This window comes from Schistocerca americana, chromosome 2, assembly GCF_021461395.2.
Source record: "Schistocerca americana isolate TAMUIC-IGC-003095 chromosome 2, iqSchAmer2.1, whole genome shotgun sequence".
Lineage (NCBI taxonomy): Eukaryota > Metazoa > Arthropoda > Insecta > Orthoptera > Acrididae > Schistocerca > Schistocerca americana.
The window spans coordinates 265,040,924-265,329,281 of NC_060120.1; the positions used below are offsets into that span (position 1 = coordinate 265,040,924).

Genomic DNA, 288,358 nt, shown 5'->3' on the forward strand with positions numbered 1-288,358 from the left:
GAAATGGCTGCTTCTGTGTCATAGGACTGTTTTACAGCTTTAGATGGATTGTCGAATCTTTATGGCAGTTTCCTCTTCATCGTCAGTTGAGGTGGCTTATTTGGGATGTCAAACAGTGTAGGTACTGCATTCTACACGAGTTTATTATTGTCTGCGTTCATAAACTGGTTTTGTTCGAAATGTAGCGAACAAAACCTAATATTATTATACAGGTAAACTGGGTCTTTTTTCATAAGGTCTTCTCGTCTGCTACTAACTAACCATTTTCTGCTCCTAAAACAAATCATTAAGCATTAATACACATGTAGTTTGCAAGTGAATCCTGATGATACAGTTTAGTAACATGATGGTATATATCTCTCAGGATCCTTAGGAAACGTAAAAAAGGCAGCTGTGGTGTCTTCTTCCTGTTGTTGCTGCAATTTATTGCGCTACAATCGCCCCAGCTTGTAAAAACCATTGTAGAAACCAAAATAAACAACCACTATTCGCTTTCGCAATAGTGCCGAACACACAGTTTAACCTACTGGCCGCTTGGGGCGCTGCTGGCGCCGTAGGCAACAAAATCGAGGTGAAGTGTCGCGACTGTTATGTTAGACTGTGGTACAACACTGACGGAAAAAAAATCACGACACCAAGAAGGAGATGCGCGACATAAACAAAAGTTGGTAGACGTGCTCCTACATTTGAAAGATGACGTCTATTCAAACGTCGCGTCAGTCGCATAAATATGGCGCTAGTTCTACCTTACCAGGTAGGATTGATGGAGGACATGGAAAAGGTGCAAGGAAGGGCAGCTCGTTTCGTGTTATCGCGCATTGGGGGTGAGAGTGTCACTGATATGATACGCGAATTGGGGTGGCAGTCACTGAAACAAAGGCGGTTTTCTTTGCGGCGAGATCTATTTACGAAATTTCAGTCTCTTCCGAATGCGAAAATATTTTGTTGACACCCACCTACGTAGGGAGAAATGATCATCATAATAAAGTAAGAGAAATCAGAGCTCGAACGGAAAGATTTAGGTGTTCCTTTTTCCCACGCGCCATCCGCGAGTGGAATGGTAGAGAAGTAGTACGAAAATGGTTCGATGAACCCTCTGCCAGGCACTTAAGTGTGAACTGCAGAGTGACCATGTAGATGTGGCACTACTACATCTACATGGTCACTCTCCGATGCAGTAGTGCCACTGTGAGGATGCAAATCAGGTTTCCTTTAAATACACGCTGTTACGGTCGTGAGCGTTAGTTACTTTTGAGACTGGGCGTGGTGAGTTAATATTAGTCAAGAATGTCTCTAAGGCGACAAAGACGCCATTATAAACATCTCCCTGAGTTTGAACGAGGTGATGTAATAGGACTATGGGAAGGTGGACTTCTGTGATATTTGCAGAAATACATGGCAAGTCACTGTACATAATTGCTGACAGCGGTGGTCAAGAGAAGGTACGGTCGCAAGAAGAATGGACTCAGATTGACCATGTGGCATTACCAATAGGGAAGACCATCGTCTTTGGCATATGGCTGTGGCTCATCGTACTGCATCTGCAGCAGCAGTTTCAGCAGCTGTTGGCACCAGAGTGACACAACGAAGGTTACAAATCGGTTACTTCAAGATCACCTCCCAGCCGAATGTCCTGTAGCGTGCATTCCACTGATCCGAAACATCTGAAATTTGTAAGATAAGTGTAGTCAACGAGTGTTCATTGTACGGCTAGGTGGAGGTCTATTGTGTTTTCTGGTGAGAGCTGGTCCTGCCTCGGTGGCTAGATGGAGGCCAGAAGAGGGTCTGCAACTAACCTGTCTGCGTACTAGACACACTGGACCTACACCTGGAGCTGTGGTCAGGGGCACAATTTTGTGTAACAGCAGGAGCACTCTTGCGGTTGCCTCGTGATGACTGGGTGTTGTGTGATGTCCTTAGGTTAGTTAGGTTTAAGTAGTTCTAAGGTCTAGGGGACTGATGACCTTAGATGTTAAGTCCCATAGTGCTCAGAGCCATTTTTTTGAACCCATGCGGTTATCCCAAGCATGAAGACTGGGAAATCGTACATCAGTCTGGTGATTCGACGTGTTGTGCTGCTATTCATGAGGACATAATGCCACAGCATGTTTTGCAACAGGATAGCGCTCGCCGACGAACCATGGTTGTAAACAAACATGCTCTAGAGAGTGTCGACATTTTGCCTTGGCCTGCTCGATCACCAGATCTACCTCCAATCGAGCGCATATGGGACATCATCGGACGATAGCTCCGTATCATCCACAAACAGCATTAACTTCTCATGTTTTGACCAACAGAGTACAACAGACATGGAATTCCATCCCAAAAACTGACATCTGACACCTGTACAAACCAATGTATGCACGCATGCTTGCTTGCATTCAGCATTCTGGTGTTTTCACCAGTTATTAATGTACAAGCAGTTCATATTTGGAATGGCTTACGACGCGCTTACATTAACTGTGACCTTGCAATCGCTTAAATATGTCACCTAGACAAATGTATTTTCGAAATTTCATTACTTTAAATAATTCTTTTTTGGTGTTGCAACTTTTTTCCGTCAGTGTAATTGCCATCAGTTCTATATGGATGTACTAAATATGCAGCCTATGTCCCATTCGCCCTAATCACCATTGTTTTTATACTGATGGGAATAAGTGTTAAGTTCAAAATGGTTCTAGTGGCTCTGAGCACTATGGGACTTAACTTCTGAGGTCATCAGTCCCCTAGGACTTAGAACTACTTAAACCTAAGTAACCTAGGGACATCACACACATCCATGCCCGAGGCAGGATTCGAACCTGCGACCGCAGCGGTCGCGCGAAGTGTTGTCATGAACATCTCGACCGAACACTAGTAAACCGATACTCCAGCGTTTTGATTTACACATCGTATGTATGCACAGTAAAAAGACATAACTCCAGATGAAGAATGCTGTGTGCACATGGTGACTTTTTGATGTCTCGAGATCGCAATGCAGCAAGCCCAAAGGATGTGCAGCCTAGACTCATGTTTCCGATTTTCAGAAATATCGAATCATTGGCATGACATTCATGGGAGCACCAACCCGAGAGATCTTGCAAACAGTTGGCTGTGGGCCAGTAACTGCAGAGCGAGTGATGACAAGATGCACTGATCAAAACAATGCGGCGAGAACAGTAGGCACAGATCCTTCCAGAAGAAGTGCACCATGAGAAAGTTGTAGGACTGATGAACGTGCTCTAACAACTTTGTGTATGACAACACCCGAAATAAGGGTAGAGGACACATGCGGATTGTCTCTGGCAACCGTCAGGAACACATGACAGGAAAGTGGTTCGAAATACCGACTTGCTGTGCGTCATTTATGGCTGACACCATAACACAGTCGACAGAGACTTGCGTTGATGTAGTGGCACAATCAGCTGTGAACACTGTGTGCCATTCAGTGATAAGCCTCGCTTCTGTGTGTGGCCATCAGAACGCCTCAACGTGTTCGTAGCCAGCCTGGTGAAAGGTCACAAGAAGCAACCATTCTCGAGATGCACACCTGTACCTCTACAAATCCTGGAGTCATGGTACAGAGAGCTATTGGATATTACAACAGGCCTGATTTGGTGACGGTTGAAGGGTGACTGAGTACTCGCCAATATGTGCCACAAATTGTACACCATTTTCCACGCTTAATGACGGGGTGCCATATAGAATATTTTAGCAGATAACGTAAGACACCGCACACCGCAATGCAATTAGCCCAAACGCTTTGAGGCGCATGCAGTCCTTAACTGACCTGTCCAATGCCGTGATTTGTCGGCCAGTCGGCAAGCCTACTATGCGATATGAAAACGCATACTCTCCTACCAGCCTCCAGGAAGATGAAGTCCTTCTTAAGACGTAATACATCTTCCTAGATCCAGGGTGTCACGTCTTAGTGTCGTTTGTTGCGGTGATGCTACGAGCTACTCACAGATTTTTAGGGCAGACCTCGATTTCAGTGGCGCACGTCTAACTGGTATCCAAACAGGGGATGAGCTTTTGATGCTGTTGCTTTGGTCTTCTCTTTTCTCGTTACTACTAGTCGCCGAATGTCAAGAGCAGCGATTCCAGCGAGGCAGTATATACTTGTGCCCAAAACTTAAGCTTGAAAGTAACTTTCACATTCGTTGCCAAATAGAATAGCTCGATGAAACTTAGACCATACATACAAGCAGCTGGTACAGTATGTTCCTTGGAGCATACGAATTCCTACCTCTCACCATAACATCTACATCTACATTTACATTTATACTCCGCAAGCCACCCAACGGTGTGTGGCGGAGGGCACTTTACGTGCCACTGTCATTACCTCCCTTTCCTGTTCCAGTCGCGTATGGTTCGCGGGAAGATCGACTGCCGGAAAGCCTCCGTGCGCGCTCGAATCTCTCTAATTTTGCATTCGTGATCTCCTCGGGAGGTATAAATAAGTAGAGGGGAGCAATATATTCGATACCTCATCCAGAAACGCACCCTCCCGAAACCTGGACAGCAAGCTACACCGCGATGCAGAGCGCCTCTCTTGCAGAGTCTGCCTCTTGAGTTTGCTAAACATCTCCGTAACGCTATCACGCATACCAAATAACCCTGTGACGAAACGCGCCGCTCTTCTTTGGATCTTCTCAATCTCCTCCGTCAACCTGATCTGGTACGGATCCCACACTGATGAGCAATACTCAAGTATAGGTCGAACGAGTGTTTTGTAAGCCACCTCATTTGTTGATGGACTACATTTTCTAAGGACTCTCCTAATGAATCTGAATCTGGTACCCGCCTTACCAACAATTAATTTTATATGATCATTCCGCTTCAAATCGTTCCGCACGCATACTCCCAGATGTTTTACAGAAGTAACTGCTACCAATGTTTTTTCCGCTATCATATAATCATACAATAAAGGATCCTTCTTTCTATGTATTCGCAATACATTACATTTGTCTATGTTAAGGGTCAGTTGCCACTCCCTGCACCAAGTGCCTATCCGCTGCAGATCTTCCTGCATTTCTCTGCAATTTTCTAATGCTGCAACTTCTCTGTATACTACAGCATCATCCGCGAAAAGCCGCATGGAACTTCCGACACTATCTACTACGTCATTTACATATATTGTGAAAAGCAATGGTCCCATAACACTCCCTTGTGGCACGCCAGAGGTTACTTTAACGTCTGTATACGTCTCTCCATTGAGAACAACATGCTGTGTTCTGTTTGCTAAAAACTCTTCAATCCAGCCACACAGCTGGTCTGAAATTCCGTAGGCTCTTACTTTGTTAATCAGGCGACAGTGCGGAACTGTATCGAACGCCTTCCGGAAGTCAAGGAAAATGGCATCTACCTGGGAGCCTGTATCTAATATTTTCTGGGTCTCATGAACGAATAAAGCGAGTTGGGTGTCACACGATCGCTGTTTCCGGAATCCATGTTGATTCCTACAGAGTGGATTCTGGGTTTCCAGAAACGACATGACACGCGAGCAAAAAACATGTTATAAAATTCTACAACAGATCGACGTCCAACGCTGTCAGACATGATCGCTTCGGTGGTCGAGGTGTAATGGTGTGAGGAGGCATAATGGTGCATGGGTGTACTGATCACCAAATCTTTGAACAAGGTAAACTCACCAGTCAACTTTAGGCGACATTGTTCTCCTTCCCCCTGTGCGTCTTTTCAGGAGTGCATTCTACCATAACTTCAATTTTATGGATAAAAATATGCGCAGCATCGAACAGCACAGGTAGAGGAGCTCTGAAAACCAGAGGATATTTGGCACATGGACTTGCCTGTCTATTCCTCCGACTTAAATCCTATTGAGCACTTGCGGGATGCTTTGGGGAGGCATACTGAAGCATCTCCACATGCACCAGTGCCCATCCACCTTTTGTCACCCGCGCTGCCGAAAGACCGGAATGCTCTACCACAACTTCTTACCAGTCTTGTGACCAACTTCGGAACACGTTACAGACCATGCATTGCTGCCTACGGTGATCAAACACCCTATGCCTCGCCTTTTATAACGTCCATGGGACAATCATGAATCGCTGTGGCTTCAGTGTAATTATTGTGTGAATTCGAATATAATAAATTTCTTTGAGGCAGAAATGCTTCTGACTACAAATCAACACGGATTTACAAAGCACCCCTCCTCTGAAACTCAGCTTGTCCATTTTCTCAAACGATATACTGCGAATTACAGATAATGAGCAACAAGTAGATTCCATATTTCTAGATTTCCGGAAAGCATTTGACATAATGCCCCACTACAGACTGTTAATAAAAGTAGGAGCATATGGAGTAGATTTCTAGACAGGTGAGTGGCTCAAAGATTTGATGCAACAGAACTCAGCACGTTGCCCAGTACATGTTTGTCATAGACAGGGGCAACGTCATGAGTGCCACAGGGAAGTGCGATACGACCTACGACCGCTGTTATTATCTCTCTCTCTCTGTCTGGCTCTCCCCCCCCCCCCCCCCCCCACTATCCCCCTCTCTCTCTACATGCATATATATATATATATATATATATATATATATATATATATATATATATATATATATATATATATATATATATATACAGGGTGGTCCATTGATCGTGACCAGGCCAAATATCTCACGAAATAAGCACCAAACGAAAAAACTACAAAGAACGAAACTTGTATAGCTTGAAGGGGGAAACCAGATGGCTCTATGGTTGGCCCGCTAGATGACGCTGCCATATGTCAGACGGATATCAACTGCATTTTTAAAATAGGAACCCCCATTTTTTGATTACATATTCGTGTAGTACGTAAAGAAATATGAACGTTTTAGTTGGACCACTTTTTTCGCTTTGGGATAGAGGGCGCTGTAATAGTCACAAACATATGGCTCACAATTTTAGACGAATAGTTGTTAGCAGGTAGGTTTTTTAAATTAAAATACAGAACATAGGTGTGTTTGAATATTTTATTTCGGTTGTTCCAATGTGATACATGTATCTTTGTGAACTTATCATTTCTGAGAACGCATGATGTTACAGCTTGTTTACCTGTGAATACCACATGAATGGAATAAATGCTCAAAATGATGTCCGTCAACCTCAATGCATTTGGCATAACGTGTAACGACATTCCTCTCAACGGCGAGTAGTTCGCCTTCCGTAATGTTCGCACATACATTGACAATGCGCTGACGCATGTTGTCAGGCGTTGTCGGTGGATCACGATAGCAAATATCCTTCAACTTTCCCCACAGAAAGAAATCCGGGGACGTCAGATCGCGTGAACGTGAGGGCCATGGTATGTATGGTGCTTCGACGACCAATCCACCTGTTATGAAATATGCAATACCTCTTCAACCGCACGCGAGCTATGTGCCGGACATCCATCATGTTGGAAGTACATCGCCATTCTGTCATGCAGTGAAATATCTTGTAGTAACATCGTTAGAACATTACGTAGGAAATCGGCATACATTGCACCATTTAGATTGCCATCGATAAAATGGGGGTCAATTATCCTTCCTCCCATAATGCCGCACCATACATTAACCCGCTAAGGTCACTGATGTTCCACTTGTCGCAACCATCGTGGATTTTCCTTTGCTCAATTGTGCATATTATGCCGGTTTACGTTACCACTGTTGGTGAATGACGCTTCGTCCCTTAATAGAACGCGTACAAAAAATCTGTCATCGTCCCGTTATTTCTCTTGTGCCCTGTGGCAGAACTGTACACGACGTTCAAAGTCGTCGCCATGCAATTCCTGGTGCATAGAAATATGGTACGGGTGCAATCGATGTTGATGTAGCATTCTCACCACCGACGTTTTTGGGATTCCCGATTCCCGCGCAGTTTGTCTGCTACTGATTTGCGGATTAGCCGCGACAGCAGCTAAAACACCTACTATGGCATCATCATTTGTTGCAGGTCGTGGTTGACGTTTCACATGTGGTTGAACACTTTCTGTTTCCGTAAATAACGTAACTATCCAGCGAACGGTCTGGACACTTGGATGATGTCGTCCAGGATACCGAGCAGCATACATATCACACGCCCGTTGGGCATTCTGATCATAATAGCCATACATCAACACGATATCGACCTTTTCCGCAATTGGTAATCGGTCCATTTTAACACGGGTAATGTTCACGAAGCAAAAACTGTCCGCACTGGCGGAATGTTACGTGATACCACGTACTTATACGTTTGTGACTATTGCAGCGCCATCCATCACAAAGCGAAAAAAGTGGTCCAAATAAAACATTCATATTTCCTTACGTACTTCACGAATATGTAATAAAAAACGGGGGTTCCTATTTTAAAAAAACGCAGTTGGCTCCACTAATGTAAGAAAATGGAGGGGAAATAGGTCATTTGGGCTGCTTCCACTGCCCTAAATCGTCCGACCGTCACCTCTTCCTTGGGACTGGTGGGTGGACATAAGTCTTTTTTTTTGTAGGCAGTCTTTATTTAAACAACTGGAGGCAGTACTTCCATCCAGTGTGTTCACTTCGAGGTCAGGAGTCCAACTGACCTAATACACAGCACTGCCAGCACAGGGCTCTGTCATCCCTCTGTGATGGCATCCAAGATGGTAGTCTGGTTGAAAAATGGTGGGGAAAGGATTCAGCATGTGCTGGGCTGCTGGATAGGATGGACATAATTCTTTATTTTGCAGGCAGTCTTTCTTTAAAGAATTTGAGGCAGTAGCTCCATTCAGTGTCGCCACCATGAGGTCTGGAGTCCAACTGAACTAGTACACAGTACTGCCCCCAGAGGGCGCTATCGTCACATGGCGGTCTAGGGAAAAATGGCGGGAAAAGGACTCAGCCTAGTCTGGGGTGCTGGAGAGAGGAAGGTATCTACTTTATTTATTTTGGAACAATTTATTTTGGGTTGGATTTCACGTAGTTCATTTATTACACATACAAAACACTTGCTCTTACGTGCTTGGTGTCACAATACACAGGCTACAGACCTGCAAACTACTCGTAAATTATCTAAAAATGAAGTAGACTGATGTAGAGACACAAAAAAAACTCGTAAATTACCGAAATAATGCAGTACACTGATGTACAGACAGGCAAACAACTCGCTAATTACGGAAATAATGCAGTACACAGCATACAGACCTGCAAACTACTCGTAAATTACCGAAATAATGTTGTATAACGCTTTGCCAACATGCTCACAACGCTAAACAGCAGTGCAAAAACACTCATTGCATGTAAAAACAGCTTTTCGAACTATCGTCAACCGTGAAGTATCAGTGAACTGTCCCTAACAAAGGTTCCCACATGGGCACGCGCCACCACCACCGGAGAGACGAACGCAGGCTGCTTCTGCCTACAGCCAAGAGGTGAAAGTCATGTCTATTTTTGGCTATACAGTTAGAAGTCTTCGAGTGTTATACTGACGTCACATATCTACAGTATGTAAATGAGAGCCAAGTCACCCTCTGGATGTGCACACGTTCACCTAACCACCATGGCTGAGGTGTACCTGCTTGTCCAGAGCTGAGAGAGATGTTTGCTTAGCAGCTCACCCCTCACAGATGCAGCTAAAAGGTACTCAATGTTATACTGACGTCACAGGTTGCGCTGTAGGAATGTGTTGCAATGGTTCCCAGAATAGCACAGGGTGCATTCTCCCCAGCAATCCTAACAGGACATGCGAGCTGCATCTAGTCATACACATGTTTACATGCCCAGGGTGGCTGATGCATCGCTGTGAAATGTTTGAGTAGTGACTCACCATCGCAGTTGCATCTAAAAGTCTCTCAACGTTATACTGATGTCTCATGGCTATGTAAATAAGAGAAAAGTCTACATCTCGAAAGTTGTAAAGTGTTACAGAAATAGTTAATAGTCGCTTTTGTAGGAGCTGTGGTGATATCTCAGCTTGTCTGCATGGAAATTCTTGTCCTAACAAAACCTGTTTACAAAAAGTGCCCAGACTAACACTGACTGTATTCTTCCTCATGCTCCTAATGTGGCATCCCATCCACCACGTGTTATGCTTCAACAAACATCTCCAAAACACAAATGTTCTCACCGCTATGTAGAGGCTAGCCGTGCAGTCCAACGCACCACTTCTACTACGTCCCAGCCCAAAAGGACGTCTTGTGAGTGAATGGAGCATTATGATCGGCTCTTACTGAAATTACTCTTACTAAATTACTCTTATTGAAATTATATAAAAATAACTGGTGCTGCTGGTGTGGAAGCACTGTCCACCTTTTTGTTTCTGCAAACGAGACTTTCAGTGGCATTACTACTTTGTACAGATCGCCGTATTGCACTGGCAGTTAAAACCTTCAAAGTGGTCTACAGATATTCAAATATGGAAAAACTCTTACTTAATTACACTGCTCTGCCACTGAGGATGGAAGCTTGAATATTAGAGCATGAAGCCAATCCCCAATCCGGCAATATATCATAGTGTACAATGTTGATGTAGTTAACATACAATTCGTATCATGTGCCATACAAAATCGCCCCTTTTACATCATTCATATAGCTATTGACTGCCAGACACTCGTACATATATTACTACAAAGACAGACAGCATAAGCATATGCATCATGGATACTCTTTGCAGCACTAGATATTTTCCTGCAAGGTCAGGTGGTCATCCACCACAACCGATGGTCACAAGTCATCCACCCTTGATGCATGACCAGAGCACCCCAGCAGACCGAAGTAACTCTCAGAATTGTTGTACAAAGAGGGGCTCGTTTCCCTTTGGCACAAAGGTGTTACTGTTTCTGGCCCCAACCCGCATGCTTGCTTGCTTTCTACACCCATCTCCAGACTCTGGGATTACAAGAACATATGTAATTTCACGTGGTTTGCCAGAACATCACACTATTTACTCGATACTTCTCGATATCAAGCACGCAGCAATATCGCTGGCATAGCAGTAATATTGCTCACACAGTATAATTCCAATGATATAGACTGGAAATTATTTCTCTGGAAACCCAAAACTTCAGTTATTTGTAGCATGCTGTAAACCACTGTGTGATTAGAAACTTATCACATCTGCAAACACCTTTACGTGAGAACTCGAAAAAAAATAGAGAAACTGATATTGCCACTCGTGAATGCCGATGTCGGTGATACAACAGATTTCTAATCATTCTTATAATTTGTAAAGTCAACTAAGTTGCTTCTCATGTCTAGAGAACCAGCAAACATGTCTTCCACCCATCTTTCACCTGCTAGATGCACACACCACAATCGATATCCCTTCAATTGCGAATGTAGATAGATGGTTGTGCAGTACGTCCGTTCACTTTTAATTCTCGAACATATACATCATCAAAGTATACCAGACAGTGCTCTACATATTTCTAACACCTCGAGCATAGTGCATAATTTATGATCTATCTCTTTGTGTGTGGGAGTCACAGAGCATTCTCATAGACTTAGGATAAAACTAGAGACTGAAAGTCCCCCTCACACTGTCTTTTACCAGCCCACCTTGCAGCACCATTACCGATTTAACCTGCAGGTGACCAAATGTAGACCGCTACGTTCCACGTCTCGTGAATGAATGGACCTTGCTGTCGCCCATCCAAGTGCAGAAGATTTCTCCAGATGCTCCCATGTGGAGGAGGTTAACACTTCTTATCGGTGTATAGTAACAGATTTGAAAGTGTTGTAATGTCAGACGATCAAGAAGAACAAGGGGTGGTTTTGATGCATGACGAAGCTCCAGATGGATGGAGTTCTAAGCATTTTACGCAAATAAACTACACTATCAATTTTAAAATATTGTTATAGTGTATGGAATCAGTACCAGGAGGGTAACGGTAAGAGAGAACATAAACACATGCACTCCTAAAGCTACACAATGTTAGATCGCTACATAATGTTAGATCGCTTTGGTTTCCAACCTACTGGTCGTGTGGAATGCAGCCCTGTTAATATCCCACTGTAAGAAATGAATTTCCATGGCGTGACATACATCCTTCTGCATGTTTCCATGCGATAAACTATGGTAACAAACTGTAAAATGAGAAAACTACTTCCTTAATACAGCAGCTCTGTGCGATATATGCACAATATAGCTTTCCAGAGATGTATAGTGTCCACTGATCACATCCAATCATTTTTCAGAAATTATACTATGCCCAAATCAGTCCTATATAAAACGATCCTCTTGCAAGGAAACAGATAAGCATAGAACAGCGGCGTCCGACATGTGAAATTACATGTCATGCCACCACTAACTCTGTAAACAGTATATCTGTCAAGCAGATATATACACGGGGATTGAATGCCTCACAAACACCTATCGCTAACTTAGAATCACCTTAGTTATGAAACCGGAGTCCCGATTTTATACACAAGATGTGACAGAGGAATGTAGTACATTGCATAAATCTTCATTCGTTTAGAGGAATGTGTCGAAACAGAAGGGTCACGTTTCATCACACATGAGATGGAAGTCCTCTGATGACAGAGAGTTTTGCTGTTATCGACTGCAAGTAGACAGTGCTCTAAGTCACATAACAGGAGACATGGTTGTATGCAACCGTTGTATCGTGACAGAACAGCGGAAAAAATGGTCAAATGACCTGCAGCAACACCTCCCTCTCTAGAAGGCATTATCAGTTTGTCATTAAATCAAACCTCGTTACAGTCCTATCTCAATCGATCACCCTGTCCACTCTCTGTTATACTATAATGCAGATGCATGCAAGTTTAGAGGCAGTTGGTTCTCTGTTTTCCTGAAAAGCGTCTAATACAGTAGTCAACTCGCGTGTATCACTGTTACCTCGATGGAAAAAAGCGGTTGTTTCCCTGGTTCTCTTCACCTCCATGTCGACGTTTTCTCGGATTCCTATTGCAACTGCATACTCGTACCCGTGTACTAGAATTGTTCTGCGGCAACCAGAAGACACGCAAGTGCTCCCTCAATTTCCCACGTTTCGGTGTATTTTCCCTCAATTTATACGTATTTTCCGTCATTTTTCGCAGTTCTATCGATTTTTTTAATATCACTTCTACCTATGCGATCATGTTTTCTAAAAGTGTTTGTAAATGTAGTGCAGCTACCAATACCTAGCGCAAATGCACTATTTTTCTGATTGGGAGGGGTAGTATAACACTGTAGTCGATTGAATCCAGTCGCCTCCACCCACATATTCCACATTTGCAGTGCGTTTGCTCTGTTTTCTCTGTGTCTGTGTGTGTGCATGTGTTGCGGACGGATCCCAGGACCAGGTCCTCCTGCTGCTGGACCCAACTTCGAACACTGAACACATCTTCAGGTGTAACACATGGTTGGTCCACCTGCGAGCCCTTTCCCTGATGTGACGTGTGATGGATCCACCTCCTAACATCATTCTGCATGTATAGTGTGTGGCAGATCCACACTCGAACGCTAACTCAGATGTGGTATATTGTGGATCTGCATCCCAACATTGCTCCGTACATTGTGCATGGCAGATCCACCTTCAGACCCTATCCTGGACGTGTCACATTGTGGATCCATGTCCCAACATCGCTTCAGATATAGCACACGGCAGATCCACACACGAGCTCTAACTTGGGTCTACTGTGAGTCCTGGGAGCCACTAAATTGGTAACGGTGCTGCAGGGTGGGTTGGTCAAAGACAGTGTGAGGGGGGTCTTTCTATCCCTAATTTTATCGTAAGACTGCGAGAATGCTCTGTGACTCCCAACCGCATAGAGATAGATCATAAATTTTACACTATGCTTGAGGTGCTAGAAATATGTAGAGTGCTGTCTGGTATGCTTTAATGATGTATATGTTTGAGAATTAACAGTGAATGGATGTGCTGCACAGACATCTATCTACATTCCCAATGATACTCGCAAAATAGAGTACGGGCGGTTTAGTGATGATACTGAAATTGGGAAACATGCTGTCCCATGATTGGTCAATGTTGAAATTACTGTAAAATTTTTAAAATTTTTTGCACTATCAACTGTGATGCTTATTATTACAGTACATCGACGGTGTCTTTTCCATACCATCCATCCACTGGTACGCTGTTGGTCACCACATAATGATTGATTGACATCGTTTGCATGAGATGGAGAAAGAGTTTTGGTTGAGGGGCAACACCTTCTGGGGATGGCTAGCACCGAAACAGTGATCATGTACATGACTGCAATATGAGGAATCAGTCAAAATGGAACTCAGAGCCATCAGATATTCTGTCACTGTGACAGATGAGTTTAAATGTAGAGGTCATCAGTCACTTTCAGGCTGCAGTTCGGAAACGCTCCACAACGCCACCAAACCCTTCCAGTTTCCTTATGTTGTAACTGTCTTATTGAAAATCATCCAGTGAGTGTGGTGTATTATGGTAGCAGCAGTAACAAGATGATTTACACCATGTGATGTTTAGTTTTCTGTGAGAAGCAATGGATCAAAACGTGTTAATGTCAGTTTAGAATCTGACACAGACCTCGAAGGCATGGCGGAAAAACAAAATATTTGGCTGTGTACAAAGAGTGTTACAGCAGAAAAAAAATGCAATGCTTCAAAGAACGACATAGGGTCAGAGGGAGCATCTCTTGCAACGTACAGTATAGCTTGTGGGATATGGTAATCATCCTACAATACAGGTGATGAAACTTTAAACTGGTCTGTGCAGTGAATCAGTACCTTTATATTTTATTGGATGATCATGTGTGCTCAGTGCTGCCACACATGTGGTATTTGTTTTCGATATACGGGAGGAGAGAGATGCAGTAAAATTTTATCCATTTCTCTACCGGATGAAGTTAATGGAGCTTTCATAGTTCGTAATTTTCTCTGTTGGATGGTACAGAATAATGATGATAGCATGTTGAGGTGATAGACGTGAATGGGCCCTGAGGTACGCGAATCTGCTTCAGACTGCAGTATCTGTATGTAGTTTGGGAATGCACCACAATGCAGTAGTAAAATCCTCGTTCTGCTCCCAGTTCCTGTACTGTCTTTTATACTACCTTATGGTGCAGGAGCAGGCTTCGTTTGGCGCTGACCTTACACATTATATACTGTTGGCGTAGCTATGACAACTTGTTTCCATTTCCACCGAATGGTAAAAACACGGTCCTGTCGCACTAGCTAAGATCACTCTGTTACTACATGGGTTGCAGAAGGAGGTGGATGTAGGTCTCTCAGACTTCTACTCAGTTCCGACATAAATTGGAATGATCACATGCACAAAGTTCCAGAAATGGCAGCAGCTACAGGAGATATAGGGACTATCTGAAATTTTACTGTAGCAAATAGTTTCAGAAACGGTGACTCATTTCAGAATATGGGAGTGCCAGATATATGATTCACTAGTGGTTGTAATCATTAGAGGACTTCTCCATAGGATCCACTGCAGTTATGTGATTGAATGGGAAGACGTGATTACAAATCCGAGACAGCTTTTCTACCGGAGAGCGTAACACTAGATATCTGAAAAGCTAGTGTGCATTTCTTATGACTTCAATCAGCACATCATCTATTGTTTGTGATTGTTCTTAATGAACCCTCGCCTGTAAGCCAGTGGATATATCGCAGAACCTCTGACATGGCATTGAGACAGAATGCATTACAAATACTAGAGAAATATCTAGCGGTGGCATGAGGGAGTTGCAAATACTGGTTTCATTCCATATTCCTTAGCCGAATCACTTTCTAAATTCGGTAATTTTATTACGAGGTTTCACTGTCGACGATGTGTAACTGCACTGTTGGTATGATAATATACACTCCGGCGATCACCGTCTATATTCAGTGTCACGGTATTTGTCTGGAAAAACCACTTCATTCAGAGGTAGTGCCATACATAGATTTATGAAGCCAGTACAGCTTTTAACATGGATACTTCTCTGCACCTGCAGAACCAAGGCTGCTTGTGACAGTAATATGGTCGTTGCGATCGTGTTTTTTTTTTAACATATAGCTGTTTGTAACACTATTACGCCTCTCTTTCTAATACACAGTTGTACACTGGCAGGAAAAACTTATGAGACATGTCCACTCATCGCTAGTTTTCTCTAAATATTGTTTCACTCACAAGAAAAACTTATGAGACATGTCCACCCATCGTTCATTTTCGGTCAGTATTATTTAGTGTCGCCAGCAATCAGTTATTGGTGGAGTATTATACTTAGTAGTAGGGGATGTATGATAGGTTCACTTTGAGAATCAGCCTTATAAATCATGTGTGTCTATTCCGACGTGTGCAAAGGGACTGACTATGTCCAGTTGTAAGGAAGGTAAGGATTTGATGTGGAATACTGTGATAGCAAAGGGGGAAGTATGTCAAGTCATAAGAATGGTACAGATATTTTTATTCCCAGAGCCACAGCCGTCAGCAGGGTGTATTTCCAATACTTCGCTCATTGTCGAATGTCATCAAATTGAGACCTCGATCGAAATATTTAATTGTATGTACAGTGATAAAATATGCATGTGACCGGTTTCCTAGGACGATTCTTTCTGCGCTGGTGGCCTGTGTCGGGAATGATTCATGTCTCCAGCTAACGGTAGGAGCAGTCGGAATGGAGAGGCCTGTTAGGATGCAGGAATGTAGCTAACTTAACCATGGCATCCTCTAGACGGCCATATAGCGGACTACTACATAATATGTGTTGGACAGCTTTTGTGATCGCGTAGAAGTTTGAGAAGATTCTATATGGACATCTGTTTACGCTGGACCATTATTCCCTCCCACGTAAATTGTCTGGTTGACTGCTTCTACACATTTCCCACCTTTATTTAATTGAGTGGATATCGATTGTGGTGTGTGCATCCAGCAGGTGAAAGACATGTTTGCAAATTATAAGAATGATTTGGAATCTGTTACATCACTGACATCGGTATTCACAAGTGGCAGTATCAGTTTCTCTATTTTTTTTTCGAGTTCTCATGTAAAGGTGTTTGCAGATGTGATAAGTTTCTAATCACTCAGTGGTTTACAACACGCTACAAATAACTGAAGTTTTGGGTTTCCAGAGAAATAATTTCCAGTCTATATTACTGGAATAGTACTGTGTGAGCAATACTACTGTTATGCAAGCGATATTGCTGTGTGCTTGATATCGAGAAGTATCGCGTAAATTGTATGATATTCTGGCAAACCACGTGAAATTACATATGTTCTTGTAATCCCAGAGTCTGGAGATGGGCGTAGAAAGCAAGCAAGCATGCAGGTTGGGGCCAGAAACAGTAACACCTTTGTGCCAAAGGGAAACGAGCCCATCTTTGTACAACAGTTCTGAGAGTTACTTGAGTCTGCTGAGGATGCTCTGGTCACACATTGAGGGTCAATGACTTGTGACCATCGGTTGTGGTGGATGACCACCTGACCTTGTGGGAAAATATCTAGTGCTGCATGGAGTACATACGATGTATATGTTTATGCTGTCTGTCTTCACAGTATATATACAAGTGTCTGGCGGTCGATAGCTTTATGAATGGTGTAAAAGGGGCGATTTTGTATGGCACAGGATATGAACTGTACGTTTGGTACATCGACAGTATATGCAGTGTTATATTTCCAGTTTGGAGATCAGTTTCATGCTCTAATGTTCAAGCTTCTGTCCTCAGTGGCAGAGCAGTGTAACTGAGTAAGAGCCTTTCCATGTTTGACGATCTATAGGGCTCTTTGCAGGGTTTAACTGTCAGTGGAATATGGCTATTTGTACAAAATAGTTTTGCCACTGAAAGTCTCGTCTGGAGAAAGAAAAAGGTGGACAGTGCTTCCACACTGTCAGAATCAGTAATTTGGTGGGTAAATTCAGTAAGAGCCAACCATAATGCTCCATTCACTCACAAGATATCCTTTTGTGCTGGGATGTAGGAGCCTCTACATGTATGTATGTATTAAATTGAGGACCTAGAAACGATTGAGACAATTTGTCCTCACCATAGCCTACAGTGGTACACAACCCCATAGCAGGCTTCAGCAGGGTCCTCACCCCACCACCACCCCACACTGAACCTAGAGTTATTGTGCAGTATGGCCCCCAGTGGACTCCCCCTGGGAACGTTTCATTCCAGGTGAGTGTACCCCAATGTTGGCACAGCAGAGTAATTATGATGCACGCATATGTGGAGACAGTGTTGGCACAGCAATTGCCAACTGTGTAACTGAGGTGGAATAAGGGGAACAAGCCTGCTTTTGGGGAGGCAGATGGAAAACTGCCTCAAAAACCATCCACAGGCTTGCTGGCACACCAGACCTTGACACTAATCTACAGGCGGTTTCGTGCTGGGGAGTGGCATGCCTTACCGCTTGGGAAGTGGTGCGTTAGACCACATGTCTAGCCTCTACAGAGCATTGAGAAAGTTTGCGTTTTGGAGATGTTTGTTGAAAGCAGGAAGGGTAACACATGATGGATGGGGTGCCACATTAGGACCATGAGGAAGAACGTTATCGGTGTTATTCTGGACTATTTTCGTAGACGGGTTCTGTTAGGACAAGAATTTCCATGTAGACAAGCTGAGACATCACCAAAGCTACTACAAAAGCGACTGTTAACTACTTCTTGATACTTTACAATTCCTGAGAGGTAGAGCTGGCTCTTATTTACGTAGCCATGTGACATCAGTATAACATTGAGAGCCTTTTAGATGCACTTGCGATGGTGAGTCTCTACGTGAACATTTCACAGCAGTGCATCAGGCATGATGGGCAGGTAATTGTGCGCAGAGCTAGAAGCAGCTCACGTGTCCCGTTAGGACTGCTGGGGAGAATGCACCCTGTGCTATTCTGGGAAAAATTGCAACACATTTCTATAGTGCGACTAGTAGTCTCAGTATAACATTGAGGACCTTTTAGCTACGTCTGTGAGTGGTGAGCCACTATGCAAACATCTCTCTTGGCTCTGGACCGGCAGGTATGCCTGAGACATGGTGGTTAGGTGAACACATGTGCATCCAGAAGGTGACTTGGCTCTCATATACATAGATATGTGACGTCAGTATAACACTCGAAGATTTCTAACTGTATACCCAAAAACAGATGCAACTTTCACCTCCTGGCTGTAGGCGGCAGTGGTCTGAGACCAATGGCTTGCGCCCTCTGCATTCGTCTCTCTGGTGTCGTCGGTGTGTGCGTGCATTGGACTCTTTGTTGGGAACAGTTCATTGATACATCGCAGTTGACGATAGTTTGAAAAGCGGGTTTTACCTGTTAGGTTGGTGGTGGCACCCCAGTTGACCTATTTAACCGCCAAAATTTGACCTTCCCACCATGTCATCTGCGACATTACGGTATCTACTGCCACCATCTTGGATCTGCCATCTTGGAAAAAATTTGGCAACAATGTAGAGTGGGGTGACACAAGCTTTGTCGCACTACTGACAGGGACTGTAATGTTGCAGGATAATGGTCACATAAATCTCCACAGCAACAGGATAACACACCAACAGTAACAGAGGTTGAGAACAGAGAGAAAGAAAGTATTCCTGACAATAATGACTACTGCCTGACTGATTTATATGGGTTAACGTGTGCTATTAAAAAACACAGAACTGAAGTGTACAAGTGCTTAGATGAAGTGGCGCAAAGAATGCGGCAGTCTTCAGTTTGCTGTTTTCCAATAGTGGAAAAGTGCTGTACTGTGAGAGTTCTAGTTCCCGACTTCGATAGAGGAAGAGAAGATGCTAGGTCGATTTTGAGTGTCGTTCTCGAGACAACTGCCGATGGCTTCTATTGAATCGGGACAAGAGGTAGTGTGCTGCGCAAACCATATGCACGGTAATAAATTGTTTGTTTTTAAAGAATTATACATTTTGTTTGAGGTCCCAGTTCAGCACTTGCCCTCTAAGAAAAATCTCGAGGAGGAAGTTCCAGCAGAGAAAACAGTCCCCTGAGCGTAGTTGCGACGTCTCATTCGATGGGAAGCGGCCAGGGATTCTTCAAATGCAGCCACCAGCAAATATATCAGACTCTGAGGTGCTTTTGCAAAAACAAAAACGTGTTGTGCAACTCAAAGCTCCATGGTGCACGACCTTGCTGCGAAAAAATAATTTTACATAATATGGCTATGTTTTCAAACTACAGGTAATAAATGCAACTTTCGTAGCACTACTGTTTTGTCATTACAGCCATGGTTCACATTCCTTGCCTCTTGGCAGTGAAGGTATACATTCACTAGTGATCGTGCACTATCCCTAGTTAATGTGTATTGTTTGACAGAACTGGAGTCAGCAATCCACTTTCACTAAATGGGCCAGTGAAGGTGCACTATCACCAGTGATGGTATACTTTCCCTGAAACTTCCACTTCCACTATAACATATAAATGATCAAGCGGACAGGGTGGGTAGCAATCTGCGTTTGCTTGCTGGTGATGCTGTGGTGTTTGGAAAGGTGTCATCGTTGAGTGACTGTAGGAGAATACAAATACAAGGTGATTTAGACGAAATTTGTGGTTGTCGTGATGAATGACGGCTAGCTCTAAATTTAGAAGTTAATGCAGGTGAGTAGGAGAAACAATTCTATAATGTTCGAATATAGTATTAGTAATACGCTGCTTGACACAGTCATGCCGATTGCATATCTAGGCGTAACGTTGTAAAGCAATATGAAATGGAATGAGCGTGTAAGGACTGCAATAGAGAAGGCGAATTGCTGACTTGCGATCATTGGAAGAATTTGAGGAAAATGTGGTTCACTTGTAAATGAGACCACATAAAGGATACTAGTGCGACCCACTGTTGAGTACCGTTCGAGTGTTTGTGATCGCAACAGGTCGGAGTAGGGGAAGACATCGAAGCAATTCAGAGGAGGCCTGATATATTAGTTAGCGGTAAGTTCAAACAAAACACAAATATTACGGAAATGCTTCCGGAACTAGAATGGCAATCACTGGATGGGAGGCGACGCTTTTTTTGCGAGACACTATTGCGGAAATTTAGAGAACCGGCATTTAAGGCCGACTGCAGAACGATTCTGCTGTCGTCGGCGTACATTTCGCGTAAGAACCACTGAGGTAAGAAGAAAGAAATTAGGGTTTTTACGGCGCCTTATAGACAGTCGTTTCTCCGTCGCTCTATTTGTGTGTGGATCAGGAAAGGAAATGACTATTAGTGGTACACGATATCCTTCACTATGAACAGTACGATGGGCTGCGGAGTATACAGGGTGGTCCATTGATCGTGTCCGGGGCAAATATCTCACGAAATAAGCGTCAAACTAAAAAACTACATAGAACGAAACTCGTATAGCTTGAAGGGGGAAACCAGGTGGCGCTATGGTGGGCCCGCTAGATGACGCTGCCATAGGTCAAACGGATATCAACTGCGTTTTTTAAAATAGGAACCCCCATTTTTTATAACATATTCGTGTAGTACGTAAAGAAATATGAATGTTTTAGTTGGACCACTTTCTTAGCTTTGTGACAGATGGTGCTGTTATAGTCACAAACGTATGGCTCACAATTTTGGACGAACAGTTGGTAACAGGTAGGTTTTTAAAATTAAAATACAGAACGTAGGTACATTTGAACATTTTATCTCGGTTGTTCCAATGTGATACATGTACCTTTATGAACTTATCATTTCTGAGAACGCATGCTGTTACAGCGTGATTACCTGTAAATACCACATTAATGCAATAAATGCTCAAAATGATGTCCGTCAACCTCAATGCATTTGGCAATACGTGTAACGACATTCCTATCAACAGCGAGTAGTTCGCCTTCCGTAATGTTCGCACATGCATTGACAATGCGCTGACGCATGTTGTCAGGCGTTGTCTCTGGACCACGACAGCAAATATCCTTCAACTTTCCCCACAGAAAGAAATCCGGGGACGTCAGATCCGGCGAACGTGCGGGCCACGACCAATCCACCTATCATGAAATATCCTATTTAATAGTCGGCCGAGGTGGCCGTGCGGTTCTAGGCGCTGGAGTCTGGAACCGCGAGACCGCTACGGTCGCAGGTTCAAATCCTGCCTCGGGCATGGATGTGTGTGATGTCCTTAGGTTAGTTAGGTTTAACTAGTTCTAAGTTCTAGGGGACTAATGACCTCAGAAGTTGAGTCCCATAGTGCTCAGAGCCATTTGAACCTATTCAATACCACTTCAACCCCATGCTACCTATGTGCCGGACATCCATCATGTTGGAAGTACGTCGCCATTCTGTCATGCAGTGAAACATCTTGTAGTAACATCGGTAGAACATTACGTAGGAAATCGGCATACATTGCACCATTTAGACTGCCATCGATAAAATGGGGGCCAATTATCCTTCCTCTCAGAATGCCACACCATACATTAACCCGGCAAGGTCGCTGATGTTCCAGTTGTCGCACCCATCGTGGATTTTCCGTTGCCCATTAGTGCATATTATGCCGGTTTACGTTACCGCTGTTGGTGAAATAGAACGCGTGCAAAAAATCTGTCATCGTCCCGTTATTTCTCTTGTGCCCTGTGGCAGAACTGTACACGACGTTCAAAGTCGTCGCCATGCAATTCCTGGTGCATAGAAATATGGTACGGGTGCAGTCGATGTTGATGTAGCATTCTCAACACCGACGTTTTTGAGATTCCCGATTCTCGCGCAATTTTTCTGCTAGTGATGTGCGGATTAGCCGCGACAGCAGCTAAAACACCTACTTGGGCATCATCATTTGTTGCAGGTCGTGGTTGACGTTTCTCATGTGGCTGAGCGCTTCCTGTTCCCTTAAATAACGTAACTATCCGGCGAACGGTCCAGACACTTGGATGATGTCATCCAGGATACCGATCAGCATACATATCACACGCCCGTTGGGCATTTTAATCACACAGCCATACATCAACGCGATATCGACCTTTTCCGCAATTGCTAAACGGTCCATTTTAACACGGGTAATGTATCACGAAGCAAATACCGTTAAAAAAAAAAAAAATGTTTCAAATGGCTCTGAGCACTATGGGACTTAACTGCTGAGGTCATCAGTCTCCTAGAACTTAGAACTACTTAAACGTAACTAACCTAAGGACATCACATACATCCATGCCCGAGGCAGGATTCGAACCAGCGACCGTAGCGGTCGCGCGGTTCCGGACTGTAGCGCCTAGAACCGCTCGTCCACTGCGGCCGGCAAATACCATTCGCACCGGCGGAATGTTACGTGATACCACGTACTTATAGGTTTGTGACTACTACAGCACCATCTATCACAAAGCGAAAAAAGTAGTCCAACTAAAACATTCATATTTATTTACGTACTACACGAATATGTAATAAAAATGGGGGTTTCTATTTAAAAAAAGGCAGTTGATTTCCGTTTGACCTATGGCAGCGCCATCTAGCGGGCCAATCATAACGCCATCTGGTTTCCCCTCTTCAAGCTAGACGAGTTTCGTTCTTTGTAGTTTTATCGTTTGATGCTTATTTCGTGAGATATTTGGCCCAGTGACTATCAATGGATCACCCTGAATATGTAGATGTAGACGTAGATGAAAGAAATACGCAATGAGCCGAACAGAAATTTGACTTTTATTTTGTCAGTTTCATTTAGCGATGCTACTTGATAGTGGCACATCATGGGAAAGTTATTTTCCGCCGTAGGTGTCGCGCACTAGTGTAGTTTCTACGACTGTTGGGCCATTGACAACCTGTAATGATGCGGCATGTCTCTTTGATAGGCACGTCCATTGCTTTGACATGGTACGATCTGTACCGTACATATGATGCATATTCAACTGTAGAGTAGAACAAAGTTATTGCAGACTATCTCACATTTTCTAGTTATACTCACCAGGTTGTACCTGTCCGTTTGTTCTGGCAGCCATTTTCGACTTGGAGTTCAGGCAGTGCTGTAAGAGACGAGGCTAAGTCCAGCGTAAGCTCTCGCATAATGCAATGACAACATGGTATATGAAACTTCGGGCCCATTCACGAAGAAATGTTAAGCAAAGAAGGCGGTAATCTCATTCCTTGGGGGAGTGCTATTTTCTGTTTTCTCGACATCCTTTTCTGGGCTGCGTACACCATAAAAGTGGCTCGGTTCTGAATAAGATTTCTGACAGTGCGAGTAACGATATTCTTTTTTGGTATTGTAGACTTATCTTGAATAAAATTCAATCATTTACAGTACAGTACAGCTCATAAACACGGTTTCTTTGACAATCATTTTCTCTATATTGCGTCAAATTGATTAACTATGATCATGTCAGATTGTTCTGAGATCATGAATGGATCAAGCTTTTCAGTGAATATTTGGTGCGTCATCATTTCCATCAGAAGATACACGCAACGGATTGCATCGGTTCCCATGTCTTGTGCTTGAAGATGGTACACTGTTTCGAAATCTATAGTATTTAAACTGGAATACAATACAATGAATTGAATGGATAAATATGTTAAGAAAAGTGTTTACTTTCCACTGCCAAGTTCTTAGCAGCTGGTGATCCCACAGTCTTCAATCACTGTGGAAGCTGCATGTTTCCCAGTTCTCCGTATTTATTGGAGTTGACTCCGACGAGAAGTGGAAATGTGTCACCACTGATTTCGTCCACGATGAATTCAAGGTTGTGGTTGTTAAGATAAGTGTTGTGTCTACATTTTAACACTGTGTCAGCCTTAATACGAACAAGAGAGGAATTAATACACCGACGGAAGTCGAATAAAATGTTTTAGAATGAGAAGCACCAGTCAGGCGTTTACCAAACTCTGAGGAGATGTTTGTTGAATAACGGGTATTAAATGATTAAACTTTTATTCCCTTCAGAAGCCATGCCGATGAACAACATCAGGCATGTGATCTACATCTACATTCATACTCCGCAAGCCACCTGACGGTGTGTGGCGGAGCGTACCTTGAGTATCTCTATCGGTTCTCCCTTCTATTCCAGTTTCGTATTGTTCGTGGAAAGAAGGATTGTCGGTATGCCTCTGTGTGGGCTCTAATCTCTCTGATTTTATCCTCATGGTCACTTCGCGAGATGCACGTAGGAGGGAGCAATATACTGCTTGACTCCTCGGTGAAGGTATGCTCTCGAAATTTCAACAAAAGCCCGTACCGAGCTACTGAGCGTCTCTCCTGCAGAGTCTTCCACTGGAGTTTATCTATCAACTCCGTAACGCTTTCGCGATTAGTAAATGATCCTGTAACGAAGCGCGCTGCTCTCCGTTGGATCTTATCTATCTCTTCTATCAACCATATCTGGTACGGATCCCACACTGCTGAGTAGTGTTCGAGCAGTGGGTGAACTAGCGTACTGTAACTTACTTCCTTTGTTTTCGGATTGCATTTCCTTAGGATTCCTGTGATCCTCACAGGAACGCATACAAGCTTGTTTTCGTTGTGGCGTGGAAGCAGACAGCCACCCAACCTCTTCCTCGGGAAATTTCTAGCCATGCCAGAAAACTCATGCTGGGTCAGTTCGCATGGAAGAAGCTCTGGTCACTTGGCTTCGGTCTGAGAGTGAACCTCTTGTTGATTTCCATAAGCCAGACGGAATGGAGACCAGTTTTTAATCGGTTCTTATGATGCTTGGGCTTGTTGGTTAACCATACGGCAGATAAACTCAGCGAAAGTGTATTAGTGATGCCTGGAGAATAACTGGTCACTATTCCCAGAGATTATTAGAAAGTGAAGTGGAACTGGGCTAGGGCCGTCGCCTAGATGTGTCATATCGCTTGAGAAAGGCTGTTTACTGGATGCTGTCAATTATACCGCATTTGATGCTCAGTCCTAACCCCAAGAATTCAACAGACGATGGGTGCTGAGTGGTATAGTTATGAGATGGGAATAGCGGTGGCAAAGAAACTCGGATAAAATTTCATGTATTCGATATTCGTTTTGCATAATACAGTTACCATCAATGTGTTAATTAATGTGAAGAAGCATTGTAGGCCTTTATTGAATTTCACCACCTCTGTAAGCCCTCAGTTTAGTTTTCGCCAAATATTAAAACAAAAAATTTGGACACTGGTAATTCTACCCTTTTAGTGAACTGATAGGAGTACTGTACGAAAAGCCTGAAAATTTGCAACATGGTTGGGAGTCAATGTAGAAATGTAGGTCCCCATGTGGCTAGGTGAATGACACCAAACGTAGGAGGAAGATTACACAATGCAACCACCAGAAGGACGACACCTAGCAGAGTAATTCGGTGTTCAATTCAACTTTGCCACTGAACACAGCTTTACCTTTCTTCGAGCAGTTTACCCATAAATTAAGGGATTTTCAAGATCCACGAAGAAGCATGATGACACCCAGGAGACTTAACTGTGTGGAGCAATACAGAAGCTTTGGTGTACTGGGCCTCGCAACATGTTTGGTTCACACTATTAAGCACTAGCCGTGGTCTAGACGTTTGCCGGCATGATAGCTCAGCGTGTTCGTTCAGAGGGTCAGCTGTCCTCTATAATTAAAAAAGAAAATTAAAAAAAACTGAGTGAATGGATTAACGTTGAACTTGAACGTGTATCATGGGACGTCCGCCCTAAACAAATACAACGAACAATAATGAATAAAATGAGATAGAAAAAGAAAAGAAAGAGGGCATAGCGTCTTGGATTAATAATCAAAACGTCCTCGGTCGTGGGTTCTAAACCCGCCACCGCTTAAATTTTGATTAAAAGTCAGCATTGGTGACCGAAACTTCCGGCATAAGAAGTCACCGTCATTCTGTCAGCGGCCTTGTCAAAGAGGGAAGAGGAGCGGACAGAGGTTCAGGGCACTCTCTTGTCCTTGGAGTGGGAAACTGCCCCTAAAGGCGGAAGAATAAGCAATGATTAACGGCACTGGGATGCAGAAGTCACTGGAAACCACTGCATTAAAGACACATAACCTGTGTCCACGGGGCCTGTCGCCTGTAATTGAAAAAGTGTCATGATGATCTATCCATTGGCAAAACATTCCTGAATAGTCCTCTGTTCGGATCACCTTGAGGAGACTGCCAAAGGGGAGGTGACCATGAGAAAAAGATTGAATAACCAACGAAAGGAAACATTCTACGAATCGGGACGTGGAATGTCAGAAGCGTGAACGTCGTAGGGAAGCTAGAAAATCTGAAAAGTGAAATGCAAAGACTCAGTTTAGATGCAGTGGGGATCAGTGAAGTCAAATTGAGACTAGACAAGGATTTCTGGTCAGATGAGTATAGGGTAATATCAGCAGCAGTAGAAAATGGTATAACGGGAGAAGGATTCGTTATGAATAGGAATGTGGTGCAGAGAGGGTTGTTCTTATCAGAATCTACAGTAAACCAACACCGAAAACGATAGCTCGGGTTTACATTACGACATTTCATCTTGAAGATGAAGAGATGGAGGAAGTATATGAGATATTGAAAGGGTCATACAATATGTAAAGGGAGATGAAAATCTAATAGTCATGGGGGACTGGAATGCAGTTGTATCGGAAGGGAGGGGAAGGTTACAGGAGAATACGGATTGGGACAAGAAATGAGAGAGAAGAAAGGCTAATTGAATTCTGTAACAAATTTCAGCTAGTAATAGCGAATACTCTGTTAAAGACTCACAAGAGGAGGAGGTATGCTTGGAAAAGGCCGGGTGATATGGAAAGATTTCAGTTAGAATACGTCACGGTCAGATAGAGATACCGAAATGAGATACTGGATTGTAAGGCATATCCAGGAGCAGATGAAGACTTAGACCACAATGTAGTACTGATGAAGAGTAGATTGAAGTTTAGGAGATTAGTCAGGAAGAATCAGTATGCAAAGAAGTGGGATACGGGATTACTAAGGAATGACGAGATACGCTTGAAGTTCTCTAAGACTATAGATACAGCAATAAGGAATAGCTCAGTACGTAGTATGGTTCAACAGAAATGGACATCTCTAAAAAGGGCAATCACAGAATCTGGAAAGAAAGACGTAGGTACAAAGAAGGCAGCTGGGAAGAAAAATGGGTAACAGAAGAAATACTGCAGTTGATCGAAGAAAGAAGAAAATACAAAAACGTTCAGGGAAATTCAGGAATACAGAAATACAAGTCGCTGAGGAATGAAATAAATGCCAAGTGCAGGAAAGATAAGAGAAAATGACTCCATGAAAAATGTGAAGGAATCGAAAAAGATATATTTGTCGAGAGGACTGACTCAGCATACAGGAAAATCAAAATAATCTTCAGTGACATCGAAAGGAAGGGTGGTAACATTAAGAGTGCAACGGGAATTTCACTGTTAAATGCAGAGAAGAGAGCGGATAGGTGGAAAGAGTACATTGAAGGCCTCTATGAGGGGGAAGATGCGTCTGATGTGATAGAAGAAGAAACTGGAGTCGATTTAGAAGAGATAGGGGATCCAGTATTAGGACATAAGATCAAATAAGGCAAAAGGCATAGATAACATTCCACCACAATTTCTAAAATCACTGGGCGAAATGGGAACGTAACAACAACTCATGTTAGTGTGCAGAATGTATGAGTTTGGTGACATACTATCTGACTTTCGGAGAAATGTCATCCAGACAGTTCCGAAGACTGCAAGAGCTGACAAGTGCGAGAATTATTGCTCAATCAGCTTAACAGCTCACGCATCCAAGTTGTCACAAGAATAATACACAGAAGAAGGGAAAAGAAAAGTGTGGATGTGTTAGATGACAATCAATTTGGCTTCAAGAAAGATAAAGGCACCACAGTGGCGATTCTAACGTTGCGGTTGATAATAAAAGCAAGGCTAAAGAAAAATCAAGAGTAGTTCATATGATTTGTCGACCTGAAAAATGTGATCGACAATGTAAAATGGTGCAAGATGTTCGAAATTCTGAGAAAAATAGGGATAAACTACAGGGAGAGACGGTTAAAATACAATATGTACAAGAGCCAAGAGAGAATGATAAGAGTGGACGACCAGAACGAAGGGCTGGGATTAAGAATGGTGAAAGACACAGATGTAGTCTTTCACCCATGTTGTTCAATTTGTACATCGAAGAAGCAGTGATGGAAATAAAAGAAGGGTTCAGCAGTGGGATTAAAATTCAGGGTGAAAGGGAATCAGTGATACGATTCGCTGATGACATTCCTATCCTGAGTGAAAGTGAAGAAGAATTACAACACATGGTGAATGGAATGAAAAGTCTAATGAGTACAGAATAAGGACTGAGAGTAAATCGAGGAAAGACGAAAGCAACGAGAAGCAGCAGAAACTTGAACAGCGAGAAATTTAACGTTAGGAGTGATGGTCATGAAGCCGAGTAGGCAGCAAAATAACCAATGAGGGACGGAGCGAGGAGGACATCAAAAGCAAACTAGCACTAGCAAAAGAGCATTCCTGGCCAAGAGAAGTCTACTAATATCAAATATCGGCCTTAATTAGAGGAAGAAATTTCTGAGAATGTACGTCTAGAGTACAGCATTCTATGGTAGTGAAACATAGACTGTGGGAAAACTGGAACAGAAGAGAATCGAAGCATTTGAGACGTGGTGCTACAGACGAATGTAGAAAATTAGGTTGACTGATAAGGAGCGAGGAGGTTCTGCACAGAATCGTAGGGGAAAGAAATATGTGGGAAACACTGATAAGGAGAAGGGACAGGATGAAAGGTCATCTGGTAAGACATGATGGAATGACTTCCATGGTATTAGGGGGAGCTGCAGAGGCCAAAAACTGCAGTGGAAGACAGAGATTGGAATACATTCAGCAAATAATTGAGTACGTATGTTGCAAGTGCTACTCTGAGATGAAGAGGTTGAGACAGGAGAGGAAATTAGTGACGGGCCACATCAAACCAGTCGGAAGATTGAAGAGTCAAAAATATATATATACAGTATAATCACAAGGAAGCAGAAAAGCATAGAATGCACATCTAGATGCCACATTAGTAGAAAATTAGGTATCAGCCATAGTTAGTGCAAGATATCCCAGCAACTGAAAGTCATCTGTAGTACAATTTTTCAGCTATGGGGAATATGGCAGGGGGTAGAAAAGATTCAATGGCAGTATTGGTAATATCGACCACATGCTGTAACCCAATGCCACAGTCACTATTATTCATTCTCTCAAAAATAAAAGCTCATCTGGTTTTGATGGTGTTTCCAATAGTGTAATAAAGATCTGTTACCATATAATAAGCAAAGTCTTATCTTAAACATCTAATGCATAACTGATTCAAGGGATTTTTACAGAGGTGCTGTTAAATCTTTCTTTAAGAAAGGTGATACGGGAGATGTCAATAACCAGCCACTTGTTTCACTGCTACTATCGTTTTCCAAAATGTTCGAGAAGGTGATTTATTCTAGAATAGTATCTCACCTTATGAGCAATAATACCTTTTAAAAAATCCCAGTTTGTGTTCCAGAAGAGTTGCTCTACTGAGAATGCCATTCATGTACATGTTCACTCACAAAATTTTAGAAGCGTGAAATAATGAAATTGCGCTGGCTGGTATTTTCTGGAATCTATCAAAGGCATATGATTCTATGAATCATAATATTCTCCTAATTAAGTTGAAGTTTTATGTGACTGATGGTATAACTAACCAATGGATAAAATCATATCTAACTAAAAGAAGACAGAAAGTTGTACTTAGTAAGTTAACCAACATAGTTTAGATATGTAATTCTGACTGGAGAGAAGTCATGTATGAGGTTTCCCAAGGCTCAGTAGGTCCACTATTGATCTCATATTTTTAAACGATATACTGTTTAATATACAAGAAGCACAGTCCAACCATATCTACAGAAACAGAAGAAATGACAAACAATGTTCATAAAAGTATCATTGACTGATTTTCTGTGAATGGTCTCACCCTCAATTTGAAAAAGACACAACATATCCAGTTTGCATGTCTAGGGGTACTACAACAATGAAGTGTAAAACAAGGTTGAGGACATAATAAATAGGGTGGAGAGCTCAAAGTTCTTTGTGTTCATATTGATCAGAATTTAATCTGGAAAAAGCACATTTTGGAACTCCTAAAACAACTTAGTTCAGCCTCATTTGTGCTTGGGATCATAGTAAAATTTGGGGAGAGACAGACCAGCAAGTCGACATATTTTGCACATTTTCATTCAATAATCTCATATGGAATAACATTTAGCAGTAATTCATCTGTAAGAAAGCAATACTTCATTGCTCGTAAATGTGCTGTAAGAATAATATGTGGTGCTCATCCACAATCAGCTTGTACACATCTGTTTAAGGAATTGGGCATTCTGATTACTACTTCACAGTGTATTTATTTCCTCATGACGTTTGTTGTAAATAATCCACTGCAGCTGAAAAGGAACAATGATACACATAATTCCAATACCAAAGAGAAAAATGGCCTTCATTACTCCATATTAACGTTGTCTTTAGCACAAAAAGGAGTGCACAATGCTGCAATTAAAATGTTCAATCACTTACACAGTGATATAAAATGTCTGGCATACAGGAAAGTAAAATTTTAAAACAAAACAAAAAAAGTTTTTCCTTGAGAAATCCTTCTATTTCGTAGAAGAATTTCTATTACTGTAATGTGTAGAAGGTGTTGGGTAGGAATTACGAACTTACATCTGTATAATAAATAAACCTATAAATGTTCAGCTTGTAGCCATATTCACAACTAATTTGCAATGTGAATTTAAAATGACTTGTTCTATATCATTAGGATTAATCATTCAGCATGATCCTTGAAACATAAGACTGACTTTAGCACTTAACGGTTTCTAATCAGCAAAACTCATACACCACAGCACAGTCACAGCACGTCTTTCGTAGGGGTAATTTGACATATCTGGACCACAGACCTGCACCAGTATATGCTTCTCAAGTGGATGGGGTACACATGTGGTGAATGATAATGCCCAAAAATACAGGTGTCTGGAATAAAGCATATCATCCCCGTAGAATGAATAGTTCAGTGCTCATACTTATTTTCGATTGCACATTCGTAGAAAACTAGATTCAAGTATAGATAGATAGATAGACAGACATACTTTCCATTCCAGTTAATACACAGTGAGGAGATTGACCAGGACTAGAACAGAAGAACACAAAATAAAAACTTACAGCAAAAAAACAAATACAAGGCTAAAGTACCTTCCACAGATTCCAAGTGAAATGATCGTCATGGAAGTGGAATGCAGCAAAAAAATTTTAAACATATTTTCAGTTATGAAGTAATGTACACTGAACAGAAGAATCATTTTACAACAGTTATTTACAATGATGGTATGACTGTACTGAATATGTACAGATGTGAGATTGTACTAATATTTGCATTATTGTATATTATTAGCAAAACACACACCCACTCACCCACCCACAAACACACATGAACACACAAACATTAGTTGCTTCTACTAAGAAATTAGTCAACAGTGAAGAAGGAGTTAACCACCAATAAATGCTTTAGGCTCCTCTTAAGCAACTTTATTGGTTGTTAAACGATCTATGGCTGCTATCAAGTTACTGAAATTCTGCTTTCATATATAATGAACACCTTTTTGGACCGAAGTTAGTCACTTTAAATCTTTGTGAAGATTATTCTTATTTCTAGTATTGATACCATGATCTGAGCTGTTGGTTTTAAAAAAGAGATATATTTCAACCACAAAATTTGTTAAGGAAAAACTATATTGGTAAGCAGTAGTTAATATCCCTTGTTCCCTAAACAGGCCTTTACAAGATGTTTTTGAGCTCACACCGCAAATAATACTTATTACACGTTTTTGAACCCAGAAAACTTCAGCTTGGCTTCACGAGTTGCCCCAAAAAATAATCCCATGTGACATACTGGAATAAAAGTAAGCATAGTATGTGAACTTTTTAATTTTGCATCCTCTTTTCTGACAACATCCACTTCTTTTATCTTAGAGCCTTAAGATGTAAACCTGTGAGATACCACACGTAGTTTCCAGTTGGGTAATGCCTGACTGCATAATTCATGCCTCTTTCCTGATGATACCATTTGTTTCCTACCAGAGATATAGCAACTGACACATTGGGTAACATTTCCTGTTACACCATAATTTCCTAATTTACTTAAAAGGACATTGTGCTCAAATGCCTCTCACAGATCAGAAAATATACCAGTTGCCTGTAATTTATTTCTAAAGAATTAAGTTCATTTTCACTGTATGTGTAAGTAGCCTTCTGAATGTCAGAACCATTTAGAAATCCAAAACTAGACTAGAACAATATATTATTTGTTGTCAGGTGGTTAAGAATCTCACTGTATATTACCTTTCCCAAAGTTTTTGGGAATGCTGGAAAAAATGAAACTGGGCAGAAATTTAATGGTATTTCTTTATGTCCTTTCGTAAACAATGGATTGGAGCCCAAACTCTTGTTGACCTTTGGGTGACCTTATCATAAACCCTACTGGACACTGTGATTTACAGTACAGTAAACCACTCCTGTAGATGCAAAATCTTAAATATTACTGTTGTTCAGTGTGGTGTTAGGAGAGGGAACACCCCAAGCCCATGACTAGTTGTATGGTATATCTTATATCCATATTATTGCAGTATGTTTCATAACATTATCAGGGCACCATTCATTATGAAATCAATGTTCCCATTGTTTTTTCCATGTCTAAGATCTGAATATGGTTCTGAATTGATTAATCAATAGACTATTATATGAATATTTTATATAAATTTATTAGTTAGAACATTAAATCAGCTTTCCTGAGTGCTGGTCATAATAATAAGATTTAGTGGAGAGGGTTGTTTCTATAGAATGAGGCATTCTCAACAAGGCCTATGTTCGATAACAAAACTTCCAAAACTGTAAAGTACTAAAACTGCATGAAACTCAGTGCATCAGCTTTCAACTGTGTTTAGGTTTAATCTCAGAAACGTCTCTGCACTACAATTAATTCAAAATGGTATGTAATGTGCCTAACATAGTTCACTGCATACCGAATAGATTACGATATGTGTAAGTGAGTGAAAAATTTAGCTTTGTACTATACATTCATCTTGCAATGGTTAAACTTCCTGGTTGCATAATATTAGACTATAGTTGATATCACAGCTAGATTGACTGGTGTAACTATGTGTTATCATAATAAAGGCCACTAAACGTGGATATTACTTTCAATGTCGCATAAGAAATATACATGGATTTTATACACTAACAACACGGAACTTTTTTATTCGTCTTTACAGGGAAAATCTCTGTTAAATGTGTACTTCAATTTTTTTGTAGTAGAACAGAACTGAATTCTGATTCTTCAGCCAAGTATGCAAACTAGTTTGCAGACATTGTGTTGTATGATACGATTTTTTCCAGCTATTTGATGAAAAATCTAGTTCACAACACAAAACTATTAAGGGGAACAGAAGACCATTTGACTGAGGCAGTCATGTGTAAATAATCTCATCTTCAAGACTTAGTTGAAGATTTGATGATTCACTCTCCCAGTTTATGTGCAATAATTTTATTTACAGTTTTGTGAACTCGAAAAAGAATGGACATCAGAAGTACCTAAAACAATATGAAGTATAATGTAGACAGGAAATATGAAAATGAAAGATTGAAATGTAAATTTAATAGTGAGAATTTACATAATACAATGTACAACTGTTTAATATTATTTTACACGAATCTGTCAAGACCAAACTAAAAATGTTAAATTTTTTGTTTCTAGGAAGTTAGTTCTTGTATGAACCAATAAGCTATAAGAACTACACAAAATTACCAATTCGGAAAAATAGAGAACTTAAGTGCACTCTTTTTGATAAATGTAGCTTTATGATGTATAATTTGTTTTGTAACGGCTGTATTATTCTGAATTGAAGTCTTACAGGACTTCTGCTGTCCACACTTAACTGAGTTGTATACTCATTTCCAACTCATGAATGCTACAAGTAAAATGGATGAAAGAGTGTGATAGAATTAATTAGTATCCATTTTCTGAGATCCAGACACTGATGAAGAAATTTGGTTCACCTTTTTGTAAATCCACCTAATATTTGTATATTGAGTACACAAAATCAGCTTACACATGAAAATCGTATTTCTGATTTAGTGTGTATTGATATTGTAACTGTGTTAAATCATAAGCGAAGTAGGAAATATATATTTCACATGTCTTTCAGTAGTTATTTGCTTATAGTCTGCCCAGACTTTTCCTCTGTGGCAGTTATTTGCTTACTTAGTATCATCTCATAATAACAAACCAAAGTACTGCTTTATTAATAGGTGCCATGCTAACATTCCACTGTGAAGATGTTGACTGCTGAGTGTGTACTTTTTAAGTTAACATTCTTAACATACTTAAAAGCTCATCCAACACTAATTTATATATTTAACTGAAAGCTGATCTGTTTCCAAATTCTCATTTGTTGTAAGTACTCAATTTCTGGGTTTGAATTTATAGTTAATGTTACTTTAAAAATTTCTCATTTAATAATAATACATGTTATTAGACTTCTACGTAATTTTTTGGTTTGTTTCATATCCTATGCAAGTAAGATTTTTAAGATTTCAAACTTTAAGTTAAGGGAAACTTGATACAAAAGAAAAACTTTTGAGAGACACATCGAGCATATAAAGGTCAGAATAATCTTGACTTTATTTCAAAAAAATATACTGTCCAAATAAATTTATTAATTACATGTCATTAATTACATATTAATTACATATGCAATAAATAATTTTGGGTAATTATTTTCATTCAGTTTGTGTCGCACATTCTGAATCCTCCAGCTGTGTGCAGGTTATGAATGGTGGTATATCACATTTGCATTTGACACAAGGATTGCTGTCTGCTCGAAGCTCATCACCGATGTTCAGTCTGTGATCTCCAAAAGTGCATTGTTCACCTGCAACATTTTTGAAGTAGTGACTTAAACACAAAGGTACATAAAAAATATGATGAGCACTTAATTATGCTAGTGCAAAAGAACTGTATTGAATTGGTTACTAGGTAATCATTTGTGCAACATATGAATAAGGAAAAGACTAAAGTTTGATTCTAGTACTGTTACAATGGCAACAGAAATAAATATTTTGTGGCTGAATCACAAGCTACTGTAAAATCTTTATAGTATTACTTTAATCGTTTTTCATGCATTCTATGGACAGATTTCTGGGATGTTAGACCTTTATTTTATTTAAGTGCATCTTAATACTGCCTTGGTGTTATCAGTTATTTAATGAATCATTCCATCTAGGTTTATTAAGGTTTTCTATTTGACTATATCATACATGACGGGGTCCTTTCCAATGTACACTGTATTAGAGTTTCTTCCTGCTCTATTTCTGTGTGCAGTGCAGAAAGAATGAGTATACAAATTCCGTTGTGCGTCTTATAATTAGCATAATCGTATCTTTGCATCCATGTGGGGCTGTAATGTATCGCTAAATTCCTGCCTTAATACTTGCTCTTGAAACCTGCAATTAGGGATGGTTGCCATCTTTCTTCAAGCTTCTGTCTGTTCAGGATTTCAGCGTCACAGTGACAATAGCCACGAATTATACAAAAATGTGACCATTTATACAGACTTCCTTTTATACATTAAATATTCCCTGTTATACCATTTTGGTATAAGCCCCATACACACGAGCAAAGAAAAGATCTGGATAGCAGTGTAAAAGTAGGCATTATACTGTGTGTGTTTAATTGGAAATAAACTTGTTTGGTGCATTATTTTCAGACGGAGATGCCCTATGGCTCGCAGATATTTGAAAAATGATGTGATTACTGCCTTGAGCTAATGTTAAAATTTTTGTTTAAACTACCAGTTTTGGTTGACTGACCATCATCACGTTCATGTATACCAAACTAGCAAAGTGTCTGATTCTTTGCTTGTGTAGACTCTATTGACTGCATAGAATTTTTTGGTTTTTCTTCAACCGATTTTTATGTCATTCACAAAAGCCATTCACACTAATTATGACCATAGAAGAACAGTCTTTCCTGACTGTACTTCTTACCAAAAGCGATTCTGATAGCAAGAGTCAGTGGTCTTCGTTATTCATACCTTTTGAGTTGTTGTGGTGATGTTAACATAGAAACTTTCATACCCTAACACATATCTCTTTTGAAGTCAAATACCAGTTTTCATAAATTTAGCTTCAAATATGTTTTTATGTAATGAAATATTTTTGTAACAATTTTCATTCCTTATTTCATCCGCTTATGTGTTGAATTCCCAAAAGAACACTGAAACATGTATTTTTTATTTGTAACCAAGAAACCAAATACAAATTTTCAGAGATTTTCAGAGATTTCAAAATGCTTTGTAATGAAGTATTTCCTCCTTTAGGGGTTGAAGTTACAAAAACACTAATCATGTATTTTTTTACTTTTAACTGAGAAGTTAAATACACACAGTTTTAGAATTGCTTTATTAGTTATTTAATAATGACTTATTTTAAAAAAACTTTCACTCACCATTTCACCCCCAGAGGAGTTAAATTTCCAAAAATGCTGAAAGACATATTTCTTTATTTCTCACTGAGAAACCAAATATCAGTTTTCGTAGTTCAAGCTTCAAAACTGCCTTAATAGCAACGTATCTTGAAAACACCTTTCAACCCTATTTTACCCTTAGAGAAGGTATTTAGAAAGTGCATTTCTTCAATGGCGCCTACAGTACAAGATCAAACCATTCTCAAAATTTCAAGTTTCTAAGCTTAGCAGTTTGGGATGGGTGATGATGAGTCAGTCAGTTAGGACATTCCATGTTAACACACACAGAGATTGAAATAATACATGAGTTACTGTCTGCTAAATGATGTAAATGTTAATGGCAATATACACTAATAAAATGTCACATTCTCACTTAAAATCATTTACCGCACCATATTAGGCTAATCTAAAATCATTGACATCTGATAACAAAACCATGAATTTGTCAATGAAAATGAAAGATGAGATACACAGTTACGTAGCCCATTATGAATAAACCTTATCGTAAAAATACAAATACTTTGCATTTGTACACAGGTACCTTTTGTCACATAAGAATATAAATTAAATCGTCAACATGTAAACTGTGCTAAGCACTACATTCTTTTATGTTACACATTTATATGTTGAAGATGTAATTTATATTACAATGTGACAAAAGATAAGCCTTTATAAATTGTAAGCATTAATGTTTTTATGATACAGTTTGTCCATAATAGGTTGTTAGTTGTACGTTAACAGTGAGAAACAGCAAGCTGTATGGATAGGTTTAACGGAGAAGAGTTAGTCAATATAGACCTCATGTCCAGGTTCACTGGATGCAGTGGAAGAGCAGCAGAAAGACGGTGTGATAAAAATGTACATCTTTCGTCTCAGGGTTACTGCAATACCCTGTGTGTTGTGTTGCACATTTTAGTGGCTGTGAATTACAGACTTTTTTCACTATCATGAAGGTATTTTTCACAGAAATAAAGCTAACGAGGCAAACAAACTGAACTAGTCATAATTTCACTATTACTCTGGAAACATCTCTGAACAAAATCCGAAGTTTTGTGTTCATTTTGTATAGGTCAACATAAAACATCTTATCAAATATCAGAAAACGAAGGCAAAATGGTAAGTCCTCATCCTCATACAAGTATTGCATTGTTATAAATTAAATTTTGTTTTTGTATGTTGGCACATTTTGAGCAATTTTTTAGTTACATGTCAGCCTGGTTTGTGAAATAGCTTTACCTCTGTGGTTTTTATAAAGTACACATTTTGTGTATGTATCCTTCAACTGGAAAATCAGGAATACTGTAGAATTATAATATTCTTTGTTAATTGGTATAATTTGTAATGGATGTTCGTCTAAAGATGTTTAAAGGCTCTTCCACATGTTCCAATGTTACAAATGGGATTCCAATGTGACCATATTCATAGCTGAAGGCATTCCTATATCTGAATCACCAGTGAAAATACTGAGGAAGCGCACAGTTCGAATCAGATGCTCATAAATTAAAGATACATTAAATCACTGCCATCATAATTGTATCACAAGGCAGGACGTGATACATTCAATATAAATACTTATTTATGAGGAATATGTTGACGAAAGGTGCCACATCTGCTCAATGCAGAACAAGTGCAATAACAAGTCCATTAGCAATGTTATGATCGCTTACAAAAACCCAACTGATTTTGCGGAAGCTTTGTTACTATTGCTAAGGCAGGTGTCCACCACAGTACAATATATGAGAAACAGCAATCAGTTGGTTTATGTGTGCCAAAAAGTCGAGGTCTGTTGCTGGATATGTTAGAATCAATGTTTTCTGGGATGCAAAAGATATTCCTAAAGGAAAAATGGTAAATTCTACACAAATGTTGTCTGCCAACTGGTAGAAGAAATACTTGAGAATTGCCCTTCATCTTTCATTGGGATAATAACAGCTGCTTTGGTACTGAGACAGCTGAGGAATCTGAAGTATGAATTGCGTGATAAATAAAATGAAAAATAAAATGGAACATTTACGCTGTTCACCAGAATGGGAACCGTTTAATTTCTACCTTTCCCGTCATTCAGGGATATATACTATGGAAAATATTTTGAATCTAGTGACGTATTCACGAATGTATTGCAAACCTTGTAGAATCATATTATGCGATTTGCTGGTGTCAAATGCATTGACCTAAACAGGGCTTATGTCAAATGTAGAAAACAATATTTAAGTGTAATCTGAAAAAAATGAGTTGAACACTATTATAAAACTACTGGGAAGCAATATGAATTATGTACAAAGCTTCATCAACATACTCTTCAGACTGAAGACCACAACAATGACATGATTAATTTAAAAATATCTCTGAGGATGCGCTTCAGTAGAGTAGGAAGAAGTGCTCATAACAGAATTCTATAATTGATTTGTTGTCTCCATATGCCATTATTAAAAGACTGGTCAAAGCATGACTGTTAGCATATAAAACCAGTAAGAGATATCTTAATAGTCATGTTTTGTCTAATCTTTTAATATTGACAAGTTATGCTTGGAGCAATGTTGTAGTTAACAAAATGCTTCGGCACCCATTATAGTGTGGAGGATAGTCGAACTATATAGGTTATTATGTAGTTGTAATTACATCACATTGCGATCAAGACTACTAAAATTTGTAATATATACCCTGAAGAGAACGAACATAGATGTGTACTCAAATATGTAATTCTGTCAATATTAGGATCAAGCCATTGGAGCTTTTGAGAGATTGTCTTCAGTCACAATGTTTTGATAGTGCTCATAACAATCAAGGGTATTAATGAATGTATGTGTTATGAAACAGTTGTCAAACTAATGTTCATTAATTGTCTCTGCAGAGTTTTCAAGGATTAGCAATGATGTAACTCATATTTAGTACCATACTTCCATATTCTGATAAATGTTATCCCTATAAATTAGGCTACCCCAGCCAACGAATCTGTAACTCACTGAACGAAAATCTATGGTAGAAACTGATTTCATAATTTTTACTTCACCTATGGTATTCTTAGCAGATACAGTCTCCTTAAGTTTCCTTTTCTCAGAACTCGCTTTATCAGAAAACGTGTATTTTGTACACCTGTAAATTCTTTTTATATCTGCCACTACCACTGTTATTCTTATTGTCATTATTATTATTATTGTTGTTATATTTCTAGTACTATTAGTGGTAGCAGCTACAGTAGTACAAGAACTTCCAGTATTAACTTTATTAATTCATAGTAGGTATAATTTAGTCACATTGCCACTTCAGACATTTAGAAGCATTTTAATATTATTTGTCATATTAAAAATGTTATTTCTTAGGCAAATATGGTGTAAAAATGGTACTATATGTGTGCAGCTCAGGTCTGATGTGAGACAGGGCCAGATGACTCTGATCAGATCTGGTTAAATAACTAAATAAATAAAACAAAAAGTAAATATGAGAATCCCATTCCGTAAGTCACGTTTGCAAAATATTGACACGATTTATCTATGAAAAACAGAAAGAGTGCTGGAAACCGACGCTGGAAGAATTACGAAGATGTTAAGGCTCTCGTGGCCACTTGTTGACAAAGGGACTCACTTGCAATGTCGCACCATGGACATGGGGAAAAGTTTATGTTAGAATGACTGGACGATCAATCAACACCAGGATCACAGAATATAAGCAACATTGCAGGCTGAGGCAGGTGGAGAAATCGGCCACAGCAGAGAAAGCGCTGTGTGAGGCCGACTACGTAGTGAAATTCGCCGACACGGTAGTTCTGGTCTTAGAGAAGAGCTATCATACCCACTTGTTCAGAGAAACCAACATTAGAAAAGCTTCAACAAGAAAGAAGGAAACTTCATGATAAACGGATCCTGCATTCCCGTGCTGCAGCGAACGACCACTACAGGTAGCAAGAGTAGAACTGCACCGGAAATGACATGGAAAAATCCCTTGGACGTCGGCGGGCCGGGTACATATAATCTGCGGCCACGAGCTCGATTCCAGTCTATCACCAGCAACGGAGGCTGAAGCTTTTGCAATACCCACCGAGCGAGGTGGCGCAGTGGTTAGACACTGGATTCGCATTCGGGAGGACGACGGTTCAATACCGCGTCCGGCCATCCTGATTTAGGTTTTCCGTGATTTCCCTAAATCGCTCCAGGCAAATGCCGGGATGGTTTCTTTGAATGGGCACGGCCGACTTCCTTCCCCATCCTTCCCTAATCCGATGAGACCGATGACCTCGCTGTCTGGTCTCCTTCCCTAAACAAACCAACTTTCGCAATACCAAGCACTCGCGCTGGCGGAACAACAGAAAAATCATCAAACGAACGTCAGTCGAAGAACCCGAGACAGAAGCCTGGGAGAATTGTTTGAGTTCGGAAGAAGTGTAGAGACATCCAAAACAATAATGACCCTCCATTTATCTTACAAGACTAACTGAAAAAGGCAAACCTGCATTTATAGAATTTGTAGATTTAGAAAAAGCTTTCGACGATTGTTGACTATAACACACTCTTTGAAATTCTTAAATTATGAGGGATACAGTACAACACATACAGTATCTCTCCAACTTGTACAGCGACTGAGCTGCAGTTGTAGGAGCAGAAGGACATGAAAGATAGGCAGCAGTTGAGCAGGCAGTGAGACAGGGTTGCAGTGTATCACTTCGTGTTATACAGTTTGTGCATTAAGTAAGTATTAAAGGAAACTTCGAAATGGAGACAGAAGTTCAGAGGAACGAAATAAAAATTTGAAAGTTTTCCAGTGGCATGGCAATTGTGTGACAAATGGCAATGGACGAGGAAGACCAGATGAACAGAATGGATAGTCCTTGAAAATATGCTGTAAGATTAACATCAACAAAGTAAAATAAGGATTCCGAATGATTTTGTTTTTGTTGTTGTTTTTGGTGCTGCTGCTGTGGTCTTCAGTCCAAAGACTGGTTTGATGCAAATACACAAAGTCATCTAATACTTTTAATGTCTCATTTCCTAATCTAATTTCCTCAGCAGCGACTGAATTAATTCCACTACCTTTGTTTTACTTTTGGTGATGTTCACCTTATAATCTCTCTTCAAGATACTATCCATGCTGTTCAACTGCTTTTCTAAGTCCTTTGCTGTCTCTTACAGAATTACAGTTTCATTGGCAGACTAAATGGTTGTTATTTCTCCACCCTGAACTTTCATTCCGTTACAAATTTTCTTCTTGTTTTCATTTACTGTTTGCTTAATTTATAGGTTGAATCACATGGGAAATATAGTTGCAGAGCTTTTATCAAAACAGGATGCCGGCAAAATAATGTGAGACTTAGTACAGTAAATAATTTGCAATTGCAGGAATACTGTTCAAATGGCTCTGAGCACTATGGGACTTAACTTCTCAGGTCATCAGTCCCCTAGAACTTAGAACTACTTAAACCTAACTAACCTAAGGACATCACACACATCCATGCCCGAGGCAGGATTCGAGACTGTAGCGCCTAGAACTGTTCGGCCACCTCGGCCGGCCAGGAATACTGCCGGTATTATTGAGCGATCAGATAACGAAATTCCGAAGCGACACACTAAAGAGAGTTTTTCATTTACTGAAGACTGATAGGATTGAATCTTGTGTTTACCATTACCCAACCAACACAGCACTCGAAAGACCTCATAAATTTTAGCGGAAAATCTGTATCATTATGTGGGAATTAAGCAGGAAAATGGAATGAATGGTTGCATTTTGCCACTTTTATACCACATTCATGGACTGGTTTCACCCCATTCGAGCTATTTTTCTGAAGAGTATGCGATATTCATGGGATACTACAATGGGATCCGGCCAAAGTACAATACAACTATGATGATTACATAACGTAACTACAGGACAGGATGTACCAAATGTATCAATTGCCATGGAGTTTTATTAAGGAATGTAAGGAAAAGAATAAGGGATCTTATTATCGCACGAAAATCTCCAAAGAATTTAAGACAGGAGACGAAGTGTTATTACATGACGGAAGTATGAGAGTAGAACATCAAAGAACTTAACAAGCCCAAGGACACTGCCTTTCGCTGTTGTGAGGACTCGAGGACCAAATGTAGTGTCCCAGTTAACGAATAAGAAGTTCATAGCAGTGCATGCAAATAGATCGCTAACATCATGCCTTTCAACAGCTGCGGTTGCCCGGAATATAAAATAGTTGGGGATTCAAGGATATCTTTCGGCTGTGATAAAATCAGGTTGAAAAGTTCCGAAATAGTAGTGAAAGAACATACTAAATTCTATCTTATAAACGATTAAAGCCGATTTGACATATTAGAATACTAAGGGTATAGGTGAGGAGACATTGTGATCGGTCCTCAGACATAGGTCATTAGCCTCTATTAGCCTAACACTGCCAGCATCAGCAAACGTTCGAACTAGAGCTACCGATCCAGTTATAGAACACGCATTTCCATCTATGTGTTAGTAACCACCACCTCCCTTGCAACCAGAGAAATTATTATTAGTTATATTAAATGCAGCATCCAGTGTACCAAGCTGAAAGAAGAGAAATGTTATGACCATTTGCATGTGAGCTGTAATGCGGCCCATGGGTAGATTTCAGAAGCAATGCACCCCCCCCCCCCCCCCCCTCAAGTGAAATTCACGCTAACCACAGTGATTCATCACTGTATGCACAGGTTTGCAGATGCAGGATGAAAAAGACGTGATTACATATTGTATATATATTTGTGCTTTAGGGATATATTAATTATACTAACGAAAAATCTGTTATGTATATTTATACTGAAAAACCTATGTATTTATGTATGTATAGGTACACATCGATGTAACTTGCATCAGAAAGAGTTATAAAATTAGTTCCTAAGATCTGAGGACAAATCTTCTCTCGGGGTGTGTGATGTAGTGACCAAATCATCAAGGGCTGTGTCAGAAAAAAAAAGAAATATCATCTAAGAAAGAACTTGGTATATAAAATGGAGATATACAGTGCCAATCGCATTTGCTGGCTCAATATGGGGTAAGACACATTAAGAAACTACTGATTCCATACTCTCTGGTTGCGAATTAGACTCAATAGGAGATGCAGTCATGCACTATCTGTAAGCAAACATGTGAAATGCAGTACATAGAAGCCACCAAACATCAAACAGGACAAAATTCCTGCTAACAGTAAAGTTCGACCCCTTCAGCTCCTTGGATGATCAATAGCTGATAGCAGAAAGTATGTGACTGAGAATTGTACACAATTACGCTTGTACGCAAAATAGGACTTGTAAAAAGATGCCTTTATGTACCTCCAAACTGTGCCTAGTGGTTTCCTTTGTGCATTTGCCTGCATGTTCCCTTATCTGGTTATCACTTCTAATGTGATGTGCATTTGTACCTAAGGGTTTGATTAGAGCAATAGAAACTGGCTTAGGGTTTGATTAGAGCAGTAGACATTGGCTCTCCTTAATGATACGCTTTGTGCACTGTCATTGTTAGACTTTACTGTGTGTACCTTATTCCTAATACAGTGTTCGGCCAGTGTGGCCGTTTGTTCTGGTGATCGATTGAATAATCTAACAATAATGTAGGGTTCCAAGCCCCATCTGTGTTTTTCACGTTCTTTAAGTAGGTCTTAGGACTCAAGTAATAACCCAGTGTCTCTGCTCTTCAGCATGTTCATGTAAACACATGAAGAAGAATTAAAAGCAGAACATAAACTAATCCAGTGCCTTATTCCCTTAATAACACTATGGCTGCCTCCTTTGCCTGACGTCCGAGTCATTTTGTGGTGTCTCCAACTACAGTTGTTATCTCACCCCTTGCATGTAGCTGCTCACGTGCTTCAGATGGATAACCTTAAATTCCAACGCATCTCCAATCCAAATGAAGTTTAAACTAAGTATTTTGTACACATCTTTAATGGTGTTTGAAGAAACATACATTGGTGACGATCTTGCAGATGCACTAAATTTATAAAATTTTGTTTACAGTTGCAGAATCTTTCTGACATTAGCTGCGTTAGGTATGAAGATATTGCCTGTTGGTGACACAAGAAAGTGTGTGCCCGACTGGGACCCGAACCTGGATTTCCCACCTTTCGCATGTGGGTGCCTTAACAAATTTGGCTATCTGAGCACACTTCGAAGAGCAACCCAGACTTCCATATGTCATACTGTTTATAACCCTATCGCTCCCAACTTTATATGCGTTCCCACCGGAGGGTTTCAGGGACACAAACGTATTCATTGTTAGTATTAAGATCGTAATTTTGCTCGTCGAGGTTTGTGATAATTATTTTTAACAGTGTCTGAGGAGACAGACAACATGTGTCACCAACAGGTAATATCTTCGTACCCAGCGCAGAGATTCCGCAATTGTCAATAAATTTCATAAATTTAGTACAGCTGTACGATCGTCACCAATGTCTGTTTCTACAGACATTGTTAAAAATATGTAACAAACGTTGAATACGTTTGTCTGCCTCAAATAGCTGCGACCGCCGTGATCGTATACCATATGATATATGGAATGTTTAGGTCAGTCCTGGAAGCATGCTCAGATAGCTAAAGTGGATAGGGTGACCACTCACGGGTAAGCAGAAAATCTGGGTTCTTATCATGGTACATCACAAATTTTCAAGTCCCACTAACGTCTTCATACCTAATGCAGCTAAAGTCAGAAAGATTTCACAGTTGTGAATAGATTTCAGAAGTATGTTGTGGCCCAAGTTGGGTTACGACACTTTTGTATTCTCTTTGACGTTCAGTATTTTTATAGTTTCTCCTTTAGTCCAATAATTTCAATATTTCTTGTGTCTTCCAGGAATTTCTAACAGGCCTTGTTGTTTTATCCGGTTGGTGTTCTGCTGCCTTCACTTTTTCATCTGTCAAAACTAGCAATTCACTTCTATTGTATTCATTGCTTAATGCTCCCTCTGCTACTCTCAGCAGATTCTGGTTTTTTCAATTTATCCATGTTCCGTGTCCTTAATTTCCCATGTTTCTGAAATTTATTTAGTTTCAATCTACAATTCACAGATTTTGCTGAGATTTTTAATCAAGTGGTGATGTGTGATTACCTAATATCAAACCATGGCTTCTGTGTGCGAGAAGACTATCAGGGAACAGCAGTGTGATTGTGAACAAGGATGAGACAGTTAGAACAAACAGTTTATCATGGATTAGTTCCAGCTGTGGAACAAAAATATTCAACAAATTTGTATATCAGATCAGAAGCACAAGAGTGAACAAAGATATCAGTAACTATCGTATTGACTTCATAAAGTGCAATAATCTGCGTCTACAAGACGTTTTACGTCTTCCTTGGAACGTACAATTTTAAACCACGGAGTGGAAGGTGCGTTTAATCCTGTGTAAGTCTGTCTAAGCGCATTAAACACCAACAAATAGTATCACAACGTGCTCCTCTGTACTTTGCGCCATTCACTTGTGTGTGGTGTAATCTAGCGAACAACGTACAAGACAGTTGTTGTGTTGCGTTTAATAGAGTTTTACCTTTTTTTCTACTGGGGCAATAAGAGTACATAGAAACTGACTGGTGTACAAGCAAACGTTGCAGACAATCAAGACTGAGAAAAGATTATAAACAATGTTAAGTCTGCCACCAAGTTTTAGTTATTTACCTGTAAACTAAGTGGAAATTTTTAACACAGACTACAACTGGGGCAACAAAAGTATTATACGTAAGTGTTATGTAAAACCTGAAAAAAACATTTTTCTTAGTCCAGAACACTGTTCTCCACAATACTGTCAGATATAGATAGTGCTGAATTTAGACTGTTTACGCAAATAATGTTATTCTGCAGGTCTTAAGAAAAGGAAGCAATGTATCGAACAGGCTTAAGAAATTCCCTATAAAGGATATTACCCCTTTCAGTTGACATGTTATACACACACAAAAGAAACTCCAATTGGAAAAAGAACATGCTATTGTAGATGTGCAAGCAAGGCTCACAAATTTCTTTGTACACAATATGTAGAAAAATGTAGAGAATACATCAGTATTTACTGTAAATGCCAACGGAAAGTCGCCACATGGTGTTGTACTCGCAGATAATGATGGATGCTAGGACGTTTACTACATTAGAATATATACGAAAAGATCTGTTTATAAACCTCCGTTCCCATTTGGATCTACTTAGAAACAGTGGTTATATTTTATCTAAAAGCACGTGATTTGAACATTATGCATCTAGAGACAGCAGAACCACTTGAAGAGTTTAAAGCTGATTGAATAACTACATTTGACGACCATTCGTTTGGTAAAGTGGAGAACTTGCAGTTCTTCACGCAAATTCCGCCAGTGTATGGGAAAGAGTCCGTGTCTCCAAAACAGTGACGTATTCGTGCCGTCACAGATCCTGTTATATGACTGGTTGACAGAAGCGAAACGAGCAGCCGCTATGTTGATCAAAGTGTTTACGAAGACAACATGTTTTGTTTGGTGCTTTTCGTAGTTATACTTGCGTGTTACAAAAATATGCAATTCAGGTGATACATCGCATTAAAGACCTCCCCAAAAAGCGCCACTTTTTGTATGATTTGTTGTGCTAAAGTGTCAGGAAATGTGATATTGGCGGCTAAACATGCCATATATCTAATCTTAAAGTTATATTTTAGTATTATTTAATAACTGATTACGAAAATTAAAGGAGATACACTCTGTAAACTTCTTGCACAGCCCTGGTTCCATAGTTCTGATCGGTATATGTTGCAAACTTCCCCAGTATGCCAATCACGATCCGCGCCTATTCAGACGTAAAACAACGTCGAAACATTTGTAAAGTACAGCAAGCAGGATGCATTATCTTCTTGCCCCCTAAAAAGGTGCTTGGTGAGGTGAGCCAGAATTGAAAATTTCAAAAAATGTTAAGTGATGATAGTTCTTTTATTGTACCACCAGTGGAACGTAATATCAAGTAGGCCTACAATCGAAAATTATAAAAAGCTATATTAGCCAGTCAATAATGACAACTATATATTTCTTAAGTAGAACACGATGCACTATCATCTTCCTTCTTAATATGGTGCTTGATAAGGTGAAGCATTACGGAAAAGCTTCTAAACGCGTCAGGGGGCGAAACTTCACTCACTGTAGCCTCCTTCCATTGAACGTAATTGGCAATAACTGTCGTACTGTGGTACACAGTACGAGGTATGTTAAAAAAACTCCGGAACATTCGTAATTTCGCGCCAATGGTGTGCTGGAGCGAAATGCGGTTGGCATCTCTGCCCACGCCTGTGTTTAATGTGTAACTGCCGGAAGTTTCATTGTTGTATGTCTGTTAGTTACTGTTCAGTGCTGTATTGAGTAAAACGCTGTGTCGCGCAGTTCGCGAATTTAGAGATGGCAAAGATAGAAGAGCAATGCTTCTGCATTAAATTTTACGTGAAACTCAAGAAAACCTTTACAGAGACGCACAAAATGGTGTAGGAAGCCTACGGTGATGAGTGATTAAGCCGATTCGGTGTTACGAATGGTTCACACGGTTTAAAAATGGACGGACTGAAGTTAAAAATGACCCTCGTTCAGGACGCCCTTCGACGTCTGCCGACGACGCTCATGTCAGGAACGTTAACGAAATTGTGCGTGCCAATCGAAGACTAACTGTCCGAGAGATTGCAGAAGAACGTAACATTTCAGTTGGATCATGTCATGAAATCCTGACACGGTATCTTGGAATGCATCGCGTTGCGGCCAAGTTCTTCTCATGGCTCATGAGTGAAAACGAGACAGTCCTTCGCTGCGGAATCTGCGAAGGGCTATTGGATCGTGCAAATGAGACCGAGATGTTGCTTAAGAGAATCATAACTGGTGATGAGACGTGGGTTTACGGTTATAGTGTTGAGACTAAGATTCAGTCTTCATAATGGGTCGGGAAAGGTTCTCCAAGACCATACAAAGCTCGTCAGGTCAGGACAAATGTCAAAGCCATGTCGATAGTTTTCTTTGACTTTGAAGGATTAGTTCATCATGAATTCGTGCTGCAGGGACAAAATGTTAATCGATGGTACTATCGGGACGTTTTGTGAAGCCTGCGAGAGAATTTGAGAAGGAAACAACCTGACAATTCACAGCTTTTCGTCGCTATAACACACCAGCACATTCATCCCTGTTGGTGGGTCACTATTGCACAGAAAACGAAGTGTGCTGCCTCATCCTCCGTACTATCCAGACCTGGCCCGGGCGGATTTTTTTTTATTTCCAAAGTTGAAAGCCCCGTAGAAAAGACAAAGGTTTGCAACAACACACGAGATAAAAGAAAATTCGCTGACGGCGCTTCGCGCGATCCGCTAAGAGGCGTACCAAGACTGCTTCCGGAAGTGGAAAGGGAGCGGTGTATCAATTGGGAGGAGAGTATTTCGAAGGAGACCATGCACAATAAGTGAAAGGTAAGCTTAGAAAAAATTTATGGAGAAAGTTCCAGAATTTTTAGAGTAGACCTCCTAAGTAAAGAAAACGCTTTACATTGTGTTAGTAAATACTTTCACATGTAGCAAAACAAAATACACTGCTCTGAAAAACTTAAGGACGAGTTAAATAAAATAACATATTAGCTGTATGGTGGGAATGAATGGAAGTGCGGGAGCATGTTGTCAGAGATCTGCCTGTCGTCCACAGAAAGTTGGACGTTACATAGTGTGAAGTCAGCGTGACAGTAGCTCGAAATGGGTCTGGCCCCGCAACACGAATCAGTTTAACGTACGTGTAACGATAGCATGCTCAGTCAGCGAGCATTTGCGGGGCACATTGATGGTGTTCGGCATTATAACAAGGCCCAGCAACAACATTTGGATGATGTCACACTGGGAAGACACAAAAGGGAATTGGAAGAATAACGAATTGTGACGAGTGGAGCCCAGGAGTTTGGTATTGCTCACAGCATTGTTTCACGTGCATGAGAAGCGTTCCAAAGCACAGCCTGAGCTACCCAAAGAACAGGTGGTCTACCACGATCTACTATAGCAGCAAATGTTTGGTACATTGCGCAACAAGCAAGAAAGGACCCGCGACAAATAACGGGTGCAACTGCAACTACATTTAACAGGACTACCAGGCATGGAATCTCATGCCCTTCAGTGGCACGTGGTGTTCTCTCTGCTCGATGACGAATACGCTGTATTCTGTTGACACTCGCACGTCGGCGGCGCTGTCTGCTGGTTGGCTCTGAGCACTATGGGACTTAACTGCTGTGGTCATCAGTCCCCTAGAACTTAGAACTACTTAAACCTAACTAACCTAAGGACATCACACACATCCATGCCCGAGGCAGGATTCGAGCCTGCGACCGTATCGGTCGTGCGGTTCCAGACTGTAGCGCCTTTAACCGCTCGGCCACTCCGGCCGGCGCTGTCTGCGATGGTGCCAAGGGTACAGGTACTGGTCCAACGAGGAGTAGGTCCGCACGCTCTTCTCGGATGAGAGCAGATTCAGTCTGAGTGATTCTGGGTGTACCGTCATAAGGCGAGAGGTAGGAACACTTAACGCACCTAGGAACCTTGACAAACATGTTCGTTTTGGTGGTCCTGGTGATGGAAGTATAATGCTGCATGGGCAACCTGGCCTCCAAATCTTTGATCACGGTACACTCACTGGGCAACGTTATTGTGACTCTGTGCGTCGTTTCGGCGGTGCAGTAGGACCTGACTTCATTTTACGGATGACAATGCGCGACCCCATTGAACAGCACAGGTGCGCGAGCTCTTGAAGCGAGAGCTTATTCAGCGAATGGACTGCAATGCCAGTTCCTCCGAATTAAATGTCATCTAATACGCTTGGGGTGCGTTGGAGAGGTATACTGCAGCACGTTCACGTGCACCAACGACGACCCAGCAGTTGTCAGCCACGCTGCTGGGGAGTGTAATGCCCTACCATTAGAGCTCCATACCAGCCTTGTGATACCGAGCGCTGTGCAGAGCGTGTATTGCTGTCCATGGTAGTCAACTTAACTTTGTGTTCTGTCTTACTGCAGGTCTTGTCATGGGGCAAGCTCGTCAGAGAGGTCCACCGCATGAGCGTCTAGGGAAGTGGTTGCAGTGGAGGTTTCCCGTTGCCTTCCACTGATGATGATGGAATAATAATGAGGACAACACAACACCCAGTTCCTGAGTGGAGAAAATCTTCGAACCAGCCGGGAATCGATCCCGGGCCCCTTGGCGTGGCAGACCGCCGCACTGACCACAGCGGACTTGGTAGTCAGACACCCTATTTAGAACCATGTCCTGCATTTTTTAATATCTTGCGGATCATCAACAATTACGTTGACTTCAGCGTAATTACTGTCTTTGATAAAAGTGTAATTTCTGTTCGTGTCGCGGCGTATCTCTTTCAGCTGAAAACTGTTACAGTTCTTTCTAAGTATGGTCCAAGTTTCAGCGAGCTACTTTGCCAGGAACCAACGCGTAATGGGAAAGTTTCCTGGTTGATGTTCCCACACCAGTGTAAATGATTGATTTTAGTGTGTCAATGGATGCAACTACAGCCTTCTTTTCTCGCAAAATGTTAAAATACGAAAAAAGCTGTTATCTGTTTGCGATACCTGCAAATCAACTGTTTTTTGCTTAATTTCATGCCAATTGCATACAGTTTCCAATGTAAAGCAATGTAAACTGGCATTACCTGTAAAATGCGATAAAAGCTTCTTACTCGATAAAGAGAGCACTGTAGTATGGGTATGCAAGCCCGTATGTGCCTCAAAAGCTAGACGTCAGTCACTCATCAATTCATACACTATAAACTCATTCTATACACCGAATGAACTATGAGAACAGGAGAAGGTAGTCAGAGATCGAACTACTTTGTCATATCTTTGCTGTCAGGGATCGACCTAGCAACAAAAAAAGGAGAACCAGTGGTTCATAGTTCAAACATCTTTGACTTTAGCACCAAGTGGGCTACATAGATCGAACAATGAGAACAAAAATAGTGCAGCAGAGAGTCACAGGTCACAGGTCGAACTAACAGAGCCAGTGGCAGCTCTGAGGTACGTAGAACAAACTAAGAAAACAAAGATGGCGGTGCACGGGTCGGAGTTCGAAGTAGCAGAGCAAAATAGGCTCTTTGTTGTGCGTATTAACTGACTGTATCATTTTTTATGTCAGTAAAATGTTGGATTCAGACTGTCGAGCAAGTTCCTCCTCCAGCTATCCTCGCGTCTACCTGCCTAAGTCCTAGGAATGGCTGATTTGAGTATTTAATTCAATATCTCTATTGCATTCGTACTTATCTGTATTTCACTGAAAATATCTGCACAAACTGCAAATGTCGCGTGTCCTGTTTATGTCAGTAAAATGTGGGATTCAGACTGTCGAGCAAGTTCCTCCTCCAGCTATCCTCGCGTCTACCTGCCTAAGTCCTAGGAATGGCTGATTTGAGTATTTAATTCAATATCTCTATTGCATTCGTACTTATCTGTATTTCACTGAAAATATCTGCACAAACTGCAAATGTCGCGTGTCTTGTTTGGAAACAGACTTGTTCCATTCAGTCACGGTATCTGCTGTTGGCAACAGTAATGCCAGCCGTTGTGGTCTAGCGGTTCAGGAGCTCAGTCCGGAACCGCGCGACTGCTACGGTCGCAGGTTCGAATCCTGCCTCGGGCATGGATGTGTGTGATGTCCTTATGTTAGTTAGGTTTAAGTAGTTCTAAGTTCTAGGGGACTGATGACCACAGATGTTAAGTCCCATAGTGCTCAGAGCCATTTGAACCATTTGACCAACAGTAATCTACATCTATATAGATACACCGCAAGCAACTTTATGGTGCGTGGCGGAGGGTACCCTGTACCACTATTAGTCACTGCCTTCCCTGTCGCATTCGCAGACAGAGCGAGGGAATAACTACTATCTATATGTCTCCGTGTGAGCCCTTATTTATCTTATCTTCTTGGTAATTACACGAAATGTACGTTGGCGGAAATACAATCGTTCCGCAATGAGCTTCAAATCCCAGCCTCTAAATTTTCTCAAGAGCGTTCCTCAAAAATAACGTCACTTCCCTTAGGGACTCCCTTTTGGGTTCCCAAAGCATCTCCCTAATACACTGAAGAGCCAAAGAAACTGGTACACGTGACTAACATCGTGTAGGGTCCTCGCGAGCGGGCAGAAGTGCCGCAATACGACGTGGCATGGATTCGACTGATGTCTGAAGTAGTGTTGGGGGGGGGGGGGGGGAAGTTGACATCATGAATCGTGCAGGGCTGTCCATAAATCCGTAAGAGTACGAGAGGGTGGATATCTCTTCTGAACAGCACGTTGCAAGGCATTGCAGATATTCTCAATAATGTTCATGTCTGGGGAGTTTCGTAACGAGCGGAAGTGTTTAAAGTCTCATGAGTGTTCCTGGAGCCACTCTGACGTGTGGTGTGTCGCATTGTCCTGCTGGAATTGACCAAGTCTGTCGGAATGCACAAAGGATATGAATCGATGCAGATGATCAGACAAGAGGCTTACATACGTGTCACCTGTCAAATTTGTACACAGGAGTATCAGGGGTCCCATATAAATCCACGTGCACGAGCCGCACACCATTACAGAGCCTCCACCAGCCTGAACAGTCCCCTGCTGACATGCAGGATTCAGGGATTCATGAGGTTGTCTCCATCCCCGTACACGTCCGTCCACTCGATACAATTTGAAACGAAACTCGTCCGACCAGGCAACATCTTTCCAGTCGTCAACAGTCTAATGGTGGTGTTAACGGGCCCAGGGGAGGCGTAAAACTTTGTGTCATGGAGTCACCAAAGGTACATGAGTGGGCCTTCTGCTCCGAAAGCCCATATCGATAATGTTTCGCAAAATGGTTCGCGCGCTGACACTTGTTGATGGCCCAGTACTGAACTCTGCAGCAATTTGCGGAAGTTTTGCACTTCTGTGACGATTAACGATTCTCTTCTGTTGTCGTTGGTCACGTTCTTGCAGGATCTTTTTCCGGCGGCAGCGATGTCGGAGATTTAATGTTTTACCGTATTCCTGATGTTCACGGTACGCTCGTGAAATAGTCGTAAGGGAAAACCCTACTTCATCGCTACCTCGGAGACGCTGTGTCCCATCGCTCGTGCGCCGACTATAGTACCACGTTCAAACTCACTTGACTCTCGATAACCTGCCATTCTAGCAGCAGTAACCGACCTAACAATTGCGCCAGGCACTTGTTCTCTTACATAGGCGATGCCGACCGCAGAGCCATATTCTGCCTGTTTACATATATCTGTATTTGAATAGGCACGCCTATACGTTTCTTTGGCGCTTCATTGCATATACGTATTCTTCGAACCTATCAGTAAAAAATTTAGCAGCGCTCCTCTGAAGTACTGCGATGTCTTCCTTTAATCCAAACTTGTGCGCATCCCAAACACTCGAGCAGTACTCAATAATGGGTCCCATATACGGTCTCCTTTACAGATGACTCACACGTTCCTAAAATTCTTCGAATAAGCCAAAGTTCACCATTCGCTTTCCCTACTACAATCCTTAGATGCTCCTTCCATCCCATATCGCTTTCCGACGGTACACTTCGTTATTTAATAGACGTGACTGTGTCAAGGAGCACACTATTAATGTTGTATTCGAACATTACGGGTTTGTTTTTCCTACTCGTCTACATTGGCTTACATTTAGAGCCAGCTGCTATTCATTACACCAACTAAAAATTTATATATTATTTAATAGACGTGACTGTGTCAAGAAGCACACTATTAATGTTGTATTCGAACATTACGGGTTTGTTTTTCCTACTCGTCTACATTGGGTTACATTTAGAGCCAGCTGCTATTCATTACACCAACTAAAAATTTATATACGATTTAATAGACGTGACTGTGTCAAGAAGCACACTATTAATGTTGTATCCGAACATTACGGGTTTGTTTTTCCTACTCGTCTACATTGGCTTACATTTAGAGCCAGCTGCTATTCATCACATCAACTAAAAATTTATGTACGATACTGCAGTGCCTGTGTTCTTCAGAAGTACAATACAAAGTTTCTTCGGACACGAATCCACGCGACTAGAGCCGTTAAGAAATACATGAAATGTATTCCCATTTGCGAATATGGACAACCATCACATGTATAATGGAACGACGACATTGGAAACTTGTGCCAGACCGGGCCTCGAACCCGGCTTTCCAGCTTATCGCAAGCAGTCACCTTACCGTTTGGCTATCCGAGCGCGACACAAAGTCACACCAGACTTCCATATGTTGCCTACCACATCTCCACAACCTGCACTCGTACATTCATTATCTACATTCCCGTACACGGAAGACATTTTAATTAAAAGTCGCTTGCCCAGTGTTGGCAGGTAAATACGATATTGGAGTGCCTATGTTGTTTAGAAGCACGATGTAAAAAAGAGGCTTTCCAACCACTGGACGTAATTTTTTGTTCGAGGCACATACAGTGAATTATGGTTAAAATGGGATCGAACATAGCTTCCAGTTCTCTATAAAATCTGACATGGTTTCTATCTTACTCTGGAGCGTTTTTCAATTTTAGCCATGTCCGCTGTTTCTCAATACCGATATCACTCATATTTGCAGTGCCGTGTGTGTTTTAGCGGTACCCCTGCGATCAGGTGGTGTGTGGAAAAGTGACTCAGTTATCAGCCTTCGTCGTTCTTCATGGAGTGTATAGAAAAACTTTTACCCTGTAGGTACAGTTGACTGAATAATGGGCGGCTGTCTCGAAGTCTGGTTACTGTTCTTCTCGGTTGCTGTGGTATTAATTTCTCAGTGAAGTGTATATAACATGGTTTAACTTAAGTAATACTTAGGTAACGCAGCTCTGGCCATCGTCCACATCGAATGTCTTTAAGAAAAGCAAACAGGTTCTCCCACTACGTATTATGTTATGGGACACCAAACAAGCGGTATTTCGTTGAAACTGACATGGTATAAGTGCGAGGCCGGAAAAGTACCTCATCAGATCAAGGGCACCCATACTCTGGAAACAGGGGAGGGGGACACCCTCCCCCTTTTGGTCTTTGAGAAGAGTAAAATATAAAGTCTAGTCAGGTGTTTTTCCTTCAAGAAAATGATGCAAAAGTCGGCACTACGCAGGATTTTTATCGGGTCGGAACTGGAACTTTTTTGTGGCTACTTACGAGTCACCATACGTCTTCTAAAATACGAGGGTTGGAACTTAAATAGTGGCAACTATTTATTCACTTTAGCAGAGCTTGTTCAGTTGATGGTGCGGATGGAGCGGTCTTAAGTTATGGTGATTCTCGTGTACGATTGTGATGGTGTTATCCTAACGCTTTATGTTCCTCCACGGCAGACCGTCAATGCACAGTCTTACTGTTCGTTTTTGGAGCATCACCTGCGACCAGCTTTGCGAAAGAAGTGGTGACACTTTCTGCGCAACCCACCCATCATTTTGCACGACAATGCGCGGGCGCATACAACGCAAGCTGTGGCTGCTCTGTTCGGTCGATGGGATGGGAAGTACTGTACCATCCACCATACTCCCCGGACTTAAGTCCTTGTGACTTTGATTTGATTCCGAAGATGAAGGAACCACTTCGTGGCACTCGCTTCAGAACTGTTCCAGACATTCGACAGGCAGTAGACCGCTCCATTCGCACCATCAACAGAATAGGCTCTGCTAACGGTATACTACGCCTTCTACATAGCTGGAAACGGGTTCTACACAACGCTGGAGACTACTTTGAAGGGCAGTAACAGGTGCAAACATGTAACTGTTTTGTATCGGTTGTGAATAAATCGCCGGCCGGAGTGGCCGTGCGGTTAAAGGCGCTGCAGCCTGGAACCGCAAGACCGCTACGGTCGCAGGTTCGAATCCTGCCGCGGGCATGGATGTTTGTGATGTCCTTAGGTTAGTTAGGTTTAACTAGTTCTAAGTTCTAGGGGACTAATGACCTCAGCAGTTGAGTCCCATAGTGCTCAGAGCCATTTGAACCATTTTTTTGTGAATAAATAGTTGCCACTATTCAAGTTCCGACCCTCGTATTATAAACAGTGCACACCCCCCGCCCCTCCTCCCCCATCGTATGGACGCCCTTGAATCAGGCGCAGAAAACAATATGAAATTTTTTTGTCAAGATGGAATGTACAGATTACAAAGTGACTAAAGAGACGGGCACTAGAAAGAAAGACTTACAACTCTACTTGCATAGGCACTGCAGCTACTGGAAGTTAAAACGCACTAGTTGTCAGCCTTTTACTATTTATGCAATAGAAAAATAGCAACAATGGCAACTAGGAGTGCATTCTGTTTACTGTAGCCATTTGGTTTTTTAAGAAGCGAAGTTATCATGTACCCAACTGCTTAAAATTGCTTAAAAACTTTGCGAGTGTGAACCACTTCGCTGGAACTTCCAGGGAAAATTTATTGTATTCATCACGCTGTACAGCATTAAGTCACGGTTTATGGGTAAAAGAATCTATTCATATTGACTAGATATTTGGAATCCCTTTACTCTTTGTATCACACCTGAATTTCGGTGTGTCTGCACTGAACTGTTTATTGCCCTGTACAAGAGTACTCAAACAGTGGCAAACGCGATGTAAACATGCGTTTCAGCATATAATGACTGACAACAGAAACAGCAAAATTCAATAGGAATTAACAGAAAAATAATTTTACTTGTATACTAAATTTAAACAGAGATGTTTTAAAATCTGTCAACATTACTTATGTGAATGTCGTGATATGCTAAATAAAGTTTTAAAATAAACAAAACACAAGCTAGTTAAGGAGCAGTTAGGTAACTGTGAAATGTAAAATACTCAGTTTCATTCATCATGATAGATAAATAGCTCTTTAACAGCTTAAAAAAGCGTTAATCAGAAAGCATTATATCTAATTAAGGAAATACTGACCATTTTCAGTTGGAGATTCAGAGCCCCTGACCAAAGTGTCGTTAGCAGAAGCTATAAAAGAAAATAACAGAAATAAAATTTAATACAGTAGTAAATCCACTACAATAACAGGCGGCAGTAAATTTATAATTTGGTATTTTCTATATTATTGCTATTTATAATCTGGCTCATGTAATACTGTATTAATTTTTTCCGCAGATTCAGGTCAACATTTGTAAAACTCTAATTCCTCTCTCTCAAACCCCACCCTATGGGGAAAGAGGGAGAGTTTTAGTTTTAGAGAATCAAATTTACGAAGTAAATAAGGACTTTTTATTTATCGGCAACCATTTTCCACGCAAAAATGAGAACATAGATTTTCTTGAAATACAGCGCCAAATACCAAGAATCAAAACAAATGTTTAAGACAAAATGTACGTAGTTTTTTATGTAGAATCTGATTCTGAAATAAAAAAAAATGGGGGTTCCCATTTGAAATTTTAAAGTTGCCTCCCGCCCCACCCCAGGGGGCTGGGCTGGCGGGCTAATTTTAGCACCAGCATATGTCCCCCTCGAAAATAATCAACTTTGGATTCTACATATTTTTTCGTGTAAAGCTTATTTTTCGAGTTATTCTGATTTGTGACCTTAAAATTGACACCCTGTATATTAACACTATCATACAGTGGGTTGTTTCAAGAATTTGATTCCTTATGATAATGTCTCGAAAATACTGTTGTACAAGTATTCTAGCTTTGGATTATCAGTTGCAAAAATGTCAGCCATGATAGCAGCACTTACGGCAGTGCCAGCTGATGGGACAGCACTTGCTGGTTCTCCAGAAGACTGGCGCACATGAGGCCAGTTCTGAGGGCCTGTGTCCCAAAGTGAAGTCACAGCTGAACTTCCGGCACCACGGTCCATCCAGAGTGCCTGAAAAAGTTGAAATATGTCAAGAGCACAGCATTATATGGGAAGGAGACATAGACTACAAGAAAACCGGAAAGAAGTGAATCGAAACACTTCAGATATGATGTTGCAGAAGGGTGTTGAAACTTAAGTGGGCTGTGGAGATAAGTAATAAAGAGGTTCTCTACAGAATCGTCGAGGAAACAAGCATGTGCAAAGTACTGACTAGAAGAATGGTCATGATGATAGTGGGCGTGTTAAGACACAAGAAAACAACTTCTGTAGTACTATGGGGGGTCGTAGAGATCAAGAAACGCAGATGAAGACAGAGATTACTATATACTCAGCAAATTATTGAGGCTGTTGGGTGTTGGGTGCTACACTGAGATGAGACTGGCACGGGAGAGCAACTTAATGTGAAGCTAATGAAACCAGTAAGTAGGCTCATAGCAAAAAAGTAGTATTCCTGCTTGATCTTCTGCTCAGTTTTTCGTGTGTAATTTGTATGTTGGTCAAAGGATGGAGGGTGAATTCAAGGTGTATATTACTCCATCTGCCTTTACAGTTATTAATTGTTACTCCAGGCTACTAGAAATTAAACACTATGTCAATGTAAATTAAAATCTGTAGAAATTTATCTCGCCACCTCCTACTCTCCTCAGAGTTGCAAAATATTTTATTTCCTCCAACTTAGGCTACGCTGGTAGCAAAAACCGTCGCGATAAAACAAGAGAAATCAGGATGATGTAGGAAAGAGTTAAGTGTTCATTTGTCTTATACGTTATTTGGGAGTGGAAGGATAGAAATATAGTTTGAAAGTTGTGTCTTGAACCCACTTCAAAGCACTTTAGTGTACATTGTAGAATAATCGTTTGAATACAAATGTAAAATTACTACACGTAAAATACCATAAAATGAACTTAGTCGTACAGATGTAGAGAAGTGACTCAATTATGAAGCGCTTTGTCAAAAAGAAAACTACGAAACATTTATGAAATATGTTTCCTGTTGTATTGGAGACTGATTATGATTCAATAAATTATAAAAAGTTTCCGAAAACTAACTCAGTTTTTGCCCTATAATTGGCTCCGTTAGGGGAGAGTTATTGAAACTGTACTATTTTTGAGATTTAATTTATGTTAAAGCAAACTGTGCGTTAGAAACTTTTTTAAACAATGCCAGTTTCAACTGCAGGTTGTTGTTCTTAGTATATGATGTAAAGAATGGAAATTCTGTGAAAAATAAACATTCGACGATTCACTTTCTAAACGCCTGTGTCTGGTACAAATCAGGAAACCTGTTGCAGATTTTGCGTGTACCAGTGCGTTCATAACTCATACCACACTTATAAACTACGTCCCCGAGCTTGAAAATATCTACTAGACTACTTTTAAGTACATGTTCCATGTTGTAGTGCTTTAATATTATTTGCATGCGTACCAATAGGAATTTACCACCCCTTTTCGCACCCCTGCAGCCGTCGCATGAATCCACATTTTGCACTTCATACATTTGATGAGTTCTTCCATTTGCTCTTCCTCACACAACTCGCTATACCATTCTTCTGTTGTGTTAATGAGCCTCCGAAACACTGTATTTGTACAAGTGGAGCTGTAGTTCTAGATTTATTTTCCTTTGCTTCGATTGGATCTTTTAATTTCTTTTTTTGGCTTGGCATTGAAGCTTTGCTTGTAGCTTTCACCTTTCCCCCAGGATTTGGCGATATTTCTTGGATGTACAGCTTCAGGGCACTTTTTGCCTGGTTAAGGCATATTCTGCGTTGAAATTTATTAGGCAGTCCGTTTCGTGTTTCATTACATCCCACAGGCTTAAACCGAACATTGTCTATTCAAATGTAAGATTGTGGATTTCTAATCCGTTTTCAACTGCACTGGAAAACGCTTTACTGCGGCCAAAAATTTGTAAATCCCGGCTTTCATTTTTGCTTCTGTCTTCACTATGCCTCTTGCTTTTTGACTTAGGCATGTTTCATATACATTGGGGTCCAAAATTAAAGCAACAGAACCGCTGTTTCCCTGTGTTGTGTCTAATTCACGGTATACTCACACAAAATGTCAACAGATGTTCGTACAATCGTGATCTGCACGGAAGATGGCATTCCTTTCAGTGGACAACTACGTCAACGATGATGTCAAGGCACCTATCAAACGGGATAGTGTTTGCCGTGTAGTCTCACATCCACAATCGCTGTGTACACAATCACAGACTGTGCAGTATGCCACAGAGAAGTTGCCTACCAGACACCCTGCGGTGGAGGACCATAAGAAGAATAGAAGCAAACTGCCGTGGCCTGATGGCTTGAAGTGAATCGTTGTGTTGTTTCTCTGACGTGCCGACACTTTATGGGGACCGAAACAGTATTCCCGAAGACCAGGGCAGGGCCGACCACTTGTGACATCAGAAAGGGTGGACCGTTATTTGGCCGTCAGGGCATGACGGTAGTGCCTTAGTGGTGCACAGCAACTGGCATCTGACCTCGCAGTATCCACTGTGCGTGTTGTATCGAGGCAAGCGGTGTGCAGAAGGCTTCGGCAGAGTGTCCTTTATTGTTGTATGGGTGCCTCTGATGATGCGTCTCCACAGAAGGGAATGTCCAGAGAAGAGTCGTCAACGTGCCACCTGGACGGTCGAACAGTGAGCCAATGTTCTTCTCGCAGATAAGTCCCGATTTAGTCTGGAGAGTGATTCTCGACGCATTCGTATCTGGAGGGAACGTGGAACACGATTTAGAAATACAAATGTGGGAAGAGACCGATATCAAGGAGGATCCCTATGGTATGGGCAGGGATTATGTTGACCACTCGAATGCCTCTTCATGAAACTGTACGGCTGAATCGGCAAGGTTTAAGTGCTGTCAGGTATCGAGACGAGATCTTGGGACCTCATGTGCGGTTGTTGCGAGATGACGTAGGCCCACACTTCGTACTGATGGACGATAAATTTCGACCTCATAGAGCACGGGTGGTTGATATTTTCTTGGAAACGGAAGAAACTGCATGCGTGGCGTGGCCTTTTCGCTCTCCCGATTTGAATCCCATAGAGAAAGTCTGGGATGCGCTGGGGAGACAGGTCGCATGACGTCAGTATCCTCCAACCACTCTCCAAAACTTACGAGTAGTTCTTCAGGAAGAATGGGCGTACTGCCTGAACATGAGATTGATGACGTCACTCACAGCATTCCCCGTCGTTGTCAGGCCTGTATTGGTGCCAGAGGTGGTCACACCCAATGCTGAGCACATTAACCAGTTGTCGGAATATAGGTGCAAATCCGTTAAGTTGGAAAAAACGAAGCAGATTTTTGTCTATTGTTATGCGTGTTGTAGTTGTTTACGTTCTGTGCTCTTTACATTGTTTCTACTTTACTGTCGCTTGTTTACACTGTTTTTTGGCGAAATAAACGCAACGCTGCAAAATTTCCGTTATTGGTTTAATTTTGGACACCAGTGTACGTCCACATTCATTTAATCGATTATCCTCGTTTAGATGTACTGTTGCAGGTAAATGCAATTTATCAGTGACCCACTTCCCATAACGCCTTTCTCTTACCGCAATCAAATACAAAATAATGATTTCATTAATTACTGAAGTCAAAAAACACGCCTGAAAATTCACCACATCAGTTCTAAACAACATTCTAAATGCTTGTTTTGAAGGTCATTATACGAGCAAATATCTTAAACTACACCGTTACAACACAGGAAAATTATAGCGGTATATTATGGGCCACGTCGCCATTTTCTCTTTGCCAGTTTCGTACAAACGACATAGGTTCATGACTGTCGGAAAACAATGGATAATTCATGTACATTCACCCATAAATAAAACATTATGTTGCCAATTACCTTAAAACAGTGATTCTCTTTCCCCATGCACAAAAAGTTATTTGAAAACTACAGCAAAGTCAATGTTGCCTTTACATGATTTGTTCCTCAACACGCAGAACTCATAGCTGACAATAAGACTCTTTGAACTATGTAGTTCATCTTGACCTCACTAAATGTCGGTTTGTACAAGAGGTACGAATTTTACAGTAGTGGTACTAATTTGGAGCTGGTACAATATAGGCAGGTCTCTCTGATATGGCATGGATTTAGATCTTTTCCATCATGAACGATTAAGCTCCGTGTTGCTTAGCAGACAATACGCAGGTCATATAGAATCTAACGATGCCCAGTCATGTTACGAGCTTTTCTCCTGGAGAACCTTGTGAAGCACGTATTCCACGATCCGTCTGCAGTTGAAATGGTGAACTTTGTACCGAGACAGAAGTAACAGCTAACTTACATCCACCCCACCAATTGCCGTTCTCCAAGTATAATGTCGAAGTTAGGAGTCCTGTGCAATGTCCCTTATTTGTGGATGATGTTGCAGTATTCTGTTCCTCCTCCAACACATCAACAGCAATCTGTCAGTTACAACTTGCAGTGAAGAGGTGGTAGGAGTGCGCTGTCAAAGAGGGTTTTCTGGGTAAGTGTGTGTGTGTGCTTTAAATTTAATTGTGTTTTTCGCATTTGTAATTTGCCTGACTTGGATAGCAGGGACAACAATCCACATTTTATAGACTCGTGAGGTTTCTGAGCTTCATTTTTGATTCGAAGTTGTGGTTACTACACCTAAAAGGACCTGAAGGCAACATCCCAGAAAGTACTCAGTATCTGAAGGTACGTTACCCACATGTCTTGGGGAGTGGACAGGGTGCGTCTGCACCAGTTGTATATGGTTTCTGTGACATCATAGCTAGATTATGAGTGCACGGTATAAGGATCATTGAGACCTGCTTAACCAAAAAATCAATGACGCTAGCTGCCGTGAGGGGAGATGCTTGGAGGACCAGTCCCAAACCCAGTCGCTATGCTGAGACTGGGGAACCATCCCTCGGCAGCTCCTCATGGTACCTCAAGCATATAAGATCCTCACTGCTCCAAAATCACCAGTATACACATAGCTGCCTTCCAGCTGTGAACATCTTTTCTCCAATCGTTCACGAGCAACAGGGCCGTTTGGGATCCGCTTGAGCTTGTGCTGGAGCACCTTGGTGTGGGGCAAGTATAGGCCCAAATCCAAGGTTAGAATCGACTTACACCAAGGTAACTGCAGAGGTTCAGAGTAATTTTGGATTTAGTGCAATATAGAACAGAATGCACACCTGCATCTGTTTTTAATAGAATATTTTACATAATTTAGTCCGTGGGTGAGTCTTAGCTGAGGGACTTACTTGCCTACTCTGTTGGTTTTCCTGACCGGGTCCTGAAGACTCGGTTGCTAAAAGAATTCACTGTATTCTACGCCTAATTATACGCGATCTTCAGGGCACTGGGGCTGAGAAGATGTGTTGCGAGTGCTAAATTCTTCGTCTGTTACCATAGTCTGAGTGTCCTTAACTCTCTACAGTACTTTTACTGAGCACATAAAGCAGTCCAAATATCTATGACGCCCTTCTCCACCAACAAAGGCTGAGGAAGTAGATGTCCTGCGACTGGGTACCACGGCACATGTACACTGACGCATACGAAATGGCAGATTTAGCAGCCAAACAGGTGTATCACGAATAAGCAGGTGGTTCAGTGTGCCAACCTTCTGCATGCTATCACCTCACTGTTGAACTATAAAGCGTTGTGTGTGTACGTGGGAAGAAGGCTGTGGAGAAGTGATGAGGTTCTCCTTATTCGTCTTCATAAAGGACACCAGCCTTTTGATGCATGGCTTCTTGCTCTGGCGGGAGAGCCGTCAAGTGTGTGATGCTTGTGGTATGAGAATCACAGTGCGCCGCATTTTAGTAGACTGTGTTTTATATTCAGACGAGATGGCAGCAGCTAATTTACCAACGGATTTGACCACTATTTCAGCTGACAATCACACGGATGTGATATAACTTTTAAGGTTTTGTGAAATGTCCGACTTCTTCCCTAAAAGTTTAGGGAGAAGTTGTTAATGTGTTATCAGAGTGGATGGCTCATCCATATGTCATTATTTTATTTTTTCCCTTGTATTACATTTGTTTCATTTGACGTTTTTAGGATGTCTGACCATATTTATAGTATAACAAAGGTTGTGAGATGGTGTGGCTCCTCAAGTGACTGTGAGTGAGGCAGAGAGATAATGAATGCAATTTTATATACGATTTACTTCACTCTTCCTTGTTTATAACATTTGATATTTTTCAACAACATTTGTTTCTACTGATTTTTTAAGGGTGCTCATTATCTTCGCCACTGAGCGCCCAAACATAAACACACATACACCCACACACCCACACACCCTCCCACCCACCCACCCATCCACACACAACCACACACACACACACACACACACACACACACACACACACACACACAATACGTATGTGCTAGAGTAGAAAAATTAGGCAAAGAAATCTGTATGCAGTACATATACCACAACAGGCGGAAAGAGATGGGATTAAGTAGCACAACACATTATTCATATTGTGTTATATCGAATGTTCATGTTTAGGGCTGAAATTTTCATTTCATTTTTCAGAATTAGCTAATGGAAGTAATTTCTTTATGAGACAGATGTTATTTTGCTACTTACCATTAAATCCCTGTTGACAGACACACGATAAGCAATCAGACTCTGGTACTTCCATGTGCTGGCCTTCTAAGTATGTCTTCCCATTGAACACACACTCTGCAACATCTTGGCGACCCTCAGTACCACTTCCTGTAATTTAAATGTCCAACGTTATTTACAAATGAGCAATATTTTATTCGTTTTGTATTTATTTATCTTGTTGTATCTGCCAATAGAGTTTTCTGTAAGACAGAAATGCATCATAGTTTTCATTGGTTTTTGTATATATTTAATTTTTTAAATATTTTATATGTGTGCCCTGCACCTAATATTCGTTCTATGTCATCAGCACAAAAAATTTGAATGTATAATCAGAGCTTACTTCATAACTTACACTTGAACAAGCCAATTACAGAGGGGCAAATCATATGCAAAACAAATGCTTAAAAATTTCAGTGTGCTTAATTTCAAGGCCAATTAGCATATAATCTGAAAAGTAGATATTATGTTAGATTAGATTAGATTACATTCAGTTTTTCGTTTCATAAACCCAAAAGTGAGACGAATCTCGTACATATCAGGGAGTATAGCATTCAACTGCGCAGAGGTAGCTACGACACATACTGAAAATAAATTATGACGATTATAAATGAAAAATAAGAGGAATGGGAGAAAAATTAGAAAATATTGGGCACAATATTAGGAACGAGTTTATAAAAGAAATATCGAATGTAAGTGAACAATTAAACCTTCATATTAATGAACTGCAGTTAGAGAAGTAACCTATTAAAATGTAAATAGAAAAATTTAGAAGTGAGCATGTGAGAAAAATAGATAACAACATCTCAAGATTGGACACTCATATTAATGAAAATAAACAAGAAAAGGATGTAGTGAATAAGATAATAAATAAATTAGCTGAAGAGCTTAGTAATTTTAAGATTTGTACAGGATGGCAGCCAGTCAGGGAATATTTTAGGGAATTGGTTTAAGAAATTTATTTCAAAGGCCCAGTGGAATCTTTACATGTTTTCTCCCAGAGTAATTCACGCCATGTCTACGTGACCCAAGTTGCTTGACTTTCAAAACCGAGGCGGCTCTGTCAAGTTCAAGCTGCTGACAGGAGACGTCCTGAGCCCTCTGCTGCAATTGCTAGCGAATTCACGCCATCGATTTTAGCCAATAGCGTGAGCAGGATACCAATCACGTGTGTGGACGCCGGAGCGTCCTGCGGAGCAGAACACACTTGCTCCTCTCTCTTGTAATCCAGACCTCGAGGAGAACAGACGTCTTCTTGGAAAGCGGAGCCTCTGGCTCTGCCTTTCGCGAACGGCCACCGACGTAAGTTAACATGAACCGCTCCCCCTTCCGTTGCCCATTTTAATTAATTATTCGACCTCATACACTGGCCTAAACCTGATAACTTCCGACCCCAGGCGCGCTCTTTGTACTCCGTATATTGAAATATATCCTGTTCATGTTACTTAATTTCCTGTTTTGTCATTTAACGGCAGCCCTGGATGCCCACTATCAAATCCTGACAGCTCGACCTTCTGTACACTGCCGCCACGAGGCATATATAACAGCCTTCTTCCCCCTTCCCTGCCAAACATACATTAACATCGGTTGCAGAAGTCCCTTGAAAACTTCTCCTAGCTTTACAGATTATGTCTAGTGCAAATCTTGAAGAGAAGCTTAAGGAGACCCAACAATGTGTGGATGATAAGTTCCAGAATCTTAGGGAAGAGATCAATGCATCATTGGACTATTTTAAGGCTGATCATGTTCAACTACAAGAGGAAAGCATTGAATGACTAAGGGATACCCTAGATGACTTACTGCGGAAAGCAGATATTATAAAATTATAACAGGAAAGCGATAGGAGTGATCTAGAAACTATGTGTTTTATGTTAAGAGTCCATAGTTTTCACAGGAGCACAGGAAAGGATATAGCCAATTGAAAAGCTATATTTTTAGAAAAGGAATATTGGGAAAGACAGACTAGTCATCTGTAGAGAGCATGCCCATGAAGGGGCCAGAGGGCAATCATGGTAGCAGCCCCCATTGTAGCATGGATAGCACTAATGAAAAGTTTCAGGTAAAAGAGATGACAGAAGAGAAGACACAATCCCCAGTTCAATCCCTGAATTCTTGGAACAGTGAAGATTTGAGAGTGGGAAAGGATGGTTGGAAAAGATTCTGTCCTTTAAACCAGGTAATGGAGTAAATCCAGTTCTTTTTTAAAGTCATTTGAAGGGGTACAATAATGGAGTAAATCCAGTTTTTTTAAAGTCATTTGAAGGGGTATTATCGTCTTCATGCAGCGTTCATAAAAAGATTGAGTTTTAGATGGATAAATTTAAAGATGGTGCACAGTATGGGAAATACTGAATATGAAGGATTTTACTGACTTGAGAGAATATTTCAGATTGTTCAAAGTGGAGTATTGAAATACAGGAGACCAGGAGAAACTGCTCTGGAACTTTCAGATCCTAAACCTGACGAGAGAAAATGGAGAGGATACAAACGTTACTTCAAGTTGCGTACAGATAGGGTGAAATTCCAATATAAACTGGCAGATGAAGAACAGCTGATTCGCATATTGACTTGTCACCTGGCTGTCTCCACACACTCCTAGGTACTTGCGAACAGATGTACTGAAATGAATGCACAGTTGTATTATTTAGGGAAGTTAGACACCTTCTATGAGAAGGAAGAAGAAGATGGGCCAGCGAAATCGAAATAGGTTTTCAGATTACTGGGGAAATTCAAAAAGCGAGGCAGAAACGAGGTGCCAGACTAATCTCAAGGTCAGAACCCTCGTAATCTGTCCTACAATTAGCAGCAAATTGTGACTCCAATAACTGAAGATGAGGAAAACGAAGAAGGTCCTTTTGGAGATATCATTATGTGGGACCAAGAGTTATGAACTATAGGCCCAAAATGTTTGGAATCCAGACTTTAGATCAAGAATGGCAATCAAGAGAGGAATTATTAGAAGGAGAAGTTTGTCCAGTAAATGAAACTATGATGCCAATAATAATAGAAAAGTGGGTTAAGAGACTGTGAAAAATTTTTTAGACTGAGGTGGTGCTATTAGTGTTGTAAGTAAGGAGTGTTTTTGAGAAACTGAAGATTAGAGGGAAGCATCCAACACACCACAGAAGGGAGTAAATGTGGTTGGAATCACTGGTGTTCAGGGAAAACCTATAAGTGATGAGGTATTATTATCCATCCTAGTTGTACCATTGAAGTGCGATCAGAGATTCTTAGTAACTCTTAACTTAAACATACCATTGCTAAAAGGGGTGGATTGGTCAGAAAAATACAGGGCAGTATTGGATTTTGCCCATAAAAAGTTTATTCTGCCAAATCCAGGTCAGGTAATTGAAATTCCATTCACTGGAAGTAGGATGAGTGTAGAACTGGGAAAAAACTAGTTGGTGATTTTCTCAAACACCTATGAAGTGGCAGGAAGAACTTCAGCACATAAGGGTATAGAGATAGACGGTAATGAACTTGACTGGAATTAGCTGAGAATGTTCAACCCACAGTGAATTCATACATAGTAAAAAATGGAGGAGTTATTGGACATAACATGAGTGACATAAGAGAGTACTCTCAGATCAAACTGAGACTATCCAGGATTATGAGTATCAATTAAAACTTAAAGAGGCAAACCATTTCTTTGTGAAGCCTTACACAATGCCCACTGGGCTAAAATAACCCACTAACAAGGATATTAGTGAGATGTTAGTACAAGGAGTAAACGAATTCTTGGTAGTTCCTACAACAATCCTCTCCTAGTGGTGAAAAAAACCTTGCAAAGCACAGCTGACCTTGGTGGACCCACAGTTAACCAGTATATAGAAGTGGAAAGAGATAGATCAGTTCTGATTATTAGAAGGAATGAAATACATAAGCTGAATGGACCTGACTGCTGTCTATTGGCAAGTTCCATTACATTCAGGGCCTAGACCTGCTACAGCTTTTACCATCACCAGCTGATTGCATCTGTTTATCATTGTACCATTCAGTCTGAATGTGTCAGTAAGTGTGTTTATAGGGGCTCTGGACCATACTTTGGCCTGACATTTGTTGCAAAAGCTCCTCATGTATGTAGGTGATGTTATGACTATTGGTAGAGCATAGGACGAGCATGAAGAGATGTTGGAAGAGGTAATGGGCAGATTTTTGGGAAATGGAATTAGTATAAAACTAATCAGATATGGTTAAAGGGATACAAAGGTCTTTACAGTATCCAGAATATCCAGAAATGCAGACTGTTGCAAGTGGGAAAGGTCTCTAAGATGATGGATTTAAAAACATTAGAAAATATAATATATGGCAGAGGTGCACTAAATATTTTATCATGGTTAAATATGAGATTATTTGGATATGACAAGGAAAACCTCAGAGTGAAAATACAGAAGAGGGTTCAGTCAAAGTAAAATGGGACTGGGAGAGAACAGTTAAGGACACAGCGTGCTAACAAGCATGTTAAGTCATACAAACTCAATCAGATGACAAGTGCAAAACGTTATAAGCGTGTTCAAGTAGGGAAAAGGCATAAACCAGTGAAGTGGTTCCAATCGTTTCCTGTGAAGAAGAAAGTAGGAACATTATAGGACTGTGTGACAGGGAATGCTGAAAAACAACAATGCTTATCAGTCTCAGAACGAGTGCCGCTCATGTGGTGACCCAGCAAATGTGACAGTAGTATACGAAAATTTAAACTGAGAGTGTGAAATCTTATGAGTATTAAGTTGCCAGTAAGATGTTAAATGCATTCAAAGCATGTGACACGCAATGTTGAATCAGTAAATATTATTGACTACTTAAGGAGGCACTACCAGGATGGACTATGTAGATAAGTTACAGGGTTTATTAGCATTGGTTCAGGTGCGACCAGCATTGGAGGTATTAAGGATGGGCAGAGATATAGTATTAAAATTCGTGAGGGTTTTAACACATTGGTGAGTCCCTGAGCATTCTCTTGCTATCTCTGTAATGGCCTCGTTGTGGGATGGTAGTGGCAATGATAAAAATAGTTAGAACACATGCAATTTATGTTTTATTTGTTATGTAAGTATGTAGGCACATCCATAGATGTCATAGCTACTTTTGACTGTGTCTATTAAAAGAAGTCTGCAGTTAATAATATTACATGGAGATAGAGATCTGAGAGGATATGTATGACACCCAGAATATCATAATGCTAAATAAAGTAAAGTGAATTGTGGAAGCCACATAACTCTTTAACATTAAGTTAATTTTAATCAGTGTATAGAGATGGCACTGAGCAACAGATGCATGCTTAATTGTTTATATCGGTGTAGTGAAATCAGTGTTCCTAATTGTATTATATGCCAAACATGGAGATAGCATTAGTTATCTTCTGCACAGTATTACGGTAAGAAGATTTGTTTTAAGGAAAGTAGTTGCTGAATACAAAAAATAGCTATTTCTGTATACACATTTGAGAGAGGTACATTGTCTAACTAGTTACGGAGAAAAATAAAGAGTTTTGCCAGAAGGTTGTGTCCCGATTTGATTTAGCAAGAGCTAACAACATTTTCGGTAAGATTGGGAGAAAGGAAGTCAGTAATGCACTGCAGTTATATTATAATTTTAAGAATTCTTGCTGATGCGAGGTAATAATGAAGCTGCTTTTACTCACGTAGGATTAGCTGAAGTAGAGCTTTGAAATAGAGAGTGTTTACCTGTGTATAGATTAAGCTTTTTAACAGATTGTTCTTGGGTACTTTTAGTAATAAGAGAGTTGTATTTTCTGTGCATAATTTGCTGAAAGTTTAAATATAATGTGATGTCGTGTAAGGGAATAAAAAGAAAATTATTACGTGAAATACTGTTGATGGCAAAATTAAAAAAATAGTTAAGGACATCTCCTTGTATGGACTAGTGCTATAGGGTATATAATTATCAATATAAGTGGGTAAATGTAGTAATATATTTGTAAACGCTATTAGTCTTGTGACAGACATTGAGAAGCTAAGAAAACTGTACATGGGGAAGGAAAAATGCTAGCCTTGGCGGTCGGCAAGCGATTCCTTATTCCATTTCAAGATAAAGTGTATCCAGCAAAACCTAGTGCCTTCAACATGTTTAATAGAAATGCGATTTACAAACGTAGCTCTGGAAAGCTGTAATTGCGTACAGCGTGGCCAACAAGAGGTAGAATGAACTCTGCAGTGTGCCACAGCTGTTCCATTAGCTCAGTGAGAGACGGGAATGCCATGGGGAACGGACAAGCAGACTAACCGATGTTCAAATCGTGTTCGCGTGAAACGTTATTTTCAGTTAAAGTATCAAATTGTATCCAATTTACACATCCACAGTGCGGTATCTGAGTACTTATTTCTGTTACTGTTACTTTTATTCAAACATGAAGACATAACTTGTACTTCTTACATATGTAAACGACCACTTTGTTTCGTTCATGACATGAATAATTCGAATAGAAAATATCAGCGGGTACAATAACATTGTCTGTATCCAGCGAGGCACAAAAAACCCAATAGGTAGGTTACACTAGATTGCACGTTATTCTGTGTGCTGTAATTCCATTCTTTACATCTGACATCCAGGCTTAAGCTCATCTAGCTAGAATGTACACGTACGAGCAACGTTCGCTTTATAGCAGGTATTCAAAGCAACCGCCTTGCACTGGCAAACATTACGCCACTCGCTGGATCATACTTTGTTGGACCTACGCAACACACCTGCCTCCACCATTCCTGAAACGGTATGCAAGCAAGCTGTTAGGTCGTGTACAGCCATGGCTGGAGTACTATAAACTTGTTCCTTTAAGAGTCCCCAGATATAAAAATCTAGTGAATAAAATCCCAGGGGAGATGGAGGCCAGAATATTGGACCTCCACGACAAAATGATGTCCTGCTTATAAATGACAATAACTAGGGCACGGACGTCTAAGGCATAAAGTAGAAACCGCATGAAGATTCTAACCATAGCTTCATGGTGGATGTGGGTTTGATGTGCAGCAGTATACACAGTGAACTACGGCGGCTTATATGGTAGTAACGAGTGATACGCATTCCTCTATACACTCCGATTTGCTTGCACTTTGTGACAGTGCTGTCAACTCCTCGTTTTCATACATTTGTTTTCAAAATGCACCCGAGCTGATCTTGCTAGACAAGCTTTTGTGTTGAATCTGTATGAGGAATCGCATGTCTATCTCCAAGTGGCGCATTTTTTTCTTCCCCCTGTATATGTATCACCATGAAAAATTCTGTACGAGTAAATGTCGGTTACGAACTAAAGAGATTCTAGTCCTGCAGGGTGATTTATCAACATAAAATTTACTTTGTCCTGATCGGAAAATTTTAGAAGGATCATCTGTTTCGATTGAGCAGGCAGTCATCGTCCTGTAATGAAAACCTCTTTACAGAGAGTAGCTTACAAAACATAGTATGTGAAAATATTATGTCATCAAAAGTGCTGTGCATTCTATGATGCTCCTTTTTAAAAGTTTGATACTTCCCTAAAAATAGTATCATAAAATGAACAGCATTTCTGGTATCATGATATTTTCTTATACTTTATTTCCTTAGTTATTCATTGTAAAGAAGTTTTATTAACGATATGAACACGGTTGTCTGATGAGTCGAAACTGCCATTCCTATACTGATTTGCAATCAGTACAAAAAATATTTTATGTAGGAAACTAAGATCGTGTAATCCACTAATATGACGACATCAAGTGTTTTAAAGTCAGTTATCAACCTTGTATATACAGTCAGTATTTTATGTACTAAGGTCAGCAGATAACTGGGATTACAGCATACACTTTCGGCACTTATCATTAGATGGAAAGTGAGAGTACAGCAAACTCCCGATTACCTGTGCATAGTCTAGCGATAGTTCAAAAAATGAAAATCATAATTGGAACGAAAATTATCTTTTACAATATAAATTTGCAAAGGACAGAGTAGCATGGTGAGTTGACACACGAGTCCTCGGACTGAAGACCTCAACAACAAAGAATATAAATTTCTGATTGTGGAGATGTATATGACGAAAGTATGTGTGAGTGTCTAAACAGTGATCACTGTGAACCTGGATTAAAAAATTGACACATTTTCTGCTTGGGGCTTTTCCAACGTAAAACGGGCATAACGTCGGATTGTATTGCCCAAGCTGCACAGTATTTCCACATTTCAGGATTAAATATTAATTATACTTTTGATGGTAACGTTCGTTTTTTGTTACTTGTCTACTAGGGAACCCATGAAGTTTCTGTACAGCTGTGTGTCATTCAACACTTTCGCCACAAGGAGGGCTTTTTGAGCTGTATCATAAAAGTGGCTTCCCGTCCAGGAGGAAGCTCAGCTACCACAAATCAAATCACCGATCACTGTGAAGCGGAAATTTGTGTCCCACTATGGAAAGAAAACACTTGTTGCCAATATAATCAGTAGATGGCTGGAAACTGTTTTTCCCGAACGGGGTCGTTTCTGTAACTGGCAAGCAGCAGCAGACCATCTGTTTCGGAGGAGACTGTGCGTGCTGTTCAAACCACATTCACGAGATAGCCGCAGAAATCGATTAGACAAGCTTCACCGGAGCTTCGAGGGACAAAGAGTGCATTGCACAAAGAGGTTCACGAATGTCTTAAAATATGTGCATGTTGTTGTTGTTGTCTTCAGTCCAGAGACTTTTGATTCAGCTCTCCATGCTACTCCATCCTGTGCATGTCTCTTCATCTCGGAATAACTACTGCAACTTACATTCATCTGAATCTGCTTAGCGTATTCATCTCTTGGTCTCCCTCCACGCTTCCCTCTAGTACTAAATTGGTAATCCCTTGATGCCTCAGAATGTGTCCTACGAACGGATCCCTTCTTCTAGTCAAGTTGTGCCATAACTTCCTCTTCTCCCCAGTTCTATTCTGTACGTCCTCATTAGTTATGTGATCTACCCATCTAATCCTCAACATTCTTCTGTAGCACCACATTTCGAAAGCTTATTTTATCTTCTTGTCCAAACTATTTATCGTCCATGTTTCACTTCCATACGTGGCTGCACTAGAAACAAATAGTTTCAGAAACCACTTCCTGACAGTTAAATCTATAATCGATGTTAGTAAATTTCTCTTCTTCAGAATCGCTTTCCTTGCCGTAGCCAGTCTACATTTTATATCCTCTCTACTTCGAACATCATCAGTTATTTTGCTCCCCAAATAGCAAAATCATTTACTACTTTAAGGGTCTCATTTCCTAATCTAATTCGCTCAGCATCACCTGATTGAATTCGACTACATTCCATTATCCTCGTTTTGCTTTTGTTGATGTTCATGTTATATCCTCCTTTCAAGACACTGTCCATTCCGTTCAGCTACTCTTCCAGGTCCTTTGCTGTCTCTGACAGAATTACAATGTCGTCGGATAACCTCAGAGTTTTTATTTCCGTTCCATAGATATTAATTCCCACTCCAATTTTTTTTCTTTTGCTTCCCTTACTGCTTGCTCAATTGAATAAGTTCGGGGATAGGCTACAACCCTGTCTCTCTCCCTCCTCAACGACAGCTCCCCTTTCATGCCCCTCGACTCTTATAACTGCCATCTGGTTTCTGTACAAATTGTAAATAGGCTTTCGCTCTCTGTATTTTACCACTGCCACTTTCAGAATTTGAAAGTGAGTAATTTGGACCTTTTATGCGCACAGTAGCTGTCACAGCCAGATGATCGCGCGAAGAGTGAACAACTTGTAATGGACATACTGAATGTTTGAATGAGAGCAATGATTTCTTGAAGGGCGTGTGGCTGTCCGAAGAGATTATCTTTCATGTTTGTGGCTTAGTAATGTCCTGATCTGGTGATCAGGAAATCCCCAAGTCGTTCGAGACTTCCCCAACAGGTGGATTGGCGGAGAGGGCCGGAGAGGGCCCAATTCCATGCCGCCGCATCACCTGACGTTACCCTCTCAGATTTTTTTCTTTGGCTGTAAGAACGGCAGTTCCTGGTATTCGGACATTGCAACAATGCATGAGAGATGCCCTGGGCACAGTAACACCAGACATGTTGCAGAACCTGTGGCAAGAGACTGAATACTGGCTTGTTTGTGTGTTATCAGGGGTACACACGTTGAAGTGACCTGAATGTTCAAATGCATTACCTGTATTAGATGCTTAGTTCAAAACTTAATGAGTACAGGCGTATTTGATGCAACATCTGTTTCATTTACTGTATACAGTAAAGAGTTACAGTGTTTTGTTACCAGGATAAACATTTATGGATATCCTGTATCGTGCAGTGCTGACAATGCTATCCGACGCTATGCCCGAGAACCCTGTTAGAAATATGACGATTATTTCTCAAAAGTGAATGGAAAGAAAGTAATGCGAAATACAGTTTATTTTAAGGGTAATTCTGAATACACGTTGTCGGTTTACGGTAAGTAACGCGTAAGTAAGGTAGTGGTATTTCAACTGTGACATATGGCGTGTTTTGTAAATAAGTAAACAGCAGTTCCCAGTAAAAAAAGTGTGTGTTTTGGAATAGTCGTGTTTGAGTTGCCAGTGCAGACATGCATCCTCATTAACTTGGATAACTGGGAGCCTGCTGCTTTCCTAAAGAGATGTGATAGACGAGTAGAGCACTCCGACTGAAAACTCAGGCTGCTGTGAACTGTTCCTGTAATAAATAAATCTTTGAAAAATTTCTCAACTGAGCCGCAATATTGTTAATGAATTCTAATATATTCAACAACAGATTGGTTATTACAAGCAATAAATGTAAAATGAAAATTTTGTTTCAGTTTTGCTGTTTGCACTCACCACAGTATTGGCCAGTGGAGCAGCACTGGTCTACGCTATACGTCCTAAAGCAGCCAGGATGCACTGGATCAGAGCCGAAGTATTCCGGGCAGTCTATGTGCGCACAGTGGAACGTAGCTTCTCCACTGTGAAAACGTAAAAATTATGGGTTACCGTATCTGCATTACATTTGCAAAACCACATTCTTTGCTCAGGTTTCAGGTATGAAATTTTATTGTTAAGATAGTAGTCTAAATTTCACAGAAGCATTCCTGATAAGACACTTAGAAAACTCCAAAGGTGTATTTAATTAGTAACATGTTCCATGGATCATTTTGCGCGATAGATCGTATGGATGTGGAACGAGTCATTGCAAATTCAGATCGCAAGTTAATTTGCACATGCAGTTACATTCTGAGCATTTCCTATTTTTTAATCACCAAAAGGCAAAGTTGCAATAAAATACTTACAAAAATTGTTTTCAGGTGGATTGCTGTTGTTGAGAACAAGTAGGAAGTTGTTTTAGAGGCTGCACGGAGCTTAAAATGCGTACAGTTTGGGAAATTGAATGGATACATGGTTACTCAACAATCTGACAGTGAACTTTAGAAGTAGTGGATAACGTAGTCGAGTTCCAGAGTGATTTAAAGTACTTCCAGTCTAAAGAAAATTACCTCCATGTGGAGTCTCAGAATTAATGTATTGGATTCAAATGTAATAACATTGTAATATCATGATATTCCAAAATCTTGTACATGGCTGCACGTTCAGATACCGTGAATAGTTACAAGTGGAAGAAAATCAGCCCTCGGTCACTATTTTTAACAAATTAATCTGGTTTTGACATTGCTAGGAGTTTTTTTTTCTTTATTGATTTTCAATTCCCCCCAAAGGGGGCGGGCTGGCAGCAGCTTAGTACGATGCTCTACAGCCTACAGACTTTTTTAAAAACGGAAGAAGAAAAGAAACAAGAAAAACAGGAGATAAAACGGTGACTTAAAGTGTAAAATGGCGGAAAAATGCGGAAAGTTAAAACAGAAAGCAAATGGGTTGGCAATGTTAATAAAATACACAGGAATCAGACAAGTAACATAGTAGACACACAATTAAAAAAAAACATGGCGACATTCTGGTTTCTGATCGCAAGAGATAAAAAAAATCACACCCAGCGACAATATGATGGCCGTTCGCAACACTTCCCAAAAGACACAACATGGAAAACTCACTGTAAAACACTGCACAAAAATGGCGGCACAAAGATGACACTCCCGAGCCAAAGGCAGATGGGGGGGGGGGGGGGGACCTGGAGGAGGGGGAAAAACAAGGAGGGAGGAGTGGAAAAAACGAAAGGGGGGAGGGGGAACCAAGGAGGGAGAGGACTCATAAGGGGGGAGAGGGGCAGGGTAGACGTGAGAGTGAATGAGAAAAGGCAGTGGAGTGAAATGCAAAAGGACTCAGGGGAGAGAAGGGGGCAGAGAGAGGGGAGGTGGGGAAAAAAGAGGATGGAAGGGGGGGGGGGGGAGAGGGAGCCCGGGAAAAGAACAGAGGAAAGGAGGGGGAGTGAGGATCAGAGTTGATAGGAGGGATAAATGGAGGGAGAGAGGGCATCATCCGGGAGGAGGAGTTGATGGAAGCCATCTTGTTGCTAGGAGTGTCTTGCTCTGAATTTAAACAAAGAATGGTCTGTATTCTATAACATGGTCACAGAATTAAGACTAAAAACGTGTAATAGAGTATAAGTACGGAAACGTCGTGAAACGCTGGCAGTACTTATATGTCATTTATAAAATAATAAATATGCCAAAAGGGTATTAGTCACAAAAATATTAAAGATAAAGAAAACTGTTTAGAGTCACAATTCTGTGAGCATGTTATAGAATATAGACCATTCTTTGATTTAAATTCTGAGGAAGACTCTCCTAGCAGTGTCAAAACCAGGTTAATTTGTTAAAAATAGTGACCGGGGGCTGATTTTCTTTCAATTGTGTCATGATATTCGTTAAGTCATTTGTTTGTATTACACTATAATAGAAAGTACGTTCTTGACTTCTTCCCATATTACAGAGGTTTTTCTCCATGGGATCCATGAAATATGATTAATATAATGTAATGCAAATGGTAATAGAGCTTATTTGAAAGAAATAACGAGAAATAAAGCCCTTACGATACACAAATATACCAGATGATGTCTTGAAGATGGTAAACAAAATACAGTCGTAAATTAATACCTTTTATTTTCAACAATGACATTGTGGACCCATTAAAACTGTTTTAATGATTATTTATTTAACTAGGGTTACTACCACAGCTCAAAAGAAATAAAAATTCTTAAAGAAGTTGCGGAAAAAGTAGGAATACAAATATCATTTGGAAAGACGGAATATATGACATGCAACAAATAAGTATAGAAATTTTTGAATACGAAACATGGAAAAATAAAAACGGTTTCTCAGTTTAAATACTTGGGGAAAATCATACAAGAAAACAGCTGCAAACGAAGTTGTCTGTCAAAAAATGGCAACTGCATTTAGATTAACACAAAATGTTTATAATAAAAAATCACTTTCTCACTGCAATGAAACCTGAATATTTTTATGGAACAAAAACTTTAATTTTAAATAGAAAGATGGATACTGAAGAAATTCAAAAGAAAGAAAATATTAGGCCCTAAAATCACCGATGGAGAAACTTATAGGCTGAGAATAAATAAGGAAAAAGAAGAATACACAGACATACAAGGTGACATAAGAAAATGTAGACTTAAATTTTATGGGACCATTAAAAGAACGGCACCCACGAGGCTGACAATACAAACAGTAGAATTATACGAAAACAGAAGTAAGGCCAAATCTGAGCCAATTAAATGGATCGTAGCGATTAAGGAAGATCCTAGAGTAGCCGGTGTAACTCAGGCAGATAGAAAAACATTCAGACAAAAGATATTTGACTGGGAATTTGGTCAGAGGCCAATTAGAAAACGTACTGGAACACCGTGATCTGATGAAAGATAGAGACTTCATTCTGAAAGGATGAAACAAATTTGGACACAAAGGAAGGCCAACCATCAAAAGCGACATTGACTGATTGTACCTCGCGTGGTCCTATTGGTCCCAAACGTAAACAATAATAATAATAATTTATTCACAGACAACTAGTTTCGCTCAGTTCACACAAGTGGTCAGAACCAGTCTGAAAATCTTGCAGGGTAGGGTGCGCTGACAAAAAATTGTTAAGAAAAAAATCCGCTACATTGCGCCGTTTTTGAGTTAATTATCACTGAAGTTGGCAATCACGCCGTTGTGCGTTCAAATTCAATCGGTCGGCCAGAAACGTTGCCGCCAAACGTGTCCTTCGATTGTTTCCTAAAACTGAATAAGAGAGTGATACAAAAACTGAACGTGGGATGACAGTAAGAATCGAACCCGAGCTACTGGCTGAACATTCTAGTGCGCTATCATCTACGTTATGAAAACAACTGACACTAATTGTATCTGGCGAGCCGCTTGGATTTGCGTGTGCAACAGCCTGAGTGCCTAACTTCAATGTTAATTAACTTGGAAGTGGCACAACGTAGATGATGATGATGATGTTTGGTTTGTGGGGCGCTCAACTGCACGGTCATCAGCGCCCGTACAAAGTCCCAATTTTTTCACAGTCCAGTTTTTTACACGGTGCAATTGAGCCACTGTCACGAACGATGATGACTGGATGAAATGATGAGGACAAACACGAACACCTAGTCCCCCGGCAGAAAAAAATCCCCAACCCGCCCGGGAATCGAACCCGGGACCCCATAGTGCAGAGGCAGCAACGCTAGCCACTAGACCACGAGCTGCGGACGCACAACGTAGAGAATTTTTTCTCAACAATTATTTCTCAGCACAACCGACGCTGCACCACCTTTACAAGCTTTTTAGACTACTTCTGACCACCCCACATCTGCATCTTTTACCTTACACATTTCTCAGCCGAAATCAAGTGCAACAATCGAAAGTATATTAAACTGTTACGTATACTGTCTCGCCAAAGTCGTACCATTATCTTTGACAGTTTGGTGGACTATTACAATGACCAGCCTTTCGAATATCGCACATATATGTCTTAGAAGCTGCAACTGAAAGACAGTTCTGTATCAGACGCCAAGGCAACTTCCTTAAACATAATGTAGCATTATTCCGTGACTTTCCCCAAGCAAGTTGTTCGGAAATAAATATTCATTACAAAAAAACTCATTATCAGTTATCACTGTATACAGAATATAAATTCTTTTAATGTTACATAACATCAGTTTTTCATGAAATTTCTCGTGTTGTAATGTTGAGAGTAACACACACAAAAAATTATTTTAAGGTTGTAAATGAACATTTTATCTTGTAACATGATGCACTGCTAATGGTCATTAACAGACTGTTTTGTTTTGTCCATAACCGATTTCAGGTAGATATATCATCTTCACACACACACATACATTTACTTCTGTTACACAGTGCATGGATTTCGCTACTGTTATTAGTTGAGTACAGCATGCACAGAAGAATTCTGTTCTATTGCATCAATTGGATCTGTTATAGTATTCCCTGTCTAAAAAGTGTATCCGTTTAGTGTAACTAAAGTTTAGCCAAACTTAGTTTTTTTATTGGATATCTTACTCCTGCGCAAATATCTGTCGTCACTTACAATCTACGAAAGAATATTTCCACAATTTAAATTGATATTAAAGTGCAGTATATTCTGAATATAGGTACAATATCATCTTCATTGCCTCTTAAATGTTTTAAGACTCGACATGCTATGTTGGTACAAGGTAGTACACACAGCTTCCGAGTTTCTTTCAGTCCTTTCCTGCTTGTTACTGGCTTAGATAAAGATAGTCATCCTATAATGACCATGCAGCCAGAAGTCCGTCGATAATAATAGTCTTATGCATTATCTTGTAACGTTTCTTTTATGACAGTCTCCTCGTTCAGTCTGTACCACATACTGGAAACACATTGGTTGCAACTATGTTTCTTCATTTACTTTGTCTAACCTCTCTGCTATGAGGTACTGCAGGAAGTCGAATTTCACTCACAGTTGTTTACTCAGTTTGTCGTTACTCAGTTTCGTCATAGGTTAATGAGCAAAAACGTGACGTAAAAGTTAAGCCTTGAAGCTGCGTATTTTCTCACTTACCAAATATACAAAATATTATGAATCAAAACAGCAACAGTACTAACCTGAAAATGCCGTCCAGATCACCGAGACATGCACAGCTGGGCGTGCATATGGATTTGATTTCTTGCTGAATTTGTGTGCCTGGGTCATACGCTTTACCTCTGTAGTGGCACTTCGTCTTCTCCAGCGACAGAAGTGAACCTAAAATTATCGTACAATATTGTTTATAAAGTGATAATCAATCGATACTAGTATCATTCATGTGACCTGAACTTTAGTCCATAATACTCACACAATTGCATTATTTTAATGATATTAGCGTTAAGGTGAGTTTTGCATCATGATGTTGACTGAACTTTGTTAGCTAATTGTATTTCTGAAGAAATTATGAAAGTCTGGAAGTTATGTATTTTTTGGCTAGGTCTGTAATAAAAACTATAGTTATCTAAGAGATATTTACGTTATTTTAACTTTAAGTGTTGCATTTTTTTAAAAAAGACTATATTTCTAATAAAACATAACTGATCCACAAGTTAAAACACTGATCACTTCCTATCACTTGACGTGATGCAACACGCTGGTAATGGGGTCACGCAGATTTATCCCAAGCACGAACCAGAGGGTATCATCCGCATTTAATTACATCTAATATATAAACTGGATGTACAAAAGTCATGGCAAGGGAAGTGTCCATTTAAGACGTCAGAATGTTTGTGCATTTTCCTCACATGGTGTGACTGTAGAAATGAGGTCTGAGCAGTCTGTTACAGCCTTGTCAGTCCCTTTACCCAAACGACAAGGAGTTTTCAGTATTTTTTTGTGTTTGTTGCGATAATATCGAAATTTGTAACTCTCACTCCACTGTGAAGCGCAACTGCTTGGATGGAGTTGAACAACCTACAAGATCATTTCCTGCGAGACGTAGACCAAGTGGATAAGGTCATCTTAGACGTGGACTGGAATTCCATTTCTGACGGTGGTGAAAGGCCCTTGCGAGACAGAACATAACACTGGTGTAAGCTTCACATACTTCCAATCCATCCAACAGGGTCATGAAAGAGGTAGGGAAGTTGTGCAGCATATAATGCTCTAAGCAGCATGCAACATGGGATATGTTTTTGGAAGAGTCCAAAGCAGCATGAATGGACTACCACATAGATCTATGGGTTTGACTCATCTCCTCGTGTAAAAAGAGAATAAGTCACCTCCTGATAGAAACCATGATATGCTGAACTTTCCCCTTGCCGGAAGAAGGAGACACTAGGAGACAAAAAAAGGATTCCCTAGACTCTCCTGAAAAACGTCTGAAAGTATATTGAGAACAGGAGACACAAGTGGAAAGGGACACTGTGCGAGAAATAGCAGTGTATACAGCAGAAGGGCTGGCCGGTGTGGCCAAGTTGTTCTAGGCGCTTCAATCTGGAACCGTGCGAATCCTGCGTCGGGCATGGATGTGTGTGATGTCCTTAGGTTAGTTAGGTTTAAGTAGTTCTAAGTTATAGGGGACTGATGACCTTAGATGTTAAGTCCCATGGTGCTCAGAGCCATTTGAACCATTTGAACAGCAGATGGTGTCGGTAAAAGTGTACTGATTACATCTAAGAAGTAGCAGTTTCTTGGTGATAAATTCTTTAAAGTTTTTTGTGGACTTTTGTGAGTATAGAGGATGCTGCATCAGAATGCTGTTGGATTACATACCCTTCAAACAAATAGGTCTAGAGGCATGCACCACATTTTGAATAGAAAAGTGTTGAAGAGTAAATAAGCAATACATATTAGAATCGTAATTACGTAACATCTCTACAATATGCAATGCAACAATTAGGAGTTAGATTACACCTAGTTCATATATAGTCACAATTAATTGGTTCCCACTAACAGTAAGTCAATATACTTGTTGGCTATGTTATTGGTGGATCCTGGAATTGTGATAGGTGATGATGACACTTGTAGATTGATGTGGTTACTGATTGTGTGGGAAAACCCTCTGCCCCAGGGAGAGTGAGAGTTATCAGTCTTATAAGCAGAACTTTGGGATGCTGTTCAGTCTTCTGAGTACCTGATGAACTGTAACATTTTACAGAACGTTGAGAGTTCTTAGTAATTCAGGATACGATATGGAGAAGTAAGAAGAAGAGGAGACTCTGAAGTTCCCACATACAGGTACGTTGTGGCTATGGTGATGAGAATGTGCTGGCTACAGGAAGCGCTGTGCCCACGTTGAAGTACACAGGAAGGTGAGAGATTTTTTTGTTGATTTTTCCAGTTATTAGGGAAACACTATGCTTATCGTAATTTTTGTGTGCTCTGAGGAAGTCAGATATGAAGGTAAAGTATTTTGAAGCATGGTTAACACTGCAAGTACACCTTTAAAAGCTGAATGAAGGGAGTACTCAGGGTAAAGCTATGTATTTTGTATTACTGAATAGCAGTTCTTTCTGTGTTTATTTTCGTGCCATAAAACCGCAGGTCCAAAATGAGCACTGACTGGTAGCAATGAGGGGAGATTATGTGTGGATGTTGGTGACAACGCCCACCTTGTACGAAGATAATGCCGCATAAGAGTGTCCAACAAGCGAATCTCGGAACTGGCAAAGAAAAGGGAGTATAATATAAGTGACAAGATAACATAATGTAAGTGGGTTAAATTATGAGATAGTATAGCTAACGCCGATTATAAAAGAGATATGTTGCAGGCAGATAATTGTCAAGGAATGCAGTTTCGCTGGCCTAAACTAAGCCACCCTTTTGTGTGTGGAGCCCAGTCCTCATTGCAGGTGAAGGATAGTATGACTACGTTCGGAGGTGCGCATGCTGCCATCGTACTGACCGTCAGGTTAGTAGCACTTGTCGTGGCAGGAGGTGAACGGCTGCCCGAGCTGGACTGACGTCATGGGTCATGAGGGTTGTTGACCTAGTTGTGTGGTCAGTGGCAGGGACAGACCCCTCTGTTGTTCCAAAATATCTTAGGGCAACATAGAAGCATGCAGCACTGCATGCACTCTCATGCATAATGTACGCAAATTCAATTCTCATGCATGCTACGCAACACAGCATGCGTGAAGGAACGTAGCAGTAATGCACCAGTACAGGAAGAAGGGCTGTCTGCTCTGTGGCAATGCACGGTAGAAGAAGAGGAATTGCTACTAAGCTTGTTTGGCATCATAACCATCCAAGATGCTGTGAGGTCCACAAGCTCAGCTACCATGAACCTGAATGAGTCCATGGGAAGCTCATTAATACTCATTACCATGTATATGAGGACGAGCAGTGCCAACCGATGCCTGTTCCTAGGATGAATCAGTTCAGCTGTGACTAATTCAGTGTGTTAAGAACGTCATGAAGCCCAAGTATGTTGACCATATACTGCAGAACGACCATGAGAGGCCTCGATATAAGTCATGGTCCACAGGGTGACGCTTATGGCAGGTGAAGTCAATCCAACCTGCTAAAGACACCACATGACGATAACCAAGTACTAAAGATACCACTCGAAACCTGATGCAAGAGACAGAGGCAATCGATGCTGCCACTTGAAGGACATGGACTCAGCTATGAGAACTTCACATGCAGTGTTTCGTCCCCCTCAGACGGATACACCCGATATGATAATGCCTCTAGCGTTCCAGTGCTATGAGATTAGTGATAAATCATGTGAAAGGTTTTTCATACAGATAACACTGTGCAACGAAAGGTCTTTTATGTTCTTGTCTAGAGTTAAAAGTGATTTTGAAAGACTGGCGCATGTGCATCGTAGTCCCATCCCATTTTCTTGTCATTGTACTTATGATTTTTTTGTTCGTGACATGTTCCTGTATGCTTAAAAGTATCTGAATTTTTAAATACACTTCTATGGGATGTGTGCAATTAATCTTCAACTATCAAGCAAGTGTATCTGATGTGTTCCCTGTTTGATTTATATTCGAGTGTAAGTGTTTTATTTCAAGGTGAACAAAATTTTCACGATTTGTGCAGTTACATTAATGACTTTATTCTATGTATTTTTTATTTTCATTTGTTTGTGTAGTGATTAACATACTTATTTACATAATGATGGATGGGTAATGCCTTCTGCCCAAAGAAATACCCCATGACAACTGCTGGACATCGTACTGATGTGGGGTTTTTGTAGTAATTGTAATCTACACTCCTGGAAATTGAAATAAGAACACCGTGAATTCATTGTCCCAGGAAGGGGAAACTTTATTGACACATTCCTGGGGTCAGATACATCACATGATCACACTGACAGAACCACAGGCACATAGACACAGGCAACAGAGCATGCACAATGTCGGCACTAGTACAGTGTATATCCACCTTTCGCAGCAATGCAGGCTGCTATTCTCCCATGGAGACGATCGTAGAGATGCTGGATGTAGTCCTGTGGAACGGCTTGCCATGCCATTTCCACCTGGCGCCTCAGTTGGACCAGCGTTCGTGCTGGACGTGCAGATCGCGTGAGACGACGCTTCATCCAGTCCCAAACATGCTCAATGGGGGACTGATCCGGAGATCTTGCTGGCCAGGGTAGTTGACTTACACCTTCTAGAGCACGTTGGGTGGCACGGGATACATGCGGACGTGCATTGTCCTGTTGGAACAGCAAGTTCCCTTGCCGGTCTAGGAATGGTAGAACGATGGGTTCGATGACGGTTTGAATGTACCGTGCACTATTCAGTGTCCCCTCGACGATCACCAGTGGTGTACGGCCAGTGTAGGAGATCGCTCCCCACACCATGATGCCGGGTGTTGGCCCTGTGTGCCTCGGTCGTATGCAGTCCTGATTGTGGCGCTCACCTGCACGGCGCCAAACACGCATACGACCATCATTGGCACCAAGGCAGAAGCGACTCTCATCGCTGAAGACGACACGTCTCCATTCGTCCCTCCATTCACGCCTGTCGCGACACCACTGGAGGCGGGCTGCACGATGTTGGGGCGTGAGCGGAAGACGGCCTAACGGTGTGCGGGACCGTAGCCCAGCTTCATGGAGACGGTTGCGAATGGTCCTCGCCGATACCCCAGGAGCAACAGTGTCCCTAATTTGCTGGGAAGTGGCGGTGCGGTCCTCTACGGCACTGCGTAGGATCCTACGGTCTTGGCGTGCATCCGTGCGTCGCTGCGGTCCGGTCCCAGGTCGACGGGCATGTGCACCTTCCGCCGACCACTGGCGACAACATCGATGTACTGTGGAGACCTCACGCCCCACGTGTTGAGCAATGCGGTACGTCCACCCGGCCTCCCGCATGCCCACTATACGCCCTCGCTCAAAGTCCGTCAACTGCACATACGGTTCACGTCCACGCTGTCGCGGCATGCTACCAGTGTTAAAGACTGCGATGGAGCTCCGTATGCCACGGCAAACTGGCTGACATTGACGGCGGCGGTGCACAAATGCTGCGCAGCTAGCGCCATTCGACGGCCAACACCGCGGTTCCTGGTGTGTCCGCTGTGCCGTGCGTGTGATCATTGCTTGTACAGCCCTCTCGCAGTGTCCGGAGCAAGTATGGTGGATCTGACACACCGGTGTCAATGTGTTCTTTTTTCCATTTCCAGGAGTGTATCTTTACGTTAATTGAACTGGAGTTCGTTTCAGAAATTTTGGATTTCAGTGGGGGACCATGAATCGATAGATGCTTCGATATTTCACGGCTGCACTTCTATAGCGATTAGAGTGTGTAGTACTCTTGTCCTTTTTTTCTTACGTGGGAGTCATGTTTTTGTGTTGGTTTGATGACATAAAACCTTTATAATCTCGATATTAACAATTGCATGTGCCAACAGACTTTGTGTAGCAATGTGATTTAATAACTTTTTTGAATATGTTTAATAATATGATGACACACAGACATCAAACAGAATCATTATTATATATTATTACCTTATATTTTCTTGGTTTTCTATGAATGTAAAATGCTTTTCTTAATAGGAACCCAAGTTCCCCATTTTTATGTTTGTGTGTCGCATTTGGGCATTTCTCTGTAATGATTTCATGCCATTTGTGCATTTGTTGCTATGATAACATAGAATGAATGAAGTTCTAGGATTCTCTCCTCCATAAAAAGATACACGTGTTTAAAAAAATGTCTGAGTCTGCCCTTTCATTTGAATAATAGTCTCGGATTTTTTCTTCTCCCGAGGTGGAGTGTAATGAAATGGGTCAGTTGAAAGCGATTCGTGAATGTTAAGAGTATTGGACGTTTCAAACGCTGTTAGTGCTCCATTCATTTGACATTTCACTCTGCCTCCACTACTCTTAGCCTCTGGGAAAGGGAGGAGCTACTTCTGCTTTTTTTTTTTTTCGTGCACATCCCACATTATTCCCACTTTTCACTGCATAAATGTGTACGTGAATGAGTATGCGTATGAGAATATTTTTATGACGCCCACAATATGGAAGAGTTCGAAGAGTCAAGGGTTTGCATTGCCAACCTAACTTCGTAAGTGGAAAATGTAGAAATCATCGAGTTTTTCTATCGATGACTGGGTGGGAGTTAGGTCAGCACACAACAGGAAGGTGGTTGGTATTCTCCCATTGGGCTAACGGTAATTCACCCACCACTAGTGACAGGTTGAATGGTATGGACAAGTGCCCCTCTGGACATAATTTTGCTAGCGCTGTGAATGTGTGTTGTGCGTTAGTGTTAGTGATCCACTGGTAAGTGGACAAAGGAATTAGCGCTACGTAAGCTGATTTTATATGGCATTTAATTTATTTTATTTCCACGATCCATTTTTCTTATTTTGATTTAAATTCTTTCACTTGAACTCGAGGGTTTGTCTGGAATGATGCTCTTTTTTCTGATGTTAGTGTCACTAGATGTTTTCTTTTTTACAACAGAATGTTAAAGTTTATTAACGTTTTGGATGACCAAGTTATCTCAGTTACTGATAATCTGTGTATTTATTTGTGACCCATAATTTTCGGCTGTCCTAACGAGTTTGTCTCCGTGTAGTCAAGGCAGCACATGACTGTCAACTTCTCCACATATTAGAATGTTGGTTACTATAGACAAGCCGTGCAGCTCAAACTGCAGTTCATAAAGTCTAGAGTCGCGTGAATATTTATACATGATTTAAATTTACTTCGTTTCCGATTTCTGAAACTTGTTGGAGATAGAGTGAAATCGGCCTTATGTCACCTTGTGTGCACCGTTATGAAACCGTTGGATTTTTCTGTTTCCCTATTTTTCAGTTTATTTGACATAGTGTAAATGCGTTCCACCTGCCAACTTCATGATCCCTGAGAAGGTACTACAGTCAGGTAGTTTAAACTCTAGATCACTAAGTGCAGAATTCAGTGTATATACATATTAAGGGCTTTTTTTAATAGTGCCACAAGTCCATTTTTGTTCATTTTGAGATGCAGAGTCCTAAAGTTAAACGAGCGCTGAAAAATCTGCAATTGAGATACCAGAAATACTCAAGCATATGGCTTCTTTCATGTCTCGAGTTCTGAGGTTTCATTTCAAAGTATTTATTCCCTTTTAAGTGTTGACTGTGGAGACACCTCACCAGGCCCGATGTACGTAACTGCCACTCTCAATTGCTGTTTGGTTACTCGAATAATAATAAATTGTAAGTCAAATGATGCGGGGTTGTTGCATGTATTCATGTATAAATGATCTGAGTGCCCCGCCGGCCGTGATGGCCGAGCGGTTCTAGGCGCTTCAGTCCGAAACCGCGCGACTGCTACGATCGCAGATTCGAATCCTGCCTCAGGCATGGATGTGTGTGATGTCCTTAGGTTAGTTAGGTTTAAGTAGTTCTAAGTTCTAAGGGACTGATGACCTCAGATCTTAAGTCCCATAGCGCTCAGAGCCATTTGAACCATTTTTTTGAGTGCCCCCTGGTGTCCTTGTATATACTCGTTGCTGCCCACTTCCTACAGCCGGGCTGTGATATTCTACTTGCTCTCATTCTTTTTACCGATTTTATTTTATACAGGTATTTATTTAAGGAACCATTTACGAACAGTTCAACTACAGCTTCCAGATATCTGTTTAATAACGTCTCGTTTGAGCACCACGAGTGTAGAATGTTAATACGGGGAGGTTATAATTAAATTTTCGCTACTTGAGGGGGTCGTCCATGATAAACAAGTGGTTGCAGGACAACGAAACTTGGTGCATGATAAACATGTGGTTGCAAAACAATGAAACTTTGCAGAAACGTTTGTAAGGACATGCGGAAAAGAAATAACGAAGAAAACGTTGAAAGAAACGCATTTTAATTCCCACGTCAGAGGGTAACATTTGTTAGTTGCGCACTGTTTTTACGTTCAGTGTTACGAACGTTGCTCAATGTGACAACCATCTGTACCAACGATAGCCTGGGACCGCACTAAAGACTACTCTATTGCTGTCCGAAACATCTCAGGCGGGACGTTGGCTACCTTTCTCGCTACGCTCATCTTCGACCTCAAATGGGTGTTAGTGTCCCATTGATAAGCCCTGACCTTCACGTAACTCCACACCCAGAAATCGCACGGGTTCAAATCTGGTTATCTTGGTGGCCACACAGATTGGAACGACCGGCCAATGATTCGGTTTTCTCAAATGTGTTACGATTTAGACAGGTGTCTTCACGAGAAATGTGAGGTGGAACTCCATGGTGTATCCAAACAGTTAAATTCAAGTACGCCTTTCTCGTGTACCATCCTCAAAGAAAAACCCTACGTTATCGTAACAGTATCGGCGCCTAACGGCAAGTCATGACACTAGCAGTACTAACAACGGAAATCCTGCAGTGCACAGTCTGTACATCATTCCTATAAAGTTGGGTACTACGCTGGCTGAAGTAGCGAAACTTAAATTATGACAACCTTGTATGCTGACAGGTGTACTCTTGTTTCCAAGTTTAATTATTCATATTATGCTTCTTAAACCTTGCGCTATTCAGAACGCACCCTAAGTTCCATAATCTCAGTCCCTAGATCGATTTCTACGATGCCTCAAAATTTTGAGCTTAAATGAGTTTCCGAAATAGCGACAGGGCAGATAATTAGAAAGCTTTTTATTATATCTGAAAACCATGTACCGTTTGTACGTCAGCCTTCTTCCCCCTCACATGCCTATTGCAAATTACGTACACTGCCGGAAAAAAATGTACACCTGGAAATACGACGTCGATTTCGATCCGATGGCGGCATATTCCACCTATAGGATAGTACGCTAACAATTAGCCTAGTGTCATAGCTACCAGAGCGCCATCTGTGTCTACCCTTCAATAGGGAATGCTTATAGCCAGAAGGCTCAGTGTGGTGCAAATGTGTGAAGCAAGCAAGCAGACTCACTCGTGCTTACTACAGCCAACTGAGTGAGTTTTAATGGGGTCAGACTGAGGACTTCCGAGTGGTGAGATGGTCCTCTTGGAGATTTGCCATGCAAGCTGGACGTGCTGCGTAGTTTGTGCAACGTGAACATTCTCACACCTGTAGACGAGGTTTTGGAAGTCCACGTAGCACGGACGCCCGCCAGGATCATCGTATTGGAAGGGCAATGGCGGTAGATCGTACAGCTACCACAACAAAGATAACAGGGCTCGTGAGCTCAGACGTTTCAACACGAACTATTGCGAACCGGTTACTAGCAGTAGGACTATGGGCACACACACCTCTATCCCGTCTTCCACTCACGCCACAGCATCAACGTGCACGGCTGGACTGATACCGTCAGAGAACCATCTGGGAGAAAGGAATGACTCTTCGTGGTCTTCAACGGTAAAAGCAGATTCTGCCTGCACGAAAGTGATGGTCGTTTGCATGTGCATTGTAGACCTGACAAGCCCTGTCGCGTAGAGTGCATTCATCTGAGATTCAATGACCCCATCCCAAGTCTTATGGTCCGGGTTGCAATAAGGTAACTGTCGTTCACCTTCAATGTTTCTGGAGGGGACCCTAACCAGCACTCGGTACCTGGACAATGCAATTAGACACGTTGTTTTACCGTTCTTGCAACGGGAAGATAATGGATTGTTCCAACAGGAAAGGGTCGCTCATACACTGCCCGCGAAACTCCGTGGCATAACGTATACCAGGACAGTATTCGCCATCTTTACGGTTGTCTGGATGCCAGAATCAGTGTCTGCATTGCCGCCCGTGGAGGTTACACTACGTTCTGATGCGGGTGGTTCATCACGGGTCGATACCTGGTACCTCAGAACTGCTTGTGCTCTTGATCTGTTTAGTTCGATTATGTTCGGTTTGTGGGGCGCTCAAGTGCGCGGTTATCAGCGCCCATACAAAGTCCTAATTTTTTCATAGTCCAATTTTGCCATTGTCACGAATGATGATGATGAAATGATGAGGACAAGACAAACACCCAGTCCCTGGGCAGAGAGAAAATCCCCGACCCGGCCGGGAATCGAACCCGGGACCCTGTGATCCAGAGGTAGCAACGCTACCCACTGGACCACGTGCTGCGGACCTACTGATCTGTAAATGTAATTACTTCATGTACTCCATATGCACTGTTACAACAATAAATTTTGGGTTGATGGGAAACCTCTAAAACGGTGAAAAAATTTTTTTCCGGCAGTGTATGTTCCATCCTACTTATCCGTTGCGTATTTTAAACATAAAGCCACTTTCATTAATGGGCCAGTTCTATTGCATGAACCTGATTAATTCTGATGGGCACGCAGGGTTATGAAGTGGCGAAGGCGGATACGAATGTAATCCCAGGCGACTCTAGATGGCAGAAATGAGCCTTAAAGTAACTGCGAAGAAGGAGCGCATTCTAAATGAAGAAAGGACTCAATGACGACAAGCGAATACTGTCGATAAAGCCCCCACCCCACTTTCCGTGTTATTTCAGTATTTAATTAGGATCATAGACAAAAATCTTTTAACTTAACGTTGTTTCTAGGGTGTATACGTAAATATACAATTTGAAAATTACATTGCAGTGTGCATTATTACTGTCTGGACAGTAGAGTAAATCATATATTCCATGTTTTCTATTTCTTCCAGCGTGTCCAATGTTATCTTCCCATTATTTTTATAAAACTGATCACGGAATTACACTACATTTTCAGTACCACAAGTGTGAAATATGATTGTGGTGATTATTTCTAAATTAAAAATGTGTGATTTACGCGGAGTATAACTTGGCACTTGCGGTATTTGCGGATGCAGATGGTTCTATTTGACCGATACTCTCTTGCTTCACACTGGGTTCCAGTCTCAGTTAGCAAACAATACTGTTCACAGCAGAACTCTACAATAATAAGCGTATTCTGTAATTTGTAGCAACAAGATTTCAGTTTCGTATAAAATCATTCTAGTGATAGTAACCTAAATGTACAATTTTGTTTTCTCAGAAACTGATGCTTATTTTACACGATGGCTGTCTTACGGATACATCGTTTGTGGGAGTCAGGGATAACTCCATTGGGCGTGCGGTTCTAGGCGCTACAGTCTGGAACTGCGTGTCCGCTACGGTCGCAGGTTCGAATCCTGCCTCGGGCATGGATGTGTATGATGTCCTTAGTTTAGTTAGGTCTAAGTAGTTCTAAGTTCTAGGGGACTGATGACCACAGATGTTAAGCCATTTGAACCAGTTTTTTGATAACTCCATCTAAACAACTAACATTAATTTAAACATAGTCTTTTACGTGAAACTAATTGTCTGAATCAAGCTATTTTGATATTCTACTGCGATTGAGATAGTTCAGTCGTTCAGAAGGCTTTCTTTCAAAAAGCAACTAATGCGTTGAGCGATGATCTAGTGTTAGGCTTGGTGGGATTGCCTCACCGGAGCGACCTTCTACTAAACTTAGTGTTTAGAAGTCAGAACGATATGATATTCGTAGTGAAACACTATGAATATGATATTCGTAGTGAAACACTATGAATATGAGATCTCATATTCATAGTGTTTCACTATGAATATCATATCGTTCTGACTTCTAATAAATGTTAGGCATACTTTCTAAAAGGAAACCAACCACGAAAACTAAAATCACGCGAATACAGCAGGTATGGAAAGAGACATAAAGTTTCAAGCTAATTCAGGTTTGGGCCGAATGTAACACGAAAACCAAATTTTGCTGTGTAAAAATTTAGATTATGATGAACAAATAGGTTTCGTCAAAGTCATTGGATTAGCCGTCGATCTTGTGCTAGCTGCGAACTTGACTAACACAAAGAGCCGAGAATGCAAGAGAATCATATCACGAAGTGGGTCGTCATCATTAGTTTAACATTGCGTGCCTCTAATTTATTGACAAAGTTTGGGACAAACCTGTTATTACAAATACGACATTCTACGTAAATAAAAGATACTTCGTTAAGCTCCTGGGTGAATAAACTAATTACCATCATAAACCACTTAGCAACAACCAGCTATCAATAAAATTATTTCAGATGTCGGAACGTGTGTGAAATATTACGGATGTCTACATTACTTGCAATGGTAATTGTCATAGGACGTTCGGCGGATCACGGCATGTTAAGTGTGGAGACTTCGTTTTGCGGGAGATACAGCTAAATGTGTGTTTTTGTGTTGTGAGGGAGTCTGACCCCGAGACTGGCACTTTCGTGGATGTTGTGGCGGTTTAAGACTTTGAAGAGGGAGGCACTGGGTGGTAAGGTAACAGACAGGAGCAAACGCTAGATGTATTCACGAATGACGAACCTCATAGTTACGCTGCAGACATATGCTGTGTTGATGTGCAGATGGCGTAGTGGTAAGCTGTTATATGTATTGTACACAAATGCGAAACTGACTTTCTGTAATGGGATACATTCGAAAGATGTACAGAGAATAAGGGACATATGAATTTTTGCAAGGCAGGTTAGCTCAGATCAGTTCCACATGGAAGAGAATGCGAGCTTTTGGAATGCAGATAAATATCCAGGCACCAGATTGGCGTTTTGTTTAGTATGATTGTCGTTTGAGTCGTTAAAATATTCTTTAAATTAATGTCTAATTTACGATATGGAACAGGACAAAACCGCTTCAGTAAAGGTCTGATGACACTGTTCAGTAGCCCCGAATGATATAAACACTACTCACAATAGGAATGGAACTTTTGGCGTTGAAAATGTTTCAGGTACTCACTGCAGTTGTAGCGTGTAGGGCAGCATTCGCTGGGGCCGTCACTGCGTACACAGCCCAGCTCCTCGTAGAACCGGATGGCCCGGAAGTTGGGACAGTCTTGAACTCTGCACGGCGAAGACTCGGAATCTGTAAGAGGAGCGATATACTTCTCATCATACACGCAAACCTCATAAACTGCATATATTGCGAAAGCAAGTGGCAAGAATGCTTTAATGCTACCGTATGCTAAGTATTTTTGCGTTATAGTATGCGTTTGTGAGACTCGTTAGCGTAGTTTTATTTTCAAACACATTGTTAGCTCAGTATTCAGAAGACCGAACAGTTTTTTTTAGATAATGGTTCTTATATCACCCAGGCGGAGTCGCAACCCGTATTCTGAGTTTACCTACAACAAAAAATCAACTCGTGCTCTTTACACACGATACCCTCAATGTCACAGGTAGCGGAAACCAGGTTGATCCTTTGCTTATAAACATTCTAAGAGCATCTGATTCAGTAAGTAACGGTAATATTAATAATAGAATCACTAGAAGCATTCTCGTGCGACAGACAGGTCGCAACACGTTATCGTGCATGGATTGTGATCTACAAACAATGAAGCAATGTCTGTTGTGCCGCAAGATGAGGGCAATGGTACCGTTGCAGTTCGTGTTACACATTCTTGACTTAGCTGATGATTCTGAAAACAATTGCATGCTTTCTGAAGATGAACTTATCTATGAGAGAGGGCCGGCCGCGGTGGTCTCGCGGTTCTAGGCGCGCAGTCCGGAACCGCGCGACTGCTACGGTCGCAGGTTCGAATCCTGCCTCGGGCATGGATGTGTGTCATGTCCTTAGGTTAGTTAGGTTTAAGTAGTTCTAAGTTGTAGGGGACTGATGACCACAGATGTTAAGTCCCATAGTGCTCAGAGCCATTTGAACCATCTATGAGAGAAATCTATGCGCTAAAAATCGTAGCACTTGCAACTAGATATCTACAAAATAACAAACTGATAGATAGCCTGGATACGTGCTCGTGATGTAAAAAAATTTGAAATTGTGCATTTGAAGAAACGTAAAAGCGTGGTGTACCTCGAATGCAGAATTAAGGTGTGTGTAATGTAATATAAATTTTTCAAGGAGTAAGAACTTCAATGTATTGAGCACAGCGTGCCGCGCGTATCAGCAGCACCAGACTGGGTCTGTTATGTGACTTACGAATTTTTACTAAGACTAAAACATTATCACTACAATTATATTCCAAGATTTTACACATTTATTTCTCAGAAAAAAATTGCTGAAAAACTGTTGCTTCTACGAACGCACATCGAAATACATTGTGAATGAAAGCACACGCGACACTGGTGTAATATTCCACAACATTTATTGTATATTTCACAGACCGGTTTTCGGCTGTTACGCTATCATCAGATACAAAGATAAATATGTAGTACAGTGTAATATTTGTAGGTTCAAAGGTTTTAAACTAGTGTATATACGGAGTATCTCCGTTTCCAAAGATGAAAAATGTTCGTGTTAGATTTAGAAATTGTGTGAGTAGAAAGGGGTTGTAAGATAATTTAACTAAGATAAAATATGTAACACATCAACTAATGAACTGTTGTGCACTTAAAAAGATGTTTTACAGTTCCTGGATTTACGTTTTCTGCATACATTCAGTGAGCATTCTTCTAAATATGGGATTGTGTACCACTTATCGCGTTCTTGAGGTGACTGTTCGAGAACTGGGCAAGGAACAGAGCACGCCTTGTATTTCTGCTTTTTGTGCGTGATGCTGTCCACTAACGTTGGGAGAGGGGTGGGGGGAGTAGCCATTGTCTGATGCAGTTTGTTTGATTTTAGTTAATTCCATTTGGAAGTTGTCTTCACTCATGAGGATGGATATTAGGCTATGTACCATTGAATGAAAGGCAGAGTGTTCAAATGTTCAAATGTGTGTGAAATCGTATGGGACGTAACTGCTAAGGTCATCAGTCCCTAAGCTGACACACTACTTAACCTAAATTATCCTAAGGACAAACACACACACACCCATGCCCGAGGGAGGACTCAAACCTCCGCCGGAACCAGCCGCACAGTCCATGACTGCAGCGCCTAGACCGCTCGGCTAATCCCGTGCGGCGAAAGGCAGAGTTTATATGGATCACTGGGTGTTGAGAACTGGCAAGTATTACAGTATCTTTGGTGGTAGCTTTCCTATAAATCTTGGAAGTATGAATATGATCACTGATGTCTATGGTTAGATCGAAATATTTTATGCAGTTACCGCCGAACTCCGCTGCGAATTCTACACCGCTGTGTTTGGAAGTTAGTTGCTTAAGGAATTTCTGAAGTTGTCTCGTAGTACTCGTCCATAAGCACAACACATCATCAACTTATCTGAAGTAGTATCCATCCTTGGAAGAAAGTGGGTTGTTTTCCAAAAACTGTTTTTCAGAATTTTCCTTATAGATTTCAACAATGACTGGACTGAGGGGGTGTCCCATAACTAGATCAGCCAGTTGTTTGAATAACCTGTCATTGAAATTGAAATAATTTTGTGTTATGTAAGTTTATGTAGCTAATTTTATCTCACATGTAAGAACTAGGTTAACTCCTAATTCATCTGTTCAGTCTGTGAGAATGTGTAGGCTTTCCTGAACAGGAACACTGGTGAACAAGTTGCTGACATTAAAAAAAACTAGCTTGGCACTAGGAGGACTTCGCATGTCTTAATTTGTTCATAAAAACAACTGAATTAAAAAAGGAAACTAATTTGGCAGATCATCTGCTTAAAGAAACCATCGTTACAAAGTGCAGCATGATGTATTACATCATATCCATAAATGAAGGAAGATGGACTATACTGAAATATTAGGAATTAATAAACGTATGTCCATCTGCCCAAGCTTAGTACTCAATGACCAGACACGGTTCTCTTATTTACCACATATAACTGCAGTTACTACTCATAAGTACACTACATCCAGATCATTCTGTAAATTACCCTTCTTACTCACTTGGCCCACTTTTTCGTTTTTCAGCTACTATATTTCTATTGTCCTGTTAAAAAAATTTCAATTTTTGTTATCACAGTTGTTTCACTTATCTACTTAATCTCACTAGTGTATTTTATCTGTCTGTAATTTAGTACCCGTTAAAGACAAGACTATTTTGTTCAGATTCTCCCTTCGGAGTGTCACCAAAGTTTACGCAAAAGTCAAGCACAAATCCTCGGATAATGCGCGAGCTACTGAATCTAACTAGTGAAACGAAAAAAAGAAATACAAAAATGCAACAAATGAAGCAGGCGAAAGGGACTACAGACGTTTAAAAAATGTAACTGAGAGCAAATACGAAATATCAGAATGGGAATATCTAGACGAGAAATGCAAGGATGTAGAGGCATGAATATCAAGGGGAAAGAGTGACGCCGCCTATTGGAAAATGAAAGAAACATTTGGTGAAAAGAAAAACAGCCGTGTGGAAACCAAGAGCTCAGATGTCAAACCAGTATAAGCGAAGGAGGGAGTGGTGAAAGGTGCAAGGAATATGTAGAGGTTCTATACAAGACAAAGGAACTTGAGGACTATACTGTGGAAAAGAAAAGGAAGCAGGTGAAGATGAGATGGGAAGTATGATACTGCAAGAAGACTTTGACAGAGCAGTGGAAGATCTAAGTAGATGTAAGACACCTGGGGTAGACGACATTCTTTCTGGGAGAGACAGCCATGAGTAATATGTAAAACATACGAGACAGGCGAAATATCCTCACAATTAAAAATGAATGTAATCATTCAAATTCCAAAGAAGGTAGGTGGTGACAGATGTGAATATTACCAAAGTATCAGTTTAATAAATCATAATTGTAAGATACTGGTACGAATGGAAAATGGAGAAACCGGTAGAAGCCGACCTGAGAGAAGTTCAGTTTGGGTTTCGAAGAAATGTAGAAACTGATCCGACGGTTTATTGTAGAAGATAAGTTAGAGAAAGGATAAACTTACATTTATAACATTTGTAGATTGAGAGGAACCTTTTGACAACGTTGGCTGAAATACGCCCTTTCAAATTCTGCTGGTAAGAAGGATAAAATACAAAAGGTGGAATTTGATCAGAAATCAGATTGTAATTATAAGATTCAAACGACATGAAAGCGAAGCAGTAGTCGACAACGGGGTGAGACAATGTTGTAACCTTGTAAGACGTATTCTTGTTTATTGGTATCTACCACGGCCAAGTTTCTCTCTAAAACCAGTTACGTTGATGTATCCACCGCAATCGGACCAATGTTTATGCTGCTTCCTACTCCCAAGGAATGTGCACCTAAAGATTAAAAGTGAGACCGTGTGCCTATCGGTACATACCCTTTAAAAATAATCACACTTGCCATTAAAAATCTTCGCTCTCAGTTAGCTCTGATAGATATGAAAAGATTCGAACGGAGACACTGGCTTGATAGAACTGAAAGTTTTATTGTCTCTGGTTCAAGTCACGGAACATGTTCCTAACGTTTCTGCGCACACATTCACTTCTATTGCGGCTTGTTATTACTTTTTTGGGGTAACCAATGCGTCTACTGATCTCTGCGAACGTCTCGCTTCTGATATTGATGAGTTGTCAATCCCGTCAATGAACAATGCAACAGTTAATGGATTTGTCGAACTACTCACGGAACGCGGCCATGTATGGTCCAACGTCTGACATGCAACCACGACTCCCCCCTACTTCCACGCCTTCCGCGCCGCCCGTAACGGTTGGCACAAACCTAGCTTCTCGATCTGTGTGGGTTCCCCTGGCGGCAGTGCTGCTGCGCAGGGCCGCTTCGTGTGAGGTACATACTGTGTGACAGTTACTGAACTACATGAAATAAAATCGTCATAACGTCTGAACGGTCTGCGTTACGACGCTCAAACTGCGCGGTTGACCATGGGGCATAATGGAAATCAGTATGCGCTGTATGGTTTGGTTTAGCGTCGAAGCCGATTTTCATTTGGATGGGCTCGTCAATAAGCAATACTGGCTCATTTGGGGGGAGTGAGAGTCCGCACTTCGCAATCGAGAAGTCTCTTCACCCTCAACGGGTGACTTTGTGGTGTGCAATGTCCAGTCACGAAACAGTCGGTGCGATATTCCTTGATGGCACGGTGACTACTGAAGGGTGCGTGAAGGTTTTGGAAGAGAATTTCATCCCCATTATCCAAAGTGACCCTGATTTCGACAAGATGTGGTTCATGCAAGACAGAGCTCGACCCCATCGAAGCAGGAGAGTGTTTGATGTCATGGAGGGGCATTTAGTATTCTGTCTCTGGGGTACCCACAGGCCAATGTCATGGGCCTCGATTGGCCGCCATATGATCCACATATGAACACATGCGATTTCTTTTTATGGGGCTATATTAAAAACAAGGTGTACAACAATAACCGCAAAACCATTGCTGAGCTGAAAACAGCCATTCAGGAGGTCATCGACAGCATCGATTCGATGATCCGAAACTTCAGTGGGTCATGCAGAATTTCGCTATTCGCTTGTGCCCCATCATCGCCAACGATAGCAGACAATCTAACATGTCATAACCTAAATCCGAATATCTTTAGTCACGTTTGGTTGTTGAAAAAAGTGTTTGCACGCCGTAGTTTGTAACTAATTTACGTATTTTCTCTTACAGTTCAATAATTTTCACCCTGTATGTCGGTATTCAAATAGTAGTTGTATCTGTAACCTTACAACCTCTGCCCGATGTTATTCGGCCTGTATAGTGAACAAGCAGAAAAGGAAACACAGAGAAATCTGGAAAGGTATATGAAATAGAGACCTTGCGGTTTGGCGACGACATTGTAATTTTGTAAAAGGCAGCAAAGAACTTCGAACAGCAGTGAAACTGCGTGGAATGTCTTTACAAGAAGTGATAAAATAAACATAAAAAGAAGCAAAACAAGGGTTATGGAACGTAGTCAATCAAATACAGCCTATGTTGAGGGAAATCGTTTAAAAAATGAGAAACTAAAAGTAGTAGATGAGTTTTGTTATGTGGGCAAAAAAGGAACTGATGATGGGCAAAATAGAGAGAACATAAAATGTAGAGGAATTTTTAAAATCTAACACAAATGTAAGTGTTTTTCTGAAGGTATTTTTCTGGAGTGTAGTCTCGTACGGAAGCGAAACTCGGGCGATAAGTATTTCAGACGAGAAGAGAGAATAAGCTTTTGAAATGTGGTGTTATAGAAGAGTGCTGGAGATTTGATGGGTAGATCGAATAACAAATGAGAAGGTACTGGATCGAATTGTGGAGAAAAGCAAGTTGCGGCACAGCTTGACTAAAAGAAGGAATCGGTTGATAGGACACATTCTGTGGCAAGGAAGAATCGTAAATTTGGTAAAGGAAGGTTATTGTTATAAAGAGGGAGAAAGGTTTGAATACAGTAAGCAAGTTTAAATGCATGCAGGCTGCAGTAGTTGTTTGGAGATGAGGCTTGCACAGGACAGAGTAGCTTGAAGAGCTGCATCAAACTAGTTTGCAGACAAGGGCGTAGCAACAAAGAAGAGATGAATCTGGTGTTGTGGCCTTGAGTTGCCAATCTGTCGATTGATCTATAAATTTTCAAAATAGTTTTCGTCCTCAAGATAAAATATATGTATATAGAAAATTATAGTCATTTCGCCCTGTTTTACAGTTCTCCAAATTTTAATGTAGTCAAAACAGATTACTGTTTTACTAATACGTATGAGAAGGAAAATCAGTATGTACGTTTAATACTCTAGTTTCCTTGTAAATGAATGAAGATTAAACACATGACATATGAAAGTAAAAACGGACGAATTTCGTCCCTAAAAATATCACAATGTGTGAAAACTCGCAAATTTGCTTCATGTCATAACTCCAAATACAGTTTCGCGCTCCTTCCCCATCATAATTTACTGAAACGGTGACACAACAATCCGATTTAGTGCAGTGCAAAACTTAAATTATTGCGATGGCATTCCTTTCTTTTGTTGTTGTTGTTGTTGTTGTGCTCTTCAGTCCAAAGACTGGTTTGGCGCAGCCCTCCATGCTACCCTATCCTGTGCAAGCTTCTTCATCTCCGAGTAACTACTGCAGCCTACATCCCTCTGAATCTACTTATTGTATTCATCTTTTGGTCTCCCTCTACGATTTTTAACCCCCACGCTTCCCTCCAGTACTAAATTGATGATCCCTTGATGCCTCAGAATGTGTCCTACCAACCGATCCCCTCTTTTAGTTATCTTGTAAAACAAATTGCTCTTCTCTCCATTTTTTTCAGAGCTTCCTCATTAGTTACGTGATCTCCCCATCCAACCTTCACATTCTTCTGCAGCACAACATCTCAAAAGCTTATTTCTCTTCTTGTCTAAACTGTTTATCGTCCATGTTTCACTTCCATACATGGCTACACTCCATACGAATACTTTTAGAAACGATTTCCTGACACTCAAATCTATACTCGATGTTAACAATTTCTCTTCTTCACAAACGCTTTTTTTTGCCACTGCCAGTCTACGTTTTATATCCTCCCTGCTTCGACCATCATCATACTCGATGTTAACAATTTCTCTTCTTCAGAAACCCTTTTTTTGCCATTGACAGTCTATATTTTATATCCTCCCTGCTTCGACCATCATCTGTTTTTTTGCTTCCCAAATAGCAAAACTCATCTACAACTTTAAGTGTCTCATTTCCTATTCTAATTCCCACCTGATTTAATTCGACTACATTCCATTATCCTCGTTTTGATTTTGTTGATGTTCATCTTATATCCTCTTCTCAAGACGCTGTCCATTCCGTTCCACTTTTCTTCCAAGTCCTTTGCTGTCTCTGACAGAATTACACTGTCATCGGTAAACCTCGAGGTTTTTAGTTCTTCTCCTTGGACTTTAATTCCTACTCCAAATATTTCTTTTGTATCCATTACTGCTTGCACAGTGTACATACTGAATAACACCGTGGACAGGCTACAACCCTGTCTCACTCCTTTCTCAACCATTGGTTCCATTTCGTTGCCCTCGACTGTACAAATTTCTCTCTCTGTATTTGGCCCCTGCCACCTTCAGAATTTGAAAGAGAGTATTCCAGTCAACATTGTCAAAAGCCTAACATAAGTCTACAAATGATATAAACATGGGTTCGCTTTTCTTTAACCTAGCTTCTAAGATAAGTCGTAGGTTCAGTATTGCTTCGCGTGTTCCTATATTCTGATGGAATCCAAACTGATCTTCCCTGAGGTAGCTTTCTACCAGTTTTTCCATTCGTCTGTAAAGAACTAGTATTAGTATTTTGCAACCGTAACTTATTAAACTTATAGTTCGGTAATTTTCACATCTGTCAGCAACTGCTTCCTTTGGAACCAGGATTATTATATTCTTCTTGAAGTGTGAGGGTACTTCGCCTGTCTCATACATCTTGCTCACCAGAAGGCAATCAGCAGTTCTAACGGAATGTTGCCTACTCCCAGGGCCTTGTTTCTATTTAGGTCTTTCAGTGCTCTGTCAAATTCTTCACGCAATATCATACCTCCCCTCTCATCTTCGTCTATGTCCTTTTCCATTTCCATAATATTGACCTCAAGTGCATCTCCTTTGTACAGACTCTCTATATACTCCTCCCACCTTTCGGCTTTATACAGGTGGTTCTATTTACTCCAAAGGTCTCTTCAATTTTTCTGTAAGCGGCATCTATCTAACCCTTAGTGATATATGCTTCTACATCCTTACATTTGTCCTCTAGCCGTTCCCGCTTAGCCTTTTTGCACTTCCTGTCGATCTCATTTTTGAGACGTTTTCATTCCTTTTCGCCTGCTTCATTTACTGCATTTTTTATATTTTCTCATTTCATCAATTAAATTCAGTATCTTTTGTGTTACCTAAGGATTTATATTAGCCCTAGTCTTTTTACCTACTTGAACCTTTGCTGCCTTCACTATTTCATCCCTCAAAGCAACCCATTCTTCTTCTACTGTCGTCCTTTCCCCTGTTCCTGTCTGTCGTTCCCTAATGCTCCCTCTGAAATTCTCTACAATCTTTAGTCCTTTCAGTTTATCCACGTCTCATCTCCTTAAATTCCTACATTTCTGCAGTTTCTTCAATTTTAATCTACAATTCGTAATCAATAAATTGTGGTCGGAGCCAATATCTGCCGCTGGATATGTCTTACAATTTAAGACCTGGTTCCTAAATGTCGTTCTTAGCATTATATCATCAATCTGAAGCCTTCCGGTGTCTCCAGGTCTCTTCCATGTATACAAACTTTTTTCTTTTGCTCTAACAAAAAAAATTGCTACATCTATTCTATGCTGCTTGTCGCAACCAAGCGAGATGTCGTTGCATCTATCTCTTCTAAGCTTTAAGCCAAGTTCAGTCCAGACATCGGATACAAATTATGAAGTTGTCTACGACTAGCGTGTACAAAACGCACGGGAGTTTGAACTGGATCTGTCTGTTCTGGCGCCATAACGATATTCGAATTCTGTAGAGCGGTTCTGGGCAGAACTTACACCACTTGATAGTCACTTGACTTTGGACGCTGTGTACGTTGTCGACGAAAAATGTGTTCTGAGCATACAGATTCTCACTTCGCAGACCTTGTGATTCTGTAAAATATTTGAGAGCAGCACTGTGGAGAGGTATGAGATGGAGCGAAATGAGATGAAGGTAAAGCAAACGGCCAGCTGTGATTCATTGATATATTAGTGCAACCCCGGATCCACGTTATTTCCGAACCGGGGCAAGAACTCGACAGTTCCCCCCTCGGATACACCGAGAAGATGACATGTAATCTTTTTTACCCTTTACTCTCGTTAGTCGTTTATTTCCACTCTGGTGGTCTGAATAAATGGATTTAGCTACAAATTATAGTAACAGTGATCATTCGCACACCCTAGTTACCACACATACAGCGACTGGCATTCACCCGTTCGGGTTTATTCGGCTCAGCTCGTATAGTCCCGGTTCCTTTTGTCTGCGGGGAAAGTTTTTTTTATTTCTAGACGCAACGGGGATTCCCCTGGCAGAGACATCACGTACAATACGCGCAGATTCAAAAATCAACTTATGATTCGTTTAGAATTGAAAGTAGAATGTGTTTTAAAATGTCCAAAAACAAACTGGTATGCGTTTCAAAATCGTAGAGACCAACGTCCCCTGAATACTAAGCGCTTTGTGAAAAAAGTTTTTTTGTTTCAAGAACACATGAATTTGGTGCCACCTGGAACTGCCGCCCGGAGCAGATACCCTGGTTTGCCCCGCACTCCTCCCCTCCCCCCCCCCCCCCCCCCCCCCCCCCCCTCGTCACCAGCCTCTAGATCCCAGCCTGTGATAGTGGAAAACTGCAATTTGTGTATGAAAGAGACTGCACACAAACCACTTGTACGGTCCACTGATAGATTGACCTGTCTGGCAGTAAGGCCTTTTTAACAGCGGTGCAAATGCAGCGTGGAATGTTGCACCGAATTCCCCCTTCAAACGGAGAAAACGAATTACCGCCCGATAGTACCCCTTATCAGTGGGTCGCCCTGTTTTGTTTCGGCTACCCTGGCGGTGTGCCACAATACCGCGGCGTGGGGGCTGCAGTGTGAATCGTGACCACCAACATGTACTTGCAGAGAAACAAAAAGTTCTTGAGTTTATTTTTTTCGAGGTGATATTTTAAACTAGATGGCTGCTCTTCGTGTAATAAAGCTGTTTGGATGTTTTCATTGTCTTGGTTCGGCAGCCTTGGTTGCACCGTATACAGCATGTTACTGCGGTGGGAGACTGTGTGAGGCAAGCGGCGGCTTTTACGTATTCCTCAGGGACGCCCGGCGACAACGAAAAGGTCTCGCACACGTCGTGAGTCACGTCTGGCCTTGGAGCGCATCCGGAGGCCCTGGGGGTCAAGCGTGGGTGTGGGTCACCTTGACCCTGTGGCGCTTAGCGTTCACTGCAGCGGACAGCTGTTCTTTGGCACAGCTTGAGGATGCAGAGCGTATTGAACAGCTTAGCTGCTGAGTAACTCACAACAGTGCTACAGTGGTTGTGGTGTTGATACAAAGCAGAGCAACGACAGCAATAAACAAAGCAAACATTGCATTTACACCGTAGCGCCAAAGAAACTGGTATAGGCAAGCGTATACAAATACAGAGATACGTAAACAGGCAGAATACGGCGCTGCGGTCGGCAACGCCTATATAAGACAAATAGCGTCTGGTGCAGTTGTTAGATAGGTTACTGCCGTTACAGTGGCAGGTTATCAAGATTTAATGAGTTTCAACGTAGTGTTATAGTTGGCGCACGAGAGATGGGACACAGAATCTCCCAGGTAGCGAAGAATTGGAAATTTTCTCGTCCGACCATCTAAGAGTGTCCCGTGAATATCAAGAATACGGTAAAACGTCAAATCTCAGAAATCACTGTTGCCGAGAAAAGATGCTGCAAGAATGGCACTAACGACGACTGAAGAGAATCGTTCAACGTGACAGAATTGCATCCCTTCCCCAAATTGCTGCAGCTTTCACTGCTGAACCATCAACAAATGTCAGCGTGCGAAACATTCGACGAAACATCATTGATATGGGCTTTCGGAGCCGAAGGTCCACGCGTCAGCCCTTGATGACTGCACGACACGTAGCCATATGCCTCGCCTGTTGCCGTCAACACCACCATTGGACTGTTGATGACTGGAAACATGTTGCCTGGTCGGACAAGTCTTGTTTCAAATTGCATCGAACGGATGGACGTGTACGGGTATGGAGACAACCCCATGAATCCAAGGACCCTGCATGTCAGCAGGGGACTGTTCAAGCTGGTGTAGTCTTTATAATTGTGTGGGGCGTGAGCAGGTGGAGTGATATGGGACCCCTGAAACTCTGGCAGGTGACACGTATGTAAGCATCCTGTCTGATCACCTGCATCCATTCATGTCCATTGTACATTCCGACGGACTTGGGCAATTCCAGTAGGGCAATGCGACACCCCACACGTCCAGAATTGCTACAGAGTTTCTGCAGGAACACTAATCTGAGTTTAAACACTTCCGCTGGCCACCAATATCCACAGACATGAACATTATAGAGCGTATCTGGGCTGCCTTGCAACGTGCTGTTCTGAAGAGATCTCCATCCTTCGTACTCGTACGTCTGGAGCAGTTGTTAGATCGGTTACTGCTGCTACAATGGCAGATTATTAAGATTTAAGTCTGTTATAGTCGGCGCACGAGCGATGGGACACAGCATCTCCGAGGTAGCGATGAAATGGGGATCTTCCCGTACGACCATTTGACAGGTGCACCGTGAATATCAGGAATCTGGTAAATCTTCAGAATTCCGACATTGCTGCGGCTGGAAAGAGATCCTGCAGGAACGAGACCAATGACGGCTGAAGAGAAACGTTCAACGTGACGAAGTGCAATCATTCCGCAAACTGATGCAGATGTCAATGCCGGACCATCAACAAGCGTCAGAGTACGAATCATTCCATGAAACATCATCGGTAGGGGCTTTCGTAGCCGAAGACCCACTCATGTACCTTTGGTGACTCCACGACACAAAGCTTTACGCCTCCCCTGGGCCCGTTAACACCACCATTAGACTGTTGACGACTGGAAATATGTTGCCTGGTCGGACGAGTCTTGTTTCAAATTGTATCGAGCGGATGGACGTGCACGGGTATGGAGACAACCTCGTGAATCCATGGACCCTGCATGTCAGCACGGGACAGTTAAAGCTGGTAGAGACTCTATAATAGTGTGGCCGTGTACTGCTGGAGTGATATGGGACCACTGATACGTCTAGATACGATTCTGACAGGTGACACTTACGTAAACAACCTGTCTGTTCACCTGCATCCATTCATGTCCACCGCTCGGGGTAGCTGCACGGTCTAGGGCGTCCCGTCACGGTTCGCGCGGCTCCCCCCGTTGGAGGTTCGAGTCCTCCCTCGGGCAGGGGCGTGCATGTTGTTCTTAGCGTAAGTTAGTTTAATTTAGATTAAGTCTAGGGACTGATGACTCCAGCAGTTTGGTCCCATAGAAGCTTACCACAAATTTACATTCATGTCCATAGTACATTCCAGCGCTCTTGGAAAATTCCAGCAGGACGATGCGACACACCACATGTCCAGAATTGCTACAGAGTGGATCCAGGAACACTCTTCTGAGTTTAAACTCTTCCGTTGCCCACCAAACTCCCCATACATGAACATTATTGAGCATACCTGAGAATATCTGGGATGCCTTGCAACGTGCTGTTCAGAAGAGATCTCCACCCCCTCGCACTCTTGCGGATGTATGGACAGCCTTGCAGGATTGATGCTGTCAATTCCCCCCCAGCACTACTGGAGACATTAGTCTAGTCCTTGCCACGTCATGCTGCGGCACTTCTGCTTGCTCTCGGTGGCCCTACACGATATCAGACAGGTGTACCAGTTTCCTTGGTTCTTCAGTGTATATACAACAACACATGCCGGAGTTAACATTTCATCAAAAAGGAACCCAAGGAATTTCGCAGAGTGAGGAGGAAGTGGCGGATGAAGTTTTAGCGTTTCTGCAAGATGAGTCATTGGAACGTGTGATGTGTACGTTCAACTGTGCGGACAATGTATACGAGGAATGCAATGATGACGATACGTGCTCAACAAGGTAAAGTGATACTGAAAAAGGTGTCGCGCTATGTAGTTCATCATTCTTGTTAGACAAGGAGCCGCAAATCCTGTCTCCAATAAAATGTGGTAAAGGACAGTCGTTGTCCAAGGAGCTGGTATAAAACATAATTACGTACATGGAACATCATCCGCAGCATAGCAAAAAAAAGTACGAACAGTTTTCGAATAAGTCGGCAACAATGATCGTGTATTGCTTAAGAAAAGCTACAGATATTCAGTGGATGACTGGATGTGCGGCACTTGCCTTCGAAAGGCAAAGGTCCCGAGTTCGAGTCTCGGTCCGGTCCATTGTTTCAATCTGACAGGAAGTTTCATATTAGCGCACACTCCGCTGCAGAGTGAAAATCTCATTCCAGCCTCTATAGTGTTTGCCAAATTTAAAAAGGTTAACAACACTTTGTGTGCTGATAAAACAAAGGGTAAATGATCTTGAAAGAAAGCCGCAAACTACGATACAAGAAAACGTCAGAAGCAGTTATGGAAGCATTGTGCGAATGACGGGTAGTATTAGTCAGCCTATGCTGAATCGTTCGCCTGCACTCCATGTGCCAGTCCCAATATGAGAGACCCTAGACTCACGTCGGGAACACTTCTCCGTGACGTCACTATGACGTGTACATGCACAGTTACGACCGTCGGTGCGTCTATCGACTTTCGCGGTCGTATCGAAGTCTGAGAAGTAGGACATAGGAGAAGCCATATTTGATAGGTTTGAAAGTACAACGTATGTCCTATGAATATAGGAATAGATATTAAGTAACTCTTGAAAACGTGTCATCGTTGGTGCGATTTGTTGTAATTAAATATACGGTAAAAACGTAACGTAATTGTAAGGTTTACGGGTCTCTATACATGAAACATGAGACGCATGTACGTAATGTCCACAGTAACGTAACAGACAGAAGGTTGGGTGGAGACAACCAGGACATTGGTTTCCGTCCTGCTACTTCTGATATTTTTTTCCTTCGGTTTTGTAAAGGATTCTGGGTCTTCATTAATTTAAGGAAAGTATGTTCTGTAATATTCACTGCTAGTTACATATATGAGCGCTCTTCCAGGAGTGCGTTGTCATTGTCAATAAATTACAAATTGATTACGAAACGCGAAAATGGTAGTAAATGTTCAAATTACTTTGATCATTTAGTATTACAAACCAAGTACCACTCAAAATAAAAAGCATAGAGAAAACTGATACACCTGAGAAAGAATTAAAGGTAACTTAGTCTCATCTATCTATAAAGTATAAAAACAAATTTACAAGCTAGTCATTTAGGGGACTTATTTTTCAAGCAAGAAAATTTTATTCATATTTGGACGAAATGTGTTCTGCTGCTGGTACACGAGTGTACTTGCTGTTATTTCTTTTTGTTGTTTCTGTTTCTGTCAAGAGCAAAACAAAACGGTCGTTTTTTTATGCAGTGGGCTGTAATTTTTCGCACAAAATATAATATACTTCACACAATCAGCACGCATTGGAAGAAGTTTGTTTGTTATGTATCAAACTGGCAATATGACATGTCCATATCATTGAAAAATATATACCTAAGGACAAAAAATAAACTATAGCTATAGCTTTTACCATTGGGGAAGCTTATTGTTAAGTACTTTTCGTAATACATAATTATGTAAATAACGAGTATGAAATTGGCAGATTTTCAGTTTCGAAGAAAGAAAAGACAGCAACAGTTTCCAAAATTGGAATGAAGGTACCAGCTGGAGATATAAATTGCCGCTTTAATTCATCAGCAAGAATGGCTACCAAAGTCATAAAGATACTCCTAATTTATAATATTTTTACAGTTTCGGGAGAGTGTAATGGTAAACTACAATCATTACCCTGGTGTGCAAGGTACATCATACTTCGTATAATTAACTAGGCCGGCCGGTGTGACCGAGCGGTTCTAGGCGCTTCAGTCTGGAACCGCGCGGCCGCTAAGGTCATAGGTTCGAAGCCTGCCTCGGGCATGGATGTGTGTGATGTCATTAGGCTAGTTAGGTTTAAGTAGCTCTAAGTTCTAGGGGATTGATGACCTCAGCAGTTAAGTTCCATAGTACTCAGAGCCATTTTTTTTGCCTTGTTATCCACACATCGAAATAATCTGGCATTGAAAAAAGCAAGATCGGTAAACTACTATTAGCGAAACGTTCTCTAGGTGGTGGCATGTATCAGTATCATGATGGTGCCAACTCAAAAGTGAAATCCTGAGGCCGGACGCTCATCGCATTGATATCTGTCCCTTCCACGGGACGCTCATTGCGTTCACACTCGATACGACTACTAAAGCCCATAGACGTCCCCTAGGGTCGAAAATGGGCGTGTGTACGCCATAGCGGCGTTACGGAGAAGTGTTAATGAGGTGAATCTAGCTCCCCCCCCCCCTCCCGACCCCCCAACCCTCCCCCAACACACCGTTATCCACTCCTCAAGAGACAGACAGCATAAGAATATTTGAGGTCTTCGTTAACTGCATTCTGCAGCCAAAAAGGGGAATGTAGCACTTACCTGAAGGGTTTTCCTCATTTTGTATTTCATTTCTATATTAACAGGCCGCACATTTCACAGGCTTAGCATTTAGATATGTTAATCCATATGTGAGTAATTCTGGAACGTATCTTTATGATTTGAACAAAGCTCTTTCAACAGATTTAACTAACTATAAACGTTCCGTTGCAAGTATCCGCAGTGCGGCCAAAACTAATGTTTCATTTTCCTTTGCTGACGCATTTTTGAAGTGACGGCGAAACGATCATTTTAGCACTGACGCACAGACGGAAACAACCTTGTGCGGGGTGTAACGATACACTGTAGATGGTGGGTGACTCAAAGATCACTGGTAAGGAAGTGTGCTTAGGACTGACAAGCCCTGACAAGCCTTGCGAAGCCTTGTTACGATTTGTCATACGCAAGCTTCGTCATAATCGCTTCTCCGTTGCTTTTTTTCTTTCCTCGAATAAATGGCTTCCGTAAACCTCTGCAGGAGTGCTCTTTGCGGTTCATCTACGTCTACATACATACTTCCCAAGCCGCCGTAGGGTCTGTGGAGGACCACCACGACCAGTCATTTCCTTTCCGGTTCCACTCGGAAATAGAGTGAGGGATAAAAGCCTGCCTATAAACCACCGTACGAGCCCCAGTTTATCGTATCTCATCTTCGTGGTCCCTACGCGAAATGTATGATGGCGGCAGCAGAAGCGTCCTGTAGCCGGCCTCTAAATTTTTTCAGTAGTGTTCCTTGAAAACAACATCACCTTCCCTCAAGAAGTTCTCATGTGAGTTCCCGAAGCACCTCTGTAACACTTGCGCGTTGTTCGAACCTATTGGTAACAAATATAGCAGCCCGCCTCTAAATTACTTCGGTGTCTTCCTTTAATACGACCTGGTGTGGATCCCAAATACTCGAGTGGTACTCAAGAACAGGTCGCACTAGCGTCCTACATGCGGTCTCCTTTACAGATGAACCACACTTTCCTAAAATTCTCCGAATAAACCGAATCGACCATTCGCCTTCCGTACCACAATCCTCACAAACTTGTTCCATTTCATATCGCTTTGCAACGTTAAGCTCAAATACTTAAACAATATGACTCTGTCAAGCAGGGCACTAATAAAGCTGTATCCGAACATTACGAGTGTGTTTTTCCTACTCATTCGCATTAACTTACATTTTTTTGTGTTTAGAACTAGCTGCCATTCATCACACCAACTATAAATTTTGTCATAAGTTATCTTGTATCCTCCTACACTCGCTCAACTTCGACACCTTCCTGTATACCACAGTAACATCAGCGAACAACCTCAGATTGCTGTCCACCCTGTTTGCAAGATCATTTATGTATGCAGAAAAAAATAACGGTCCTATCACACTTCCCTGGAGCGCACCTGACCATACCCTTATTTCTGAAGAATACTCGTCGTCTAGGACAACATACAGGTTTCTATTACTGGTCTTTAGAAGGAACAGACACCCTACATTCAAATAACTTAAGAACGAGTCACTCGCGCATCTGGGAAACTATCCCTTATGTTCGTACCTTCGTTAACAGTCTACAGTTGGGCACCGTGTCGAATGCTTTTCGGACATCTAGTAACATGGAATTTTCCAGTTGCACTTCATCTACAGGGTGGTCCATTGACAGTGACCGGATCAAATATCTCACGAAATAAGCGTCAAACGAAAAAACTACAAAGAACGAAATTCGTCTAGCTTGAAGGGGGAAACCAGGTGGGCTATGGTTGGCCCGCTAGATGGCACTGCCATAGGTCAAACGGATATCAACTGCGTTTTTAAAAAATAGGAACCACCATTTTTATAACATATTGGTGTAGTACGTAAAGAAATATGAATGTTTTAGTTGGACCACTTTTTTCGCTTTGTGATAGATGGCGCTGTAATAGTCACAAACGAACGGTATTTGCTTCGTGATACATTACCCGTGTTAAAATGGACCGTTTATCAATTGCGGAAAACGTCGATATCGTGGTGATGTATAGCTATTGTGATCAAAATGGCCAACGGGCGTGTTCTATGCATGCTGCTCGGTATCCTGGATGTCATCATCCAAGTGTCCGGACCGTTCGCCGGATAGTTACGTTATTTAAAGTGAATCGTTAACCACGACCTGTAACAAATGATGATGCCCAAGTAGGTGTTTTAGCTGTTGTCGCGGCTAATCCTCACATCAGTAGCAGACAAATTGCGCGAGAATCGGGAATCTCAAAAACGTCGGTGTTGAGAACGCTACATCAACATCGATTGCACCTGTATCATATTTCTATGCACCAGGAATTGCATGGCGACGACTTGAACGTCGTGTACAGTTCTGCCACTGGGCACAAGAGAAATTACTGGACGATGACAGATTTTTTGCACGCGTTCTATTTAGCGACGAAGCGTCATTCACCAACAGTAGTAACGTAAATCGGCATAATATGCACTATTGGGCCTCGGAAAATCCACGATGGATGCGACAAGTGGAACATCAGTGACCTTGCCGGGTTAATGTATGGTGTGACATCATAGGAGGAAGGATAATTGGCCCCCATTTTATCAATGGCAATCTAAATGCTGCAATGTATGCGTATTTCCAACCGATGTTACTACAAGATGTTGCACTGCATGACAAAATGGCGATGTACTTCCAACATGAGGGATGTGCGGCACATAGCTCGCGTGCGGTTGAAGCGGTATTGAATAGCATATTTCATGGCAGGTGGATTGGTCGTCGAAGCACCGTACCATGGTCCGCACGTTCACCGGATCTGACGTCCCCGGATTCTTTCTGTGAGGAAAGCTGAAGGATGTTTCCAGAATGAGATTTTCACTCTGCAGCGGAGTGTGCGCTGATATGAAACTTCCTGGCAGATTAAAACTGTGTGCCCGACCGAGACTCGAACTCGGGACCTTTGCCTTTCGCGGGCACTTCAATGGAAAGATCAGTATGTGGAAGAGATTAAGTACCCAAGAATTAGAATAAAATGTAACTAGAGGTGCTGAACAAACAAGTCTAGAGTACTGGCAGAAGTAAAGCTGTGAGGACCGGGCGTGAGTCGTGCTTCGGTAGCTCAGATGTAGAGCACTTGCCCGCGAAAGGCAAAGGTCCCGAGTTCGAGTCTCGGTCGGGCACACAGTTTTAATCTGCCAGGAAGTTTCAAGCTGAAGGATATTTGCTATCAGGATGCACCGACAACGCCTGGTAACATGCGTCAGAGTATTGTCAGTGCATGTGCGTACACTACGGAAGGCGAACTACTAGCTGGTGAGAGGAATGTCGATACACGTATTGCCAAATGCATTGAGGTTGACGGACATAATTTTGAGCATTTATTGAATTAATGTGGTATTTACAGGTAATCACGCTGTAACAGCATGCGTTATCAGGAACGATAAGCTCACAAAGGTACATGTATCACATTGGAACAATCGAAATATTCATACGTACCTACGTTCTGTATTTTAATTTAAAAAATATACCTGTTACCAACTGTTCGTCTAAAATTGTGAGCCATAGGTTTGTGACTATTACAGCGCCATCTATCGCAAAGTGAAAAAAGTGGTCCAACTAAAACATTCATATTTCTTTACGTACTACACTAATATGTAATAAAAAATGGGGGTTCCTATTTTTAAAAAACGCAGTTGATATCCGTTTGACCTATGGCAGTGCCATTTAGCGGGCCAACCATAGCGCCATGTGCTTTCCCCCTTCAAGCTAAACAAGTTTCGTTCTTTGTAGTATTTCGTTTGATATTCGTGAGATATTAGGCCCGGTCACGACCAATGGACTACCCTGTATAGTTGGTAGTATATCGTATGAGAAAAGGGCAAGCTGACTTCTGCACGAGTGATGCTATCTAATTGGGTGCTGATTCGTGGACATAAGCTTCTCGGTCTCAAGAATTTTTTTTATATTCGTACTATAGCACTTCAGACATCTCCTGTAAACAGTGACGGCAGCACAAGATGGTTCAAATGGCTCTGAGCACTATGGGACTTAACATATGAGGTCGTCAGCCCCCTACAACTTAGAACTACTTCATCCTAACTAACCTAAGGACATCACACACATCCATGCCCGAGGCAGGATTCGAACCTGCTGCCGTAGCGGTCTCGCTGTTCCAGACTGTAGCTCCTAGAACCGCTCGGCCACTCCGGCCAGCGGCAGCACAAGGCATCGCATCCTAGAAGCACCTAACTCAATGTCTTCAGTTCTGCCGGGCTTGCTTGAGCAGAAGCCTGAAGACACTGGCTGACCTCTTATCTGGCGGTGGAGGTGAGCAGCTGATTTGCTGTGAAGGTCAAGACGTAACTGGCCTGTTGTTCGCCTGCACTGCGTCTCCCAACGAGGAGCTCGCTTTGCCAACAGCTGGGAGTGGCCTTCTGGCAGGGCGAGAATGTCAGGGAATCCTCTCTCTCTCTTTCTTTTATTCTACGGATGGGAGCTATTTCTCGGAATAGCTTTTAGTTTGCTTTTAATCCTGATGTGCCCGATCAGTTACTTGCGATGTATAATATGCTTCTTACTGTGATAGGAAGATGAGAAACCATGAATTTTGTTCGTAATAATTCCCAGCGAAATGTTTGCCTGTTTTCCAAATGTCACCGACGGAGAGCAACAAAATGGAGAGGGAATGGAAAGAAAGAAGAACCGAGCAAGTCCGTCGCAATACTAAAGAGCCGAAACGAACCAGATAATAATACGCGTTGTACATGATAATAAGAACAAGGGTAAACACCGTCAAGTAGATTCACTTCAACAAGGACATAGCCAAAATTTTGTCAAAGGGGAGAGGGAGGGGCAGATAGGATTTATTAAAGAGGGCCTAACAAAGCCTGAAGTTTTTCATTGATTCTGAAAACATATTTGTTTATTTTTAAATTTTATGTACATAAATTCCTTTTGGGCGGCCTTCATACAAATGGTGTCTGCTCTATAAAATTAAAGAAGAAAAGATTTCCTTAAAAATGTGTAATATATACTCTCAACAGCATGCAATAAATACCTAAATGCACTATTAAATGCTTCTTTATTTGGCAATATGATAGCTTTACTCTTTTACTAAAAGAATTATAACTTTAATATAATGAATGTATTGCCTCTTTACCATAGAAACACAGCTCAGTCTTCTAATATAAGGTTCACTATCGCCTCCCCGAATTCCGGAAGCGGTGCACTAACAGGAAAGGCTATCGAAGGGGGTCGAATAAATTTCAGTTATTTTAAACAAATTATTACCATTCGTGCCAGGTCATTGCAAGCCTCAGGATTATCTCGTGCATATTTGAATATTTTGACATTACGGGAAATACATTCATGCATATTTCATACTTTGATATTTTTGTACTTAATATGACGTATTTCACAGTTAAATCCTGCATATTAATCACCTTTCTCTGGCTTTGTCAAACACAGGGAGCGAAAGGTTATTTACAATTTGTACAGAAACCAGATGGCAGTTGTAAGAGGCGAGGGGCATGAAAGGGAAGCAGTAAAGGAAACAAAAGAAAAATTCGGAGTACGACTTAAAATCCACGGAGAAGAAATAAAAACTTTGAGGTTTGTCGATGACATTGTAATTCAGTCAGAGACAACGAAGGACTTGGAAGAGCAGTTGAACGGAATGGACAGTATCTTGAAAGAAGGATATAAGATGAACATAAACAAAAACGAGGATAATTGAATTTAGTCAAAAATGGTTCAAATGGCTCTGAGGACTATGGGACTTAACTTCTGTGGTCATCAGTCCCCTAGAACTTAGAACTACTTAAACCTAACTAACCTAAGGACATCACACACATCCATGCCCGAGGCAGGAGTCGAACCTGCGACCGTAGCGGTCACGCGGTTCCAGACTGAAGCGCCTTTAACCGCACGGCCACACCGGCCGGCGGAATTTAGTCGAATTAAATCATGTGATGCTGAGGACATCAGATTCGGAAATGAGACGCTTAAAGTAGGAGATGAGTTTTGCTATTCGGGGAGAAAAATGTGGGAAAAAACTGATGATGGTACAAGTAGAGAGCATATGAAATGTATACTGGCTTTGGCAAGGAAAGCGTTTCTGAAGAAGAGAAATTTGTTAACATCCACTACAGATTAAAGTGTCAGAAAGGCTTTTCTGAAAGTATTTGTGTGGAGTGTAGCCATGTATGGAAGCGAAACGTGGACGATAAAGAGTTTAGACAAAAAGAGAATAGAAGCTTTCGAAATTAGGTGCTACATAAGAATGCTGAAGATTACCCAGAGCACGTAACTAATGAGGAGGTACTGAATAGAATTGGGGAGAAGAGGAATTTGTGGCAGAACTTGCCACATCAGTTCTCCTCCGAACAAAAAGTTCAAAGCCACACCATCAACAGATAACATCATTATTTTGTATGTTGTTCTCGCTCGTGGTGCAACGGTCAACTCTGGAGTGTATTGTGCTACCATCAGGAAACTGAAGAAACCAGCGTCGCTACAAAACCGCAAACGATCTTCTCCTTCTCCATGACAACGCAAGGCCTCACACAAGTTTGCACACCCGAGAGGAACTCACAAAACCTCATCCGACTGCTCTTCCTCATTTACCCTACAGCCCGAATCTCGCGCCTTCCATCAGTTTGGCCCAATGAAGGATGCTCTCCGCAGGAAGCAGTTCGTTATTGATGCAGCAAGCTCTTATTTCCGAAGTCGACCAGTAGAGTGTTTCTAGGCGGGCAAAAGGCCCTCCCAGTAAGGTGGTTTGAAGCAGTCGCATTGAACGGCGATTATGTCGATAAACTGGGTTTTGTAGCCAACAGTGGGGCATAATATTGTGTATTGGAATTCTGAATAAAACCAACCTCCTTTCAGAAAAAAAGCGTTGCATTACTTATTCGACGTCCCTCGTATAAATGGCGGTGGTGTGAAGGAGGGTCTTGTATTTCAATAAGTACTCGAACTATGTCACAAATTGACATTCTTCACACATACAAATGATTTCTAGGAGACAGTTAAGAGATAATGGAAAAGAATGCCTAGCACCGAGTGGGGATTGTGTCTTTTCACTGAACCACCGAGTCAGACCTTCTGACGACACGCTCAGTAAGTATGACGCTGCTATGTCACGTTGCGCTCTTCAACATGAATACCGGACAAGAAAAGAGTGACTCCCGCAGAGTAACACAGCTCTAACTCGATAATGGCCTAAGTTTGGCGAGGAAGAGTGTTCACTGGTTTCTTTAGGGCTACCTGAAGCCACTCAAATGGGCAGATCCTGCTGAGTCACCAATTTCGGGGTTGTAGATTGCTGTGTTCCATCTGCTGTACCAAGCAGTACCAAAGGTTTTCAGTGGTATTAATAAGGTCGGGTGATTTAGCGGACCAGACGATAGGATGTCAAAGACTACGTCAAAATTGGAACATACATCGCATAATACGGGGGGTGTCCAGTAAATAATGCAACACATTTTTTTCTTACGGTAGTTTAGTTTTGTTCAGGATTACAATACACAACATTATTCCCCATTCTTTTAGCTACAAAGCCCTATTTTTCAACATAATCGCCGTTCAATCCGACGCTCTCATGGCATGTTACTTGGAGGACTGTATAACCGTGTGGTACCACTCTATTGGTCAACGTCGGAACCAACGTCGAGCTGCATCAGTAACCTTCCATTTATCCAGGTACTGCTACCTGCAGAGTGCTTCCTTCATTGGGCCAAACAGATGGAAGTCGGGAATGGTGCGAGATCTGGGCTGTAGGGTGGGTGCGGGAGGACAGTAACACTCCACTGAAGTTTTGTGAGCTCCTCTCTATTACGCGGTCTTGTGTGAGGAGTTGCGTTGTCAGGGAGAAGGAGAAGTTCGTCTGCAGTTTTGTGGCGATGAACACGCTGAAGTCGTTTCTTCAATTTCCTGAGGATAGCAAAATGGACTTCAGAGTTAATTGTTGCACCATGAGGAAGGACATCAAACAGAATAACCTATTCAGGGCTCAGGAAGGATGTCGCCATGGCTTTACCGACTGAAGAGGCGGCTTTGAACTTTTTCTTCGACGGAGAAGTGGTGGATTGCCGGTTTTTTTCTGGTTCGAAGTGATGAATGGCTCTGAGCACTATGGGACTTAACTGCTGAGGTCATCAGTCCCCTAGAACTTAGAACTACTTAAACCTAACTAACCTAAGGACATCAGACACATCCATGCCCGAGGCAGGATTCGAACCTGCGACCGTAGCGGTCGCGCGGTTCCAGACTGTAGCGCCTAGAACCGCTCGGCCACTCAGGTCGGCCTTCGAAGTGATGAACCTATGTTTCATCGCCTGCGAAGATGTTTGACCGAAAATTGTCACCATCAGCCTCGTAACGCCCAACCAACTCTGCACAGCTGGTCTTTCGTTGTTGCTCTTTATGGGCTTTTGTTAGGCGGCGAGGAACCTAATGGCCACACCTCTGAATACCCCAACTGGTGCACGAATGAGTCAGAGGTGTCCAGCTGTGCAGCGAAGTGTGTGTCTGTGATAAGTCGATCCTTGAATGAGAGTGTACGCACGTTGCAACAGTGCAGGAGTTACAAATGTGTGCGGCCGACAGGCACGCGGGAAACCGGACAAGTCTGGGGCGATCCTGCTGCGATGATGACAGACTCCTAGGCCAACGACTCAGCGTGATTTTGTTCACTGCCATGCCGGCCGCGGTGGTCTCGCGGTTCTAGGCGCGCAGTCCGGAACCGTGCGACTGCTACGGTCGCAGGTTCGAATCCTGCCTCGGGCATGGATGTGTGTGATGTCCTTAGGTTAGTTAGGTTTAAGTAGTTCTAAGTTCTAGGCGACTGATGACCACAGCAGTTGAGTCCCATAGTGCTCAGAGCCATTTGAACCATTTGTTCACTGCCAGGTCACCGTAGACATTCTGTTAGTGTCTGTGAATATCTGTAATGCTCCAGTTTCGACCAAAAGAATCTCTATGCTTGGAATGCACCTCCGTTGCAGACGACATTTTGAAGGTTATGTATGGTGCCGCCACCTATCGCAATTTCATGAAAATTTAGGGGCAGAAGCGGGAATATTCCGCGACATCGCACAGCAAATTCCGCAATTTTTCAACTGAAATTGGTCAAAATAAATATTTTACATTATTTAGCGAACGCCCCTCGTATTATGAACACGGTTATTGTCATCTTGGAAGTCGGATGTGTCCACAGCATTCTGAAGATGAACGTGTGAAAGAGAGGGCAACATTTGATCACCGAGGATGTCCAAATAAACATCCAGCTAACCTGAATGAGCAAGTCCAAGTTATGGAACGAAAAAAGGGACCAAGACATCAGAGGACGACCCCAGTCTTCTACTACACCAACCACACACTCCGGTTTGAATGCCTCATTGGCCCGTTCCGCACAGGACGCCTTGATTTGATAAGAAATAACTCGTCGGGCCACACTACACATCTACAATCAGCTGCTGTCGCGTTTCTGTGCTCACTGAAGACCTGCAGTTTCATGTGAATCTGTGAGCAATGACCTTTTGCCTGGTTCCCGACTCCGTTGCATGCAGTTCCCTATAGAAAGGTCGCCCGGAAACTGGTTGAGATGTAGCTGCATTCACTAACAGCAGCAATTCGTGACGGGTTTAAATCGGACTGTCATTGAAAGAGCTCGACACTTAACTCCATTAACTGTCGGTTAGGCTGTTTGTACGACCACTGTTTCTACGGTGACCTGCCGTAGTCAAATCAGTAGAACAACATCATTCCTTGTAGAAACGCTGGACAGTCTGCGTTTATACATAAAAAAAATAAGTAGCTTCATTCACGGTGAGCTCATGACAACGTCCAGAAACTATAGTTCTGTTTCCCCCGTCCTGTCACATCTACAAGCAGATCCATCTAAAGAGCTGATTCGTAACAAGCGACTGGCACAAACACACAACTTCATTACCGTGAATTACGCCAGCAGTGGAGGGTCAAGTGACCTTCTCCTAGTTAGTTCTACACCACCTGATGTGTTCCAGAACGGCCAGTGCGCTTATTATTTTTTTTAATGGAATCTAATATTCTGTTCAGTCAAGTTAGGGGTGGTCATTGTTAGCTAATGTACGAGGAGGTAAAAGTCGGTGCCTGAAGATTATTGTATTTGAGTTTGAGAAGCTCTGGTTCTTCTAGTCAAGTACAAACGATCTCCAAGAAACGGAAGAGGGGAAATAAACTGTTGGAAAAGATAATGGAATTAAAATAAAAGTAAAGAAAACGACAATGGGAGGAGATGATAAAGTGAGAATAATTTTCAATGGAAAGATCAGTATGTGGAAGAGATTAAGTACCTAGGAATTAGAATAAAATGTAACTAGAGGTGCTGAACAAACAAGTCTAGAGCACTGGCAGAAGTAAAGCTGTGAGGACCGGGCGTGAGTCGTGCTTCGGTAGCTCAGATGTAGAGCACTTGTCCACGAAAGGCAAAGGTCTCGAGTTCGAGTCTCGGTCGGGCACACAGTTTTAATCTGCCAGGAAGTTTCATATCAGCGCACAATCCGCTGCAAAGTGAAAATCTCATTCTGGAAGTCTAGAGTAATAATGGAGAAATCTGAAAAATCTGCATATTATAAGGAGAGGAGCATGTTCTGTAGTGCTACGAAAATGAGATTAAGGAGAAGGTTGATGAAGTGTTTTGTCTGGAGCGTCCCACTGTACGGTACCGAAACTTACCACGAAGTGCGGAGACGGCAAGTGCTTGGAGACCTTTGAAATATAGACATAGGGGAGATCTGTAGGTAGAGTGGCAGTGAATGATATTATTAGTTTCTCCATGTCCTGATTCCGCAACTATTTGTTTAATTAATAATCTGGAACAGTTTTTCGTTAGTCGAAGATATGCTGAAGTGAGTGTGAGAAGAAAAGCAATTACTGGAGGTAACTGAGCGTAAGAAGGAGAAACTTATAGATGTGTACCGAGGACGTGCACAGTTACAAAAAACGGTTTCAGAAGAATATGAGAACCGGAAGATGAGGCCAGGACCGAAGAAGATTATGGTCCTGAACGGCCTGATCAATGGCGGCATTTGAGCTGAAGCAGGAGGCTATCGCTTGTGAAAGCGAGAAGGATAGGAAGTTACTGCCAAGACAGGAACCTTACGACTATGATTACATCACTTCTACAGAGGTATTAATTTTTCATTGTCTCCTAGCGTTATCAAGAGAGTTGCGCTCACTACTGGGGCACCAGTCTGCAGACAAAATATCATTCCAGTGAACTCGTTTGTGCAGTAGTGCCAGATATCTAGTTGCCACTCTTAACGAGCGACCCTCTTGCACAACACTGATACCGTTATTATCTCGAGACTGCGAAGCATTTCTGGACGCGGAATAAGTTCAGAGGACTGCCGTCTTAATGAAAGGGCGTGAGCCTCTGGTGAGGGCCGAAGCTGTCAGACCCGAGTTCACACTGCAGTACTGTATTGTTTCTCTGCAATTTTCTTCGGACGTGAAATCTACATGCTGAGATTCTGAACCGATCGCTTGAGCAAACAATGGAAGTATTTGCGTACTGCAGTGGAAGTTCACTTAATAAATGGAAATGTCGTGTGGCTAGGGCCTCCCGTCGGGTAGACCGTTCGCCTGGTGCAGGTCTTTCGATTTGACGCCACTTCGGCGACCTGCGCGTCGATGGGGATGAAATGATGATGATTAGGACAACACAACACCCAGTCCCTGAGCGGAGAAAATTTCCGACCCAGCCGGGAATCGAACCCGGGCCCTTAGGATTGACAGTCTGTCACGCTGACCACTCAGCTACCGGGGCGGACTGTTCACTTAATGGGAAAACCCAGTACAAAAGAAAAGTGTGATTATTTTAAATACTTGTTGGAAAGCAAACTGTTACATTAAGCAGGCAACTATTTTCGCAACCAAAATGATTTCATCAACATTTTTAGGTCCAAGAAAGACAGGGAAAGATATTTTTGATCAAGCCCCCCGTTTGCAAAACCACACTACTCTCTTCTTCTAATCAAAGCATATTTCACCCCTGGTTCTTTATGGTTAAAGAGTTTTAATTTATTTCACTGCAGCACATTAGTGTTTATTTGTGGTGTTTCACTACTAATCAGATCTTTCTGGGTACTGGGTTCGAAAGCTGCTTATGCTTAAATTCTGAACAAAAATCACCAGCGATAGTGGCGGGGAAGACTTTCAAGACTTTCAGCGTAAGACAGGGCTTCACAACATGACGTGCTCGCGGAGCAAGCTGTGAGCAGCAATGCGCGAGCACGGAGCAGCGCGAGCACGCTACCCCCACTACCGGACCAGAGCGGAGAGTGGGGAGAGTCATGTGAGGCACACAACAGCTGCCGCCAGTCAATGTAAATCCGCGGCCACCTGCAGGGATATCACTCACGAATTATACTGCGACAAATGAAACAAATAAAGGAGAATGTACACGTGCCAGATAATTTTATTAGCTTAGTGGACTGTTACACAATAAAAGGTGTCACTGAAGTGTGGGATTCTCGGTTATCTTGTACTTTTTGCCCTTTACAATTGCGTTTATGTTCGGAGTAATTGTTCTTGTGCATTGTAGGCGCAGCGTGCAGTTTAAATTTCGATCAGAAAATGCGTTTCTCAGGCGCGCCTTGTTACATTTCATTGCAGAGGACAGTTGCTCACAAACATACGTGGAACCGAACATTGATATTATTGTGGCCGCCAGTTTGTGCAATCGAGGAAATCTATGCTGAGGAAAGTGTCTGTAGAATTCCAAAATGTTTTCCTTGTTCTGAAATTTGTCTCCGTATTCTCTGTCACACTGCAGGTCAATAATTTCTAGTTGCAGCTCAGGACGAATCTCTTCAATATTCGCTGAATATTGAGAGGAGAACAGATCAAAATCACTGTCTAGTGCTGTCAGATCTTGAAAGCGTTGATCAAATTCTTCCTTAAGGGCAACTAAACTATGTGCATAACGTTCACAGTTTTCTGTGAGCATCTTGCATGGATGGTAATTTAGGAAAATGAGTTAGATTTCCTGTTTCCAGCTGACTCACCCAAAGTGTCAATTTCATTTTAAAAGCTCGTATTCGATTTATGAAATGAGTAATTAGCAGATCTTTACCTTGTAGTGAAATGTTCAAAGCATTCAGATGGCTAGTTAAATCTGCTAAGAACGCGAGATCACATTTCCATGAAGGCTCTTTCAATTCAGGAACACACATGTTATTTATTTCCATGAACATATTTATCTCATCTAATAGGCAAAAAAATCGATTTTATAATTCGCCACGACTAAGCCAGCGGACATCGCTGTAATAAGGCAGGCTACCATACTGGTTTTCTACATCCTCAAGAAAGCTTTTAAATTGTCTGTGTTGTAGCCCATGCTTCCTTATATAATTGGTTGTACGAACAACAACACTCATCACATTTTTTAGAGTGATACTCTTTGCACATAAGTTTTCCTGGTGGATCACACAGTGAACGCCCCTTATTTCATTCGGCACGGTCAGTTTTTGCATTTTCTCCTTCAACAGCGCAACGAAACCTGATTTTTTCTCTGTCATCGCTGGTGCACCGTCTGTAGACACTGAAACTGAAGAATTCCACGACAATCCTATATTTTCAACACTTTCTTCAACACTACTTAAAATATCACCTCCAATTGCAGTGTTCTTCATGACTACTACATCGAGGAGTTCCTCCCTCACCTGAAGATCTCTATTAACACCTCTAATAAATATGGCAAGCTGTCTGTTCCAGTGATATCAACACTTTCGTCCAGAGCTAGAGAATACGCCATAAAATCTTTACAGATATTTGCAAGCTGGCTCTGGACGTCGTCTGCCATGTCCTGTGTGCGACGCATAATGGTCATGTTAGATAATGGCACAATCAGAAACTGTTCAACTTGAGATGGACGCAAATGTTCCGCTGCAGCTACCCAACATTCTTTTATTAAATCGCCATCAGTGAAGGGGCGCAAGGATTTTGCTAAAAGCAAAGCAATTTTGTAACTCACTCTGAGAGCTGCCTCAGTTCATTTTTCTTCGTCGTCCAGATCTTCTTCGGATAGCTTCCTTTTAAGTTTAATAACCTCCTGTGCACGATCTGGTCCATCACATTTTCCACTTCCGTAGTCTTTCGCGTGGACGACATATAATGTCGCTGCAAATTAAATTTCCTAAAAGAATTCAGCGTTTTGTGACATACTAAACATTTTGCAACTCCATCTTTTTCTGTAAACAGATGCAATTCCTCCCAATGGGGGTTGAACTGCGAAAGCAAGGTTGGGGTTACACAACGGCGACTTGACATGATTCTTAACCAGCGAAGTGACTGTTAGAGCTGATCGTAGTACTTTAAACGTTACACAGTCGGCGCGAATTCAATAGGCACGCTGCGGTCCTATTCATACATGCGCGCGCATTTCCCCTCCCTCCCTACTCCGCGACCTTGCACCTGCTCGCGAGCACGTGCCTGAGCAGACGCGAGTACTCGCGCTCAAAACCGGCCAGTTGTTAAGCCCTGGCGTAAGAAGTCCCAGTCGTTCTGTCAAAGGCCTTGGCAAAGAGAGTTGTGGAGCGGGGGAGGGGGGGGGGGAGGGGGGTCAAGTGTCCTTGGTGTGCGAAACAGTCCCTAAAAGGCGAAAGAATCAGCAGTGATCAATGGCAAGGGAATGCAGAAGGCAATGAAATCATTAGATTATAAACGCATAATGTGTGTTCACAGCATATGTTGCCCGTAATTTTAAAAAGTGTCATGATGATCTCCCCATTGGAAAAAGATTCTGGATTAGTCTCCTAATCGGATTTTCGTGAGAGGAGTACCATGCGGAAGATGACCATGAGAAAAAGATGGAATAACCAATGACAGGACAACATTTTTTGAGTCAGAGGATGTCGGAAGTTTGAACGTAGTAGGAAAGCTAGGAAAGGGAAAAGCAAAGGCTTAGTCTAGATGCAGTGAGGGTCAGTGAGGTGAAATGGAAAGAAGACAAAGATTCCTGATCACATGAATATAGATAATATCAGCAGCAGCAGAAAGTGATGTAACGGGAGTTGGATCCGTTATGAGTTGGTAGGTAGGACAGAGAGTCAGTACTACGAACATTTCATTGATAAAGTTGTTCTCATCAGATTCGACAGCAAAGTAACGCCGACAACAATAATTCAGGTATACAGGCCGACATCAGATGGAAAGATAGAGAAAGTAAATGAGGATACTGAAAGGGTAAGTCAGTATGTCAATGGAGATGAAAATCTAACAATCATGGGGGATTTAGATTTGGTTGTTGCGGAAGGAATAAGAGGAAAGAATTACGGGAGTACATGCGATTGGCAGTAAGAATGAGAGAGGAGAACGTCTAATTGAGAAAGTCTAATTGACAAAGTCTTATTGAGTTCTGCAATAAATCTCCGACAGTAATAGCGAATTCCCTTTCCAAGAACCTTAAGATGAGGAAACATACTTGTAATATAACTGGATTACGTCATTATCGACAGAGATTGCGAAATTAGATACTGTATTGTAATACAGGTACGTACCCCGTGCGGACATAGACTAAAATCACAATATAGTGATGATGAAGAGTAGATTTAAATTTGACGAAGAAATTTCTGAGAATGTACATTTCGAGTACATCACTGTATGGTAATGAACAATGGACAGTCGGAAAACCGGAACAGAAGGGAATCGAGAGGAAAGCAACACGCGGAAAACACTGACAAGAAGAAGGGATAGTATGATAGGACATCTGTTAAGACATGAGCGAATAACTTACATAATACTAGAGGGAGCTGTACAGAGTAAAAATTATAGCGGAAGACAGAGACTGTGATACATCCAGTAAATAATTGAGAACTTAGGTTACAAGTGCTATTCTGAGATAAAGAGGTTGGCACAGGAAAGTAATTCGTGGTAGGCCACATCAAACCAGTCAGAAGACTGATGAATGAATAAAAGAAAAGCCACAAACGACCTGCAACACAAAACACGTGTCTTACTAAAGGCTGCAGTCACAATTTGGGATGTTGTTTGACGTTCCACCTACGGTAGATGTTTGCCTATCAGTTGTAAGTGCATGGACTTGATGCCCTACTACTGCTAGATTTCAGATACATCTGAAGATGTGGCTAAGACTCCGAAATCGCGGTAGCGTGTAGTGACTTCCGTCGTGCAAGACCGGTCAATAAAGTATTTTACAACTGTGGCGGATTCGCTTACTGTGAACATGTTGCAGAACAGTTGTGGATGTAACACAAGTAAACATTTGTCTTACTAAAGGTAATGAAGCTCACCTTTGAATTCGATGTTTGCTGTCATCAGTTCCTAGTCTTCTCTTCGTCCTCTATGCTTATGATTGCACGTTTTCCTCCCGTTTCATACCACTTCTTTCGACATTTAACACTAATCTTATAATAGCGTATTATTAAGTTCGTTTCTTTGTTGTATGAATTATGTTCCAGTACGTTTTATGCTCTATTGGGGGATATGATTACTGCAGTTTTATGATTAGAAGATAAGTGTTCTTGTGTTATCACGAATCTGAACTCTTGAAAAAGTGATTGACGTCACGTGACTGTCTTCGTCTAATGAGAGGCTACTTAAAGGAGAAGCATTGGCTCCGAATTTGGAAGGCTGCGTTAAAGGCAGAGAGCGTTGTCATAGCCACGTTAATCATCCAGTACTGCCACAAAGTGGCCCCATAGGTATAGAATGATGAAAACATCGGTTCGGTATTACGCAGTCCAGGTGGCCTGTTCCCCGAGGAGATGTAAATTTCATACATTTCGTTGCCTGAAGATCCACGTTAAAAGTGCAGGGAGATGTTTCGACATCAGTCCACTACAGTGAAATAAAGGTGCGCCGTCTGCATTGCCAAAAATTGTCCATGCTTGCAAAGAAGAACAATCTGTCATTTTTATTAACAAGTTTTGTGCAGTGTGAATCATAACGTAAGTTTTCAGCGACCAAGAAAGTATGTATTGTTTGACTAAGTGCAGGTGAGTAATGAATGCAGATGCAGCTCAAGTTTGTTCCTGAAAATGAAGGTTTAGCTCGAAAAACCGTTAGACATCAATAGAGTCTGAAGGCGGTCGGTTGTTATTGCCAAATATCTAACGTAGGAGCAACAATCACAGGCAGTCCGTAACGATAAAATATGTGTATATAATGTGTGTATTGGGTTGTAGTAGCCACCCTCTTATCCGTGATCGCTAATGTCCGCCTCTGCAGTAGCGCTCGAACCTGAGGTTGACGTTTCGAATCCCATTCGTGGAAGAAATTTTCAGCACCAGTATTTGTCAATGAACAGGAGGTAACAACATGGCGTACAGTTCCTGATCACCAGACTTGGCGCCATTGTCCTATGTTCAGTTCCGTACCTCTCCGCAGTGTCTCGTGGAGTGATGGCGTGTGACAGGCTTTCGTGGTGATCCATCTGTCGGATGGGGACGTTAAGCCCTGTGGTCCCCTTGGTCATACTCGAGAGGAATAGGCTGTGTGACGGCGCTAGATTTCGACGTTCGCCATACTGCCATCTTGCTTTGGCCGGTGACGTACAGTGAGCACAATTTGTTTTTAAGAAAATGGACTTGTATATATACAGACTGACATGTTGCGTAGTCCCAGACTTAGGTGAGGTTCGAAGGCGATAGTCTGGTTGTGAGTTCGTGAAGTCAATGAATATATCATAACAATTTTTTTAATTGCGCATTCCGTAGCTACACTGCCTGATCAAAGGTATTCGGACGCTCCTACGAACACGGAACTGACCACTGCATGTCACGGAAGGCGGAATCGGCTGTACAAAGGGAGGAGAGTGCTATTTTTTTTGCCAATAAAGAAGTAGTGACAGCAGAACTGGACGGTCACGACTTTGGAGTGAACGGATCACTGAATGTCACATGAACTACAAATCCATCAGCGAGATTTCAGCCCTTCTAAAGCTGCTCAGGTCGATTGTTGGTGATGTGAGTGAAGTGGGAGGAACGCCAAATCCAGGTTCACCCAGAGCAGGCTGACATCACGGGCTGGGAGACACGCCCAGTTGACATTGCAGATGGTGGTTGTAGAAAACCTCACGGAACCAGCAGAAGGAATCACTCGTTAGTTCCGAAGTGTTACCAGAAGTCCAGCTGGCACAATGAGTGGCCGTAGGGAATTAAAAAGAATGTGGTACGAAGGACGAGCAGATTCCCGTAAGCCACACGTTTCTAGAGTCAACGCTAAGCAACGCATGGATGGTGTAAAGAGCGACGCCATGGACAGAGCAGTGGATGACTGGAAATGAGTGCTTTGTAGCAATGAACCACGCTGTACCCTGTGGCAATCCGATGGCAGGGATTGGGTCCGGAGAACTTTCCCTACCATGATGTACAGAAACAACAGTGAAGTGCAGAGGGTGTAGTGTTAGGGTATGGGGTTGTTTTTCGCGGTTAGGGTACGGTACCCTTATTGCGGTTAAGAAAACACTAAATTTTACAGCTTCGCGTAATGCGTAGCGTACAGGAACAGTTGGCAGGTGATGAATTTATCAGCATGAGGATGTCGTCCCGTAAAGCGGCATCTGTGTGGCAATGGTTTTGTGGACTGCAGCATTTCTGAAATAGAGTGCTCTGTGTAGAGCCCCAACTCAAACTCAACTGAACATGTTTGGAATGAGTCAGAATGTCGATTCGCTTCAGACACCAGCGTCCAACCTTCTCTGGTTTCAGCTGCTGAAGAAGAATGGGTGCCATTCCTCCACAGGCATTAGTTACATGAATAAAATTGTTCTCAGCAAAGTTGAAGCCGTTGTAAAACGGAAGGATGGACACACCTCATATTACTATTCACTAATATGTGTCCAGATATTCTTCATCAATTACTGAATAAAATAAATTTCTTTTATTTCACCTATATGGTCACAAACTTCCAGGTACTAAAACTACATTCAGACACACAGAAAAAGACAGGAAAAACACAAATACCACTAGCATATTTCCTACCGCTTTAACAACGTTTTCGTTTAAAAGCTAAACCCCTCTGTCGTATATATCTTGCTTATGGTTTCACCTATTATGTAGTGCACTACATATTCACTTCGTTTTCTTACGTTGTGCATATAGCTCTAGTGTTTTCTTGTCCCTTCTTTGTTTATATAATATACTTCATTAATTAGATAATCTTGATCATGCACTAATATGGTGTTTTATCATTCTTTTCTTGGAACGGCGTGCCGCAGGGTACCAGGGGCCCTCTAACCAATTCTCGCCTATGTATGCAGCGTTTTGGAGGTAGCACCAACAGAGGACCTGATTATGTGCGGAAGTCTGTTTTCTTTCACGGTGCTTCTTTAGATATTTATTTTGTAATTTTTTATATTATTCTGTATACTCCGAAAGCTGTTTATTATTTATGTCATTATCTAAAATATTGCGACTTGAGCGTATCTGAATTACTGTCACTTTTCTTTTTAACACCCTAATTTTTGTCGGGTTTTAACTTATTGCGTTTTATTACTGTAATGACTTTTACTCCTTATAAGCCCAGTATAGACTTTATCGACTGCATCCCTCTTTTTATTTTACTTCGAACAAATATCAATCAAGAAAATGTGTGGCGTGCTTGCTACACAAACATTTTGTGGCTACCGTACAGCAGTTTGTTTTGAACAGTAGCGCTGCTGACAAGATGACTGTCGTATTTATATATGTGTGACGATGCCAGCAATGATTTTGTGTTTAGCATTTGACTATGTCACTATGGCTTCAGCACAATAGGACATGTATTATAAAAACCAGGTATGCCTCGTCACATTTAAAGCGCACAATTTTCACATGTATGCTTTTCATCATATCCTATTTTATTCTTTTAAGCTGTAGACAATCCACTAGTTGTATTTGTATTTTTTCCCATATTTTACTGCAGATCTGAAGATGTTCATTGCTGACCGAAACCGGTAGTCTGAGGACTTACAAGTTTGTGACCATAGACGGGAAATAAAAGAAATATATTCAACATTTTTGTGTTACTCTTCCATTCACGACCATGTCACACCTTGTGAATTACTGTATGTTTACGTCTCCGCCGAAAACTCATATTTTGCCAGCGTGCTCCGATATTTTCAAGTTTTTAATGTGTTTGAATGCGGTATTGACGAAACTGCCGCAGTCCCCATTCTTTGAAAGTTAAAATGAAGTATGATTGTATGACGTCATAGTTCACTATCTGCTTACGTGCTTCCGAAGAAGAAACGGCGTCAATTGTGGAAGTAAAGCATATTATGTCATGTTCTTCAGTACTTCCTGAAAGGGTGTGGTGCGGCTGGCGGAAAAAATGGTTCAAATGGCTCTGAGCGCTGTGGAATTTAACTTCTGAGGTCATCAGTCCCCTAGAACTTAGAACTACTTAAACCTAACTAACCTAAGGACATCACACACATTCATACCCGAAGCAGGATTCGAACCTGCGACCGTAGCGGTCGCGAGTTTCCGGACTGCAGCGCCTAGAACCGCTCGACCACCCCGGCCGGCGCTGGCGGAAACTGGCGAAATTCAAACCTGGAGACGTTTCGGCGGAGCAGCTCTTAGCAAGTGTGGGTGCAGGTAGACTTCAAGTGTTTGGTTTAAAGCCTCGTGTGTCGGCGCAGAGAAAGCTGCGCTCCGACGAGTGTTTACAAGATCGGGGCTCCATCCCGAGGGAGAGTGTGTTCTGGGAACAGCAGAAGGTGAAAGTGAACGCAGCTCTCGGCGTCACAAGAGCTGCCCCACGCACGAGGGCCTAGATTTGAGTTATCAGTGCGGGGACTTGTACATACATCGTAACAGCGTGAGAGTAAGGAGGCGGAAGCTGTGTCGTAACCGAAGCTAATGTGACGTTGATACGCTTCTCGACCTGGGACGTGGGTATTTTTCGGGAATTAAAGCGTATTGGGAGCCAGACCGTACTGTACGTTTCATCCACACAGACCGAGTACGAATGTAGGGACGTACCTGGAAAAAGAATAGTTAAAACGTAAATAACTGCCTTTTGCAGAGCGGACCGAAGTGAGACATACAGGAAGAGAGTCGGTGATGTTCTGGGAGGTACCGACAGGGATGTGGAGCCATGCCGACTCCAGTGACGAGGGCAGCTGCCCCGGGTCTTTCGTTGAGGATCCGTGGTCTGAACAGCCCGATCGAAGTGGTCCAACAGATCCTCTGTTGGGTTTAAATCCGGGAAGTCTGGTGACCAGGACAGCACGGTGAACACGACCTGGGGATGTTTGAAGAATAGTTAAAACGTAAATAACTGCCTTTTGCAGAGCGGACCGAAGTGAGACATACCGGAAGAGAGTCGGTGATGTTCTGGAAGGTACCGACAGGGACGTGGAGCCATGCCGACTCCAGTGACGAGCTGCCCCGGGTCTTTCGTTGAGGATCCGTGGTCCGAACAGCCCGATCGAAGTGGTCCAACAGATCCTCTGTTGGGTTTAAATCCGGGAAGTCTGGTGACCAGGACAGCACGGTAAACACGACCTGGGGATGTTGGATCACGCGCGTACTCTGCGAGCTGTGTGACACGCTACACTGTCCTACTGGTAGATGCCACTCTGCCGACTGCATGTAACGGTGGACATGGTCCATAAGGACAGATGAATCCTTCTGCTGATCCATTGTGCCTTTCGGAATGGCGAGATCCATAAGGACAGATGAATCCTTCTGCTGATCCATTGTGCCTTTCGGAATGGCGAGATCACCCAGGGATTGCCACCGAAACATTCCCCAGACCATTACATTCCCTCTTCTCTTTGTCTACCTCTACTGTTTTTAACCCCCCCATATTTCCCTCCGGTTCTACATTGGTGGTCCCTTGATGGCTCAGAATGTGTCTTATCAATCGATCCCTTCATCTATTCAGACTATTCAGATTGTGCCACATATTTCTTTTCTCCTCGATTTTATTTAGTACCTTACGTGATGTACCCATCTAATCTTCAGCATTCTTCTGTAGCACCACATTTTGAAAGCTTCTATTCTCTTCTTGTCTAAACTGTATATCGTCCTTGTTTCAATTCCATACATCAGTACACTCTAGACGAACACCTTCTGAAAAGACTTCCTAACACCCAAATCTGTGCCCGATTTCAACAAATTTCTCTTCTTTAGAAACGCTTTTCTTGTCTTTGCCCGTCTACTTTTTATATCCTCTCAAATTCTTCATCGTATTATTTTACTGCACAAATAGAAAAAAAAATCTTCTATTACTTTAAGTGTTTCGTTTACTAATCTAATTCCTACAGTATCACCTGATTCTGTCCATCTTATATCCACCTTTCAATTAACTGTGCATTACGTTCAATTGCTCTTCCAAGTCCAGAATTACAATGTCATCGACGAACCTCTACGTTTTTATTTCTTCTCACTGCACCTTAACTCCTTCACCAAATTTTCCTTTGGTTTCATTTACTGCTTCCTCAATGTACAGATTGAATAACAGAGGGGATCGGCTACAAACGTGTCTCACTTTATCCTCAACCACTGCGACCCTTTCATGCTGCTCGGGTCTTATAATTGTCGCCTGGTTCCTGTACAAACTGTAAATAGCCTTTGCTTCCTGTGTTTTAGCCTGCAACCTTCAGAATTTGAAAGAGAGTACTCGAGTCAACATTGTCGAAAGCTTTCTCTAAGTCTACAAATACTATAAACGTAGGTTTGACCAACCTTAATCAATTTTCTATGATAAGTCGTCAGGTCATTATTACGTCGCCAGTGCCTACATTTCTCTGGAATCCAAACTGATCTTCCCCGAGGCCGGCTTCCACTAGTTCTTCCATTCTTCTATACAGAATTGGTGTCAGTATTTAGAACCATAACTTAGTAATTTATAGTTCCGTAATATTCGCATCTGACAGCACCTGCGTTCTTTGGAATTTATAATTACTACAGTCTTCCCAAAGTGTGAAGGTATTTCGCCTGTCTCATATATCTTGCACCTTTCAGCTTTCTCTTTTTTGCTTAGGACTGGTTTTCCATCTGAGCTCTTGAAATTCATATAGCTGCTACTCTTTTCCCCAAAGGCCTGTAATTTTCCAGTAGTTGGTATCTACCTTTCACCTAGTGAAATATGCATCTAAATTTTTACATTTGCCCTATACCCATTCCTGCTTTGACATGTTGCACTTCATTCATTTTTTAGACGTTTGTACTCCGTTTCGCCTGCTTTATTTACAGCATTTTTATGTTTTCTTTCATTTATTAAATTGAGTTTTTCCTGTGCTGTCCAAGGATTTATTGTAGGTTTGTCTGTTTACATATTTGATTCTCAGCTATCTTCGCTATTTCGTCTCTGAAAGCTACCCACTCGTTTTCTGTTTCCTTTTCTGTGTTGTAGATAATCGTTGCCTAACACTCCATCTGAAAATCGCAACAACCTGTTGTTTTTTCAATTTATCCATTTTCTTAATTTCCTACTTTTTTACCAATTTCTTCAGTTTTAATCTACAGTTCATAACGAATAAATTGTGGCCAGAGTCCACGTTATCCCCTGGAAATATCTAACAATTTCAAATGTGGTTCCGGAATCTCTATCTTATCATTCTATAAAGAATTCGAAACCTTTCGGTGTCTCCAGGTCTCTTCACGTATACAGCCTTCCTCCCTGATTATTAAACCAAGTGAAAGCGATGATTAAATCATGCCCTGTGAAAAATTCTACCTCTTTCATTCCTTTCCTCCAGTCCAATTTCTCCTACAATCCTCTTCCTTTTCCTGCTATCGAATTCCAGTCCCTCATCACAATTAAATTTTCGTTTCCCTTAATTACCAAAATAAATTTCTATTATCTCCTCAGACATTCCTTCAGTGTCTTCATCACCTGCGGAGATACTTGGCATATAAACTTGTACTATTTTGTGGTGGATGTGGGCTTCGTGACTATCTTGGCTACGATAACGTGTTCACCTCGCTGTTCATAGTAGCTTACCCGTGTTCCTATTTTCTTATTTGTCATTAAACCTACTCCTTCATTATCTCTAGTTTATATTATATTTATAACCGTGTATTCACCTGACAAAATCCTGTTCTTGCTTCCACCGAACTTCTCTAATTCCCACTATACCTAATTTCAATCCACTCATTTCTCTTTTTAAATTTTCTAAGCTACATGCGCGATTACGGGATCTAACATTCCTCGCTCGAATCCATAGAACATCACTTTTGTTTCTCCTGATGACGGCAGACTCCTGAGCAAATGCTGTCTGGATGAATATTTTACGTCTTGAATATTTGACTCAAGAGGACGCCATCATTATTTATCTGTAGAGTAGAGCTACATGTCTGCGGGAAAAATTACGGCTGTAGTTTCCCCTTGCAGTACCAGCACAGCAAGGCCGTTTTGGTTGATGTTAGAAGGCCAGATCGGTCAATCATCCAGATTATCGCCCATTCAGCTACTGAAAAGGCTGCTGCCCATCTTCAGGAACCACACTTTTGTCTGGCCTCTTTACAAATACCACTCCGTTGTAGTTGACATTTATCGCTTAGGCACGCAAGCCACCCCACTGACGGCGAGGTCCATGGCTGGTGGGGAGGGGCTGAGTTATACACAAAGAGAGTATAGTTCTAATTGTGGTTAGTAGTCTTCTGATATAGTTATGTAAGTCCCTGAATGTTAGTAATGCTTAGTAGCATCGTGTTACGTCAGTGTAATATCCTCACTGCAGTCTTCGATACCGATGTTCATAAGTCTATAGGTAGACTGAATCTCAAGGCGAAGCTCTGAGTGCGACTGCTTAAAAAGACGCGCCGGCCAATGAGAATCGCGGGCAGTGAGGTCGCATCAATTCAGCGTCCTCTGGCAGTGCATTTGCGGGGTGCCACCTGACGGAGAACAGCGAGCGATGGAAGAGCGATGCTCGGCCGGCAGCCTACTGGCTGGAGATTTATAACTTAGAACTCAAATAAGCAATCTCGATAGTGTTTTCATTTTTTTTTATTTCTTGGCAGTCGGTTTCGGGCCTTTCCTCAGACCACTTCAGGCTTACACCACCAGTATCACTGCCGGTGGCGGCAGATGGTGCGAGATCCGTAGAAGTACGGTTGTCACTTCTATGGATGTCGCTCCGTCTGCCGCCACCGGCAGCCATAACGCTGGTGTATGCCTGAAGATGGCCTGAGGAATGGGGTCGAAACCGACTGCCAAGAAATAAAAAATCTGAAAACGCTATCGAGACAGTTTTTATTGATTTTTAACATTTTATACCAATCACTGTGCTACAGTTAAGAATGCTTTCTAAAATTTTAGATTTGCAGGCGTCATCTCTCTCTCGCGTAGTTGCGACTTTTGCGCGGCGCTGCTGCTGCCCTCCACGGAGATGCCTGCAGTTACTACTGGTGTTCGCACTGGACGCCTGCAGAGCCAACTGATGTTGTGGCGAGGTCTGTGTACTAGCTGCCTCTACACATCCCTCGCAGTTGCCTCCAAAAAAGTCACCACACACTTCTGCTGCATCCTCCTTGAGGTATGTACGTGTCATAGTTAGTAGCAGGTGGCGGTGGCCAGCTCGTGTTCTTGACCGCTGCCGTCTACTATGAGACGCGTCTTCAATGTCTTCTGTCTCACGGTAGCTCGAATGAAGGTGAAGTGTTGCAAGAATCTTCCCGTGCTGGAAATCTGACTCGCCCTTTTGTCTCTGCTAATCCATTGTGGACGTGGGGCAGCGGCTGGTCAAATATTTACCAACGAAATTCGCCAACAGCCGTGCAGTTAAGACGTTATTTTGTTTTATTATTACTAACAGTTTCGGCATTCCATTAAGCCATCTTCAGGACACATACACATCTCTAAAAAATAAACGATATTGGCACACTGAACGGTATGTTCCTGGATGTCGTAAATTCTAAACCGTATCCCATGTGCTTCCTTCGAAGACCAGATTGTGTCAAGGAACATATGGCGCAGTATGCCAATATCGTTAATTTTTTAGAGATGCATATGCGGCCTTAAGGTGGTATAATGAAAAGCTGAAACTGGTAGTAAAAATAAAATAAAATAATGTCTCAACTGCACGGCTGTTGGCGGATTTCATTGTTAAATATCTCGCCCTTAGTTACAATGAGAGCATAATTAGTTAGTTAGTTAGTTCCGTGTTCCATACATCATCTGAAGTATTGCTTTATCAAAATGTTAAGGAAGGAGTCAGTTTAATTATTACATTATTACTTTAATCCTACTCATGCAACTACACTTAGAAACAAGATTTTTTTTTTTACAGGATAGCAGTTTTCAAGTAGAAAGTCGTCGGTGGAATAGAAGGATTGGTTCGGGAGCAATGAGTTTAAGTAAGATTTAAAACTTGCCTTGCTGCCTGTGGGAAATTTTATATTATTGGGACAATAATCAAAGATTTGTTTGTGGCTGCATATTGAACTTCTTTCTGAGCCATCGACAGCTTTAGTAATGGCTAATAAAGGTCATTTATCCCTCTAGTGTTGTAGGTATGAGCATCACTTGCCAAATTGTGACGTATTATTTACGACGAATTTCATTATCGAGTATATGTATTGTCATAGCACAGTTAAAATGCCTAACTCCTTGAAGAGGGACCTGCATGAAGTAAGGAGGTGAACGCCAGATATTATTCTTACTGCTCGATTTTGTGCAATCAGTACTTTCCTTACGATGAGTCACCTCATAAAATTAATCTATAAGACATTATTGAATGGAAACATTCAAAATATGTCAGGAGGTCGATTCCTTTGTTTCCAAGATTAGGATCAATGCCAGGAGCAAAAGCAGCAGAACTTAATATTTGAGGACCTCAGTAACATGCTTCTTCCAGTTCAAGTTTTGATCAATATATACACCAAAAATTTGAAGCATTCTACTCTGTTTACAGACTCTTGCTCATGTGCTACTTCAGTTGCCTCTATGACTATTTGTTGTACGGAAATGAATATAATGTGTTTTTATGAAAATTTAGGGAGAGTCCATCTTCTGAGAACCACCTTATAATTCTTTGAGAAAAATCATTTCCATCTCTTCTGCTGCTTCCTCTCTAATAGGATTTATTATAATGCTGATATCGTCTGCAAGAAGTCCCAATTCTGCTTGTTGAATGTTAAGTTGAAGGTCACTCACCTATGTAAGGACTAGAACTGAATGCAAAATTGAACCCTGTGACACTCCTTTTGTGACTTCTCCCCAGTCACCAAAATTTTCTTCCCTTCCGACATTGTTTAAATTCTTCAGCACAACCGTTTGCTAAGCTTGTAACGACCCCTCGGTTAACAGTTGACAGTCTGAACAACGCACACATGCGGCGTTGTCTCCTTCACGATTGGAGACACCCTTTTACTTTGCAGTTTAGATCACTCATTTTTCAATGCAGCAGTGAGCCAAGCAGACTTAACGTCTCCAGACAAAAGAAAAACGTCCAGGAACAGTGACTTTTGAGCTCTCCGTGCGATGTCTGCATTGCAGGCAGTCATTCTGTGCAGGTTTCAGAAACAGCACATATATATCTGTTCAACGATGATAGATTATATAGCACTGTCCAAAGGCCTTCAACGAAGACGACAAATGACAGGAAGTATATGGCAAAACTCTTTTCTGCTCTGGGCCCCATTGAAATGTTCATAAAATTAAACTGCATTTGGATGAAAAAGCTCGGAATATCGCAAGAAGGCCTAGGAAGACAACGCCGGCAGGCAAGCATCTCCAACGAAATCTGACGGAAATGAGTCACAAGAGCCAAATAATTGAGTAACGAATGACAGCAACGATTCATGTTTCAGCATTTTTCAGCATGTGGGTAGTTAAAAACGAGAAAGTACTTACAAGATTGCGAAAACCGTGAATAATTAGTTATAATTGTTAGTATCTCTAAATGCAAGTAACCAGAATAACACAGACTCTAAATGTGTTCTCGGAATTTAGTGACAACATGACATTAATTGCAACGCCTTCACTAGAAGACTACGGGAAACTCGTTTGAACATCAGGAAAAAATGCTAAAATGAAAAACAGGCTACGGAAAGACCAAAAAGATCGCAATGTCGGTCAGCTGTGCAACTGGAAATGGAAGGATGATCTTGTAAAAAAAATATCTAAAAGAACCGGCTTCTTTATCGTTACTTGCTTAATATAGTGCGTGGTGCACTAGTTTAAGGGTCTATATCAATCTGCACCTTTTCATTTCTGCCGATGGTTTCTGAATGAAGTGGTGTAGGTAAATGTGGATGTTCAGTTTTTAATTTCTTCAAGACAGACGTGGTTCAGCGTGTCCAGACAACTGACAGAACACGCACCACGTTGAACAGACTTTGACAGTCATTTTACTAAGGTTTGAAGCTCCTATTGATGTTCTTACGTGTTTGGCATTTAAAAGTTGGGTTGTTTTGAAAATCAGCCTTATGCAAACACAATTACGTAGTTTATTTTTATATTTACCCAGACATATTTCGACACCTATGTGTCATCTTTTGTGGGTCAAATTTTTATTTCTGTAAAGTACAATACCAAATTCGTAATAATTTAACTGCTGTAGGCCTAAGAATTACAATATGTGCAGTTTCCTTTCTTTTGTTTAGACGCTAACCTTAAAATTACATCGCTAACCGAACTGCATTATTATCCACCGGTTTTAGTGCTCGTTTTCGCCGTTTTTTGGACAGTGTGTCATCTGCAAACTACCCAAAAAGAAAATTGTTGCGCATTTGTGAAGAATTTATATTCAATAATTTTCTACATAGGAGCTTTATGTCAAAACAACAGCACCAGATAAAAGCTACAGGGAAAAGTCTAAAAACGCAATTGTCCATTGTATTAAGAGCAGATAGGACCAGAAACGTACGGAATGAATATGTTTTACAGTAAGACAGATGTGTATGTAAGCATTATTTATTTATTTTTACAGTAACGTGAAACATTTCTCATGCAAAGGCCTGTGGTATACTCATGAGTCGAAAAAACGGAGGATCGATGGTAAGTTTTTTTTCATTGTGGGTATTACATTTTATGAATACGCGATGACAGAGCGGATGGAGGAGGAGAAGAACGAATTGGAAATTGCACGAGTCGAGCAGTTGTCCTTGACTGAATAATTGAAACAAGGAAAGCCTCAAGATGAGCTGTAGCAAGGTCGTTGAGAGCGACATTATGCGTTTGCCTTCACTGCGCGTGTTTGTTGAGTCTAGAGGGGGAAAATTGGAGCGGATATCCCATACGAAGGTGGGAGTCTTCAGCAGGTTTTGGAAGTAACAGCACTAACCTAAATAATAATCCATTTGCTAGGGAATTTATTTCGACAGTATTTTCCGTGTGCAAAAATATCTTACTGCCACCATAAATCCACGCTAGTGCTGAAAGAGGAGTTCATGGCAACGAAACACCGATACGAATAACCAGTATCCCTCGCTCAACACGCGATTGGAACAGGACAGAATGTGATTAACACTGGTGTGAAGTACCCTTCGCCACGCACCGTACTGTGGCTTGCGGAATAGGTCCGTAGGTGTAGAATTAATCACGTTGTTCTCATATCACAAATGTGACAGGCTGAAACACGGGTAATGTACACTGTGTGATCAAAAGTATCTGGACACCACTATGTAATGCGGAACTGATCACAAGATGTGACTAGAGGCGGACGCATCAGTGTGCGAGGAGGGAGGAAGTATTGTGTTCAAATGGTTCAAATGGCTCTGAGCACTATGGGACTTAACATCTATGGTCATCAGTCCCCTAGAACTTAGAACTACTTAAACCTAACTAACCTAAGGACATCACACAACACCCAGCCATCACGAGGCAGAGAAAATCCCTGACCCCGCCGGGAATCGAACCCGGGCGTGGGAAGCGAGAACGCTACCGCACGACCACGAGATGCGGGCAGTATTGTGTTGTTAGTAGGGCAGCAGTAACAGTAGAATGGATCGGTCAGAACTGAGTGACTTCGAATGTGGACTAGTCACTGGATGTGGCATGATAACAGATGCGTCAGGGACATTTCAACCCTTCTAAAGCTGCCCAAGTAGACAGTTGGTGAGATGACTGTGAAGTGGAAACGCGAAGGAACAAGCAGACCTAAACTGAGAGCAGGCAGACCTTATGTACTGACGGACACCGAACGTAGAGCACCGTGGAGAGTGTTTGCACAAAATCGCACCAAATGAGCAGAAGAAATCAGTCGTGTATTTCAAAGTCCTACCAGGAGTCCAGCTAGTGTTAGGCGACACATGAGCTGGACAAAACAGCAACGCCACTGGACGGTGGATGACTGGAAACAAGTGATATGGAGTGATGAATCGCATTATACCCTTTGGCAATCCGATGGACGGGTTTAGTGTTTGGTGAGCTCCTGGAGAACGTTATCTCATCTCACGTATTGTGCCAACACTGAAGTAAGGAGAAGGTAATGTTACGCCATGGGGGTATTTTTCGTGCTCGGGGTGTGATCTCTTTATTCTACTTAAGAAAACGCTTAATTCGGAAGAACACATATTACAAAATTGTTTACTGCGTTAGTAGAGGTAAAATTCAAAGAGACAATGCACTCTGTCATAAATCAGCATAGGTGAAGCTACGGTTTGTGGACGGTGACTTTCCTGAAAGGGACTGGCTTGCCTAGAGTCCTCACTTGAACCCAATGCAACTCCTCTAGGACGAGCCAGAACGTCGATTTCGCTCCATATCAGCGTCCATTATCACTGTATTCTCTGATTTCGGCTTTTGAGGAAGACCCAGCTACCATTGCGCCATGGGCATCAAGAAGCCTCACTGAAAGAGTCCCCATCGGAGTTCAATTCGCCGTAAAGGCGAAGGATGGACTCACCCCATATTAATGTCCACTAATAAGTGTCAGGAGACTTTTGTTCCGATAGTGTACTTTGTAATACATACACCCATACTTTTATGAAAACCACAGAAGAAGTCAATGACATTATAACAGCATAAGGAACACCGGTGGTCTCGCGGAGCGTCTTTGCTTAGTAGTACACGCTCCCGGATTTGAATCCATCTCTGCTTAAATTTTGATTAATAATCAGCATTTGGTGGCCGAAGATTTCCCGCATAAGAATTAACCCTCATAGTGCCAACGGCCTTGCCAAAGAGAGCGGAGGAGCGGAAGGAGGTTCAGGGCATTCTCTTGCCCTTGGAGTGGGAAACTGCCCCTAAAGACGGAAGAATCAACTATGATCAACGCCATGAGGATGCATAAGGCAATGGAAACGAATGCAATAAAGACACATAACGTATATCCACAGGACATGTGGCCTGTAACTGAAAAAGTGCCATGATGATCACTCCATTGCCAAAAGATTCCGGAATAGTCCCCAATTCGAATCTCCGGCAGGGGACTGAAAAGGGGGAGGTGACCATGAGAAAAAGATTGAATAATCAACGAAAGGATAACGTTCTACGAGTCGGGGCGTGGAATGTCAGAATCTTGAACGTGGTAAAGAAACTAGAAAATCTGAAAAGGGAAACACAAAGGGTCAACCTAGATATAGTAGGGCTCAGTGAAGTGAAATGGAAAGAGGACAAGGATATCTGGTCAGATGAATAGGGTAATATCAACAGCAGCAGAAACAGTTATAACGGGAGTAGGACTCCTTATCAATTGGAAGGTAGAGCAGAGAGTGTGTTACTGTTAACAGTTCAGTGACAGTGGTTTTGTTGTCAGAATCGGCAGCAAACCAACACCAACAACGGTTGTTCAGGTATACGCGCCGACATAGCAAGCTGAAGATGAAGAGATACAGAAAGTACACGAGAATATTGAAAGGGTAATACAGTACGTAAAGGGAGATGAAAATCTAATAGTCATAGGGACTGGAATGCAATTGTAGAGGAAGGAGCAGAAGAAAAGGTTACAGGAGAACAGGGACTTGAGACAAGGAATAAGAGACGAGAAAGACTAATTTAGTTCTGTTCAGTTCTGTAATAAATTTGAGCTAGTAATAGCGAATATTCTGTTCAAGAACCACAAGGGGAAGAGGTACATTTGGAAAAGATTTCAGTTAGATTACATCATGGTCAAACAGAAATTCCTAAATCAGATACTGGATTGTAAGGCGTACCCAGGAGCATATATAGACTCAGATCACAATGTATTAGTGATGAAGAGTAGATTGAAGTTTAAGATGTTAGTCAGGAAGAATCAATAGGCAAAGAAGCGGGATACGGAAGTACTAAGGAATGATGAGATACGGCTAGGCTATAGATACAGCAATAACGAATAGCTCAGCAGGCAGTACAGTTGAAGAGTAATCGAAAAAGGGCAATCACAGAAGGTGGAAAGAAAAACATAGGTACAAAGAAGGTAACTGCAAAGAAACTATGGGTAACAGATGAAATACTTCAGTTGATCGGTGGAAAAGCAAGTAAAAACATGTAAAGAGAAATACAGGTCTCTGAGAAAAGATTTTTTTTTTTTTTTTTTTTTTTTTTTGGAAATTTGTGGTAATGTCTTATGGGACCAAACTACTTAGGTCATCGATCTCTGAGCCTACACACTACTTAATTTAACTTACACTAACTTACGCTATGGACAACACACACCCATGCCCGAGGGAGGACTCGAACCTCCGCACAGACCGTGACAACAAGGCTCCTCAGACCGCGGGGCTACCCCGCGCGGCGGATATGAAATAAATAGGAAGTGAAAGGAAGCTAAGACGAAATGGCTGCATGGGCAATGTGAAGAAACCGAAAAAGAAATGATTGGCGGAAGGACAGACTCAGCATGCAGGACTGTCAAAACAGCCTTCGTTGACATTAAAAGCATGGGTGGTAACTTTAAGAGGTTAACGAGCATTTCACTACTAAATGCAGAGGAGAGAGCGGATGGGTGGAAAGCATATATTGAAAGACTCTATGAAATGCAAGATTTGTCTGATGTGACAAAAGAAGAAAGAGGAGTCGATTTAGAAGAGATAGGGGATCCAGTATTAGAATCATAATTCAAAAGAGCTTTGGAGGACTTAAGATCAAATAAGGCAGAAGGATTAGATAACATTCCATCAGAATTTCTAAAATAACTGGGGGAAATGGGAACAAAACGACTATTCACGCTGGTGTGTAGAATGTTTGAGTCTGGCGACATACCGTCTAACTTTCGGAAAAATATCATTCACACAATTCCAAAGACTGCACGAGCTGACAAGTGCGAGAATTATAGCACAATCAGCTTAACAGTTCATGAATCAAAGTTGCTGACAAGAATAGTATACAGAAGAATGGAAAAGAAAATATATGATGTGTTAGATGACTATCACTTTGGCTTTAGAAAAGGTAAAGGCACCAGAGAGGCAGTTCTGACATTGCAGTTGATAATGGTGTGTAGAATGTTTGAGTCTGGCGACATACCGTCTAACTTTCGGAAAAATATCATTCACACAATTCCAAAGACTGCACGAGCTGACAAGTGCGAGAATTATAGCACAATCAGCTTAACAGTTCATGAATCAAAGTTGCTGACAAGAATAGTATACAGAAGAATGGAAAAGAAAATATATGATGTGTTAGATGACTATCACTTTGGCTTTAGAAAAGGTAAAGGCACCAGAGAGGCAGTTCTGACATTGCAGTTGATAATGGAAGCAAGACTAAAGAAAAATAAAGACACGTTCATACGATTTGTCGACCTGGAAAAGCCGTTCGACAATGTAAAATTGTGCAAGATGTTCGAAATTCTGAGAAAAATAGGGGTAAGTTATAGGGAGAGACGGGTAATATACAATATGTACAAGAGCCAAGAGGGAATGAAGAGAGTAGACGACTAAGAACGAAGTGCTCGGATTGAAAAGGATGTAGTCTTTCGCACCTACTGTTCAACCTATACGTCGAAGTAGCAATGGCCGAAATAAAAGAAAGGTTCAGGAGTGGAATTAAAATTCAAGGTGAAAGGATGTCAGTGATAAGACTGGCTGATGACATTGCTGTCCGGAGTGAAAGTGAAGAAGAATTACCTGATCTGCTGAATGGAATGAACAATCTAATGGACTGAGAGTAAATCGAAGAAAGACGAAAGTAATCAGAACTAGCAGAAATACAGCGAGAAACTTGATGGCCACAAAGTAGATGAAGTTAAGGAGTTCTGGTTCCTATGCACTAAAATAACCAATGACGAATGGAGCAAGAGGCAGACTAGCAATGGCAAATAGGGCGTTCCTGACCAAGAGAAATCTACTACTATCAAACATACGCCTTAATTTGAGGAAGAAATTTCTGAGAATGTACGTCTGGAGTACAGCATTGTATGGTAGTAAAACATGGATTGTGGAAAAAGAGATGAGAACCGAAGCATTTGATACGTGGTGCTACAGACGAATGTTGAAAATAAGCTTGACTGACAAGGTAAGGAATAAGGAAGTTCTGTACAGAATCGGAGAGGAAAGGAATATGTGGAAAACACTGACAAGGAGAAGGGACAGGATAGGACATCTGTTACGACTTGAGGAAACGACTTCCATGGCGCTAGATCGAGATGTAGAGAGCAAAAACTTTAGAGGAAGACAGAGACTTGAATACAACCAGCATATAATTGAGGACATACACTCCTGGAAATGGAAAAAAGAACACATTGACACCGGTGTGTCAGACCCACCATACTTGCTCCGGACACAGCGAGAGGGCTGTACAAGCAATGATCACACGCACGGCACAGCGGACACACCAGGAACCGCGGTGTTGGCCGTCGAATGGCGCTAGCTGCGCAGCATTTGTGCACCGCCGCCGTCAGTGTCGGCCAGTTTGCCGTGGCATACGGATCTCCATCGCAGTCTTTAACACTGGTAGCATGCCGCGACAGCGTGGACGTGAACTGTATGTGCAGTTGACGGACTTTAAGCGAGGGCATATAGTGGGCATGCGGGGGGCCGGGTGGACGTACCGCCGAATTGCTCAACACGTGGGGCGTGAGGTCTCCACAGTACATCGATGTTGTCGCCAGTGGTCGGCGGAAGCTGCACGTGCCCATCGACCTGGGACCGGACCGCAGCGACGCACGGATGCACGCCAAGACCGTAGGATCCTACGCAGTGCCGTAGGGGACCGCACCGCCACTTCCCAGCAAATTAGGGACTCTGTTGCTCCTGGGGTATCGGCGAGGACCATTTGCAACCATCTCCATGAAGCTGGGCTACGGTCCCGCACACCGTTAGGCCGTCTTCCGCTCACGCCCCAACATCGCGCAGCCCGCCTCCAGTGGTGTCGCGACAGGCGTGAATGGAGGGACGAATGGAGACGTGTCGTCTTCAGCGATGAGAGTCGCTTCTGCCTTGGTGCCAATGATGGTCGTATGCGTGTTTGGCGCCGTGCAGATGAGCGCCACAATCAGGACTGCATACGACCGAGGCACACAGGGCCAACACCCGGCATCATGGTGTGGGGAGCGATCTCCTACACTGGCCGTACACCACTGGTGATCGTCGAGGGGACACTGAATAGTGCACGGTACATCCAAACCGTCATCGAACCCATCGTTCTACCATTTCTAGACCGGCAAGGGAACTTGCTGTTCCAACAGGACAATGCACGTCCGCATGTATCCTGTGCCACCCAACGTGCTCTAGAAGGTGTAAGTCAACTATCCTGGCCAGCAAGATCTCCGGATCTGTCCCCCATTGAGCATGTTTGGGACTGGATGAAGCGTCGTCTCATGCGGTCTGCACGTCCAGCACGAACGCTGGTCCAACTGAGGCGCCAGGTGGAAATGGCATTGCAAGCCGTTCCACAGGACTACATCCAGCATCTCTACGATCGTCTCCATGGGAGAATAGCAGCCTACATTGTTGCGAAAGATGGATATACACTGTACTAGTGCCGACATTGTGCATGCTCTGTTGCCTGTGTCTATGTGCCTGTGGTTCTGTCAGTGTGATCATGTGATGTATCTGACCCCAGGAATGTGTCAATAAAGTTTCCCCTTCCTGGGACAATGAATTCACGGTGTTCTTATTTCAATTTCCAGGAGTGTAGGTTGGAGCTGCTACTCTGGGGTGAAGAGGTTTGCACAGGAGAGGAATTCGTGGTGGGCCGCATTAAACCAGTCAGAAGACAGATGAACCCCCCCCCCGCCCTCCCCTCCCAAAAAAAAGGTCCCCGTCAAAGTGTAGCTCAGTACCAGTAATTCTACTTTTTTGACTAACTTTTCCGTTTCAATGCAAGTATGCCCAAATTATAAAAGACTCATTATCGTTTGGAGATGACTGACCAAGTTCAAGTGTCACTTGCAGTAAAGAAAGTAGAAGCCAACACTAGCAAATAGATGTGGCTGCCAAGGTACATCTTTTGTAAAATCTGCAAATGAAGCTAATGACCGTAATCTCACATGTATCTCTGTTAACAGAAGTTTTGTTATGTATAAGGTCTGAAGTATAATTTTGCTGGCTATTTATTTGAGTTGTTTATACAACCATCTTGAAACCTTCCGTATCAACAGCAGTATTAATAAGCATGTTGCATGGCCTGCTGTGTCAACAAGCATACTGCATGGTTCTTGAATATCGCTGTTGTAGTGATGAATCTGAAGAGGGTTACGTATAAGTAAGTCGACCTTATAATAAGCTAAAAACCTCTACTTGCAAGTTACCAAATAGTCCCTGGAAACAAGAAGTGATAACACAGTGTCGTTTAGCTTAAAAATGTATGAATTTCGTTTCACGCACATTACTTGTATTTTGCAGTAAAATAAATGGAAAATTTCTCGGAAGAGTTGCTAATCTCCTACCCCAGGTGGCGGATAGGGAGATGCTCACCAGATATTGTGGGTACGGGGAAATAAAATACCCTGAGTGGACCAAAACTAGTTCCAAGGGCACGGCGGTTCCACATGTCAGTGGCGGTACCCCAACAGTGTCTGTTCCACTTGTTAGTGGCGGCTGATAAAATATACCTCAGGGCTAACAACCTTGTGAGTTAACGTCGTCACCCACTCACAAACTCGTTGGACTCAACATGAAGAGAAATATCAACAGAAATAATACCCCAGGTGGTAAACAATCCACCCTCAATCATGATGAGGCAAGCAGGTCATCGGATTCTGGGGAGCCTGCACCTTCATGTACTCCCTCACAACTGATCTCACATAAACGAGAACAGAAAAAGAAAAGAAACATCACTTACATAGCTACAGTGAACATGAACTCTCTGATAAAGGTTGGTAAACTCAAACGCACCATTGATGTGATGGAAAAGTGTAACATCAAGATAGTGGCATTACAAGCGGCTTGGTTCCCAAATGAGGATGCAATGGAATCCCAAGGATGCCGGATCTATAAAGGAAAACCAGATGAAAGAGTGATGAAGACAGTTCCACACCTCGGTACTGGCTTTGATGTACGTCATTGAATGGTCGACCATGTTTTAGAATTCACATCCCCAAATGGCAGAAGCTCCTCGTTATCCTCGAGGTCCCGCAATAGAGCATACATAAGAGTTAACTTCCATGCACCTACAAATGACACCAACAGGAAAGATCTGGAATCAGTGGAATACTACTGGAACACCCTTGAAGAGACCCTAGACAAGATGCCTAACCACCACATCATCATACTCATTGGTGACTTCAACGCACTAGTTGGCAAGGAAAAGAAGTACTGTAGGATAGTAGGTGGTTATCTGGCCCACAACAGGACCAACAGAAATGGCAGGCGCCTCATAGACCTTTGCCACAACTACAACCTGGTCCTAAAATCAATTGCGTTGAAGTGACTACCAAGGAAGGCCATGACCTGGAGGAATCCAGATCACATGCTGGGTGAATTTCAGATGGACCATGTGGCTATTGACAGGAGATGCCACAAGGAAATACAAAACATCAAGGTATTGAGGGGAACAAACCTCGACTCTGACCACTATCTCTCCCTAGTTAAGACCAACCTACAACATTTGAGAAGAGCTCACAATACCCTAAAGGTTTCGAGAATACTAAGGTTTAACATCAACTGACTGAGCGATAATGATTGCGACTTCCAGATCACCCTTGAGAAGAACACACAGGAACAAGGATGGCCTACTCTTCAAAAGGCTCTACTGGATGACGCTTAAGAAACTATATCTGCTTCGTCAAACAGAGGCAAGCATCCCTGGTGGGCCACAGAATGTGATCAAGCTATAGAGGAAAGGCGTAGAGCCTGGATCAAGTGGAATCAGAGCAAAGATGAGCCCAACCATCAGGCTTTCATGGCGCAAAGAAAAACAACAGCGAGCATCAACCACAAAACCAAGAGGAATTACAACAGGTCACAAAATACTACAGGCAGAAGAAGACTTCAAGAAAAAGAATTCAAGAAATCTCTACGAGCGGCTCAAGAAACAGACTACTTCATACATGGCCCCAACCCTATATCTCAGAGGGCCAGATGGGAAACTCCAAATGAATAACAGGGACTGCACGAAAACCTTTGGAGAATATTTCCAGAAACTCCTCAATGCAGAACAACCGAAAGAGAGTCTTGCTTTCGCCGAACCCACTGTCAGGAACCAGGACTCTATACCACCCAAAAGGGAAGAAATAGAGATCATCAAAGACCTCAAGAACAACAAGGCTCCAGGTGAAGAAATATGGAAGCACATAGATGACCAGTCCCTTCAGAGTATCACCCAGATCATTCAGGACATTTGGAGGACAGTGGTCTTGCCAGAGGGATGGACCTCAGCCATGATCCTACAAGATCTTCTCTGAAGCCTTGCTGCATAGTCACCAAACAGCTAGACTCCGAACTAGGTAAATACCAGGCTGGTTTCCGTGCAAGTAGCTTCTGCACAGCACAGATTCAAAACCTCAAGACCAATCTCTAATATAGGAGCTCAGAGGGACAACCCTGGGTAGCCATTATGGTAGACTTCCAATAGGCATATGACTCAACAGATCGACAGACCCTCTTCTCTACCCTGTGGGAACTAGGCCTAGACAGGAAGACTGCCAGATTGGTTCAAGCTACGCTAAAGAAAACCACCTCCAAATTCAGGGGTGAAATCTCCGTGAGCTTTCCCATCCAGACCCCATCCAGACAGGAGTCAGGCAGGGGGATGACTTCTCTTGCATCCTCTTCAACTGTGTATTGGAGAAAATCGTCAGAGAATGGACTTCCACAATGTCACCAGAACCAAGACTGAAGCTTGAGTACGCCTGCATCTCGTGGTCGTGCGGTTGCGTTCTCGCTTTCCACGCCCGGGTTCCCGGGTTCGATTCCCGGCGGGGTCAGGGATTTTCTCTGCCTCGTGATGGCTGGGTGTTGTGTGATGTCCTTAGGTTAGTTAGGTTTACGTAGTTCTAAGTTCTAGGGGACTGATGACCATAGATGTTTAGTCCCATAGTGCTCAGAGCCATTTGAACATTTTGAAGCTTGAGTACAAGAAAGACAACCTCAATGTACCCTGTCTAGCCTTTACTGATGATCTCACCCTATTGGCCAACAGCATGGAGGAGGCTACTCACCAACTACAGAGGCTCTACAGTATTGTGGCAAAAACCGGTTTGAGGGTCAACATACAGACGACTGAGTTCATCACCAATATCAAGCAGGCTTCTTCTACAGCCCCACTAGAAAACAATACTATCTGTAAAGTCTCTGCAGTCAGGTACTTGGGAGAATGGATCTCAGCAAACGAGAGTGAAACCTTGACCATAGACGTCTGGTGCAGAGAGAGCCTATAATTCCTGTTAGAACACCTAAACCTCCAAGTGCCTATCCAAGAACATAGCTGAAGAACTGCAACTCAGTAGTAAAACCCTCTGCACTCTGTGCCTCTAAGTGCCTATTGATGAATCGAAAGGGCACACTCAGGAAACTAGAACTTAAAGAGAGGAAGCTCCTGAGGAGAATACTAGGACTCATAAGAGAGGAAGACGGTACCTACAGAATCACGCACAATAATGAGCTCTACGAACATAAGGAAGACATAGTCACTTGTATGAGGAAAACGCGACTGACCCGTCTGAATCACTCCAGGCTCACCAACAGGATCCTCACAGTGACAATCAGGGGAAAGGCGTCCAAAGCCAAATGGATCACCACTGCTAAATCAGACTTAGAGGAACTGCAGATATCATTAAAGACAACCGAGAACCGAACTCAATACCAACAGGTCATCCTGCAGGGAGTCTCCCCACTGTCTCTCACAGGCAAGAAGTGTACAGGCACCACCAGACCTACGTGGACGGATGAGAGGAAGCAGGCTCACAGCCAGAAGATGAAGGCATACTGGGCCAAGAAAAAGCAGAAGATCCTAGCTGAGAGTTAAGGCGAGCTCCGTGGTCCCTAGTAGACCGAAAAGCATTGAAAAAAAAGGAAGTTTTCTAAGGGTGAGGTAACACCACGGAAACATATTTGAGAAATAGTGAACAAAAAGGAAGCTTTTTGCTCGAGGTGGAATCCTCAAAAATATTTTCATTGCCATGAATAAGTGCGTAATCTTGAAATATTTCTGGCTTGTTCTGCGCAGGCTGTTCACGTTATAAATATCGACATGGAAATGTGGTTTGGCTATAGCGGAGCCGACTAGTCAAAAATTGCATCATATGTCACCACAATCTGCTGGATTCGTACTGTGCGTTGTTTGTTAATGCTACAAACAGACGTAGAAAAAACTATAGGCACGTCGGAGTCAGCCAGTAACATTTATTCCGAGCGCCTAGCCAGGAGTTACCGCTAGACAATGGTAACACACTACTGGCCATTAAAATTGCTACACCAAGAAGAAATGCAGATGATAAACGGGTATTCATTGGACAAATATATTATACCAGAACTGACATGTGATTACATTTTCACACAATTTGGGTGCATAGATCCTGAGAAATCAGTGCCCAGAACAACCACATCTGGCCGTAATAACGGCCTTGGTACGCCTGGGAATTCAGTCAAACAGAGCTTGGATGGCGTGTACAGGTACAGCTGCCCATGCAGCTTCAACACGATACCACAGTTCATCAAGAGTAGTGGCTGGCGTATTGCGACGAGCCAGTTGCTCAGCCACCATTGACCAGACGTTTTCAGTTGGTGAGAGATCTGGAGAATGTGCTGGCCAGGGCAGCAGTCGAACATTTTCTGTATCCAGAAAGGCCCGTACAGGACGTTCAACATGCGGTCGTGCAATATCCTGCTGAAATGTAGGGTTTCGCAGGGATCGAGTGAAGGGTAGAGACACGGGTCGTAACACATCTGAAATGTAACGTTCACTGTTCAAAGTGCCGTCAGTGGGAACAAGAGGTGACCGAGATGTGTAACCAATGGCACCCCATAGCATCACGCCGGGTGATACCCCCGTATGGCGATGACGAATATACGCTTCCAATGTGCGTTCACCGCGATGTCGCCAAACACGGATGCGACCATCATGATGCTGTAAACAGAACCTGGGTCCATCCGAAAAAATGACGTTGCTATTCGTGCACCCAGGTTCGTCGTTGAGTACACCATCGCAGGCGCTCCTGTCGGTGACGCAGCGTCAAGAATAACCACAGCCATGGCCTCCGAGCTGATAGTCCATGCTGCTGCAAACGTCGTCGAACTGTTGATGCAGATGGTTGTTGTCTTGCAAATGTCCCCATCTGTTGATTCAGGGATCGAGACGTGGCTGCACGATCCGTTACAGCCATGCGGATAAGATGCCTCTCATCTCGACTGCTAGTGATACGAGGCCGTTGGGATCCAGCACGGGGTTCCGTATTAACCTTCTGAACCCCCCGATCCCATATTCTGGTAACAGTCATTGGATCTCGACCAACGCGAGCAGCAATGTCGCGATACGATAAACCGTTATCGCGATAGGCTACAATCTTCCCATTATCAAAGCCGGAAACGTGATGGTACGCATTTCTCCTAGTTACACGAGGCATCACAACAACGTTTCACCAGGCAACGCCGGTCAGATGCTTTTTGTGTATGAGAAATCGGTTGGAAACTTCCCTCATGTCAGCACGTTGTAGGTGTCACCACCGGCGCCAACCTTGTGTGAACGATCTGAAAAGCTAATCATTTGCATATCACAACATCTTCTTCCCGTCGGTTAAATTTCGCGTCTAAAGCACGTCATCTTCGTGGTGTACCGATTTTAATTGCCATTAGTGTAATTACTGTTCTTTGGACTACACTGTGGCCATAATTGGCGATGATAGTATTTCACTGATAAAGCGGCCGAATTATTCATTGCAACTAAACTGTACTTGGTATTTTATGGTAGCGGTATAGCTGTGAATTTGCTATCTGCAACTGTGATAATGCGATCTGTCAATAGGTATTTCAGGTTCCTGCAGTGAAGGTGAAATTCTCCACAAGGGGGGAGGGGGGGCATTATTTACTCTATTGATGGCTTTTGCAAGAGCGAATCTGAAAGTGAGAAACCTGTTGTTAACCCAAAAGTGGACATCAAAAGTAGGTGGAGTCGAGAAGAAGACTGTAAAGTGTATTGCAATCAAAGAGAGCTGTAGGAACGTTAGAAAAAAGGTGGTTTCGTGTTGCCGGAAAAGCCCCTAAATAGCAGGAAACCTGCAGCACTGCATGTTGGTTCTGACAAGGATGTTCTAAGGCAGTGCGTGTTAGGAATGTATATTATGGTATGCAAACGTGAACAGTACGAGGAGCATGTGATCAGTACCTTGCCACTCCCTCCAGAAATTACAGCAGCTACATGAATCCTGATGATGCCGCTGCGCCTTTATTGAAGAAGTTCCTCATGTGACTTCGCGAGGCTCAGTGGACCTCTTTCCAGACATCCTCGACCAGAGACTAATTCGAGAAGGTGCTGGGAATCAAAGCCAGGTCCTTCCGCAGCTATGCTGCGACGGTAAACATTCGACGATGGATTCAGTCGTATTATGGTATATGATGTACATAATGGTGAGTATTCAGCAGAACATAAATTAGTAAGAATGACGCCTGAGAAGGCTGGATTCAAAGTTAGTTTTCCCCAAGGTCATCAATTTTAAAAGACGTTGGTTTTTAAAATGTTTGAAGTAATGGTCGAAGGATATTTTTCATAGAATAGTTGCAGCATGGGACACATTCCTGAGAAAGATGTACGAAATAAGAAACGAAGGTAGTTCATTACCTTGATAAAACATGGGTCACCCAGAATCATTCTTGGAAGGTCTCCTGAAAAATAAGTTATGGTGCTGGCGGTGTGAAAGTTCCAGTTGGTAAAAGATAAAGCATAAGTGTTTTGCACGGCAGCCCTCCTTCTGGTTTTATTCCTGGACGCAAACTAGTAATTGTAACAGTAAAGTTAATTTCACATGAACTGTGTAGTGGCTCTACCGGTATCGAGTAATTACGTACAGTCAGCAGACCATAAAGACGTATAGGCTAATGGCTAGAGATCTCTGCTTGGAGCGACCTAGCATGCTCTGATACAGTGTTTATAGTCTATAGACTGGTCAGTCGAAACCGGTATAGCCAGTAAGAAATTTATGTCAGTTCTGAGAACGTCTTTTATCACTGCTTTATTAGGTCCCTATAGTGAAAGGATCACATGTTGTTAAAAATTATCTACGCTGACGCGTTTCGGTGGTAGTATATCCTTAGAACATCTGTTAAATGAAACGTAAATGTCATGAATGTACAAGCGCAACCTATACATGAAATTAAGCTAAGAGTACCTGAAAGACTCACAATTAAGACTGAGTACCATAGGAAACATATTTAGTACGGTGTCACAGAAATACTTCTCGACATTGGTGCTCAACTGATGGCGGCCTTCCGTTATATTTCGCATTAGAAATAACTAGGAACCAGGAGCAGCCTTCCTGCCAAAAATCAGTTTAAATTTGCAACCAGGAGATACTTGAGGCACAAAAATTAGTGGATTCACGTTTTGGGTTTCTCAGAAAGTTGGGTACGCTAACCAATGAAGAGGTAGTAGCAGCAGCTAAAAAGTAGCTGAGATGTACGGCAATGATTAGGAGATCAACTAGGAAATTAACTGATATAGTTCCAGGCTTGTTCAAACTAATTTGAAACGGATGTTGAGGAACATGAAAACTAGTCTGAAGAGGTAGGTGTATAAACCCCTCTTTGAAGAAAGACCCTGGGATTCGTTTTCCTAATATCGAGGTTGCTATATAAATATAAATATACATATGGTCACAAAATGTCGTTGAGAAACGTCATTTTGAAAATCTGAGTTTATCAAAACTGACTTTGAACCTGCTTGTTACGAGACAGGTACAGCATTTTAGTTTCGCACACTAATGAAATATATTTCAAGTGAAGTAAGTGAACAAAATATTGAAGGATCGTTAAAATGAATTGCGGGCTCAGACAAATTAGCCAGTAATATTACTCGAAATTTTCATTTAGAGGCTGATTGCGTTTGTATTTGATTTCTTACAAGTAAAACGTTTTTTTATTACATTAGATTTGTTATTTATTGTTTACCTAACAAACATGTTTGCTCATACTTATAATATCTTAGATTTAATATTAAAATACTGATTTTACGTGGACAAGAACTTCTGATTTTTTTGAAGATAGTTGTTGGTGTTGAATATCTCAATGATTTCAGTTCTGTCCACTTTTTAATGTCATTGGTTCATTAAACCATAAATTGTATAATAAAAATTTATACATTTAGAAAGTAAACACACAGACACACACATACACACACACACACACACACACACACACACATACACACACACACACACACACACACACACACGCACGCACAAACACACACATTCATACTGTTTCTCGATTTGTAGCCTTAATGTTTTTTTGGATTGTTCGCTATATGTTTATTCACTGTACAACCTAAAATTTTCTATTACGTAGCGTTACAATGTCAAAGATGAAATTTACTCACGTTGGGCGTCAGTACTGTATCATTTTTGACTACGATAGTCAGTAGAAGTTTGATGAAGGTCTTATAATCAGCAAAACTGTTTAACGAAATCAATTAATACTGTAGAACAGCGACAATTTTATACTTTTCGTTTCCAGTTAAATAATGAATCTGAACTGCTGCGTTTTAATTAGAAAATTCCATCCATCAGGTGCGTTCAATAAGTAATGTAACACATTTTTTTCTCGGCCAATTTCGGTTGAAAGATGCGGAATTTGTTGTGGGGCATAGTTTCATGAAGTTACAATATCTGGCGGGGCTTTATGTAGACTTCAAAACGACGTCTATAACGGAGGTGCGCTCCTAACAGAGAGCTATCATGGAGTTTCTTTTGATGGAAAGTGAGAGCATCGCAGATGTGTTCATAGGAGCTTGCAGAATGTCTACGGAAACCTGAGAGTGGAGAAAAGCACGGTGAGTCGTTGGGTAAGGAGTCCATCATCATCGGAACAAGCTCGAGCAAACCTGTCCGGTCTCCCGCCTGCTGGCCGGCCGCACACCGTTGCGACTCCTGCAATGCTGCTTGAACGTGCGGACACTCTCATTCGAGGAGACCGACGGATCATAATACAACACCTCGCTGCACAAGTGGACGTCTCTGCTGGTAGTGCTGACACGTTCGTCCACCATTTGGGGTACCCAAAGATATATTACCGCCGGTTTCCTTGCCACGTAACAGAAGACCATAAAATCAATGAAGGGCCGTCTATGCGGACTTATTTGGGTACAACGAGCCCGATGGTCAAAACTTTTTGTCGGTCACCGTCAAAGTCGATGAAACATGAGTTCATCATTTCGAATCGGACACAACACGACAATCCATGGCCTGACGTCCCAATATCTCTCCTCCGAAGAAAAAGTTCAAAGCCACACCCGCAGACGATAAAGTCGTGGCGTCGGTCTCCTGGGACGGTGAAAGGGTTATTCTGATTGATGTCTTCCGTCATGGTGCAACGATCAACGCTGAAGTGTATTGTGTTACCGTCAGGGAAACGACTTTAGCCTGTTCGTCGCCACAAAAATGCAAACGAAATTACAATGACAACTCAATGCCTCACGCAGCTCTCTGCAGCTAGGAGGAACTCACAAAACTTCACTGGAATGATCTTGTTGATCCCCCCTACAGCCCGAGTCTCGCACCTTCCGACTTCCATCTGTTTGGCCCAGTGAAGGAAGCACGCGGCGTGAGGCAATACTTGGATGTTTGGGAGACTACTGATGCAAGACGAGGTTGGCTCCGACATCGACCAGCAGAGTGGTACTACGCGGGCATACAGGCCCTCCCAGTAAGGTGGTGCGAGGCCGTCGAATTGAACGGAGATTGTGTTGAAAAGTAGGGTTTTGTTGCCAAAACAGTAAGAAAAAACTTGGTGTATTGAAATCCGCAATAAAACCAACCTTCTTCCAGAAAAAAAAGTGTTGGGTTGCTTATTGAACGACCCTCGTAAAGTGCACTTGTTTGCGGAGTACTTACCACAAAATTTCCCTTCGGAGGACCCGCTCAACAAATTTACGTAGATGGTAAATACGACGCTGGTCACAGCACAGCCACAGAGATCAAAGTGTGTGTGGGTGGTGAACTCACCGACGGACGTCGCCACCGCCAAGAGCAGAAACAGCGGCAGCACGCAGCCAGCTCCCAGGTACGTCACTCGGCGGCCCTTCATGGCTACTGTGTGTGGCCTGTGGCGGACGTTGCCGTAGCTTTAAAGCCGGCTGGCGGTGTGGGGGAGGGATGAGATTGGGGGGGGGGGGGAGAGGAGAAGCAGTCGGAGGCCGGGAAGACGGCGGGCCGCGCGACCTCGCGGCCGCTGCAGGTCCGCCGGCGACAAATACGGGCGCCCCGCGTCTCTGGTCAGGAAAACACTGCCCCCCCTGTCACCTGCCACCTGTCACTTCACGACAGATTCTCCAAAAAAAATGTTGTCTACCAACAAAGAGCTGCTCACTCTATCACAAGTGGCCGGCCGCTGGTGGCCGAGCGGTTCTGGCGCTACAGTCTGTAACCGCGCGACCGCAACGGTCGCAGGTTCGAATCCTGCCTCGGGCATGGATGTGTGTGATGTCCTTAGGTTAGTTAGGTTTAAGTAGTTCTAAGTTCTAGGGGACTTATGACCTCAGCAGTTGAGTCCCATAGTGCTCAGAGCCATTTGAACCATCTATCACAAGCTTTGTTTTCATTTTTTAAAATTTGGTTTCGTTTATTGAACCATAGTCAAAATATCTTGGTACAAACGGACTGAAGAGCAAAAGGAAGTGACACACAATATCGTGTAGGGCCTCCGCGAGCACGCGGAAGTGGCGCAACACGACTTGGCTTGGACTCGACTAATCTCTGAAGTAGTGATGGAGGGAACTGACACATGAATCCTGCAGGGCTGTCCATAAATCCGTAACAATATGAAACGGTGGAGATATATTCTGAACAGCACGCTGCAAGCCATCCCAGATATGCTCAATAATGTTAATGTCTGGGGAGTTTGGTGGCAAGCGGAAGTGTTTAAACTGAGAAGAGTGTACCTGGAGCCACTCTGTAGCAATTCTGGACATTTAGGGTGTCGCTTGTCCTGCTGCAATTGCCCAAGTCCGTTGAATTGCACAATGGACAGGAATGGATGCAGATGGTCAGACAGAATGCTTACGTATGTGTCATCTGTCAGAGTCGTATCTAGACGTATCATGGGTTCCATATCACTCCAACTGCACACACTCCATACCGTTACAGAGCCAACACCAGCGTGAACTGTCCCCTGCTGACATGCAGAGTCCATGGATTCATGAGGTTGTCTCCATGTACATACACGTCTGTCCGGTAGATACGATTTGAGACGACACTCGTCCGACAACGCAACATGTTTCCAGTCATCAACAGTACAATGTCGGTGTTGACAGGCCCAGATGAGGCGTAAGGTTTTGTGTCGTGCAGTCATTAGGGTACACAAGTGGGCCTTCGGCTCCGAAAGCCCATATCGATGATGTTTCGTTGAATGGTTCGCACGCTGACACTTGTTGATGGCCCAGCATTGAAGTCAGCAATTTGCGACAGGGTTGCACTTCTGTCACGTTGAACGGTTCTCGTCAGTCGTCATTGGTCCCGTTCTTGCAGGATCTTCTTCCGGCCTCAGCGGTGTTGGAGATTTGGTGTTTTACCGGATTCCTGATTTCAAGGCACAATCGCGGAGTCGCCGAGCGGTTAGAGGCGCCCTGTACTGACTGCGCGGCTCCTGCCGCCTGAGGTTCGAGTCCTCCCTCGGGCATGGGTGTGTGTGTTTTTCTTAGCACAGTTTAGTTTAAGTAGTGTGTAAGCCTAGGGACGGGTGGTCCGTTAAGAAATCACACACATTTGATCATTTTGAAGTGGTCGTATGGGAAAATCTCCACTTTATCGCTATCTCGGAGATGCCGTCTCCCATCGCTCGTGCGCCGTCTGTAACACTACGTTCAAACTCAGTTAAATCTTGATAACCTGCCATTGTACCAGCAGCAATCGATCTAACAACTGCGCCAGAAACTTGTTGTCTTATATAGGCGTTGCCAAATGCAGCGCCGTAATCTGTCAGTTTGCGTATCTCTGTATTTGAATGAGCATGCCTATAACAATTTCCTTGGCTCTTCAGTGTGTATAACATATATACGGGGTACTAGAAATGATTAATTCATGTTACGGGCTCTGTATTTTCGAAAGCATTCCATACAGAAATGTGACTGTTACATTAATAGACTCGTAATCTAACCGAGTGTAGACTTGCACTCTACAGATGTTCTATCAGTTGTGGTCACACAACACACGACCAGTCGGTAGTCAAGTTCGTTCCACATATTAAAAGCGAAAAATACCCCTACTGGTGCACAAAAAACGGCGAATATGCTCCTGTTTAAAAGACCGACACTAGTCAGTCGCTCACACCCATCCGCTCCCACTTGCCCTTCTCAATCACTCATTCAGCCCAACTCACTGTCATTATCTCCTTGTGTCTCTGTAATTCTCTTCTGTGTTACAGCCACAGTCCCCTTCCTTCCGTCCTACTAGTACACTCTCTTCTCACTGTCACTGTCTCCCCCTTGCTCTCTGTTATTGCTACTATCTCATTCCGTCCTTCCTGCCGCTGTTGTCTCTTCACACTGTGACTATCTCTGTCTTCCTCATTGTCTTTGTCATATACTCTGTCTCTCCTTATCACTGGCTCTCACCCACTTAGAGTTTTTCTTTCTATTTATGTCCGCCCCGATAGCTGAATGATCAGCGTGATGTACTGCCGTCCTCAGGAGCCCGGGTTCGATTCCCGGCTGGGTCGGGGATTTTCTCCGCTCAGGGACTGGGTGTTGTGTCGTCTTCGTCTTCGTCATCATTTCATCCCCATCCGGCGCGCAGGTCGCCCAATTTGGCGTCGAATGTAATAAGACCCGCACCAAGGCGGCCGGACCTGTCCCGTCAGGGGCCTCCCGGCCAATGACTCCAAACCTTATTTCCATTTTTTTTCTCTTTATTCCTCCCCCACCCCCCTGGCACTGCCTCCTTTACTGTTATACTAGTACTGTTCTGTCACTGTCAACTATGTTCCCGTGCCAATGTGCCCGTCTATTCCTTTCAAACAGCCATTGTCGCATTCTCTCTTTCTATAACACAACCACTGTCTAGTATCTTTCAATATTTATTTCTTCTCTGTCTCTTTTCCACTTCCACTGTCTTCTTGTCTCTCAGGGTGAAAAATGCACTAATATGTTTGCATGCCATAATTTTTGGAAAGATTTTTAAAAGTGCTGACTTAGTTAGAACGAGGCAGTTGGTATCCCAGTTTTCAGTCAGAATCATTTAATAAACAGCAGCTTATTCGCCTTTTTTGTGCTCCGATAGGGCATTTTTCCGGTGGTTCCCTTTATTTTCCTGCTGCAGCAGGCCATGTAACTCTTTATGAAAAGAAATGCATTGCCCAATAAAAATTGTATAATTTACTCATGTGTAACTGAAATAACACAAAACTATGCTTACACCTCAAACCGGATTTTACTTGCAAAAGAATTTTGCATGTGCTTCAATACTACGACATGGGATTCCCAGATGATAACGGGGACACTTTACAGCATTTTCTCCGTCACTTTACAATCTATGCTTTAGCCTCACGCCGGATTTTACGTGCGTATTTCACGTGCACAAGTAAGGTAACTTCGGACCTCTCTTTTTCGGAAACAGATAAAGATATGAAGAGAAGTTTAAACTTCCTTCGAGATCCGCATCTTATGAATACATCGTAAAAATTACAAACCATTTGCTGTGCATAGCCGCCTTTGAATCTTCGGGTGGGTTTTGGTCCCCTGGTGACGGCGAAAATATGGTAGAAAAATGCATTTCGTGGGGTTTTCCGAGGAGCAGTCCGTGAATTAATTGTTCCCCCCAAAAGTCCCATCAGGCGGGAGGAACTTCCTTGGCCACCACAGTTACCAGATCTAACTATTATTTACTCTTTGTGGTCTACTTCGAAGTGAAGAGTGTGTGATCGTTATCCCCACCATCGTTATCTTAACTTGCCACTATTTTGTGGGAGGAATGGCATAAGATTCCCTCGAAAACCATTCCTTACCTGTATTTATCCATTTCGAGTCGACTGGAAACCTTCTTGAATACCAACAGTTTTCCTACACCGTATTATGCCTGCTAATGTGTTCTGCTTTTTGTGTTTCCATGTTTTTGTATATGGCAGACTGAAAGGCGCCAATCATCTGCCCATTATTCACTGGTCAGTTTCTGCATCCATAACCTGAAACTGGAAGATGGCTAGTCTGACGTTCATTGCAGAGTCAGAAATACTGGCCTCCTTTGGCATCTGGCCGATCTTGTTATTGTAAACCAAACCAGCATGAACTGGGGTGTACAGAACGGAGTATTTCATACCTCTGTGTTTATTTAGCAATGATTCTCGTAAAATTTCCATTTGCTGAATATTCATTTTGCTGTTAGATTCGGGCTGTCAATATTGCGCAGTATTCTTTTTGAATGACACTTCAGCAGATTCTGGAGCTCCGCATGACGACCAAGTTTGAAAGCCTCTCGAAGCGCCGGCGCTTCTGCCCTAAAAATTGAAGGGTATGGGGACAGACGAAACTGCTTAGCATATTTCAGTTTGGGGACAAGAAATGCACTTCCTGTTGTTGAGGTGTCTCGATGTCAAGAGCCAAGAGTATACACATTGATGAAGTGCAGCCAATAAAGATTAATGTAAGCAATGAAATTTGAAATGATTGCACCAAAGCAATTTTCCATAAAACTCTAATGATGAATATCGAGAATCTCCTAGCAATATCTGAATGAAGTTCCGAATGTTCGATAGCGGTCGTGGATGCATTACTTGTTACCACGTCTCCCCACATGAAGCTACGTCCAGGACTGTTGCACATGATCATTTTCGCGATCATGGTGTTATGCTATGAGAAGATATAATATTGTATGTCTTACTGACTTACAAATCTTTGAACACGGTACACTCATCAGTCTATCGTAGTACTGTACTCCTTCCCCAGGTGTGTCTTTTCAGGAGTGCATTCGCCCCAGATTTCCTTTTTATGAACGACAATGCGCGATCTTATCGAATAGCGCAGGTGGTGGAGCTCTTGGAACGAGAGGATATTCGGCAAATGGACTGACTTGCCTGTTACCCGAAGTTAAATCCCACCGAGCACGTGTGGGATACTTTAGGGAGCCGTACTGCAGCACGTCCACTGTCCCTAGTGACCGTCCAGCAGTTGTGAACCGCACTGGTGGGGGCGTGGAACGCCCTGCCACAAGAAGTCCTTACCAACCTTGTGGAAAGCTTGGGAGGACGCTGCAGGGTCTGCACTGCCCTCCACTGTGGTTACACACCCTAGTAAGAACCATGTCCTGCCTTTTATAATTTCCAAGGGATCACCATGAATAGCGGTGACTTCACTGTAATTATTGTCCTTGAACAAAAGTATTATTTCTGTTCGTCTCCTTGAGTCTCGTTCATTTAACTTCTTGTACAATTCTTTCTAGGTATGGTCTAAGCATCATCGAGCTATGTTACTTAGTAGTGGAACATCATGGGAGAGTTACTTTGGTGTTTAAGTTCTGCTCACCGGTGTATTCAGTAACACGAAACGCGACGAACATCTGAAATCACTTGTAGGGAGGTGAGTGGAAGATTTATATTTGTAGGGAGGCTGCTACTGTGAAAACTTCAGAAATGTTTCTTTGGGGTTGTAAGTGGTCGGTACAGCCCATACGAAAGAGTATAAAGAGAAGGTAAATAAGAATTTCTGGAAGAGAGATAAAGTCGTTCCTGTGAAACCTGCTGGCTAAATTTAGAGAACAGGTATTTGATGGACACTGTTTGCGTCCGACTACCTCCAAAGTCTAAGGGGTCGTGAGTCCATTAAGAGAGAGATTAGGGTGTACATAGAGTTTGCCCTTGCTGGGAACGATAATGAAATAGGACAGAAATTTGATATTTTGGTACAAGGCACTACTAGATGTCAGTCGTTAAACACATGACTAATCTTTCATAGGCTCATGTAAATTAATTGAATTTTGTGCAATGGGTTAACTTATTTAATAATACTGGACATAATGAGACATGAGCTTTTCCCAGGTATGTATTTATTCAGGTATTCGGGTATCTCCTCCTCTCCTCTGTCTGTCCATTTCATACGTCCCCTCTCCCTGTCCATCTGCGCCTGTTCCCTTTCTCTGTTCATTTCCTCCTCCTACTCTCTCTATCTCCTCCTCCTCCTCCTCCCTCTCTGCCTGTCTCTTCGTCCCCCTGCCTCTGTCCTTCCTCTCCTCTCTCCTTTCTCTGTTCATCTCCTCCTCCTCCGTCTCTCTGCTCATTTCCCTCAACCCACTCTCTCCATCTCCTGCTCCCTGCTATCTGTGTCCAACTCTTCCATACCCCCACTTTCTCATCATATTCTTCTACCTCCCCTTCATCCTACACGTTACCACGTTACTTGCAGCTCTATCGAATTTCGCCCTGCAGTTTCATTTTCCCGCAGCTCAATGTTCATGAAATCGTATCACCTGAAGTATGTGCTGTACGAAGATATAGTTTTGCTGATATATCCAATGGCATATGTGGTCCTACCTCCTGAACTATAAGTCATAGAATGATATATTTTTCTCAGACCATTCAGCGGTATATACGGACATTGTCTGCTAAATGTGTTACGAATAGGGTTTGTAGCGAAGCTGAAATAGTGGGCCGTTGTGGCCGAGCGGTTCTAGGCGCTTCAGTCTGGAACCGCGCGACCGCTACGGTTGCAGGTTCGAATCCTGCCTCGGGCATGGATGTGTGTGATGTCCTTAGGTTAGTTAGGTTTAAGTAGTTCTAACTTCTAGGAGACTGATGACCTTAGATGTTAAGTCCCATAGTGCTCAGAGCCATTTGAACCATTTTTTGAAGCTGAAATAAACTAAAACGTCATGCATGATGCGGCAGTTTTCACTCATCTCAGTGCTTGACTTTATATCTCTTGAACTATATATCGTACAATGATATATTTCTGTACGTATATTTAGCTGCCTGCAAAAAGTGTTGTCAATAGACTTAGAAACAACGAATTAATCATTTTAAACGTCTTGCACGAAGCGGCAGTTCTTTACGCAACTCACTGTTTATCATGTCACATCTCCTGAACTATAAGTCGACCAATGGTATAATTTTTCTGGTACATTCAGCAGTATATGTGAATACTGCCTGCAAAATTTGTCGCTGGTATAGTCAGTAGTAGAAAAGTAATAATTTAAAGCGTCATGCTTCATGCAGCATGAGCAGCGAAAATCTAGTAAGCGATAAACTTTTTTCGTTACATCATTTTGTGGAGGTTGTTAGCAAGAAAAAGTTTCGTAAAAGTTTGAAATTATGTTTAAAGTTTATTACTAATTTCCAAGTGTTTCCATTTTCAAATACTGAATGTTCCAAGTAAGGGCACTTGCGCGTCGAGGGATAAACTCCTATCTCACCCACACCTTCACCTCTCCCCATACCCCCCTCTCCGTTCCCCCTCTGCCCCCCCCCCTCCAAGCACACACATCCCCCATTACCAGATCGAGACAGTAACTCTTCAGCAAGGTAGAACCTAGAGGTGTGATCTCTACTGTGACGGAATTAAGGTGGAGTGCTGAATGGATGCCTGTTAATCTTCCAATGTATCCTCATTAAAGATCATTGTTAAAACATTCAATCAGTGTTCAGGAAACTACAACAATCGTGACGATGCATGAAGGACCAAGCGCCCCCAGGAAGCAAGAGTTATATGCAGTCTGCGAACAGGAAGGCCGCCATCAGCGACGTCTTATGATTTATAGAGTGATAACAACATCGATACGTCTGGGACACCGAAAACAAAGAAGTGTGAGGCGGCTCACAGTGCAGATAGAGACTGCTCAGCTGCACAGGACAGGGCGGGCACAGAATCACGCCGTGGGCCCAACGTGGACGGTACCAGCAGTGTCTGCGAAGAAGAGCAGAGGCAGGCAGCAATGAGGCTACACCAGGAATGGTAGCGGAGGAGCTGCACAACCCTAGGCACGAACCGCAGACCATAAGGGCACGAGGCGAGCAGTGGTTGAGCTAGGCCCGCAAGCGGCCCAACAGTTTGAGGACGCTGAGTGCACAGCGTTGGACTGATTACAAACTGTGGGACTACAGCTAGCAGCAGTAGAGTCCGCTGGTGGTGACTTGTTGATCCATGTTCACTCGTAGACTAGAACACGTGTACATTTTCTTAGGTCACTCTCTGGAGATACAGCTGATGGACTGCTATCGGTCTGAGTAGAAGTTGGTATTTATGTGGGCTTTGTCTATCCTTGATTCGCTAAAGCATCGCTTTCTGTCACGTGAACTTTACCATAACCGTGACTCGGACATGAAGCTATCAGGTCACCCAGGCTGCAGTGGCTACATCTTTCTGCTCATCAGTGGTATTATGCCTCTGGTTCCTCTGGTTGGCCATAGCGTGTGGTGACCACCTTGAAGCATTTGAGACAGTACTTGCATATTAGCAGGTAGCACCTAACATAACTTCGCCTGACCGGTCCGAACTGACCAGTTGCTGCAGACACTTGCATTAACCTTGGGTGATGTCTCCGTTTTACTCAACTGTGCAAATAAATTAACTGCAGCTCAACACGCTTCCCTCTCTCAGGCGATCTGACACATCAGATCAAGTTCGTGGCAATTCTGGAGAGCCTCGGCACATATCTTACAAGTTGGCAATTATATAAAGCATATTCAATTTCCTCTACGCTACGATGATGATGAAAATTTGTACCAACATCGGAAACCAAGGAGGAGGGGGAGGTGAAAAGGGTTGGTGATGCCTGATATCTCAGCTGCCCTGCGGGACTGGTTTGTGCGAGTGGTATCGGGCTGCGTCTACGAGCGCTATTATTGTCTCTCCAGCAGTGGGTTCATGGTGGCATAGGGCCACGTCCACCTCGCTGACCAAATACCGCTCGCTGCTGCACTATAAAGCCAGCCATGTCATGGCTCTGGTTTCAGTTGTGTATTCGCTGTGCTCTCATATCGTTATTATACACCAGTCCAATTAGAAATTAGGTCACTCACAAGACTGATAAGCGGGAAGTAATGTTTGAATAAAGATAATTTCTCCTAGCCCCACACAGGTTTCTAAATTTACACAGATAATTATGAAAATCTGGCATAGTGAATTTTTAATAGCTGAGGAAGTAGTTGCAACATTTATAACGAAAAACGTGCAGTGCATGTAATAGGCAATACTTATGAGGTGAACTATCCATACATCAATTACGTACTCCATGCGCTCCACGCTTTTTATTATAAAACTTCAAGCATTTTCATAGCTATTAAAAATTACTAATCACAAATTTTCAGAACTGTCTGTATGGAGTTAGGATTGTGTATGAGGATACGATAAATTATTTTATACTTTTTAGTCCGATTTAAAAATGTGTTATATTAACCATATTGCAGCGTGTTCCTTGGTTCTTTAGCTTCTTTTCCTGTCTCTCCTGGTAATACTCAACATCCATCTCTCCATCCATGAGGGTAGGATAAATTATTTTATACTTTTTAGTCAGATTTAAAAATGTGTTATATTAACGATACTGCAGTGTGCTCCTTGGTTTTTTAGCTTCTTTTCTTGTCTCTCCTGGTAATACTCAACGTCCCCCTCGCCAATGTTCCCTCAACAAACTTCAGCGGTTGAAAGTTTTTTCAGCGTTACACGTGCATCTCCACTGCAAAAGCACACGGTTCCCTTTAGAAAACCACATTTAGTTACCAAAAGAATATTAGGCAAGTTTTGGCCTCTGCTACTTTTTCTGCCCATTCAATGATTGTCTGAAACTATTGTAAATACAAAAACAGCAACTGTTTCTCTGGACGAATCGAGGTGTTGCAGTCGTATTACGTTTGCTGGACACGCATTCCGGATGGTGGCGGTTCAGACCCCCATCCAACCATCCAGATTTAGGTTTCCCCTGACGCAACAGTTCAATTAAGGTGAATGCCAGGGGGATTCATTCAAAGAGCACCGCGGATTTTCTTCCCCAATCTGAGCTTTTGCTTCGTCTTTCAAAATATGGTCATCGACGCTACGTTAAAACTCAGCCTTCTTGCTTGCTGCCTTTTTTGGTTCTGTGACTTCATTTTTAATTTGAATTATTTCCTTCCAGCGTGTTCTAAATTATTGTAATTGATTTTAGGGCTACTTTCAAAGTTTCTCCACGAAGTTCTTTTATTTGTTTGTTGAATATTGTCTGCAGTAGGGGAAACCAGAACAACTGCGTCAGCAACACGGAATGGACTCACGTAATTTCCACCAGCACGGATTCCTTCTTAGTATAACAAAGTAATAAATGACGAGATACGCTTGAAGTTCTCTATGGCTTTAGAAATAGCAATAAGGATTAACTCAGTAGGCAGTGCAGTTGAGGAGGAATGAACCATCTCTAAAAAGGGGTAATCACATAAGTTGGAAAGAGAAACGTAGGTACAAAAAAGGTAACTGCGAAGAAACCATGGGTAAGAGAAGACAGACTTCAATTGATCGATGAAAGAACGAAGTACTAAAATGTTCAGGAAATTCAGGAATACGGAAATACAAGTCGCTGAGGAATGAAATAAACAGGAAGTTCAGGGAAGCCGAAACGAAATGTTAGCATAAAAAACGTGAAGAAATCGAAAAAGAAACGATTGTCGGAAGGACTGACTCGGCATAGAGGAAAGTCGAAACAAGCTTCGGTGAAGTTAAAAGCAGGGGTGGTAACATTAAGAGTGCAATGCAAATGGAAAGAAGGAAGTGGATAAGTGGAAAAAGTACATTGAAGGTCTCTATGTGGGGGAATATTTGTTTGATTTGATAGAAGAAGAAAGAGGAGTCGATTTAGAAGAAATAGGGGATCCAGTTTTAGAATCAGAACTTAAGAGAGGTTTGGAGAACTCAAGATCAAATGAGGTAGAAGGGATCGATAACATTCCATCAGAATTTCTAAAATCATTGGGGAGAGTGACAACAAAACGACTAATCACGTTGGTGTGTAGAATGTAAGAGTTTGGCGACATATTATACGACTTTCTGAAAAATATCATCCACGCAATTCCGAAGGCTGCAAGAGCTGACACGAGCGAGTATTACCACACAACCAGCTAAATAGCTCAGGTAACCAAGTTGTTCACAAGAATAGTATACAGAAGAATGGAAAAGAAAATTGAGGATGTGTTAGATGACGATCAGTCTATCTTTAGGTAAGGTAAACGTACCAGAGAGTCAGTTCTTACGTTGCCATTCGTAATGGAAGCAAGACTGAAGAGAAATCAAGACACCTCCATAGGATCTTACTACCTGGAAAAAGGGTTCGACGTTGTAAAATGATACAACATGTTCGGAATTCTGAGAAAAATAGGGCTAAGCTACAGGGAGAGACGGGTAACATGCAACATGTACAAGAGCCAAGAGGCAGTAACGAGAGTGGACGACCAAGAACGAAGTGCTCCGATTAAAATGGGGTAAGACACGGATGTAGTCTTTCGCCAATACTGTTCAATCTGAACATCGAAGAAGCAATGATGGAAATAAAAGAAAGGTTCAGGAGTGAGATTAAAATTCAAGGTGAAAGGATATCAATGATACCATTTGCTGATGGCATTGCTATCCTGATTGAAAGTGAAGAACAATTACATGATCTGTTGAATGGAATGAACAGTCTAATGAGTACAGAAGAGTGATTAAGAGTGAATCGAAGAAAAAACGAAGGTAATGAGAAGCAGCAGAAATGACAACAGCGAGAAACTTAACATCAGAACTGATGGTCACGAATTAGATGAAGTTAAGGAATTCTGCTGCCTAGGCAGTAAAATAACCAATGACAGACGGAGCAAGGAGAGGACATCAAAAGCAGACTAGCAATGGCGAAAGGGGCATTCCTGGCCAAGAGAAGTCTACTAGTGTCAAATATCGGTCTTAATTTGAGGAAGAAATTTCTGAGAACGTACGTTTTGAGCACATGCAATATGGACTGTGGGAAAAACGGATCAGAAGCGAATCGAAGAATTTGAGATGTGGTGCTACAGACGAATGTTGAAAATTAGGTGGACCGATAAGGTGAGAAAAGGGGGGTTCTGCGCAGAATTAGAGATTAAAAGAATAAGTAGAAAACACTAACAAAGAGAAGGGACAGGATGATCGAACATCTGTTAAGACATCAGGGAATGATTTCCATGGTACTGGAGGGAGCTGTAGAGGGCAAAAACTGTAGAGGGAGACAGAGATTGGAATATATCCAGAAAATAATTGAGGACGTAGGTTGCAAGTGCTACTCTGAGATCAAGAGGTTAGCACAGGAGAGAAATTCGTGTAGGGCCGCATAGAAAAAAGAACGTCTTAAACAGATTTTCGCTTTTTAATGTCTGAAGTAGCGCATGTGGCTGAAGATTGCAGTCCAGTTTCTGGTGTGCCCAACTCCCTCTTTGTGTGTGAGGTCGCTGTGTTACGAAAGTCCAGTTCTCGTAGCGACCTCACGTGCAGGCAACGCCAACACATTTCAGGAAAGTAGGTCGGTTGTTCAGTGTCCAAGCCCACGCGATGGCACTCCCATGCTGTTTGCCTTTTGTGCTTCTCGCAGGCGGATGGTCAAGGCTGACAAAACTAGCTTGTACTAAGATATGCTGAATTATGCCCCTATACGAAATTGACAGTGTCATAGATAAGTATACGTAAGAAAGCACATTCCCACGCATGTTTCGACAATTTATCATCCTTATTCTTGATGGTTTCCGATAATCGCACATCATCTGGATCTGTGGACATAGTTATACACTGAAGCGATTGGAGACACCACCGTAGTGGATTGACTCGCTAATTCTCATTTCTAGGGTTTAGTGATTGTTGTCTCTTGCTTTTGATGTAGGGATCCCAGATTCAGTTCTTACAGATGGTTTCGGATTTTTCCAGAGGTGCGAAGGACATTAAGCCTCCTGAAACAAAAATAAAAAGCTGATTCGTTAAATTAACGGCGGAACTGTCACTCAGACCGCCCTAGTGTAGCAAATCGAAATCCTTGTAACAGTACTATGTGGATTTATTCTTTAACTCTGTTGATGGTGGACTACTGCCAAGGCACGGATTACACGGCTAAGTGGAACCTTTGAGGAGTGACTGAGAGAATGCATTTTACCCAGACACTAAAATGGAAATCATGGTGGTGATGACGATGATGATTATGATGATCATCAGCCATTTGACGTTCACAGCTGGATAAATGCTGCATGCCTTCTTCAGTTACGCACACCCATTTCGCTGCTATATGTCTTGTGATGTAATCCAGACAACTTCCTTTATGTTGGCTTTACTATTTTCTTTTTTTTCCTTGATCGCATCGAGGAACTTCCTTGTTCCATCTACACTACATTTAACTCAGTACATAACAAATATGTATTTCATGCCAAAATAGTTTTTATGTAGAAGAATACTGTGATCACACTTGGGTCAAAAGAATATTTGTTGTTCGCCAGAATCAGAAGTGCAAAATTTTTTACGTGTTTACTTCTTTTAGTTTACGTAAGAAACCGTTTGGTTTTCTACCGTGACAGTAGTAGGTCTGTGCAGGGTGTATCGTAATTAAAGGCAAGAACCGACAAGAGTGAAAATACACGGCAATAATAGCAATTAAATGGGGACTTGATAGAAAAGCTTACATTTCAAATACTTTGTATAACTCAGACATTATTTCATACTGAAGTCAACGGCGACTACATTCCGTGGCGTTTTCCTAATATGATGAAGATCATCGGTACGGCAGAACTGGCGGAAGAGGCAACCTTGCTTTTTGGGATACTATAAAAGCTATCGTCCAAGGTTATTTGGACAAAGGGCACGACGGTTCCACAGGTTAGTGGCGGTAACCCTACAGCGTCTGTTCCACATGTTAGTGGCAGCTGATCTATAAAACTCAGAAGTGGAACTCTGAGCTTAACCAGACTTAAATCTCAATTTCAGTCACAAACCCAGTCCAAATAAATCAACATGGATACAGCACCTTCAAAGACAAATTACCCCAGTGGGTCAAATCCCACGGTTGAAAAACCCCAAGTGGTCTATTCGGATTCTGGGGAGACCACAGAAGTGTGCATGGAGGTAAATCGGAGTACCTCAAAACCCCGTAATAACAAAATCAACCCAAAATCTAGAATTTGGCTAATGACATTTAATGTAAATTCTCTCTTAAAAATGGGAAAACTAAAAAACATCCTGGACAAATCCAGAGAACGTAAAATCAAAATTATTGCATTTCAGGAATCACGATATACAGATGAAAATCCTTTTGATTCGGAAGGATACAGGATATACAAAGGAAAACCAGGAAAACGAGCCATGGCAAATTGTCCACAATTTGGAACTGGATTTATAGTAGATACATCAATACTTAATTCAGTCGCAACTTTCAAATCTTACTCGGGTCGGCTCTCCACGATGACAATAAAATCAGTTAATAAGATATACACCCTAATCAACGGACATGCACCAACTAACATCACTAACAAAAACAAAATAGAAGAAGTAGAAGAATTCTGGAACCAATTAGATAATATTCTCCAAAAAATCCCAAATAACCATGTCAAAATCCTTATGGGCGATTTCAATGCACAAATCGGTAAAGAAAAGAAATATCGATATTGGGTAGGTAAATGGTCACAGACTAACTGGAATGGCATGCGACTCATTGAAATCTGCAAAAACCATGACCTATTTTTCAAATCAACATTTTTCAAGAAAAGAGCCTCGAAAACGAAAACTTGGATCTCACCTAATCCATTACTAGGTGAATATCATTTAGATCATGTAATGATCTCCCGCGTAAATACAGTAGAAAACATGAAACTTAAAGTCCTTAATGGACTAGACCTAGATTCCGACCATTACCCAACAAAATTCTCCCTAGATGCCATTCCAGAAAAAAGTGGGGGACTTGTTTGACGTGAGCCCCGGTACCTGTACAGGCTTTCTGTTTTTAGGAGGCGCTGACAGAACACAGCTACATTTATAATTAATAAAGAATTGTGAAGTTCACGGCGAAGGGCACTTCCCATTGTACCATATTCATCACGTACAATCTGCGTATGGAGCACGATAAGGATGACTGCTTAAATGCCTCTATGTGCGCTGTAGCTAATCTGTTCCTAGATTCCTCGTTTAAAACCGGTTCTCGAAGTTTTGTAAATAGGTTTGCGTCGAATACTTCACTTCTGTCTTCTAGCATTGGCAGTTAAGATTTCTCAGCATTTCTGCGTCTGCATCTACATACATACTTCAGAAACCACCACAGTGTGCGTAGTGGAGGATTTATCTTGTATTAGTAGTTCGCACGAGAAATATGTGTGGGTGGTAGTAGAATCATTCTACAGCGTTCCGCAAATGCCTGTTCTCCAGAGTTTATTAATAGCGTTTTACGAAAAGAACATATCCATTCCTCCAAGAGTCCTTATATGAGCTCACGAAGCACTTGCGTAACACTCACTTGTTCATCGAACCTACCACAAATATAGCAACATGATTTTGAAATGCTTCGACGTCTTTCCTTAACCCTGTCTGGTGAGGATCTCAAATACTTGAGGAGTTCTCAAGAATGTGTTGCAGAAGTATTCTGTACCAGGTCTCCTTTATAGACGAGCTGTACTTTCCCAGAATTCTGTTTTCCCTAGAACCGCCTTGACGCGCTCTCGTCCCACTCACCTTTCGTGACACTTAACTGGGTTCTGTTACCTGGGACGTCTTCGAGCCACTCACAAATCTGAGAATTTATTGCGTAAATTAGGACTTTCCTTACCAGACTGCAGTGTCGTGCTGTGTTAAACAATTTCCGGAAATCTAAGGATATGGAATCTGCCAGTTGACCTTCATCCATGATCGAGCGAGGAAAGGACGATCTAAATTTTGCACGAGGGATTTTTTCTAATCCATACTAATTTACGAACATAAGCTTTTATTTCTCAATGAAATTTGTTATTTTCGAACGTCGAATTTGCTCAAGAATTCTGCATCAAACTGACTTCAAGGATATTGGTCTATAATTATGCGGCTTCGTTCTTTTATATAGGCTCGCGCGGGTGAAACGAACCTGTGACCATTCGTGATACTTTTCTTTGTATGAATTCGATATTCCCTGTTAATTGTATATGGTGAGGTTCACACACAACCGAACAATGTTCTACGATGGATCACATGAGTGTTTTGTAAGCAGTGTTGTTTATTTATCAATTGCATTTTCAAAATATACAAGGACCAATCGGAAAGTAAAAAATATTTTCTTTTAACAAGTGACCTTCCCCCCCCCCCCCCCAAACCTCCCCCACCACCTTCCCCACCACCACCACCGTCAACCGACGACTAACCTTGGCACTCATCCGCTTCAGTCTGGCGTCGATCCAATACGGTTGATTACTGCTTACCTGCGCGACTTTAACATGTGTGACAAATTGACGATCCCGGCAAGGTGCGCATTGTTATTCGCTTTTTTAACGACCAAAAAGCCGACCCATAGAAATTTAGAGACAGATAACAGAGGTTTACGGTAATGTGATGAACGAACGTCAGTTCGGAAGTGGTGTATCATGTTTAGTGGAGGAGGGAAGAATGTTCGCGACGGAGATAGCTCGGGCTAGCCCTCAGTGGTGACTAACGGACTTAAAACAAGGACTGAAACAAAAATCCAAAAAGACAGGCGTTGCATAAGTAACTGATGCACTCTTTCTTTCCAGGCATTTCAAGGACTGTGTTGAACGAGATCATTAGTAAAGATCTGGGCTATAAAAAAGTGTGTGCCAGATGGAGTCCTCGAATTTTGTCCGAAGAACACAAAATCAAACGACTGGCAGCTGCATTGACATTCCTCAGTCACTAGGTAAAGGTTGGTGATGATGAGGCTTGGATATCACATTTCGCACCAGAAACAAAGTGCCAATCAATGGAATGACATTATTCTCAATCCCCAACGAAACTGAAGAAAGCAAAACAAAAATTGAGCACCGGAAAGATAGGAAGGGTACCCTGCTCATCCACTGCATGCCTAGAGGTGAGACCATAAATGCAGCGACCCCCTGTCACACGTTTCAGCGACTTCGCTGAGCCACCAGGAACAAGCGGTGCGGAATGCTAAGCAGTAGACTCATCCTCCTTCACGATAATTAACGCACGTCCGTATACAGCGGGTGTGACGCAGGACTTGCCAATGGTTTCAGTGGGAAATGTTTCAACATCCGCCATACAATCTGGATTTATCACCAAATGATTATCACTTATTCCCGAAATTGAAAGAGTTTTTGACTGGACAGTGCTACGGAAGTGATAATGAACTTGAAGAAGCCATTAATCAGTTGTTTGATAACTTGGCAGCAGCTGAGTATGTAGAAGTCATAGAAAAGCTTCTAAAACGGTACGACAATTGCCTAAATTTGAGCGGTGAGCGGTAGAAAAGTATCTTGAGTATCAAATTGCATGAAAAATACTGTTTTGTTTAACTGTATCAAACAAAAAATTCTGTGGAAAAAAAGTTCTTTACTTTCCTAGTGACCCTCGTATTACTTATGAACAGAGGCCTGCTACCTGTTTTACCTATTATTGAACCTATGGGATCATTCCGTTTCATATCCAAACAAATTATTATATGCAGATATCTGTATAGTATTACATTCATGAGCACTTAATTCATGCCGCCCGGAGTGGCCGAGCGGTTCTAGGCGCTACAGTCTGGAACCGCGCGACCGCTACGGTCGCAGGTTCGCATCTTGCCTCGGGCATGGATGTGTGTGATGTCCTTAGGTTAGTTAGGTTTAAGTAGTTCTAAGTTCTAGGGGACTGATGACTTCAGCAGTTAAGTCCCATAGTGCTCAGAACCATTTGAACTTAATTCAAACTGTCAATATTTCCATCAGTCTGAAATCTTACCAAAATCTGTCTGAACACATTTACCAGCATTTTCAGATATTACTTCAATATACCTAATTACATCGGGTGAAAAAGTCTGAGGTTACTACTAATATCGTCTGACAGATCATTAATTCACAACATGAAAGTGAAACGCCCCTGTACACGTATCTGGGTCACATCTAGGTTACTTCTACATCTGTTGGTGACTCTTCATTCAAGATAACATGCTACGTTTTCCCAACAAGAAATATTCAATTCAGTAACAAATTTTGATTGATGTCTGCAACACATATGTATACCAAACCACGACACCGATGTTGGTCTCACTGTCTTGGTGACGATAACTGAAAACAGTTACTGTGACCTCAATTAACAAAAATAACAAAATTGTCTCTGCAGTATTAATCAGATTTAAATAATGTTACGTTGAATCTAGGAGCACCAACCTAAATGAAGTTTCCTGATTTCGAATTATTAAAGTTAAGCAATAAAGTTTATTCTCCTTTTTCACACATACTGAATGTACACTGGTGATTAAATCCAACTGCAACATTGAACGAATCAAAAACAACTCGATCCCTCAATCCAGTAGTCAGCGAACACACTATAATATTAAAATGAATGGAAAACACGGCAAGTGTTTACAGCGCCAATTGGTCAATTCGAGTCAACACTAGCACAATAAAATGCAAGTCTGATTGACACATGATGTAACAATCCCAAGTGTCCACCAACGTTGAAATAAACATAGTTCAAGTTAGACTCAGTGCATATAACTCTGGTCCAGCTTAATTCACGAAACATAGGATTTCTACTGAGCTAGTGGTAGGATAAATCAGTCCTGACCAATGCAGATACCTCTAAGTTCCCACTGAACTACTGCGGAATAGTCAGAAGTATGATGACCATCATCACAGAAAACTTCTAAGTCGAAAAGTGTGCGGTTGGACCACTGGCGAAAGCGACATAGATATTGCCTGTATATCTCCACCCAGGAAAGTGCCCTTAGGGAAAGATGGGCATCGCCTTTTGTAAGATTGGCACCTTCTTCCACGGAAATCTACGTCACTTAATGACTTAGAGCAATGACCAACTTACAATTCTTTATACTTTATCACCTTAATCTTAAATCTGAACTCTTTAGGCTAGAACATCGTCGCCTTTTGTAAACTTGGCACCTTTTTCCATGGAAATCTACGTCACTTAATGACTTAGATCAATGGCCAACTTACAATTCTGTATACTTCATACTTTACCATCGCAATCTTAAATCTGGATGCACCATTAGATGTGCGTTGAAAATATGAATAAAATGACTCATTAAACTTGAATCTATGTGAAGTAGTTTGTCCACAAATTAAAGTTAGACAAATGCTTATTTTAAGTGTAATGATGAAATTCAATTTATGCTCTCTGTGCCTTTAATAATTATTGTATAAAAACATATGGCATCTTTCTTCACAATAACTTACCTGCTATTTTCACTCCTGCAATCAGAATTAATGTAACTATAACCATTTTTACGTAAAGGGAAAATCTATGTAAAACAAGACACGATTAATTAAAGTAATAATGAAACACATAAATCTTATAAACTAAATGCTACTGGAGACGTGTTGATACATTTTCCGACACATACTGCTTTGCTTGTAGTGTAACTGCGTTGGTCTTCAAGATACGCTGATTTTAATCATGTGTCAAATTAAAATCTCTCACACGTTAATTGCTTAAGTAATAGAACATGTAACTAACGAAGTCGATGCATATCGACGAGTGCTACTAACTGATAATTCTATTACATTCGTGCAGGCAAAAAATTACTATAGTTATTAATTATCTGCTAAATTTCCGTTTAAAGAAAGTTTCTCGGCGCCGTAACTTCTCTTACATGTCACCTTCACAGTATACATCGGTGAGCCAAAACATTACGACCCCATGTTTTATACCGTGTTGGTCCACTTTTTAAACACAAGAGAGATTCTGCTTGGCATGGATTCTACAAGTTCTTGACAGTATTCCAGAAGTATGTGCCACTAGATGGCTACGCACAGAAGAAGCAATCCCTGAAAATTACGGAATGGTGGTTCACAGGCACGCAGCTGAAGCTCGATATGTCCCCCAATGCGTACATATCAGCCACATTTGCTGGCCAAGACATCAATGTGAGTTCACTTAATGCCCCTCAGATAACTGTAGCACGCTGTGGCCGAGACGTTCTAGGCGCTTCACTCTGGAACTGCGTGACCGCTATGACCGCAGGTTCAAAAATGGTTCAAATGACTCTGAGTACTATGGGACTTAACATCTGTGGTCATCAGTACCCTAGAACTTAGAACTACTTAAACCTAACTAACCTAAGGTCATCACACACATCCATGCCCGAGGCAGGATTCGAACCTGCGACCGTAGCGGTCACGCGGTTCCAGACTGTAGCGCCTAGAACCACACGGCCACACCGGCTGGCACCGCAGGTTCGAATCCTGCCTCGGGCATGGGTGTGTGTGATGTCCTTAGGTTAGTTAGGTGTAAGTAGTTCTAATTTATAGGGACTGATGACCTCAGATGATAAATCCCATAGTGCTCAGAGCCATGTGAACCACATGAGGCTGGTCCCGGCTGAGGTTTGAATCCTCTGTCGGGCATGGGTGTGTGTGTGTTTGTCCTTAGGATAATTTAGGTTAAGTAGTGTGTAAGGTTAGGGACTGATGATCTTAGCAGTTAAGTCCCATAAGATTTCACACACATTTGAAATTTTTTTTGAACCACTGTAGCACGATTGTGACCTTGAAACACTGACAATTATGCTGCTGAAAGATGTCATTGCCATAGTGGGGAGACTTCAAGCATGAAGCGATGCAGGCGGTCCACAAAAATGTTCATGTAGTTCATTGCTGTCAAGACGTCTTCGATTGCCACCACAGATGCTATGGAAGCGAAACTCAATGTACCCCATAGTATAATTGTACCCTCACCGGCCGGCATCTGTGGTGTGGTGGCTGTTTCGTACAGCCATTCACCTGGATGACGGCGTGTAAGCACCCAGTCATCGACCTGGTGTAACAAGAAATGCGATTCATTCGACAGGTGACACGTTTCTATCCATCCACTGTGAAAACTCAGTGATGCTTTATACACTGCAGTCATAACTGACGATGTCGTTGGGTCAGGAACACATAGGAGTCGCGTGATGTAGAGCTACATGCTCCACAATGCCCCTTGAACGGTGTGCTCCGAAACACTTGCGCCTGCACCAGCATTGCACTCTGTCGTCAGACATGCCACAGATCGCTGCCTATCCTGGATTGCACAGTGGGGGATCCTCCGACCTCTATGTTTTGTGCTGAGACGTGGTAGTCCAATACTATTCGGCCTATTCGTTATTTCATTATACCTCAACCACTTTCTATATGTGCTCACGACAGTAGTGCGCCTAGAGGCGACCAGCTTTCACAGTAATGCGCCCTTTGTCAAAAACCAGTTAGATCAATAGGTTTCCGCATTTGCGGCCCGTTTCTTCGCTATAATGACTGCCCAGTCGTCTCTCTTCCAGTTACATTCTGTCCTTACTGCATCACAGGTCAGCTACAGCACCAGAAAGCAATGAACCTCGCGGGGGACAGTGGTCATAATATTTTGGCTCATCAACGTACTTATAAATACACTGGCCAGTCCTTTCCTCCTCTTTAAAATAGGTATTGTGCTTTATTCCAATTGCAACAGTTTTCGATGTATGTGTGCAAATGTTTACAATGATATTCACCCTCTTGCAACCAATGACACGTGGGTATGATGACGCTTCCAGGTACAGTGCATACGGAATACAGTGGCCGGTAGATGTGCAGACGACAGAGCATGCGTGAGGAGAGCAGTAGTGGTGGGGGCTGTGGGAAGGCGCTGTAGGGGAAATGCTGAACGCTGGAGGGGAAGTGCCGTTCTAAACTGAAGTCTGCACTCAAATTTTTTGTATATATTATGCGGGGCACCTTCATGCCCACTCTTGCATGGTGACCACTCAAAAATGTTTCACCTCTTCTTCGGTTTGGCCGGCCGGAGTGGCTGTGCGGTTCTAGGCGCTACAGTCTAGAGCCGAGCGACCACTATGGTCACCGGTTCGAATCCTGCCTCGGGCATGGATGTGTGTGATGTCCTTAGGTTAGTTAGGTTTAAGTAGTTCTAAGTTCTAGGGGACTGATTACCTAGAAGTTAAGTCCCATAGTGCTCAAAAGCATTTTTTTTGTTTTGGATCTGACAATTCAGCTGTGTGCAAGCTACACCCTCCAGCCAGCCATCAGAGTGTTGTCCACATAACCTGTGCGTCAAATGAAGCATGATTCAAATGCCGCGCTCGACCAGTATCAGTCACTTAAGCTCAGTTTATAATACATCAGGCCCCTTGCGATTGTAATTTCTTTATTAAGATGATGTGCGTGGCACATGACATGCTAATGTGTGACAGATCAGTAGGTGACCAGAACTGTTGAGTAATGGAGGTACTCAAAGATGTACACTTCAACACATACCGTAAGTTAGTTTGCTGAGGACATGCATAGCTGTAGTAGCTATGTTACTCACTGTAATGTTTTAAGCATTTTCATCCTTCTGAGGGATAAACAGGCACAATTTTTTGCTGTATAACTGAAATCACTCCTCAGACTGTGCTGTACTGAATTTATTGTTCAATTACACTTTATCGTTGTTGAAAGATCCTGTGGTATCATCAGCTGTGCCCAAAGAGGCAAACATATCAATCGAAAATAAAGTTATCTATATTGTGGAAATCCGTTTATACAACTTGTCATTGTTCACAAATAGCGAGAGGCACACACTGTAACCCCAGCATGGCTACAACCCCACCAAATACTTATTATGCTTCCACTGCACCAACCATTATTGATTCATCCGACAGAGGACCCTGAAATATCACTTTTCTGCTTAAGAACAAGATAAGACCCAGTACCGACTATTGTGGACCTCCACATGTTTTGTTCCCCCTTACCGAGGTTAGGTTAATTACTGTGACATAGTCTGTTAAAGTGACTCTCCGGTTTTGTTATGCAGAGAATACTCCATCGATGTCAGGCAGATGTCTTTAATACCATGAGCTTTCAATTTGCCAAGTAGAAAACTATTATGGAAACGGTAGAAGGCAGCAGGGCCACTACATCAGTACAGTGTGGTATAGGTTGAGAATTTGGGTCTGACGGGAGGCATGCTAGGGTAGTCCTTCCGGTTGTGTGAACTAGTGTGTCCAGATGGCATAGTGGTCAGAGCATCTCCTTAGTATGCAGGTGATGTGGGTTCGAATCCAAGCCTGGCAAAAACTTTCAGTTTTCCCCATTAACATAAATTCATTCCCACTGGCAGCTAATGTCTTTAATTCCTTTGTGTCTTGACAGTCAAAGGCTTTGGTAAGGTCACAGAGTGAACGAAGAGGATATTATTTCTTGGTTATCTCTTCCAGGAACTGCCTGACTGAAGACAGACGTAAACCATCTCGAGAAAGAAGTTTCGAAAACCGCCTTTAATTGATGACTCTAAGAAACTAGAGCCACCTACGTATCGCTCCTGTAGGGATCCTGAGGACAAAATACGTACAACGCGCACAGAGACATTTAATCAGTCATTTTTCCAGTGCTCCATTCGTTAATGTGACATGAAAAGGACCTAATAACTCATACAACGGGGGGTAGCCTCTGCTATGCACTTCGCAGTAGTTTCCAGAGCATAGATGTAAACATGGATGTAGATATGGATTTCTCTGTAGACAATCGTTCACGAAAGACGAAAGCTAAGCGGAAAGACAGTTAACAAATTACGCCAGGAAAAACGAGTCAATACACAACCCGTTTTCTCAAAAACTTTTGAAAAGATTGGAAGGTGCAAAGTGGGCATATAGTTCGCAGTGGTTTGCTTATACAATTTTATTGATGAATGTTACTACAGTAAATTTAACTTTATGAGGAAATATGGAAAGGTGTAGTTTATCTATCAGTCTGTTGTTAGACACTGGAAAATCTAGCACAACCTAGATGCGACGTGCACTCACCACCAAATGCTATATGTAAATTGAAATTGGAGGGAGAGAAGGGAAAAGGATAACTGATGTCAACTACATCGGGACATCACGACGAGTGGAAAACGTGTACTTGAGCGGCATTCGAGACCGTGATCGCCTGCTTATTAGGCAAGTGCGTCACCCACTGCACCACTCGGGACACCAGCTTATCGCAGCTGCGCGGATTATGTCGGTACAGCTCACGGCCTCCCCACATTCTCACCGAGCGCCGCCTGTCCGCAGTCTCTGTCCATTTCCTCCACGCTCGCTACTCAGGTTCATGCAGGACGTCAGACACACTTGTCCATCAGCACTGAAGACGGTCGATGCATGGCTCGTCTAGGCGAATCAATTATATGGCCGAAAGAACAGACACCACGCATTCATATAATAGATTCGCCTAGATGGTCAGTGGATCCATCGACTTCAGTGGGGCTGCACAAGTACGTCCGACCTCCTGCAGGAATCTCAGAGTGACGAGCATGGAGGAAACAGACAGGGACTGCAGACAGGTGGCGCTCGGTGGGAGTGTGGGCCGGCCGCGAGGCGTGCTGAGACAGTTCACCCAGTTGTGGTAAGCTGGTGTCCAGAGTGGTACAGTGGTTAACGCACCTTCGTAGTAAGCAGGAGGACCTGGATCTGAATCCCAGATGAGTACACATTTTTCACTCGTCGTAGCTGGTGCTGCATGATGTCCTCATGAAGCTAACATCATCAGTCCTTTTCCTTTCTCTCCCTCCACCTTCAATTTACACTGAAGATAAAAAAAACAAAAAAAAAAAAAAACAAACAAGAAATGGCTCTGAGCACTATGGGACTTAACTTCTGAGGTGATCAGTCCCCTAGAACTTAGAACTACTTAAACCTAACGAACCTAAGGACACCACACACATCCATGCCCGAGGCAAGATTCGAACCTGCGATCGCAGCGGTCGGCGGCTCCAGGCTGTAGCTCCTAGAACCGCTCGGCCACTCCGGCTGGCGAAGATCAAAACAAATTGGTACACCTGCCTAATATGTGAAGGGCCCCCGCGAAAACGCAGAAGTGCCACAATACGACGTGGCATGGACTCAACTAAGGTATGAGGTAGTGCTGCAGGAAAGTGACAGCATGAATCCCGCACGGTTGTCAATAAATCCGTAGGAGTACGAGGGGGTGGAGATCTCTTCTGAACAGCACGTTGCAAGGCCTCCCAGATATACTTAATAATGTTCATGTCTGGGGAGATGGTGGCCAGTGGAATTGTTTAAACTCAGAAGAGTGTTCCTGGAGCCACTCAGATGAAATTATGGACGTGCGGGGTGTCGCGTTGTCCTGCTAGAAATGCCCAAGTCTGTCGGAATGCACAATGGACATGAATGGAGGTAGGTGATCAGACAGGATGCATACGTACGTGTCACCTATCAGAGTCGTATATCATTCAAAGTGCACACGCCCCAGACTATTACAGAGTCTCCACCAGCTTCAACAGTGCCCTGATCACATGCAGCATCTACGGATTCATGAGGTTGTCTCCGTACCGTACACGTCCATCCGCTCGATACAATTTGAAACGCGACTCGTCCGACCAGGCAACAGTCATCAACAGTCCAATATCGCTGTTGACGAGGCCAGGTGAGGCATAAAGCTTCGTGTCGTGCAGTCATCAAGGGTACACTAGGAGTGGACCTTCGGCTCCAAAAGCCCACATCGATGATGTTTCATTGAGTGTTTCGCACGCTGACTCTTATTGATGGCGCAGCACTGAAATCTGCAGCAAGTTTCGGAAGGGCTGCACTTCTGTCACGTTGAGCGATTCTCTTCAGTCGTCGTTGGTCCCGTTATTGCAGGACCGTTTGCGGGCTGCAGCGATGACGGGGATTTGATTTTTTACCGGATTCCTGATATTCACGGTACACTCGTGAAATGATCGTACGGGAAAATCCCGACTTCATCGCTACCTCAGAGATTCTGTGTCCCATAGCTCGTGCGCTAACTATGACACCACGTTCAAACTCAATTAAATCTTGATAACCTGCCACTACAACAGCAGAAACCGATCTAACAACTGAGCCAGACACTCGTTGTCTTATATAGGCGTTGCCGATCGCAGTCCCGTATTCTGTCTGTTTACATATCTCTGTATTTGAATACGCACACCTGTAACAGTTTCTTTGGTGCTTCAGTGTACTTATAATGTATCGGAGCTGCGGATTCCGCGTGGCGTTTGCTCTTTCGGGGATGTCAGAAAGAACAGACATCACCCATTCATATAAATATTATATTGCCTAGACTAGGTGTGAAAGTGTGGTATTTCCAACAGGAAGACTTAGATTATAGCTCATAAAAGAAAAGAACCTGTACGCTCAAAATGCGTGTTATACGGTCATGTTTTAGAACAACTTTCTCTTTTTAACTTCTTAGGTTGGCATGTAAGCTACCAGCTCGAAAATGATGTGTGTAACAAATTAAATAAATATCAGATGACTTGTGGGACTATATACTGAACAATAGACAACTAAGTGGAAATTTCATGAAGCAATAGCTACACTTGTTTAACGTACAGCTCAGAATCGTGAACAAAACGAAAGCAAGACGAAACGAGTGGATGCATCACTGAAATGGAGTTTGTGGGGTGTTCAAAATTCAAATTGCTCTGAGCACTATGGGACTTAACATCTGAGGTCATCAGTCCCCTAGAACTTAGAACTACTTAAACCTAACTAGCCTAAAGACATCACATATATCCATGACCGAGGCAGGATTCGAACCTGCGACCGCAGCGGTCGCGCGGTTCCAGACTGAGGCGCCTAGAACCGCTCGGCCACACCGGCCGGCTTTGTGGGGTGTGCGAAAGGTTGCAGTCTGAGGGAGCAAATAAGAAGCGAAAGCAGCAGAGTTAAGTTCTGAATGTCCTGTGTTAGCTGACTGCTATGCAGAGGTCACGGGTTCCATTCCCGGCTCTACCAGTGATTTTTCTCGGCCGGAGGACTGGAAGGCGGTGCGCTGAGCCTCGCGATGCCAGCTGCGGAGCTACCTGCACCAGAAGTAGCGGCTCCCAGGTTTGTAAAGTCGGCAGACGGCCGGGATAACTGGGTCCTGACAACATGCCGCTCCGTAGCACATCCGAATGACGTCGTATGGCAGGCGATGGCACAGCAGCCGGTCGACATGGCACTGTCTTCAGGGCCTGATCTCTGAGCTGCCTTTTGTAACGAATTAATGAAACGAAAGATAGTAAAGCGGTTACAACGTATCGATAGCTTGCCAGAAAGAAAACAAAACAAATACTGACCTACGAGTAACAAGAAAAACGCGATACTGGAGGACCTCGTAATATATAACCTAGATTGAAATCAGAGCAGGCGAGGAGTCCATTCTTCACAACGAAGAAGAAGGAGAAGAAGAAGAGAAGACGAAGACTAAGGTGATAAAGGATACATACCTCATTAACTAATTACAAAGATAGTTTAAAGTGTGACGCCTCCTATTGCTGCCTACTGGCACTCCCGTGATCTGTGAAACTGTGAAGTCCTTCTTCTATGCCGATCCAGGGTTATTCACCTCGTCAAGATATGTGAAAGCGAGGCGACACAACACTATCTGTTACTGCATTCAGTATTTGATGGTCAAATTATTACCGGCTGCGTTGTTTAGCGGTTGCCGCCAAAGATGCTCATTAACAGTGACTAGGCGGCCGATTCATGTTTCAGAGTGAATCGATATCTTTGATTTTCCGTAGCACATGTACACCGAATTAATTCCTTCAAAAGTTCAAAATGGCTCTGAGCACTACGCGACTTAACTTCTGGGGTCATCAGTCACCTAGAACTTAGAACTAATTAAATGTAACTAACCTATGGACATCACACACATCCATGCCCGAAGCAGGATTCGAACCTGCGACCGTAGCGGTCGCTCGGTTCCAGACTGTAGCGCCTAGAACCGCACGGCCACTCCGGCCGGCTCCTTTCTAAGTCTCAGAGTTCATTTAACACAGTTTATTCGATACGATCCACTACGACAGATGTTCATGGTTAAGCGCGATAATAAACGTCCAAACAAGGTCCATAATCAAAAGTCAACGAAATTTACTTTCAATTAGCCCGGCTTCCAATGAGGTTGACTATTTCACACAGTGGCGCATGAACTTAAAGAGTCGCGAATATTCAGAACTGCAACGAGAAAAGCTCGGACACTAAAAATCTCGAACTCAAAGACTCCCAGAAGCTAAAGCCTCACAGCCGCTAGAGACTAACAGAAGCGAAAGAAATTAACAATACGTGCGTTGAGTTTACGTAATAGTTATGAAACACAAGGGACATTCGGGGAAGATTTTTGAATAAAGCCCCTTGCTACTTTGCGTATAATATTCTATTCCCTGGGCTCTTATTATTCTTTTATTTAATTTTTCTGCTTTAAACCGAAAATTCGTGATTGTATACGAAATATGGGAATTGTTCATGGCCGGTTCGAATAAATTTTAGTTTAAAAAAAAGACCATATTTGTAACGAGGCATTAGAAAAGCTAGTCCTATAAAGTCAGCGTAAGATTTCAAGACTCTGTTAGAAGCAGCATTGCATTACTACTTTTTAGTGACGTGACGATTTTTGTAAATTCCTTAGGAGCTGCGTTTTTCAAACTAATGTGCGTGCAGTGTGTATTGAGCTAAATACAATGTATTTCTCTTTAACTGTTTGTCTGTGAGTGCAGTTGCAAAGGAGTAATCATTGAATGTTGTGGACAATGATCTGAAAGTGTCATTAGGTTAGTTTATGGAGACTAAATTTAATTTTCGCTGTTTTTTGGTTTGTTTCTTGTTTAATAAAGTACCAAATTCTCTTTAATTTGCTCTGCGACTGGTTTTTTTTTTTTTTTTTTTTTTTTTCAACGCGCTATAGAAGTTACTGGTGGTGCTGCAATATGAACTGTTGACTACTCCTCGTCCTGCGAATTAGGTACAAGAGACACCGCATGTGGTTTGCATACCGTGCAAGACAGCGAATCTGTTACAAGTGTGGTCAAATTTTTGTTTCCCGGAGAGTTCTCTCGATTTTTTATCCTCTTCAATAATGTCTCAAAATACACGTTTTGGAAATTACGTCTAACGCACGTGTTGCGACAACTGCCGAAATGCAACTCATTTAATGCCAGGAAAATTGTTTAACCCTACAACACTAAAGATTGGGAAACGTTAAATTGCTACTAAACCATCGTAAAGTGTACCACCCCACATTTTATTCAAAGGAAGTCACAATTTACAGGTTATGCGTTAGTTAATTACTATTATTATATCTCCAGTGGTACGTTACATACCAAATTAAGTACAAAATGTCCTGTTTATACTCTGCTGCAAACGTAAATTTTAAGGGGATTTAGTAATCTAGCGTTAAAATAATGCACAGCTTCACGCAAACGCCGTTAGCAAGCGAGGAACTTATCAGTAACTGAAAATGTCGACGCGTGTTCACATAAACGCTCATGGGACTGCAGACAACCTTGTAGGCAGGGAAACAGCATATTAATAACTTCTTCAGCTGTATTTAGTTCATATTATTGGATCACTGCCGGTTGCCTGGAACTGAAAGCCACATCTTCAGGTGAACATACGACTCTTCTGCTCTAATGTTTTAGTCGTATGTTCACCTGAAGATGCGACTTTCAGTACCACGAAACCGATAGAGATCCAGTAATAAAGGACTAAATACAGCTGAAACGGTTATTAATATCCAAGATGCCCATGGAACTCTCGTAAGGTGCTGATACTTGCAAGACGTTTACAAACTCAGCATGCTAGTACTACATTGGACGGAATTTCCAATGCGAGAGACAAAAAAGTATCTTTAAGACTATCAAAACATTAATGTTAAATATTCGTTAATGATGCATCGAAGCGTAATAGACAGATAAGGAAGAATGATTCGAGAGTGAGAGTTCAGCCGCTCTTTTGATTCCCCTTCATTGTATGCAGCGGAACTGAAAATCGTGCGGAGGCTGGTGGGACTTCTCAGAACCACATAAAAGCTGTGTTCTATAGAAGCTACGCACCCAAACCTCTCCTACATGAAGCTAACCATCATTTCAAGGCACAGTGTTAAAATTAGCTACTACGTTTGTGAAAAATATTATTCGATATCAGAAATTCTAAAAAAAAGTTGAAGGTAGTTTAATTTTATCCTCATAATTTAAATTCTGCCATACGTTTTTGAGAATATATGTTTTAATGCACCTTTTGGAACAGCACCGCGTCACAGCCACCTCTGTCTCTTCGTAGCACAAGATGCTGTAATCTCAGGAGTCATCCATTCTGTGCTCTCGCTTCTATTTTCGTTTTGTGGTCACGACCCCAGCTGTCACGGGAAACGCAATTCTCAGAGGAGCCGGGACCTGTCACCCGCGCTGACGTCAGCAGGAAGTAGAAAGAGCGAGCTCGCCTTGCAGAGGTCGTTTCGTGGCGTGGGTGGAGCGTCGCCAAAGCTGATAACCTCGCCGAACGACGCGCGTCGTGATTTTCCACCGCACGACCGCAGCAGCTGCAGTGCAGTAATAAAGTCCAAGGACACGTAGGAGTCATTTGTGAAAAGCGATAGCCTTTTGCTTGAACGAGGGGCAGTCATAAGGATCTTCAATCATCACCTCGAAAAATCACGCTACAACCATCAAACTATGTTACTGTATTAGGTCTTCTCTACATATTCACCCTTCAGTGAGACTTGCTTGTAGAAGTCTGCAGTTTGGCTGCTCAGGAAATGATCCACCTCCAAAATTATCAGGAAGCGATTTTAGCATAATAGTTTGTTGGGAAGAAGTCAGTGAGTTTCATTTAAGTTCAGTTTACTAGCGTCCAGCTTGACACAATCAAGTAATTTAAATATCTGGGCGTAACGTTGCAAAGCGCTGTGAGGTGGAACGAGCACGTGAAATCTGTGGTAGGGAAGGCGAATGGTCGACTTCGGTTTATTGGGAGAATTTTACGAAAAAGGGGTTCACCTGTAAAGGAGACGCATATAGGTCGCTGGTGTGTCCTATTCTTCAGTACTGCTCGAGTGTTTGGGATCCGTACCAGGTGGGATTGAAGGAAGACATCGAAGCAATTCATAGGAAGACCGCTAGATTTGTTACAGGTAGGTTCGAGCAAGACTTCATTGTTACGAAGATGCTTCGGGAACTCAAATGGGAATCCCTGGAGGGAATGCGGCGTTGTTTTCGAGGAACACTGCCGAGAAAGTTTAGAGAACCGGCATTTGAAGCTGACTGCCGAACAATTCTGGTCCAGCCACATACAACGCTCGTAAGGACCACGAAAATGATATAGGAGAAATTAGGGCTCATACGGAGGAATACAGACAGTCGTTTTTCCCTCGCTCTACTTGTGAATGGAACAGGAGGAGAAATGACAAGTAGTGGTACAGGGTACCCTCTGCCACGCATCTTACGGTGGCTTGCGGATTATATGTGTAGAAGTAGATGGATGAATACAGATGACGAGGCAAAATTTGACTGAAGCAACTTGTACAAATGCGTCTTGTAGACAGGGGACTGATAACCTCAGATGTTAAGTCCCATAGTCCTCATAGCCATTTTGAGCCGTCTTGTAGATAATGAGATGGAGTGTTGTCATGGAACAGAAACGCACCCTTAGATCCTTAGACGCCTGTCACATGTCTTCTGTACGGCATCCTGTGACCAGCCAGGAGATTCCTTTACTATGCTTCTGAAACGGTTTGCCCTACATGAACACAACCTGTTAGCACCAGATCGTAGCAGTAGCTCGAGGCACCTGCAGGGAGGCAACTGGCTTCAGAGGTGTTTAAAGTGATTGCCCGCCTACAGGCGCCTGGGGCTGCTTCGCAGGTTTTTTCTCTGCCCATCTACAGGCACCTAGGGCTGCATTGGAGGTTTTCTCTGTAAACTTATATTTTTAAAATTGTCAATAACCGTGGGCGAGTGCCAACAAGGATTTTGCCGAACTGGGCGGTCTTACAGTCTGTTATTCATGCATGTGTCAATATTGGTCCCCTCCATGGTCACTCCACATGAGGGCATGAATAAAGAGCACTGAAGAAGGATAAGCGCCATTTGTCGCTTTGCCTCATGTTTAAATTTCGACGATTGGTTCTGGACGGTCCCTAGCACACTGGAGTCTAAAATTGAAGCAAAAAATGGAAATTTTACAGGGTTGCGTTAATTTTGCCCCAAAATAGTGTAAAAAGGTGATAGTAAAGTATAAACAATATGAAGAATACAGAACACAAATGACTGCAACAAGCATGACGGCAGACAAAGATGCTGTTCGTTTTTTTCCAAGTTAACGGATTTGCACACACATTCCGACAACTGGTTAATGACCTCAATCTGGCGTGTGACCACCTCTGGCAGCAAAACAGGCCTGACAACGACGGGGCATCCAGTCAGTGGCGTCATCAGTCTCATGTTTAGGCAGTAACGTCCATTCTTCCTGCAGAGCTACTCCCAGTCTTGGATAGTGGTTGGTGGCTGCCGACGTGTTGCAAGCCATCTCCCCAGTGCATCCCAGACATGCTCTATTGGATTCATTTCGGGAGAGCGAGCAGCCCATACCATGTGTGCAATATCATCCGTTTCCAAGAAAACATCAACCACCCATGCTCTGTGAGGTCGAGCATTATCGTCCATCAGTATGAACTCTGGGCGCACAGCACCTCGCAACAACTGTACATCAGGTCCCAAGGCATCGATCCCAAGACTTCGTCACGATACCTGACAACAGTTAAATTTTGCCGATTCACTCGTACAGTTCCATGAAGAGGGGTTCGAGTGGTAAACATAATCCCTGCATACACCATTAGGGATCCTCCTCGATATCGATCTCTTTCCACAATGTTTGGGTCCGGAAACCGTGTTCCACGTTCCCTCCAGATGCGAATCCATCGACAATCACTCCCCAGCTCCAGACTAAATCCCTGCATACACCATTAGGGATCCTCCTCGATATCGATCTCTTTCCACAATGTTTGGGTCCGGAAACCGTGTTCCACGTTCCCTCCACATGCGAATCCATCGATAATCACCCCCCAGCTCCAGACTAAATCCCTGCATACACCATTAGGGATCCTCCTCGATATCGATCTCTTGCCACAATGTTTGGGTCCGGAAACCGTGTTCCACGTTCCCTCCAGATGCGAGTCCATCGATAATCACCCCCCAGCTCCAGACTAAATCCCTGCATACACCATTAGGGATCCTCCTCGATATCGTTCTCTTTCCACAATGTTTGGGTCCGGAAACCGTGTTCCACGTTCCCTCCAGATGCGAATCCATCGATAATCACCCCCCAGCTCCAGACTAAATCCCTGCATACACCATTAGGGATCCTCCTCAATATAATCTCTTTCCACAATGTTTGGGTCCGGAAACCGTGTTCCACGTTCCCTCCAGATGCGAATCCATCGATAATCACTCCCCAGCTCCAGACTAAATCCCTGCATACACCATTAGGGAACCTCCTCGATATCGATCTCTTTCCACAATGTTTGGGTCCGGAAACCGTGTTCCATGTTCCCTCCAGATGCGAATCCATCGATAATCACCCCCCAGCTCCAGACTAAATCCCTGCATACACCATTAGGGATCCTCCTCGATATCGATCTCTTGCCACAATGTTTGGGTCCGGAAACCGTGTTCCACGTTCCCTCCAGATGCGAGTCCATCGATAATCACCCCCCAGCTCCAGACTAAATCCCTGCATACACCATTAGGGATCCTTCTCGATATCGTTCTCTTTCCACAATGTTTGGGTCCGGAAACCGTGTTCCACGTTCCCTCCAGATGCGAATCCATCGATAATCACCCCCCAGCTCCAGACTAAATCCCTGCATACACCATTAGGGATCCTCCTCGATATGATCTCTTTCCACAATGTTTGGGTCCGGAAACCGTGTTCCACGTTCCCTCCAGATGCGAATCCATCGATAATCACTCCCCAGCTCCAGACTAAATCCCTGCATACACCATTAGGGAACCTCCTCGATATCGATCTCTTTCCACAATGTTTGGGTCCGGAAACCGTGTTCCATGTTCCCTCCAGATGCGAATCCATCGATAATCACCCCCCAGCTCCAGACTAAATCCCTGCATACACCATTAGGGATCCTCCTCGATATCGATCTCTTTCCACAATGCTTGGGTCCGGAAACCGTGTTCCACGTTCCCTCCAGATGCGAATCCATCGATAATCACCCCCCAGATCCAGAATAAATCCCTGCATACACCATTAGGGATCCTCCTCGAAATCGATCTCTTTCCACAATGTTTGGGTCCGTAAACCGTGTTCCACGTTCCCTCCAGATGCGAATCCATCGATAATCACCCCCCAGCTCCAGACTAAATCCCTGCATACACCATTAGGGATCCTCCTCGATATCGATCTCTTTCCACAATGCTTGGGTCCGGAAACCGTGTTCCACGTTCCCTCCAGATGAGAATCCATCGATAATCACCCCCCAGCTCCAGACTAAATCCCTGCATACACCATTAGGGATCCTCCTCGATATCGATCTCTTTCCACAATGTTTGGGTCCGGAAACCGTGTTCCACGTTCCCTCCAGATGCGAATCCATCGATAATCACCCCCCAGCTCCAGACTAAATCCCTGCATACACCATTAGGGATCCTCCTCGATATCGATCTCTTTCCACAAAGTTTGGGTCCGGAAACCGTGTTCCACGTTCCCTCCAGATGCGAATCCATCGATAATCACCCCCCAGCTCCAGACTAAATCCCTGCATACACCATTAGGGATCCTCCTCGATATCGATCTCTTGCCACAATGTTTGGGTCCGGAAACCGTGTTCCACGTTCCCTCCAGATGCGAGTCCATCGATAATCACCCCCCAGCTCCAGACTAAATCCCTGCATACACCATTAGGGATCCTCCTCGATATCGTTCTCTTTCCACAATGTTTGGGTCCGGAAACCGTGTTCCACGTTCCCTCCAGATGCGAATCCATCGATAATCACCCCCCAGCTCCAGACTAAATCCCTGCATACACCATTAGGGATTCTCCTCGATATGATCTCTTTCCACAATGTTTGGGTCCGGAAACCGTGTTCCACGTTCCCTCCAGATGCGAATCCATCGATAATCACTCCCCAGCTCCAGACTAAATCCCTGCATACACCATTAGGGATCCTCCTCGATATCGATCTCTTTCCACAATGTTTGGGTCCGGAAACCGTGTTCCATGTTCCCTCCAGATGCGAATCCATCGATAATCACCCCCCAGCTCCAGACTAAATCCCTGCATACACCATTAGGGATCCTCCTCGATATCGATCTCTTTCCACAATGCTTGGGTCCGGAAACCGTGTTCCACGTTCCCTCCAGATGCGAATCCATCGATAATCACCCCCCCCCTCCAGATCCAGACTAAATCCCTGCATACACCATTAGGGATCCTCCTCGAAATCGATCTCTTTCCACAATGTTTGGGTCCGGAAACCGTGTTCCACGTTCCCTCCAGATGCGAATCCATCGATAATCACCCCCCAGCTCCAGACTAAATCCCTGCATACACCATTAGGGATCCTCCTCGATATCGATCTCTTTCCACAATGTTTGGGTCCGGAAACCGTGTTCCACGTTCCCTCCAGATGAGAATCCATCGATAATCACCCCCCAGCTCCAGACTAAATCCCTGCATACACCATTAGGGATCCTCCTCGATATCGATCTCTTTCCACAATGTTTGGGTCCGGAAACCGTGTTCCACGTTCCCTCCAGATGCGAATCCATCGATAATCACCCCCCAGCTCCAGACTAAATCCCTGCATACACCATTAGGGATCCTCCTCGATATCGATCTCTTTCCACAAAGTTTGGGTCCGGAAACCGTGTTCCACGTTCCCTCCAGATGCGAATCCATCGATAATCACCCCCCAGCTCCAGACTAAATCCCTGCATACACCATTAGGGATCCTCCTCGGTATCGATCCCTTTCCACAATGTTTGGGTCCGGAAACCGTATTCCACGTTCCCTCCAGATGCGAATCCATCGATAATCACTCCCCAGCTCCAGACTAAATCCCTGCATACACCATTAGGGATCCTCCTCGATATCAATCTCTTTCCCCAATGTTTGGGTCTGGAAACCGTGTTCCACGTTCCCTCCAGACGCGAATCCATCGATAATCACTCCCCAGCTCCAGACTAAATCCCTGCATACACCATTAGGGATCCTCCTCGATATCGATCTCTTTCCACAATGTTTGGGTCCGGAAACCGTGTTCCACGTTCCCTCCAGATGCGAATCCATCGATAATCACCCCCCAGCTCCAGACTAAATCCCTGCATACACCATTAGGGATCCTCCTCGATATCGATCTCTTTCCACAATGTTTGGGTCCGGAAACCGTGTTCCACGTTCCCTCCAGATGCGAATCCATCGATAATCACCCCCCAGCTCCAGACTAAATCCCTGCATACACCATTAGGGATCCTCCTCGATATCGTTCTCTTTCCACAATGTTTGGGTCCGGAAACCGTGTTCCACGTTCCCTCCAGATGCGAATCCATCGATAATCACCCCCCAGCTCCAGACTAAATCCCTGCATACACCATTAGGGATCCTCCTCGATATCGATCTCTTGCCACAATGTTTGGGTCCGGAAACCGTGTTCCACGTTCCCTCCAGATGCGAGTCCATCGATAATCACCCCCCAGCTCCAGACTAAATCCCTGCATACACCATTAGGGATCCTTCTCGATATCGTTCTCTTTCCACAATGTTTGGGTCCGGAAACCGTGTTCCACGTTCCCTCCAGATGCGAATCCATCGATAATCACCCCCCAGCTCCAGACTAAATCCCTGCATACACCATTAGGGATCCTCCTCGATATGATCTCTTTCCACAATGTTTGGGTCCGGAAACCGTGTTCCACGTTCCCTCCAGATGCGAATCCATCGATAATCACTCCCCAGCTCCAGACTAAATCCCTGCATACACCATTAGGGAACCTCCTCGATATCGATCTCTTTCCACAATGTTTGGGTCCGGAAACCGTGTTCCATGTTCCCTCCAGATGCGAATCCATCGATAATCACCCCCCAGCTCCAGACTAAATCCCTGCATACACCATTAGGGATCCTCCTCGATATCGATCTCTTTCCACAATGCTTGGGTCCGGAAACCGTGTTCCACGTTCCCTCCAGATGCGAATCCATCGATAATCACCCCCCAGATCCAGAATAAATCCCTGCATACACCATTAGGGATCCTCCTCGAAATCGATCTCTTTCCACAATGTTTGGGTCCGTAAACCGTGTTCCACGTTCCCTCCAGATGCGAATCCATCGATAATCACCCCCCAGCTCCAGACTAAATCCCTGCATACACCATTAGGGATCCTCCTCGATATCGATCTCTTTCCACAATGCTTGGGTCCGGAAACCGTGTTCCACGTTCCCTCCAGATGAGAATCCATCGATAATCACCCCCCAGCTCCAGACTAAATCCCTGCATACACCATTAGGGATCCTCCTCGATATCGATCTCTTTCCACAATGTTTGGGTCCGGAAACCGTGTTCCACGTTCCCTCCAGATGCGAATCCATCGATAATCACCCCCCAGCTCCAGACTAAATCCCTGCATACACCATTAGGGATCCTCCTCGATATCGATCTCTTTCCACAAAGTTTGGGTCCGGAAACCGTGTTCCACGTTCCCTCCAGATGCGAATCCATCGATAATCACCCCCCAGCTCCAGACTAAATCCCTGCATACACCATTAGGGATCCTCCTCGATATCGATCTCTTGCCACAATGTTTGGGTCCGGAAACCGTGTTCCACGTTCCCTCCAGATGCGAGTCCATCGATAATCACCCCCCAGCTCCAGACTAAATCCCTGCATACACCATTAGGGATCCTCCTCGATATCGTTCTCTTTCCACAATGTTTGGGTCCGGAAACCGTGTTCCACGTTCCCTCCAGATGCGAATCCATCGATAATCACCCCCCAGCTCCAGACTAAATCCCTGCATACACCATTAGGGATCCTCCTCGATATGATCTCTTTCCACAATGTTTGGGTCCGGAAACCGTGTTCCACGTTCCCTCCAGATGCGAATCCATCGATAATCACTCCCCAGCTCCAGACTAAATCCCTGCATACACCATTAGGGATCCTCCTCGATATCGATCTCTTTCCACAATGTTTGGGTCCGGAAACCGTGTTCCATGTTCCCTCCAGATGCGAATCCATCGATAATCACCCCCCAGCTCCAGACTAAATCCCTGCATACACCATTAGGGATCCTCCTCGATATCGATCTCTTTCCACAATGCTTGGGTCCGGAAACCGTGTTCCACGTTCCCTCCAGATGCGAATCCATCGATAATCACCCCCCCCCTCCAGATCCAGACTAAATCCCTGCATACACCATTAGGGATCCTCCTCGAAATCGATCTCTTTCCACAATGTTTGGGTCCGGAAACCGTGTTCCACGTTCCCTCCAGATGCGAATCCATCGATAATCACCCCCCAGCTCCAGACTAAATCCCTGCATACACCATTAGGGATCCTCCTCGATATCGATCTCTTTCCACAATGTTTGGGTCCGGAAACCGTGTTCCACGTTCCCTCCAGATGAGAATCCATCGATAATCACCCCACAGCTCCAGACTAAATCCCTGCATACACCATTAGGGATCCTCCTCGATATCGATCTCTTTCCACAATGTTTGGGTCCGGAAACCGTGTTCCACGTTCCCTCCAGATGCGAATCCATCGATAATCACCCCCCAGCTCCAGACTAAATCCCTGCATACACCATTAGGGATCCTCCTCGATATCGATCTCTTTCCACAAAGTTTGGGTCCGGAAACCGTGTTCCACGTTCCCTCCAGATGCGAATCCATCGATAATCACCCCCCAGCTCCAGACTAAATCCCTGCATACACCATTAGGGATCCTCCTCGGTATCGATCCCTTTCCACAATGTTTGGGTCCGGAAACCGTATTCCACGTTCCCTCCAGATGCGAATCCATCGATAATCACTCCCCAGCTCCAGACTAAATCCCTGCATACACCATTAGGGATCCTCCTCGATATCAATCTCTTTCCCCAATGTTTGGGTCTGGAAACCGTGTTCCACGTTCCCTCCAGACGCGAATCCATCGATAATCACTCCCCAGCTCCAGACTAAATCCCTGCATACACCATTAGGGATCCTCCTCGATATCGATCTCTTTCCACAATGTTTGGGTCCGGAAACCGTGTTCCACGTTCCCTCCAGATGCGAATCCATCGATAATCACCCCCCAGCTCCAGACTAAATCCCTGCATACACCATTAGGGATCCTCCTCGATATCGATCTCTTTCCACAATGTTTGGGTCCGGAAACCGTGTTCCACGTTCCCTCCAGATGCGAATCCATCGATAATCACCCCCCAGCTCCAGACTAAATCCCTGCATACACCATTAGGGATCCTCCTCGATATCGTTCTCTTTCCACAGTGTTTGGGTCCGTAAACCGTGTTCCACGTTCCCTCCAGATGCGAATCCATCGATAATCACCCCCCAGCTCCAGACTAAATCCCTGCATACACCGTTAGGGATCCTCCTCGATATCGATCTCTTTCCACAATGTTTGGGTCCGGAAACCGTTTTCCACGTTCCCTCCACATGCGAATCCATCGATAATCACTCCCCAGCTCCAGACTAAATCCCTGCATACACCATTAGGGATCCTCCTCGATATCGATCTCTTTCCACAATGTTTGGGTCCGGAAACCGTGTTCCACGTTCCCTCCAGATGCGAATCCATCGATAATCACCCCCCAGCTCCAGACTAAATCCCTGCATACACCATTAGGGATCCTCCTCGATATCGATCTCTTTCTACAATGTTTGGGTCCGGAAACCGTGTTCCTCGTTCCCTCCAGATGCGAATCCATCGATAATCACTCTCCAGCTCCAGACTAAATCACGTTTCATCCATTGCCCCACTATTCGACAGTCCAGGTGGCATGTTGATGACTCCACTCTAGACGTCCGCTTCTGTGAGAACGCATCAGGGGTGGACATACAGTATATTTCTGCAAAGAAGGCTGCTCTGTGGAAGCCTTCTGCACAACGTTCGCCTCGGTACAACACTTCCAGTGGATGCTGCAAGGTCAGATGCCAGTTGCCTTGCAGCACTAAAGCTGATCTGACGTGCCCTTACAGCCAAATAACGGTTTTCTATTCTGAATTCACACGTGGTCGGGCCTGCCCTTGTTTTCGGGATACAGTTTTGCTCTCTATAAACCGTCGCTACATCCGAGAAACAACAGAACGATCCACTGTAGGTCATCGGGCCAAATTAGTTTGCGACTGGTCTGCTTCCTTTTTTTCTATGGCCCTCTACCGCAGAGAGTCTGGTAGGTATCTTCTCTGTGCCGTACTGCACCGTCTGTGACTGTATAGATCTGGAATGTGGATGTGGGGCTACACGGCAAACAGTAGCTTGTGTCATAGGTACCCTGAAGTCATCGTTGGCATGGTTGTTCGTTGATTGGAATGCTATCTTCCATGCATAACACGATCGTATGGATATCCGGTTGACAGTTTGTATGATTATATCGTGAATTAGTCACAAGAAAGAGATATAGTGGTTTGTTGCTTCAATTTTGGACACCAGTGTAGTTCCACTCTGTACGCCAGACCAAAAATTGCAGCAGAACTGCAGTCGAAAGGGGTGAGATCATTTTGAGTGGGGTTGCAGCCCTGCGATGTCTGTCGAAAAGGGTTGAATTGCCAAGGAGGTGTCAATAGTGCCAAATGTTGCCAATAACGTCTTCCTGTTGGTCATCGCATTGCGAACTGTCGTTTTCGACCGCAAAATGTGTGTAAAACACCGTCCCAAAGAAGTGGGTGGTTTCATTGAGGTCTTTTATACCCTATAACTATCGTTTACCTAAGAACTAGTGCCCCTTTCAGACGCTAGTCAGCTGTTTCTTGAAAATGGCCTAATAAGCTGAAAACTAGTTTGAAGCAAAAAAAAAAAAAAAAAAAAAAAAAACCAAGAGAATAAAAACATTGTACTTGTTATTCAACCTTAAATTGATCGTGGTCAGTCTTTAACTCTGTTCCATTCCTGAACCCAGTGAGCGGCGTAACATCTCTGACTCTGTAAATGAGGATTGGTTCCTGGTGAGGCATGCTGTGTGCGCTCGTAACGCTTACACGTGTTATGCATATGTGCTTAGTAATAAATAGTGTGCCCGCCCGGTTAGCCGTGCGATCTGACATACTGCTGTCCGGGTGGGACGGCGTGCCGGTCCCCGGCAGATTAGTGTCGATGTCCGGTGTGCCGGCCAGTCTGTGGATGGTTTTTTAGGCGTTTTTCCATCTGCCTCGGCGAATGCGGGCTGGTTCCCCTTACTCCGTCGTCTCAGTTATACTATGTCGGTGATTGCTGCGCAAACACTGTTTCACGTACGCGTACACCATAATTACTCTACACTCGTCTGGTGTGAGTCCCGCAAGGGGGGGGGGGGGGGTGAGGGGGAAGTCCATTCGGGCCGAACAGCGCAATAACCCTGGGTTCGGTGTGGGGCGGCGGTGGGGTGAGTGGACTGCTGTAGCCTATTGTGGGGTTGTGAACCACTGAGGCTATGGCGGGGACGAAGCCTCTCCGTCGTTTCTAGGTCCTCAGTTCAATACTATACAATTCTATAAATAGTGTGGAGGTACTATCTCTATGCTGTGGCACTATTCCGCTATCGTACCGTCGGTATCCCACTTCCCACAACTTGTAGACTGTCCATTTCGGCTCATCCTCACGGCGACTGTAGACACGGTCCAGATGCTGTCTTGAGGTACTGCTGGTATTCGTCCTGTTGCTGATACTAACTGGTGTGTGTAGCCGTATGTCCTCTTATATCCGCATTTAATGGACATGGCACGCTTTGGAACTATACGTGTGACACAAGTGGAAGTCATAAAAAGATCCTGCTTATTGGGCTCTTTGTTGGTGGCTAGCCTTGACGCAGTACTAGGCACTCCGGCGCTCTTCTATGCATGGCTGTGTGCCGTATCTGTCGGAGGACGCAGCAAGCAGAATTTAAATTTCAGTACTAGGAAATGTTTTACGACGATAAGCGTCTAGAATGTAGCGTTCTATAATGTGAAATATCGAAGATAAGTAGTTGTAGCAAGAAGAGAGTAGCTTTCGAAATATACTCACGCTCATAAATTAAGGGTAATTGCAGAATGTGGTGCCACACAACGTGGTACTACACAAAACTGGCGCTAACAGCATAGGCACATAGGGAACACACACGAAACGCGGTATTAGTGATGAGAAAACTGTCCCGAAACACATGTGCTACAAAACGCCACTCTTTCCTGCGCATGTACCCCGACATCAATATGGGATATGATCATCAAGCACACGTACACAGGCCGCACAACGGGTTGGCATACTCTGGATCAGGTGGTCGAGCAGCTGCTGGGGTATAGCCTCCCATTCTTGCACCAGTGCCTGTCGGAGCTCCAGAAGTGACGTAGGGATTTTAAGACGTTAGCGATACATCGACCGAGAGCATTCGCCTGATATCTTCTGTTTCAAGGTACTCCTCCACGATGGCAGCTTGGTGGGGCCTTGCGTTATCATCCATCAGGAGGGAGGTGGGACCCACTAAAAAGGCGGACATGCGCAAAATGACGTCCCAATACACCTGACCGTTAGAGTTCCTCTGTCAAAGACATGCAGGAGTGCACGTTCACCAATCATAATCCCACCCCACACCATCAAACCACGACCCCCATACATGTCCCTTTCACGGGCAGTAAGGGGTTGGAATCTGGTCCTTCGTTCACGCCAGATGAAAACCCGGCGAGAATCACAGATCAGACTACACCTCGACTCATCCGTGAACGTAACCTGGGACCACTGTTGCAATGACCATGTACTGTGTTCTTTACACGAGGCTTCACAGGCTCTCCTGTGACCAGGGGCCAGTTGAATGCACCTTGCAGGTCTCCGGGCGAATAAACCATGTCTGTTCAGTCGTCTGTAGACTGTGTGTCTGGAGATAACTGTTCCAGTGGCTGTGGTAAGTTCCCGAGGAAGGCTATCTGCAGTACTCCGTGGCCGTCTCGGGCACTGATGGTGAGATATCGGTCTTCTTGTGGTGTTGTACACTGTGTCCGTACTGTAGCGCCTGGACATGTTTCCTGTCTGCTGGAATCGTTGCCATAATCTTCAGATCACACTTTGTGGCACATGGAGGGCCCGTGATACGACCTGCTGTGTTTGACCAGCCTCCAGTCACCCTAGTATTCTACCTCTCATAACGTCATCAATATGTGTTCTTTGAGCCATTTTCAACATAGTCACCATTAGCTCGTCTGAAAACGTCTGCACACTTACTCGCTGCACCATACTCTGAGATGCACCAACACATCTCTGCGTATGTGGACTGCTGCCAGCGCCACCGGACGACGACTGCAGGTCTAATGCACACAGCATGGCAATACCCCGAGGTGATTTAAACTCGCAAACCGCCCACCAGAGCGTTATTTCACCATGTATCAGCATTATCCTTAATTTATGATCATGAGTGTACATAAGGGTGTTGCAGTGCTGCGTAGATGTAATAACTAATGAAGAGGTATTCAATAGAATTGGGGAAAAAAGAAATTCTAGGCGCAACTTGACCAAAAATAATAAGAAAAAAGGATCATTTGATACGGGACATCCTAAGGCATTAATGAACCGTCAACCTGGAAACGAGGATATGTGGAGGGTAAAAATTGTAGAGGAAGACCTACACATGAATACACTTAGTTAGATCAAGTGAATGAAGATTGATGCAGTTATTCAAACAGTAAGAAGTTTGAACAGGAAAGACTAGTGTGAAAAGCTGCGGTAAACCAGGCTCGGAGTCAACAACAACAACATACCAACAACAACAACGTTTTATCTAGCGGCGAGCTGTGGTACTGTAGCACAGAGATGTCGGTGTGTATCAGGACTGCAGACACGTACCTGCTAACAAATAAAAAAGTTAATTAAGTAATTTTATATTATAGAGGCGATAATTTGAAACAAATGCACGAATATCAAGAACTCAAATGAAAAACCAGTCCTAAGCGTAGAAGAGAGATGTGAAAGGTGGAAGATGGTCTGTACAAGGGGGGTGTACTTGAAAGCAATATTATAGACATGGAACGGGATGTAGATGAAGATAAGGTAGGAGATAAGATACTGTATGAAGAATTTGACAGAGCATTGCAAGACCTAAGTCTAAACTAGGCCCCGGGCAGTAGACAACACTCCGTCAGAACTACAGATAGCCTTGCGAGAGCCAATCATGATAAAACTCTTCCATCTGGTGAGCAAGATGTATGGGTAGGCGAAATACCGTCAGACTTCAAGAAGAGAATAACAATTCCAAAGCCGGCCGTTGTGGCCGTGCGGTTCTAGGCGCTTCAGTCTGGAACCGCGTGACCGCTACGGTCGCAGGTTCGAATCCTGCCTCGGGCATGGATGTGTGTGATGTCCTTAGGTTAGTTAGGTTTAAGTGGTTCTAAGTTCTAGGGGACTGATGACCACAGATGTTAAGTCCCATAGTGCACAGAGCCATTTGAACCATTTAACAATACCAATTCCACAGAAAGCAGGTGTCGCCAGATGTGAAAATTAACAAACTATCAGCTTAATAAGTCACGGTTGCAAACTACTGACACGAATTGCTTACAGAAGAATGGAGAACCTAGTAGAAGCAACCTCGGGGGAGATCAGTTTGGATTCCGCAGAAATGTAGGAACACGCTAGACAAAACAGACTCTGCGACTTATCTTAGAAGACTTGTTAAGGAAACACAAACCTACGTTTACAGCATTTGTAAAATTGGAGAAAGCTTTTGACATTGTCGACTGGAATACTCTGTTTGAAATTATGAGGGTAGTAGGGGTAGAAACAGGGAGTAAAAGGCTATTTGCAACTTGTTAAGAAACAAGATGGCAGCTATAAGAATAGAGGAGCATGAAAGGGAAGCAGTGGCTAAGAAGGGACTACATAGGGCTGTAGCCCGTCCCGATGTTATTCAATCTGTACATTGAGCAGGCAGTAAAGGAAATAAAAGAAAAATATGAAACAGGAATTAAAGTCCAGGGATAAGAAATAATTTTTTTTTTGCCGATGACATTGTAATTGTGGCAGAGATAGTAAAGGACTTGGAAGAGCAATTGAACGAAATCGACGGTGTCCTGAAAGGAGTATATATGAACATCAAAAAAAGCAAACGAGGATAATGGGATGTAGTGTAACTAAATCAGGTGATGCCGAGGGAATTATTTTCTGAAAATATTTGTATGGACTGTAGCCATGTATGGAAATGAAACAAGGACGATAAACACCATAGACAAGAAAAGAATAGAAGCTTTTGAAATGTGATGCTGCAGGAGAATGCCGACGATTAGACGGGTAAATCACATAACTAATGATGGAATACTGAATATAACTGGGGAGAAAAGAAATCAAGGGATCATTAGTTTAGTACTGGAGGGAAGCGTGGGGAGGGGGGGGGGGGGGGAGGGGTGGCTAGATGTATAGGGAGAGCAAGAGACGAATACAGTAAGCAGCTTCAGAAAGATGTAGGTTTGCAGTAGTTACTCGGAGATGAAGAGGCTTGCACAGGATAGAGTAGCATGAAGAACTGCATCAAACCAGTCTTCGGCTGAAGAACACAACTATAACAGCTTAAAACTTTATGCCTACTCCTCGTACTTAAATCTTCGCAGGTAAGAATGAAGTCGTACGAATGCATGCACTGATTGTATACGAATTCGCCAAACTCATAATTTGATTCGATATTTTTTGACTGTGGATCAAAGAAAATAACAGTGGCTTTGCGAATGGCTGCCTCGGTCAGTGCGTGACGTAACTATATTTTTATGTGAAAAAGGATTTGAAGCTGTCGCATACATTAGGAGTTGCGTGTAATTTATCAGTACGGTAACGAGTGAAAGAAAGCTCGCGCGTGGTGTGAGGGCATTCAAAGCTCCCGCACAAGCGTCCATGATGAAGAGCACTGTTACCAGGTCCTGTATCCACATCGAAGAATCGTTCATCAGGTGGACGAAAAACTGAGATTTTAGCGACGATGGATTTTTTTGTTGGACGCTTCACTATTTACACGACAGTCACAAAAACTCCGCTTATCGTATATTGTGTGCAAACAACACAAAGAGGAAAGCGTGTCTAGCGGACGAAAGTTTTACAACCGCTATCGCCAGTCTTGAGATGATTTTCTCTCGAATATTGTTTCTGGAGATGAGCATTGGATATCCTACACCAACGCAAAATGAAAACGATAATCAATGCAGTCTCCTTTGTCGAATCGAAAAATTTTGGTTATCGCTTTCTTGGGCGAAAAAGGTGTTATTGCCACTTATTTCATGGAATGAATGTCAACAAATACAACTGATATATCCGACAGGACTCATCAAACTGAAATATGCATCTAAAATCGACACCACGGGCAACTATCTTCCTGGAAGTTCTCCTCTGCGGTGACATCCGTCCACAAATCGCTGCCCGTCCCAAGAACAAGGTTCAGCATTTTTTATTTTTCGTAAGTTTAGTTTGCTGTAATAGGCTGCTCACTTTTGCTGCCGTATCTTACATAAAGATGACTCGATATTTCGGTGTAGCATGTAACACTTTTGTCCAATATCGACTGTATTCATATCATTTAATTTCTTTTTCTTCTTATTCCAATGGGACGTAAACGTTGCCATTTTGTTTGGTTAAGCATCTATCTTAGTTTTTATTCATATTTTCTGGCATTTTATCTCACTGAAATTAATCTGTGCTTGTAGTTCTCAAATCTATGTTCTACTGAAATTCTGTTTCCTGAAAATAGGGTATGTAGAACTGTTTCATGTATGGGGCACGTAGGTTTGTAATGGTGTAAAACCTGGAGAGAAGCACCTCCTCTACGAAACCCACAGGGAGGGAACAGAAAAGGTGGATTTGGCGATAGAACCGCAAGAAGTCTTCGTGGAGCAGCCAGTCGGTGGTTAGCATGCAAACTGTTCGTATCTCGTATACTGAAGGAGGCAAGGTAAGCAGCAAGACAGAGTAATAATGTCTTGGATATGGAAGATTACTGGCTGGCTATTCATGGCATTTAATGGTTGTCTCTGAATTACAAAAATCCGGCGCCACGAAGATAATTTCGAGAACATTTATACGTCAAGAGCCATGGCTACGTTTTTCGCCTTTTCTTTAGCCACAGAAGATCTCCACCGCCACCACCCGTGTCTCAGGTAATAGTTTGCAACTGTATTAACTCACGTAGAGCAGTTATTTGCTCTAATTTCAGATAATAATTGTTTTTAGTTCTACTACGTGCTGACAGCCTTGAATCACTCCTTAGTCATTTACCTAGGCAGGTAACTTTCTATAGTGATGCCACATATCCGAATGTCCTATTTAATTGAACAGGACAGTAGCTGTTTAAGTGACCTTAACTTTTATAGAGTAATAAATTTCTTAAGAGTTCAGTTAGTTTTTTTTCTATAAAATTCCAAGCAAATATTCACGAGTGAAGAGCTACAGTTGTATATAAACGTAGATACGAGGAAAATGACTAATTACTTTACTTAAAAGCTGTTCTTACTAAAGTCTGCAGTCAGATTAAGAATAAATGAATAGAACAATGAACGTAATAAGTGATTATTTGCGATTGCGGTTTAAGGGCCAACTTAACGAATACCTGCTTCACAGGTTTATTAAAGTGTTTATAGTCATGTATTTGTGTTTGAAAGTTTATTCTGTCTGTGCTTACCTGAAATGTTCACTTCTGTTCTCAGTCAAATGACAGTATAATTTCCGGTTCCTCATGGTAAATGATGAATAAATATTACAAACATAATCGAAATATCCACGGGTGTGCTGCCGGTCTATAGTGTCCAACGGGCACAATATTTCGGCGAACATACATGTCGCCATCATCAGGTGAACTGACAGACTGAGCTCCTGTGAACGTGCCGGCACGGAGATCCGTACGCTATGGCTGCTCAGAGGGAACTACAGTCCTTCATACAGTCCTTCATACGGATGGGCATTGAGTCAAACAGAGCTTGGATGGCGTGTACAGGTACAGCCGCCCATGCAGCTTCAACACGATAGCACAGTTCATCAAGAGTAGTGACTGGCATATTGTGACGAGCCAGTTGCTCGGCCACCAGTTCCCTCTGAGCAGCCATAGCGTACGGATCTCCGTGCCGGCACGTTCACAGGAGCTCAGTCCGTCAGTTCACCTGATGATGGCGACATGTATGTTCGCTGAAATATTGTGCCCGTTGGACACTATAGACCGGCAGCACACCCGTGGATATTTTGATTATCAAATACGCCGGGAGAAACTCAAGAATCACATTGCAAACATAATTACAGTAAGAGTACTTATGAACAGCAGCAATAATTTGAATAGTTTTCGTTCTGTCATCAAAAATATGAGTTAGTATTATCGTATAAAAAAGAATCCTTTGTCAGTTTTTCAATAGTTAATTAGAAAAAAAAGGTTCAAATGGCTCTGAGCACTATGTGACTTAACATCTGTGGTCATCAGTCCCCTAGAACTTAGAACTACACTACTGGCCATTAATATTGCTACGCCAAAAAGAAATGCAGATGATAAACGGGTATTCCTTGGACAAATATATTATACTAGAAGTGACATGTGATTACATTTTCACGCAGTTTGGGTGCATAGATCCTGAGAAATCAGTACCCAGAACAACCACCTCTGGCCGTAATAACGGCCTTCATACGGATGGGCATTGAGTCAAACAGAGCTTGGATGGCGTGTACAGGTACAGCCGCCCATGCAGCTTGAATACGATAGCACAGTTCATCAAGAGTAGTGACTGGCATATTGTGACGAGCCAGTTGCTCGGCCATCATTGACCAGACGTTTTCAATTGGTGAGAGATCTGGAGAATGTGCTGGCCATGGAAGCAGTCGAACATTTTCTGTGTACAGAAAGGCCCGTACAGGGCCTGCAACATGCGGTCGTGGATTATCCTGCTTAAATGTAGGGTTTCGCAGGGATCGAATGAAGGGTAGAGCCACGGGTCGTAACACGTCTGAAATATGATGTTGTAAACAGAACGTGGATTCATCTGAAAAAATGACGTTTTGCCATTCGTGCACCCAGGTTCGTCGTTGAGTACACCATCGCAGGCGCTCCTGTCTGTGACGCAGCGTCAAGGGTAACCGCAGCCATAGTTTCCGAGCTGATAGTCCATGCTGCTGCAAACGTCGTCGAACTGTTAGTGCAGATGGTTGTTGTTTTGCAAACATCCCCATCTGTTGACTCAGGAATCAAGACGTGGCTGCACGATCCGCTACAGAAATGAGGATAAGATGCCTGTCGTCTCGATTGCTAGTGATACGAGGCCGTTGGGATCCAGCACGGCGTTCCGTATTACCCTCCTAAACCCACCGATTCTATATTCTGCTAACAGTCATTGGATCTGGACAAACGCGAGCAGCAGTGTCGGGATACGATAAATTGGAATCGCGATTGGCTACAATCCGACCTTTATCAAAGACGTGATGGTACGCATTTCTCCTCCTTACACGAGGCATCACAACAACGTTTCACCAGGCAACGCCGGTCAACTGTGTTTGTGTATGAGAAATCGGATGGAAACTTTCCTCATGACAGCACGTCGCCACCGACGCCAACCTTGTGTGAATGCTCTGAAATGCTAATCATTTGTATATCACAGCATCTTCTTCCTGTCGGTTAAATTTCGCGTCTGTAGCACGTCATCTTCGTGGTGTAGCAATTTTAATGGCCAGTAGTGTACTTAAACCTAACTAACCTGAGGACATCACACACATCCATACCCGAGGCAGGATTCGACCCAGCGACCGTAGCGGTCGCTTGGTTCCAGACTGAAGCACCTAGAACCGCTCGGTCACTGCGGCCGGCTAATTAGTAAAAAGTCCTCATGTCCATAATAGTTGTGCTCCTCCCTCAGTAACTAATTGTTTATAATGAACTTCAGCTTTCCTGTGTTGAATGCAGAAAGTATATGTTAGTGAGATACACTCTGGTGCCAGAAAATTTTAAGATGCAATCTCCACTGCTCATGAAAAACTGAAGTTCCTAGGCTTGCTAGATTATGCTGCTGTTTCGTGTTGTATTTGTAAACCAGATTTGAGTACTGAGTGAAGTCATATATGGTAGTTAATTTTCTTAATGGACAGTATAATAGCTTGGTACCACTTTGCCTAATTAGGGTTGCGAGAGCTTTTTTTACGTCATTACTGTTTACTTTAGAACTATCGTAACCTTAGTTTGAATCCTGCTCTTACAATTACTTTTCTCTGTCAAAACGTAATCAGATGAAACAGTCTGATTCCTTATTCATTAGTACACAGTCACGGTCAAATAAAATTCCTTTCACAGGAGTAAAATTATCGGCGATTTGTTCTTGTAGTATTAAAGGGACGTGATATACTTGTTTTTATGCATAACAGGAGTAATTGTAACCGATACTGTTATACCTGTTACCGCGTGACGGTACATTTTTCCTTTTTGCTGCCACATGTACAACATCTCGCTCTTCAGCCTAGGGCATTTACAAAAATTAATGAAGAAATGACAAAACGTACGAAAAATTTAAAAGATTTTAAAATACAAATGTGATTACAAATGTACAGAGGGCTTCGCTCCGTTTGAAAATTGAAAAAGAAAATAACAAGACTGACAGGTAAAGATAAAAAGACAAAAAAGGACTTTTAAAACTTTAAAATGAAAATGGAACGGCTACGTTCCTTGAAATGAAGCACTGCACTTTCACTGAAGAGATTAACGACCTGCGCCGGATGGATGAGCTGTAGGAGAGATTAAATTTTTGGCTGGTGGTGGGTATAAATGTATAAGCTGTTGGATAGTATCTGTAGAAAGAGGTTGGGCGTCAATGGGGGAATAGGGAAAGAGAGAGACGAAGAATGAATGTTATCGGTAGCTGGAGCCGTGGTATCAGGAGGGATGTATTTCTTTTCTTAATACTACGTTTCACCTGCTGTAATGCTAGGCAGAATGACCGAAATGAACAACGTGACAGGGAAGAGGGGAGAACACCTCAACACGACCTAGTAACCTGGTTTATAGAAGTGACAATGCATGGCGGTATGACGGCAACTCGCGTGAGCAGGGACACATTAAGTACGCGCTGGCGGTTGCTGCAGGCCAGACAGAAACCAGCAGGGAGACAAAGTCATTGAAGTCGGTTCACCGAATCCGTCTCATGGCCAAAGTGATCACGATCCTGCCCGGAATTGACACCAAGTGAGAACACGAGAAGTTCGATTTACTCCCGTTTAGAATGTGGGAAAGAGCCGTGTACACTTGATAAGAAAAACAGAGTCCACAAGGGAGGATTTTCGCCTAGACGATAGGAGACGCAACATTTAAAAGCAGTACTCCTGCGGCCATATGAGATTTTTTAGATTAGAATTTATCTTTTTTGTGTTTTCTCATACATCTTTATTTTGGTATGTCATGGTAGTTAGGGTATATTATCTTGCCATCATGATGGCTTTTTTTCTTCGTTTCACGCAAGTTCATTCTGTGAGATAACGAGTGGTCGATGTTGACACAACTTCACAAGGCCAGAATCCAACTGACTTGCGTATCAAACTCCCAACGTTAAGACTTCCACAGGGGTGAGGCTGCCCTCCTTTCCCTGAGGAAGTAGTCTTTTTGTTGTGTGCATGAAATGGACTGCGCTTGTGCTTCTGCAACAACCGTGGTGTGCCTGCCGTAGTCCTAGGAGAGTGTTAAAGTAGCTGGCCACGCTCTTGTTGTGTCGCATCAGTCTCCCGTGTTGTTATGGGTACATATGGGCACGCCCTTGAGGGTTGTGTCATTCCCCTTCTGGAGCTTTCGATTACATATAGCCAAGTCCGGATGCTTGCACTGTTTTATAACTGTGGAAGACGCTAAAGTGGCCTTTGTGACGCCGCTGCGTGTTGAGTCATCTACTGCTGTAATGAGAGGTCGGTGTCCCCACCAGGTCATCACACACGCAGGTATGCGACCTGAGCATCGAATAGAGATCATGAGGAGCAGTAAACAGCATATCCACAACAAAAGGATGATGCGGGTCCGGGTGAGATCAGTGTGGCAAACTCATTTTCTAGTTCTCCACTGCCATAGTTCTACGCAATGCGTTCCGGTTGTCTTTATAATGTTGAACAATGGGTTTTGTAATCTTTCTCCGTGCAAACATAGAGCGCAATGGGCGATTTACGTGGACAAGTCTCAGAATCATGTCTGTGTTTGGTCAATGGACTTGTAGGAGGGTCTTACCTCAATCCACCATTCGACGAGAATCGGTACACAACAATGGCACACCACAACTTCTCGCCGAGGAATGTTGGGTATTCATTCTGAGATCAGCAGCGCCGATGGGTACTGTAGTATCAAGTATCACACTTTCATTATTAGCCCAGTGAAACTGTCAGAAAAAAAGCCTGTACCTTGCAAAAGGTGGGGTAGAAGATTTTATTTTTTTAACTCGTTCATATTGTTGGAAAGGTTAGAAAACCAAGTTTTGCCAACAAAATTTATCTTGGGAAAACTTAATGCAGTCAAAAAACTTTGAAAATTTCGGACTTTTTTCAGTTTTTTCAAAATATCTCAGTTTCATTTGCTCCTACCGCTTTGACCTCTATTTTCTTTTTTAAAGAACACAAAATTCTATACAAATTTGATTCTTACCATTTTTTTCTACTCCCAGTATCTAAGGCGCTACAGCGCGTCAAAAATACCAATTTTTCAAATTTCGAGCAAAGATTAGTTGGTGACAATTTCCACGATGTAAAGTTCCGTAGAAAAGATAAAGTTGTGACTCTCCTTTCTGCGTTCAATTCTGTAAAAGCTGGAAGCACTAAAATTACTCCTGTTGATTCTTTAATTCTTTTCCAAAGGATTTGTTTAATGAAACAAAGTGAAGAAGAGTTAAAAGCCTTTCTGAAATATAAACTTGCTCCTTACCCAATGACCCTATTCTCAGAAAAAGGCATGCGAAAAGGAACAAAATCTTCATTCTACAATGCCTTCGTTCCAATGGAAGATGTGAAGTCAGGTGGACCGAGTAAATTTTTTGTCATTGATGGAGGGTACCTTATCCACAAAGTGACTTGGACTCGAAATGTTTGCTTCAAGTCAATAGCCCAAAGCTATGTTTCTTACCTGCAACGTCATTTTGGATGTCAATTTGCTATTGTATTTGATGGATATTCATGTGAGGGAGACAAATGTAGCACAAAGAGTGCTGAGATGATTCGTAGGTCCAAACAACATTCTTCGGTTGACGTTGTGGTTGAATCAGAGATGGTGAACCAAGTCCTCAGGGCAAGTTCTTGTACAACGAACGAAACAAGGTGCGTTTCGTCACACTTCCTAAAATGAAATTTCTGGAGTGTAGCATTGAAGTGCATCAGGCGCAAGAAGATGCTGACGTTATAATTGTAACATCTTCCATTTCAAGAACCAAAGATTTTGGAATGTTGTCATTGTAGGAGAAGATGTTGACCTGCTTGTGTTCATGACCGGCTTGGGGCAAGGCATTGAAAACTTATTTTTCTTAAAGCCAGGAAGAGGAAATGCAGAAGACAAGTGGTTTTCCACTGCATCTTACAAGTTTGACAGTGAATATATTCTGTTCACTCACGCCTTTAGCGGATGTGATACAACATCTGCCTTTTTTGGTCAAGGAAAAATTAAGTGCTGCAATATTGTTGCGAAAAATGAACACCTAACCTCAGCGCTTTGCACGCTCAATAAACCACATGCTGCCCGTGAAGAAATAATAACTGCAGGAGAACAGGTGACTATCGCATTGTATAGTGGAGGTGTCAGCAGTTCCCACACACTAGACCGTTTGCGGTACCAGCTATTCGCCAAGTCTGCCACAAAAAGCAAACTGAATCTTGCACGGTTGCCACCTACACAAGATGCTGCACAACACCATTAGTTGCGGACTTACCAACAAGTCCAAAGTTGGATGGGAAACTGGGAACCTCCTGAGAAATGGGGCTGGAATCACAGTGACCACGGTCCAATACCCATTATAATGAGCGAAGATCCAGCACCTGAAGCACTTCTTCACATTGTTTCATGCTCATGCAAGCTGAACTGTGGCGGAGCGTGCTCCTGCAGAAAAGTGGGTTTGAAATGTTCTTCAATCTGCAAGAAATGAATTGGGGTCAACTGTGAAAACGTGCCAAAATTTTTATATGAAGACAGTGAAGAAAATGTTATGGAGGATGTTGAGGAAACCGCTGACGAAACCAACGAACTTGCTGAGGCTGACTCGCTGTTTAAATAAGAGGTCAATCTGGGATCAACTCTGTGTACAGACCCTGAATCCGTAACTCAAGGTATTTCTGGTGACACTGAGGAACCTGGCCCATCAAAACGTTGGAAGTGATGCTCATATCTGTCTCAAGTGCGCTTAAGTGCAATATTACAAGTATTACACACCCAGAACTGTCAACATTTTTTAGTAACTGACAATGCATTTTAATTGTAATAAAGCTACTTATTTTTAATGTCAACTGTGTGGCTTTTATACACAAGAATAATTACCTACCTAATCAGGATGCCTATTGCAGCTAATAATAGTTCAGTTTCCTGAGACAATTTATTTTGTGTGTGTGTGTGTGTGTGTGTGTGTGTGTGTGTGTGTGTGTGTGTGTGTGTGTGTGTCTTAATGATGTATTTTTATATTTATAGTTTTACAAATACCAGGGCTGAGGTGGCCCATAGTGAACTTCAGGTAGTGATATAAGAATCACAATAGTTGGGTGCCCAGCGATCCTCATGTTGCATACAGAGAAATTGAATACCAGAAAGTGAGGTGGTAAATTCCAACTTATAACATGATGTATAATGTATTTTTACTACACAAACAGAAACTGAAAAAATAGTGTTCAAAAATAAGGTATCTAGCCACTATGCTCAAAATTTGAAAAATTGGTATTTTTTGAGGCGCTGTAGCGCCTTAGATATTGGTAGTAGAAAAAAATGGCAAGAATCAAATTTGTAGAGAATTTTGTGCTCTTTAAAAAGAAAATAGACGTCAAAGCGGTAGGAGCAAATGAAACTGAGTTATTTTGAAAAAACTGAAAAAAGTCCGAAATTTTCCAAGTTTTTTGACTGCAGAAAGTTTTCCCAAGAGAAATTTTGATGACAAAACTTGGTTTTCTAACCATTCCAACAATATGAACGAGTTAAAAAAATAAAATTTTCTACCCCACCTTTTGCAAGGTATATCTACTATTTGACTGGACTATATACTTGCAGCATGAATTTTTCCATCGATAAGTCAACATTTAAACTTTTTGTTATGTCAGTGATAATAGTATAAATCTGCGCAGATCAGTAAATCAGGCCTGGTATATCTATGGTATTTCTGTCCATGTCGTCAAGTTCATTTCCAGGTACACCACACGGTGGAACCATGGTGGGCAGTGCAGTAAGTTCCATGTTACGTTTAGTCATACTTTCTTCTTTACATTAGTTCTTTGCATATAAGGATATAATAATAACTTTAAGGAATGATTGCGGTTGGTTGGTTGAGTTTTGGCGAGGGGACCAAACAGAGACATCATTGGTCGCATCGGATTAAGGAAGGATGGGGATGGAAGTCGGCCGTTCCCTTTCAAAGGAACCATCTTGGCATTTGGCTGAAGCGATTAAGGGAATCACGGAAAATCTAAATCAGGATGGCCAGATGCGGGTTTGAACAGTCGTCCTCCCGAATGCGAGTCCAGTGTGCTGTCCACTGCGCCACGTCAGTTGGTGAGTGACTGCGGGAGGCCAGTTCTAAGGACACGCATAGAACAAGGGCAAGCCAATAAAAATAAGGTAGTTGATTAATAGTGCCACTTCCGAGGTGAAGACACTAGGATAATTCCATGTAATTGTTCATCTCAGGCACTAAGTTCCATATATTTTTCCTTCACGTACTCTTAAATTCGTAAGAACATTCACATAATAGCTGATTTAAATAAATGATCAAAACATATCAGTATGCAAATCTGACTACAAATGTAAATTTCTATTTTTGTGAGTGTTAGATTTTCTCACTCGATAACCGACCCCCTTCTTGTCAATATGTTTTGCATTTTGTGAAAGTCATGCATCGTCGACGTACCGATTGGATATGAGGACTGTACTGGCGTTGTTCGTGGAGCCAAAAGCAGGAGGCACAGGCACAGGCACGGGCACAGGCAAGAGTCCAAGCTGGAGAAGGGATTGGCGTCGTTCCTCTACCAGCAGGGCAGCGTAGCGGCGCGGTAAATTCCTCAGCAGCTTACAGTCTCGCAATCCTGGCTCAGGGTTCCCCAGAGGAGTAGGCAGACCACTGCTGAGGGAAACGCACTCTCTCCACTGAGGGTGCGTGGCCATCACACATCTACTGGCTGCTTGTTGACAAATACTGGACCGCAAGACAGCCAGCCGGCTTGGCAGATGTTGAAATCATGCATGTGCGCCGTCACAAGTTTTTCTGCACCCTACGCACCATGCCACATGAACAGCTACCTCGGCCCATCCTGAGATGCTCATTGCAAGCAACGAAACATGCCACCTGATTCGTTCGTAGGTAAGCCAACCTACTAGAAGTATGTGTGGTGTCATGCACTCGTGTCTGCAGGTGCAACACATCCACTTTGTCCATATACAGGCATGGTCTGCGTGACTACCTGCAGTCTGCACCAGCCATCGTTGCCACACAATGTTATGAGATGACCCACCTGACCCGACAGTGGGTCCACCAGGCCTTGCGAAAGTACATCCTGATTCACGTAGCCGGGGCATCAACTGGCACTCCTTTAGGTCCACGAGAGGGCATTGTCTGAAGCAGCGCCTACACCTGGTGCCTATATACACAGCTCCACAGGAACACAACCCTTGAACACATTAAAAGAGAGGAGACAATGTGTGTGTAATGTGCCTGTGTTGCGTATTGTGTTGTGAGTGGAGAACCAATTTTCCACCTTCTTTATGATAGGGTTAAGACAGATTAACACTCTACAAGCTTAGTCACACATTTCGGTAATCCTCAAGTTATAAATATCTAAATGTGAAATCAACATCGTATTATATGTGTCATATTATTTCTAGGTAGTCATAGTTTCTCACAGCATTTTTCCCTGGTTGTGTTACATCACTCTTATGAGTCAAATGAACACTTGTTCTGGGGCCTTCGTCCAAATACCAGTCAGCTTCACAGACACAATTTTCATAAGTATGTGACTTACTGCCTCATTTGTGTTTTCAACCGCTGGTACTAGAGTGTATCAATTGACATGTTTTCATAGTTTTTTATCATTATGTTTGCAAGAACTCTTATTAGGTAACGATTGGTCTTACAAGTTTCTTTGCATTTTAATTAATGATGGAACATGAGTTTCTTTTCAATTAACAACTCGACGTACAACACGTAATATCAGGGGCGATTCTAGAAGTCGGTCAAGGGGAGGGGGGGGGCTAATGGGGGGGGGGCGTTTTGGGGAATGGAATATCGCTTAACAAAAGGAGAAATGGGGTCTTCCAACGACAAATTTTGTGTTGCTTAAAGTAGCTTTTGATAACTGTTTTGGAGTTTAGGCTAAAAATGTATATTAGTAAATAATAAGACGTCCATTTTAAGTTAAATATATTTATTGGTTTAGATAGTAAGCTATTTGCCGCTTTTATTCTTTTGTTAAAATGTGTTTGAAATACATTGCAACCTATATTGCTACATAGTTATAAAAAGATGATACAAGCTGTTGAAGTAATATATTCGCTGATTTATGAAGTCATTTCAGCCAGTGTAATATGATACTCCATATTAGCCCCCATGCCCCCTCCCCCCATCTTGCCACCACCCCTGCGTCATATCATTATAGTGTACACACCTACTGGTTGTGTTAGCTTCTGTACTTTGTATGAGTAAACTCATGTTGTCAGAGACCATCAGGCACTGATATGCTGTTTCCTTTGACCCTTAGTTGCGTTAATACATAAGAAAAATTGCATGCACTATTAATTCTAATGTGTAGTTTCTATATGTGTAGTACACAAAGCATGAATGATTTGTACCCGTGTTAGGCAATATCTCAATAATTGTTATTTGCTGCAATACTACAAAACGGTTTTTTAGTGTGTCGAGCTCACATGAGTATGAATGAATGGTGAAGGTGCGTGCCTGACACTACTTCCTACAAGTCAGAACGAAGCTGAATGAACACTAAGTCACATTATCACTTCTGTTTCTTTCCCTTTGTTCAGCGAACTGGTATGTCTGTGTTGACAACTCACGCTAGGAGGAATTTCCTGTACAAGGATTTTCCCTCTTTTCTCAGTGAGTCAATGTGTTTGGGCTAGATGCGACATAGGTTTATAGTGTTCACTATTCCAGAATGGATGTTTCCGGGACCATGTGATCCAGAACACCAAACATGGCCTTCAGACCAATACCCAAATTCCGAGTAATTGTGAGAGAGCATGTGTGAACATCGTCGTGGATGGATCTGTGCTACATGCGATGCTATTCTTATTAGTGATGGTAAGTTAACAATACTCACACCCCCTCATTACCTCCCAGTACTTTCACGGATAGTTGTCCTACAATTTACTTGGCAGACACTTGCCTCTTGTTGTGAATCACTCCCATTCTTTCTAAGTGAAACAGGGCTGATGCGAATATCTGTTGTGAATGACGGAGTAGTGAAAGGTGACAGGCTCTTCTCGCTCGTCCACTATCGCTGGAAGGCCCTTCAGGTCCTTCACCATTCATTTACCTTTTTTCTTTTAGTAATTCAACGTGCAAATAGGCCCTAATTTGCATGTTGCGGTGAGAGAACGGATTTATTTCCGTAATACTATATCTCATACCTTGCAAGCAGCGACTGCATTCGGCCGAGACATGGTGGTCACATGAATGCAACGAGTCAGGGACCGCCGGCCAGTGTGGCCGAGCGATTCTACGCACTTCAGTCTGGAACCGCGAATCCTGCCTCGGGCATGGCTGTGTGTGATGTCCTTAGGTTGGTTAGGTTTAAGTAGTTCTAAGTTTAGGGGAGTGATGACCCATAGTGTCCCATAGTGCTCAGAGCCATTTGAACTATTTTTCGAGTCAGGGACCTTCCCGGAAGGAAGCGAGGACAATACGCGAATGCGGCGAAGGGCCTCACAGTCACAGACCATCTTTTAAGCAGCTGCCACGTTGCCCCGACTCGACGCCAGCCAAACCGTTAATCGTAAATCCCTGTGTTGCTAGAAGCCTTGTTTTGTTGCCACACAGCAGAGTGCTGGGCTGCAATGCCTGCCCTGCTTGGTGTGTTAGAATTCGCACAAATTGCCTTCTGACTCTGCGGGACGCCCACCAGAGAGGCACCACACGAAGGCCAGCAAAACTACAAGCTTTGTCATTTGACCCATGCTTGAGCTATCCCGCGCGTGGACTTGGCGGGGCCTGTGATTGGTGAGCGGACTGTGGCGTCTGCCCACGTCCTAAGTCGCCTTTTGGTTTTGGTGGGACGCCTTAGACGGTCGCAGGGCGTTTCTCTGTTTTTATACTGGGAGCAGAGAGGGTCTGTTTGGGGCCGTTATTGGTGCTGTTTTCGTAGCCATGCCTGGACTGACAACTTTTGAGAGCAGCGGGATGGGTGCCTGTATGGTGGAGCAAGAGACTGAAACTTATGACTCACTTCTGGACGGTTATGGAGTAGTCACTTAATTTATTCCGTGTCTAAGGAGATATTCGCATTGAGTTGTTGCGTCCATACACCCGGTCGAAAATTAATTTATCGCGCAGCTGCAATTAATAGTACTCCACCCTGGAGTATAGCAGACAGGACGCTGGGAAACTGATGACTTTGCAGTTTTGACAACGACACCATACACTCGTTTGCTTCGTCATACAACTGTCGTATTGGTGAAGTGTCGTAGCACTGGCAGACAGGGAGAACGGAGTTACACTGTCACCACTCGCTACCTTGTTGCCATCTGCAGAAGCCGCAGTCAGCTCCTCTATGTCTCCATAAAAAGCCACGTCTTTTCTATATGTTGTCAATTACCACTTTGAGTTAAGCAAATCCTACGTTAGCATTAAAGGCCCTTCACTCACAGTCAACAGCACTTTTGCTGTAGTGTTTAAAATTCCTAAGGGGCCAAACTGCTGAGGTCATCGGTCCCTAGACTTGCACACTACTTAAAACACGCTAAGAACAATACACACTCCCATGCCCGAGAGAGGACACGAACCTCCGGCAGGAGGGCCCACGCAATCCGTAACTTGGCGCATGAAACCACACGGCCACTCCTTGCGGCTTTGCTGTAGTCAAACTAGGAATACAGGTGTGTATTATTAGCAAACCAGCAGCAATTCTTGGTCATGTTCTCGCTGACACTCTAATATTCTGTGTCAAGATCCAAGTTTTAATTTTGACCTTTTGCCAATAAATCTATTAGTTATAGCTCTGTAAATTGTCATCTTGGTTTGTGATCATAACTTCCTTTCCCGAGGTCACTATTTTGGAGGGGTTATCACATAAATTCTGTAGCAATTGTATTTATGAAAAATTAACCACCTCATTAGTATATGTACGAGGAAAAAGTAAATTAGCGTTCGGTAACCTTTGCGCGACAGTATCAGTTGGCGAATGTAAATCAGTCAGCCTTACATAGGATCCACTATAGGCTAACTTCCAATGTGGATGGTCAGAATCAGCAACTTCATATTACTATGCCATACAGGATTAGACAAAGACATGGAATACTATAGTATTCCAACTCTAAACACTGAAAGCGACTTAGAAAATGAGTCTTAAAGCATTGTGGATGAAGTACCAGTTATTACGTCTGAGCAAATGGAAGTTCTGTACTACGTTAGTGTGAATGCAATGACTTTTTTCAGACAAGCTGGGACTTGCTCATGATTATGAATGTCATTTAGGTGAAACACTACATTAATTATTGTTTGTATGAGCCTGTACAGTGCCACTGTCCAAGAGGGAGGCCATACAACAGGAAATAGATGGAATGTTGGAATGGGGTGTCATGAAAAGAAACACTGGTTCCTGCAACAACCCACTGTTAGTAACAGGAAAGGAAGAAGATGAAATCAGGTTAATTATTGATGCCAGCACATTTAATAACTTTATTAACGTGAGACTGATCGGCAGAGAGCATGAACAAAGCATTACAAAGATTTCACAGCATCCAATATTTCACAAGTCTTAGTGTTATGAGAGGCTATTACTGGCAGGTATCACTTGCACTGGAATCGCGGAAGTATACCGTCTTCCTTTACATAGTAGTCAGCAGTACAAGGTAGTGCCATCTGAACTGAATATTCCAGTATCGGTGTATCGGCCTTTACCAGAATGTAGTAATCTCCAAACTTACAATTTATGTTAATGACTTGTTATTGTCAACAAATCATGGTAAGAGCATTGTGAGATATTAGATGAAGTATTCAGTGTACTACGAAAGGGCGGAATGGTACTGAAACTTAATAAGTGTGAGTTTGTCAAACAAGAGTTTAACATTCTTGGTCATGTGGTTACGACATCTGGAATTACTAAGAATATGCAAAAGCAGGAAGCGACTCGGGATTGACCACCACCAAAAAATAGAAAGCATGTTAAAGGTTTCCTTTGATGAACTGGATTTTCTGGCACAATTGTGCAGGGGTAGGCATTTAACGACCTGAACCTGAACAACTTGTTAAAGAAAAACATGGTTTTCATGTGGGCTGAAGAATATTAGGCGGGCTTTGAGAAACCAAAGAGTGATTTGTTGCAGGGTAACATCCTGTATCATCCCGACCTTTCGTTACCATTTCATATGGGGACAGACTCGTTATTTTATGAGTCGCGAGTAGAGATTTCAAGAAACAGGAGAAGCAGAAAAGAAAGATCGCTGAACTGTTGCACATGCGAGGAGGACACTCTCCAAATGCGAACGAAACTATATGACTACAGAGAAGGAGGCTATGGGAAACTTATGGGATTCCAAGAAATTTAAAGGTTGCCTCGGGAATAGGAAGTAGTAATCCACAATGACTATAAAGCACTCACTTTTCTCAAAAACTGTGGTCTGTCGCCTGGAAGACGGACCAGGTCATTGTTATTCGTGCAACAATTTAAATACGAAATACGTTATTTGAAGGAAACGGACAATTGTACAGCATACACATTGTCACATTTACCATAATCCGAGAAACAATCTTTGAGGGTGAGGCCAAAGGCATATAGAACTTATGTATTTTAAAGAAGTAGGTGGGCGATGAAGAAATGAAAATAATTGTAAACACATACGCCACCATCAAAATGAAGATGAGTGCTTGTTGTTGTTGTTCTGGACTTCAGTCCAGAGACTGGTTTGATACAGCTCTTCATGCTGCTCTATCCTGTGCAAGCCTCTTAATCTCTCAGTACCTACTGCAACTTACATCCTTCTGAATCTGCTTAGTGTATTCATCTCTTGGTCTCCCTCTACGATTTTTACCCTCCACGCTTTCCTCCAATACTAGATTGGTGATCCCTTGATGCCTCAGAACATGTACTGCGAACCGATCCCTTCTTCCAGTCAATTTGTGCCACAAATTTCTCTTTTCCCCAATTCTATGCAATATCTCCTCATTAGTTATGTGATCTATCCATCTAATCTTCAGCGTTCTTCTGTAGCACCACATTTCGAAAGCTTCTATTCTCTTCTTGTCCAAACTATTTATTGTTCATGTTTCACTTTCATACAAGGCAACACTCCATACAAATACTTTCAGAAACGACTTCCTGACACTTAAATCTATACTCGATGTTAACAAATTTCTCTTCTTCAGAAACGCTTTCCTTGCCATTGCCAGTATACATTTTATATCCTCTCTACTTCGACCATCATCAGTTATTTTGTTCCCCAAATAGCAAAACTTATCTACTACTTTAAGTGTCTTATTTCCTAATCTAATTGCCTCAGCATCACCTGACTTAATTCGACTACATTCCATTATCCTCATCTTACTTTTGTTGATGTTCATCTTATATCCTCCTTTCAAGACAATGTCCATTCCGTTCAAATGCTGTTAAAGGTCATTTGCTGTCTCTGACAGAATTACAATGTCATCGTCGAATCTCAAAGTTTTTATTTTTTCTCCATGGATTTTAATTTCTACTCCAAATTTTTCTTTTGTTTCCTTTACTGATGGCTCAATATGTAGATTGAATAACATCGGAGATAGGCTACAACCCTGTCTCATTCCCTTCTCAACCACTGTTTCCCTTTCGTGTCCTTCGATTCTTATAACTGCCATCTGGTTTCTGTACAAATTGTTAATAGCCTTTCGCTCCCTGTATTTTACTCCAGCCACCTTCGGAATTTGAAAGAGGGTATTCTAGTCAACATTGTCAAAAGCTTTCTCCAAGTCTACAAATGCTAGAAATGTAGGGTTGCCTTTCTTTAATCTATCTTCTAAGATAACTAAGAAACAAATGTTGAAATGTGTGTGAAATCTTATGGGACTTAAGTGCTAAGGTCATCAGTCCCTAAGCTTACACACTACTTAACCTAAATTATCCTAAGGACAAACACACACATCCATGCCTGGGGGAGGACTCGAACCTCCGACGGGACCAGTCGCACAGTCCATGATAAGATAAGTCGTAGGGTCAGTATTGCCTCACGTGTTCCAACACTTCTACGGAATCCAAACTGATCTTCCCCGAGGTCGGCTTCTACCAGTTTTTCCATTCGTCTGTAAAGAACTGTTCTTAGTATTTTGCAGCCGTGACTTATTAAACTGATAGTCGGTAATTTTCACGTCTGTCAACACCTGCTTTCTTTGGGATGGGAATTATTATATTCTCCTTGAAGTCTGAGGGTATATCACCTGTTTCATACATCTTGTTCACCAGGTGGTAGAGCTTTGTCAGGGCTGGCTCTCCCAAGGCTGTGAGTAGTTCTAATGGAATGTTGTCTACTCCTGGGGCCTTGCTTCGACTTAGGTCTTTCAGTGGTCTGTCAAACTCTTCACGCAGTACCATATCTCCTATTTCATCTTCACCTACATCCTATTCCATTTCCATAATATTGTCCTCAAGTACATCGCTCTTGTATAGACCCTCTGTATACTCCTTCCACCTTTCTGCTTTCCCTTCTTTGCTTAGGGTATCCATCTGAGCTCTTGATATTCATACAAGTGGTTCTCTTTCCTCCAAAGGTCTCTTTAATTTTCCTGTAGGCAGTTTCTATCTTACCCCTAGTGAGATGTGCCTCTACATCCTTACATTTGTCCTCTAGTAACCCTTGCTTAGCCATTTTGCTTACCTGCTTCATTTACTGCATTATTATATTTTCTCCTTTCATCAATTAAATTGAATATATCTTCTTTTACCCAAATATTTCTACTAACCCTCGTCTTTTTACCTACTTGATTCTCTGCTGCCTTTACTATTTCATCCATTAAAGCTATCCATTCTTCTTCTACTCTATTTGTTTCCCCCATTACTGTCAATCGTTCCCTAATGCTCTCCCTGAAACTCTCTACAACCTCTGGTTCTTTCAGTTTATCCAGGTCCCATTTCCTTAAATCACACCTTTTTTTCAGTTTCTTCAGTTTTAATCTACAGTTCGCCCGCAGCTCGTGGTCGTGCGGTAGCGTTCTCGCTTCCCACGCCCGGGTTCCCGGGTTCGATTCCCGGCGGGGTCAGGGATTTTCTCTGCCTCGTGATGGCTGGGTGTTGTGTGCTGTCCTTAGGTTAGTTAGGTTTAAGTAGTTCTAAGTTCTAGGGGACTGATGACCATAGATGTTAAGTCCCATAGTGCTCAGAGCCATTTTTTTTAATCTACAGTTCATAACCAATAGATTGTGGTCAGAGTCAACATCTGCCCCTGGAAATGTCGTACAGTTTGAAACCTGGTTCCTGAATCTCTGTCTTACCATCATAAAATCTGAGACGTTCCAGTATCTCCAGGCTTCTTCTATGTATACAACCTTCTTTTATGATTCTTCAACCAAGTGTTAGCTATGATTAAGTTATGCTCTGTGCAAAATTCTACCAGGCGGCTTCCTCTTTCATTTATTACTCCCATTCCATATTCACCTACTGCGTGTCCTTCTCTTCCTTTTCCTGCTATCGAATTCCAGTCACCCATGACTATTAAATTTTCGTCTCCCCTCACTATCTGAATAATTCCTTTCATCTCATCATACTTTTCATCAATCTCTTCGTCATCTGCGGAGCTAGTTGGCATATAAACTTGTACTACCGTAGTAGGCGTGGGCTTCGTGTCTATCTTGGCCACAATAATGCGTTCACTATGCTGTTTATAGTAGCTTACACGCACTCCTACTTTTTTATTCATTATTAAACTTACTCCTGCATTACCCCTATCCGTTTTTGTATTTGTAACCCTGTACTCACCTGACCAGAAGTCTCGTTCCTCCTGCTACCGAACTTCTCTAATTCCCCCTAAATCTAACTTTAACCTATCCGTTTCCGTTTTTAAATTTTCTAACCTACCTGCCGTATTAACGGATCTGACATTACACGTTCCGATCCGTAGAGCGCCAGTTTTCTTTGTCCTGATGACGACGTCCTCCTGAGTAGTCCTCGCAAGTTTCCTTTGTCCTGATAACGATGTCCCCCTGAGTAGTCCCCACCTGGAGATCCGAATGGGGGACTATTTTACCTCCAGAATATTTTACGCAAGAGTGCATAGAAATGGTAAAAATCAAATAAGAAAACAGAAACAGAACTGAAGAAAAACTGAGGAAGTATTATAAAATTTATAATGGAACATTAGATTTAGATAAAGAGGAATATATTGATGATTGTTGTACATATTGGCCAGCAACGAATATCATGGGGCTGACACATCATTATCATCTTGTATGCGGTCATTGCACATCTAAGAAGCGAATAGAAAATATATCAGAAGCCATGACATTTAATAGTATGTTACATAAAGTCACAGAAAGAATAAAGACTTGTGATCAGAGTCGAAAGACGAAGATTATGAACAGTTTTGCCGTCCTATGCGGAATATGAGGCTTAAGGGTATCTTCGAATTGTTGGCAGTGAGAATAATTAGTGGTGTTCACCCAAGGACATCATGTAGGCACCTTTTCTAGGAGTTAGGTATTTTAACTGCACCATCAGAGTACATATATGCGCTAATGAAATTCGTTACAAATAATCCATCTCAGTTCGCGAAGAACAGTTATGTTCATACGTACAACAGTAGAGGGAAAAATGACCTTTCGTATCCGTCATTGAAGCTGTCAGTTGCTCAGAGAGGAGTACACTATTCAGCAACAAAAATCTTTGATCATTTGCCCAACAACATAAAGTGTCTGGCAGGTAGCATATCAAGTTTTAAATCTAGCTTAAAATCTTATCTTTTTGGACATCTCCTTCTTCTACATGGAAGAATTTCTGTTTCAGAAATGGTAAAAAAAAAAAAAAATTGTACCTCTAAATGCAGTTGCATGTATAGAACTAAAAATTTCAGTAATATTAGTATTAGCACTATTCATGTGTGTTGTGTACCTATATCTTCTAGTCTGACTTGTTCCACATCATATCGATAAAATAATCGGAAAAATGGTCAGCGGGACATGACATAACTAAAAAAAAAAATAACTAACTAGCTGTTTATCTTTACAGCGTATTACCGAAAGTTACAGGCAATTTTGTTTACATGTTGGCAGTCCTTGAGACATTTTCAAAGCTTAGTAATCAGTATCCAATATGGAAAGTGACTGCAAAGGCAGTTTATTATAAACTAGCTAATGAATATTTTGTGCATATAGAAAAAATGAAATATATTCTATCCGATAATGGGGCACAATTTGTGTCAAAACTGTGGATTGAGGTAATGAGTAATAATGGGTTTGAAGTGGTTCATATCTCAGTGTACCGTCCGTCCGAAAATCTTGCTGAATAATATGTGCATGAGCTGGGGAGGCTTTCTCACACATACTGCCACCATAACCAGCTGAAATTCAATCAGGCAGGTAGCCTAAAGACCTTAGGAGAAATATTATTGACTTTTGACTGTGACTATGGGGAACTGATAGCGAATGTTAGGGAAATTTCGTACCGTTTGTCTAAGAGTAAAATAAAGTGACAGCGGCGCCGTCTTGGGTTGCCGCTGACGTGTGACATCAGAGCAAGGTTGTGACACTCCAGTGCTAAACACCCATGTTGCATGCATAATGAAAAGTTAGATTCATGTGAGACTAAATTATTAATTTAAAGGCCCACATAGAGTGAAAACTGTGGGTGCATGTATAGGGCTCCAGGCTCATCGAGATCCTGCCCCGTGGTTGGTCACTGTTAATCAAAGTGTGCCCTTAATATAAGGAGTAGTGAAACGATTTTATCAAAATTTATTTTAGCATAGCATAATAGCGGGAGAAACTACAACTGCAACATTTCAGGTCCTAAAACCTTATAATTTCCGACTAACACAATGTATAAAGATATCCACCGCAACAATATTATTCTTTTGTGAGTGTCAATGTTTCGACGTCTTCATCTACAATGCGCAAACCATAGACAAGTGTATAGCAGAGGGGATTGGTATATTACGGGTGAAACACGTACAGTCTCAACTGCATGTACTTTATGTGATTTATCACGGATTCTGTTGGCTCCTGTGGGCTTGCTTGTGAATGTCTGAGGATGCGTTGTGCTGTTAAATATATTAAACGAGGACAGCATTACAGTTATATGACTTGTTACACAATGCGTTCTTGTAAGCAGTGTGTGATGTTCAAGACATATATCCAGATTTTCGACGTGTGTTTGGGGTGGGGGGAGGTGGGGGGGGGGGGGGGAGTGAAGGACAGGTTTTTGTTATCACGCAGCACTGAACATTTTTCAAATATGACATACATTTCACCGACTCAACTAGCCACAGGTCGAATTGGCCGGTAAAGTAATAAATGAAGAAATAAAGGGCACCTGTAAATAAATGATTCTTATATACTACGACAGACAAAAAAAATGGTTTCAGTATTTTAGAAATTATGTCGAGGATATGAACATAGAGAAACTAATGAAAAGAAACAATATAGTTTTCAGTGCTTAATTAACGCTTTTGAACACAGAAAGCTGCCCACCAGAGCCACCCACAACCCTAGGAAAACGACATATGCTGTATGCAGACAGCGTGGTTCCAAAAAACGGTTGTCGTATTTATCCTTATAAATACAGTAGTAGAGAATAAATCGTTGTCCAGGTGTTAACTCACGGCCACCTAGCGTAGGTCGTTAGGTGGCGCGTCCGATTTGACTTCGAACACAAAGTGTAGGCGACAGTGGCGTCATATCAGAATTTCAGAAGTTAGCTAATCAGGATGGAAATGTACGTATTACGGATCGCTGGCCTTGGACTTAGATGGCTATCTGAGTGGGCGAAAATTTCGATGATTTGTAGGTTTTAAAGCCATTATCATTCAATGCTAAAAAAAAGCTATCGATGCAGAGAGTGGTTGATTTCTGCTTAGGTAAGGCCGTCACCAACGGGAAGGTTGATTTCACCATCAAAGTGATTTGCTGGACATGGTACGTCTGGATGTGAAGTACACTTAACTTTCTTACACCTTTGAACAGACTTGCCTATCCAGATATATGTGGGCTTATAGTTTAACATGACTCCAAACCATGATGAAAATCAGCATTCAGCACATTAACAAACGTTGCAACAGGCGGAAGAGGCGATAAACGCAAAAAGAAAAAGGAAATAAAAAAACCGTAGCCTGGAGTGATCTCTCAAGTCGTCGAAATATTGCTCATGAACTGGAAATAACTCGGATGAACATCTGAAAGCACGATGCATGAGACTGACTATCCTGGAATCGAACTAGAGATCCTTGCAACAATAATCATGCACGTTGCCACCAAGCTACCAATACTAACTTTCAGTTGCGTACGAGTCAACAAAAATGACTTTGTTCATTCACTTGCATTCCTACTCATCAATGCGCATTCTCATGCCATAGAAATTTAAGTACATGTTGGGTAGTTAAAATTTAATACGTATTATGTACTGTAGTTCCTGCTACTCATGCCTAGAGAGCTTTTCTGACTGCTGCCAAACTACATATACTTACTGTTCTCTGAAAATAGTTAGAATTTACCTTTCTTCGTCTGTTGCTAAATGTGTGTGACATACCTTTAGCTTTTTTCACAATAATTACAAGAGCATGCTGAAAAGTAATACCTCCGAATTTTTTACCTGAAAATTATTAAGTATTGTGGTGGTATCAGGATGACCAAATGTAGTGGTCTTGGTCTGTATCACAGGGCCCTGCAATACTGAGGAAGTACCCCAGTGGCCCGTGCAACACAGTGCTGTGCCAGCCTTGGACAGCTGCGCAAGTGTGACAGTGTCAGGATGCGCCGACAGTTGGCTCACCAGTCTGCATCCCTGCTGACTCAGCACTGCTGAGAGTGAGCCAATGGTGGCCAGCTGCTGCTTCTTCTCACCTGCGTGGCTGAGACTGCCGGTGTGTGTTGGAAGCCAGGAAGACTGCCCGCAGTAGCGAGCCGTGGAGCGGCCCGCCACTGGCTGGCTAGCTACAGACCCCGCGTCGGCCTCGGTGGGTCTAACCAACGACGTGCTGTGGACTGGAACACTGGCGCCCCATCTGCTGCTGTGTGTAGCCGGTGATGTGACACGCCCTGCCATCCAGGAGAGCTGCCACTCTTGAAGCAATCTCGTTAGAAAACAGCACCTTTTTGTACTCGGCTGTGCGCCTCTGTTGTGCCAAGCGCGCTGCTTCGCGTCACATGCTCATAACACGCTAGGTTGTCCAGTGGGCCCCTTCAGCCTGTGACTTGTGACATGCAAAACAGCTACGTACACTCTTTCAGCAATTTGACAGCCCTGTGGCTTCTATTCTACTTCGCAACTGTTGGTATGTGTAACTCACTGCAATTCAGCCTGCACCTGGCTGTAACTTGTGCTCAGAATATCGCACAAAACTAACTTTCCCCATCCTAACCGGTGGTGCCGCTGTAGTATATTAAGTAAAACAAATGTTAGTAACAGTCTACATCTTTATTCTCCATATCTGCATGTTCATTTCTCAACATAGTGATCCTGGTGACGAACAGATTTCTCTCAAGGAGAGACCACTTTGTAGAATGTTTGACTTTGCTGACGGAGCCACATCCTCGCTGCTGCTGGCACCACAACATTACTGACAAAGTGAAGTCCTCGAAGGTGTTCTTTAAGGTTTGCTAACAGATGAGAATCGGATGGGACCAAGTCGGGACTGTGCGGAGGATGTTCGATTACAACGAACCCAAGGCATCGGATTGTCGCAGATGTCACAGCGCTCTTGTGGGGTCTGGCATTGTCATGCTGTAGGAGAGGGAGTTCCATGTACCGACGAACTCTTTAAATTCGAAACTCGATTACAGAACGCTGTTTCTCACCCACTGACACAGTTACATTACGCATCGCCATGTTACACGCTACAGTTCGGAGCTTTCTAGTGGCTGAGGCCTGCACACTTGTAGACATGAAGAATAATGACGCAGAATGTTTGTTTTATTTAAAAAGCTTTACGAGTTTCCTCATACAATATTCGGAGGCGTTACTTTTCACCACGCCCTCGTTTTACCTGCAGCCATTACCTATATGGCCGATATTCTCTTAACTTAACGCTACAGCTTAAAAAAATTATTTCTAACTTCGGCACAGAGGGAGAGTTACGACAACTTCTTTATTACTTAATTTTTCGCAAGTTCTGATTATGCCAGCTGTTTTAGTTCTTTTATTGTGTCAGCATATTTGAGCTGATTACTGCAAGCGAACTTGATTTGATCGGCGAAAATTTTCTAGTCAGAGTTCATGGCGAAATAGTGTAATAATTTGTGTTAACGTTTACATAGCACACATTTCAGAGTTCCGTTTTTGTACTGATCTAAGATATACTACTTTAAACAATCAGCCCTAAGTCACTCGGAATGCAGATCTGAAGTCAGATTTTCGTATTAGTTGGTACCTTAACTCTCACGTTCCACATCATAACTACACTACTGGCCATTAAAATTGCTACACTAAGAAGAAATGCAGATGATAAACGGGTATTCATTGGATAAATATATTATACTAGAACTGACATGTTATTACATTTTCACGCAATTTGGATGCATAGATCCTGCGAAATCAGTGCCCAGAACAACCACCTCTGGCCATAATAACGGCCTTGATACGCCTGCGCCTGAGCATTGAGTCAAACAGAACTTGGATGGCGTGTACAGGTACAGCTGCCCATGCAGCTTCAACACGATACCACAATTCATCAAGAGTAGTGACTGGCGTATTGTGACGAGCCAGTTGCTCGGCCATCATTGACCAGACGTTTTCAGTTGGTGAGAGATCTGGAGAATGTGCTGGCCAGGGCAGCACTCGAACATTTTCTGTATCCAGAAAGGCCCGTACAGCACCTGCAACATGCGGTCGTGCATTATCCTGCTAAAATGTAGGGTTTCACAGGGGTCGAATGAAGGGTAGAGCCACGGGTCGAAACACATCTGAAATGTACCATCCACTGCTCAAAGTGCCGTCAATGCGAACAAGAGGTGACCGAGACGTGTAACCGATGGCACCCCATACCATCACGCCGGGTGATACGCCAGTATGGTGATGATGAATACACGCTTCCAATGTGCGTTCACCGCGATGTCGCCAAACACGGATGCGACCATCATGATGCTGTAAACAGAATCTGGATTCATCCGGAAAAACGACGTTTTGCCATTCGTGTACCCACGTTCGTCCTTGAGTACACCATCGCAGGCGCTCCTGTCTGTGATGCAGCGTCAAGGGTAACCGCAGCCATGGTATCCAAGCTGATAGTCCATGCTGCTGCAAACGTCGTCGAACTGTTCGTGCAGATGGTTGTCGTCTTGCAAACGTCCCTATCTGTTGACTCAGGGACCGAGACGTGGCTGCACGATCCGTTACAGCCATGCGGATAAGATGCCTGTCGTCTCGATTGCTGGTGATACGAGGCCGTTGGGATCCTGCACGGCGTTCCGTATTACCCTCCTAAACCCACCGATTCCAAATTCTGCTAACAGTCATTGGATCTGGACCAACGCGAGCAGCAATGTCGCGACCTGCAGTTTGTAATTCTAGTATTCAAAATACACTGAAGGGCCAAAGAAACTGGCATGTGTAAGCGTATTCAAATACAGAACACGGCGCTGCGGTCGGCAACGCCTATATAAGACAACAAGTGTCTAGCGCTGTTCTTAGATTGGTTACTGCTACTACAATGGCAGGTTATCAAGATTTAAGTGAGTTTGAACGTGGTGTTATAGTCTGCGCACGAGCGATGGGACATAGCATCTCCGAGGTAGCGATGAAGTGGGTATTTTCCCGTACGATTTCACAAGTGTGCCGTGAATATCAGGAATCCGGTAAAACATCATATCTCCGACATCGCTGCGACCGGAAAAAGATTCTGCTAGAACGGGACCAACGACGACTAAAGAGAATTGTTCAACTTGACAGAAGTGCAACCCTTCCTCAAATTGCTGCAGATTTCATTGCTAGGCCATCAACAAGTGTCAGCGTGCGAACAACGAAACATCATCGGTATGGGCTTTCGGAGCCGAAGGTCCTCTTTTGTACCTTTGATCACTGATTAATAACGACCATCAAAACCGATACAGGAATTAGTGAACACAGGGCAGTCGTAACGAGATTGAATATTGTAATCCCCAAACCGTCCAAAATTAGCGAAAAATATACCTATTCATAAAAGCAGATAAAAGTTCACTTGATGCCTTCCTGAGAGACAATCTCCACTCATTCGAAATTAATAATATAAGTGCAGACCAGAGGTGGTTTGAATTCAAAGAAATAGTATCGGCAGCAATTGAGAGATTTGTGCCAAATAAATTAACAAACGTCGGAGCTGGTCCTCCTTGGTACACAAAACGGGTTAGAACACTGTTGCAGAAATAACGAAACAGACACGCCAAATTTAAACAGACGCAAAATCCTCATGATTGGCGATATTTTACAGAAGCTCGAAATTTAGCGTGGACTTCAATGCGAGATGCTTATAACACAATAAAACTTTGTCTCGAAACCTGGCAGAAAATCCAAAGAGATTCTGGTCGTATGTGAAGTATGTTAGCGGCAAGAAACAATCAATGCCTTCTCTGGGCGATAGCAATGGAGATACTATCGAAGACAGTGCTGCAAAGCAGAGTTACTAAATTCAGCCTTCCACAATACCTTTATAAAAGAAGACGAAGTAAATACTGCAGAATTCGAACCGAGAACAGCTGCCAACATGAGTAATGTAGAAGTAAATATCCTCGGAGTAATGAAGCAACTTAAATCACTTAATAAAAGCAAGTGTTCTGGTCCAGACTGTATACCAATTAGGTTCCTTTCGGAGTATGCTGATGCATTAGCTCCATACTTAACAATCATATACAACCGTTCGCTCCACCAAAGATCCGTACCCAAAGACTGGAAAGTTGCACAGGTCACACCAATATTAAAGAAAGGTAGTAGGAGTAACCCACTAAATTACAGGCCCATATCGTTAACGTAGATATGCAGCAGGATTTTGGAACATATATTGTGTTCAAACATTATGAATTACCTCGAAGAAAACTGTCTATTGACACACAGGCAACGTGGGTTTAGAAAACATCGTTCCTGTGAAACACAACTAGCTCTTTATTCATATGAAGTGTTGAGTGCTATTGATAAGGGATTTCAGGTAGATTCCGTATTTATGGATTTCCGGAAGGCTTTTGACACTGTACTACACAAACGGCTTGCAATGAAATTGCATTCTTAAGGAATGTCGTCTCAGTTATGTGACTGGATTTGTGATTTCCTGTCAGAGAGGTCACAGTTCGTAGTAATTGACGGAAAGACATCGAGTAAAACAGAAGTGATTTCTGGCGTTCCCCAAGGTAGTGTTATAGGCCCTTTGCTGTTCCTTATCTACATAAACGATTTGGGAGACAATCTGAGCAGCAGTATCAGGTTGTTTTCTGATGGCGCTTTCGTTTATCGACTAATAAAGTCTTCAGAAGATCAAAACAAAAAGCAAAACGATTTAGAAAATATATCTGAATGGTGCCAAAATTGTCAGTTGACCCTAAATAACGAAAAGTGTGAGGTCATCCACATGACTTCTAAAAGGAATTAATTAAACTTCGGATACACGATAAATCAGTCTAATCTAAATACCTAGGTATTACAATTACGAACAACTTAAATTGGAAGGAACACATAGAAAATGTTGTGGGGGAAGGCTAACCAAAGGCTGCGTTTTATTGGCAGGACACTTACAAAATGTAATAGATCTACTAAGGAGACTGCCTACTCTACGGTTGTCCGTCCTCTTTTAGAATACTGCTGCGTGGTGTGGGATCCCTACCAGATATGACTGACGGAGTACATCGAAAAAGTTCAAAGAAGGGCAGCACATTTTGTATTAGCGCGAAATATGGGAGAGAGTGTCACAGAAATGATACAGGATTTGGGCTGGACATCATTAAAAGAAAGACTTTTTCGTTGCGACGGAATCTTCTGACGAAATTCCAATCACCACCTTTCTCCTCCGAATGAGAAAATATTTTGTTGACACCGACCTACATAGAGAGCAACGATCACCACGATAACACAAGGGAAATCAGAGCTCGTACTGAAAGATATAGATGTTCGTTCTTTCTGCGCGCTATACGAGATTGGAATAATAGAGAATTGTGAAAGTGTTTAGATGAACCCACTGCCAGGCACTTAAATGTGATCTGCAGAGTATCCATGTAGATGTAGATGACAGAAAGCTTTCCGCCTCGCCTGAGTCCGTCAGCACCGACATTGGACTGTTGATGACTGGAAACATATTGCCTGGTCGGACGAGTCTTGTTTCAAATTGTGTCGAGCGGATGGACGTGCACGGGTATGGAGGCAACCTTATGAATCCAAGGACCTTGCCCGTTCAAGCTGGTGGAAGCCATGTAATGGTGTGGGGAGTGTGTAGTTGCAGTGATATGGTACGTCTAGATGGACTCTGACAGGTGACACGTACATAAGCATCCTGTCTGATCACCTTCATCAATTCATGTCCATCGTGCATTCTGACAGACTTGGACAATTCCAGTAGGGCAATACGACACCCCACACGTCCTGAATTGCTACAGAGTAGCTCCCCGAATACTCTTCTGGGTTTAAACACTTCCACTGGCCACCAAACTCCCCAGAAATGAACATTATTGAGCATATCTGGGATGCCTTGCAATGTGCTGTTCAGAAGAGATCTCCACCCACTCGTACTCTTACGGATATATGCACAGCCCTGTAGGATTCATGGTGTCAGTTCCCTTCAGCACTAGTTCAGACATTAGTCGAGTCCATGCCACGACGTTTTGCGGCACTTCTGCGTGCTCGCGGGGGCCCTACAAGATATTAGGCAGGTGTACCAGTGTCTTTGGCTCTTCGGTGTATATCGATCGTAACACTACAAGAAATGAAAGAAAATATAAGAACAGACCGCACATATACTTTTAAAAATATTACTGACACTCAGCGAGTCCAGTGTCTACCGGATAGCCATATAATCCTCATAATACTGTCACAGATGGAATTAGGAAACTAATGGCCCTAATTCATCTTCCATTAAAAAGAAGAGAAAACTGATTTAAGTCTTTACATACAGAAATCATTCAGCACATTTACGAACTCTGAAACATTAAACAGTACCCAATCAAACTTTTATCTCAACCTTATTAAAAGTACTTCTCTTGTAATTAATGAACTGTCAACATTTGATTATTAGAACACAATTAATTTACAGAGTGTTAACGAGACATGAAGAAATAGATGCCATCTCTAATTATACAATAAGAAGCGAGACACAGAGAGAGAGAGAGAGAGAGAGAGAGAGAGAGAGGCAGACAGAGAGAGAGAGAGAGAGAGAGAGAGAGAGGACTGCGGCCGCCGGCCGAAGTGGCCGTGCGGTTAAAGGCGCTGCAGTCTGGAACCGCAAGACCGCTACGGTCGCAGGTTCGAATCCTGCCTCGGGCATGGATGTTTGTGATGTCCTTAGGATAGTTAGGTTTAACTAGTTCTAAGTTCTAGGGGACTAATGACCTCAGCAGTTGAGTCCCATAGTGTTCAGAGCCATTTGAACCATTTTTGACTGCGGTTCCTGCCAGACTTACACAGTTACTTTAGTAGATAACATATAATTTTTGAACGTAGAAAATGAAGATACGCCTCTGCTTAATTGGAACAGCGAAATTAGTCCGGTACGGACGTACAATAACAGATGCGATCAACCATGTACGTTATCTCTGTTTCTGCATTACAGACCGGTACATTTGGTATCGCCATTGATTTAAGTTCATTGAAGTCAGGTGGCGCTGGTGCTGCATATCGTGTAATTGTTACAATGAAAGATAACATTTAAATTAAAAAAAGGAAACGAAATTTATAACCCGCTTTACTATTTTTCATGTTTGATGAATAGATTGAGAAAATGAAAAAAAGGTTACAGGACCGCCTCTAATAGTGGCCCTATGCTAAAAAGACATCTATGACATGTATTATTAACTGTCCTATCGGATTAATACCTATCCAGTGATTGGCGAACTAACTATTGTTCTAAACTGGAGCCATCGTTCCTCTACACGTGCGAATTAGGAGTCAATTTTCGCAACTATTCATTTGCAGATTGAAAACTACAAAGAGAATGAAACACATTACATGCATCCTAAAACCAAACCAATCTACTATTTCGAGCACAAATTATTTATAAATAGTATAAAAGAGTGACTAGAATAGGGAAGCGATAATATTGATACCACGTCCCTTGTGCCATGAGCCGTGAAGCGGTCTGTAGAGTAGATCTGTAGATGTGGATTGTAGATCATTGTGGGCACTCATCTTTCTTCATTTTCTTCAGTCGCTTCTTGGGAAGCCGCGACGATTATTCCATGCAGCAGTCCGTTCTTAGCGTGGTCGTACTCTCTGTGTTCATACTTGCCTCGCTGCAAACAAACCCATTTGTTGACTCGAGGTACACGACTGTACGATCGCTCACGGCTGAACGAACAGCATTTTATCCTCTCGGGTGCTCTTCGTATGGGGTTGTTCATATCGTGCATGGCGTTGCGTATGGTCCTCTTGAACCCATCGAATCCACTTTGATCCCAACTTAAGCGAGCAGCAGTATCGCTGTCAATAAATCGCAGTCTCTGTAAGTCACAATCATCCCTCAACCGAATTCCGACACGTGCTGGCAAAAATTTTTCTTTCATACACGAGGTATGATGCACTGTGGAATCACTTCACTGTGACCACCTTACAAAAACAGGTTGGGCTGCTGCTAGATGTAGGGATGTGGAGCCATGACAATTCCAGTGTCGTGGTCAGCTTTCTCGGTTGAGGGTCAATGTCGAAGTTAGCCCGATCGAAGTGATCCCACAGATTCTTGACTGGATTTTAATCCGGGGAGTTTGACGGCTTGGGCGGTATCATAAACTCATCCTAGTGCTCTTTGAACCACTCGCGTATTCTGCAAGCTGTTTGACACGTTGCATGTCCTTCTGGTAGACCCCATAGCACTGAGGAGAAACAAACTGCATGTAGGTGCGAACAGGATCCCAAGTGATAGTTACACACAATTTATTGAGTCACTGCGCCTTCCAGAATGACGACATCAGCCAGGGTATGCCATGAAAACATTTCCAAGACCACAACGTACTTTCCTCCGTCTTGGACCCTTCCGACGATCATTGCAGGGTGTTTGCTTTCAGACGTTTCAAACCGCACTCGCCAACGGCCATCTGTCATCTGAAAAGGCCACTCAGTGGACATCCAGTTGAGCTACTGGCGTGCAAATTTCAGCCCTCGTCACCGATCAACAGCTTTCAGAACGAGCGCTTGAATCAGGCGCCTGCTGCGGAGGCCGATACGCAGAAACGTTCGTTGAACGGTCGTTGGAGAGACACTGTTGTTGGGGTTGGGTTGTTTGGGGGAAGAGACCAAACAGCGAGGTCATCGGTATCATCGGATTAGGGAAGGACGGGCAAGGAAATCGGCCGTGCCCTTTCAAAGGAACCATCCCGGCATTTGCCTGGAGCTATTTAGGGAACTTACGGAAAACCTAAACCAGGATGGCTGGACGCGGGATTGAACCGTCGTCCTCTCGAATGCGCTGTCCAGTGTGCTAACCACTGCGCCACCTCGCTCGGTACAGACACTGTTGGTAGCCCCTTAGTTCATCTGAGCATTCACTTGCTCATCAGTTGCATGTCTAATTGACGGTAACATCTTCGCAGTTGTCGTTCACCCTAAGATCTAAAGGCCCGTGCTGCACCACAGTTTCCTCGGTGCCGCTTTTAGATAGCACAATTTTGCCATGCACGGTATTGTTTAACCACGACGGCACGCCAACAGTTTACAAACGGCTGCACTGTTTTCCACATCCCCCGGCACGCTTTATATACCCTCCAGTGCTAGTGCTGCAAGCACCCGTCAGTGAGTGGTTATTGCACGTTCACGTCGAACATAGGCGCTATTCACAGTAATGTTACTCTACCGCATACGATCCTGTCACAAATAACCAGCATTCACATGCAGTTTCCGAATGAGAGAAAGATTGCGTAATCTTTCCTTATACGCAAAAAGTAGGTGACATTATTCGTACCTGCATTGTGCGGTTGCAATGGAACGCTAGACATTTGCGTGCCGAAGCATATAGAACACCTGATGCCAGTTCCAGGATTGTTGCAAGCTGTCTCCGACATGTGATACTTTTGAAGACAGCAGTGCATATATTGCATGCATGCATATCTATCGGGACTAGCAATAGTGACTGAGCAGTCGATGACTATGTTAGCTGTTTATTCATCTCCAGATTATTTTTATATTAATGCGAGGCATGAGACTTTAAAACAAGAATAAAAGGTTACGGAGAAAGTTTCATAAAAACTGGAAAATTTATATGGACTACAGTGGTGTAGTTGCTAAAAGCTTTATAGAATGTGAGTTACAGTATTTCGCTTAAACATTATTGAAACAAGTTGGTTGCTAATACTAAGACTAAAGTGACATTATTTATTGATACTCCACTCACTCAGAACACAAACCTCTTCAGCGGACATTGCGACTGCTGCTCCGATGATCGTGTTACTGCATCCAGTCGAACCTTGCCGAGTACCGTGATATTCACTTGAAGGGCACAGATAACGTCATCGACGCCACCAGAATCTCGCACGTGTCGACATGCAAAAGAATCGTCCAGTAGTGAACTGCTCTGCGTTATGGGAGCAGCTAAGCCATCAGGAGAGGGGAGCGCAGTTCCTGGCGGCAAAAGTCAATAATTCACTGCAGGAAATTGCGTTATGTTTATCCAGCGCCCCAGAGCAAACGAAATGTTGACTCTGCCTTGTGTGCATCCCTTAGTCTGGACATGGTACGTCGCTGAAAGGACCAATAGCAATTTTCTGATCTACAGATTGTGTAGTTTAGAGTCTATACATGTCTTTCAGTGGCTGAGAAGACAATAACCTGAACATACACTGTGGCTACGGGAATGCAGAAGTGTACCGACCAGTGGCGACTTGCAGCAGAAAATAAGTCGAGTTGCTGTTCCATAAAATTTCTAGCCTTGTTTTAAAATCGTGTAAAAGGAAACAAACGCGTATAGCCTTTGTATGATGCTAATTTATTGAAAGTCTCTATGCCTTACTAAATTTATCCTTAACAATTGCAGTTAGTGACAGTAACAATGAAACTACGTTATCAATGTCTTTCTTTGATTCCTCATGCTTATACATATTTCTAAAATCATCGTTATCCACGTTAAATCGCCCCGAAACAGCAAACACGGAAAGCAAAATGGTGCATTTTTTACTTCACAGCCGCAAATCTGTTGCCTTCTGTTGGTAGCATTCAGAATCAGAACGACGAATATTGTTGTTGCTTATGCTGGGCAGCGATACTAAAATATCAAGTGCTGAACGGCCTAATGGAAAGGCAGCTGCGAAAGCTTAAGCTGTTGAAGTTCACTGACAGTCACATAACTTATTTCTTTGGGATGCTGGTGAATGGTTACCGTGTTTTACCAACTATAAGATCCAATATTTTCTTCGAAAAATTGCCTCTGAAATTCAGGTGCGTCTTATACCCAAACTTAATTTAAAAAGGTCCAGTGTTTGGTCTAAAATCCTCTCCAGTCTTAAAAATGGCCATATATTCGATGCTGCTGGAGACCTATCTCTGTCTGGCAACATTGGATTCAACTGGCGGCAGCAGTGCACCGATGCGACGAACATGAGAAAAAATCTGTGGAGGAGAAACAGACAGGGAAATACAGAGCTCGCTATTATTCAGGGAGGACTTGCTTCACAATGGCAACATATTAATGTTTGGATAAATAAACCATTTAAAGTGTATATGAGAGAGCAACGGAACAAATGGTTGATGGATGAAACCCAACATGGATTCACGCTGAAGGGAGCTTCAAAAGACCTACAGTCAAATAAATGTGTCATTGGATAAAACAGGCAGGATCTAGAGTGAGAGAAGACATTATTGTTTAAATCGTTGAAGAAGTGCGCTGTACGCTCTCGGTGGCAGCGAAGACCATCTTCTATATGAAGAGGACAACGATGACGAAGAAGAAGAAGAAGAAGAAGAAGAAAGTTCAGAGGGCGATTTTCAGGGACTTTTGAAGGTCAGTTCGGTTTTATAAACTAAGAATTATTTTTTCAGTCTGGCTTTGCAATCTAATGATAAAAACGGTAAAAACATTACTTTAAAAAATACTTAAAAATTAAGTAGCGTCTATTAGTCCGTAAAATAAGGTAACGTTTTCTGTAAAGTAAAAGAATCGAAAAAAGGAATCAAACAGAAGAGCTGGAAACAGGGTAATAATGTAATTCTACAATTTATCACGTACAAGCATATGCTACACAGTTTTTAAGCGCAAAATACTAAGAAAACCTCCCTTCCACCAGCGAGGGTCGGCATTGTTGGAGCTACAGTGTCCTCTCTCTCTCTCACAGCCTCGCATGTTGTTTCCTACGTGGGTATGCGCACTACAAACACTACGCCGCTGGAACTGTGACGCGCACAGTTCCATACAAATCTTTTTGTACCTGCTTCAAACAATGGGAGATGGCTACTAACACTATGCTTCAGGATTGTGAATAAGACAAGAACAAAAAAAGAATAAAGGAGGAAAAAGACCCATAATATTAAATGTAATCCATAATACCACGTGGAAATAGGGAGTGCTGCAGCTCCACAGTGCCTGTACGTGAGCCGCCACTGGTACCAACACATGGTGTAATTTAAAGCTGTTGATGCTCAACATATTAAAAACTGTAGAATGACGTTCGGTTTTTCGTAATAGTAATCTTGAAGTAATATTCATTTTTACTCTCTTTATTTATTTTGGGGGAAACAAAAATTGTGAGGTAGCTGCTTATGGGTGAATCTGCAATAGTTGTTCCTGGGCTAACTGGCTATTTATTGTTTGTTTATTGAAACTAATTTTTAAATAAGATGTTTCATTTTCAAACGATCACTATCTACTACTCTGTGGAACGCACACCGGTGAGCCTTTTATAGTGAGACGGCTCGTTTAGAGACTAGTTTCGACATGACAAATAACAAATAGACCATGTTGTTCCTGCATGCTTTCTGAAGTCATCTAACAATTTCCATTAGGTAGTCAAGCCTGCCATCTCTCATATCCTGGATTTCAGCAGAGAACTTCCTTGGTCGACCTACCACCCACTCGTCTAGCTTCAATTCTCTCCTACCTGCATACTATTTTCAACACAGCCATAGTCACGTCTTCTACTCCAATCTACTCCAATCCTGATCCATTTATTTGGTCTTCTGCTAATTCCCAACATGCGTCTCTCCATTGCTAAGATTTGAGACGCTCAGCTTTTAAATGTTTTTCGCATTAAGAATCCACGTCTCCCGACAGCCTGTATCTGCTCTGCAAATCATTGTGAAGTGCATGGCGTCGGGTACTTCCCAGTATATCAATTATTACGTCTTCTTCCCTTCTCATTCACCTATGGAACCCGCTGTGACGAGCCTAATCTTCTTCTCGCGGTGCATACAGAGGCCATATGTCGTGATTGTAATTTATTACCAGATACGTCGTCTAAAGCTGTTCCTTTGTAAGTACGTTTTCCCGGGATTCTTTCCGTCCATCTTCAAGCGTCTACCACTCCAAATTTCTTAAGCATCTCCGTGACACTTTCCCAGGGGTCAAACAAAGCTATAGCCATTTTTGCTGCCATTCTCGTATACGTTCAATATCCTTATTCGTTTTATTCGATACGAGTCCCACACTCTTGAAAAACATTCCAGGATGAGTCACGTGAGTGTTTCGCAAATAGTCTCTTTCTTAAACTTATTGCATTTCCCTAGTATTCTACTAAAGAACCAAAATTTGCCATCTGCCTTACCTACGAGTCGGCATATACAGTATGTGATCAAAAGTATCCGTACACCTGGCTGAAAATGATTTACAAGTTCGTGGCGCCATCCATCGGTAATGCTGGAATTCAGTATGGTGTTGGCCCACCCTTAACCTTGATGACAGATCCCACTCTCGCAGGCATACGCTCAATCAGGTGCTGTAAGGTTTCTTGGGCAATGTCAGCCCATTCTTCACCGAGTGCTGCACTGAGGAGAGGTATCTATGTTGTTGGGTAAGGCCTGGCACGAAGTCACCGTACCATAACATCCCAAAGGTGTTCTATGGGATACAGGTCAGGACTCTGAGCAAACCAGATCATTACAGGGATGTTATTGTCGTGTAACCACTCCGCCACAGGCCGTGCATTATGAACAGGTGCTCGATCTTGTTCAAAGATCCAGTCACCATCCCCGAACTGCTCATCGTCAGTGGGAAGCAAGAAGGTGTTTAAAACACCAATGTAGGACTTGTGTTGTGTTAGTGCCACCCAAAACAACAAGGGGTGCAAGCACCCTCCATGAAAATCACGACCACACCATAAAACCACCGCCTCCGAATTTTACTGTTGGCACTACACACGCTGGCAGTTGACTTTCACCGGGCATTCGCCACACCCACAAGCTGCCATCGGATCGCCACATTGTGTACCGTGATTCGTCACTCCACACAACGTTTCGCCACTGTTCAATCGTCCAAATATTACGCTCCTTACACTAAGCGAGGCGTCGTTTGGCATTTACCAGCGTGATGTGTGGCTTATGAGCAGCCTCCCGAATATGAAATCCCTGTTTTCTCACCTCCCGCCTAACTGTCACAGTACTTGCAGAGGATCCTGATGCAGTTTGGAATCCCTGTGCCATGGTCTGGATGCATGTCTGCCTATTACACCTTACGACCCTCTTCAACTGTTGGCGGTCTCTATCAGTCAACAGACGAGGTCGGCCTGTACGCTTTTGTGCTGTACGTGTCTCTAAACGTTTCCACTTCACTATCACATTGGAAACAGTGGACCTAGGGATGTTCAGGAGTGTGGAAATCTCGCGTACAGACGTGTGACACAAGTGACACACAATCACCTGACCACGTTCCAAGTCCGTAAGTTCCGCGGAGTGCCCCTTCTGCTCTTTCACGATGAATAATGACTACCGAGGTGGCTGATATGGAGTACCTGGCAGTAGGTAGCAGCACAACGCACCTAATATGAAAAACGTACTTTTTGGGGGTATCCGGATACTTTTGATCACATAACGGCACAACTGTTACATCCAGGTATTTGTATGAGTTCACCGGATCCAATTCAGTCTCGTTGATTTTGTAGTCATACGACACAACGTTTTTTGTTTTGTTTTGAGAAGTGCGCAGTTTCACAAGTCTGAATATTTAAAGCAAGTATCCAAACGTGATCCTAATGAGTATTGTCTGCTTATACACTTACAACTAAAACTACATGATTACTCTTCTATTCACAATTAAGTGCCTGGCAGAGGATTCATCGAACCACCTTCAAGCTATTTCTCTATCCTTCCACAGCGCGCGGGGAAAACCTACATTTAAATCTTTCCTTGTGAGCTCTGATTTCTATTATTTTATTATGATGATAATTTCTCCCTGTGTGGGTCGGCGTCCACAAAATATTTTCTCAATCTGAGAACAAAGCTGGTGACTGAAATTTCATGAGGAGATCCTGTCTCAACGAAAATCGCTTTTGCTTTAATGATCGTGCAGTTTTTCTCATGCAGTACTTCAATATAAATAAATGCATCACTCCTAAAAGTTGTAGTTCACTATTAATACCGACAACAAGGTCATTAATATACAACTTGAACAGTAAACTTTCCAGGGGACACCGCAAGTTACTTCAACGTCTGTCGATGACTCTCCATCCGAGATAACATGCAACATTATCCCTACCAAGAAATCCTGAATACAGTCAAAAATGTCGCCTGATATCCCCCATATGACCGTACTTTAGATACAAGCATTGCTGTAATACTCAGTCAAACGATTTTTGGAAATCGAGAAATACTGCTTTACCTGATTGCTTTGATCCCTACCTCAAGTTGAGTTTCATGTGATCAACATTTCTGGAATCCGTGGTGGTTGTTAAGGATATCGAGGAATATTACATCAACGAAGACTGTCTGATCACGCTGTGGTTCTGGTGAACGAACGCTGCCAGCTGAGTTTGACAGTAGCTCGTTTAGCGGAATCCATGTTGATTCCCAAAGAGAATTTATGTTGCCATCATGAGACCATCTACAGTGCTAAGTGGATTTTGTTTCGATCCGCTAAAAGCATCGTGTTCGTCTGGAGCGAGGCAGGACGATGAACTGGTCACCTGAGGCTTATCGGTGACTACCCCATCACACCGGTTGAGGACTTACTGCTGATCCTCGGATAATGTCTGCTGGATTGCGTGTTACACTACAGGTCAATACTACAGTCGGATATATGAGATTACAAGAACTGCCGTATCTAACGGGAGATGCCTCTCAATGTGGTTATTAGAAAATGGTGGTTCTATTGGGTTAGGCTTATGCAAAATTTAGTTTACAGCATTTTTCCTAATATAAAAGACAGATATAAATTGACCGTACTCGAGGTTCCGTGCATCTGTTGACCGGGTCACGGGCCATACCCCAACCAACAAAATTGAGTGAGATGTAAGAATACACCGGCAGAGAATAATCCCGTGATAATGAGGTTCTGAGCTACTTTCTTCCCTTACTTCGAGGAACACAGTGACTGTAGATAACCTGATCACAGTCTGTAAAAAATTGTGGCTGATACAGTTTCGCAAAGTTAACATTTTTGCAGACTGTGTCTTAAATAATTAGTTGGACTCCTTTGTCTTAGGGCTCTAGGACGCTTGGTACTGTATATCAAAAAAACGTTGACGCATCCGGACAAACAATTCACATGAGAAGCTTATAACGAAATGTTACTTCCCTAGCAGTGTGTAAGTAAACACAGGAGGGGCAATATGAGACTTGTCCAGCAAATACTTAAAGCATCTAAAGGTAGGCATCCCACGTTACATCTGAAACGTCCCTTTTTGAACAATTACAAATGACTGTGCTTAAACTGACACACAATATTTTGTTAGCGCAACGCAATCTGACTTTCAATAATCCCTACAAAAGAATGGGCCCTGACTAACAGTAAACTATACCTTTCGCAAATCACTTACCTCACAAAAATCTTCGCTACTCAAGCTACTGCAATACAGCGAGCGCCACTACTGCCAACTAAATAAAAGATTCAAACTACTGAAGGCACTAACTACTGATAGGGATAGTTAGCAAATGAAAGATATTAATAGAGAACAAACAATGTATTTACCTTGATATCATCATATATAAATATAGCAGTTCATGACAAATTTCAAAACTCCGCCATCTCTCTCCCCACATCCGCCACTGCTGGCGGCTCACCTCCAACTGCGCAACGCTACGCGCTGTTCACATCCAGCTGCCTAACACTACAATGGCGAGTATTACAACAATGCAAAGCAGCCACAGACTGCACACAGCACAGCCAGTGATTTTCATACAGAGGTGGCGTTACCAATAAAAAAACCTAAACAGCCTACTTACACATCGTCCTCCCTTGGTGCAGGTGATGTAATTCTGATTGCTTGCCTTAAGGAGTAATTTTGGTTGCCTGTCTTAAGGGGAGTAAGAGCGGAAATTTTGTTTTCACATTTTCACATTTTTATCTCATTATAAAATTTACAATTTTCCGAATAAAATGATATACATAGATCACTTATAAAGTCACACTGGAAGTATTTTATTTAAAAAATATATATAATCTAAAGTGGTTGAAAATGTTAAAATTTTTACGCCCATTACTTCAAGAGCTAAGAAAAATCAGTAATTTTTATACAGAAGGCTGTGGATTGCTGTGTTATAAAGGTCATGTCCCGAAGACACCACGTTGAGGAAGATGAAACAAAGTTTGAGAGACAAGAAACTTTCTGATGGTAAAACAATGAGAGGCAAGCTGACAGACAAACTGATTGATGAACTACAGCAGTATTATGGGATGGCTATTAGAAATAATAGTGAGGATTTGTTGAAAATGAAGCTGGTAGTATGGGCTTCTTCCACAGACTGTCAACTGATGACAAACCAGTACACAACCTTTGCCCTCCTGGACCTAATTCATGGTGCAACTATCGAAATGCCCAGTACTCAAACAGTTCATACAGCCTTAAACATTCCATCCCAGCAGCACTCATGGATATCATAAAACCCATTTGCAGAGGCCTGGCAAATCCTGAATTACTGAAGAGGTGTCTGCGTGATCAGACTCAAATCCCAATGAGTCTTTCAATAATCTCATATGGACTCGCTTACCAAAAAATGAAGACACTAAAGTGGGGGTCAGTGATGGCGTTATAGCTGTTAATGATGGCAACATTGGTAGGTTGAAAGTGTCATAGCGTATGTGAATTAATCGCGGAGCAAACTGCATCCGAGAACTTGCACGGATGGACAAGATTCGCATTGATAAAGCAGAGTATGCAGCACAGTTGGTCACTAAGGAGTCCAGAACGAAGAAAAGAAGAAAAAACTTGAAAAAAGATCAAGAGGATGATATACAGTATGGTGCAGCATGTATTAAGTGAGTTACAGTCTTTTGAAGCTTTAGAAGCCGTTCCAGAAAATTTACTTCTTCTACTGCCTTTTTCCCTAATTCACAGAAACCACTTCGATTAGAATATTCAAATTTTCAAGGAGTAATAACATACATATTCCGAGTCTACTGAACTAAAAGAAGAACATAATGATATGTATAATTAAAATTATTTAGCATAGTGCACAAAAAAGTAATTAAAATTTTAATCATGTAGTTAAAAAATTGTATTTCCGAAAGCAGTGGTTGAAATGCAATTACCGTAGTTTAGTAGATTCAAAACATACAGTTTAATGTCCTGCAAAAGTTTCATGTCAATGGCTGCAGTGATTCCTGAAATACAGGGAAGCCAAGCCACTAAATTTAATATTGTCGGGATAGGGCGTTCCAACTCCCGTTAAGATGAAGCATTTGCTGGACCAGTCTAATTCTGCCTATCTTGTAGCACTGACAATCAAAAGTGGTTTCTTTTCTCATCATTGTTCCGACTGGTTGATGCTGTCATACACGACTTCCTCTTCTGTGTCAACATGTTCGACTCAGAGAGCACATATGCCTAATGTCCTCGATTATCTGCTGTATACATCCCATTCTCTGTTTCCCTCTACAGTTACATGTAGTGCCATGGAGGTTATGCTATGGTGTCTTAACATGCCCTGTCACCCTATCTCTCCTTCTAGTCAGATTTTTCCATACGTTTTTTCTTAGTTTGTCAGCTCACTATATTCAATTTCCGTATGTACCACCCTATTCAAAAGCTTCGTTTCTCTTCCTTTCCAGTTACCCCAGTCTGTGAGTCACTAACATACAATGTTGTGATTCGGACATACATTCTTAGAAAATATTAGCACAAATTAAGGTCTATGATATAATTGACTTTACCGAGTGATAAATGCGCTCTTTATATGTGCCACACTATCTAATGCATTATCCTTGCTTCGTGAGTTATTTTGCTTCTACTGTAGCAGAATTCGCTCCCACCGGAATATAAGTCCATCACCTCTTCTACTGTGTGGTCCCAGATTTTGATGTTAAATTTATACTTAACCTCAAGCTCCTCCTCATTGCTTTCATCGTCCTTTGGGTCAGTCTCATCCCGCATTCTGTGCGCATTAGACTGTTTATTGTGTTCAGAAGGTCTTGCAGTTATTCCTCACTTTCGCTGACGATAGCAAACTCTTCAGAGAATCTTATCACTGACTTCCTTTCACCCTAAATATTGATACTTTCTTCTGAATATTTCTGTTATTTCCGTCTTTGCTTCTTCTATGTACAGGCTGAACAGTAAGGGAGAAAGACTGTACCTGTGCCGAACACCCTTTTAATCGGTGCACTTCTCTCAGTCTTCCACTCTTATGATTGTCTCTCGGTTCTTTTCTTTCCCCATAGCATTCATACGATATTTTGCTGAAAATTTCAAACATATTGCACCATTTTACACTGTCAAAGTCTTTTTCCAGGTCAACAACTCCTATGGAGGTGTCGCGACTTTTCTTAAGTCTTCCATCCCTGACCATGCGCAACGTCAGAGTTGCCGCTCTGATGAGTTTACCATTTCTAAAAGCAAACTGATCGCCCTCTAATAGATTCATAGATTTCTTTTCCAGTCTTCTTTATACTATTCTGTTCAGAAATCTGAATGCAGTGACTCTCAAGTTGATTCTGCTACAGTCCATGTTTTTGTCTGCCAATACCATCTTACGGACTATGTGCATAATATCCTTTCAAAGGTGTAATGGAGTGTCCAGTCACATAGATTCCACAAAATAACTTGAACTATGAACACAGAAAGCAGGGACACTCGAATGACAATGGTACTATAGTCGCCTTATGGAAAGCAGTTGTGAGTGTGAGTCCAACAAAGCAACATTCCCAAGAGTCAGTAAACGATTCTGATGAAACTTGGCAGGTGTGTCGAGGGGGCAAAATAATGCAATCTATATTTTTTTTGTTTGTCCCAGTTTCACGTTTAAGGGGTAAAACACACCCCAAAAGATAATTTGGCATTTTAGGTTTGGAGGGAACATCTTCAAAACGATGACATATAAAAATGTTTCTCACATAAAAGTTGATATGTAATTAATGTTCTTGAAAACTATAAATCGAATTTTATAATAATTTGAAATTTTGCTAAATATCCCACCGCCATTAACTAATTTTAAGAGACGAAAACTTTTGTTACAATATAAATTAAAGAAGTTTTCAAGTTATGTACCTCCATTTGTGATAAAGCTGGTTTCTGAAATAACAATTTTGGAAAACTAGGTCTACACAATATGCTGTCAGAGTATTTTCAACATACCTAATTAAAATATCTAAACATTCATTATTAGTCTAGTTATTCATTTTACATACATTTTTTATAATCAGATATATGTATTTTTTATTGAAAATATAAGTAACTTATTATTTTGGTACAAAGCATTAGAATAATGATAATCTGTAAGTAAATTGCTTAAAACATAAAGTTTCCTTACACCATGTGCATACTAGACATGATGGAGAACACAATAATTAATGAAATTCAGCAGGGTTTCAAATTTTCTCAGGTGATCCTCTAAAAATCCTTACTTGTATTGGGCATATTACAGTGCATTTGTAAACCTTAGTAAAAATAATTGATTGTGTACTAGTGACTGTAGCTTAATTATATTGTTTCTCAAGTGGAGGTTGACATCAAAATGATTCAACAGAACTAGGTCTGAAAATCTTCTAACAAAGTTCTTCCAGCATCGAAAGCTGTATACCTCTCACGATTCTACCTGTCCTGTCGAGCCCTTTGGGATCACCAGATGGACATGGTTCTTTTCCTCAAGTGCTATGCCGTCTACAGTTCTTCTTTATTGACAACCCAAAGAAGCTAAAACAATACAGATTTTTCTCCATCATGGGGAAAGAAAACATTTTCTTTTGACCTGGTCGGACATTTGTTTACAGATTTAGATGCTGTCAAAAGGACACTTGGGGCTTCAAAAAGAGTTTCTTGAGTTCTTGGTCCAAACGTAACATTAGTTTGATTTAAAAATATTAAAATTCGGGTGTTCAGTGCGAAAAAAACCGCTCTGACCATCATACCCGAGGACAAGAGAACTCAACAGCACAGGTACAGACATGGTACATACGTGGCTTTCACTGCTGGAAGAACCTTGTGAGAAGAATTTCAGATCTACTTCTGTTGAAGTTGATTTCAATCTCCACTTGATAAATTGCTTTCAGCATGAGTTATCAATGTACTGAAACATGCCTGATACAAATCAGGATATTTAGAGTATCATCTATGACAAATTGAAATTCTGCTGATTTTTGTCCTACACTGCATTCTCTGTATGCATATTACTTGAAGAAATTTCGTTCATTTTATGTGCATAGTGTAACAAAACGTTATGTTTTAAGCATTTATTTAAAGATGGCCATTATTGTAACGATTTGGTGACATAATAATGAATTACTTATTATTTTCAATTAACAAAATACATTCATGTGAAATTTTAAACCAAATAAACAAACAAGAAAAAAAGGGTGTAAAACATAAAGTAACAGTTTAAAACACAAAACAAATATGAGTAAAATAAGTAACTATACTAATAACGAATGTTTGGATATCATAATTAGGTATATTGAAAATACTCCAAAAGAACATTGTGCACAACTTGTTTTCAAAAAATAGTATTCAGAAAACCAGCTTTCTTACACATATATGTATATAGCTTGAAACTTTCTTTATTTTATGCAGTAACTAAAGTTTTCATTTATCAAAATTAATTAATAATGGTGAGGTACTTGTAAAACTTCAAATTATTAGAAAATTCTGTTGTACAGTTTTCAGTGAATTACATATAAACTTTTATATGAGAAACATGCTTTATATGTCACCGTTTTGAAGATGTTCCCTCCAAACTTAATGTGCCAAATTAACTTTTATGGTACGGTTTTTACCACTTAAAAGTGAAACTGATACAAACAAAAAAATACATATGGCATTATTTTGCAACCGCTTTCCAGAAAGAGACTGTACCATCATTGTCCATCGAGTGTCCCTGCTTTCTATGTTTGTAGTTCAAGTTAGTTTGTACTATCTATGTGACTAAAGGGTGTTCGGCACAGGTGCAGTCTTTCTCCCTTACTGTTCAGCCAGTACACAGAAGAAGCAATGACGGAAATAACGGAAACGCCCAGGAGAGGGCATTAATATTTACAGTGAAAGTATGTCAGTAATAAGATTCTCTGATGAGTTTGCTATCATCAGTGAAAGTGAAGAATAACTGCAGGACCTGCTGAATAGAATGAACAGTAGATACAAGATTTCTTTCTGCAAAATATCAGATCTTTTGGTGTTTAATAATAATTTTTTTGTTGTTAAGTGAAATGAACATACTTCCGTAAATCACAAGAGAATCGTAAATTAGTTGTCCTGTAATGTATCGTTTCGTAACTTCAGGGTCCTTAGAAAAACTAAGGAATCACAAATGCGGTCTCATTTTTTAGTTACTGTCTATTTTTTTTTGGCGTAACATACGCTCACTGCTGTACAGACTTCGTCGAAAATCAATATAAACGATAGTATTCGCCCTCATCCGATATTCTATTCAGAAGTGTCACTTGTTGGCCGCTTGTCTCACTGCTATCGCAGGGAGTAACAAGAACGAGACCTGATTGCAGTGTGTCCAGGTAATTCTGTGCGGCCACATCAATCGCATCCAAAAGTTTGGCAACATTGCAGGTCACTGTTGTCTGTGACGTTTTCGCAGGTCACATGTTTTTACATAGGCCGCAGTACAGCCTCGAGATGGACGAAAGCGGGTTGCGGTGGGTGTGTTGCGGCTTTCTTTCTGAGTTACAAAAAGAAAAGAAAATTCTCGAGAAAAATTAAAATCGGTTTTTTCATGAGTTCTTTTTTAAAGTCGGCGAACTGCTTCCGAAAAACTAATTCATGAAGTGGTTCTCGGTACACACTTAATGCAAAATTTCGTCATAATCTCGGAACGCGATTCTGAATACATTGTAAAAGCATTTAGACCGACAGCTGGTAATACTATTCCAAATATGAGACGCTGTGTACTTGTTACCACACAAGTACTGGCTATTCATACAGAAGTTTGATGAACATATCTGAAGAGCGTTTCTCAATTATATGTCTCTTGGTCCAAAAAAATTTGCAGCGTTTTGGTAGAAGGCCTCAAGAAATTTATTAAGGTGTGCTTGAGACAAAAATCAAATGTTTATGTTAATATTTTATTGTGGTTCACTAGCACCGTGAGAGAACTTTGAATTTGGAAACGCGATACTTCTACGACCTGAGTCATTCGCTCTAGAAATTGACGTATAAATAAAATATGTGTTGCTAAGTTGGTAATTTTTTCCGGATGAGTAAGGGAACACATGTGATAAAGCTCATAAAAAGTGTAGAACCTACGTCGAAACATAGGCGTTCGGGAAGGGGGGGAAGGGGGAACAAGCAAGACTCAAAAATTATTGTTTTTGACATAAGTTACTTCATCAGATTTGAGAGTGTCATACCACAAGAACTGAATTTTATGGATGACACGAAAACTTTAATATATTCCAGAGGACTGACGGTCGTCCACTTCATATTTATATATCGTTGTGGGCAGGTTACTGTGATACCTGAAACGGTTGCGTGATTCATAATTATCTTCAAGTAAACCTTTTCGTATTACTAAAATAATTATACATGTGACGCACTTCTGATGGTTACGATCTAAACTTATATTCTTTCACGATTGAATTTGACATGTACCCAACTGAATGATCAATACTGTAGGAAATAAAGCAGTAAAATATTCAGAAAATATGTTTTATTCGTATACCAGCAACGATAAATTCATACCGCATGCTTATAGTCTGATATAGGAAATAATCTTAAATGAGTATATTGGTGATCATAAATAAGAATAACCAGTTGTAAAATGCCGTTGACGAATTTCCCTCAAAAGTAATGATGCGGAGAATAAATCTTAAGGCATAGTTGTGTGTACATGATTCCGCACGTGACTTTTTGGTGATACCGAACAACGCTATAGGAATCGCTGCGAATGTCTGGAGTAACATTTTCTAAACATCAGATCATGACTACCATACGATTATCTCACTGCGATCAGCCACTTAATGCTACAGCTGGCTGAATGAGAAGTGTATGTAGATGTAGTCTCACAGAAAGTGCTTCTAGAAGCGTGAGAGAAATCTGTAATGAATAAAAACTCTGTACTCCATACTCCAGGGGGGGGGGGGGGGGAGGGAGATAAGTGGCCCCTCTGCCCCGCGGCCATCCTCCTGCGTATCTGTACGCGAATAGCACAATTATGGCTCACTGCTGCAGATCTTGAAAGACGGCTGTAGTAGCGAAAATGACTGCACACGCTTTCCTTCACTGTTCGTCGCCTGAGCTTTATTTGAAATTCAATCGTGTTTCACTGCCAACTCCTGCTTCAAGCACGCCTCAAAAGAGTATAGCATTGTATGCGAGCCAGGTGGCTGAATTTACTGATATTTGCCTTGAGATCGTTGAATTTGAGTATAAAGCAAAAGCTCACACAAAGTTTATTTTGCTTACAGGCTAAACCACTTTAGACTCTGTGGTCATATGAAATAGCCAGTAACGCCTGTAAGCTAACGACTCGTCAGAATTTAGTAATAGTGATGACTTCCTCATGGCTCCTAGTAGAGGACTCCTATTTTATTCTCTTGTGTAAGATATAACCTCAATCTTTTGGTGATGACGTCTGGAGTGGTGTGGTTCTCGATGAGTGACTTTTTTATTTTCTTTCTTTTTGGGTATTCATAGGCCACGTGTCAATATCAGTTCCCTTCACATTTTCAGCATATCTCTCATTTGTTTCTTCATACTACTTCACATCTATTACTTAACTGCTTCTGCCTTGGAATCCTTCTAAATTTAACAATTTTGTACTGAGAATATCTCTTTCTAAGGCTTCTGCTACTTTGTGTTGCATATGTCTAATTTTTTAAATCTCTCAGATCCAGCTTGTTTACCTTCCCAGAAATACCTAAAGGTCTGATTTGTCAGTATATGTCACAGGAGAAGAAATATACTTTTCCTGAATACATCTTTTATTTTCCCAATAGATTAGTACATTTCACCCTTTATTTTTAATTTCCAGATTTGGTTGCTTCTTATTGGTCTTATATTTTCTCTCTAATGTTTCTAGCGAGTCTAATTTGCAATTCAATGACAGACATAGACTTGCGTAGAAGCAACCTAACTTCACGACTGTGTTGTAATGCATCGTTCCTACATTTCTTGACGTGCACTAATTAATGTAAACACCTCTCACGGATTAAGTCTTGGCCCTGTTCCGACTGACCGATTGCTGGCTACATAGCAGTCCGAGGAGCGGTCTACGATCGTGGGACACGTGTTCAGCACGTCGGCAAACATTCCAGAGGTTATTGATACCGATAGTTGAGTCCAGACGACGTCTCTGCTTCTTTTTTCAAGTAGCTCTTCAGTGGAACCGCTATCAGCAACCTGTACTTGTGAAAAAAATCCGACGAGACACTGGGAATCGAACCACTGAGCTATGGAGGTGCTATGTGGAGTTATTACACAAATATTTATAGTAATGATGTGCATTTATTATCGTAAATATTTTTATTTTCCACGCCAATTCCATTTTTATATTTTCTTACACACTCATTTTATTTTGACGTTTTCTATTTGACAAACTTTTATCTGTCTAAAACTTTGTTGCATTATTATGTTATGTTGTTTAATATTCACGTTTATTAATTGGTTGCTTGTAATTTCGACTTTCGCCTCTTCCCATTGTCTTTGTATTGTTTGGCAGTTTTAGAACGGCACTGAAACTTTTCTTTGGACGGCGACTGCCGCACAGTGGCTTACCTCGAAGTCAGCGGGCACGTAATCAGATATGCTTCCAGTCTGCAATTTTGCGAGGTTGTCCGCGAGAGGCAGGCAGTGGAACTGTGGAGTGGAAACTCGAACCCCGGGTCACGGCCGGTGGGAGGCCGTTGGCCGCAGCGGCTGGCGTGGTGCTTCGCATACTGAAGGCACACACAGGCGGTGTCCGGAGACACAAGGGCGCGCTGCAGCAGTAGCAAAAGCACGTGCCGCCTGCACCAGAGTGCAACGCGAACTTGCCCACCACGATCTGTAAGCCCTATCACGGCGACGGTACGTGCGAGCGATGATTGTTTACTCTCTGACTTTTAAATTAGTGTTCTTTCTTAACTGAAAAAGATTTTACTTTGTACAAAATACGTCTATTAATCGTTTTATTGTCATCTTTCCCAGGCGTTTCACTGTGTAACAAACAGAATACAAAAGGTTGTGCTGAATAATTCAAACAACATAGGAACGGCTGAAAATTTTAATGACTCGGGGAAAAAAAAAAAATCACAAAAGGAGTACCACAGGGTTGAAGTTTGGATCTATCCAAAGAACTGTTAAGTGGTTCCCTGAAAATGGACTCTCTCTAAATTTTGAAAACACACACACACACACACACACACACACACACACACACACACTATATTCAGTTCTGTACAACAAATAGTCATATTAACAATTGATGTAGCACATGAGCAAGAGTCAGTCGATGAGATAGAATGCTCCAGCTTGTTGGGTCTATGTATTGATGAAAACGTGAAGTAAGCTTCTCAAAAAATTAAGTTCAGCAACTCTTCATGTAATTGCTTGTCTTAGAAACTAAAGAATCAACCTAGTGACGTATTTTGCATTTTTCCACTCAGTAATGTCACACAAAGTAATTTTATGGCATAACGTATCACTTAGAAAGAAAGTACTGATTGCATGAAAGTGAGCAGTAACAATAAGATGTGGTGTTCACCCACGCAAGCCATGTAGGTATCTCTTCAAGGAACTAGGCGTTTTAACTGCAGCATCACAACAAATGGCTCTGAGCACTATGGGACTTAACATCTGTGGTCATCAGTCCCCTAGAACTTAGAACTACTTAAACCTAACTAACCTAAGGACATCACACACATCCATGCCCGAGGCAGGATTCGAACCTGCGACCGTAGCGGTCGCGCGGTTCCGGACTGAGCGCCTGAACCGCTAGACCACCGTGGCCGGCAGCATCACAACACATATATTCTCTAATGAAATTCTTCACAAATTTGAGAAGAACAACGATGTTAATACCTACATCACTAGCGGGTGAAACCGTTATTATCCATATTAAAGCTGTCGCTGACTCACAAAAAGAGTTCAATACGCAGCAAAAAAAATCATAGAACATTTGCCGAATAACGTAAAATGTCTGACGGGTAGTAGAACAAGTCGTAAACCTAACTTAAAATCGTTTCTCCTGGACAACTTATATTCCACTGACTAATTTGTACTTGAAAAGTGGCAGCCAGTAAAAACAAAGAAAAATTTGTTTCCGGATGTAGTTGCATCAGTACGACTAAAATAGTAACGTGTTCAATAATGTTGATATTAATCATGTATAAGCCGAGCGGTCTAAGGCGCTGCAGTCATGGACTGTGCGGCTGGTCCCGGCGGAGGTTCGAGTCCTCCCTCGGGTATGGGTGTGTGTGTTTGTCCTTAGGGTAATTTAGGTTAAGTAGTGTGTAAGCTTAGGGACTGATGTCCTTAGCAGTTAAGTCCCATAAGATTTCACACACATTTGAACATTTTTTTGAATCATGTATACGTATCCTGTGAACTGATTCGTTCTGCTTCATTTCGATGAAAGCATCGTTCAAATGATCTATGGAACTTTAAATGTTTTATCCAGGCGTTATAAGAGGCGTACGAGGGCAAGTGGTAAGTTTTAACTATCACCTCCAAACAGATCATGCTAAGACCATGAAAGTGAGTGATGGTGTCACTACTTCTTTGGGACACATTTATCCAACAAAGGGATGACTTGTCGGAAGCTTTATTTGTAGAAATCTGCTTATGAAACGTTCCACCTCATTTTCCTCGGGGTGTACTAATACAGCTAGCCTTTTGGCTACGGTACTGGGCCGCTACAATATCAGTGTCTACCACGACGTCTGACATGTAACTGCAAACAAACAAACTTTCTCGAGGTGTTAATTAAAACTTTATGACTACTCTCCGAAGATTTAACAGATGTTTTGTTGTATTACGTAGGTGTTGGTCTTGTACACATTATTTAGAGATGTAGAAAAAGTTAACATATCAATTCTAAGTGTAACGTAATGAAACAGGAATTAGAGTGAATTCCACATCTTCCAGCTACGCCTCTGGCGTAGTAAATATGTATTAGGTATACTTCAAAAATGTCGAGAACGCTTAGTGCGTTGTGAAGGACGGAAAAATCGTCGTTCTTTAAACAGAAACCTCTGATCGTTTATGGACAGTTTTTTTCGTGGTGTGGAATCGAAGTACTGACAAGTAGTTGGCATATATAGAAAGATACATGTGAAGGGATAGTAGTATTATGTGTAGTCACTATAGCTCCACCGCCTAACCGACTGAGCTATATTGACTACACAGAGAAAACAGCTATATATATTTTACCCATGAAGAGCAACTTGATCAATCATTATGTGTATAACTGATATAGCATTGAAAAAATATTAATAATTGTAATACTTTGACTATAATGAGACAGGTATGAAATAAAACACAAAACGGTTTGAGATTATATATACACATAAATTATTTATTTATTTGAATATCATACATGAGATGTAGTATTTCAGGAAAATCATTACACTCTTTATGTATCTTCTTCTTCGCACCTGTACAGTATTTCCCAAACAAAGCTTTTTGATGTGCAATAAATTCCGCGCGTATCTCCCTCAAGCCAATAGATGCCTCACGGTACTCAGGTTTTTCACACACACATTTAATCTGTTTCTCTTTAGGCTCAGCGTTCATGTGCAAGAAAGGTGCTTCAAATCTTCAGCATGTACACTACGCACACGTAGGGAGCTTACAAAATCAATGTATGCAGAGTGCATGCTAGGCAACCAACGGTTCAGTCTCTCCACTGCAAGACGTAGCGCAGTGTCCAGATCATATAACTTCATAACTGAGGCGTGTCTTAGATAAACACAGTTGTAACCCGATTTCACACATAATGCACAGTCATAATACACTGTTGTAATAGAAAGTGTCACATCAGTAAGGCAAATGTCTGGGGGAGAACGAGTTGGATAATACTCTGTAGTCATCTGCTGATTGATGTAGCGCTCTGCACGACATATTTCGTCCCAGTCGAACTCGGGAATTGTCACTTTAACACCCCTCAACACATTTTCAATTTCCATTCTCTCAGACATGATGTACTTCTGTACTAACGTTTACACGCTTCGCTCCACTGGGAGGTAAATTGTACGTGGAAGTGAAAAGCATGGGTACACTCGATGCCTTCTTATGCACAGCATCTGCACTCTGTGGTTGCACTATCACAGGGATGTTCTGCTGGGTGGGTCATATGTTGGTGACCAGTACTGTCCTCCATCTTGATGTTGTTTAGGGCCACCAATACCATTCGATGTGTCGGGGGCAGATCACGTGTCCTCATCACACAAATCGATGAGTGGGATGGCCAACAGCAGCTCCTTGTCCTGCTCCTGCAAGTGGGCTCTGTGTGCTACAGGATCCCATGTGGCTGCTACTAGTTCATACGTGCTGGGGGTTGTAGCTGCCACAGGTCTAGAGGCAGCTGCCGGTCTCACAGGATAGCAGTCCAGGTCCCTACAGGTCCAGACATGGCAGAGGTTGACATGTTGGTGCTCGACCCTGCTGGCTTGTACGTGTCGAGGGCTACTGCTGAACAAAAACGAGGAAGCATTAGACATGGATCAATACATGGAAACAATGTATAATAATAATAATGCTAACCACAGAGAAAGATGTGATAAGGGGTACTTACTTTTCCATTTCCTCCTGTTATGCATGGCCATGCTGGATTGCGACTGATTTTGACACTTCATGGTTTTTCTTCTTCTGATGCTGCTGACTGTCTGAGCAAGACTGAGGTCCCGGAGCTGCTGAACCTCCCCTATGCCCCCTCCAATGACGTCACCAGATACTGCCAGCCTACTGGCTGAAATCTAACACGGTACTGGATTAAAGGCTCTTATTGGTTCCCACCATTTTCCCCCACCATCTTGGATTACGTCACAGAACGGGCGACAACGCTCTCTGGTGATGGTACTGTGAACTAGACCCGGACCTCGTGACGAACACACTGTTTCCCACCATCTTGGATAACGGTACTTGTGTCATCAGCTGATGTCATGACGCCATCTTAGATTACATCACAGAATGAATGACAGTGCCCTCTGGTGTCAGTACTGTGTACTAGGTCAGTTGGACTCTGGAGCTTGTGGTGAACACACTGGATGGCTGTACTGCATCAAATTGTTTAAATAAATAGTGCATGCAAAATGAAGACTTATGTCCAGCACAGGTTGAGTCCTCTCCCAGCCAGTCGCTAGGAAGAGGTGGTGGTCAGATGATTTAGGTGAGTGGACGTAGCCCAAGTGACCTATCTTCCCGCCAGTTTCTTAGGTTAGTAGATTTAGCCCAATTGACCTGTCTTCCCTCCAAAATTCAAATTTCCCACCAGGGGGGCATGGCACTTTCCCACCATCTTGGATAACGGTACTTGCATTATCAGCTGACATCACAGCTGGCATCTTGGATGAAGTCGTCAATCGACGTCACGGCCGCCATATTGGATGACGTCATCAGCTGTCGTCAGTTGATGATGTCATCGCCACCACCTTGGGTAACAGTACTTTGCGCTAGTGTCCCCATTGTCCCAATACTCTCGATATGGCCCTTTCGATATCGATATTTTATGGCAGAAAACTCTACTTAGTAATGGATCACAAGCTTTTGCATTCCTTGTTTCATCCGACGAAACCGGTTCCTTTATGAACTACCCAAAAGTTGCAAAGATGGGATCTGGTGTTGTCTCAATACCAGTACGAGATTGTGTATCGTCCAACAGCTCAACATGGTAATATGGACGCACTTTCACGTTTTCCGATTGGCCCTAATAACAACTTTGATGCCTCTGCTCTATTTCGTTGTCACATCGATGCTCAGTATTCTGAATTGCTTCAGTCTTTTCTGTTAAACTACAGGAAAATTGCATAGGCCACGGAAGCTGATTCAGATTTGAACATTTTACTAACATACAGGGTGTTTCAAAAATGACCGGTATATTTGAAACGGCAATAAAAACTAAACGAGCAGCGATAGAAATACACCGTTTGTTGCAATATGCTTGGGACAACAGTACATTTTCAGGCGGACAAACTTTCGAAATTACAGTAGTTACAATTTTCAACAACAGATGGCGCTGCAAGTGATGTGAAAGATATAGAAGACAACGCAGTCTGTGGGTGCGCCATTCTGTACGTCGTCTTTCTGCTGTAAGCGTGTGCTGTTCACAATGTGCAAGTGTGCTGTTGACAACATGGTTTATTCCTTAGAACAGAGGATTTTTCTGGTGTTGGAATTCCACCGCCTAGAACACAGTGTTGTTGCAACAAGACGAAGTTTTCAACGGAGGTTTAATGTAACCAAAGGACCGAAAAGCGATACAATAAAGGATCTGTTTGAAAAATTTCAACGGACTGGGAACGTGACGGATGAACGTGCTGGAAAGGTAGGGCGACCACGTACGGCAACCACAGAGGGCAACGCGCAGCTAGTGCAGCAGATGATCCAACAGCGGCCTCGGGTTTCCGTTTGCCGTGTTGCAGCTGCGGTCCAAATGACGCCAACGTCCACGTATCGTCTCATGCGCCAGAGTTTACACCTCTATCCATACAAAATTCAAACGCGGCAACCCCTCAGCGCCGCTACCATTGCTGCACGAGAGACATTCGCTAACGATATAGTGCACAGGATTGATGACGGCGATATGCATGTGGGCAGCATTTGGTTTACTGACGAAGTTTATTTTTACCTGGACGGCTTCGTCAATAAACAGAACTGGCGCATATGGGGAACCGAAAAGCCCGATGTTGCAGTCCCATCGTCCCTGCATCCTCAAAAAGTACTGGTCTGGGCCGCCATTTCTTCCAAAGGAATCATGGGCCCATTTTTCAGATCCGAAACGATTACTGCATCACGCTATCTGGACATTCTTCGTGAATTTGTGGCGGTACAAACTGCCTTAGACGACACTGCGAACACCTCGTGGTTTATGCAAGATGGTGCCCGGCCACATCGCACAGCCGACGTCTTTAATTTCCTGAATGAATATTTCGATGATCGTGTGATTGCTTTGGGCTATCCGAAACATACAGGAGGCGGCGTGGATTGGCCTCCCTATTCGCCAGATATGAACCCCTGTGACTTCTTTTTGTGGGGACACTTGAAAGACCAGGTGTACCGCCAGAATCCAGAAACAATGGAACAGCTGAAGCAGTACATCTCATCTGCATATGAAGCCATTCCGCCAGAAACGTTGTAAAAGGTTTCGGGTAATTTCATTCAGAGACTACGCCATATTATTGCTACGCATGGTGGATATGTGGAAAATATCGTACTATAGAGGTTCCAGACCGCAGCGCCATCTGATGTTGACAATTGTAATTACTGTAATTTCGAAAGTTTGTCTGCCTGAAAATGTACTGTTGTCCCAAGCATATTGCAACAAACGGTGTATTTCTATCGCTGCTCGTTTAGTTTTTGTTACCGTTTCAAATATACCGGTCATTTTTGAAACACCCTGTACATACGCAAATCTTGGTCTCTTTCCCTGCACAGCATCAAGAACTCTGCAGTGCGCCGATACTTTGCACGTCGGCATAGCCTGGCTTTACAGAAAGGTGTGATTCTTGTTCAAAATAACACTGGACAGTCACGTGTGTTGATTCCTAAAGCTTTGCAAAGAGAAGTGTTGCAGTTAGTTCACCAAGGACACTGGGGGATTGTTCATACGAAACTGTTAGCGCGTCGACACTGTACTTGGCAGGGTACGGACACCCAAAAAAGTGGGTTGGGTTGTTTGGGAAGGAGACCAGACAGCGAGGTCATCGGTCTCATCGGATTAGGGAAGGACTGGGAAGGAAGTCGGCCGTGCCCTTTCAAAGGAACCATCCCGGCATGACACCCAAAAAAGAACAGATGACGTCACGGTGTCATGCATGAGCGGAAAATCAGTCAGCACGTAGACTTGACGGGACCTTTTCGGAACTCTTGTTGGTTGATTGTGATTGACTTGTATAGTAAGCTTCCTTTCGCTGTGCCAATGAAGTCGACAACGGCACGTAGCACAATTCAGGTGTTGTCTTCGATTTTTTGCCTAGAATGTTTACCTGACGTAACAGTGTTAGACAACGGACCCCAGTTCACGTCACACGAATTTCAATCATTCTGTGACCGCAATGGCATACAGCATCTAACAAGTGCACCGTTCCATCGACAGTCAAACGGCAAAGCGGAACGTTTTGTCAGAACCTTCAAGCAGCAGATGGGCAAACGTCGCTCCGCGCACACCAGGGATCAAGCATTGCAACTGTTTCTCGCCTCCTATCATTCGCACCCACGAGATGGATCATCGCCGGCGGAACTGCTTCACGGCCGCCGCCATCGGACGCTGCTCCACGTGCTCCACCCTCTTCAGAATCCAGGGCCGAAGGCAGGCCGTAAGTATCGCTTCGCGTAGCTTTATATTGTCTTTTACAGGGTTTCTAGAGGCAGCAGACGGAAGGCGCGAGGCGAGATCGTCCGTCGACTTGGCACTTGCATGCATCTTATTTCAGGTCCAAATGGCTTGCAGCGCCGCCATCAGAATCAACTTCGCCACTGCCATGTGCACGGTGATCCCTCTGTGTCTTTTCCCCTAGATTCACGGATCCAGGGGACAGTGCCGCAACAACCGACATCGTGGGACGGCCCCATGGAGCGTTCGCCTCCTCTGCTTGACCCGCTCACATCGCAGCAGTCGCCGCCTTCTTCATCTGGTTCATGGCATCAGGAGGTGGACGCGTACCCTTCTGGTCGTTTGCGGGAGGCGTTTCCGCCAGAGCGCAGGCCAGATGGCGGGGTACGACTGGAAGCTTGCCGTCCCCTGCATTCACAGCTTCCGGTCCAGTGCTGTTATCATGTTATCAAACCTCTGCCTTCCCCCCCCCCCCCCCCCCCCATTGTCGCGCTCTCTACACGACGACGGTCCGACTCTTTGGGGGAGAGGGGGGGGGGGGCGAATGTTTCGGCGTAACGACAAACTCCGGCACGAAGATAAAGAATGCAAGAGCAGGGATGGGTGTGATGCGACGCCAGCCAATAGCACGCTCACTAGGACGTCACCACGACAGGAGCGGCCTCTACACGAAGAGAATAAAAGTGATGCACCACCCAGCCTCGGCCACACTGTAAGAGCCACACTCGAAGAGCCGCCCTGGAAGACGAGCCGTGACTTGTGAACAGTATCCTTTATTTGCATGGAAACTGTATACATTGAAGGACATTGATTATTTGCATATCGCCAATGGCTTGCGACCAATCTTTGTAAAGACGCCAAATTAAGTATTGTCAATCTACTTTGTTGTAATAAAAACCATTAATATGATTTCCTTGAATTGTTGTTTAGCTATCCGAGAAAGCAGCACCCCAGGCACCCTGTATTACTCGAGTGGGCAGGATACCACAGAAATTGTACATCGATTCTTATAAGATGTGAAAGAAGGGAACAGAAGTCTCACTTGTGATAATTGATACTCCAGCACACGGCTAACTGATTCTTTGCTGAAGTGCAGGGAGACTGAAGAAGAAAAAAACAGGAAACATCTCAAGAATTTATTGCCGATGACAAAAGAACTGCCTGCTTCAACTTTTGCATTTCAAATGGATATTAATCTTGAATCCCATGTAACAAATAGGGGGAAATCTGCTGTGCTATCCACAATGCACAGTATGTAGCTTTGGATCCCGTAACACACAAACCGGACATAATCACCTTTTATAATCCAGCCAAAACTGGTGTGGATACAGTGACAGGGAAGCCAGCAATTATTCAGTTTCCATAAGAACCAGAAGATAGCCCCTATCCTTTGTTTTCACGTACTGAACACAGCAGGAATCAATGCCAAGATCGTACACAATTTTCCATATACATTCATAACTAGGAGAGAGTTTTTGAAAACCCTGCGTTTGAGATTAATGAAGAACCAGCTAACCTCAAGAGACAAAATTATGCCTTTACCTGGAAGCATAAAGGAACCGCTGAATAGCTTCGGATACAAAGGAAATGAGATGCCCATTGAAGAAGCACGACAAAAAGTCATAAGACGGTCCTACCTTCGTGAAACAGAGTGATAACTATTTCATATATTTCGTGTGATAAAATAACTTGCAAAGAGGACAACACACTTCAATACAATACCTATTTTGAATCCCAAAAAGGCAATAAGTTTCATAAACTCTTTAAATGCACTCTTTTGTTCCGAGTTCTGTTCCGAGTTGAAAATAAAAGTTTCTATTTACATTTATTGCTTTTTATTGCTTTTATTTACTGAACTATTTTTACTGAACCTTTTTTTTACAGACTTAACTCACTGTGTGCCTAGAATAACTACTCTACAATAACTACCAAGAGCCGCAACAACATAATTTTAGACGCTAAACTGTGAATAATTAGGCTGGTGTACACAAATACACCAAGCGAGCAATAAAGGAAGAGAAAGAGGCTCGACTGCCTAAGGGTTAAGCGCGTGCGTGGAGCTCACACTAGACGTCTGTTTGTTGGGCTTGAATGTGTGGGCAGGAGTAATTCTAGATCGCGGTCTGACCTTGCTAGCCGTGGAGAACCGCCCGCTGCGTACTCATGGCGCCATGTTTGCTTTACCGAGCGAGGTGGCGCAGTGGCTAGCACACTGGAGTCGCATTCGGGAGGACAACGGTTCAATCCCACGTCCGGCCATACTGATTTAGGTTTTCCGTGATTTCCCTAAATCGCTACAGGTAAATGCCGGGATGGTTACTTTCAAAGCGCACGCCCGACTTCCTTCCCCGCCCTTCCCTAATCCGATGAGAGCTATGATCTCGCTGTCTGGTCTTCTCCCCCAAACAACCCACGTTTACTTTGAGAAGCTTGCCTATGCCTACACCGCACTCGCCGCTTCCCTCTGCCTGTTCTAAACACTCTGCGTGGTGTCTGTTTGTTCTGTATCGTGCCTCCCTACCACTTTCGCGCAACGACGCTCTGAGCGTGTTTTTTAGGGAATTGACTAGTTTGAACCTGGGACCTGTTGCTGGTAAGGAGACGCCAGACCACACATGACATGTAGAATTCAGAAGAGTTCAGTGAGACTAGCGATGATATAACCAAATACTTAATGATTTCAACGTCAGCTCCACTGCACTCCCTGTAAAAGAATCTTAATAGTAACTAAATGTAGTGGATGGGGTTCAAGGCTTTCCTATTTTTAGTTAGCTGGTAAAATAACGTCGAAAAAGCAGTTAAGTTTACCACTGGAAATTTTATTCTATTCACAAAGCATTGTTTATAAATTGCGCTATTGATAAAAGGAAATGTTTTAATACAGGATGGTAAAAACCAACTGCGTTCAACAAAAATGTGAACGAATATCCCCTGAATGGGTTTCCAAGTTCTACAATGGATCGAGGATGACCTATGCCATATCACATCTACAATCTAGGTTTAAATTAAGTTTCACAAGAGAGAAAACTATCAAAATGGTCTACAGTGACCCTCAATTATCTTTAATTACTTATCTAACTTGTCGTAAATTACAGTGGCTGATGTGGCTTCTCAATAACTATATAACAGAAAAATCATCGAGTTTCAGATTTTTACTTCAAGTGGCAAATGTGAACACCATGAGCTTTAATTGACGATCGACACTAGTATTACGTAAAGGGGATGTAACAGATGAGAATTCTGCAGTTCTGAGTGAAGCTTTATGCGCTGTTATGCGGCATCACGTGCGTTCATTACCTTGTCGGTGTTCGTCAGAGGGCGGCGGCTAGCGCAGCTCCGTCCAGCTCGCCCTCTCGGAAGCAACTCTCCCTAACTTCTCCTTACTACAATTTACCGAAGTTGGTTTAAAAAAAACTATCTGGCTGTGTTTTCATCTGACCAATCAGGGTCTCAATGTTTACCTTAAGCTCCGAGTACAAAAATTCTGTCTATCCAATGAGAAAAGTTATACTTTTCGTGGTGGGGCAATGTTTTTAAAGTTTGCAACGTAACAGAGACGCGAAAAAGTCTTACGCTAAAACTTGCAGCTGGTGTGGTCCTTTGAGCGTTATCGTAAGATCTATACTGTCCTTCTGGAGGGCTCTAGCTTTTAACATGGGCTAGGGGGTGGTCCTAACGTAACAGAGACGCGAAAGAGTCTCATGCTAAAAACTTGCGGGTGCTGTGGTCGTAGCGGTTAGCTGGCGACGTGGGTGTCCATCCCTTATCGTAGGGCCTTCTCGCTTAACACGGTTCTGCTCTCGGCTTCTGTTCTCGTTTCTCCCCTCGGAACTGCGTCTGTCTCACGGTGGGAAGGTATGACATGCATTTAGGCATTCTTGTGTTAGTCTGTGGTATTCCATTTGCTCACTCGTTACTCGTATTGCTTTGGTTAATTTAATGTCACGATTTATTCGGAGCTACGAGGTGTGGCTAGAAAAAAACCGGACTAGTACTGGTGAAACAATAAAACGAATGCAATAAGGCTGAAAGTCGCGTGGCATGTCACGTGACTTTCGCTCCGCCTACTGCTCGAGTTTCATCTGCCTCCTGCACTCAGTCTGCCCGTGGCGTCTGTTTTAAGTAGTTGAGGTTTTGTCTGTGCGTCGGAAAATGTTGAGTGTACAGAAAGAACAGCGTGTTAACATCAAATTTTGTTTCAAACTAGGAAAATCTGCAAGTGAAACGTTTGTAATGTTACAACAAGTGTACGACGATGATTGTTTATCGCGAACACAAGTGTTTGAGTGGTTTAAACGATTTAAAGATGGCCGCGAAGACACCAGTGATGACACTCGCACTCGCAGACCATTGTCAGCAAAAACTGATGCAAACATTGAAAAATCGGTAAACTTGTTCGACAAGATCGCCGTTTAACAATCAGAGCAGTGTCTGAGTTAACAGGAGTTGACAAGGAAAGTGTTAGGCAGATTCTTCATGAAAGTTTCAACATGAACAAAGTGTGTTCAAAAATGGTTCCAAAGTGTCTCACAATTGAACAGAAGGAACGCCGAAGAATGATTTGTTCTGACATCCTGGAAAACATTGAAAGTGATCCCACCTTCTTACAAAATGTTATTACTTGCGATGAATCGTGGTTTTTTACTTACGATCCCGAAACTAAACGCCAATCGATGCACTGGAAAACTCCTGGTTCTCCACGACAAAAAAAAGCACGAATGTCAAAATCGAAATTCAAGGCAATGATGATTGTTTTTTTTGACATCAAAGGGATTGTGCACATTGATTGGGTACCAGAGGGACAAGCTGTGAATCAGCATTACTACATTAGCGTCCTGCCTACCCTACGTGAGCGAGTACGGAGAAAACGGAACGATTTGTGGAGAAAAAAGTCATGGATCCTTCACCAAGACAATGCCCCAGCTCACAGTGCGTTGTCAGTGAAGACGTTTTTGGCAAAACACAACATTCCCATCTTAGATCATCCACCCTACTCGCCTGATTTGGCCCCCTGTGACTTTTTTCTTTTCCCTAAAGTCAAGTCAGCTTTGAAAGGAACTAGATTTTAGACTGTTGAAGCAGTAAAAGAAAAAGCGACGGAAAATGATCTGCAGCATTGCTATGAACAGTGGAAAATTCGTATGGAGGGGTGTAGAGACCGAGGAGGAGAGTACATTGAAGGAGATAACATGAAATTGTAAATAATTATAAATAAATGTTTTTTCCAGCATCAGTCCGGTTTTTTTCTAGCCGCACCTCGTATGTGACATACTAATGGATTTACTTATAATGTCAGGGTTTTCATGGAAGGTGTTGGATTTGCCTGACACCTTACACTGTGTGGTAGCAGGCCGTACTCTGGGGTGAGCCTAGGCCTGTGTCCTGCTGCCTTGGCTGGGGGACGTGGCCTCAACAACTATACTCCGTTCATCATAGGAATCGTCCACATGTAAACATTATACTATGTATTTTTCCGCTTTTGCTGGAACCTCATTGGATTTCGTTTCACGTCGAGCGGAAAGCAAGCTGTCTCGAGTACAGTCAAGCATGGTAATGAGGATACATATTGTCCTGTGCGTTACGCGTACATCGACTCAGAGATAATACAGGGCAACAGCTTTACCGGTGCATGTACGCTGGACAGCAGTGGCTAGGCAAGTTCAAATGGCTCTTAGCACTATGGGACTTAACATCTTAGGTCATCAGTCCCCTAGAACTTAGAACTACTTAAACCTAACTAACCTAAGGATATCACACACATCCATGCCCGAGGCAGGATTCGAACCTGCGACCGTAGCAGTCCCGCGGTTCCGGACTGCAGCGCCAGAACCGCACGGCCACCGCGGCCGGCAGGCTAGGCAAGTGATCCAAGTAACTTGCAGTGATGTGAGCAGTTGCAGTCAAGACGTAGAAAGAGACGATCAGAGAAACAATACAGCTTTAAATGCCATTTAATTTTTAAACAGAAGGAAATAATATATGGCAAAACTCAGGTGATACGCTTCTTAGGTAACCGGATGGCAAGCATAAAGTACTCTCGATGTTAGCTAACATAGTATTCTAATTAAAGACAAGGATGATGAGACGCTTTGACAAGGGTGATTTATCTGCATGGGTTACGTGTGACGTAAAAGCGCACTGCTTATTTCCATTGTTGTTAAATATTGGAACCACTGAAGGTATTGCAGTCAATTATCTGGTAATGTCTGAACTCCTTCCATATCGGACTGCGAGGAATACGGTACATTTCAGTACTGCTACGTTGATAACGAGCCCATCAGCAACAGAATCCCAAGCCACCAGAAAATCCACTTTTCCTCATCCTCTTTTACGACGTGGTGTTTTGCATTTCGACATCGTTCGGCGGTGACGTATCACACAGCTTCCTGCATTAGTTCAGTACGTTTGGTAGCGTGTTATTTATCGCGACAAATTCCTTAACTGGGCTCCAGATACTATGTATTGTGTTCAGATTGCAGTGTTAACGGTGACAAGTGTAAAAATGCAATATTTCTATAGTGCGGTGAAATTATTGTTTTTAATTTTGTACGATGCTTATCACTCTGGCTCGTGCGAGACAACATCTAGCCTACAAAACAATGAGCATATTCAGATCAAGAGTATCTGAATTGTCATTTTTCGCCAAAAAGTTTAATGGTATAATGTTTCCTTAACTTCAACAAGCTTTAAGAATCTTTATAAAATATCGATAATTAAGAATGTATATTTGCAATGAAAACCAGAAGTTTTCTTACCATATGCTATTCGAAAATAGATTACGTGCATTTTTGTTGATAAATGGTGGTTAGGTAAGAGCTATGTAACACGTATTTGATGAATTTTGTATTTAAATGATTTAGGTATTCAAACCGAACAAAAAAATTGTAGTGCTGAACGAGTTTCGAACCGCTGCAGCCAACACACACGATCAGCATTCTACGATGCTACCGTTTACGCCAGGCGTATAACTGCAGCACTTATTTTTGTTTTTATTATATAGCTTTTCTCGAGAAACATCAGAGCTGATTTTCTCTGCAGTCTTCTGAATAACATTGACAACAAATTGTTTCTCATCATTAAAGGTGTCCCGCCTGCGTGTTTCACAACGAAGCAGGAAGCAGTGTCATCCTTTTTCACGATATGTATCAACAGAGAGACAATCAGAGCACAAGGAGCGCTTACAGAGACTGTGACTACACATGATTTTTAAGTAAAAGTTACATAGCTAAAGTACGATTAAGAAAAACATTGACGGCTGTTAATACATCATTATGTTTCAAAGGTTCTTTTACAGTGACTGAGAACTAAGATATCTAATGCGTAAAGCCGGCCGTTGTGGCCTAGCGGTTCTAGGCGCTTCAGTCTGGAACCGCGCGACCACTACGGTCCGCAGGTTCGAATCCTGCCTCGGGCATGGATGTGTGTAATGTCCTTAGGTTAGTTAGGTTTAAGTAGTTCTAATTTCTAGGGGACTGATGACCTCAGATGCTAAGTCCCATAGTGCTCAGAGCTATCTAATGCGTAAGTTGGACCTACTTCCAAGGACGGAACAACATGAATGTATGAAAGCTTCGGCTGCTGACCAATCATCGCGACTGGGTTTATGGACATCAGTTTTATTCTTGTGATGAACGAAGTATAGAGTCAACCACATGGCCGCAATGGAGTACGACAGCCCCGGGCCAATGGAGCCCGTGACGTCACGCCACTGGCTGAGTAGCGCCGCACGAAAGCACCGCTGTGCTACGGGCTCGGCAGAGTCGCACATAGAGGCTCAGCCCGCGGGAGGCGTGACGTCACTGCACGGGCAGTGCTGGTGGCAGCACTGACCGCCGCAGTGCTGCTCAGCGCTCCAGGTCAAGTGCTCACGACTGTGTGGTTCCGGGCATACGTGCACCACTACAAAGTATGAGGCTCTGGTTCGAATTTTGCTTATGGCAGGAAGTACTTTTTTCACTTGGTTAGGCAATTATGTGTTTCCTTCGAGGTAATATTTATTAATTCATTTAGCGGTCTCGCCGTCCCCGCAGGTTTATAGCGAAGTGCAGTACAACAAAAACTAGCGTAATTTGTCACAAGTGACTGGGTACAAGTTCCAATAAGAACAGATTTTGCTTGGTCACAGTGAAGACGAAAATTTTGTAACTTCTGTAGCATCTACGTTTACAATAGACAACACACAAAAAAAGTGCGACATGCAACGCTGAACCTCTATGTACAGGGTGTTTGAAAAAGAACTCCCTAGTTTTAAGTGTAAATTTAATGCAGAAATTAATGAACAATTACATCAATGTGTACATATCATGAATGAGAATACCTTCGAGTTTTGTTCAATGTTTGTAGACGTCAACGTGGGATCCATTTGTTGCCCTGCACACGTCGAGACGATATTCCACTTCTCGCCAGGTATTCACCACATTTCAGGTGTATCTGTCCCAAACGCCGCGACGGTGCGACGATTCTTTCCCGTAAATGATTGATGTCTCTGATCTTTTCACTGTGCACAACATTTTTTATGTGACCCCAAAAGAAAAAGTCTAGTGGGGTTAAGTCTGGGCTTCGTGGTGGCCAAGGTGTTGGGCCAGCCCTGCCTATCTACCTTCGTGGAAAGCGCCGCACGCACAAGGTTACTGTAATGAGGTGGGGCGCCATCGTGTTGGAAAAAACACAAACCCCCTTTCCCCCTCAAAATCGTTCATTTATGGGAAGACGTACTCTGTCAACATGTCACAGTAAACGCCCCTGTTTATTGTTTTTTCTACAAAAATGAAAGGACCAATCACACGATCTTCCATCAAACCGCTCTAGACGTTAACTTTGGAAGAGTCACGTTGGTGCTGAATAACTTCATGTGGATGCTCTGCCCCTCAAATTCTGCAGTTACGACGATTAACTGTTCCACTGACATGAAATGTAGCCTCATCATAAAAGAGAATCTGTTTTAAAAATTGACATCATCATCAATTCTGTGTAGAAAGTCAACAACAAAGTCATACATCTGCATCTACATCTACATTTATACTCCGCAAGCAACCCAACGGTGTATGGCGGAGGGCACTTTACGTGCCACTGTCATTACCTCCTTTTCCTGTTCCAGTCGCGTATGGTTCGCGGGAAGAACGACTGCCGAAAAGCCTCCGTGCGTGCTCGAATCTCTCTAATTTTACATTCCTGATCTCCTCGGGAGGTATAAGTAGGGGGAAGCAATATATTCGATACCTCATTCAGAAATGCACCCTCTCGAAACCTGGACAGCAAGCTACACCGCGATGCAAAGCGCCTCTCTTGCAGAGTCTGCCACTTGAGTTTGCTAAACATCTCCGTAACGCTATCACGCTTACAATATAACCCTGTGACGAAACGCGCCGCTCTTCTTTGGATCTTCTCTATCTCCTCCGTCAACCCGACCTGGTACGGATCCCACACTGATGAGCAATACTCAAGTATAGGACGAACGAGTGTTTTCTAAGCCACCTCCTTTGTTGATGGACTAAATTTCTAAGGACTCTCCCAATGAATCTCAACCTGGTACCCGCCTTACCAACAATTAATCTTATATGATCATTCCACTTCAAATCGTTCCTTACGCATACTCCCAGATATTTTACAGAAGTAACGGCTAAGTGTTTGTTCCGCTACCATATAATCATACAATAAAGGATCCTTCTTTCTATGTATTCGCAATACATTACATTTGTCTATGTTAAGGGTCAGTTGACACTCCCTGCACCAAGTGCCTATCCGCTACAGATCTTCCTGCATTTCTCTGCAATTTTCTAATGCTGCAACTTCTCTGTATACTACAGCATCATCCGCGACAAGCCGCATGAAACTTCCGACACTACCTACTAGGTCATTCATATATATTGTGAAAAGCAATGGTCCTGTAACACTCCCCTGTGGCACGCCAGAGGTTACTGAAACGTCTGTAGATGTCTCTCCGTTGAGAACAACATGCTGTGTTCTGTTTGCTAAAAACTCTTCAATCCAGCCACACAGCTGGTCTGATATTTCGAAGGCTCTTACTTTGTTTATGAGGCGACTGTGTGGAACTGTATCGAACGCATTACGGGAATCAAGGAAAATGGCGTCGACCTGGGAGCCTGTATCTAATATTTTATCAGTAGGTTTTATTTCATGTAACAGTTGCAATTTGTAGGCGCGCAACTTATGCCTTTTACGCACAGCATCATGCACATTACCTTTAGGCACTCCTAATTGTAGACTACGTCTGGTCAGTGACTTCTTCGGGCTCCGAAGACACGAACCACGGATCTGTTCAACAAGATCTTCAGAAGTTCTCGGTCTACCTTGTGATTTTGCTTTTAAAACACTATGGTTTCCTTGAAAGACTTTAGCCAATGACACATAGTTTTTGCTGTGGTTGGTTCACCACCATACTGACGTCCAAAATTATATTGGACTGTTATAACTGACTCAGCTGTCACAAGCCAAATAACACACTACGCTTTCTGTGACAGAGTACGCATTGTTGCTGAGTTGCTCTGCACTGCACTGCACGCACGCTTGGACTGAACTAAGGGAACAGAGGAAAGAAACAGAACTGGTGCCATCTAAAGGTCAAGCAGATCTGCCAACTGCAGGGGAGCCGAACATGGAGAGTTGATGAATCAAACACCACAAACTAGAATAGTGTATGTTGCTTTGTACAGATTCTAGGACACATTAAAACAAGGGAGTACTTTCCTATACACACTGTCTATGTATTTATACCACCTATTCTGAAAGAGTGAACAGATTTGAATGGTTTATTAGAGAGCAACTATAAAAGATAGATGCACGTTGCGATTGTCGCTGGATAGAGGAAGGGTCAAAGTTTTGACACAGCTGTGCTGCTGTCTGTTTGTAGCAACATGGTGACTACAACGCAAGAGCAATTATTTCGAGTGTTGGAATTTGCGTGAAGTCAGTCCATCGTTCATGTGCAGCGTGCACTCCGCCATCTCTTTGGCAAGAAGGCGCCGCTGCACGAGCAGATTTATGAGTAAATTTCCTCTACTTTACGCCGATGCTCACGAAATTTTTGTCTTGAGATTACCAGTTTTGGTCTATAATGACCACCTTCAGATCTGTTTTATAAAAACATGTCCTAATGTACTGAAGCCATTGTTGCAACGTCAAACGCTAAACACAAAATCAGCACCAGCATCGCCAAATACATATAAATAACAGCATATGCAAGAGTCATCTTTTCCGCAGCACTACTGTTCAAAACAAACAGTAGTGCTGTTAACAACATGACTCTTGCATATGCTGTTATTTATATATATTTGGCGATGCTGGTGCTGATTTTGTTTTTAGAATTTGACGATGCCACTATGGCTGCAGTACATCAGGACATGTCTATAAAACAGGTATGAAGGTGGTCATTATAGGCCGAAACCGGTAGACTGATGCCAAAAAATATGTGACCACAGACGTAAAGTAACGAAAATTAATAATATATTCGGGTCACTGTTTAATTCGCGACCATGTCGCAGCTCGTGATATTTGTGAGTCGCATACAAAATTCTTGAAAGTTGGTTGTATATGCAAAGGGAAGAACACTCGTTGGACACGCAAGTCTGACGAAAATGTCGAGCGTATCCGAGATGAGTTCACACGGGAACCCAAGGAAGTCCACAAAACAGGCAGGCCAGGAACCTTAATTTCCGCAAAGGCGGTATGACGCATTCTGAAACAACGCCTGCATATGAAGCCTCAGAAGTTGCAGTTACTGCAGAAATTCTGCACCGGCGACCATAACCCCAAAGGTACGAATTTTGCATTTCTGTTCTCCGGGATATGGCACTTTTTCGGAACGGCTCAAATCTCTTCAGATGAGTCGACGTTTCATCTATGTGCTAAAATAAACCGCCATAATATACAATTTAGGGTTCACAAAATCCTGGCGTCAAACATGAAAGAGACTCATCGAAATTGAATGTGTTTTGTGCCTTTTGTGTTCACAAAGTTTATGAATCTCTCTTTATGCTACGACAACTGTGACAGGAATGTCGTACCTGCAGACATTGCAAAATTTGTTGTTTTCTCAACTTCACAAAGATTCCAATGATTTCATTTTTATGCATGCGCTCCACCTCACTTTCACCTTGAGGTGTGGCGTTATCTTATCAAGAGCATCCTGCAACGTTGTATTGGAAGATGTGGACAACAACATCGTGTCAATTGCTCTTCTCCTCTCAGGTCACCAGACTTCAGACCTTGTGATATTTTTTTCTATGGACACAAATAAAAGACACTGTCTTTGTACCACTCGTGACAGCTGCTCTTCAAGAGTTTAGAAATCGAATTTTTGTAGGTGTCACTTTAATAAAGAAGGACCTGTCTCAGGCGTAGTGCCTTTACATCATGTCAATTGAGATTGGAGATCTTTGAACAGGCGTCCAGTATGAGTCACGCGCAGGACAGGTGGCGTCAGATGCCGACGTGTACGTAGTTTCTATCCCATCTGGTAGAGGTCACTAGCTAACAAACACTGAGGTGCAGTAAAGTTACTATCATTTTTATATGCGGTTCTGTTTGTTTAATTTTCTAATTGTTTATTAAGTACTGCTATAATTGTGCTTAGTGATGAGATTGAATGAAGGTGTGAATGTGAATACTCTTTTGTGTAAGATTTTTATACTATACAGCGAAGTAACTGGTCTCATGAGCAATGTTCGAGAATGACGTACGTGTTAGTCATTCGAGGGTTGGATCCCCTCAGTTCCACGTCGAGGACTTACACAGCCTGGGCTACACTCAGGGTGTATTCGTCGCTTCGGAAGAGCCCCCCACCATTACTGTATGTCCGTCTGCCGGCCGCTGTCGCCGTTTCGTCCGTCTGCACGCCGTCGTTGCCACCCGCCGCCCGGTGATCTCTGCCACCGCCGACGCAATAGCCGCCCGGTCGCCTCCGCCGCCGCTGCCTCCCGGTATTCACCGTCACCTGGTGCTCGCCGCCGCCGCCGCCGCCCCGTGCTTTCCGCCGCCGCCGGCCCCCGTTTTAGTTCCTTTAGCACTTCGACGACTCCTGTCGCCTGTGGACGTCGCCTTCAATCATGGACACTCCCACTACCACCTCCCCTTCACCTGTCCCCATAGTATACCCGTGGAGTGCTTCCTCTGGGCTAAAACTGTCTCATCCACTTCCCCTATTCACAGTCTCCTCCCCTCCTGTCTCCTCCTCATCCCTGTATCCCCACCTGTATGTTTCTCCTTCCTTGCTCTTTCTCCTGTTCCTTCCCCTGCTTCAACCCCTGCTACTGACCCCCCTCGCGAGATGACTTTGCCCCACTCCCCACCAGCCCCACTACAACTGCTCCTGCTTCCCCGGCCCGCGTAACTGCCCGCCAGGCCACAGTCGCCACCACAGCGCACCCCACCCCCATATGTGGTGTCACCGCTTCACAAGAGGGGCCTGCCTCCCACCACTTCCCCATCTATCCAGTCCCTCATCCCTCTTTCCAGGCTACACCCACCAAAAAACCTTCCATGCGCCCAAGGGCGACCTCACCTACACCCCCTCCTCCAAACAACCACCGCCTGCTCCAGTTCCATCTGATCCCACCATGGATACCAGCCCTCCTCCCACCTCCCCAGCCCCCCCCCACCCTGTATGCCTTCGTATTTGCCAACCCTGATCCGAAATTCCTAGATGCCCACACCCTCACCCTTTTAATCCGGAAATAGATCCCCAGTGTACCCATTACCCAACTTATCCCTCCCAGACACTTTGTTCTCATCAAGTCCTCCGCTCCCTCTTTCCAAACTTCTTCTCCTGCACCTTCCCTGCATCACCTTTGGCCCCCATGCATCCCTCAGCCTTTCCCTTACTTCCTCCTCTCCTCATCAGCCCCAACCTCCTCGTCATCCGCCAACCCTCACTGCTGTGATCACAAAACTGAGCTCTGTGGTCACAGAGGTGGAGGTGTTGGTGGAACTGAAAGCCCATCCTGCCCTAGAAGTCTGCTCGGTCCGCTGTATTTACAACTTGTCTGGTCCTACCTTCCTCATGCATATCTTTACTGAGTCTGCATCCTCCATCGATAACCTCCTCACACAGGGAGCCCTGATTTTCAACTGCCACCACCCCATTGACCCGTCCTGTTCCCCTCCTCAATCCTACTGCTGCCAGTGTTGTCTTCTGTACAAAGACCACCTCACACAAAACTGCAAGAAGCTCCCCACCTGTCCCCATTGTAAAGCCTCCCACTTCCTTAAGAAGTCTCATAACCTCACCTCTCCCCCTTCCTAAAACACCTGCAACGAACCCCACCCCACCTATTCCTCCAAATGCAAAGCAAAACTCCTTCCCACCGAGCTCATTGTCCCTGTTCGCCCCATCGACCCTCCCATCCACCCCAACAATTCCCTGTGCCCTCCCGCTACAGCAGAAGGCATCATCCAGTTCCTAACCATTGTCCAGCAGAACATCCATCCCTTCCAACGCCCCCACACCCTCCATCAGATTTCCCTTTCCACTCACTCAGTTTTCCATTTAGATACCTATGCCACCTACTCCCACAACCATGACCATTTTACCTTCACCCACGTATACACCCTCGTTTAAGCCCTTCGCCCCACTTCCTTGCCCCCTCCCACCTCCTGGCACGACACCGGTATCATCGCCTCTGCCTCTACATTTGCTCCCTTCCTGCGAACAAATACCTCTTTATGCATACCCTATCCCAGCTCCAGGTTGACTCCTTCATCCTTAATGAAACTGAAGTGTTGGCAGAAGAGCCAACACCGTGTTGCTAGAGGAGGCCGAAATACACGCGTTTAAGCTCACGCAGGCTGGCGCGAGGTCTGGAACAGTTAAGGGAATTTTTAGTAGCAAATAAAGTACGTAGTTGATGTAATACTTAACTTTAATCCATAATTGTAGAACATCGCTCTTGATTGTACATGCTTCATAAAATAATATCAAATGCTATGGCGCCTTGCTAGGTCGTAGCAAATGACGTAGCTGAAGGCTATGCTAACTATCGTCTCGGCAAATGAGAGCGTAGTTGTCAGTGATCCATCTCTGGCTAAGTCGGCTGTACAACTGGGGCGAGTGTTAGTAAGTCTCTCTAGACCTGCCATGTGGCGGCGCTCAGTCTGCAATCACTGATAGTGGCGACACGCGGGTCCGACGTATACTAATGGACCGCGGCCGATTTAAAGGCTACCACCTAGCAAGTGTGGTGTCTGGCGGTGACACCACAGAAACCTTCCTCCAACCTCACTATATTGTGCTCACCTCTCCCTATCTCCGTCACTGCACCAACATTCCCCTTCCCCTCGCCGAAAGTGGGGTCGCTATTGGCCACCTTAAGCACCTGTGGCCACAACCCCTCATCAATCCCAGCTGAACACCTTATCCTCAGCATCTTGTTTCTCTCCCTCACCATCACTTGTGCCATTATCTGTATCTATCCTGCAGTTCGAGACTTAATTTCCCAAGTTGACTGTACCTACTCCACCTATGTAATTGCTGCCGACCTCAACGTCCACAGCCATGACCCTGCCACCCTTCGGCGATGGCATCAGTTCCTTGCCACCCTCCATGGTGACCATGTTCCTCTCCCACAACACACCCTTCTGAAAGTAGCTCCACCCCCGATGTTATATTCGCTTCCCCCAACCTCCTTGGTCGTATTGCCATGGACATCTGCGATGCTGTTGGTAGTGGCTACCTCCCTGTCCTTCTTGCTGTCTCCTCTGCCTGTCGCCCACCCTGCAGCCCCCCATCTCCTTACAATCCAACACAAAGCTCACAACAGTCTCTACCTCCTGAAACCCCTGTCCAGCTAGACATAGGGGCTGCATCCTTCCACCATCCTTCAGACCTACAAATCCTTGATCCCCCCCATCCTTTGTTATGCCAGTGTTGCTTGGATTTCCACTCCTCACAAGTTCTATAAAGCCCTCCAAATCCTTGAACACCATGCACTCCTCCTTGCCTTCAGTATCCGCCTTCCATCTCCCACATGTATCCTCTATGACCTCATCGCCTTTCCCCACCTTGTCCTATTCCTTGAACACATCCACACCCTGTGTATTGTCCGCCGCCTCGATCCCCCCCACACCCTGGTGTCCCCCTTCCTCTCCACCCACACCCCACTGCTGTGCCTTTACTATTGTGTCTCGCCCTCTCTCCATCTTCACAATCTCCACCTCTTTTCCCACTGAAACTTCCAGCACCTTATCGCCCTCTCTCCGTCTCCACACCCTCCACCTCTTTTCCAACTGAAACTTCCAGCACATACCCCTCCCAGAAGATAAGCTTCGCCCTGATGTCTACCCTTCCTACCAACTGTAACCCTGTCTTCCTCCTGCCTCCTCCTCAGGGCTCCCTCTCCTCCCCTTCCCTTGTCCTAAGCTCCTTTCACCTTCTACATCCCCTCCCTCTCCTGTGCTCCCCTTCAGTGTCTCTGCACTCCCTCCTGACTTGTCTTCCCTCTTCAACTCCCACCCTGTCAGTCTCCTGCCTCTTAGTGTTCTCCCTGTGGCCTCCTTTTCCTCTTTATCCCGCCCCCCTTTTTTTCTCCTCTCCAACTACAAGTCCCTTGACAGATCCCTACCAGCGGTTTTTATTCTTTGTGGGTGTTCTGTCATTTGCAGTGGTTTTGGTTTTTTTTTAAGTGTCTCGCTCTGTGTGATTTTTATACTGTGCCCGACTTTTAACTTGTGTTAGACTCCAGTGATTTTAAGTGTGCAACGAATTGCCAGCTGTGTTCTTTTAACTTTATGTCGACTTTTTAACTGTCTCCCCTGTGCATGTCCCCGTATTAGTGTATGTTTTAATTTCCATTTCTCCATTTGTTACGTTTTTTTAGATCTCCCTTTTACCACCCCCTTTTTTGGAAGTGTTCCTCTTTCATGAAAGTTGTAAAATCGTTTGGCTGAAGAGCGGTGGACTGTGCCGCTGCGATCCCTCCCTTACCCATGATGCAGGGGAATGAAATTACAAAGAGGAAAAAAAAAAGTGTTTGTCATCTATACTGGGGGAATCTGTTATAAACTACATTGTCAGTTTATGGTACTGAGAAACGAGATTACGATTTCAGCAAAGCAGTTTGGTTAAGAGGGAATTATTTTTATGTTTGTAGATTTTCAAAATTTATTTATGTTAATTTACTGTTGTGATTCTGTGACAAATTTCAATTGGTTCTGTATACATGCGCAGGATTGAGCGCGCTTGATGCTGCTTTCCGACTGGCTGCGATGCTTCTCTGACAATCATAAATTATCATATTCGCGCGTATTTTGTGAACTAGAAACTTCTTTTGTGTAGAGAGAAGAGTTGGTGCTTGGATGTCACAGTGATCAGACCTATTGATATGCACTCCGATGAAAATTATTAATATGGTGATATTGCGCTACCGAAATGTTTGAGAAGTGCCGTAAAGCGTGGAAGAGAGCTCATTTTAATGCACGGTGTGAAATTCAGAAGTTTTGGTGACATTTTAAATAACTAAATTCCGCGTGGCGTGTTGCTTGGTCGTGAACTTGAACATTTTGTTACTGAGACTGATTGTAGCAACATTTGATCGAGATATTCCGAAAGAATAACTAATAATTACCATAAACTGGCTGCGGTTATGAATGTTGCGTACGTGTGGACTTCTCAGACTATGTACAGTTTAGACTAAGGCTTGGTAGTGCCTGGTGTACGCAAGTTTACCGTAATAGAGCGAAATTTTACACACGTAAATACTTACCTTAACTATTCCTTCCATCTAAAAAACAAGTTTGTGGTTGCGAGGTGTACAGCTGTTTTTAATATAGCTTTTTTCGGCTGACAACTGCATTTTGGTGGCTTCGAGGAGGGATGCGTCTGAGAAGGGATTCACCACAAGGTGAGTGGAACTGCGCCGCCGCTTGTTGATTCGCGTATGGAATGGAATGGACTGCAGTTTCGATGCTTCTCGATCAACTCTTGCTGCTCATGTTGAGTGCAAGGTATATAAAACGTTGAACGACTGTCCAGTGACATGTGCAAAGTGTTTCTGCGATGGTGTGTCCGTCCATATAGCGTTGCCTGCGCAGTGACGCAGGAGTAAGCCTGCGATCACAATGGCACCGACAACGGTCGTCAGACACCATCGCCAGAGTCACCCGATAACATCGACCGAAAGCTTGATCATAATTCGTCCGATCGCCTTCGTCAGTTTTTGACAGGGTCAAGGAAGTTAGGTTAGGTTAGGCTCTATTCTGTGTATGAAGTAGGTTAGATATTAACCTCTTAGGGTGGGGAGGATACCAAGACGCCTCTGTGTTTGGATACGAGTGCTGCAAAGCGGCTTCTGCTATTAAAGGGACACCAAAACACGTGAATGAGCTCTTCTGTCTGGTAAAGAACAAGTTTTACGAATATATGAGGTGACAGAAGAAACGTTCAGTTACATGCTCGAAATAATTCGTGGTGACCTTGAAAAGCAAGTTATAAACACTTTGTTTCGCTGTATTTATTTAGAGTTGTGCAGACGTACGTCAATTACCATTCAATGACTGTCGTTCAGCACACAAGTAAAAGACAGGCATAAAGTGTAGCATAAGATACTCTGGAAACGTTTAAAAATGGAAATACATACCATTCGCCGAATTTGCAAACCACTTCATGTTAACAGAATCACTACCCTACTTATACAAAACCCCAGTGAGCAGTAATAATGATTTCTGGACAATTAATGACAACCTAGCAGAAAAAAGATCCAGTACAATAGCTATAAGCATATAAGATAGCCACCCTTTTCACTTGAACAAATTAATTTTGGAAGTTATAATCTACGACTAAAATTTCCAATAAACATTTTACCTATTTGAGGTTTCACAGAAACCTGCGATTTCATGCATAGGTTCCGAACTATACTCCGATTGTGATATTTTCATCCTCAGGATGCCGCAACCTCACTCTTTCTGGAACTAAACTTATCAGCTTGTGACGATCCATATTTCGTGTGCGAGAACGTCGGTCGATTTGACCGAAGAAAACAAACTGGTTTGAATTTCACGGATTGTCGTTCGAAGCCTGTACGTTCGAGAGATAAGATGGGCTATAGTGTGACCTCGCACGTAGTGGCGTACTGATTTGAAAAGATCGGCAGCCATCGGCCGATGTCGGTCGTCCACCGATATCGGAGCCACTATGACCGCAGCATAACGGCGGGCATCAGTTCTTGTGTGCGATAAAGTGCCCGTTGCGGTTCGCATAAACCCCTGTGCCTTGCTACTGAATTTCATTTGAATTTCCTGCTGTAAGTTGATTTGGCTGCACTGCTGGCCTTTGTTTTGTCCGAAATCTTTAACGTAGATCAACGTCATGATAATAAATACAAGCAGGGGTTAAACATTTAGTCGATTGTTGGAGAGCCTCTATTTTTATCTTGTCCTGTTTTTGAAAGACTCGCTTTTAGGTAAATCACTGGTGCGTTTGTTCTACCGGTTTATCAATCTTTAAAATTTTATGATTGTTTGATAAACTTGTTCTTTACCTGCACTATCTACACATATGTTGCCTAGCTTTAGGTATCCTTAAAATTTTTCATTGTCATTTAACTCTGATCGGAAAAGACTTCCGTTTACCTGCACTACTGGTGCGTGCACTCCCCGTGTTTAGGTATATTTGTATTTTTTCCTTGTCAGTTAAGGTTTTGAGGCCCATGAGTGTGTTGTAATTTATTTATTTACGTAAATTCTACTCTGTTAATCAATAGCTTTTGGTCTAACAGCCTCAGTTGTCTGCCCTGATTTCCGCTGTCGTGACGGGGAGCCAGTGTGCCATTTGCCATTTATGCGTCATACAGATTGAAGGTAATTTCTGTGTGCATGTTTTAAATCTGCACTGAATCGGGCAAGCGTTCGGGTGTAGGCCGATCTCGAGCCAACCGTACTTTGTTCAATTCATGCGTTTCAGCCCCTTTATTTCCTTCGGATACATCCTTTGTTGTTCCTGTAAAAAACTGCTCACGGTTGTTGATCTACTAATGCTCGCTTTCTTACTCTGAAGCCTGGGTAGGAGCATCCGTTATCTTGCGTATTGAAACCAGAAGGACCGATCTGCTGCTCTTGGTAAAGCTTTCTAAAGCCTAGAGGGCATTAATATTTCTTTATTTTCAACAAGTGGTTTCGACAGGCTTTGCTTTCATCTTCACTACTGTAATATGGAACATATCTCCTACATGAGTCACGACGTAACGTTTAAGATAAAAGTTTTTTTTGCTTGGCACTACGAATAAGGTAAGCCGTCGAAGATGGCTCTTCACTGATTAGAACATGTCCAGCTAACATAAACAGATATGCTAAAAAACAAACTCTTTGAATTCTGTACCGTTATAAAATTGCATCAGGGGCACTTACTGGGTTTCACAATAGTTGTGCTTAATTGTCAATCTATATTTCACAGACCACAATACGCATGCACTTTAATAGTCAAAAACTTTCAAGAATGTGGAAGAACGTGCTAGATAAGAACTTTCTAAAGCCAAGATGGCATAACTATTTCTTTATTTACAACCACCGGTTTCGACTGACTTTGATGTCATCTTCAGCTCTGTAACATAGACATATACATAGAATATACCTAGTATCATGAGATATGGCGTAGAATTTGAGATACAAGTTTTTTGTTTGGTATCACAAGAAACGGAAATGGAACTGTACATTTACATACCTTCAAAAATGTTTTATACTATTATAGGAAATGTTTCTTGTTTTAAATTTTGTGTCTGTGGGTTATAAATACTTGTAATGATTATTTTAGTTACTATCAGCACCTTACCACTCCGAGATCCTAGCTCCCTACAACATCATATGGCCATCCTAAGAGTGAAGATAAGACGTTGGGTGCCTCTCTTTCGGCTAAAGCCACAATAAGAATCTTCTAATCTGTTTTGGATCTTTTCCTGAATCTAGATTATATGATCCTTGGAGGGAGCTTTCCAAGTACTGAGAGTAGTGAAATACCTAATTTAATTTCGCATTTATTACGTCACAGTAAACAAGTAGTAAACGGTAATAAACGGCATTCACCTTTCTACTCGCCCTTTACGCTATTCAAGTTAAGGCGAGATAGAATTACGAAAAACTGACACGTTTCAAACTGTTAAGTTTATTGATTGCCATTTATCACAGTTAACTCCAGTATCACAGCACTGATGAAAGTTATAGGTCCGGTAACAGACAGATTCCTTTCCTTCAGGTATCGGGTACTATCTGCAAGCAGGAACGGTGCAAATAAATGTCGCTTCTCCTTTACAGAAAAAGAAAAAGAAATAGTAAACATACAGACAGAATATTATTCGAATAAACAGCATTATTTGTCGAACATTTAACGCTTGTTACGTATTTGCAAAGGAGTTATTTGCACGTGATATTAAAAAGATAATTTTAAGCACATGGAAGAGACGTAAAATGATAGAATACTTGTACACCCTAAATAGCTGATATAGATTACTGAAGCGAGTCAAGGGAGAATATAACGCTATTTTCGTTAGTGAAGGTCAAGATGTTTTCCGTCGATAGGTAACGATGTTCATTAGTTATCAACTACGTAAATTTAACATATTATCTAAATCTACTTCTTTCTGTGGAATGTAGGTTGTGGTTGTCTGTATAATGCTCTAGGTAATTCTCTGTTTACAAAGAAAGTTTATGATTAGAAAGAGAAGGGAACAGCACTCGTAGCATAGCAATGACTAGTTGAAAATCCAGAGTTAAGAGAAAGAGAGGATTGTTATGGGATTATGTTTCACATGAACATACAGAACACACTCATAGACGATGCCCGTGATAACTGAAGATGTTTCTTTTTGACTTTACATATTAGTGTCTATATTTACAGCTAGATGCAAATATATGATTCGGGAAGAAGTGGTAGCTACAACGCCCAGTTTACCGTTGGAGCTAAATATATGATTCATGATTCGGAGAAATGCGTTAGCTCCAGACAATTATTTTGCAAGAGGAAGCTGCAAAATTCAAAACCCAGTTCCCGTAAACAGCACGCTGGTGGTTATATAACTGTATTTGTCCGACAGAAGATGGATGAATTGCTAGAACGCGCCTTCGCATAAATAGGTTAAGCTAGTGGCTGTATTTTTTAAAGTCGTTATGGCAGAGATTCGGAATTCAACCACCACTACCATGAATTAAAAAATGCCATCAGGAAGCTCGTAAACATTAACGGTGGTTTGATGAAGTTCTCAATGCTAGACCATCCCGTACAAGGCCCCTAATCTCTATGTAACTACTGCATCCTACGACCATTGGAAGCTGCTTACTACACTGCACTTTGATTTTCCTCTACAGTTCTTACTCCCTCCCCTAGTTGTACACTCATTTGCAAAATTAACTATTCTTGACTCTATACAAGACTTTGACCTTCATTATCCTATCAACCCACTTATTATTATGCATTCTTTACCAGCAGTACATTTCAAGCCCTTCCATTCTCAACTTCTAAGTACTTTGTTATCTACCACATTTCATTTCCATATAATGTTATTAAGGGTACGATGCAAAGTTCCTTCGCACAAGCGTGCATTAAGAAGTACATAGAAGCATACATGCCCGAAAGAACATTGCTTCGTACTTCTTAATAACACAGAAACAGCTGTTTCGTATTCATTCGCCAATACCAGGCCGTCGACTCCCAATAAATAAGTCCTGCTGCCTGAACGGGAATATACGTAGCGTAGGAGTGCAGTAATGACACACGTACGACGACATATGGAAGTTTGGGCCTGGCTGTGATTCGTCCAAGCGTAGCCGAAGCTATTAAGACGACCGTGCACGTAAAGCGGGAAATCCGGGTCGGGGCCCCGGTCCGGCATAAATTTTCAATGTCGTCTTTCCAATAGACTGTCAATAGTATTTTCATATTCGCAACAGCGAATATATTTCCTGTACTTCAGGGAAAGACTTCCTAACATTTTAATTTACATTCGATGTTAGCATACTTCTCCTTATGAGAAATATTTCTCTTGCTATTGCCAGTCTGCTCTTTATACCCTCTTTGCTTTTGCCATAGTTATTTTACAGCTCAAGTAGCAAGACTCGACTATTACCTTTAGTGTCTCATCACACATTACATTCGACTTTGCTGCCTCTGCCAAAAGCTACAATGTGATCGAAAAGATTTAAAATTTTATTTCTTCCCCCTGAGCTTCATTCAGTTCCATTTTCGAATTGTTATTGGGATAAATGATCGTTTGACCTCTAGTATCTGCTGTTAACGAAGCATACGAAAATATTATTCAGTCATAATTTTTCATTGTGTGTATTACATGGTACTTCATTTATTATGGCGAATGACATCTCACATCACAATTATTCCCTCATAGATTTTAGGAAGCAGTAGTCTTGTTATACTTGATTTATCACTTTCTTTTTTGTGTCCTACACTCTCAGAGAAAGTAGATAGTACCCAATGTATGTTTTCTTCTGCTGCTCTTGCTCGATGTTACAACAATGCTAGAACAGATAGTATCCATACATTTCCTAACTTACAGGATTCTTCCATAACGCTGTGGGAGACACATGTTGCGTTGCATGCGGACTTTTTAACGATACAATTATTATTACAACATTGTATAAACTGTTTCATTTCAATAATAAGTTATGCATAGAAGGATAACAATATATAGAACACAGTGAGATGTAAAAGCAAGCACGGAATGCTTCTGCCATATAAGCAGATACAAACTGAGCTCACCTAGCACTGTACGGTGCCGGCAAAGACAGATAAATGTTTAATCTTAAGTCGTAGATATATTTTCAACTTTGCTGTTTCATGACATGTTTCTTGTTGTACGTATTTTGTGAAAGTGCTTTTATCGTTGTAATTATAATGGAATTCTGTAAATACAGATTTGTAGGGTCATGACTTAAGACATAATGAGTAGGGACTTCCTCACAGAATTGTTTTGGCGGCAAAATTACCGCCTTTTTACTCACTAGAACATTCTCTAAGTAGAAGTGATGAGTTATGTGTGAAATGGCGAACACATATATTACGTTGTGGTGCAAAAATTGAGCATAATATTTATAAAAGCCTCGGATTTTCACTGAATATTTCACTGCACATTTATTTATAAGTGTATTGTGTTTACAGTAGAGGTGTTTTATGCAGATGAAGGAATTCTCCTTCTCGCTAATTAACTGAGTACATAAATGATGTCCATGTTAGCCATTTGCAGTATAACATCGTCATCTCAAAGTGCTGCCCAACAATATTTGTGCCCTTCTCTTCAGTGTTTTTAATGATGTTGTTTGTTCCTTTAGTCAAAATTCTGTTTGTATGGTGAGAACATTGCCAGTCTGGAACCGTGCGACCGCTACGGTCGCACGTTCAAATCCTGCTTCGGGCGCAGATGAGTGTGATGTCCCTAGTTTAGTTAGGTTTAGTAGTTCTAAGTTCTATGGGACTGATGACCTCAGATGTTAAGTCCCATAGCGCTAAGAGCCAACTTGGTAAGATACATTGAAGGGACAAAGAAACTGGAATATGCATGCGTATTTAAATACAGAGATATGTAAACAGGCAGAATACGGTGCTGCGGTCGGAAACGCGTATATAAAACAACAAGTGTCTGCTGCTACAATGGCGGTTTATCAAGATTTAAGTGAGTTTGAATGTGATGTTATAGTCGGCGCACGAGCAATGAGACTCAGCATCTCCGAGGCAGCAATGAAGTGGGGAATTTCCCGTACGCCCATTTCACGAGTGTACTGGTATCTGGTAAAACATCACTGCGACCGGAAAAAGATCCTGCAGGAGCGGGACCAACGACGACTGAAGAGACTCGTTCAGTGTGACAGAAGTGCAACCCCTCCGCAAATTACTGCAGATTTCAATGCTTTGCCATCAACAATAGCCCGCGTGTGAACCATTCAACGAAACATCATCGATATTGGCTCTCAGAGCCGAAGGCTCATTCGTGTACCCTTGATTACTGCTTGACACAAAGCTTTACGCGTCGCTTGGTCCCGTCAACAGCAATACTGGACTGTCGATGACTGGAAACATGTTGCCTGGTCGGACGAGTCTCGTTTCAGATTGTATCGAGTGGATGGACGTGTACAGATATGGAGGCAACCACATGAATCCATGGACCCTACATGACATCAGGGGATTGTTCAAGCTGGTGGAGGCTATGTAATGGTGTGGGACGTGTGCAGTTGTAGTGATATGAGGCCCCTGATACGTCTGGATACGACTCTGACTGGTGAAATGTACGTAAGCATTCTGTCTGATCACTTGCATCCATTCATGTCCCTTGTGCATTCCGACGGACTTGGGCAATTACAGGAGGACAATGCAACACTCCACAAGTCCAGAATTACCACAGAGCCGCTCCAGGAAACTCTTCTCAGTTTAAACACTTCCGTTGGCCACCAAACTCCCCAGAAATGAACATTATTGAGCATATCTGGGATGCCTTGCAGCGTGCCGTTCAGAGGAGATCTTCATCCTCCTGCACTCTTATGGATATATGGATAGCCCTGCAGGATTCATGGTGTCAATTCCCTCCAGCATTACTTCAGACATTAGTCGAGTCCACGCCACGTCGTGTTGCGGCACTTCTGTGTGCTCGCGGGCCCCCGACACGATATTGGGCAGGGGTCTCTTCAGTGTAAAAGCTCTGGATTCTAGAGAGAGATACTTAAAGTGAATGCTGATTACTTACTAGAAGTAAGTGTCCATGCAGAAACGTTTACGGGTCCGATCGCCACTCATGGTCAATTATAGGCGAATACATGTCCATAGTAACATAAACTGGGTCGACATCGCAACTTGACGCTACCTGTATTTCACACATTTTCCCGTCGTTATGGAATTTGTCTTATTCAGCGACAGAAGTGAACCTGGGAGGGGGAAAAACACTCAATTATGATACGTCTGACACCACATTCAATAATATTCGATGGCGTTCAAATCTGGTGAGTTGGGGGATTAGCACATCAATTTGCAATCGCCACTGTGTTCCTCGAACTACTCCACCACACTTACGGCCTTATGACACGGCGCATTATCTTGTTGAAAAATGCCACATCTGTCGGGAAACATGATCGTCATGATCAACATGATCGTGGTCTGCAAGATGTGTACGATACACCTTGGCTGCCGTGGTGCCTTGAACGAGCTCCACTGGACCCATGGACGCCCACATGAATGTTCCCCAGAGCATAATGGAGCCGTCGTCAGCTTGTCTATGTCCGGCAGTACAAGTGTCAAGGAGCTGTTCCGCTGGAAGACGAAGGATTCGCGCCCTCCCATCTGTGTGATGAAGAAGGTATCGGGATTTTATCAAACCAGGCACCACTGTGCCACTGCACCTACGACCAGTGCCGATGTTCACTTGCACATTTCAGTCGTAGTTGCTGATGTGTGGACGCCCATCTTTGGGAGAGTTCTGTGCACTGTGTCTTCACACTGCCCAGCATTAAACTCTGATGTTAGTTCCGCCAACGTCCTGTCCTGTTTTACCAGTCTGCCCCGCCTACGACGTCTGACATATGTAATGAGAGGTGGTGTCTGGACGTGGTTTCAACTTGGTTTCGCCATGTGTTGAAGATACTTACCACAGCACTCGTTGAACACCCGACAAGACGTGCAGTTTTCAAAATGCTGGTGCCAAGCCTCTAGGCAATCACAATCTGCCCTAGTCAAACTCAGGAAGACTGCACGCCTTCCCCATTCTAAACACGGACAGCACGCTCCTTGTACTACATGCACTGTGCGTGTGTGTGACTAGCAGTCATTCATCGCCAGGTGACGTCTCTGTCGTCTGGACGGGTTTATATCAATCGCAGGTGGTGGTCACAATGTTCTCCCTCATTAGTGTAACCGGCCGCGGTGGCCGAGCGGTTATAGGCGCTACAGTCTGGAACCGCGCCACCGCTACGGTCGCAGCTTCGAATCCTGCATCGGGCATGGACGTGTGTGATGTCCTTAGGTTAGTTAGGTTTAAGTAGTTGTAAGTGTAAGGGACTCATGACCTTAGAAGTTAAGTCCCATAGTGCTCAGAGCCATTTGAACCATTTTTTCATTAGTGTACACGGTACGGTAGAACGAGGCCGACTGGTATGCCTGCCACTGTATGTATGAGCAAAGATCGTGTGGATACTGTTTGTACTTGGTACGCAGTAAACCAGTCAAAAGGAAACCACATTGTACAGATGAACCTTCTTCACAAAGGTGAACTCTGTGACGGACTGGAACTCGAACGCAGAACCTCGCGTTTCGCTGACTGTCCAGACACAACTCGTAGACATAGTCTCAAATCGGCCTTAAGGGGCATAAATATTATACAAAATCACAAAATTTACTGTATTTTTGAAAGTCAAAAAGTAACTGCTGCCAAAAGAATTTTAAATATCAGAGAGCGTAAACAGCTTTAATATGAAGCGGTATTTAATTCTTAAAATGTATAAATGCAGACAAAAGAAAATAAAAACGGTGCATCATATTTTGGGCTGAAATTCTTAAATATGTTATGGCGGGTCCAAAATTTGATACATATGTGATATTATAATGAAGGACAGCAATACAGTAAATAGTCGCAATCTCATCGGTTTTTTATTATTCTTGCATATCCAGTTTTCAGGTACAAATAGCCATCTTCAATGCTAAAATAGATGGAAATTACAGAATCAGAATTAATTTACATAAAGCAATAAGGAAAACACCACGTTATCCATCAGCCGTGATCAACATACCATACGTGGCTCCTTAAATTTTCCCAGCGTAATAGTCGGTTGTATTCATAACAGGTCTCCAGCCCGAACATCTCGTCATCTGGACACAATATTTCGGCGGTCCACCTGGCCGCCATCTTCAGGTAGGTAGGCCTTCGCACTACCTCTCTGGAACTGAAATCAAAGACGCCGCGGCGGCGAACGTATCTGCCCTCTAGCGACCGGCACAACAGCCCACCGGCGGTGAAAGCTCGCCGAAACGATAAATCGATAGCAAACTCTACTGACAGTTTTTGAAGACCGAGGCAAGGACCTTTGTTTCTTAATTTCAAACAGAACAGGGTTTCAACTCTTATTTAAAGGATACCCCTTACCTCTGTTTATGATATTGTCAGATAGCCGGATTTCAATGGTTTCTTTGAGTACACAGTCCCAATACCGCGACGCAGGGGCAACCACTTGTGTCTCATCATACAACATTTTATGTCTTTCCGTGAGACAATGTTCCACCACTGCCGATTTTTCTGGCTGAAATAAACGGTAATGATGCTGATGCTCCACGCAATGGTCCTGGACCGTACGAATTGTTTGTCCAATACAGACTTTCCCGCAATGGCAGGGAATCTTGCAGATGCCGGGCTTTCTCAAACCTAATTCATCCTTCACTTAGCCCGAAAGCGCTCTGGTCTTAGCTGGCGTACGGAATACACTTTTAATATTAAATTTCTTTGAAATTTTACCTATTTTTGACGAAATGCTCCTCGCGAAAGGTAGGAATGACACCGATTTGGTTCTATCTTCTGTTGGTTTCCGCGAAGTCCAATCTGTAGAGCACGGCCGCGCTGCTTGAACACAGCTTTTAGATGGTCCAGTTCTTGTGTCAAACTATCTGCATCTGAG

At 42.6% G+C, this 288,358-nt stretch overlaps 1 protein-coding gene across 1 annotated transcript; it reads right to left on the bottom strand.

The window, feature by feature from the left end:
• Positions 1-35,414: 35,414 nt before the first annotated feature.
• On the bottom strand, positions 35,415-157,152 carry LOC124595088 (kielin/chordin-like protein). The gene is made up of 8 exons (XM_047133678.1): positions 157,050-157,152; positions 94,578-94,703; positions 81,573-81,711; positions 76,378-76,502; positions 65,579-65,707; positions 58,898-59,029; positions 58,118-58,168; positions 35,415-35,688 (listed from the first exon to the last, which is right to left on the bottom strand). The coding sequence occupies exons 1-8, from the start codon at positions 157,129-157,131 to the stop codon at positions 35,537-35,539; spliced, it is 936 nt and encodes a 311-aa protein (XP_046989634.1). The 5' UTR covers positions 157,132-157,152; the 3' UTR covers positions 35,415-35,536.
• Between the last annotated feature and the right edge of the window lie 131,206 nt (positions 157,153-288,358).

Coding starts and splice junctions, on each gene's coding strand:
- LOC124595088 (XM_047133678.1), bottom strand. CDS start 157,131: ATGAAGGGCCGCCGAGTGACGTACCTGGGAGCTGGCTGCGTGCTGCCG. Junction 76,503..81,572: donor GATCTGGACGGCATTTTCAG/GTTAGTACTGTT, acceptor ACGTTTTCACAG/TGGAGAAGCTACGTTCCACT. Junction 58,169..58,897: donor TCCCATCAGCTGGCACTGCC/GTAAGTGCTGCT, acceptor TTTCTTTTATAG/CTTCTGCTAACGACACTTTG.